At 45.9% G+C, this 288358-nt stretch overlaps 1 protein-coding gene across 1 annotated transcript; it reads left to right on the top strand.

Moving 5' to 3' along the window:
* Positions 1–156722: 156722 nt before the first annotated feature.
* On the top strand, positions 156723–280215 carry SLC35B4 (solute carrier family 35 member B4). The gene is made up of 10 exons (XM_069229318.1): positions 156723–156888; positions 196397–196510; positions 220476–220578; positions 224237–224286; positions 231326–231407; positions 232368–232428; positions 235092–235201; positions 251898–251973; positions 252682–252757; positions 279089–280215. The coding sequence occupies exons 1-10, from the start codon at positions 156812–156814 to the stop codon at positions 279333–279335; spliced, it is 996 nt and encodes a 331-aa protein (XP_069085419.1). The 5' UTR covers positions 156723–156811; the 3' UTR covers positions 279336–280215.
* The last annotated feature ends 8143 nt before the right edge of the window (positions 280216–288358 follow it).

The following is a 288358-nucleotide window of genomic DNA, read 5'->3' as shown; positions in this document are numbered from 1 at the left end:
ATCTAACCTGTGCATGATCTTCTTATACACCCTACTGATGACATCAACCAGGTATTTTGGAGCACCCAAGTCAATTAGGACCCTCCATTGGCTCTCCATTGGAACAAAAGCCTACTGAGGGTCGACAAAGACTACACAGAAGTGACCACCTCCCAAAGCAACATGTTTCCAGTACATTAGTTATAATCCTAATACTTGGTCAGTTGTACTTGTCCCTGCCCTGAACCCTGCTTATAAAGGAGTGAACAAGCCCACAGCCTCGATCCATTCTTGCAACCTACCACACAGTATCCTGCTAAAGAGTTTCTGTGAACTATCAATGAGGCTGATTGGCCGGTAATGAGGACCTTAAGCCCATTTTGTACACTGGAACAATCTCAGCCCCTGGCCACGTAGGGGGACTTGGCAACCCTTCCAATATGCAGTTGAAATACAGGGCCAAGTAGGGACCCCCACATGTCCTTATTAGCTTTAAACAAATCACCCGGCACCTTATCCAGCCCTGGGACTTTCCCTAGGGTAATCTAGTCTACCACTTTAACAACCTCCATAAGGGTAATAAGACAAATATCACAGCCATGCTGGCTGGTCAAGACCACCCAGTGAGGGACACTCTCCTCATATCTATACCCTGCACTTAGACTATCAAGACAAGGGTCAGCCGCATCATCAGTCCTCCCATCATAAAGCTCTGAGAAGTGGTTGACCCAATTTGCTGCAATTATATTAAGGGACAATGAAGCAGCAGGTTGCATACCCCTACCAGCGAAGATTTGCAAAAATGTACAATGAACTTTCCCTTTTACTGCCGCCAGAAAACTTCCCATCTGGCCAATTCATACTCACGCTTAGTCTTTAATAGCATGGTTTTATAGGAGGGCCTGGCCTCCTTAAGTAAGGTTCTGGTTCTACTTTTGGTGGCTCCCATCAAAGGCCTCCAGGCTAGCCTACAGGTCTTAGTGCACCAAGGAGCCTCTTTGCTCCTTTTAGGAATGGACATAGACACCACCATAAAGAGTTCCCTTAAGGAGTGGAACAAAGTATTGTGGATAACACTGAGGTCCCCAAGAAGTCGGCTGCAAGATAATTTCCCCACCCAGCATTAACACTGCTTCCTCATAAATCTACTTCTGGATGGCCATATTTGAAGCAATAATACTCTGCCTCAGTCTCCAGCGATTACATGTGGGTGTAAGACTCCGATCAAATGGTTCATAAATTCAATGTGAGATCCAGGGCACTATGATCGCTATACTGCTGTGGGATCACCTCCATATCAACTACTTGGGGCCATAACCTTGTGTCCATCAGTATATAGCCAAAACGACTGCAGCTACCCTGTCAGTTAAAAGTATCCCTCCCCTGTCTGTCTGAAGGTGTTCTACCGTTACTGCTCTAGAACCATTTACTAAGGACAAAGGCCTTCCGTTGCATGGCAGCAGCAGAGCACCTGATGGGTGGAAGAGTTAGCACAGGAATTGCCAGCGCTTCATCTTCTTCTCCGCTAAGGATATCATTGGAAATTCCAAGAGGTTCAAAACAACAATTAAAATCACCTTCCACTCTTCTATGTAGGCAAGGGGAAAGAGATGACAACTGGGCATTAATTAAATCAATGGCAGTTAAACTAGCCTTATATAGTCTTCATGCCTGCAGTACACATTACATAAGCACACGGATACCCCAGAGGGAAAAAGGCCATTATCCATCTGGGGAACCAAGGTCAATCACTTTTGATGAACAAGCCAAGGTGGTTTTAACTCAGGTTGCAAGACCCTCTGATGGCAGACCTTTCCCACATGAGAGTGCTGGTTGATCAAGCTGGCAAACCCAGATCTAAATTGAGGAGTAACAGCTCAGGTCTCTTGGAGCATTCAAATGTCTAATTGATCCACAAAGTTATATTAATTGGGGCAAGCAAGTTTGTTTATAATGCCTGCGGCATCAATCATAGGACTATTACCAGCAGACATACTAGAATCAACAATGGCTGGTAATTGAGGGCCATTAACTGTCATCAATTGTGGCATATTATCAATACCAGGAGAATTATCAACATCAAGAACATCAAGGGATGAATTAGAAAGAACGCCCAGGCGATAAAGATGCCTCAGTGCATGCACCTTCTTCCACATCCCCTTCTGAGCCCACCACTTTGCCCAACATCCAATCCGAAGCCAAAGTAGGAGGAAGTCAGTCATTGGTTTCCAAAGCAAACAAAGGTAAAAATCTTTTATGAATTGGAACAGACGATCCTCCAGTAGCATCCAGCGGTGTGGTGTGATCCTAGCCCCAGGTAACTGGCCAGGGAGGTTGGGTCTATAAAAGAAGCCAAGGAACACAACGCTAGCAGCATTTTCCAAGTCACCAAGCCTGCATCTAGATTCAATCAGATGAAAACCCATGGCCAGATACCTACAATTTATAACCACACAATCTCCTTTTATGGATTTGACTGATTGTCATAACTATGCAACCCTCCTCAAAAGTAATATATCATCATATTCAGATATGGAGAAATCAGCATTCTGAGCAAGCCAATGGCAAACTTTATTCTTCAGTTCAACATGACCTTCTTCCCTACCAAGGGTCAACAATGGTAGTCCTACTAGAACAGCCACATATCAATAGCAGTCAGGTGGTAGAGACAGATGTGACTCGGAGCATCTAGGGCGAGGCTGCGACTTTCGCTCCTCTATAGGTGGTTTCCCCAGTGCCATTAGCCATTAGCCCCCTACTTGGCCCTGCCTCCCTGGGCCAACTATAACTCTATTTGCAGTGGCAAAGACCCTCTCCCCAAAACTGATGTAGATGGATTGTTGGTGAAAGCAGATGGCTCAAAGAGCAGCCAAGGTCTCTGGTGAACGTGTCTGGTTGTGTCACTATGGCTATTCCCATGACTGAGAGGCACTTGGTTATAAGAGTGGATAGGTTCTGGAGATACCAGTAAGGACTCTAACTTGGATGATAAGTCCAGAAAGACCCCTTCCAAAGCACATATCTTGTCCACTTATGGTGCAACTGTGGACTTCACAATAAATGTAACTTATTCCCAGTCCAGATTTAAATTCTCACTTTCTCCACCACTGTTGGACCTGACCCTTTTTGCAGGGTCACCCCCAAACTTTTTGTCTTCTTCCTCCTAGGTTTTCTGACCTGTTTTTGTTAGCTTTAGGACTCTGTGCATTTTATCACTGCTAACCAGTGCTAAAGTGCAAGTGTCTAAATTGTATAGGTGATTGGCTTTTCCATGACATATTTGATTTACTAGTAAGTCCCTAGTAAAGTGCACCAGAGGTGCCCAGGGCCTGTAAATCAAATGCTACTAGTGGGCCTGCAGCACTGATTGTGCCACCCACACGAGTAGCCCTGTAAACATGTCTCAGACCAACCATTGCAATGTCTGTGTGCGCAGTCTTGAACTGCCAGTTCGACATGGCAAGTGTACCCACTTGTCAGGCCCAAACCTTCCCTTTTTCTACATGTACGTCAACCCAAAGGTAGGCCCACGGCAGCGGCGTGGGCAGGGGGCAGCGTATTTAAAAGGTTGAGCATGTACTAGTGTGTTTTACATGTCCTGATGGTGAAATACTGCTAAATCGTCTTTCACTATTGCAAGGCCTATCTTTCCCATAGGATAACATGGGGATTGCCTTGAGATGTCTTTTAGGTGCAGTTACCCATTTGGAACACATGGATATGGAGTTTGAGGTCTCTGGACTCAAAATTAAAAAATACATCTTTTGGTGAAGTTGGTTTTTATATTGTAAGTTTGAAAATGCCACTTTTAGAGAGTGGGCATTTCCGTGCTAAACCATTCTGTTGAATATATGTGTGGTTCAGAGTGACAGTTGGGCTGTTTATGAATTCACTCTAGACGGTCACAGAAAGGGAGCTGAGGTGTGTTCTGCATAACCTGATGAGTCTTCCTGGGCTAGAATGGAAGGAGGAGCTGACACTTGCACCTGAATAGGGCTGTGTCTAGTCTAACACAAAGCAGTCTCCAACCCCCTAGAGTTTGTCTGCAGCCAGGACAGGGAGAGGCAGGGTCTTGGGCATTACGAAGACTTTCCTTTGAAGTTTGCCTACTTCAAAGGCAGCAATGAATACAAGTATTGGACTGCTGACCCCACAACATTAGAACACTACTAGATTGAAAACATTCTGCCAGGGAGAAGAGCTGGATACTTGAGAAGGACCTGCCACTCTGCCTGTTTCTTTGCTGTGCTGGCCTGCTGCTGCTCTTTCTGCCCTGTGAGTGAAAGGACTGGGCTTTGCTTTTCTACATTCTGCTTTCCAAGGTTCTCCAAGGGCTTGAACTTAGCTTGCTCCCTGTTGTGAAGCCTCAGGGACATCAAAGACGTCATCCACTAGTGCCTGGGTTCTTCTGCTGAGAGTCCTGACTTGGCAAGTGGTGCAAAGTTCAGTCCCTGGGCCCTTGGAAGTGGAAGTGAAAATCTAAGCACCAGAGATTTTGGAACAGAAAAATCGACACAGCGCCTGCACGGCAGCTGAAAAATTGACGCAGCACCTGTCTCACGTCTGTGAAATCGATGCATTGCCTGCTTCAGCGTGGATCCATCATTACCACATGTCTGGATTTTCCATGGACTTCAAATCTTCAACATCACTGCATGGACCTGAGGCTGTGTGCCTGGAAGTCGACGCATTATGCTCCTGCGCTGAAAGAATTGACGCATTGCCAACCTGATGGATAAAGAATCAACGCACAGCCTCACTTGTGAGCAAAGAATCAATGTATTCTGCTTTTCTGATGCATCACCTCCCTTGCTGCTTTATTTCTGACGCTTACCAGGTACTTTGGCTAAAACACTGTAACCATTGACTTTTACGTATTAAGACTCTTAAAAAGTGATATCTTTGATTGTGTATGTTGGATTGTTGTCCTTTTCATCTTCTTTGTTTTAGATAAATATTGGCTATTTTTCTAGACTTTTGTGGTGTCCTTTTGTGGTGTTTTCACTGTGTTTCTGTGGGTATATGTACAAATACTTTACACAATGCCTCTGAGATAAGCCTGACTGTTAGTGCCAACCTACCAAGAAAGTGAGCAGGGTTTATCTCAGGTGTGTGAATCCTTACCCTGACTAGAGTGAGGGTCCCTACTTGGACAGGGTGTATATTGACTACTAATTAAAGACCCCATTTCTAACAACAACTATTCGGGATTGATGACAACTCAGGCTGGGATGGGCTTGGGTCAGTTATTTTATGGGAACAAGTGCTGAAATATGAAATGGACCCCAGCGAATTTAGGGCCAGTCATGTACCGGCCCTAAATTTGTTTTCCTCTTTTTCTTTGCTCCTGAAACGGGAGGACTCATATTAACAACTTTATCCATGGGAAGTGCCCCATCTCTAAAAGCTGAAAAGCATGTCCAGTGGCCTCAGGGGTGGATGATCTACAACAGCTACCACCAGCCCCCTCAAGTGAGGCCCGGCATTAGCGGAGCCTTGCTCGACGGGAGAGTACTAAGCCCTGCTCTTATATCAAGGGACAAGCACCTCTGTGTCAAGTCAATTTCCTTGGCAACTACACCCACTGCTCTAGCCAAGAATGAATCCAGTGTAGTGCCACTTTGGGTGTTATTAGTGGTGCCGTCCTTCCCTCCATCCATTTTTTGCTGGCCCATGATAACTAGCCAGATAAAAGCAGCCCAACTTCCAATGCAATAGAGACCAAACAGACTCTCTGTTATTTCAGAAGGTGAACAATAAAAAAAGCCAATGGGTGGGGCAGCTCAGCCTCTTACAGGCGATCATGGGGGAAGACGGGCCCGGTCTTAGCACAGTCTTTGCCCAGATACACATCCAACAATGCGGGAGGCTGTTGCCGCTTTTCAGCACATTGGATTTAGCCCCATCCCTCATGGGTGTGAGGAGGCTGGGGGACAAAGTCCCACCACAGCCAGGTGAGTTGTCATCAGGATGGTAAGCGCAGGCAAGGAAAATTGCTTCTCTTGGAGGCCCATGCTGTGGGAGGCTCCTGGGCGCAAGGAGGCTGGGGGACAAAGTCCCAGCCAGGTGAGCTGTGATCAGGGAGGTAAGTGAGGGTGAGGAAAACTGCTTCTCTTCGAGGCCCGTTTAAAGGGAGTCTATTGGCGCTTTTCAGAGCATCAGATTTAGCCCCCAACTTTTACATTAATTATTCTCTTTTCCATTGCATGTAACATGTATAATATAATAACCAGTTGAAAGGATTAACCAATACAATTCAATATTCATAACTGAACTTCATGTTTGTCAGATTCCCAGGCAACTCCCATAACCACCACCGATCTACTGATTGGCCTCATACAATCAACTAGTCCAGTCCGTAAACTGGTAATCTGCATCCCACCATCCAGGATAGCCTTCAACGGGTATAGAACAGAGCTAAACCTCCCAGGGTTACCCACTATAGCAGCTACATCCAACTCCAGCAAGTGATAATTAATATCCACTCAAAACATGCATATCTAAAGAGTGCTATTCTGAACTCACCCTCACAGACAATTTTAGCCTCATGATCCAAGATGCCATTCAAGTCTACTTGTCAGATCACCTTCTTAATTCCTGCTTATTCTATTTGTGCATGCTGAAATGCTAAGGTGAACTAACATCCCAAACTCATTTTTCAGGAATGTAAAAAGTGTAGAACAAAGAAATCTCAACAGCCTTGTCTCTTCATTCTTTACCCTGGATACAGTAGGCAGACAATAAGAGCCTCCCTTATTCTTCCCATTGAAAACATTAATGATTAACTGACTCCATTAATCAAAGAAGAAGAAAGCAATGATGTCTGCTAGATCATGATTTGTACTATAGAAATAAAATGCTACAAAATCTTTAAAAAAGAGACACTTGTAAAGCAGTAAAAGACACCATATACTGAGCTAAATCCATCGCTTTCGATGCCCCTAGAAGAAAAGAACAACAAGTCTCTTGAAGCTCTGTGCATTACTAAAACACATCTCAAATCATATAACCTAAAGTCAATCCCACAATCTCAAAAAAACATTAAGCTTATGCTGAATACTTCAAGGAAGAAACATATAAATTCAAGCTAATTGTTTCTTCTGAGGGCAAATCTTTTAGCACACTAAACCGTACTAATTTTGGGGATCATTCACAAAACATACATTAACTTTATTTGCACCCTCTGGCTTCAGCCTCTACTGGCCACTTTGGTTAAATACACATTATAAAGTCTAGATACATGCTGTCTTGACCTCATCAAATTCACATTGAAACTAAGGTTAATTATCTAAGATCCACCACTAAGTCAGCGAGAACCCCTCCAAGAAAAAATGGAAGCGGACCCTTTCAGACCAGAACAACAGCTGCTCTGTGATATGCCTCTTTTTTCTGTGAAACATCCCACCTCTGAAAGCAGCTCACTGGAAGACCCTCGATCAGGCTTTACACAGGCCACATCACCAACGCAGGTATGCTACATGTTGTAAATGATGGATGACACATATTGGGCAAGATCTGAGCCTGCTTTCTTATCCTCCTTGCCCCCAAAGACAGGTCAAATACGAATGTCCATGAGCAGCTCATCCACATCTTAAACTTGTAGATGGATATAATTATTTCACAACGCAAACTATTCACCTCCTTTCTATGGAACTACACACAAGTCACTAATATAGACAATTCCAGACAACAAACAGACCACACCGTAGAGCATACCACATGCTCAATCCTCTCCAGTTTGTTCATTTACATTTACACAGAGTTCTTCAGTGACTTGTTAATAAACATGGCCAACTGACTGTACCAGTACACAGATGATGCACAAATAAGTCTAAAAGTGACAGCATTAAAAAACATTGCTTGCACTGACCGGTGCTATATTAGGACCAGATGTCACCCCATCATCTAAAGCTGAACTTAAAAATTAATTTCCACATTACACTCAACCCTATTCCAAATTCCCTGCACAAAGCTGGTTAGCCTAGATCTTTGCCTCAGGACTGCCACCCACACGAGTGCCAAATAATCCAGTCACTGGTATTAACTGAACAACAAGCTGTAGTATGACTCATTCAAAAGAATGAGAGAGTTTAATTTCAACTTCAGCCTTGAGGAGCAAAAATAGTTCAAGACAGAGCATGAGATCCACAGAGCACCCAAAGTACTGTTGGAAATTGATTACAGCAATACCCTCTTGGCAATCTGCTCAGATGGTAGTGGATTCATTTAGCTACAAACAGATTATCCAAGTCCATTCAACCTTCATTGGCTCCCATTAAAAATCCAGTACAATGTCAAAACTACTAACCTCCCCTTTGAAACCATTCTTTTTAAGAACAACTCACTTTCTCTCGAGCTTTCCGTGTTTTATATGCAAGAAAGAGCTCCTCTTAAGAGGTGTCCAACTCACAATCATCGCACAACACAGTGCCTGAGAAGATGCCACTGAAGCTGTCCAGTACAACTGGCCTTTAATCTGTCCAGAAAGATAGAAAACTCTCCTGTTCAAGAACTATCTACCACAAAATTCAACAAAGCAGCAGTGGGAATCTATAGGGTGAACTGGTAGAAGATAGAGACACAGTACAAGAGACGAGGGGAAACAATGAAAACAGGGACACAAGGAACGAAGGGGTCAAAAGGAAACAAATACAAAAGAGGCCACAAGAAAGGAAAAAGGGTCCAAAAGGTGCAAGGAGACAAAGGGGCACAGGGACAAAGGATCATTATTGTACTGGGTTCTGCCCCTGCAGTACGCCTGGATATTTTGATTTTCTGATCACCCAGTTTTTGGACTTTTCATTGTGGGTGAGTCTCACTACTGGTGTCTCACCCACAGCAATCACATGACAAACGGACTGCGCATGTTTACTGCCAGTGTCCACCTTTTAAACTAAGGCTGCTGCTATGCAGCAATGATGGGGGCACTTGGCTGGTTACATGTGAACAAAATGTGCATACATGTGTGCACACATATGTGGACTACATGCAGGAGGTTACTGTTGTGCACAGCCTGGTAACAGTGCACAGGTAGCTTGGAGCAATGGGAACTCTGCAGGGTTAGGTATTCACCTGGGATAGGCCTCATGAGGGTAGTGTACACTATTAGAGAAAGTCACTGTACTTTACTTTTTAACTATGGCACTCCACTATACACATAGGGAGGGAACTGCCTTAGAATGTAGTTTTACTTATCCTTGGCCTACTGAGATCATTGATACCTTGAATTGGAGTGTAACCTGTGCGAGAAAACCAAGTTTGCAACTTCCAAAATTATAACTGAACATCTTATGGGTTGTTCAGAGTTTCCATGTTTTCCTTGCTCAGAGTCAGATCCCAGGCATCATGTAACCCTACTGTGTCTGTTGTAACCTCCAAAATGATAACTGAACATCTTATTCAGAGTTTCCATGTTTTCCTGTCTCAGCTAGGAATCAGAACCTGGGCATGGTGTCGCCCTGCTGTGCCCAGTAATTACATTTTCTCCAGCAGCAGAAACAAAGGTTGCCCCCTCACCAAAGGAGCAACTAGCAGTACTTCTCCCAGCTACTGAAAAGAAAAGGGGTGGGGTGGGGCAGAATGATCTGTATCAATCACCCTGCTGTCACACCGCACCAGGGATGGGCCTGCACAAGCCGACTGAACAAAGGAAAGTGCCCACACAACCAGAGCTAACCCACCGGGGGGCTCCCTTTGAAATTCTAGTGTGCAATTCCCTGGCAGTGATGGAGCTGACACCCCAGGAGCTGATGTGATCAGTAGCTCCTGGATGAAGCCATTTTGAATTGTCGCAACATGTTGTTCAGGAGGGTTGGGACAGGGGTGGAGAGGTGGTGTGGCATCCCAGGTTTGGTTAGGGGTACCTGTTTTCCAGAACCTTCCTCTCCCCTTTATTATGTCTTGCACAAGGGAGAGACTTTCTCTTGTGTCTACCTACTTTGCTGCTGGATCCTGGGACTGACATGGAGAACCTGAAGAAGGAACCCTTTAACCCCCATTCAGGACTCTATCCAGCTGACCCCAGGACCAGTGGCTTTCCCCAAGGGCCAGTAGATCTCGTCCCCTTACACTGTCTGAGGACCACTTGGGTAAAGCCCTGGACTTCTCTGCACCCACCAAAAAAGCACCAAAGGAGAACTGGCATAGGGAGCCAGGAGTACCAGCTTTTTCAGGACTGCACTGCTTTGGAGATAAGGAGGGTTAGTGCCCCTGGTGGATAGAGCTCGCCACCAGGAGTACAATAAGCTGAGGATCATCCAAACTGGCCCAGCAGGGCCTGAGTTATGGCATTCCAAAGTTTGATGGCCTTTGACCTTTTTTTCCTCCCTTGGAGCACATTGGTCTCTGCTGCCATACTAATAATTTCCCCCAGGTTGGACCACGGCCTGGGGGACGGCGCCAAGAAGCTGGGGTTCATCAGGTTGGGGGAGAGGGTGTGTATGCCCCCACACCTGTTCAGCTACCTCACTCGGGGACCCCATCCCCAGGTAAATTCCGATGCGGGGCCAGGATCCCATCCCAGCACCCCAAGTGGCGCAGCGGTGAAGGGATGCACCATCGCACTTCCCCGAAGTCTCAACTATGGGGGAGGCACTGCTGCCCTCCCACGCAGGAGGTGGGAGGGGCCCAGGACCCCATCCGTGGGCCCCAGATTGTTCAGGAAGATGGGGGAAGTACTACCACACCAGCTGCATGTGGTCTGCCCCCCATGCCTGTCTGGGGGGAGCAGGAGGCAGTCATACACCAGTGCACGTCTGCCCGCTGGAGCGGGCAGATACGAGTGAAGGCTGCCGGCTCCCGTGGCAGCATGTGCCTGTGCTGCTGGCGTGGGGAGCCAGTGAGGGCAGTTGGGGGTTGGCTGCCTGAGCCACACTCCTACAGAGGCGATCCCGGGGGTGCTCGGGTGGAACTGGACACCCTGATGACTAGGAGAGAAATGCCACACAAGGGTGCGCACCCACAAAAACAAAGAGGAAAATATCAACATGGCTCTACCCAGCACAGCAGCAGAGCCACTTTTCAAGTATTCATGCTTCTCGGAGACTCACCCCATAATGCTTTGCGGGGTCTTTTATCTCAGTTATGGTTTCAACCATTTCTCTGCCTGTGGTGCTCTCAGGACGATGGGACCAGTGCCAAATTAATCAGCACAACACGGTTTCCCTTCCAATGGTACTTTCTAGGTCCTCACCCTAACCTGGAGGGGGTACCCAAATTGTGATCTTTTCTGATTTTCAATGCATTTTCAAGTTCCCCTATGACTAAAGCTTTTGCTTTACAACTGGGAGTGTTTTGCCCTCTAAAGGCTTTCTATATCACAACAGTTCAAAAGGCTTGAAAGATCTAAAAATGCATAAATGAACCGTGCATGTGTTTACACTCTCTAAGGGCTAATTGTATGGTTGCAATGCAATACGTTTTCATTGTAATGCTCTCTAGTGGCTGTTCTACCATTACAGTTTGATGCCTAATATATAAAACAAATACAAAAATACAAGGTATTTTCCTATACATGTTTTATGAGGTTATCATAATGATTGCACATGCCTTATCGCAGTAATGGCAATGACTCATGCCAAAGTACTGTGGCTATTGCAAAATGACTCTTGAAACTCACTTGACATGTTTGGGTGACCACTCTAGTGGGTCACAAGTGATTACACAATGTCATCTATGGTTTGTTCCATCTGCCACTGTATATATTTGTAAATTATTACATATTTATTAATGTGTGTGTAATAAATGTACTTCTTTTTCTAAAGAAAAAGTACTGACTGGACAATCATGTATTGAGTGTTATTGCGTGCCAGTGATTGGTGATTACTTAGACCACATCACCTCCCTTGAGTGGGCCTTGCACTGCTCTGCTTCATCACCCTGTGAGAGTCAAGCGCTATAATGGTGGGGTTTGTTCCCACTGAGGACAAGTGTGGATTTCTTAGCTGTGGTGGCTTCACAACTAACAGCCCAATTTCCATCAGTCACCAACCCTGGTTGCTATCGCAACACTTAGTTTATTCTGGTTACTCAAATGGGCGTATGTGCATAAGGTTGATGCTTCCCTTTCCTGCTCACCCCAGAATTGACTGACCTATCAGAGTTAGATTATCACAGGCATGAAACATACTAATTACGGTTCCACGCAGGAAATCTGCATGACACATCACAGAGCACAACTCAAAACACAAGACTCCTTCATCCTTTCAAAGGGAACAATGTAAAGAAAGGGGACACAAGCATTGGCAAAGCCAACAGGCCTCGCATTTTTAACCTATTGGCTTGCCAATGTTGCTTGCTAATGCTCTGCGGCATCAGCAAAAAGCGTTTTTACCAATGATGTGCAGCATTTGCCAAACGTAAAAAAAGCAGCAAAATGGCAGCCACGTCATTTCATAGACCTGTTGACATATGTTCACACAGGCATCACCACACAAACACACCCCTGTGAAATGACGCAGTATTTATTTACTGATCCAAGATGTATCTGTAAATTAAAGAAATAAATGCTAGCACAAGAGTGTTTTGTAATGTAGAGCGGATCTGCAGTAGTTTGCTTCAGTGCCCTCCAAAAAATGCAAATGAATAAATAGGATCACAGGGGAGGAGAGACAAAGCAGGAGCAGGTGGGCGAGCAGGTGGAGGGCGTACAACGGGCAGTGAGTGAGGCAAGGGAGAAACTGAGGCACTTTATACTGTGCTAGAGAAGGGCCAAAAAATGAATAAAATAGCCTGGGAGGAGTGGGGAAAGCAATTCATAAACCTGGAAGAGGGATGAGGGAGCAATGCAAGGAGGTGTTTGGGGAGGAGGGAAGCAACACATGAGGGAAAGAACAAGAAAACACATGTTTTCTCATGGATTGCTGAAATAAAGAAGCACTGGCAAACCCAATACGCCTTGCCTATGCAAGAGCTATTGTCTTTGCCAATGTGTTTAGCCACGTTGTAAACCAGCGTGGCTGCTATTCAGCATGGCTAAAAGTTAGTGGCGTAGAGGAGAGTTGAGTAGAGTGTTGTCGAGTTGAATGGCAAAGGGTGGAGTAGAGTGTTGTAGAGTGGAGCAGCAGAGTGTTGTGTATTGGAGTGGAATAGTGTGGAGTCGCGTAGGGTGACATACACTGGAGTGACACAGAGTAGAGTGGACTGTTGTAGAGTGCATTGACATAGAGTGTTGCAGGGTATAGTGGCGCAGAGTGCAGTAGCATTGAATTCTATTGAATTCAGTGGCATACAATGCATCGTTGTCGAATGTAGTGGTGTAGATTAGAGTGGTGCATAACAGAGTGCAGTGGTGCAGTGAGGAGTGGCGCAGTGAGGAGTGACACAGAGTGGAGTGGCGCAGAGTAGAGTGGCACAGAGTGAAGTGTAGCGTGCAGTTGCATAGAGTACAGTGGTATAGAGTGGTGCAGAATGGAGCAGTGTAGAGTTGGGTGATGCAGATGGCAGTGGGGCAGAGTAGAGTCAAGTGGCATAGAGTGCAGTGGCTTAGAGTGCAGAGTAGAGTCAAGTGCCATAAAGTGGAGTAGCTTGGAGTGGTGCATAGTAGAGTAGTAAAGAGTGGTGAAGAGTAGAGTAGAGTAGAGTATAGTGCCATAGAGCGCAGTGGCATGGACTGCAGTAGCGTGGAGTGGAGTATTGTAGACTGGAGTAGTGAAGAGTAGAGTAACATAGAGTTCAGTGGTGGAGAGTGCAGTGTTGCAGAGAAGAGTGTCAAAGTGCAATGGTGTAGAGTGGAGTAGAGTGGCATAGAGAGCAGTGGCATAGAGTACAGTGATGCAGAGTAGAGCGCAGTGGCATAGAGTGCAGTGACATAGAGTGCAGTTGTGTATAGTGCACTGGCATAGAGTGCTGTGGTTAAGAGTAGAGCAGCATAGAGTGCAGTGGCTCAGATTGAAATAGGCAGTGCAGTGGCATAGAGTAGATTGTTTCAGAGTAGAGTGAAGTGGCTTAGAGTGGGATAGAGCAGGGAAGACAGCAGTTGCGCAGAGTGGCTTAGAGTGTAATGGCATCGAGTAAAGTGGTGCAGGGTGCAGTTGTGCAGCGTAGATTAGAGTGGTGTACAGTGGATAAGTGTACAATACAGGGGCTTAGGGTTGAGTGTTACAGAATAAAGTGCATTGGCATAGAGTGTATTGGCTAGAAGTGCATGTTGAAGAGTGGCATAGACTACAGTGGCATTGAGAGAGCTTGTTCAGAGTAGATTGGTGTGGCCTAGACTGGAATGGTGTAGAGTGCAGTGGCGAAAAGTGCAGGGGTGTAGAATAGAGTGGCAGAGAGTGTATTGGCACAGACTAGAATGGTACAGGTTAGAGTAGAGAAGCGTAGCGTGAAGTGACAGAGTGCAGTGGCATAGAGTGGAGTGGTGCAGAGTGCAGTGGTGTGGAGTGTGGTGGTGTGTAGTGGTGCAGAGTAGAGTGGAGTGGCATAGAGCAGAGTATGCATGGTATGGTAGTGTACTACTATTAGAGACAACACATTTTCAACTGAAATGACCATTATATTTGCACATACATACCATTTTACAGATAAAACTAAGGAGTTTACAGACAAAAATGTGTGGAAATTGCATCATCTAATGTAATAATTTGTTCTGAGCATATTAAAGTATTTCAACACACTTCAGAAATAACAAAATGTGCTTCATTTGTGTTCCTAATTCTGATATATTCTGAAATACTCACACAGTTAATTTCAAAGTTGTTGTGTGCTAGAAAAAATACCTCTGCCCTACCCCCAGTATCCAGCAAGATTATCACATAAATCCTCTCACTTTGAAGTCAGAGAAAGTAAAGTTAACAAGCGCCTTCGGAAGTCAGCGCCTGACATTTGCCCTTGGTCTTTGAATCCACAGTAAATGTGAGAAGATAAGAAGAAGATTTAGAGGCCTGTTTACAGAAAGGGAGTTTGTGAAAAACACATTAAACATGGTTTAGGCAACTGGAGGGGCAAACTGAACCTGTAGAGCCTAAAGCAAATAAAGCTAGCAAACAGAAAGTCAGCAAATATGAGTTACAAACCACAAACCCAATGGTAATCAACAGGCAGAATACATTCCTAGGTCAGCTTTCTGAAAGTCCACAAGATGTCTGATTGACTGCGGCATAAAAAAAATAGTTTCCTAAAAGTGACCAGGATTGGATGATGATATGCAACATCCAATCAATCAGTAAATAAAAAACAAGGAAATAAAAGTGGGAACAAATGGTAAGAAAGGGGCTAGGCCAAAGCCTACTGTAAGTTGAAGGTACACTCCGCAGTAGGCTTTCTCTACCAGACAAATGTAGGTGAGTTTTAAAAATCAGAGTAATATATAAGAAACACAAGGCAAAAGAACACAAGATAGTACAGGGACACCGAGATGAAGGGGGTTAAAGGGATAGATGAGAACAAGAAGATCTACTGCCATGCACCTTCATCCTACTTTGAGCAGAAACAGATATCCTGAGTTCTAGGAAATGAAAAATGCATCATTTTCTGTAAGGGTTGGTGATGCCCCTGCAGAAACAACCTGCTGCCAAAGTCTCAGACATGTTGAACACCTAACAAAGGCTTCCGGTTCAGCGCAATAGCTCACAACAAAAATTCAAATACTTCTTGGATGCTGAATAACACAGAGACATATTTTGAAATATACCGCCCTTGGGACAAGAAGAGGCTTCGCAAAAGGAAGGGGTACACATTTTGTGTGCTGCACAGAAGGGTAGGATAATCTTACACCTGCCGCACAGACTCAGTGGTGTAGCTTCAGGGATGGTGTTTGAGGCTTTACACCCTCCTAATAAATTTATTTTCTGGAAAATAGAAGGGCACAGGTGCTTTTATTCGGGTATGGTGAGTGCCTCTTCGAATTCACCAGGAGTTTTTACAGACGAAAGCACACACTCTCTTCCTCTCTGCTTTAAAGTCTTCAAAATATAGGTTATTTTACGAAATGTTGTTTTCACGCTCACTTAGTACTTGTACCAATCGGCATTCCTCTCCCTTTCCACTGCCCCTTTAGCCCTCTTGAGCTCTGCATCTCCTACAATGTATTCTGAAAAAAATATATATGCCAGCGTGACTGGTGGAAAAAGTTGACAACTCCCCAAATCTTCCTGACCAAGCTACGCCGCTGCGCAGACTCCAGCTCCAGGGTGAAATGTTTGCACTGCTTTGTGAACCACCGGGCTCTTTCCAGAATTTTAGGAAGCACAACGAGAACTGGGGATTAGGGTGAATGCGTTGTGTCTCGGCGAGTGGCGAAAAACACGCTGCAGCACATCTCACCTCGAAGCAGCCAACGTTCACTCCTCTCCAGTGCTTTAAATGGAAAAACAGAAGTGCAGGTACTCTGTAATAGAGTACCTGCTTGTTTCTGAGAAGTGCCGGTACTCTCCAATTAAAAGTATTACGTTTTTCCTGAGATATGCCGGTACTCTCCCTCTCAAAATAAAAAAGTGCCGGTACTCAGTACCGGAGAGTACCGGCCCATTTAAAGCACTGCTCCTCTCTGAAGTGATCGCAGTTCGATGTGCAGCAAGCTCCTGTCACAGACGGTCCCTTAGCCTGGGCTAGGAGCGTGGCGCGCGCTGCACACACGCCGCAGTACAATGCAGCGGCACCCTTCCTGCAGTCTCAGCAGAGAGGCAAAGACGGAAAGAGCACGAGCCTGACTCCGCTTAAACGTCTGGTTCAGTGGGCAGTGCTTGTGCGGACGAAGTCGAGGTCTAGTGTCCATCTTTCACCAGCTACAACATTCACACAACTTTCTAGACATGATTCATTTTGCAGCTTGCACTGTTTACACAAAAAGTCAACCTCCCTTTTTGTTGTCAGGGAAAAGGATGCGATGCACGGGAATAAGCTCGAAATCCTACCTATTGGTAGTGTGTGGTTTTTACGAAATTGCCCCGTGGGGAAGTCAGCATTCCACTGAGACCACAATACTTAAAATACCTACGTCACGGTGCACCTTCGAGTTGTATCTCCAGTCCAGATATCGCTCTCCAGAAGCATCTTAGGAGCTACACTGGATGATTGACTTAATGAGTCAGAAACAAACATATCTGTCAGTCACGTTTCAGTTGCAACCCGGACAGGGCCTAGAGGATTTATGTTGCTTGATAGTAACACCCCTGGTAAAAGGAGCTAATCAAAATTCAGTTTGCGGTGGGGGCCAAATAATATCATCGAATCGGGATCAATGCTCCCCTGTGGGCTCTGCAGCTGGCAGCTCTCACCTGTCCCGGAGGAGCGGCCGGCCTGGACAGTGTTGGTGCCAGCTGGGCGCCTCCAGGCGTCCTGGCTCCAGGGACACGCGGGGCGTCACGGACAGGCACAGCCCTGCCCGAGAGGCATTACATCAGGAGGCCGAGTGTTGTCGGGTGCCATGGTGCGGGGTGTCGGCACGACAGGTGCAAACGGAGGGCGAGGCAGGGGTGGGCGTGTAAATAGTGGAGCAGGCTTTCTCAAGCGCTGTGTCAATATGCCGGGTGTAAGAAGGCTGGTACGCGTAAAAGTGAGGGGACAGTTTTTATTGTGGAAGATAATGACCCCAGGAGTGGACAGGGAGCACAGCGTCAGTCAGCCACAGGTTCTCTGCTCTATGTCCCAACATTCTACTCCCTGCCCTTTTATCCTCGTTCTAAGATGACGTCAGTCCACACTTTCTATCCTATTACACCCCGACACATCCTCTCCTCTTACAACAATTGAGTGATAGAATCCATCAGATTAATATAACAAAAATAACTTGTAAATACATTTCAAATTAAATTATTACAAAGGTTAACATGAGCACGAGTTTTCTCCATATAGAATGATCTTATATATTTCTAACTGAGGAAACAGAATAAGGCAAAGCTTAATAAATACAATCCAAATCTTTGAATTTGGTAGGTTTGGCAATTCTCCTACTCAACGTTTGACTTCACTTTTATTGTTTAGTTCTTGAACATTTCTTTCTATTCCACCTGATCTATCTCCATCTTGTTCATGGGTGGACTCTTGAGACAAACCTTGCTTATGCATGTTACATTCACTTTCTTCCATATTCCCAGGGGCGCCACCTTCGTAATGGCAAAGTAGAGTCACCTCGCTGGCTAAGAGCCATCAGCTGGAAAATAAAACAATATTATAATATTATTTATTGTTCAGCTGCTGGCTCAGCAGGTGCAGGGAGGTGCAGGGAGAGGCGGGGCTGGTCCATGGGAGCAGAAAGGGGGAGTGGAGTCAGAGCACTAAGTGCCCATGTCAGTTTTGCCAGCCATCTCTCCTACGACTCTGTCGTTCTGTCTCTAGAGAGGGTGCTGTAAATGGACTATCTGCAGCTTGGGAATCACCATTAACACTCACCCAGCGTCCCTTTCTGACTCCTGTTTGCTTCCCTTTTCGATATGGTATGCTATTGAAAACCGACATTTGCTTCCATGGACTTCAGATCGCATAATGCACAGCCTGGTAGTCGGTAAGACCTGTAATCTGCTGTCCATTGTTTCCTATGGGAATAGTTCTGTTGTTCCTTTGTAATGGATTCTCTTCTCCAGGACTTGTGAAAGACTGAAGCTGCACACACCTGTGAGCTCGCTCGTGCAGCCCAGCCATGTGACTCCTCCCTGGGCTTGCGGCTGCCTGGAACTGCTTATAAGCTGCCATTTCCTGAAACTCCTCATCATGCATTGGAGTTTGTTTTCCTTTGTGTACCAGACCTCTTGTTAGCTTGTGTTCCAGTCCTGTTCCTGCTTTGCTCAGGCTGAACCTGCTCTCTGTTTCCCAGTTATGTTCCTGCTTGTTCCAGCTCCCTGTGTTCCAGTCATGTTCCTGCTTTGCTGCAGCATGAACATGCTCTCTAGTTCCAGGCCTACTCATTAACAAAAATAATTTATGTATTTAAAAATCAGCCATCCATGTTGATTCTGAAGAATCTATCATGGTATTGGCGGACAGGTGGTCTTTTCCAATTCCAACATAACTTTCACCATTCATGCCCTGATGTAGTGTAGCGGTCTAGACATTCTCATTGTCATGAAAAAGGACATAGTGGCATCCAGGAAACCACAGTGTCCATCTTTTACCCCTCAGGGTGCCCAGGGACAGTAATCAGATGCACTCCTGTGATCTAGTCCATCAACCTCCCCAAGTGGCCATGTATGCATAGGGAACTGCACACTTGGTCCATGGATGAGAGCCATGCATTCATCTATAGAGCTCCCAGTAACACGGTCAGCCCCTCAGCAACCCACAAAACACAATCACACATAGTTGAGCATCGCAGAGGCCTCTCATGAGTGTGGCTAGCCAACCCCTGGAGCCATGGCTGCAGTTGTCAGACACCTCCAAACCAGTGGATCGGGATCAAAGTAGGACAACCACAGGGGAACTATCAAAGGGACCCACTGTGGGCTCAGCCTGCATTCAGGAAGGTTCCCGGGTCTCTTGATATTAGCCATGTTCAGGTGTTTCACAAGTCACTGTCAGCACTGAGGGACTCTGGCCGCACTATGGCGCCCTTAAACTATTTTGTGTTCAATTAATAGTAGTGCATTATACATAAATAAAGTTACATTAAGCACTATGGCCTCTGAGCTGTTGGTCACACTTAGGGACGACTTATCTATTGTATAGAAAGTTGTTTATATATTTCAAGACAATTTTCTCTGTCATTTGTCACTCAAGATATAATGCTGAAGAAAGCCAAGCAACAATTGTTGACCTAGAGCCATGATTTTTGAGTCAAACATGTGAGTGCTCTACATGTACAATGCAACCCATTTGTGATGTTTGATTCTCATTCGTTGTGCATTTCTGCCAACATATTATGATCTTACTGGAATGATAAATAAGCCAATTGAGTGCAGCCAGTTGTATCTCATGTCAAATGGGTACAGCACATGCATTGTAAGACTGAATGGTAGTGCCTCAGTGCACAGAGTCAAAATGCCAGCAGAACAGCCCAAAAAGGCTACAAACCTGGTGGGACTACACACAAAAGGCAACCTTGCTACTCTTGGCCTTTCTTGGTTTCTTGCTTTGTTACCTGGTTCAGTGCATTGTCAGTAAAGAAGACAACAGAAGGCATAGCAGGTTCTGGGATGTATTTGAGGAACATCTTTGGCGGCCCCTTCCTGTACCCATCGTCCTAAAATTCAAGCACTGACTAAGAAATAACTGACATCAACACTTTTCTATATCCATCCAAGCCTCTATATGCCCCCTCCCAGGTGATAAAGATTTCCCACTTGATGCTCCCACAATACTGACTGAATCTAGCTGTGGTGAGGTATTGGTGGAAGCATCCAAGTTTATCAAGGTTTTGTCATGGAATGTAGCCGGTTTAAAGGGAAACTAGAAAACACTGACTGGGATGCTTTTGCAACCCAGTATGACATTTTTATCTTTCAAGAGACGTGGTTGACAACTGAAATAGAGTTTCAAGGGTATGCCACCTATTCCAAAGTTGCTAAGAGCAGTGATGGGGGAAGGGAGGACCCTCTGGGGGCATTTAATCTTGGGTGGCTTCACATTTGGGCTGTTTAGTTAGGCAACTGGAGACAACTAGTGATGGCGTTCTATGCCGTTCTCTCCTATTTCCTGATGCTAGTGGACTGTATTTGGTCAATGTGTACTCTAGACCTGTTAGTACAACTCATGAGTCTTTGGTGATAAGTTATCTTGCTGCCTTCCTCTCTACCCTGCAGGGAGGAGCCTACAAAGTACTTGGTGGGGATTTTAATTGCTTCTTTGAACCCTTAAGCGCTTTCACCAATGGTTTTGTCTATGAGGAATATAGGTTATGGGAAATCCTAGAATTGACGATTGATCCGATCAAGAAATGGACATCACTGGTGCTCCAAATTAATGCCCTTGTATTGAACCATTCTATTTGAGCTTGCAATAGGCGATCTAACCCAGATAAGTGTGGGTCTCATATATTCAATCGTCTGGGTGCGGTGTTCTACTAAAGATTATTTCTGTGTGGATGTCAGGTTATGGACTGACATCATTGACATGGAAGTCATAGTTAGGCACTATAGTCACCATAATGCTTTGTCCCTTGAATTGGAGACTTCGTGTATAGGGGCTAATGATGGTGGCCCCTCTGGATCGGATCTGAGGATAGTCCTGGAGCTTAATAGGTGCAGAGTCAAATGGGAGGAGCTCACTGTAGGAGGCTGGACTGGCTTGTAGTGAGTACCAAGGGGTACTTGCACCTTGCACCAGGCCCAGTTATCCCTTATTAGTGTATAGGGTGTCTAGCAGCTTAGGCTGATAGATAATGGTAGCTTAGCAGAGCAGCTTAGGCTGAACTAGGAGACGTGTGAAGCTACTACAGTACCACTTAGTGTCATATGCACAATATCATAAGAAAACACAATACACAGTTATACTAAAAATAAAGGTACTTTATTTTTATGACAATATGCCAAAGTATCTTAGAGTGTACCCTCAGTGAGAGGATAGGAAATATACACAAGATATATATACACAATAGCAAAAATATGCAGTATAGTCTTAGAAAACAGTGCAAACAATGTATAGTTACAATAGGATGCAATGGGGAAACATAGGGATAGGGGCAACACAAACCATATACTCCAAATGTGGAATGCGAACCACGAATGGACCCCAAACCTATGTGACCTTGTAGAGGGTCGCTGGGACTATTAGAAAATAGTGAGAGTTAGAAAAATAACCCTCCCCAAGAACCTGAAAAGTGAGTGCAAAGTGCACTAAAGTTCCCCTAAGGACAAAGAAGTCGTGTTAGAGGAATAATGCAGGAAAGACACAAACCAACAATGCAACAACTGTGGATTTCCAATCTAGGGTACCTGTGGAACAAGGGGACCAAGTCCAAAAGTGACAAGCAAGTCGGAGATGGGCAGATGCCCAGGAAATGCCAGCTGCGGGTGCAAAGAAGCTTCTACTGGACAGAAGAAGCTGAGGTTTCTGCAGGAACGAAAAGGGCTAGAGACTTCCCCTTTGGTGGACGGATCCCTCTCGCCGTGGTGAGTCGTGCAGAAGTGTTTTCCCGCTGAAAGAACGTCAACAAGCCTTGCTAGCTGCAAATCATGCGGTAAGCGTTTTTGGACGCTGCTGTGGCCCTGGAGGGACCAGGAGGTCGCAAATTGGACCAGGAGAGAGAAGGGACGTCGAGCAAGACAAGGAGCCCTCTCAGCAGCAGGTAGCACCCAGAGAAGTGCCAGAAACAGGCACTACGAGGATGCGTGAAACGGTGCTCCCCCAAAGTCGCACAAAGAAGTCCCACATCGCCGGAGAACAACTTAGGAGGTCGTGCAATGCAGGTTAGAGTGCCGTGGACCCAGGCTGGACTGTGCACAAAGGATTTCCGCCGGAAGTGCACGGAGGACGGAGTAGCTGCAAAAGTCGCGGTTCCCAGCAATGCAGTCTAGCGAGGTGAGGCAAGGACTTACCTCCACCAAACTTGGACTGAAGAGTCACTGGACTGTGGGGGCCACTTGGACAGAGTTGCTGGATTCGAGGGACGTCGCTCGTCATGCTGAGAGGAGACACAAGGGACCGGTAATGCAGCTTTTTGGTGCCTGCGGTTGCAGGGGGAAGATTCCGTCGACCCACGGGAGATTTCTTCGGAGCTTCTGGTGCAGAGAGGAGGCAGACTACCCCCACAGCATGCACAAGCAGGAAAACAGTCGAGAAGGCGGCAGGATCAGCGTTACAGAGTTGCAGTAGTCGTCTTAGCTACTTTGTTGCAGTTTTGCAGGCTTCCAGCGCGGTCAGCAGTCGATTCCTTATCAGAAGGTGAAGAGAGAGATGCAGAGGAACTCGGCTGAGCTCTTGCATTCGTTATCTAAAGTTTCCCCAGAGACAGAGACCCTAAATAGCCAGAAAAGAGGGTTTGGCTACCTAGGAGAGAGGATAGGCTAGCAACACCTGAAGGAGCCTATCACAAGGAGTCTCTGACGTCACCTGGTGGCACTGGCCACTCAGAGCAGTCCAGTGTGCCAGCAGCACCTCTGTTTCCAAGATGGCAGAGGTCTGGAGCACACTGGAGGAGCTCTGGACACCTCCCAGGGGAGGTGCAGGTCAGGGGAGTGGTCACTCCCCTTTCCTTTGTCCAGTTTCGCGCCAGAGCAGGGCTAAGGGGTCCCCTGAACCGGTGTAGACTGGCTTATGCAGAATTGGGCACCTCTGTGCCCAACAAAGCATTTCCAGAGGCTGGGGGAGGCTACTCCTCCCCTGCCTTCACACCATTTTCCAAAGGGAGAGGGTGTCACACCCTCTCTCAGAGGAAGTTCTTTGTTCTGCCATCCTGGGCCAGGCCTGGCTGGACCCCAGGAGGGCAGATGCCTGTCTGAGGGGTTGGCAGCAGCAGCAGCTGCAGTGTAACCCCAGGAAGGGCAGTTTGGCAGTACCAGGGTCTGTGCTACAGACCACTGGGATCATGGGATTGTGCCAACTATGCCAGGATGGCATAGAGGGGGCAATTCCATGATCATAGACATGTTACATGGCCATATTCGGAGTTACCATTGTGAAGCTACATATAGGTAGTGACCTATATGTAGTGCACGCGTGTAATGGTGTCCCCGCACTCACAAAGTTCAGGGAATTGGCTCTGAACAATGTGGGGGCACCTTGGCTAGTGCCAGGGTGCCCTCACACTAAGTAACTTTGCACCTAACCTTTACAGGTAAAGGTTAGACATATAGGTGACTTATAAGTTACTTAAGTGCAGTGTAAAATGGCTGTGAAATAACGTGGACGTTATTTCACTCAGGCTGCAGTGGCAGGCCTGTGTAAGAATTGTCAGAGCTCCCTATGGGTGGCAAAAGAAATGCTGCAGCCCATAGGGATCTCCTGGAACCCCAATACCCTGGGTACCTCAGTACCATATACTAGGGAATTATAAGGGTGTTCCAGTAAGCCAATGTAAATTGGTAAAAATGGTCACTAGCCTGTTAGTGACAATTTGGAAAGAAATGAGAGAGCATAACCACTGAGGTTCTGATTAGCAGAGCCTCAGTGAGACAGTTAGTCACTACACAGGTAACACATTCAGGCACACTTATGAGCACTGGGGCCCTGGGTTACCAAGGTCCCAGTGACACATACAACTAAAACAACATATATATACAGTGAAAGATGGGGGTAACATGCCAGGCAAGATGGTACTTTCCTACACTCACTCCATCCCCTGAATCTGTCCAGCAGTTGTACAGAGTTATAGGCCTGGCTGTAGAAAAAATGGAGAAGTGGTTAGATTTGGCAGAGAAATCAAAACGCTAGTGCAGGATTTTGGCCATGCTCAAAGAACTAACAGAGGATTTCAAAAAAACAATTCCAAAAGGAGGTTTTTCGGGGGAGCCCATGGAAAATCTCCACTGGGTGGTACACCAAATAGTGTCACGTGGCAAAAACTGGACTGTTAAGGGCCATTAAATCCATTAATGCAGTGTGGGTTCAATCCACCAGGAGTAATTGCAAACAGTGCCTAGCTTCCGCCAAGAAAGAGTGGGAAACCTATTACTGGGTAGGCCTAGCACCCACGAAAGGAAAGGGCCCAAAACACAACGTGGACACATCACAATATTTCACAGAAAACAGAGGTGTTTTTTTGCAAAGTGCCTACCTGTAGATTTTGGCCTCTAGCTCAGCCGGCCCCAGGGGGGGCAGAAATGGCCTAAAATAAATATGCCCCCCTATCCCCCCCGGGAGCGACCCTTGCCTACGGGGTGGCTCCCCCTGTGTGACATTGGCGCAAAAAAAAAGATCCCCGGTGCCTAGTTGTTTCTGCCCCCCTTGGGGGCAGATTGACCTAAAATCGGCCGATGGGGCAGAAATGGTCTAAATACAATTTGCCCCCCAGGGGAGCGACCCTTGCCTAATGGGTCGCTCCCCATCTCTAAAAAAATAAACAAACAAAAAAAAACACAACAAAAAAATTAGCCCTGGCACCTAGAGGTTTCTGCCCCCCTGGGGGCAGAAATGGTCTAAAAATAATTTGCCCCCCAGGGGAGCGACCCTTGCCTAATGGGTCGCTCCCCATCTCTAAAAAAAACAAACAAAAAAAAGAAAACTTGCCCTGGCGCCTAGAGGTTTCTGCCCCCACTGGGGGCAGATCGGCCTAAGAACAATAAGCCGATCTGCCCCCAGGGGGGGCAGAAATGGCCTAAAATAAATTTGATCCCCCACCTCCCCCCAAGCCCCCCCCCAGGAGCGACCCTTGCCTACGGGGTCGCTCCCCTTGCGTGACATTGGCCTAAAATCGGCCGATCTGCCCCCAAAGGCGGCAGAAATGGCCTAAATACGATTTGCCCCTCCATGGGAGCGACCCTTGCCTAAGAGGTCGCTCACCATCTGTAAAACAACAACAACAAAAAAATCCCTGGTGCCTAGTGGCCTAATTAAAATAGGCTGATCTGCCCCACAGGGGGGCAGAAATGGCCTAAAATAAATTTGCCCCCCAGGGGAACGACCCTTGCCTAAGAGGTCGCTCCCCACCTCTAAAAAAAAATTAAAAAAACAAAATTATCCCTGGTGCCTAGAGGATTCATCCCTCCCTGGGGGCAGAAAAGGCATTAAAAAAAAATGCCCCCCCCTGGGAGCGACCCTTGCCCAATTTCCCCCCCCAAAAAAAACTCCCTGGTGTCTAGTGGTTTCTGTCCCCCTTGGGGGCAGATAGGGGAGCGACCCTTGCCTAAGGGGTCGCTCCCCACCTCAATTTTTTTTTTTTTATCCCTGGTGCCTAGAGGATTCTGCCCCAACCTGGGGGTAGAAAAGGCCTTAAAAAAAAATGCCCCCCCCTGGGAGCGACCCTTGCCCAAGGGGTCGCTCCCTTATGCCAATTTCCGTTTTCTAAATAAATCCCTGGTGTCTAGTGGGCGTTTCAAAAGCCGGATTGCTTTGCAATCCGGCTTTTGAAACACTGAGAGAGACTTCAAAGGGAAGGAAATATATTTCCTTCCCTTTGAAGCCTCTCTCGGCCTCCTCCACGTGATCGGAAGAGAAATGCTTTGCATTTCTCTTCCGAGCACGCTGGAAGCTGAGCTTCCATCGAGAAGGAGTAGGCCTCTGTGACAATCAACGCGCTATGCGTGCTGACATCACGGGGGCGGTCGGGTGGAAGGGGAAGGGATTCCCCTTCCATCCACGACCGGGGGTGTGGGTGGGGGTCACATGGGGGGCGCTCCCCCCGGTTCCCGGGTGCAGGACGAGGTGATCTCGTCCAAGGCACCCGGGAACCGGTGCCTTGGACGAGATCACCCCGTCCAAGGCACCGTAGGGGTTAACAATCTTATAGATTCACTCCACAATGTTATCAATGATTCAGTGAGACTAGCTTCAGATAAGATTCCCGCATTAGTGTTTGTGGACGGCACTTTCCTTTTGTCCAGGAGAGTGATTAGCCTTCAAAGGACTCTTGACTGCTTTAATGATTTTTGCAGACGTAGGGGACTGGAAATCAGTGTGAGCAAAACCAAGTACATGGTCTTCAATCCTACTCCAACCACTCGCCCAGACCCGAAGCTGAATGGGGTTTCTTTGGTGATGGCTTTTAAATGCTTAGGGGTATTACTTGGGGAGTGCATGGAGTGGTCCCTACACATTGATAGGCAAAAGTTTAGACTGGCAAAGTTCACGGGCTGCTTGGCAATGGCCTTTGAAGACTCCTTTTTCAAACCTGTTAGCCCTGTGGTGGAAATATACAGAATGCAAGTGTTGGGGTGTTCCTGTATGGGGCTGAACTTTGGAGACACAAAGCAGGGAGTGGGGTACAAAAGCTTGAGAATGGCTTTCTGAGGCAGCTATTAAGCCTTCCGCCAAGCACACCCCTAATTCCGTTGAGGTTTGATTTGGGAATAAGATCAATTACTGAAGATCTGGGGCTCAGACCTCTTCTTTTTTGGAGGTAACTTTGGGCCACCCCGAAATTAGAATCTTATAAGAGAGAATTAGAAAAAATCATGGGCCTCTCAGGGCCTACGAACTTGCCCTAGTTGTGTTACATTAGGGATACCCTGGCTAAGTTGGGCAAGTCCAGGTTGTGGGAGCATCCCACAGTGGGTTGCCAGTCACTGTCTAAGAGTGAACTTGCAGTTTCATACAAGCGTCTTAGATTGTCTATGATCTTAAAGAATTTTTCCCTGGGCCCATTGATCCAAAGATTCTTAGAGTTCAAGGACCACTATGGTCATGATTCTTTTTTAGATGAGATTTACCCACCTTTGGTGGGCAAACTGTTTGTACAGTTTGGGCATAGTTCTTTGCCCTTACGTGAGATTACAAGTAAGTGAAGGAGGGGCAATACTTTTGAGGATTCAACCTGCTATGCTTGTGGGACAGGTGAGGAGTCTGAGGCCCATGTCTTTTTCTTTTGCAAAACGTATGTCCACTCGAGAAGAAGTGGTTGCTCCCAGTTTGTAGGCTTATGGGTATTAGGCAACATGTAGAGGTACTCAGAACTGTAAAAAACAGGGCCTGGCAACCAATTGTTTTCTCAATTGCGAGATTCCTGTTTACTTCATGGTGTATCCGTAAAAAGCTTTTGCAATCAACCAACTCTGACTAATGCCCTGAATCTTGAACAGTGTTGCACTTCTTACCCAAAGGAGCATTTTGTCGATCAATTTCATCTTAATCATGTTTTACATGTATGCAGGGCCGGCTTTAGCGCTGGTGGCGCCCTGTGCAACAGTATTTTTTGGCACCCCATGACCACCTCCTAGGATTCACTCACTACCACTCGGCAAATGTGCCTCTCATTTCTCCATAGCCCCCCTTTCACATACATTCGTTTTAAAGCGCGTGTTAAAGTTGGCTTTACTAATCCACTCAGCCACAAAAAATATAGGGCAAGATTTAATAGGAAAATGACAGTGCGCGGCACTGCCCCAAATTTGGCAGCGTCACGCACCATCATTTTCAAAACACAGGGATGCACTGTATTTACTAATACAGCGCACCCCTGTATTCCCCCCCCCTGTGCCAGCACTAAATTTGCTGCTCTGTGCAACGCAGCACACATACAAAGAGCAAAAAACAAGGAGAAATGACAGCATTTCACCCTTTGCACTATGCTAACGCCACCCCTGGGGTGGCATTAGATTTTGGCGCTGCCTTAGGTTTATGAAAACTCGTAAATCTGAGGCAGCGTCAAAATGCAATGGGTGTTGCTGTGGCACACCCACAGCAAAACACCCACTGCACGCCCCTTCCACGCAAAGTACTGTGTGTGAAGGGGCCGTATTTACAAGGCGACGTTAAGCCACAAAAAGTGGCTTAATGCCACCTTGTAAATACGGCACAGGGCATAGCGCCACCGGAGCGTCACAAAAAGTGACGCTCCGGTGGCGCTAGGGGCTCTTAAATATGCCCCATAGTTCTGTTCTTTGCAGAAGGCATATTAACCCTCCATGCTACTTTATGGCGAGTCAAAGCTGCCACTAGACAAAACTTCCATCTCTCTCCCTAGCAGGAATATTAATCACAAAAGGTATCTTGACATTTTAATTCTTTCCTGAAGGCTGGACGCACAAGGAACTTTTCAGCATGTGCTTTTAAATTGCAAGTTTCGAGAGTCATTGCTAAACACAGCGCCTCCCTGAGGTCAGCACCCAGTGCGACCGCACCGCTCGCACCACCCTAAAGCCAACCCTGCATGTATGCGTACCGTAATGCACTTTTTATTAAGTAGAGATGTATTGCCGTACATTTCTAATCCAATCATGTTTCATATGTATATTTTAAGTATATTTATTGATTTTATAATGTGCTTTTATGGCTTCCAGCCGCAATAAAGTATTTTTTGAATGACTGACTGATAAAGATTTTTTATTTTATCTCCACCTCACTCCTGTCCTCTCTGCACATGATTACCAATACAGACTGTGACCTATCCAGGTAATTGTCCTGAGAAATTTATCTCATAGGGCTTTATTTTGCATATTGCTCCAGACCTTCTTTGCACCTGCTGATCATGGCGCTTTCTGTTCACTCATGCATACGCTTTGCTGTACACACTGCATTACAAGTAAAGAATGTTTCAACCATTGCATAACCCAAAGACCTACCAATATGCAATTCCCATCATGTTCTTCTAAAAATAGGCTTCTTCACCTCCTCTCTAACCACTTATTTATTTAACCTCTACTCGTGTTTTCACAGTTTTTACTATCAAATCTGTCACAGACGTCTGTCTGTGCATGAGCAGCTCATCCGGTCCAGTCTTTTTCAATGTATTCTCTTTTTACCAGGAGTTGTGTTTTGCTCAATTGGGTTGAATATTCAGAACTACAGGTACCAGAATGCAAAGTCAAAACCTGGACTGTATGAATTACAGTCACATTAAATCAGGAAAGTTGAAGAGCTCTGCGTGGTGCCCCCTAGAAGAACCATGCCTCCTTCCTATTCTCTCTTCAATCTCTCTAGTAAAGGCATTAGAAAGGATGTTTCTTGGAGTGATCTCTCCCACTCCAGAGTGAACCCAGTTTACACGCTGATTGTGTCTGTAGTCACTTAACTAGTTCATAATCAAACTATTTATCTGAAACCAACACTTCTGTGAGGATCCTTGTCAAAATCTTACTGAAATTCAAGAACACCATCTCCTTCCTTGATCTGCGTTTCAAGTCATTTAAATAAACAAAATCAATAAATTGGATGCCTCATGTGTCCTTCACCAGTTGAGCTCATGCTGTTATTGATGCTGTAATCCACTGGATTGAAGAAATTCTAATTCTTCCTTCATAGGTTCTCTATTTATCCACCCCAAAGGTCAGCTTCAGAGAACTGTCACAGTCTACCTCCTTTCTGGTTCCGGTTTTGTGAAAAGGGAAAATATATTTTCTGAAGGTACCCAGCACCACGCTCATATGCAACGAGGATTCACCAAAAAATGTGTTAGTGCTACTGCCAGGCCCTCGCTCTTCTTACTCGGTACCAGTAGCCCCAGTCACTAAATACATGTGGTTGTGAGTTTGAGTAACTTATGCAGAAATATCGTCTGGCACAAATATTGTGTTCTAAATATTGCGTGCGAAAATATTGTTCCTTTGGGTATAGATTGTCTACAATAGAGTTATATTTTTGAAAACAATAGAGCACACAATATTATTGCTACAATGTTCTGGCACCACACTAATCGATCAATGATTTTGCCAGTAGCAGGCATTCTATTACCCATTAACATGCTGTATCTCCCCTTCATTTGTGCTTCTGCCATTAAACTCTGAACCCAAAGTTTTATTGCATTTACTTAAAAAAAACACTTTTTGTGTAATTCACCTTTTCCCCTACAGCTGCGCAGCACAACTATGCCTTCTCTCATCAGACTTAGGCCCTCATTACAACATTGGCGGTAAAAGCCGTTTACCGCCGTGCAGAAGACCGCCAACACACCGCCGCTGCAGCTGAAAGTCGCCACGGTCATTATGACCCACAGCTCGGAATCCGCCAACATTGAGACACCCACACAAGTCCGCCACACCAAAGGTCAGTGAGAAACTGGCAAAAACAAAACCTCCACCGTCACGCCAACAGAAATACGCCCACACTATCACGACCCACGAATCCATGTGGCGGTCTTTCAACAGCGGTATTCCATTTGCGGTACACACTGCAGCGCTCAAAATACACACACATTTACAAAACACAACCACATTGGACAATTACAAATACACACACCTGATACACATACACACACCACTCCCATACACCCAATACAATATAAAACACACACCCACATTACCCACAAACCCCTATGAAAAAAATCCCGAAAGAAGGCCAGAGAGAGAAACTACAAACTACAACCAAGCATCCACAGGCACACAATACCATCACCCACATAACGTCCACGCACCTCACACAACACACCACTAAATATCACTTCACACATCACAACACACACCACCCCACACATCACCCACCCCATGGCACGGCAAAGACACCCCAAGTTCTCTGAGGAGGAGCTCAGGGTCATGGTGGAGGAAATCGTCCGGGTAGAGCCACAGCTATTCGGATCACAGGTGCAGCACACCTCCATTGCTAGGAAGATGGAGCTATGGCGGAGAATAGTGGACAGGGTCAACGCAGTGGGACAGCACCCAAGAAATAGGGATGACATCAGGAAGAGGTGGAACGACCTACGGTGGAAGGTGCGTCCCGTGGTCTCAAGACACCACCTTGCGGTTCAGAGGACTGGCGGCTGACCCCCATCTCCTCCCCCACAACTAACAACATGGGAGGAGCAAGTCTTGGCTATTCTGCATCCTGAGGGCCTTGCAGGAGTAGATGGAGGAATGGACTCTGATAAGGAAATTCTTTACTACTATATGCCCCACCCTACCTGCATGCCATCACATACCCCCACCTTTGCCCTCACCCCCATCACTCCAACTCCTCACAAATGTCCCAATATCACAAACCACACATCCCAACACCAAGCCCTGCATGCAACAACAAAGCATGGACACCCATCACCAAAGCATGGCCACATACCCATACACCCCCCTAAACCATCATCACACAAGGTCCCACACAGGAATGCAAGCACTGCGGTACAAGGTCACCCACCCATTGCACACCATGGCACACACAGATGCAATAATCATGCATCTATACCCCTGCAGGACCCCTGCCCAACGTCACCGCACAGGAGGGTCCAGACATGTCCACACCACCAACAGAGGAGGCCCACAGTGATGACAGCAGCTCTGTCCAACTGGATCTAGATGACCAGCCCGGCCCATCTGGGACCTCGGGACAGTTGGTTCCCCTGATACAGTCACAGGCCACCACAGAGCTTCCCCCTCTGGAAACACCAGCACAGCACCCACCCAGCGGGCCCATACCTCTGTCCCCAGGACACGTCAATCAGCAGTGTGTCCACCACTACAGGGAACCCAGGCTAACCCACCACCCCAACAACAACAGGAACCTGGGGGCAGCAGCAGTGGGCACACAGTCCAGGGGACAGAGGCCCAGGGAAACAGGGGAACTGGGAGGGCCGCTGTGCGACAGGGGGAGGACAGGCCCAAGGAACCCACTCTCCACAAGGCCCTCTCCAACATCATGGGAGCCTACCATCATTCCCAGGAGACGATGGCAACGGTACTGGCCAAGTTTCAGAAGACCCAGCGGCTGCAGGAGGAACAGTATTTGGGCTTCAGGGAGGAACTCAGATCCATCATTTCCACCCTGGGCACCATTGTAGGGGTGCTGAAGGAAGTCCTCAACACCAGGAGGGACACTGTGGCACAACAAGGGGCCTCTGACACTAGCATGGACGATGAACTGCCCACCACCTCCGCCGGCGCTAGTGGACAGGAGGCACCGCCATAGGACCACCACACCAGCACCCTACCCCCTGCAGAGGGAGAACCACCCCGCAAACGGTCCCTGAGATCCAGGACAAAGACAGAGAACAATGCCAAGACCCCCGCCAAGAAATGAGACCACCCTGAATGTCATCCTTTTGTCCCACCTTGTCACCCTGTCCATCCTCAAACTGCCCCAGCTCCACTTCCTATGCCCCTTTGGACAATGCACCTGTGAGACTAATAGTCTGGACTCTGCCATGGACATTCCTCCACCATCACCCCTCACCATTTTACAACCCCCTCCACTATTTAGCACTTAAATAAACACCCTTAAAGCACAAAACAATCTGGAGTCTGTCTGTGATTTCGAAATGTTGTATTAGCAATTACAGTGACAAAATGCTCTTTCAATCGTAATGTCAACATACCTATGTCAGACAGCTCTAGTCCATGAGGAAACAAAGCAGATGTCACACAGTGGGACCCACATCTGTGAAATTGTAAGGGAAAGTGACAACTCAGTGACCATACGCTGGGTGAAAAGGACAGACAGTAGAGAGGTAGTAGTGTTAAAGTACATGTAGTAGGCAGGTTTGTATTCTTACCTGTGTCTCACTGGAAGTATTGCAGGATCACAGAGTCCCTGTTGTCGACATTCTCTTCTGCTTCCTCGTCTTCGCTGTCCACAGGCTCCACAGCTGCCACAACACCGCCATCTGGACCATCCTCCTGCAGAAAAGGCACCTGTCATCAGTTGTGAAGCATACAGCAGGCCACGATGATCTGGCACACCTTCTTTGGTGAGTAGAATAGGGAACCACCTGTCATATGGAGGCACCTGAACCTGGCCTTCAGGAGGCCGAAGGTCCGCTCTATAATCCTCCTAGTTCGCCAATGGGCCTCATTGTAGCATTCCTCTGCCCTTGTCCTGGGATTCCTCACTGGGGTCAGTAGCCATGACAGGTTGGGGTAACCAGAGTCACCTGCAAATGTTGAGGGACAACTGTTAGACACACACTAACCCTTAGGGACAACCCCAGACCCAGAACCAGACAACTATTCACACTGTTTAGGGTCTATGTCCTCACCTAATAGCCACACACGGTGCTTCTGGAGTTGCCCCATCACATAAGGGATAATGCTATTCCGCAGGATGTAAGCGTCATGCACTGAGCCAGGGATTTTGGCATTAACATGGGAGATGTACTGGTCGGCCAAACACACCATCTGCACATTCATTGAATGGTAACTCTTCTGGTTTCTGTACACCTGTTCACTCCTGCGGGGGGGGACCAAGGCCACATGTGTCCAATCAATGGCACCTATGATGTTGGGGATATGTCCAAGGGCATAGAAGTCACCTTTCACTGTTGGCATATCCTCCACCTGAGGGAACACGATGTAGCTCCGCATGTGTTTCAGCAGGGCAGACAACACTCTGGACAACACGTTGGAAAACATAGGCTGGGACATCCCTGATGCTATGGCCACTGTTGTTTGAAATTACCCACTTGCAAAGAAATGGAGTACTGACAGCACCTGCACTTGACGGGGGATTCCTGTGGGATAGCTGACATCAGGTCTGGCTCCAACTGGGCACACAGTTCCAGGATTGTGGCACGATCAAGCCTGTAGGTGATGATTACATGTCTTTCCTCCATTGACGACAGGTCCACCAGCGCTCTGAACACCGGAGGATGCCGCCATCTCCTCACATGTCCCAGCGGACGGTGCCTATGAAGGACAACAGCGAGCACAGAGTCAACCAACTCAGAGGTACGTAAACACAGCTTACTCAGAAAACCATTCAGAACCCGAATTTTGCCTGTATGAGTGTTGAGCCAAGGCCTAGGTATGTGTGACGCAGTTATAAATCAATCCATGTGGGCCCCTGAAATGGCAGCTGCCTGACCTGTAAAGTGGGACAATGGGATGTGAGGTAACTGCGCTGGCGTTGTACACAGTCGCAGTAGGCGGTCGAAGACCGCGGCGCAATTCTGCATTGGTTAACATTGGACCCTGTGGGTCCCAGGAGCCAATGACGATGTACGCCGGCGGTGACGGTACGCACCGCCGCGGACGTGACGGCCATTTTCTATCTGTTCAATCACTCGATACCTGGTCTTCGACAGGAGAGGACCTACACTGCAAGTGCTGCTGTGACCTCAGTCTGGAAGAGATAATGGCTCGTGCGTCTGGGGAAAGGGCCCCTGCCTTCACCACGGAGGAGTTGGAGAAACTCGTGGATGGGGTCCTCCCCCAGTACAAGCTACTCTACGGTCCTCCAGACAAACAGGTAAGTACACTGGGAGCATGCTGTATGGGCAATGCCTGTGTGGATTGTGGTGGATGAAAGAGGGGGGGGGGATGAGGCGTGCATGAAACAACGGTGAGTGCATGTGCCACATGTCAAGGGTAAGGATGCAGGCCAATGACTGTGACGGTGCAGTTGGTAATAACTTCTCTTTTTTCCCAAAGAAGGATATTTGGCGTGCCATCGCCAAGGACGTCCGGACCTTGGGGGTCTATCACAGACGGAGCACCCACTGCCGTAAAAGATGGGAGGACATTCGCCGCTGGAGCAAGAAGACGGCAGAAGCCCAGCTGGGGATGGCCTCCCAACGTGGGAGGGGTGCCCGTCTCACCATGACCCCCCTGATGTTCAGGATCCTGGCGGTGGCGTACCTGGAGTGGCGCCCTGGAAGGCGACACTACGGACTCTGATTTCACCAGTGGGGCGGAGGGCGAGGGGAGCTCCACGGCGGGGACAGGAGCTGACACCAGCGATACGGACTCGTCCTCTGATGGGAGCTCCCTTGTGGTGGTGGCCCCATCTGTGCCCCACACATCTACAAGTACAGCCGCCACCCCCCCTCCAGCACCGCCCTCCCAGCAGCCCCTCAGCCTTTGCCCCGTGCCCGCTCACCCGAGAGGGTGGGCATCTCCTTCGCCCCAGGCACCTCAGGCCCTGCCCCAGTCGCCCCTGCTGCCCTCAGTGAGGAGGCCATTGACCTCCTCAGGTCCCTCATTGTTGGACAGTCTACCATTTTGAATGCCTTCCAGGGTGTAGAGAGACAGTTGCAACAAACCAATGCATTCCTGGAGGGCATTCATTCTGGTCAGACAGCCCTTCAGCGAGCTTTTCAGACTCTGGCCTCAGCACTGATGGCAGCCAGTGTCCCTGTCTCTAGCCTCCCCCCTCCAACTTCCTCCACCCAGACCCAATACCCTGTACCTCAGCCTACCCCAAGCACACCATCAGGCCAGCATGCACACACCTCAACACACAAGGGAAGCTCTGGCAAACATAAGCACCACACATCCCACAGGCACTCACACAAGCATCACACACATGCAGACATACCAACATCCACTGCCTCCACTGTGTCCCCCTCCTCCTCGTCTCCCTCCTCCCTCCCAGTCTCGTCTCCACTCACACCTGCATGCACTATATCTACAGCCACTACGTCCATCACCAGCACACCCACCACCAAACCCCGCTCACGTGCAGTCACCACCCCCACTACCATTCACACATCCCCTGTGTCCTCTCCCAGTGTGTCTGTGACGCCACCTCCCAGGGTACACAAACGCAGCCACACACCCACCCAACAGCCATCCACCTCACGACAGCCTCCAGTGCATGCACCTTCACCCAAAGTCACCAAACGTACACCTCCTACAACCACAACCTCTTCCTCCACTCCCAAACCCCCTCCAGCTACCCGTCCCAGTGTTCCTAAGAAACTTTTCCTGGCCACCCTTGACCTCTTTCCCTCACCTCCCCCACCCCGTCAGTCTCCTAGGGCCCGACTCTCCAGGTCCCAAACTAGCACCTCAGCCACAACATCTCCGGGACCAGTGGTGCCAGTAGTCACCGGATTCTGGAGTGCACCAGGCAGCAGGGCAGCCAGTGTGGCAAGGAGCCACAGCACGGACAGTCCCCCACCTGTCAAGCATCAAAAGTTGGCCAGTGCCCGGCGGGAGAGGGGGAAGACAACAGCCAGCAAAGCCACTCCCAGGGGCACAGGTAGGAGTGTGGAGTCAGCAGCGACACCTTCCAAGGTGGGGAAGGGGCACAAGATACCCGGCAAGTCTGAGAAGATCACCACGGCGGAGAAGACCGCCAGCAGCCCCGCTGGTCCAGAGAGGACCGCCAGCAGCAGCCCCGCTGGTCCAGACAGAACCGCCAGCAGCCCCGCTGGCCCAGAGAGGACCGCCAGCAGCAGCCCCGTTGGTCCAGACAACCGCCAGCAGCCCCGCTGGCCCAGAGAGGACCGCCAGCAGCAGCAGCCCGCTGGTCCAGACAGAACCGCCAGCAGCCCCGCTGGTCCAGAGAGGACCCCCAGCAGAAGCCCCGCTGGTCCAGACAGAACCGCCAGCAGTCCCGCTGGTCCAGAGAGGACCGCCAGCAGCAGCCCTGCTGGCCCAGACAGAACCGTCAGCATCCCCGCTGGCCCAGAGAGGACCACCAGCAGCAGCCCCGCTGGCCCAGAGAGGACCGCCAGCAGCAGCACCGCTAGTCCAGACAGAACCGCCAGCAGCCCCGCTGGACCAGAGAGGACCGCCAGCAGCTGAACCGCTGGTCCAGACAGAACCGCCACAAGCACCGCTGCCCAAGACAGGACCGCCACAAGCACCGCTGCCCAAGACAGGGCCGCCACAAGCACCGCTGCCCAAGACAGGACCGCCACAAGCTTGCTGCCAAAGACAGGACCACCACAAGCACCGCAGGCCCATGAGCGCCAAATGCACTGATGCTACTGAGGCCACCACGAGCAGGATGAAGCACTCTGGGCACCAAGCCCCCTCCAGAACCAGTGGAGAGTCACCTCCACTACCTCAGTCCTTGGCAGGATGAAGCACTCTGGGTACCAAGCCCCCTCCAGAACCAGTGGAGACTGTTATCCACTTGAGAGACTGTGGCTTTGCACTCCCCAGGATTGAACAGTGGCCAAACCACCCACTGTAGAGACTTGAGAGACTGTGGCTTTGCACTCTCCAGGATATAGCAGCGGGCAGTCCACCCACTGTAGAGACTTGAGAGACTGTGGCTTTGCACTCCCCAGGATTGAACAGTGGGAAAACCACCCACTGTAGAGACTCGAGAGACTGTGGCTTTGCACTCCCCAGGATTGAACAGTGGGCAAACCACCCACTGCAGAGACTTGAGAGACTGTGGCTTTGCACTCCCCAGGATTGAACAGTGGGCATGGGGCCCCCTCGTGGATTTGGCGTCGTGCACTCAACCGGCTGAGGTGCCCCCCCTTTCCCTTCACCCTGAGGTGCCTGTTTTATTTCTATCTGATGCCCCTGCAGTGTTCTCTCCGTCACGTTCGGATATCTTGTGTGGGCCTCTCCCATGCAGTGTGGGCCCAGTGGTCCACGGACTTTAAGGGTGGAATACCCTGGACTAATATTCTTGGTGTATATATTTGTAAATAGTGTATGTATATTATTTGACTACTGAATTTTAATATATTGCAATCGTTCAGCTCATTTCCTTTTGTCTTTGCATTCTTCCAGGGGGTTTGGGGGTGTAACTGTAATGTATCATGCTGTATTGGTGTGTGTGTTGTCGTGGGTGAGGGTGGGAGTGTTGCGTGTTGCGTGTGTGTGTCACTGTTTTTTCCCTCCCCTGTGTCGTAGGTGCAGTACTCACCGTGGTCTTCGCCGCCGGCGTTCGTGCTCCTGGTAGAGGAGCAAGAAGATGAAGGCTGGTAAAATGTGGAGCTCTGGTTCCATGGCATCCTGGTTCCTCGCGGGGTGTGTAGAGGTGAGCGTTTTCCCTTCGGATTCCTGTTTCTGCCATGTTTGTGTTCGCGGTTAATCCGCCCCAGAAAAGGTGGCGGAATGGTAGGTTGTGATACTGTGGGCGGTACATTGTCTCCTGCCTGTCTGTTGGCAGTGACCGCCGTGCTGTTTGTTTGTTCCGCCGTGGCGGTCGGAGTGTTAAAGTGGCTGTCTTTGTTGGCGGTTTCCGCCATGGTCGTAATTCCATTTTTTTTCCCACCGGCCTGTTGGCAGTCTTACCGCCGCTTTAACACTGACCGCCAGGGTTGTAATGACCACCTTAGTGTTTTTCAGTCTGCTGTCCTAATCTTTAATACATCAAACACATGGTATGTCTCCTTGTTTGACTATCTGCCATCTTTTCTTTTTGTTTGGTGTCTCATTTCCTAACCGCTTTCCGCTCATCTGTTTGTTCTTGTAAATAGTATTCGGTCATTAGAGTTTTTGTGCTCAAAACTGTTTCAGTCTTATTAAGTCTGCCATATACTTAGAGTAACACAATGAATTTCTGTGCTTTGGTTTTTGCTTATCACAGAGATCGGACGTGCTTACTTTGTCATTGTTTATCTTACTCAAGACTTATTCTAATACAGTTAATCACCCCTAGCTAATGCCTCTTTAATGCGTTCCACCATGTTTGCTACATTGACCTTCCTTAAGTGCAGGGAGTGTCCTTCAACAGTACACCTTTTATTTATTTATTTATTTATTTATTTAATGCTTTTTATATAGCGCGGACTTTACCCGAAGGTGTCAGAGCGCTTCACAATAGGCAAAGTAAAGATACAAGAGGAGAAGAATTACAAGTGAGCCTGTTACAAAAACAAACGTTACATAACATGAGGCAATAGTGATAATTGTGCAAGTATCAAGTTTTCTTTGGCTGAAACAAATCACCTGGTGATAATTCTGTCCCAGGGAAGCTCCCACCCTGCATCACAGTATCAAGATTATTTCTACAAGGAAGATTGACTATTTTCTGTTCTCACTGTATTGCTCAGAATGTTTGGAGGCAAGTGAAAAAGAATAACTAAATTCTCTCACTCTCCTGTTGCAACGTGGCTACCACAGAACTATACAACAAGGCTATCTATACTAAAAGTGTCTCCCAAAATTCTATGAATTATAAATTATATGTGGCAGAAGTGGAGTCCATCACATATCAGGTGAGCCTCTTTAACTGTTTTAATGTGGTGACCTGCTTAATTCCACCGCATAACCTGTGTAGTGCAGTGAACTTTAACTGTTTGTCCACCACACTGAGACAGATAAGCCTGGGTGTAGAAAATTTGTGAATTTCAGCAAATTCTGGAAGTATGAGGAAAATGTGTAATTTTAGCCTAACTTTTAAATTTGAAGGGAGTTCTGCGTGAGAAAACATAGTGGGATCCATGCAAATCACACCACCGGGGTGGTCTTGGATGTCTAGTTTCCAGAAATGTCTGGGTTTGTATGTTCCCCTTGGTGGTGACCGAGCCAGGGTGCAAATTCAGCAGCTACCCACATCCCAAACATGGATAATACCACATTCAGCTTGGGGGCCTTCCCTGTTTTGAAAGATAGGCCCAGGCACACAGGTGAGGTATCGATTTAATCAGTAGACGTGTGGGAACATAGACTATTAGAACATATGTTATCATCAATTGAATGTCTCTCCATTTTTGGCTTCAGAATGTAAGCAAGTGTACAAGCAAGAGCTCGTTTTGCAAAACGCCCTATGAGTCACATGAAAATATCGGTGACTCCAAATTCAAAGTCCTACAAATAACCACTATTCCTTAATTAAATACTTACATTAAAATTAAACTGCATGGGCTTCCTTTATACCCTTTTATCATTCATTAGTTTAACATTTGCTGCATGGTCAGTAAACAATTAAATATTTTTATAATTTGCAGCTCTGCTTTTGACTATGATTATCACATGTTTTTTGACAACTAATAAACAGATTATATTTTTGCGACCAGGAGGGTCTGATGAATCTAACAATATCTTACTTTGTAAATTGACCATAGAGGCAAAATGTCGCCTTTAGTTTACATTATTTTTTATTTCAACGCTTAGATTTTAGGAACTAAACTTTGGGAAAAAAAGAATCCACATTAAATCACCCCTTGCTGAGTTTTAATTTTGTCTACTTTTCAGAAACGTTTAGATCTCCAGGTTCGTTTTTGGGTTTTACATATGTTTCCACCACGGACTACAAGAAGGTAGGAACCAAAAAAAGGAAAAATCGACACCCACTTTGAAAAATGCAGAACTGTAATAAAAGCATAGATTTTTTGCATCTCTGCAACTCTTGAAAGCTAGAAACATAGGGAACTTAGCATGGAAAACCTTCTGTTGGTAATTTTAGAAAAAAACCAAATGTTTTATTGTACAACACTCTATTCCCTGTATACAATATGTTACTATATTTTGGCTATTTTCTCTGTTCCCTCCTGGGGAATCAATTACCACAGGTACCTTTAAAATCTCCAGCATGTGGAGGAAAAAAAGGATGAAAATTTGGTCGGATACCTATCGTGATGGAAAGTTAAGTAGATTTAAGTGCAAACTTTAACAAACATCAAACAAGCATGTGCAATGCAATGGCTTTCTCGTTTACTCGAGTTAGAGCTATTAACGCTATAAATTTCTAACTGGACTTTTCTTGGCACATAAATTAAAAATGAAAAGTAAAACAGTTGACATAATTGAGCCAATTCAAAGTGCCACGGCCGCCATGAGCGTGAGCACAAAAGAGACACACAAAAGGAAAAAGAAGTTCGATCGCGGTCAAACGTATCGGCAAACGTGCAATTATCCATGTAACAAGGTAGATGGCCGAGGCGGTAACAAAACCGCTCCAAGGAGGGACAAATGTAAGGCATTTACCAATGATAACAAAGGATTTTTGAAAGGCAAGCCCATGAACGAGTAATAGTGATGGGCGTGCAGTGGGGGTCCTTAGAAGCCCACAGATAGTTTACAACATACGAGAGCTCTTGCGCGCTCTACCTAAAAAGGCTTAACTTAGGAAAGGAGGGAGCTTTAGCACCTGAGGAGTTAAAAGCCACTTCTTTAGCACTCAGTAAACATTTTTTAATGTAATTCCTGCAGGGTGGTTTATTAAATATTTGGTAAAGAGCACCATTATGAATTGTTAAGACAGTCGACAATCACCAATGCTTTAACCGCTGCCTCCATTATCACAAGTCTTTTTTCACAGCTTTGTGCTGCGCGACCCACACTCCAGAAACTGTGCAGTCACAGTGCATCACCACAGTGATGCTGGCTTAGCCTCCAAGGCATAAGGCAGAGATACCTTGTCGTCATTAGGGGCCATATGTACTAACGCATTTTCCCATAGACACAGAATGGGTAAAACCCTTTGATACATCTGGCCCTAGGTGATTAACGAAAATATTTAGACGAAGCATGCGCGCCATTCTGCTGGTCATGCTCTCTGATACAGCAGATTGCCACTGCAGAAGATGCTTTCCCTGGCCTGCTCCAATCGCAGTCCATCAGGTTGAGTTGGGGAACGGACGGCCCCTCAAGTAGTCTGCAGCTGAACATTTACCAAATGCTCGGAAGCTATATTTTTTCCCAGGCGACTAACTTTCACCAGGCACATGGGCTTTGTAATGTTTGATTTTATTCTCCCTCTTGTTATAACAAATGTTTATGATTTCTCTTGACATCCACCACCTGTGAGCAGCACTCTGTCATCTCTCAAGTGAAGACAATATAAACTTCCCTTCAGCTTCTCTTTTGATTTTTCCCTGCTGGTCCCCTCAGAAATGGGCTGCAGACTTCACAGTCTTCTGGTGTGATAAATGTCCATCTGGACAACCGTGGGCTGGCTCTGAGCCCTCTTACACTGCGTCAGCTGAGGCCCAGATGTGGTTCTAGGCCATAATTCCAGCATCAGGTAAAACAAAAGCAGCTGTCTCAAAAAATGCTTCAATAAACCATGATGCAAGAAGAAAACAACCATTATTATTAGCGTGCGGAATGGTATGTCCAGATTGGCTCAACTAATTAGAATGCTGCACCTACTACCCTTGTTTGCAGGTGTTTTAAGGTCTTCAAAAGGGTGGAGCATAGAAATAGAACAAATAATGACATCTGGCCTCTTTGTCTCCGAGTTGGGTTAGATTGGGGGTGAGTGCTTATAGACTAAGTGGCAACAGAGCACATTTTCTGTCAAACTGAAAGCCCACTCACCTCATTTAGAGTTGAGCGGGCCTCCAGTATGTTGACAGCGAAGCCTGCTCTGTACCCATTGCCGACATACACCTCTGACAGCTTGATAGAGACAGTTACACCATCGCCCAGACAGAGTAAATACCCGTCCGCCAAACTCTAAATCAGGCCCTTAGTGTCCAGTTACTATCAGGTGTTTCAGCTCTTAATTGCATGTATTCTCATTAAACACCCTTCACCTGAGCCTTGCCCCAGAAATGCGTTGAATAACTGACAGTAGTTAATGACTTGTGCAGAGGGTGTTACCAACTGTTAATCCTCTAGGAAGGGGCAATAAGACATAATTATGTCGAAAATTTGGGAAATGTTTACCTTTGTAACTCGGAAACCTGCATTTTAATCTAATCTATCCCAATTGATTACAATTCTGTATCTCCCTCTGCAAAGCTTTATTTCTGTATGTGCGTCAGTTTCCTTATCAGTGAAACCAAGGAGCACTGTGAATAGGTCTAACAACCACTATGCAAGAAGAAACCTGAACCGATCTGCTTAGCCTGGTTGCACCCAAAGGTCATTCTTTTCCTGTATTATGTGATACCGTTTTTCTCTCACACTAAAGACGGAAGGAATTACCACACAGCTATATTTTCAAAGTGAGTAAAAACAAGCAATGTTATTTCATTTTTTTATACTCCACAATCAAGGAAGAATGGGGTGCCTGATGTACAGGGGTGGGGCCACAAATCAGTTGATGTTTTTTGAGCTTTGAACATTCACCGACTCCCATGTTCATTTTGCGATACGACTCGTTCTAATCAACTTTATTCCCAAAAGCCCAGTTCTAAGGATTAATGAGACACATGCCTTTTGGATCACCTGTGAATGACTGTCAGTATAGGAAGGCAGGCCTGAGAAGGGCAGTAGACCTCCGTCCTTGCATTTGCATTCACTGAACACAGTTTTTTAAAGCAAAGCCTATTTGACAGCCTTTTTGGAAAATCATAAGAAGGGTCTACAGCCATCACAGTCAGGATTTAGGGTGGGACACAGTACAGAATCCACTCTCTTGGGGGTCACTGAACATCTTAGATGGATCCTTGATGAGGGTGGTACGGCAGCACTGATTTTACTAGATCTTAGTACTACTCTTGATACGAAGACCCATCCTGTCCTTCGAGAAAGACTTGAGATGATGGGACTGCAAGGTAAAGCGCTAGCATGGCGCTCCTCTTTCTTGGAGAACCGATCCTTCCAAGTTTCCTCCGGTAGCATGAGATCCAAGGTGCATGCACTGAAACAAGGTGTTTCCCAAGGTTCAGTGTTGAGTCCCCTACATTTTAATATCCATGCCCTTCCCGGCAGAGCTGGTGGAGAGCTGTGGCTTGACCCTGTTCTCATATAAGAACGACACAAATTATTTTTTCTCTGTCAGCTGTGTAGGGTAACAATGCGCAGAAAACCACTGTGAGCACCCTTACGTTAGGTTTGAGTAAGATTTCTGCATGGATAGATCAGAACTCCCTTAAGTGGAATGGAGAGAAGACGGAGGCTATGGTTTGGGGGAGAAATACCCAGCTTTGGGGCTCAAAGCACTGGCCTGATGTGTTAGGCCATCTTCCAGACCTTTCTGGGCAAGTGGAGAACCTTGGATTCTGGTTGGATGCTCAGCTCGCAAAGAGGACCCAGGCAAAGAAGGTGGCTTCCACCTGTTTTACTGCCTTGGGATGGGTCAAAAAGATTTCGGGCATGTTACCATTATCTGCTCAGAAAACTGTGATACAAACTCTGATACTATCTAGAGTTGATTATGGAAACATTCTATATTTGGAGGCTGAGCAGGCTGTAATTCGGGGCCTGCAAGAAATACAGAATGTGGCAGCCAGGCTACTTCTTCAGCTACCAAAGCATGCTTCAGTATCTCATCTGCTAGGGAAATTCACTGGCTGACCATAGAAAAGCGTATAAAGTGCAAAGCTCCGTGTTATATTTACAGGGCTAGATCAGGTTCCGCACTGCAATATCTACAGGACCTGGTGACTCTGTTCCAGCCCACTTGTTTGCTTCAATCTGCTTTGCAGTCCTTGTGTAAAGTGCCAAGAACTTACAGAGCATGGATGGGTGGCCCTTCATTTGCCTATCTAGACCCTAAGTTGTGGAATGATTTGTAGACACCTTGCGGAAGAGGCCTTTCGCAAGGACCTAAAGACCTGGCTTTTCTAAGGGATTTAGGGCCAGATGTACCAAGCTCCCGGTTTCCATTTCTTAAATAGTGAATAAAAAAAAATCGCTATTTAAGAAATGCAAAATGAGATGTATGAAAATTGCGAGTCGGTAATAGCGATTTCTTAAAATTCGCAATTGCAATTTGCGAGTTGCAAATACTGAATCTCAAAAAATAGCGAATCAGTATTTGCAAATCGCAAATTGCGAAAACAGCAACCTGGAACAGCCTGATGACATCACAACCAGGAAGTGAGTCAGTCCATGGTGTTTCCAGAAGCCCCACCCATAGGAGCAGGCACCAGGGAGGCAGTCTTGAGAGCCAGCCAGGACCAAACAGGATTATGGCTACTGATGGGAATGTGAAGGAGAAAGGAGACAGGAAGCGTAAATTCAAATTCAGTGTGCAGGAATTGGAGGTGCTCACGAGGAGGTGGTCAGGAACCACGACAAACTTTTTGGAAAACACTCACTACAAGTACCTGAAAGTGAGAAGAGGGAACTGTGGTCACACATCCAGACCAAAATTTGCGCAGTGGGTGTTGCGCAGCACTCCGTCAAGGAGCTACGCAAGCGCTGGTACGACTTGCGTTCACGTGCCAAAGGGTAGCAAGCAGGCTAAAGGAGGCAAGGAGCACCAGAGGAGGACCACCCACCCAGACACCCTCTACACCAATGGAAGACATGGTGGAGTCGACACTGCTTCCTGAAGCTGTCAGTGGTGTCACTGACATTGACACCTCGGGCACACCCAGCACCAGCAAAGGTAAGGGCAGTAATGATGTGTTTCCCCATATGTGCATGTACAAATGCCCCTTAGAAAACGCCAATGGTACTATGCAGTGTGATAAGTAGTCCATGCCACATCTTACATACAACACAACAATGCCTTATGGGAGTAGTAGTCCACATCCCTAAAGTGCAACTACCAAATAAATAGCAAGATACTGTAAAATCAAACAGAGAAACAACACAAAAGACTCTCAGTGATACTATGCCAGTGTACATTTAATACTATTACGCAACTATTTGAGTACTAATCCAAGAATGACATGCTGCATATTGTTGTTGCAGATGTTACTGGCCCTGACACAGCAGAAGGTGGAAATGTGGGAGATAGGGAAACTAAGCCACAGTCCGACTCAAACACCAGTGAGTCCTTCATACAAGCAAAAACTAGATGCAGGGCAAGAGTGCTACCTCTCCCTTAGTATAACCTGGACACTGATGAAATGCCAGATGAAGTACCCACACCACCCCAGAGGCTAGAAGCACTGACAGGGCCATTTAGATGGGTTCTGCAGATCTGCTAATCGGCTCTCGACCACAACTGCTTTGGTATCCCGACATGCTGTGGGCATACAAGTGGAGATGGCACATTGCAGTCGGGATGTTGCACAAGGACTGGTGCATATCACCAATGTTTTGGAGACAATGCAGACAGCACGGAGTGCTACAAACAGCGAACTGGGTGGTGGGGATAGTAAGCAGCTCTCTAGCCTCAGCAGTCTCACAGTTCGAGTACCAGACACAGTACTGTCTTGGAGCCCGCAACAAGAGGTGCCACGAGACCACTGAGCACTCAAGTGGAGTGCATGGACGTAGAAAGTAATGTTGAGAGGTATAGGGGACTTGCCTATCATGTAGCAAAACAGTGATACTATGATGCTAATAGTGTGACACTGTAACTAGCACCTGTTTGTGTATAGTGCATACCTATGTCCTAATCACATATATTACCTGAAGTTAAGGCAATAAAGATGCTACCTACAGCAGTACATAAAATTAGATGTGGTGTTGTCATTACTTACGTCAGAAATAGATGCGCGCAATCTCAGCACGTCTTTGCCTGCCCTCTACTGCACTGCTTCTGTCTGCTGGCTGAAGGGGTGGCAAGGGAACGTCATCCTCATCTGAGTCAGGCTCGGTGGGTTCCACTGGTATGCCCCTCGTTGTTGAAATGTTGTGCAACATGGCACAAGTAGCCATGATTTTGCAAGTGGTTTCGGGGCTGTACTGTAGTGCACCACCACTCTTGTGGAGGCATCTGAAATGGCTCTTCAGCAGGCCGAAGGTCCTCTTTACAATGCTGCATGCCGTCCTGTGAGCAGCATTATACCTCCTTTCGGCTGGTGTGGCAGGATTCAGATGGGGCGTCAGTATGGACGACCGGACTGCATAGGCACTGTCCCCTAGAATGATGGGAGAGTAAAATGATTAATTGTTATCAGTGACATCACATATACATCAAGGCAACATTGTCAGCTATAACATTACCAAGTAGGGATCCTTTGCCAAACTCCCCAGAAGTATTCTTGTGTATATTCCACCGTGCCTGAAAATGCAGGAGTCATGTGTGCTAACTAGGTATCGCGCCATATAATTTTGGAGGCATTGCTTATTACTTGTATGTTCATAGAATGTGTACTCTTTTGGTTCCGATAAACATACTCTGTGGCTAACGGTGGACAGATAGCTACATGTGTCCCATCAGTGGAGCCTATTACATGTGGGAATTGGGCAATCTGGTAGAATTTGGTTTGCAGTAATTCCTGTGAGGAGTTGGGTAATCTTGTGTGCTGTTGAATTTTGCTAAGCATGGCATAGAGAAATGCATTGAAGAAGCGTGAAAGAGCACTCTGTGAGACACCTCCAGCTGCTATGACCCCTTGACATATTTCTGAGGCTAATTAGTGCAGGGAGCATAGTACCTGCACATGGGTGGGTATGCTATTGGTCATGTGTGTGTTGCACTGCAGTGGGGGTTGTAGATCAGCTATCAGGTCGACCATCATGGCTGAGTTTAACCTATACTTATCATATATCTCCTCCTCTGTCTAGTCAAAAAGGGTAATGCACATTCTGAAAATGCGCTCCGGTCTCCTCCTCCCTCTCCTCAAACCATCACGTAGAGTGCAGCCATTGTGGAAAAGAAGCTGAGTCATTCTGGCCTCTTTATATAGGTTGCACCTGTTTACCACCTGATTTCACTTTGTGGTAATTTGCACGTGCAAAAACCCATTCTGCAAATAATTGCAAATTGTGACTTTTTGATGCCTTGCATGGCGGTACGGAATTTGCGATTCGCAGAATGCGATTCGCAATTTCAGGGCAAGATTTGTGAATCACAGTATGCGAATCATAAATTCACGTCGCTATTTGCGATTCGCATTCTGAGATTTGCAAATTCACATCTGCATTTGCAAATCGCAGTTTGCAATTCGCATTTACTCGTCGCAGTTGCAAGGAATCACTATTTTAGCGATTCCTTATATTTGCACAACAAATGCCTCTCTTACATCATGAGAGGAGATTTTGCATATGCAAACGGTGGAATTTACCGATTCGCACCGTTTGCAAGAGCAAAATCCTTTGATACATCTGGCCCTTAGTGCAAGGGTGCTTCACTTTATATGATTCAGTACCAGGAAACCCATTTGGGTTTCTGCGTGCTTTAGAAGACTCAGATAATAATAATAATAATATTAAAGGGATGGGCACCAGTTTTTCAAATAAAAGTCACATGCTTGTGGTTGTTCTCTATATCTCAAATTTGTTCATCTGTCAAAAGAAATTTGTAGACGTCGCTTGAGCTTATATTCAAACAAAAGTTAATTTTATTCATAACATAATTGACTTTAATTATGGTCATTTTTTCTTTCATTCTTTTTCCCAAATTCTTCGCTCATACAGATTTATACACAAATTGGAAGTTGTTGATTTTGGAAATTCCCCTGATGAACCACTATGAGTGCGAAATACACTGTGAGAGACAACTATGTAATACATAACATGGAGGTAGTAGCGAGATAATCCCTAGTGTTTATTTCTCACTCCTACTGCTTAAATCCTTTAATCTTTGAGAGAAGCTGCAAGTCCCAGGCAAAACTGTGTTTAAATCCTATTGTGTTGGAACCAACATTATTGACCCTGTGTTCATGAAAACTCACTACTTTTCCCCAAAATTCCTTGGGGGCGAGAAAGTTTTCTAATAATTAAAATTCATATTTTGTTTTGATCAATGCTACTTGTCTATACCGTTTTTGGAAAAAACATCTTCATTTGTTGTACATGTTCCAAATATCTCCCAAAGGCACTTCCAAACTGAAGTCTTTAAATACTCTCAGCTTTTGAGCAGTGATAGTTTCAATATGCTTTAAAATGAAACATTTGCAACGGACGCTCAACAACATTTTGGAATAGAGAACGCAGGTACTCGCTATTAGAGTATGTTCGTTCCTGAGAAGTGTTGGTACTCTCCCATTAGGTGTATTGTATCAGTGCTGAGAAGTGCATGTACTTCCTATTTCAAATCGAAGTGTGGGTACTCAGTACCAGAGAGTATCTGCCCATATAAAGCACTGGACTAATCCCCCTACTTGATGCAATAGTGAAAATATATGCCACTATACCTTCAAAGAGACTTCAGCACTGCATGGTTGAGAATCGATTTTTAACATTTAAAGAGTGGGGAGGAATTGCTGAAATCACCCACTTTAGATAATTGCTTTGCTCAGTGGGCCACTGCCAATCGGGCAGCAGAGGTGCATGGATTTTTAGGTTTCTGATTTGTGTATTTTAAATCTGTGCCTGACATGTTTGAACGTGGAATTTCATGGGGGAAATTAAAAATTTCGGGAATTCCGAACAGCTCACCTTTGGTTATCCACGTTTCACATGAATAATTGGGTCCAGTCCAGGAACGATGAAACCAAAGGGCCAGATTGACTCATCACATTCACATGACCAAAGAGTGAAACAAGACTGTGGTTTGCACCTGTGCTTCTAAAATAGTGACTAGAGACTTGTCTTTTAAATGAGGACAACTTATTTGTCATGGAATATTGTGCTGTAGGATTAAAGAGTCTTGGGGCCAGATGTAGGAACCAGTTTGCGACTCGCAAACGGCAAAAATTGCCGTTTCCGAGTCGCAAACCGGAGTTTCCTATGCAGAAATGCATTTTGCGAGTCGGGACCGACTCGCAAAATGCATTTCCGACTCGCAAATAGGAAGGGGTGTTCCCTTCCTATTTGCGACTCGCAGTGGTATGCAATTCCATTTGTGACCGCGTATGCGGTCGCAAATGGAGTCGCAGTTACCATCCACTTGAAGTGGATGGTAACCCACTCGCAAATTGGAAGGGGTCCCCATGGGACCCCTTCCCCTTTGTGAATGGACCCCAAAATATTTTTTCAGGGCAGGTAGTGGTCCAAAGGACCACTACCTGCCCTGAAAAAATACCGAAACAAAAGGTTTTAAGGAAAACGGGCTACACTTGAAAAAAAAAAACTGCTTTATTAGCAAGCAGTCACGGACATGGAGGTCTGCTGACTACAGCAGGCCTCCATGTCAGTGAGTGCCCATAGTCGCTATGGGGCCGCAATTTGCGACCCACCTCATTAATATTAATGAGGTGGGTCTTTGCGACCCCATAGCGACTCGCAGACGGTGTCTGAGACACCGTTCTGCATAGCAAATTGCGAGTTGCAATTTGCGAGTCGCTCGGACTCGCAAATTGCAAGTCGCAATTTGCTTTGTACCTACATCTGGCCCTTGATCTCTTCTCTCTCTCTCTCTCTCTCTGTGTCCCTGTCTCTCTGACTCTCTCTCTCGCTCCCCACCACACCCCACCACCACCTCTCTCCCTTTCTTTCTCTAGAAAACTCGTATTCTGAATGCTGCGTTCAATATGGCATATTATTTTCAAACTAAATGAAAACTTTACCCGGCAAGCTAGAGGGCCACATGCAGCGATTGGAGCTAAAAACTACCCAGCCTCTTACAAATCAGACCCGAAAAAACACAGAAAGTTTCAGTAACAGAGACATTGCTAGTGTTCCCGAGACATGATGTGAAAACTGGGCAGAAGTTCTCACTCCGCTCTCAATAGAGTATAGAGGATAAAGTAAAGCAGGGATGTGAGCGTGTGGGAAAGGCAGACAAGGTGACTGATTGCCAAGTGGACATGGAGAAACCCTGCTGCATACGACTAAAAATCTGATGGCTTTCTAAGGTACACATATAACCTGGCATACAAATAATTAGGGAGTTCCAATAGTCATTCAGCCGATATAACCATCATGAGGTATTATCTAGGGATTAGGTTAGGGAATGTAGGAGCATGTGATGAAATATGCATGGGTTTTCTTACTATTCATTATATTTTATATTATAGCTGCTGATATTACCATAAAAATCACCATCGTTCTGATACACAATATTTATGGTACAATAAATATCATAATGCTGTAAAATAACAGCAACTCTGTTTCTACTGTTTCTAGGGGCCAGGTGGGGATCCCTATCTACAAAGGCCACTCTGCCTGTCTATACATTCTACTCTGACAGGGTTGTCTGACTGCTAACACTAATTATTTCAATGAGCAGAACTTGTTGTAGTGAGCAGTCAGACACCTGCCCATTCTCCTTTACTCAGAGACTACATATTATTCCTCTTGAGTTTACGAGATCTACCTTGATATGTCCCCAAAGATGTAGGTTTCACAACAGTAAAAAGGCAAATGAAAGGAATTTGTTGGTTGGAACATATTAAATTAGAGAATTTTATCTTATAAATATTTGGGACTACTGTTTTCATTTAGGGGGTCATTACGACCTCAGAGGTGTTTTCGCAAGACCGCCGAGGTACCGCCGTGCTGAAGACCGCCAGTGGTGGCGGTCTTCTGCGCTGCATATTATGACCGCTGGCAGCCCACCGTCCTTTTTCGTACGGAAAGCCGCCAGCAGCCATACTGGCGGACGGTGGGAAAGTGGAGGTTGCTCAACCTCCACCGCCACATCAACAGAACACCACCCACTGAATCACGTCCCATGATTCGGTGTGGCGGTGTTCTGGTGACGGTGTTCTGGTGGCGGAGCTGCCCCCATGGAACCCGTCCCCTCCTGGAGGATCAACGGACAAGGTAAGTTGATCGTCCGTTAGGGAAGGGAGTGGGGGGTGTTGTGTGCGTGCATGGGGGTGTGCGTGTGGGAGTGTAGAGGGGGTGAGTGAGTGTATGCGTGCGGGGGGGGGGGTTTGTGTATAGGAAATGTGTGCGGGTCGGATGGTGTGCATGTCTGTGTGTATGTGTGCGGATATGTGTTGTCGGGGTGTATATGTGCAAGTTCGGGTGTGTGCATGTAGGGGTGTGTATATGTGCATGTTCGGGGTGTGTGGGTGTAGGGGTGTGTATATGTGCATGTTCGGGGTGGGGAGGGGGGTTGTGCCACCTTTGGGGGGTGGCAGGGGGTGGTGGGTGTGGGGGGTGTGGGGGGGAGGATTTGTGGGGTGTAGCAGGGGAGGGGGAGACCCCTATCAGTGCCAGGGAAGGAATTCCCTGGCACTGATAGTGCCTACCGCCATGGATCTCATGGCGGTTCCCAACCACCCGAGATCCATGGCGGTATGCAGGGTCCTGATACCATTGGCGGTCTAGTGACGACCGCCGGGCTGGAGACCGCAATCTCCAGCCCAGCGGTCTTCACCGCCATGGCGGTCAGAATGGTGAAGTGGCGGATGACCGCGGCGGTTACCCATTTTTTTTTCCGCTGGCCTGTTTGCGGTCTTACCGCCGCTTTACCACCGACCACTAGGGTCGTAATGAGGGCCTTAGTCTTTTGTAGTATGTTTGTTTTTTGAGAGGTTACGGCCAAATTGGAAAATTAAATCCTAGTCCTCAGAAGGTTTCTGAATAGCGCACAAGGGGGGCGTGCCATTCCACAGTCCTTAATTGCAGACGTTTTAACCCTCAATGACAAAAGTAAATGGAGAAATCTAGAGAAAGCATTAGTTCAACTTACATCAACTTCTATTATCCATGCATTAAATACTTTGCCTGGTTTGAAACATCTGGCCAAAGCACACAGTTTGAGATACTTTCACTTACTGAGTATGTCGCAAGTGGGAGTAAACTATCCTACACTGGTTGGTATAAACCCATTTGGGGCAGCCCTCCTTCAGCAATGGGTTTCCGGAAGTTTTGGATTAGTGGAAAACCTTGCAATGAGTTTCACTCTTTCCACCCTTAAATTGAAGCAGATGGTCAAGTGAGGGCTTCAGTAAGCTTTAAAAGTACCCATAATCACAGGCTATATTTACAATCAAAACACTGGAGCTCAATTTTTGTCTTTGCTGGGGGCTGGGCAAACCTTTCCTTACATAAGTTTACTGTTGAATCAAAATATGTGACAAGAGATTCTAAGAATAAAAATGGATGTAAATCCTGCATTAAAAGTACAGGGTTTTATGAATTGGAGTGTCATGGAAAATGGGGTTCTCACGTGCAGGTGACAAGTAAAATTTGATGTTGTACATTTGTTGTTAGATTATTGTTTTTTTAAAAGATCCACAAAAATTTATTTTATGTCTAATTTGTTAAAAATAGGGCTGTACTTTCACATATATAACATTGTTTCTATTAACACAAATTACACACAGAGGTTTAAATATAGGAATGATGAGATTTGTATTGTTGATTTTACAACAGAATGTCTGTACTTGTATGCTCTATATGAACATATCCTGATAAGCAATGAAATTAAAATAAATAAAATACATTTTGAAAAAGAAAAGGAATAGGGCCCTTGTTATATCTGATTGTAGTAATCAAACGGAATCTTCACTGTGTGAGATTCCAAGGGGAATATTGAGGGAGAATGTTGAGGAAAGGAGGAGAGACGTTGAAGGAGGTGCGGAGGAGGGGATGTTTTTCCCTTGTTCCTTTCTTAAATTATTCCTGAATAAACAACGAAGATCCATCTTCCTTTTTGTAAGCGGCATTCTTACCCTGGCAGCGAGGGGAAAGAACCTATGCGACGTGTGGAAAGAACTTATACATCATCCCAACTCCGACACCGTATTTGAAATTCAAGCCTGTATGAGTGTAGCAATTTTCTTGGAGACTTTTCTTCGTCTCAACAACTGACTGTGTCTGCTCTCACATCGTGTTGTGGCTGCTGTGAAACTCTGTGTCATTTTTTTTTCTTTTCTTTTCGTGTTAGTTAAACGCGCTTTTTAAAAAAAAAATTATGCTCGCACGTTGATATTTCTGGCTGCCTGGCAATGCGTCCAATTCTATAGACCTTTCGGCTGTTGGAATTTTCAGTCTCCTGGCAACACAGCTATTTAGGAAGACGCCAACAAGAACAACAATGGTGCGAGTCAACTTCTCCTGTATTCTAACGATGTGTCATTAATTGAAGATGCGAACACGGCTATTCAGGAAGAAGCAAACAAGCTTTGTGTGTTTCCTCTACGAGAAACACATACTGCTCGGTTCCTGGCAAAACCTTTGTTTTCTGTGGACCACACACTTAATTGCTTTAACTTATCACGCTGTATCGCGAAGCTGGATACTTGCCTATTGCGCTGTTAAATACTGCAATAGGAACGCACATTCAACCTTTCATTTCTAATAGAGACTTTGGCCCACAGCGATAGGCACGCTTTAGACTTTGTTAACTGACTTTTCGCTTATATAGTACATATATTTATAGATATGTAGTTAATATATATATATATATTTTTTTTATTTGTGTTTCGTTTTGGTGCTTTGAATAAGTTAAGGTACATATTTATAATGCAGAACGTTACAGCTCCACCCTTCTTTCTTTCCACTCCTGGAGAACCACCTATTAAGTTAGAAAAATGGAAGAAGGTTTTTGAAAGGTACTCCAGAGTTTGTGGTACCTCATTGAGTATGGAAACAAGAACTGCATTATTACTGCACTGTCTTGGAATGGAGGGTCATGAGGTATTTGATCATCTTCCTGATGTTCCTGACAGTAAAGCAATCAATCTAAATGAATATGAAATATGCATTAGGAAGTAGATTTACATTACTTACTGAAAGTTAGCACTATTTTGGAAAGATATTATTTTGGTAAAAGAGTTTAGTGTGAGGGTGAAACTATTGAGAATTCCATCACTGATCTAAGACATTTGTGCTTCTCCACAATATTGATAAGGTACGTGATGAATTGTGGTTACTGGATGACCCTCATGTTGATGAAGTAATATCGCTTGCTAAGAAGACTGAACACTCCATGAAGTGTGTTGAAGTGATGAAAAGAAATGTTAGCAAGGATGTTAGTGTAGTAAGAGAGGATAAATCTAAATATATTAAGTTCGCAAACAAAGAGACAACACAACGTACAGTTAAAATGAAATGTTACAGGTGCGGAAAAGAAGGTCATTTTGATGACAAGTCTTGTCCAGCAATTAACAGTTCTTGTTTATTTTGTAAAAAGAAAGGGCATTTTTCGCCTGTATGTAATTTGAGAAAATCTAAACAAACTGTGAATGTAGTTGGTAATCAGTCGGGTGAAAATGAAGATGTTTCTGACTATGTCTGTGGTCAAATAGTCTTACAAGTGACTGATAATAATTTTAGTGGTCCATTAGACTACATATACGTTGAAGGAAAAAAAATGAAAGTACTAAAATCAGGTGCTAAAATCACTGTAATTTCCAATACATTTTATGAGGAAGAACTCAAAGGGAAGATCAATTTGTTGAAACCTGATATTAGACTGTGTGCTTATGGTGTAGAACTTATTGATCTACATGGTTATTTTATAGGTTCGATTGAATACGACCAACATTATACTTCAGGGAAAATGTATGTTTCAAAAGAAGGTGACAGTATTATAAGTTTGTGGCATCAGAAGGATCTGGGTGTAATGCTTGATCCTAACAGTTCTCCACAAATAATAATAAAAGAACGACAAAGTATAAGTAAGGTAGAAAATGTAGGGTCATCCTCTGATCTTCCGGCTGACTTACGTAAAGAGTTCTTTAATATTTTCAGTGACAAGATTGGGTGTATGAAGGGATATTCTCACAAAATTAGATTAGTCCCTGGTGCTGTACCTTTCTGCAGCAAAGTCTGCTGTGTTCCCTTTGCAGTGGGGAGTGAATTAAAGTCTGAATTGGAAAAATTGAAGGAACAAGGTGTGATTTGAAAGGTGGAAGGTACAGAATGGTTGGCTCCTATTGTGATTGCGAAGAAATCTAATAGCAGTATAAGATTATGTGTGGACCTCCGCAGGCTTAACAAGAGTGTGTTAGTTGACAAATATCCTCTTCCTAATATTTCTGAATTGTTATCTATGGTGTCTGGGGCCAAAGTATTTTCTACTATTGATCTGACTTCGGCCTATCACTAGATAGAATTAGATGAGTCTTGCAAAGTCTTATGGCATTCATAATGCCTTTTGATAGTTAAAGGTTCGTACAACTACCTTTTGGGTTGATTTCGGCTGCTTCTGTCCTCCAGCAGGTAATGGAACGCATTTCTAGGGGTATTTGTGGGGTGTGTATTTATCAAGATGATATTTTAGTTTATGGTAAGGACACCGTTGAACACAATGGGAGACTCAGGAAAGTTTTGGAGAAAATTTCAGAACACAACTTAACCATCAAATCAGAGAAGTGCAAATTTGCTGTTCACACTATTGACTATTTAGGTCACACTATTACTGGTGATGGCTTAATGCCCAAAAAGGACCCAGTTAATACTCTTCAAAGAATGATTTCTCCTACATGAAAAGAGGAACTGATGTGATTCATGGGAATGGCTGAGTATTATAATACATTCATAAAAGATTTTGCCAGTTCCTGTTTTAACATGAGACAATTATTGAAGAGAGGAGTAGAATTTGCATGGAATGAAGAATGTGAAAAAGGATCTATAGAATTGAAGACAAGTCTATCTGAAGCTCCTAAGTTAAAAGTTTTTTTGACCCTAACTTCCAATCCACGTTGACTACTGATGTTAGTGGTAGAGGTGGGGTGCAGTGTTGCAACAAGGTGGGTTTGGTCCTGAAAACACCATTGTTTTTATTTCCAGGAGCTTGAAAGGGGCTGAAACTAAATATTCAGTTATAGAAAGGGTGGCACTTGCAGTACATTGGGCTATGAAGAAGTTGAATACATTTTTGTGGGGAGGATCGTTTGTGGTAAGGACAGATCATAAACCATTGTGTGAAGTTTTCAGTTCAAAGGCTATAGAGACAGTGTCAGGGAGGATTGTAAGCTTACAAGAGTATGATTTTGTTGTAAGATATATTCCAGGATCTGACAACATCTCAGCTGATGTTTTATTGAGACTGGTGCCACCGGATCTGAACAATCAGTGCGATGATTATTCAAGTGATGATTTGGAACATTATGAGAGTGTGTGTGAAGTGGATTATGAAATCATATCCAAAGAGAAGTGGCGTGATGAAATTAAATCTGCCAGTGTTCTAGTGGAGGTCATGAAGTTGATACAGGTAGGTTGGAAGTATAAGGATCAAGGTAGTGTAGAGCAGTGGTTCCCAACCTGTGGGCCGGGGACCCCTGGGGGTCCGCAAAGCCTCCTCAGGGGGTCCGCGACTGCTTAGAAAATGTAATAATATTAGGTTCCAACTATCAGTAATGACTCAGTGGGGGTCCCCGGATTCCAATAATGATTCCGTGGGGGTCCCCGGGCTCCAGTATTGATGAAATGGGGGTCCACAGAAGTCAAAAGGTTGGGAACCACTGGTGTAGAGTGTTGGGATTTTTGGGGAGTAAAAGATCAACTAGCGGTAGATCGAGACTTGCTAGTGAGTGGGACGAGATTAACTCCCCCTAATAATGTGAGAAGACTTTTGATAGATCAGGCACATAATAGTCATGTGGGCATTTCCAAAACTAAGGAAAGATTGTGGTCCTCTTACTGGTGGCCAGGTATGGATACTGAAATTGAGAGGGTGGCGCGAGATTGTGTACAGTGTGCTATCAGTGAGAAAGCCATGAAACCCAGAGTACAACCCATGGTAACTAGGAATAGACCAGGGGGGTCATTGGAGGATATTGCATTAGATATTTTGGGGCCCATTCATGGTGAGAATTCAGCAGAGTACATCATTGTTGTTGTAGACATGTTTTATAGATGGCCTGAAGTGTGTTTTACCAAGAGCATTGAAACCGAGAAGGTGATTATGTTCCTGAAAGATTTGATTGCTAGGGAAGGAATTATTTTAACACTTCTCACTGATAATGGTGTTCAACTTGTTTCCAAAGAAATGGAAAATTTCTTGAGAGGGTGTGATATAAAACATAACATGGGTGTTTTATATTATCCTGAATGCAATGGAATGGTTGAGAGATGTACCCGTGTTATTAAGGAGACCATCACCATGGCAAAAGAGCAGTCAACTAGACTGGAAACAAGAAGTGGTAAAAAAAAGTAGGCGTGTACAGGCACACTCCGCATTCTACTAAAGGGCAAACACCATTTGTTCTATTTCGAGATAGACGTTGCAGTACGATTCTTGAGCCAAACTGGGTGAATAAACTTTTGAGTGGTAAGGAAAAAGATGTTATTGACGAAAATTGGAAACATAAAGAACACGAAAAAATATTAACAAGTAAACTGAGTTTTGACAGAAAGAACTCTGTGAAAAAGACTGTGGTTGGTGTTGATGATTGGGTTATGATGAAAAGACCCTTTGTAAAAAATGGTGGGAGAAAATTATCATTTCCTATGAGAGTGTTGAAACATTTCACCAATTCTGTTAAAACTGATGATAACCGAATATGGAACTTAAATAGAGTGGTTAAATATTGTGGTAACACAATAGATTTGGAAAAAGCTAGTGCTCACTCTGAAGGAACATTTGAAACTACAAAGGATGCAGCTTTGAGAAGGTCGAACAGAAACATCAAGTTTCCTTTCGCATCTAAAGGACTACAAAATAAAGTGATAGTTTTTGTAAAGTTTTCTTTGAGTTTTGTAGTGCACAAAGTTGCTTTTTGTAAATCTTCTGTTAATTATTTCTTTGTGTGTTATGGGAGGGAGATGTAGTATATCTGATTGTAGTAATCAAACGGAATCTGTACTTCGTTCCTTTCGTAACTTATGCCTGAATAAACAACGAAGATCCATCTTCCTTTTTTAAGCGTCAGTCTTACGGCCCTCAACTAGATTTTCACCAGGGCCCCACAAAACCTTCTGACAAGCATGTTGTTTAGGTAGTGAGTTCGGTAAGGATGGAAGCTGATAATATCACATTCATCCTCTGATACTCCCACTACAACAAAAGTCAGAGAAAAGAAAACACCCATTGGAAGAGGCTAAGAGTCAAAGACTGTAAAATGGACAATAGGCAAGGGCAAAGGTTTTGGCTCTTTAAAGTAACATTACTAAAGATATGTATGTTTTGTTTCTAGGACATGTCCATATTGGAAAGATTATGTTGGTGTTCAAACAGCAGATCTCTTAAAAGCCTTTGTTGACTTTTGCCTTCTTTCACTATTCATCTTCATGGTCCTTCCAAGCTCCTTCATAGCCCGCCTAATCCAGAATCCTGAAGCAGGGCCTGACCGCTAGTGAATGACCAGCACCCATCATAAAATTAATTTGTGAAAAACTGAAGTCTTACTGACAGAAAGCCCTCATACATTCTGGAATTCCAATCTACTGCCTCAACCCAGGAGCATCTGCCCCAATCCAGGGAATGTAGTTATAAATCTGAGAGCCCAGGTGGATGCTGAACTATCTTTCACAAATAACTTTCCAACAGTCATAAAGTAATGTTTGTATTATCTGCTTATCCTCTGCCACATTCTGCTTTCTCTCGATTTCCCATTGAAAATACTGGTTGTGAGCCATTTTAACCATTCACATTTCGCCTTTGATATTTCTATTCCATTGGTTACCCCAGCTAAGTCAATACAGAAATGTCAACATATCCAAAACATATGCCTAGCCCACATTCTCTACAGACTGAAAAATATGAGCAAATCTTGGGTAATGTCAAAAAGTTGCATTAGCTAGCACTAAACTAGATTTGATAAAGCCAGTATGCCTTGCCATTAAAAGGTATTAGTTGATCTGTTATACTCTGTCAATGCCTTTTTGAAATGCTAAGCAACTGCAACATAAAGAAAAACAAATGTTTGATGCCGATGCTGACAGCAAAAATGACATCAAGGGTGATAATGTACACACATCTGTGCTTCATGACGCTGCAGTGGCTTTTTCTTTTAGTTTTGTTTTACCTTGTCCAGATGACTGACACCCATCTTGGAGCGGTAAATAAAAAATAGTAAAACGTGTGAGAAAGTGCATTGGAGAAAGAAGGTCTGCTGCAGTAAATTGCAGCTGCCAGGCCTAAGCAAAAAAAAAAAAAACTGGGGCACAGAAAAGTGCATCAGAGGAATGGGGGGAGCAACCCAAAGCTGCCAATGGTCTGCATTGACGGGGAGGAAAGCAAAACAGGAATTGGGCAAGGGAAGTAGAACAAGCATTGGCAAAGACAATAGGTCTCGGCAATCCGAGAGCTATAGGCGTTGGCATTCTTAATGCATTTGTGTATATCAGTATAAACGGCCACACAGCGGTACACAAATAGATTTACATTAAGAATGCCTGTACCTCTCAGATTTCCAAAACCTATTGGCTTTGCCAATGTTTGTTAAAATCACCCTCCGGGCACCATAGAGTGGGACAGGGACATGGGTCACAGAATTAGTTTTTTCGTGCAGGGGTTTGTACTAGCTTTTTTAGCTTTTCCTTGGCAGTGTAAGTGCTACACACTTTTTCCCAGTGCGGCTCTTGATTCATTGCTGCAGGAAACATTGAGGAAACTGCCTGTACCCAGCACTCTGCCGTCAGCATCTGCGCTTTCGTGAAGGGAGGGAAATCGATAGCTGCAGGCAGTTTGCCCACCCTTTACCGGCAGCGGTCAGAACGTCCAGAACCTGTTTTTCTTTTGTGAATTTAAGACTGGAAAGGCAAACTCCTGGGGCCTCTGTTTTGCAGAGCCTCCTGGTAGCGACTGAAAAAAAAGATAGCTATCTACAAGCTAAACCTATTTCTCTACAGGCAGTATATAAAAAGCCCAAAGTATACAAAGTTACAAGCTAGTGGTTACAAGCCACTGTCATCTGCACTAGATCTGTTCTTGCCACCCGTTTCATTTCTATATTGAGCTGTGCATCCAGCGCTTGTGCATAGTTTTGCAAATTCACCTATGAAAAACAACCTGTTTGTAAATCTGTGAATAAAAGGGGCAGCAGGACGTAACACGGGCACCTAATCTGTGGCAGGACCATCACACATTTGCAACCAAAAAAACGTAGTCCCATACAAGAAAATGTCCATTGCATCTGTATAGCAGTAATTGGGCGGTGCGCTCGGGGAGGCCTAGATCCCAAAGAAGCATGACGAATGCATGTCCTTGACAAATGGGGAGAACGCTAAAATGGATTGACCATGGTGCCAGCAAATGGCAAGCATATGGGTGGGCTGAAGCCCACGATGTAGATACAGCAATACTCAGTTCAAGACAGCGCATGCACACCACCTAGAGCTGAGACCTGAAAAAAAAGGGAAATATCAATTGGAGGGGGGAGAAGGACGCAGCAGAGAGATGTGGAAAAATACGTAGAATACAGTGACAGGGATGTGACAGTAAAAGCAGTGCATCGGAATGAGAGAGCAAGAAAAAATGTGCACTCCCATGGAGCTACAAAATAAGAACAGAAGATCTATAATGTCAACAGATGAAGGGTACAAATCATCCAATCAAAAGAATGGTAAAGAAGTCATGCTTCAAGGCTAGGCCATGCACAACAATAGGAAGGAAAGACAGTGAATAAGAAGCAAGCAAATGTGGCTGACAAAAAAAACAACAACAAATGAAAAGCAACAGGTTGATCCAATGCCCATTTTAAGTATTAATATTGTATGCAGTAGGTGTTTAAAGCGTGTTTGTAGATGAGACCCAAAAATGTATGTCTTTTAAATCTGTCTGTCTAATGAATAAGGTTTAGCCCTGCACTTACCCTGCTGATCTATCACTTTCAGAAAATATCTGTCCTTGTGCAATTAACTTATTCATATAAATGTCTCCTGATGGTTCCTGAATTGAGGAGCTCCAAGTGCAGTTGTTTGGTTCCTTGGTGGCGTGGGTCCTTGATGCACAAGGAATCAAGCTGTAGAACTCTCTCCCATCCAACTCGCTCTACGTCGGAAAGAATCAGAAAGAAGACTAAAACTCTGCTGTTTGAATCAAACTACAATGCATTCTGTTTGCAGAAAGATTTGTTGGAGTATGAGCGGACGTGAAAAGCGAGGTGGGGTGAAGGAGTAAGGCGAGTAGCAGGGAGGAAGGAACAAGGCAAGCACAGGTCTGGTGTGGCGTGAGAGGATTCCCATACTCCCCACTCCTGGAATCAGGAGCAGAGAATGAAGCCGAGGTGAGTGCCAGCTAGGCACAGGCACGATAGGGTGGCACCTCGTGCCCGAACTGCCAAATCGCTGGCTAAGAGTGCATGGCAGCCCTCATTCTCCCTGCTTACCCCGCCACCCTGACTTGCCATCAATTCACCATCGTCACCGCCCTCAACCACCCTTTCTCCCATGCTTGCCTGCTTGCTACTGCTCCTGCCCTTGCTCTCTAGCTTTAGACTGCCTGGGCTCATTCCCAAAGAGTGAGGGAGCATCGTTAAGGGAAGCGGATTGCTCTAGACAGCAGCTACCTGGCAGAGTGCAGAGACGCCCGGCATTAGGCTGGTGCAGCATGTGCCTGCAGCGGTACCTGCCCTTGGCTCAGATGCCTCAACAATCAACAACAAAAATAATATCAGGCAAGAACAGAAGGAAGTAAAAAAAAGGAGAGCATACTCTTAAACAATTTTTAAGTCACCAAGGAAAACTCTGAAACTATTTTCAATTCATCTAGGCATCCAAGCCATTATAGTTAACTGATAGTCACTGGTGCAAAAGAGTGGCCCACTGTGGGTGCTTAAGTGCCCCCGCAGAGTTAACGGCAAGTAGGGGGTGGAGGCAGCAGGAGCAGCAGTGCCTGGATACCACCCAGGCATGTGCAGGCATTACAGCAATCAACAGCCATCTACACTCATCTATTGATCATTTACCTACCCACCAGCGCCAATCCAGCCCTACTCCAGTAAAGCCATTCAACTAGCATGTTCATGCTGCTCCTTTAGCCTCTTCTTAAACCCCCATGTTGGTTCCAGTATGTGGGCTTTAAGTAGCGGGTCAAGGGGCCCACGGAGGTAAGGCGACGCTTCAGTCCAGCCAGCACTAGTAAACTACTGTGCCACCTTCAGGACCCGAGGAATCCAGAACAATGCCAAAAAGAAAGGCATGCTCTTGGAACAAAGCCAGCATCACTGCAGTGAACCTACCTGCCTTGACACTGGCCCCAGACTTGGAGTCCGAGTATGAGCACAAGTCAGAGCTGAGTAACTACATTGCGTAAGGTGTCCCCTGTGAGGTTGTCCCCCTCCTTAATAGCAGCCCCCTAACCAAGTCAAGAAGGCACGCGCCAGAGGACTCTGACACAGAAGGCTCCCAAGGAAAACCTGACTTACCTTTGACATCCATAAAGCCACCCATGAAATCATCAAGCACCAAACCTAAGGAGAGTAAGGCCCTAGGCCAGACACAATGCCTGATTCCTGAATACTTCTCAAAACTCCCAAAAAGGGGGCTCACTTGACTAATTTAAGGGGCGTCTGACAGGTCACGTCACAATCAGTGGACATTGTGACATCAACCAGTGAGCACCTGTATGGATCACCAGAGCCTCACAGTCTAAACTCTCCCCTAATGCTGGGCGGGGGCTGGGGGGGAGGTTCTAGTCGGATTCCTATATGGCTCACAGGAATCAATCCAGGTAAAGGAAGCATCTAAGGTAGAACCCCCTACAGAGCAAAAGGTGTCTGACTCTCAGAGACCAGAAAGAGAAATGCTATCAAGTGACCTGCAAGCACGCACATTGGTGGTGACAGCACAAGTTCATGATACCTTGTCAGCTCCAGGCTTCCCACAGTTGGCATCAGAAGCTGAGCACGCAAATGACGAGGTTGGGGCTGTCTTGTCCAAGGTTGCATGCACTAACTAATGATGAAAACAAAGCCAAGAAGGGAATGCATATTAGATCAAGAACTAGGAAACCTCTCGAACCACTTCCTCACATCACTGGAAGCTGAGATTGAAGCCCAGCTTGAGGCATCCATAGTACATACCCATGCCCTCCAATCTGACCGAAATTGCAGAAATACCAGTCCGATACATGTAGGTGAACATGCATCTTCTCAAACCAGGCCCTCGAGTCCCCTGCAGGCCTCACTGGCTTTCATCAGTATTAAGCAAGACATAACAGCAAGTGCACTTTCATGGCAAGCACAAAGGATGGAGCTTCGGTTCAATCTAGTCCATTCCATCACTTCAACTTTGGTTGATCCGGGCGACAGACTAAGTCATCTAGAAAAGTTACTCCCTCACATAAAATCAAGGTCATCAAGTTCATGTTTAAAAAGGGTACAGGGTGCTATTCATGACTGCCTGCCTAGTGCTTCAAAAGCCTCAAATTTCCTGGAAGTAATAGTTGCTCATAATCAAAGAATGGTAACCTGCTGAACGAGCAGCAGTGAAACTGATACTCCGAACCAGCAGATTCCACCCCAAAGCTGGACTTGTGAGTCATATTCCTAGACATCACAATGCAGCACAAAAACAAACCCGGAGAACCCTGGAAGAGTCTATGTTCATTCATAACAACCTTATGGAATGTGGCGGTTCTGAAGACTGTGCTGAATAGTAAATCGGCAGTGGCATTCCTGCTTGGAAGCGACATTATCTGTTTTCAGGAAACATGGGCATCTACCCCAACAGTTTTACATGGCTTCTACAAGCTTTTCAAACCAGCAATAAAATCCAGCCTATTTGGCAGACCCTCGGGAGGCCTCTCAATTTTCATCAAACAGAACGGCAGGATCAACGCTGTACCTCTTGCACAAAGCTTTATGGCCCTGCAAACACCAACAGTCACAGAACTGACCATTGGCCAGAGGAAGACTCCTTTGCTCCTGATTAACTGTTATCACAACATACCAAAAACATTAAAATGACATGCAACTGAGGTGCTCTGTAACTGCTTGGAATCACCTTTTTTGGAATACACCTCACATGAGATCCTCTTAACAGGTGACTTTAATTAGAAGGGTCTGGGATCCGCCAAAGCCGCTGTCAGAAATTCCAACGTACAGGATGAAATTAACTCTCTCCTGAGCAACTACAAACTAGTCTCAGCAGAACAAGCATTAAAGACTACTGCAGCCGAATTACTATTTATTAGGACATTTAGAGGTATCTCGACAATCGACTATATGTTCCTGTTGGAAAACCTGGCCAGCAATCTTGCGAACTTTGAGACAGTCAATAGGATTGAAAACAATGACAATCCGTAGATGCTGACAATAGACATGGGAGTACTCGCAGCCGAGACATGCCAAATAGTGGGATCTTCCAAGCGCATCGAAGAATCTAAGATAATCAGAAGGTTAAAATGGAGGATGGCAGTTACCACACCTGTGAGTTAATGACTCCTCAAGGTAACAACGGTCCCGAGAAGAGCATCATACCAACCACACACCGGGTGTGGCACCCTTCTATCAGAGCTCATGGATACCCTCCAAGCATCTGGGGCCAGCATACTCTGCTCAAAGAGAGCGGGGAAGCCACTGGACACAAGGCCGCAAAAATCTATTGTGATAAGCTCACAAAGCATGCTACAGAGGGCTTGGTGCGTATATAAATCCCATGGTACAATTACATCAGCAATGCATCTTAGCGAAGCACGCGAAGCGCACAAAAAGGCAGTATGGGTATTAAAGAAATCAAAGGTGGAGAAGGAATGGCTAAAAGTCAAAGGAATGGTGCAAGAAAGAGGTCTAACCCACTTCTGGAACTACGTTAGTAATCTAAAATCCTCATACCATACCAGAGAACATGGAATGCCAGTAGGAGACTGGGTGACACATGTAGCAGCACTTCATACAATCCATTGGACGGCCCCAGCAGACCTGGAAATCATGGAAAGGGACACCCTGTCGACCAAGAAGCAGTCCGTTCATACAAACCCGACCCAGGTCTGCAGTCTCATCAAAGAAATGAAAAACGACAGTGCGCCTGGGCCCAAGTGGCAACCTGCTGGAATATTTAAATATTCTGTGGAGGACTGGGCAAGCTGCTAACGTCTCTATATAACCAAGCCTTTCTTACCTTCCATATCGCAGAGGCCTGGAGGGGCTTGATTCTGTGCACAGTCTATAAAAAGGGAGACCCAATAGAGACAAGTAACTATCGACTTATAGCTCTGTTAAGACTAGAGGCAAAGGCCTACGCATGCCTACTGTTTAAGGAGTTAGACCCCTGGTACAGAACAACAGTGTACTTCAATTTTTTTTTTCAAACAGGCTTTAACCACAGATAACATCATAGATCTTGCCGTTCTGACTCAGCTAGCAGCCCAAAAGTGACAGCTACGCCTTTTATGCTGTTTCATTGACTACAATGCAGCTTTTGATAAAAGTGGGCAACCAACGTAATGGAGAAAACTAAGCAGATGGAGCATCCCCCATATCCTCCCTCTATTCTCAGACTTGGGTTTGCGTCAAAACTGGGCTTCACTCCATCACCCCAGAAATCCAAACCAGGGCTGCTTGAAACAGGGCTGCGTTGTTACCCAACTGCTCATCAATTTATATGGTCGACATGGGGAGAGCCTTAGCAAATAGCAGTCTGGTGCCCCCCAAACCTGGCCATATGACCCTGTAAATATTACAATATGCCGAGGACACCGTTATAATGGACTACACGAAAATGGGTCTGCAGCGTGCATTAAATAGTCTGTACACTTACAATGAAGTGAACTTTCCTAAGATTAATCAAGGCAATACCAAGGTCATAAAATCTGTGCGTGGTAAGAAAAAGAAAGCACTAACACGGAGAATAGAGGCAAATATAATTAAAACAACAAAGAAGTATAACTATTTGGGGGTCTGGTTCTCTGAAACATAGAAAACCACAGCACACAAAGCTTCATTAAAAAGGAAGGCAGCAGCAATTACGTACAGGCTTGTAAATCTGAATAAGAATTTCAAAAGCACCTCTGCGGCTCCTTACCTGAAAGTTAGGAAGGCCTGTCTTTTACCGGTGTTCCATTATGGGCACCAGGCATTCCCGGAGGACTGCGCTACCACGTTGGACCATCTGCAGACTCTAGGGTACAAAAAGGTGTTCCAACTTCCCAGACATCAGAGAAGGTCCAGAGTCCACATGGAATTTGGATTGATAAATCAACAACTGGCCTGTGTGTCCCACATTCTGAAATATCATATTCGTATATTAAGAGCTCCAGCAAACTCTCTGAAAGCTAGTCTGAAAGACACATTTGAGAGATCAGGGTCCCCACGGCAGCGTCAAGTGCAGAAGGCAATCCAATCCCTTCAAATAGAAACAGCAGCATTGGCACTTGACTCTGTGGATCTGGCATCATGGTACAGGGTAATTAACAAACAACAAGACATTGCATCATTGCGGGCAACGGATATCCTATGCCCTGTGAATTTGTCATACTTGATCGGAAGGCCTCAGCCCTATCTCCTTGAGACCATTAAACCTTGCACCTATGAAAACATTATGGCCCTCTTTATGACTTCAGCGGTCTTTCCTTAAGACCGTCAAAGCCACAGGCGCCAGGAGACCACCAGTGCTGGCGGTCTCCTGCCCGCCATATTATGGATACTGCAGGATTTCCACTACAGTTTAGGTGGAAATTCAGCAGTATCCATGCTGGAGGACAGCGGCGCATGGCAGTGCTACCACCTGTACCGCCCCCCCAGAAGAACGCCGCCAGCAGTATTATGACCATTATTATGGTGGGGCGCTGCCAGCGGTAGCAGTGCCCCTTCCTGTATCCTGCCTGATGATCTTCTACTCTGAACAGGTAAGGTGATCGTCCAACAGGGGAGGGGAGTGGGGGATGTGGTGCGTGAGTGTGTGGTGTCTGCGTGTGTGTATAAATGTGTGTGTGTTGTGTGAATGCGTCTGTGAGTGTTGTGGTGTATGTGTGGTGGTAGGCGTGTGAGTGAATGCATGTATGAATGTTGCAGTGAGTGCGTGTCTGTATGTCAGTGTGTATGCGTCTGAGTGTGTGAGTTTGGATGTTTGTGTGTATGCGCACCTGAATGCGTGTGAGTATGTGTGAGTGAATGCGTGTATGGATGAGTGTGAATGGATGCGTGTGTGTAAGTGAATGGGTGTATGCATGGTGCGTGTGGCTGTATGTGTGCATGTATGCGAGGATGGGGGTGGCGGAATCATGTAAGTGGGGGGGTTCTGTGAGTGTAGTGGGTGGAGAGGCGATATGTGTGTAGGCAGGGTGGGGGCGCTATGTGTGTAGGAGTGGTGGGGGGTCAGGTGCTTGCTTGGGGGTGGTGAGGGAGCCGTATACCGGTGACATGGAAGGAATTCCCTGTTACCGGTAGCCTTACCGCCATGGTTTTTGGAAACCATGGTGGTAGGCAGGCTCATAATGCCACTAGCGCTCTGCTGTGGACTGCCGGGCCAGAGATGTACATCTCCGGCCCAGCGGTTCATACTGCCATGGCGGTACAAGTGGATATGTGATGCCACACTCATAATGTGGCGGTATAAACCGCCAGCCTGTTGGCGGTGATACCGCTACATTAACCCTGGCGGTCAAAAGACCGCAAGGGTCATAATGAGGGCCTATGTGTCTTCGCTTGTAGCTTTACCCGTGGTAGACTTTACTCCGGCCTGGTCTCAGATGGGAAAGAGAGGGCTTTGCGGGCTCTGTGAATTCAGCAAAGAATCCTAGCTCTACCTTCTGTGTTGCTGCCCCGCCCTATAGGCCACTAGGCGGTCACTACTGAAGCTGGTATTTTTACTGAAGAGGGTCAGCACTTGCAAGGAGGCTTCTGTGATATGTTTAAATAGGTGTAAGATCCCTGGCAAGATGTACCAAATATGTCAGCGAACTCATTGCTCTCCTCTGCCCACAACCCACAGGATCTAAGGCTCTTAATTTCATCCAAAAGCTTATAACAGCTTGGCTGGCGGCACAATAGCGTAAGGTCTCCCAAAGATAATGGGTGACATACGCCCTTTTAAACCATTCTGTATGTACCTATGGCACTTTTTGCGGTAGCAGCTGGTTAAGCAGTGAAGATAACTCTTGCATGCACTTTAAAGTCCATGACGTACTTTTCTATTTTACTGCTCGCTGTGATCAACATCTAACCGGTGCCTGCAGCATTTTATCTTAATACTCCTTTTCTTTTATTGTTTATTTTTACCTTCTGCAATGGTTTTAAGTAATCATGCATCACCAATTAAAAATTGAAACTGTTTGCAGATAACATCAAGAGACCTTTTGCGGGGGGGAAGGCGTGGCCTGATGCCAATGGGGTAGGACAGGTATTTTGTCGCTCCTGGCCAAACTCCACCAGCTTGGGCTATCTGTTACTTAAATCACCTAATCCCTGCCCCAAAACTCTGCCATATGAGGGGGACATAACTGCACACTGTACACCGGGACCCAAATTGCTACACTGCCGACGGAGCCGGGCAGAGTGTCCCAGAGTGCAGAAACTACTGCACGCTCTGTCGCAAAATGACGGGGTGCCCTGCGGGCACTGACGGGCCTAGCATGCCCTCGGTGTGGAGCTGACCTGGTTACCCATCAGCCACGGGCTGCTGACTGCGATGAGAGCCCGAGGGGATACACAGATCAGAACCAGGGCCGAGGAGAGCACAGCGCCCTTGATGATCCCTGGCGAGAGGCGTGGAGGAGCGGAGAGCTGGCGTCGTGGCCCGGGAGGCAATGCTCCTCAGCTCGGAGATGATTGGGCTGGATGCAGAGGCGCACCAGAAGTGAGGCAGGTGGATGCGGCCCCTGCCCTGCTCTGACTGCTACAGCAGTGGCTCCCGGGGCTTTGCTGGCCAACGCAAATGTATTGTGGCAGGGGGAGGGGAAGCAACGGGCCCGAGGCTTGTCAGTGCTGACCCCCCTCCCTTGCAGTGATTGCCTCGACAATGGCCTGGGGGGCTCACTGGTCAATTAGGGAGAGCTCCAAAACCGTGGCCTGAGAGTTGGGCCTCCCCCCGCTCCCTGGTGTTGCCTACTGCTCCATCGATGCAGGGCTCAGAGGAAACACGGTGGGGCTAACAAGGAGGCCTGGTGAGAGAGGACACAGCCGGGCCTGCCCGATCTGAGTGACGGGACTAAGAACTGCAGAAGGCGACTTCAAGGGGAGTACTGGAGGCCCTGTCATGGTCACTAGATTGTGTAGGGGAATACTTACATGGTCGGTTGCAGGTGAGGGCGCTTGCAGAATCCAATGTGGCACTGAACCCCTCTTGTTTGCTCTCCCACCCTTATATTGCTGGTGTCCCTGGGTACATATTGACCGGTGCGGGACCAGGGGGCCAGACTGCCTCCCACATAGGACTCTTCTGCAGTTATTCTATGTATACTTCCAGGCCCTGCCGCCAACCTCTGGACCGAGAAGAGCGGAAGAGGACTACCGCTGACTGGTGCGGTCCGTAGCCTACAACCCAGAGAGGGGCCTGGGATTTGTGAAGGAGCGGTTGGCTGTTGGATGGCCTTGGCCATCACCATTTAGCTTGCTGACCTCCGAGGTCCTTGGGGACCTGCGACCTGTGGTCTCACTGGCCCCTGCCCATCTGTCATTCGCTAGCTGCAAGAGGCCTGTCTGGGGATGGGCCGAGGGGGGCACCACACTACGCAGACCCAAATAGGGCGACAATCTGAAGTGCTTACATAGCAGCTAACAGGGAAGAAAGTGGACGCTACAGAGTGCCTACAGAACCTGGCTTGTAGGACCCCTGTCTGGACCCTGGAGCATGACGTGGGCCACATACTGGATTAAATACCTGTGCTTTGGAACCATCAGGTGTGGCACCCCATAGTCGAGATAGAAATGGCTAGGGTCATGTAATACTTACATGACACTGCCACTACACAGAGTGCTCACGGAAGGCCGTTTCTTGAATCTTTGCTGCCAGAAGGGCCCATCCAGGTGGGATTGAGTAACTAGATCAGTGACTCAGAGCATCTAACAAACTCATAACCGGAGAGTTTTCTGTGACATAGATGCCCACATACATCAGTTTGACTAACACTGTAATATCTGGACCTCCACAAGTGGAAACAGCCACATCCATGCATTGAGCCAACCCAGCTACCCCATCTCTGCCGCTGGAGAGTCTGACTGTACTCACTGCCACTTATTACCCCTGGCACTCAGTTGAAATTATATGATGGGTCCACAAAGTTTGAATACTTGACATAAATCACCTGTTGTGTGACTACTGCCCTACCAACCTACTCTATAATTGAGTGCTTGCTGGGCAGATAATAGCTGTAATTACTTTGTCTACTAATCCGGGTGGTGTGATGTGTGACTGGGAGGCGACGCAGCTGGCGCACTAGCCCCACTTTTTGCAGTATGCAGGCGATGTTTGCATGCATGTTGAATGCTTGCATTGCTGTTTGAATGAGGAGGTGTTTTCTTCTGCTCCTAGGGATGGGGAGTTGGGTTTGTTTGCTGGTAATGTTGTAGTTTTTTGATTGGTATGCCTTTGTCCTGCCACTTTGTGGCTCCCCGGCCAGGCCTGGCACCCTGGTCACCTATAGTCCGCCCGACCTCGCCCAGCTAGAGCAGGGTACAGAAAGCAAGTATCCCTGTGGCAACTGCCCTGAAGTACAAATTCATCAGCTGGAATGCAAGGGGACTTAATAGTATGACTAAGAGGCATAAGGTACTTTTATACCTAAAAAGAAGAGGGGTACACATCCCTCTCCTGCAAGAGACTCCCCTCACTGCCACCGAAAGTGTTGCAATGAGTAGGAGGTGGCAGGGACAGTTGTATGCTGCTTCCTATTCGGTGTTTGCCCGGGGGTGTTGATTTGGGTTAGGCCTAGGGTCCTGTTCCAGTCCACCAATGAATTAATTTGACCTCGAAGGGAGATATGTGATACTAACTGGCCGGTTGGCTGGTCGCAACCTAACAATTGTGGGACTCTACACACCCAACACTGAACAGGGGGGTTTCCTAGCTATTCTCTCAGGTGTACTGTCCCCATATGCTACCCATCACACAATAGTGGGGGGTGGACCTCAATTACATAGCAAACCCAGCATTGGACAGATCTCATCCACCACTGCAGGACTCCCCAGTCTACCGGTTGGCCTGGACATTCTCCATATGGCAGCAGAGTTGGGGACTGATCGACTCCTGGATGTGCCTTAATCCGAACACCAGGAATTATTTGTACTACTTGGGTTTAGATGACCTACATGTCTGTCTAGATACCTTTTTGTGTTCACCAGGAGAGCGTAGGGCGGTAGGAACGTGGGATACTTGTGTTACACGATCTCAGATCACAACCCAATACTGTTAGCCCTTAATTGGCATATGGAGCAACCCCAAATACCGGATTGGCAGATGAGGGTGGAGGCACTGGAGGACTCGGTATTTTGCCACACCATAGGGGAGGCAGTACACTCTTACTTTGCTATTAATGAGGCCACAGCCACAACCCAAAGTGAAATTGGAGGCCTTCGAGGTAGTCATTAGGGTTAGTAGCATAGACAAGATTGTAGGAGTTTGGCGTTCAATCGTTGCCGAATTAGAAGAACAAAAAAGACACTGAGGGACTTAGAATTAGCACGCCCAGGGCATCCAGACTTAAACCACCAACTATTTGATGTTCAAGAACAACTAGCTGCCCTCATGGAAAAGCTCAGATGCTTCGACCACTGGCAGTACATGGCCTGGGACCATGCTGAGTGGGACAAGGCAGGTGCCCTGCTGGCATGGCTAGCAAATCCTGAAACTAACAGCTCCCTTATCCTTGAAAATGAATTAGAATCTGGTAGCCAAGTTTATACTCAGGAAGAGATCAATAATAGGTTTGCTGAGTATTATACCACACTTTACGCTCACCACTTGAACTATGCCCTTCACATGGACATGACTTTTTAGGTTCCACGGTGCTCCTGAGGCTAACACGGGAAGAGGCGGGAGTACTAGGGGGACAGATTACTGTGTAGGAGGTATGTGGAGCCATTAAGGCCATGGTACGCAGAAAAGTCCCTAGTAGCAATGACCTTCTGGTTGAATTCTATGCCGCAAACGCTGAGGAACTGGCGCCTTGATCTGTTACCCTCTTTGCCACTGCATTGAAACTGGACCATCTCCCTCCCACCACTTGAGAGGCACTGTTTACACCATTATTAAAACCCAGGCGATCCCCCTTCGAGGTGTGGGTGTACCACTATCTTCCCATGTTAAACATGGATCATAAAATACTCAGTCGCACATTAGCGACACCCCTGCTGCCCCATATGAGAAAACTAATACATGAATACCAGGCAGGATTTATCCCAGGATGTAATACTGCCATGAACATCCGCTGATATCAGTGCTGGAGGTGGAATTCCCTGAAAAGCACAGGGCTATGACTGTAGGAATTGACCTTGAAAAGGCCTTTGACAGCCTCCAGTGGGAATTTCTCTATCAGATGAGGATTCAAATGGGCATTGGGCAGGACTTTGTACAGTGGACTAGATTGCTCTACTCTGCATCCACAGCTTAAGTCCGGAGCATCACTTGATTTCAGACTCATATGTGGTGGGGAGGGGCACCAGGCAAGGGTGCCCATTCTCCCCATTGTTATTTGCCATTACGGTAGAACCCCTGGGAAGTCGGACACGCTCTGGCCTCGTATATCTGGGGCTGGATTTTAGAGGAAAGTTGAACTACTGAGCCTTATACACTAATGACATGTTGTTGTTCCTGTGACGGGTCAATATGGACCTACCAAAAGCAGTGCACCTTATAGACCACTTTGGTGGGCCCTCTGGACTCAGCATAAACTAGCAAAAATCCCACCTCTTCCCTCTCTGCCGTGGCGGGCTTGAACCCCACAACCTCCCCAGTCTCCATTGGGAGGACTTCTGTTTAAAATACCTGGGAGTTAAAATATACCATGACCCCCAGAGATCCTGGAAGACAATATTAAGGCGGCTGTGAGAGACTTTCGTGCCTCAGTGGAATTCTGGAAATCCCTACCACTATCTGTTGCTGGAAAAATAGCCATGATGAAGATGGAGGCACTCCCCAGGTTGCTGTATTTTTTGTTCCCCTGCCCCTCATTGTACCCCACTGGATCTTTAGAGAACTAAACTCCCTACTGATCAAACTCATATGGGGCACTGGAAGGTGCAAGGTGGCGTTGACTAAACTGCAATGCCCAACATCGATGGGGTCTTGGCAGCTTCGGATTTCGAGGCCTATTACTTGGCAGCACAACTCTTGTGGTATAACCAGTGGCTTGCCACCAGGCTCCGGTTAGAAGGTCAAGTTGAGGAGACCATCTCTGGATTGACCACATTATTACAAATCCTGACATCACCAGGCAGCACATTACGCACCAGCGATAGGTCCCTACGGGTTGTACAACAGTGTCAGAAACAAGCACTTCAAAACACTAGGACTAAGACGCCTTACTCTCCAGATATTCCTTTAACGGGACGGGCACAGGTGGCTCCGGGCATAGACCTATGCTGCCTGACAAAATGGTCTCAATATGGGGTCACATTGGTGGGTGAGCTCATGACATTTGCTGATTTCTTCTCGATGTTTGGGATACCAAGGGAACACTTCTTCCTGTGACTTAGACCTTACGTGCCCACTGGCGCACTGGTATGGCAGAGCCCCCACCCCACCAATGATGCAGAATCCTATGTACTATTCAGAGCCAGCTTAAGGCAGTGACCAATCTCTATCAAGCGTTGAGGACCGATATTGTACTCCCATTGACTGACCTCAGGACCCTATGGGAAGGGGACCTGAGCCTCTTGATCTCAGAATAGGACTGGTCCACAATACTCTCTCATAGCGTACAATTTTGAGAAATGTTTGTTTCAAGCTGATCATTTTTTACTCCTTACATAAGGCGAACTTCACTTCTGGCAAGATTGCTCACCTTTTTCAAGCTGCCTCTGCCGCCTGCCCCAGATGTGGAACACGAAATGCTGAAATGTTCCATATGGTGTGGACTTGTCCTGAACTAACAGACTATTGGGAGGAGGTGGTCCATTGCATAAATGACTTTACGCAGAGATCCATACCTTTCATCCTGTTGGCGTGCTTACTAGGAGGGTTCCCTCATCCACATAACCGCAAAATGACCACCAGATTCATGGATCTAGCATTGGTATTGGGGAAACGCAAGATCGCTATGCATTGGAAGGACCTGGGGGTCCCAAAGGGAGATAGGTGGAGAGAGGCCCTGCTTAAATGGGCTGGATACGAAAGTATGGTACTCTTTAGGGAAGCAAAAAAAGGACTGGGGACGTTAGACGGGGCCAAGGTGTGGGGCCACCTAGTGGATTGTCTCAAAAATCCAGTTCTTGACACACCTGCACATTCCCCAGATCAATAATTGTACATTACAACATTGCCAGTAAAAGCCGCATACCGCCGTGCAGAAGACCGGCAACACACCGCCGTGGAATTCCGCCACGGTCATTATGACCCAAAGGCCGGAATCCGCCAAAATCTAGACACCCACACAAGTCCGCCACACCAAAGGTCAGTGATAAACTGGCAATAACAAATCCTCCACCGTCACGCCAACAGGAATACGCCCACACTATCACGACCCACGAATCCACGCGGCGGTCTTTCAACCGCGGTATTCCATTGGCAGTACACACCGCCGCACTCAAAATACACACACATTTACAAAACACAGCCACATTGGACAATTCCAAATAAACACACCTGATGCACATACACACACCACTCCCACACACCCAATACAATATAAAACACACACCCACATCACCCACAAACCCTTATGACCACAATTGCGACTGAAGGCCACAGAGAGACACCACCATCTACAAACGAGCATCCACAGGCACTCAACACCATCACCCACATAGCATCCACGCACCTCACACAACACACCTCTAAAATCACCCCACACATCACAACACACACCACCCCACACATTACTCACACCACCCCATGGCACGGCAAAGACACCTCTGAGGAGGAGCTCAGAGTCATGGTGGAGGTAATCATCCGGGTAGAGCCACAGCTATTCGGATCACAGGTGCAGCACACCTCCATAGCTAGGAAGATGGAGCTATGGCGAAGAATAGTGGACAGGGTCAACGCAGTGGGACAGCACCCAAGAAATAGGGATGACATCAGGAAGAGGTGGAACGACCTACAGGGGAAGGTTGCGTTCCGTGGTCTCAAGACACCACATCGCGGTACAGAGGACTGGCGGCAGACCCCCACCTCCTCCCCCACAACTAACAACATGGGAGGAGCAGGTCTTGGCTATTCTGCATCCTGAGGGCCTCGCAGGAGTAGCTGGAGGAATGGACTCTGGTAAGTCAAATCTTTACTATTACATTCCCCACCCTACCTGCATGCCATCACATACTCCTACCCTCGTCCTCACCCCCATCACTCCTACTCCTCACACATGTCCCAATATCACAAACCACCCATCCCAACACCAAGCCCTGCATGCAACACCAAAGCATGGACACCCATCACCAATGCATGGCCACTGCACATACCCATACACCCCCCTAAACCATCATCACACAAGGTCCTACCCAGGAATGCAAGCACTGGGGTACACGGTCACCCACCCATTGCACACCATGGCACATACAGATGCAATAATCATGCCTTTACACCCCTGCAGGACCCCTACCCAACGTCACCGGACAGGAGGGTCCAGATATGTCCCCTCCACCCACAGAAGAGGCCCACAGTGATGACAGCAGGATCTAGATGACCAGCCCGGCCCATCTGGGACCTCGGGACAGTCGGTTCCACTCACACTGGCACAGGTCACTACAGAGCTTGCCCCCTCTGGAAACACCAGCACAGCACCCACTTAGCGGGCCCATACCTCTGTCCCCAGGAAATGTCAGTCAGCAGTGTGTCCACCACTACAGTGAACCCAGGATAACCCACCACCCCAACAACAACAGGGACCTGGGGGCAGTGGTAGTGGGCACACGGTTCAGGGGACAGAGGCCCAGGAACACAGGGGAACAGGGAGGGCTGCTGTGCGACAGGGGGAGGACAGGCCGAGGGAACCCACTCTCCACGAGGCAGGGAGGAACTCAGATCCATCAATTCCACCCTGGGCACCATTGTAGGGGTGCTGAAGGAACTCGTCAACACCAGGAGGGACACTGTGGCACAACAAGGGGCCCCTGACACTAGCCTGGACGATGAACTGCCCACCACCTCCGCCGGCGCTAGTGGACAGGAGGCACCGCCACAGGACCACCACACCAGCACCCCACCCCCTGCAGAGGGATAACCACCCTGCAAACGGTCTCTGAGATCCAAGACAAAGACAGAGAACGATGCCAAGACCCCCTCCAAGAAATGAGACCACCCTGATTGTCATCCTTTTGTCCCACCTTGTCACCCTGTCCATCCTTAAACTGCCCCAGCTCCACTTCCTATGCCCCTTTGGACAATGCACCTGTGAGACTAATAGACTGGACTCTGCCATGGACATTCCTCCACCATCACCCCTCACCATTTTACAACCCCCTCCAATATTGAGCACTTAAATAAACACCCTTAAAGCACAAAACAACAGGAGTCTGCCTGTGATTTTGAAATAGTGTATTAGCAATTACAGTGGCAAAATGCTCTTTCAAATGTAATGTCAATATACCTATGTCACACAGCTCTAGTCCATGAGGAAACAAAGCAGATGTCACACTGTGGGACCCACATCTGTGAAAGTGTAAGGGAAAGTGACAACTCAGTGACCATACACTGGGTGAAAATGACAGACAGATGAGAGGTAGTGGATTAAATCAGATGTAGCAGGCAGTGTTGTCTTCTTACCTGTGTCTCACTGGAAGTATTGCAGGATCATCGTGTTGTCGATGTCCTCTTCTTCTGCTTCCTCGTCTTCACTGTCCACAGGGTCCACAGCTGCCACAACACCTCCATCTGGACCATCCTCCTGCAGAAAAGGTACCTGCCGTCGCAAAGCCAAGTTGTGAAGCATACAGCAGGTCACGATGATCTGGCACACCTTCTTTGGTGAGTAGAATAGGGAACCACCTGTCATATGGAGGCACCGGAACCTGGCCTTCAGGAGGCCGAAGGTCTGCTCTATAATCCTCCTAGTTCGCCCATGGGCCTCATTGTAGCGTTCCTCTGCCCTTGTCCTGGGATTCCTCACTGGGGTCAGTAGCCATGACAGGTTGAGGTAACGAGAGTCACCTGCAAATGGCGAGGGACAACTGTTAGACACACACTGACTCATAGGGACATCCACAGACCCAGACAACTGTTCCCACTGATTTGGGTCCAGGTGCTCACCTAATAGCCACACCCGGTGCCTCTGGAGTTGCCCCATCACATAAGGGATGCTGCTATTCCGCAGGATGTAAGCGTCATGCACTGAGCCAGGGAATTTGTCATTAACATGGGAGATGTACTGGTCTGCCAAACACACCATCTGCACATTCATCGAATGGTAACTCTTCCGGTTTCTGTACACCTGTTCACTCCTGCGAGGGGTACCAAGGCCACATGTGTCCCATCAATGGCACCTATGATGTTGGGTATATGTCCCAGGGCATAGAAGCCACCTTTCACAGTAGGCAGTTCCTCCACCTGAGGGAAAACGATGTAGTTCTGCATGTGTTTCAGCAGGGCAGACAACACTCTTGACAACACGTTGGAAAACCTACCCTGATGCTATGGCCACTGTTGTTTGAAATAACCCACTTGCTAGGAAATGGAGTACTGACAGCACCTGCACTTGAGGGGGGATTCCTGTGGGATGGCGGATAGCTGACATCAGGTCTGGCTTCATCTGGGCACACAGTTCCTGGATTGTGGCAGGATCAAGCCTGTAGGTGATGATCACATGTCTTTCCTCCATTGTCGATAGGTCCACCAGCGGTCTGTACACCGGAGGATGCCGCCATCTCCTCACATGCCCCAGCGGATGGTGCCTATGGAGCAGAACAGCGAGCGGAGAGTCAACCAACTCTGAGGTACATAAATACAGCTTACTCTGAAAATATTCATAAATCGAAATTTGCCTGTATGAGTGGTTAGGCAAGACCTAGGTATGTGTGACACAGTCAAAAATAATGCCATGTGGGCCCCTGAAATGGCGGCTGCCTGACCTGTAAAGTGGGACAGGGGGATATGAGGTAACTGCGCTGGTGTTCTACACCGTCGTGGTAGGCGGTCGAAGACCTGGGCACAATTCTGCATTGGTTAACATTGGGCCCTATGGGTCCCAGGAGCCAATGACGTTGTACGCCGGTGGTGATGGTACGCACCGCCGCGGACGTGACCGCCATTTTCTATCTGTTCAATCACTCGATACCTGATCTTCGACAGGAGAGGACCTACACTGCAAGTGCTGCTGTGACCTCAGTCTAGAAGAGACAATGGCTCGTGTGTCTTGGGAAAGGGCCCCTGCCTTCAGCACGGAGGAGTTGGAGAAACTCGTGGATGGGGTCCTCCCCCAGTACACGCTACTCTACGGTCCTCCAGACAAACAGGTAAGTACACTGTATGGGCAATGCCTGTGTGGAGTGGGGTGGATGAAAGATGGGGGGGGGGTGAGAATGAGGCGTGCATGAAACGACGGTGAGTGCATGTGCGTCATGGCAAGGGTAGGGATGCAGGCCAATGACTGTGACGGTGCAGTTGGTAATTACTTCTCTTTTCCCTGTAAAATTCCTGTAGGTCAGCGCCCACCAGTAGAAGGACATCTGGCGTGCCATCGCCAAGGAAGTCCGGACCCTGGGGGTCTACCACGGACGGAGCACCCACTGCCGGAAAAGATGAGAGGACATTTGCCGCTGGAGCAAGAAGACGGCGGAGGCCCAGCTGGGGATGGCCTCCCAACGTGGGAGGGGTGCCCGTCGCACCATGACCCCCCTGATGTTCAGGATCCTGGCGCTGGCGTATCCGGACTTGGATGGGCGCTTGAGGGCATCACAGCAGACACAAGGGGGTGAGTACACTCTTATTCTGCTGATTCAGCATGCATTTTAGGTGTCTGGGTGGGGGAGGTGGGCTGTGGGTTCCCCTAGGCCAGGGCGAGTTTGCTAGTTAAGTTCCCTTCTTCAGGCAGGCCCTGTGGCACCCCACCCAACTACACCTGTGACATCCATGTGTGCAGAAATCAGCCATAGCCTTGTAAGCCATGTCCCAGGGATTGAATACTGGAGCCCAAGTGCGCAGCGTAGTGCAGGGGGCTTCTGGGTCTGTCGTGTCCGCCAACGGTAGCGGTATTGCATGCACTGAACATGTTTTTCTTCTGTCTCCCCCCCCTTTTTGTGGTCTCCCCTTGTACTTGTGTGCATTAGCATCATCAGGCGGAGGAGCAGTGACACCGGAGCAGGAGGGAGCTGCATCCCACACGGCCCTGGAGGACGACACTACGATCTCCGAATTCACCAGTGGGACGGAGGACTAGGGGAGCTCCACGGCGGGGACAGGAGCTGACACCAGCGAGATGGACTCCTCCTCTGATGGGAGCTCCCTTGCGGTGGCGGCCCCATCTGTGCCCCCTGCATCTACAGGTACGGCCGCCACCCCCCCCTACCAGCACTGCCCTCCCAGCAGCCCCTCAGCTTTTGCCCTATGCCCTCTCACCCAGGAGGGTCGGCATTACCTTCGCCCCAGGCACCTCAGGCCCTGCCCCTGTCACCCCTGCTGCTCTCAGTGAGGAGGCTATTGACCTCCTCAGGTCCCTCACTGTTGGGCAGTCTACCATTTTGAATGCCATCCAGGGTGTAGAGAGGCAGTTGCAACAAATGCGTTCCTGGAGGGAATTCACTCTGGTCAGGCAGCCCTTCAACAAGCTTTTTAGACTCTGGCCTCAGCACTGATGGCAGCCATTGTTCCTGTCTCTAGCCTCCCCCCTCCAACTTCCTCCACCCAGACCCACACCCCTGTACCTCAGCTTATCCCAAGTACACCATCAGACCAGCATGCACACACCTCAACACACAAGGGAAGCTCTGGCAAACATAAGCACCACACATCCCACAAGCACTCACGCAAGCATCACACACATGCAGACACACCAACATCCACTGCCTCCACTGTGTCCCCCTCCTCCTCGTCTCCCTCCTCCCTCCCTGTCTCGTCTCCACTCACACCTGCATGCACTACATCCTCAGCCACTACGTCCATCACCAGCACACCCACCATCACACCACGCTCATGTGCACTCACCACCCCCACTACCATTCACACATCCCCTGTGTCCTCTCCTAGAGTGTCTGTGAGCCCGCCTTCCAAGGTACACAAACGCAGCCACCTACCCACCCAACAGCCATCCACCTCACGACAGCCTCCAGCCCATGCACCTTCACCCAAAGTCACCAAACGTACACCGCCTACAACCACCACCTCTTCCTCCACTCCCAAACCCCCTCCAGCTACCCGTCATAGGGTTCCTAAGAAACTTTTCCTGGCCAGCCTTGACCTCTTTCCATCACCTCCCCCACCCCGTCAGTCTCCTAGGGCCCGACTCTCCAGGTCCCAACCTAGCACCTCAGCAACAACATCGGCGGGACCAGTGGTGCCAGTAATCACCGAATTATGGAGTGCACCAGGCAGCAGGGCAGGCAGTGTGGCAAGGAGCCAGAGCACGGACAGTCCCCCACCTGTCAAGCACAAAAAGTTGGACAGTGCCCGGCGGGAGAGGGGAAAGAAACCAGCCACCAAAGCCGCTCCCAGGGGTACAGTTGGGAGTGTGGAGACAGTTGCGACACCATCCAAGGGGGGAAAGGGGCACAGTAAAACTGGCAAGTGTGGGAAGATCAGCACGGCGGACAAGACCGCCACCAGCCCCGCTGCCCAGGAAGCGACTGCCAGCAGCAGCCCCGCTGCCACAGACAGGACCGCCAGCAGCCCCGCTGCCCAGGAAGCGACCGCCAGCAGCAGCCCGCAGTCACAGACAGGACCGCCAGCAGCCACACTGCCCAGGAAGCGACCGCCAGCAGCAGCCCTGCTGCCCAGGAAGCGACCGCCAGCAGCAGCCCCGCTGCCACAGACAGGACCGCCAGCAGCCACACTGCCTAGGAAGCGACCGCCAGCAGCAGCCCCGCTGCCCAGGAAGCGACCGCCAGCAGCAGCCCCGCTGCCACAGACAGCACAGCCAGCAGCTGAACCGCTGCCCAGGACACCACCGCCACAAGCACCCCTGCCAAGGACACCGCCACAAGCACCGCTGCCCAGGACACCGCCGCCACAAGCACCGCTGCCAAGGACACAGCCACAAGCACCACTGCCCAGGACACCGCCGCCAGCAGCCCCGCAGGGCAGAACAAGACCGCCAGCAGCTGAACCGCTGCCCAGGACACCACCGCCACAAGCACCGCTGCCAAGGACACTGCCACCAGCAGCCCCGCAGGCCAGTCAGCGCAAATGATTCCAACGCTACTGAGTCCGCCATGGGAAGGATGAAGCACTCTGGGCACAAGGCCCCCTCCAGAACCAGTGGAGAGATACATCCAGTACCTCTGTCCTTGGCAGGATGAAGCACTCTGGGCACAAGGCCCCCTCCAGAACCAATGGAGAAAGGCATCCACTACCTCAGTCCTTGGCAGGATGAAGCACTCTGGGACAAGGCCCCCTCCAGAACCAGTGGAGAAAGGCATCCACTACCTGAGTCCTTGGCAGGATGAAACACTCTGGGCACAAGGCCCCCTCCAGAACCAGTGGAGAGATACATCAACTACCTCTGTCCTTGGCAGGATGAAGCACTCTGGGCACGAGGCCCCCTCCAGAACCGGTGGAGAAAGGCATCCACTACCTCAGTCCTTGGCAGGATGAAGCACTCTGGGCACAAGGCCCCCTCCAGAACCAGTGGTGACTGTTATCCACTTGAGAGACTGTGGCTTTGACCTCCCCAGGTTTGAACAGTGGGAAAATCACCCACTGTAGAAACTTGAGAGACTGAGGCTTTGCACTCCCCAGGATTGAACAGTAGGCAGACCACCCATTGTAGAGACTTGTGAGACTGTGGCATTGCACTCCCCAGGATACATCAATGGGCATGGAGCCCCCTCGTGGATCTGGCGTCGTGCACTCAACCGGCTGAAGTGCCCCCCTTCCCTTCCCGCTGAGGTGCCTGTTTTATTTCTATCTGATGCCCCTGCAGTGTTCTCTCTGTTTTGATCGGGTATTGAGTGTGGGCCTCGCCCATGCCTTTTGGGCCCAGTGATCCACGGACTATGATGGTGGAATCCCTTGGACTTGGGTTCTTGGTGTATATAATTGTATATAGTATAAATGTATATATTTGTATATATTTTTGATTCATGTCTTTGAATATATCACAATAATTTGACTAATTTCCCTTTGTCCTTGCATTCTTCCAGGGGGGTTGGGGGCGTAACTGTGATGTATCAATATGTACTTTTGTGTGTTGTAGTGGGTGAGGGTGGGGGTTTTGCATGTTGCGTGTGTGTGTCACTGTTTTTTCCCTCCCCCCTCCCCTGTGTCATAGGTGCAGTACTCACCGTTGTCTTCGCCGCTGGCATTCGTGCTCCTGGTAGAGGAGCAGGAAGATAAAGGCTGGCAGAATTTGGAGCTCCGGTTCCATGGCGTCCTGGTTCTTCGTGGGGTGTGTAGAGGTGAGAGTTTTCCCTTTGAAGTCCTGTTTCCGCAGTGAATCTGCCCAGGAAAAGGTGGCGGATTGGTGGGTTGTAATAGTGTGGGCGGTACATTGTCCTCCGCCTGTCTGTTGGCGGTTACCGCCGCGGTGTATGTTTGTACCGCCGTGGCGGTCGGAGTGTTAAAGTGGCTGGCTATGTTGGCGGTTTTCGCCACGGTCGTAATTCCATTTTTTTTACTGCCGGCCTGTTGGCGGTTTTACCGCCACTTGAACACCGACCGCCAGGGTTGTAATGACCACCAATGTATCATTCAAACTGAAACCTGATCCACAACCTCAACAGGGTTGCTGACTTTATCAGAAAAAAATACAGGCCATTTGTTTATGTTTTGCTATACCAGACACACTGGGGGTAGCAGAATTTGTGCAATGACCTTTGTATTCATTTGTAGCTCAGCAAGAATTAATTTGTTTGTTTTAATAGCCATTAAAAGAATTATTTGGATAGCTCTTAAACATAAAGTGGGGAAGAGGGTGTGGCATTATGCCACGCATTACGGCCACAGCTTCCAGCTTTGGAAATGGAAACCAGGCACGAGTCTGGGCATTGGCTCAACTTTCTTTGATTCTGAGTAAGTCACTTTATAACATAATGGGGGTTATTCTAACTTTGGAGGAGTGTTAATCCGTCCCAAAAGTGACGGTAAAGTGACGGATATACCACCAGCCGTATTACGAGTTCCATAGGATATAATGGACTCGTAATACGGCTGGTGGTAAATCCGTCACTTTTCCGTCACTTTTGGGACGGATTAACACCTCCTCCAAAGTTAGAATAACCCTCAATGTGACCTTTATGTGCTGTTTTGGGTTTATAATTGAAAAGCTAAAAAATGAAGTATCTGACTGCTTTTTTTCCAATGTTCTTATTGGCATGGACATAAAAATGCAGGCCAGACTGGCACAAAACAGCCGGGTTGCAACTTTGAGCCTCAGCCACATTTACTGTCCATTTTTACTTCACTCATACTTCACAAATTCTATGTCAGGGCCTGAGGCTTCGGAATATGCTTCTCCTTCTTTATTACTGAAAAACAATGCAGCAAATCTAATATTAAACAGAAATAAAACTACATCTCCTATGAGTCTCTGTTCAACCATACTGTCCCACCGATCATGATCCATCCAACCATATAAAACATCATAAGACCTTAGTCCTTCCTCGTTCTTTTCTGCTGCACAGCAACAAATAAGTCACATTTTTCTCTCTATTGGGTGTGTGTAGGAAAGCACCCTTTTTGATATGGTTAACCTCCACTTTTTCCTAGTTTTTGATGTGGCTTTGACTGTTGATGCACTGGCTCCTTGCTAACCAGGTCCCCAGTGCCAGTTCTCTTTCCCCAAAACTGCACAGTTGTTTTGCACAATTTGCAAACACTTTAGCTACCACTGTAAGTCCCTAGGAAAAGGTACCCCTGGTACCTAGGGCCTAGGGTACTAAGGAAGGTCCCTGAGGACTGCAGCACCAGTTGTGCCACCTACAGGGACCCCCCACCGAAGCCACACTGTGCTGTCATTGCAGACTGCGTGTGATGGTACAGGCTAAATTGAAAACACGACCTGTTACACACCCCTGTGTGCTTAGTCCTCTATCACTGCATTTGCCAGGTGTAAGTCACCCCTAATGCAGAGTGCAACAAGGGGCATGTGAAGGCATATATGCATGAGTAGATATGCCCCTGCTCTGTCTCTGTTCATTCTGAGACATAGTAAGTGAACAGGGAAGCCATTTTAAATGCATGTCCTGGACACTGGTCATTACAAGTTCCCCAGCTACATGATGGCTTCTCTGAATCCTGGCATGTTTGGTATCAAACATCTCAGGATAATAAACACTCAGTGATCCCATTGGTGGATTTATTAATAAATGCACACAGAGGGCACCTTAGAGGGTAGAGTGCAACTTAAAGGTGCCCTCTGAAAACCTACCAACTACTAGTGTGTTGACTGACTGGTCCTGACCAGTTCAGCCACCACATATGCGTTTCTGGCCACTAAGGTGAGAACCAGCACTCTTGAGGGCCTGAGACAAAAGCCTGCACAGAGAATAGGTGTTATCACCTCACCCAGGCAGGATGGACATTCCAGGATGGGAAGCTTCAAAGGCCTTGCCGCCTTTGTAATGTGACCCAGGTCTCTCCAAATGGCAGATATGACCACCCTCCTTGTCCTGACCCCACTTTTGGCTGCAGTACAGGCAGGAAAATTAGGCAGATTAGGAGGAGTGCCCACTTCTTGCCAGTCCTGCACCTCAGGCAGATGAGCTGAAGTGGACACTACTTTGTAAATTCCTCCATCTTGTTTGCAAGAAATTAGGCCACTAGGGTTAGGGTTATCCCCACTTCCCAGCGAAAGTGGTCATAAGAAAGGTGTAGTCACCCTAAAGGTGGTCAGCCCATTGGCTACCTCCTGGCACTCCCTGTAATGCCCCTAAATTGAGTGATTAGGTGGCATCCCTGAACGCTAGAACTCAGATACTGACGTCCTACGAAGACAAGGACAAAGAAGAGTTGCACCCGCAGAAGAGGAAAAGATGAAGCAGCTGACCACACTGGACTGCCTGCAGACCTCAAAGGAGTCTGCTCAAGAAGCCAACTCGTCTAGCCCTCCTTAAAGACTCAAGTCTCCAGTGAGCAGCGGACCTGCTCTGGAACAAGAAAATCCAAGGAAAATACTCTGCAGCTGCTGAAACCCCAAAGACGTGACACCAAAAGTGACCCCTTCACTTGACATCCACGACCCAAGGTGAAGCCAACCAACAGTGCCAATGCGGGTCACCGGCTGCCCAGAGACTGAGTCCAGTGCGGCCTCACTCATCTTGAACTCACTCAAGATATCTGCAGCCTCTGGACGCAGACCCCCTCTCCTGCAACCTTGTGGTGAGAGAAAACCCAACACCTTCAGCAACCAGCGCACCTGTCGCCCATGACCCCACCTGAGCTGGGTCACTGGTGTCAACAACGTCCCCTGGCTCCTAAGAGCTCAAGTCCGACCTGGGTTCACCCCTGCCAGACCCTCTGACGACGCCTGCAGCCTCAACTTGCCTGACTTCCTGACCCAGAGTGCTCCCGAATGAGAAAACCCAAAGACTAAAGACACCCCTGCATCCGTCGCCCCTAGGCACAGGAGAAGAGGACCAAAGGTGCACCTATGTCTCCGAGCACCCCAAGTCTACTACCTACCTGCTTGTTATCCCAGACTGGCTTCCTAGCCAGAGCTTGCAGCCTGTTTATATTGAGGTCTAACTCCCATAGAGAACAATTGGGCACCCAACGCTTTACTGCACCTCTGCACCCGGCTGTCCAGTGCCACCCGGTGTGACCTGTTGGTGTGGTTCTGATCAGTACTGAGTACTTATATTTGCTCCCTGACCCCGACCTCATAAGTCATTGTTAACCCTGTGTTTGCTGAACATTGTTTTTCCTCCATAGGATAACCTTAAGAGAACTCTGAAAATTACACTGTGTTGATTTCTGAAACTACAAAGTATTTATGCTTAAAAGCCTACTTACCTGATTATGAAGTTCTTGGGTCTGAAACATATATAAAAAGAATTGTTATTTTTCTAACTTGGTCATGGATTTATTCTTTGAGTGTGTATCTCATTTGTTGCCTCTGTGAGTACAACAAAGGTTTAGCACTACCCTCTGATAAGCCTAACTGCTTCCACAAACTACCACAAAATAGAGAATTAGTCCTATCCACTTTTGCTTCTGCAAAACCAATTGGGGATACACTGGACTCTCTGCACAGTGTACTTCATTTTAGAGCCCTATACAGAGTGTCCATTTTTTCTTCACTCATACTTCACAAATTCTATGTCAGGGCCTGAGGCTTCGGAATATGGTTCTCCTTCTTTATTACTGAAAAACAATGCAGCAAATCAAACATTAAACAGAAATAAAACTACATCTCCTATGAGTCTCTGTTCAACCATACTGTCCCACCGATCATGATCCATCCAGCCATATAAAACATCATAAGACCTTAGTCCTTCCTCTTTCTTTTCTGCTGCGCAGCAACAAATAAGTCAAATTTTTCTCTCTATTGGGTGTGTGTAGGAAAACACCCTTTTTGATATGGTTAACCTCCATTTTTTCCTAGTTTCTGATGTGGCTTTGACTGTTGATGCACTGGCTCCTTGCTAACCAGGTCCCCAGTGCCAGTTCTCTTTCCCCAAAACTGCACAGTTGTTTTGCACAATTTGCAAACACTTTAGCTACCACTGTAAGTCCCTAGGAAAAGGTACCCCTGGTATCTAGGGCCTAGGGTACTAAGGAAGGTCCCTGAGGACTGCAGCACCAGTTGTGCCACCTACAGGGACCCCCCACCGAACCCACACTGTGCTGTCATTGCAGACTGCGTGTGATTGTACAGGCTAAATTGAAAACACGACCTGTTACACACCCCTGTGTGCTTAGTCCCCTATCACTGCATTTGCCAGGTGTAAGTCACCGCTAACGCAGAGTGCAACAAGGGGCATGTGAGGGCATATATGCATGAGTAGATATGCCCCTGCTCTGTCTCTGTTCATTCTGAGACATAGTAAGTGAACAGGGAAGCCATTTTAAATGCATGTCCTGGACACTGGTCATTACAAGTTCCCCAGCTACATGATGGCTTCTCTGAATCCTGGCATGTTTGGTATCAAACATCTCAGGATAATAAACACTCAGTGATCCCATTGGTGGATTTATTGATAAATGCACACAGAGGGCACCTTAGAGGGTAGAGTGCACCTTAAAGGTGCCCTCTGAAAACCTACCAACCTCTAGTGTGTTGACTGACTGGTCCTGACCAGTTTAGCCACCACATATGCGTTTCTAGCCACCAAGGTGAGAACCAGCACTCTTGAGGGCCTGAGACAAAAGCCTGCACAGAGCATAGGTGTTATCACCTCACCCAGGCAGGATGGACATTCCAGGATGGGAAGCTTCAAAGGCCTTGCCGCCTTTGTAATGTGACCCAGGTCTCTCCAAATGGCAGAGATGACCACCCTCCTTGTCCTGACCCCACTTTTGGCTGCAGTACAGGCAGGAAAATAAGGCAGATTAGGAGGAGTGTCCACTTCATGCCAGTCCTACACCTCAGGCGGATGAGCTGAAGTGGACACTACTTTGTAAATTCCTCCATCTTGTTTGCAAGAAATTAGGCCACTAGGGTTAGGGTTATGCCCACTTCCCAACAAAAGTGGTCATAAGAAAGGTGTAGTCACTTTAAGGGTGGTCAGCCCATTGGCTACCTCCTGGCACTCACTGTAACGCCCCTAAATTGAGTGATTAGGTGGCATCCCTAACGCTAGAACTCAGATACTGACGTCCTACGAAGACAAGGACAAAGAAGAGTTGCACCCGCAGAAGAGGAAAAGATGAAGCAGCTGACCACACTGGACTGCCTGCTGACCTCACAGGAGTCTGCTCAAGAAGCCAACTCGTCTAGCCCTCCATAAAGACTCAAGTCTCCAGTGAGCAGCGGACCTGCTCTGGAACAAGAAAATCCAAGGAAAATACTCTGCAGCTGCTGAAACCCCAAAGACCTGACACCAAAATTTACCCCTTCACTTGACGTCCACGACCCAAGGTGAAGCCAACCAACAGTGCCAATGCGGGTCACCAGCTGCCCAGAGACTGAGTCCAGTGTGGTCTCACTCATCTTGAACTCACTCAAGATACCTGCAGCCTCTGGACGCAGACCCCCTCTCCTGCAACCTTGTGGTGAGAGAAAACCCAACACCTTCAGCAACCACTGCACCTGTCGCCCATGATCCCACCTGAGCTGGGTCACTGGTGTCAACAACGTCCCCTGGCTCCTAAGAGCTCAAGTCCGACCTGGGTTCACCCCTGCCAGACCCTCTGACGACGCCTGCAGCCTCAACTTGCCTGACTTCCTGACCCCCAGCGCTCCCGAATGAGAAAACCCAAAGACTAAAGACACCCGTGCATCCGTCGCCCCTAGGCACAGGAGAAGAGGACCAAAGGTGTACCTATGTCTCCGAGCACCCCAAGTCTACTACCTACCTGCTTGTTATCCCGGACTGGCTTCCTAGCCAGAGCTTGCAGCCTGTTTATAATGAGGTCTAACTCCCATAGAGAACAATTGGGCACCTAACGCCTTACTGCACCTCTGCACCCGGCTGTCCAGTGCCGCCCGGTGTGACCTGTTGGTGTGGTTCTGATCAGTACTGAGTACTTATATTTGCTCCCTGACCCCGACCTCATAAGTCATTGTTAACCCTGTGCTTGCTGAACATTGTTTTTCCTCCATAGGATAACCTTAAGAGAACTCTGAAAATTACACTGTGTTGATCTCTGAAACTACAAAGTATTTATGCTTAAAAGCCTACTTACCTGATTATGAAGTTCTTGGGTCTAAAACATATATAAAAAGAATTGTTATTTTTCTAACTTGGTCTTGGATTTATTCTTTGAGTGTGTATCTCATTTGTTGCCTCTGTGAGTACAATAAAGGCTTAGCACTACCCTCTGATGAGCCTAACTGCTTCCACAAACTACCACAAAATAGAGAATTAGTCCTATCCACTTTTGCCTCTGCAAAACCAATTGGGGATACACTGGACTCTCTGCACAGTGTACTTCATTTTAGAGCCCTATACAGAGTGCTAGCTTCCTACGTTGGTGGAGCAGCAGTGGGAACTGCGACTGTGCATTTGCTAATACCACTTGGTCAATAAGTGACTACAGGTGTAAATCCACACAATGTCTTTAGTTAAAATATTTTTGAATTGGGTATTTTTCCAAATTCTTAAAAGTACTGTTAGGGCCCTGGTAAGGCTTGCAGTAAAAATCTTTAAAACGTACTTTAGTTCGGACTGCAAAAACTGTGCTAGTATTTTTTTTCTCTAGCTCAGAAGTGCCTCAGAGGATAGGGGTGTGGAGCTTGGACTCACCCCTTACCTTAAGCTTCCCCAGAAGCAGTTAAGAGCCCTCTGTAAGGGGTACAAAAAAACAGGCTCAAACTGTACAAGTGTAAAGCTCCAGGAGTTACAGGCAGGTATGTGCAGGCCCATCCTACGGATGAAACTACTGACCCTGTAGATCAAGGCAGTGCAAGTGAGGAGGAACTGGATCCTCTACCACTTGAAAGAGAGGAATCAGCACCCACTAAACAAGCCAGGGTGTCTAGAGCACCTCCCTCTAGTGAGGATGGGTCAGGTTCCTCAAGGTCCAGAGAAGAACTCTCTGAAGAGGAGCTCCTCTTACAGAGATTAGCTAGAAGAATTGCCCTGGAGGACAGGATATTGGCCATAGAAAGGGAAAGAGCTGAACTGAGTTTAGCACCCATGAATTGTGGCAGCAACGTAATACTTAGGGACAGAGTAGGGCACTCAGACTCTAAAATCCTCAAAGGGATTGTGCCCAAATATGAGGATGGTAATGATATCACCAAGTGGTTTACAGCCTTTGAGAGGGCTTGTGTATCTCTAGGGGTTAACAAAAAGAACTGGGGGTCTCTTCTTTGGGAACTGTTCTTAGGAAAGTGCAGGGATAGGCTCCTGACACTGAATGAGGCAGATGCAAGGTCCTATGATCTCAAGAAAGATACCCTGATTGAGGGATTTCGGCTTACTTCTTAAGAGTACAGAATTAAATTCAGGGAGACTTAAAAAAAACAGCATCAGTCCTAGGTTGATTTTGTGGACATCTCAGTGAAGACACTAGGTAGCTGGTAAAAAAGGTAACAATGTGCATGATTTTGAAGGGCTGTACAATTTATTAATGAAAGTACATCTGTTGAGCAATTGTGTACAGGGTAAGTTACATCAGTACCTGGTAGACCCAGATCCACTTTCTCCTCAAGTACTGGGGAAGAAGGCAGATCACTGGGTCAAACCAACGGTGACCAAAACTTTCTCTGGTGGGGGAGACCACAAAAAGAAGGCCAAAATGCCCCCTCCGCAAGGAAAAGAGGGTAACCAAAACAATGATGAAAACAAGGAGTCTTCTAAAGGCTCCCAAAATCCTGCACAGGAGGGTGGGCCCAAGACTCTTCCAAACCCAAGAGTGGGTACTAGGGCAAACATTGGGATCCCAGAAAGGCTAGGTGCCATAACTGCAAAACCAATGGACACCATACTGGAGATCTTACAGGTCCCAACAAAAAGAATGCCTCAAGTGCACCTGCATTAAATGCAGTAGTAAGTCTCCAGATGGGATTCCAAGTAGGCCCTAACCATATCAGTGAGCCTACTGATGCAACTTTAGTCTCAAAGGGTAGGGCGGATGTAGCTGCCCTGGCTGTCTAGCCCATTAATCTGGATAGATACAGACAACAGCCTCATATTAATGGGATTCAAGTTGAAGCACTGAGAGACACTGGTGCCATTGTCACCATGGCGACTGAGCAACTGATGTCCTCAGAACCGTAGTATCTGACTTATGAGACATACACAGTCCTCAATGCTGATCATTAGGCTAAGGTACATCCCATGGCAATGGTATCCTTAGAATGGGTAGGGGTTACTGGCCAGAAGAAGGTGGTGAATCTCCTGCAATCCCTGTGCAATGTCTGGTCAGAAATGATCTGGAGTCCTCAACATTGGTTGAGGTTAAAAGAAAGACCCATACAGCTATCCTGGGTACCCCTGAATGGGTCTGTGTAAAATCAAGAGTACAAAGCAAGGCCCAGGGTGAAAAAGTAGAGTTGGAGTCTGGAAAAATGGCCCACCCCTACCAAGAGGAAAGGCTAAAAGTCTGGAAAGGCAGCTTTCAATCAGGCACCGGACCTTTCAGCCCCAGAGGGAACTGAGCCTCGGGAGCTTGTGCCTTACACAGCAGAGGTCCTAGGACCAGGGGGACCCTCTAGGGAGGATCTGTCCCACTCTTGAAGGCCTGAGACAGCAAGCTGCTGATCAGGAAAACAGAGAAATTAGTGGCTACCATAGGACCTATTAGGAGAAGGGACTTTACACTGAGGCCAGAGGCCCCAAATCTGGTGCCACTAGGAGAGTCATAGTGCCTCAGAGAGGTGTTGAATTTAATAAAATATCTACTTGTCCATGGGACAGTTTGCTTCTTAAATGTACTTGCTCTGTAAAAAAATCTACTTGTCCATTTGGTGCTGTGTAGTGCGGCAACAAATTATGGCAGCGATGTCATTATGCAGAGGTCTGATAATAGCCTCTCTGTTTATGCCAGGGCTACTACTACAGTAGGGCTTGAATACTTGCAATCTCAGTCCCTACTATAGCAATTTCCTTATTTTGCCACCTACTTGCATTTTTAATGAACATTTCTGAACATTTTATTTTGAAAGCAAAGAATCATCACTCTTGCTTACAAGCTTCTGCAAACATTTGCATCTAATCGGAGAGCATTCTGGGAACATTATAGTTAGCCTCATATTGTTAAACGTTTCAAACATGTGTGGACACTTTTTGTTTTAACTGCAACCATTGTCAGTAGTGCAGTGTGACATTAAAACACTTTTTACAGTGCTCACCCTAATAATGAAGGCTTTTAATTAATGAACCTTGAATATAAGTCTGAACAGCCTTAACATATGGGCACACCTTGCCTCAAATGCAGACAGTTCCCTTCTCTGTAAACTATCAGCCAAAGGATTTGTGTTACAGGGGTTTGGGCCTACTTGTCCCAGAAAAAAAAAACATGAAAACATGTTGCCCTTGACCACACACAATATGTCCCAGGTAATAGGAATTCCATATCCCTGTGCCTCAGCAGTTTAGAGAGTTTCTCCTCACTTTGACTCATGATATTCCCTAGCTGGGTATAATGGCCAGGCAAAAACATACTGGCCAGCCAGGAATGTCCCAGAAGATGAAGGAGTTTTGTAATTCCTGTGCCACCTATCAAGTTAGTGGCAAGACAGGTGACCACCCAAAGGCCCCCTTAATTCACTTCCAGTTGTTAGGGTTCCCTTAGAAAGGGTAGGGATTGAGACTGTTCGTCCCATCGGCCCTCCAACAGCATCAGGGAACAGATTTATACTGGTTGTAGTGGATCATGCAACTAGGTACTCTTAAGCAATTCCTCTGAGAACTACCACAGCCACCGCAGTAGCTAGGGCCCTCACTGGTGTATTCACCAGAGTAGGCTTTCCAATAGAGTTGGTGTTAGACAGAGGTACCAACTTCATGTCTGGCTACCTAAAACACGCGTGAGCTGAATGTGGTGTGACCTATAAGTTCATTACCCCATATCACCCATAAACCAATGGCCTTGTTGAAAGATTCAACATGACATTGAAAGGTATGAATGCTGGGCTCCCAGAAAATCTCAGGAGATGGGATGCCTTACTTACATGTCTGCTTTTTGCTTACAGAGACATGCAGCAGAAGGGAGTAGGTTTTCCCCCTTTGAGCTTCTGGTTGGACATCCTGTAAAGTAACCATTTTGTCTTGTGAAGGAGGAATGGGAGAGACCTCTCAGAGAGTAAGACATTGTAGATTATGTGCTTGTCCTTTGTTCCAGTTTGGCTCAGTACATGGAAAAAGCTTCCAAAAATTTGAGGCCATCCAAGAGTTCCAGAAGCTCTGGTCTGACCAGAAGGCTGCACTGGTGGAGATCCAACCAGGGCAGAAGCTGTGGGTGTCGGAGCCAGTGGCTCCTAGGGCCCTGTAATTGACTAGCCCATCAGGTGGTTAATGAGGGTTTATGCTTCCTCTTTGTTATTTCGATAGAGTGGAGAGGGTACGGGAGTACATGAGGTACTTGGAAAACATTTTCCCCTTTCTCTGCTTAACGCAATGCATGTGTGCTGACACTCGCCTTCATTTAATATGCAGTCAGCCTTGGAGAGCGCACTCGCAGCCCAACTGCATATTAAATAAAGGATACTCCAGCCCCAATAAGGCCCAATGGGGCTGAATAAATGTCAAAGGGCCCTGCGCTAGGAGAATACAGGTGGATCCCTCCACTTTCGAATTGCTGGCTAGGCAACTTTTTGTTCCCAGATATCTCATCTGGCTGGGGTTTTCCCACTCCACCGCCCGAACCCCTCCCCTTTAACTTCCTCCAAAATGTTCTCCCCTCAACATATTTGGTTTCCTCTGGTGAATTATACTAGTGCTTTACACAATTATGGCCAAATTTCTCAATGAGGAGGATTCTTTTGGGGAGTACTCCGAAGTCCCTTATGGGCATCAAGTGAAGGAGAGGTGGGTGGAGGCACTGGACAACCACGTACAAGAATATGCGAACAGGGCCTTGGTTAAAGCGCTCCAGCCTTTCACAGCTTGTTATAGGCTATGGCAGGAGAGAACTTGGCACAGGCTCTGTGTGAACGCCCCACACCCCCAACTAGAGGTTAAGTCCACAGACCCCGTTCCTCCTCGAAAAGGGGTAGCTGAATGGCCTCATGCTGAGGCTTTACATAAGATGGTCAAATTGGTTCTTTTGGATCATGAATATGGCTTTACAGTAAGGTCAGGCCTTTCAGGTAGAAAGAGGAGGATTCGGAGGACTCTTCTTTTCACTCTTCCGCTTCAGAACTATCCCAACTGGATTCCAAGCAGAAACGAAAGACCCATCATTCCACTGAAAGCTCAGCTGGGCTATGCAGCAAAAATCTGCTATTTATCTGCGATGACATCATTCATCCTCGTTCGACAGATTGGGTTCCCTGTCTAAGGGTAGCTGATTATTTCCAGACGTTCTTATACAAAGGTTTGAAAGGGAAGTTCTTAACACTTTGCGCTTTGAATGCCCTCGCCCTTTACTCCCAGGCAAGATCGCTGACTACTCGATCTCAACCTGAACATGGAAACATTCTTTTTAAAAATTGCCAAAGACCCCTAGAAAAGGATTGACTGCAACTGCTGTGGTTGCCAGGACAAAACTTCTGGATCTCTCTGGTCTACTCACAAAGATCTTGGAACTCACAGTTCAGGTTAAGGGCTGTATTTATAGGCCCCTAGCACCACAGGAGCGTCACTTTAAGTGATGCTCCTGTGGCGCTAAGCACAGCACTGTATTTACAAGGTGGCGTTAAGCCACTTTTTGTAGCTTAAAGCAGCAATGTGCGTGGAAGGGGCTTGCAGTGGGTGTTGCTGTGGGCAAAGTCTAATTCACTTTGTGTAAGCTATCCAGCATTTCCTGACCATCAGAATTTGTGTGTGGTGAAATGTCTTAAAGAATATGAAGACTGTGGGGGGCATGGCTAGCCTGCTGGCAAGATGGCTCCCCTGGCTGGAAGGGTTGTTGCGGGTGATGGTGCATCCGCCCGTCCTAGATTTCGGGCTGGCTGGGGCCCTGCGGCGGCCGGTGGCGGACAGGCGGGCTTGGCCTGCGCCTGGCCCGTGGCGCTGGAGGCGCGCCAAAATTTTGGGGCTGGCTGCGCACCGACCGGGATACGGCGAGGGAGCGGCTGCTGCACACCGGCTGGAGTGGGCTGGAGGAGAGGTGACGCTCGGGGGCCGGCTCTGCGGTTACAACGAGCCGGGGCCCACGCCTCTGCGGCCCCGTGGCCTTGTGACATACGGCCGCTGTGGCCTTGCGGCCTAGCACAGTACGGCGCTCCTCCGCTTTTGGCGCCAGCGGGCTCGGCCTGCAGGGGCCTGTCCGGTTGTGGAGACTTCGGCTGGGGGGGTTCCCCTAGAGCTGATGATCGAGTGGAGCCCTCTTGCTGTGGGGGGATCTGGGCGCGGCCCAATGGTCAGGCTGGGCGCACTTTGGACTCCCTGATGGGGGTGTCTAAAGGGGGGCCATCTGGGCAGCCCCATCGCCGGCCGGGTCGGGCCGAGGGGCCTTTTTTGAATTTTGCACTGTGCATTTTGCATTTTGGAACTTTTTTGGAGCTGGTGGCGACGTTTTTGCGATTGAGGAGGCCTGCTTTGGTATTCACATTGTGCCTGCTGTTAGTCAGGAGGTGGGCTGCCAACATTGAAGGTGCACGGAGACTTTAACTGTGGATGAGAGGCCCGCTGCTGGAGGGTACTTCACTGCCGTTGGAGTTTTTACATGGGACACTGTTTCAGGGGCAGACTTTTTGTGCTGATTTCCCTTTTTTCGGGCATCTGCGGTGAGTTACCCTGTATGGGTTTTTGGAGGCAGATATTATGAGAAAGGCGGAGCAGAGGCAAGCAAAGATTTCTTTTGACCGAGGCAGGAGGAAAGGTGGTACGTCCGCCTCACAGCCTGGGGAGACGCCGATGGAGGAAGGACCCTCGGACACATCAGTTAAGGCCATGTTTTTAGATCTTAAGAGCAGTTTGGCTGGCATAGATGCTAAACTGAACCACTTGACTGATGTATGCCGACGATATTGCGTTGTATGTTCGCGAGCCGAGCAAGAACCTTGATGTCCTGCCCCTCACTGCTGGAACCGCAAGTTTTTTGTCACGATATCCCATTGAGTGGGCGAGCGGTCCGGTCAGATATTTGGGAATTTGGCTGAGTTGTGATGTAGATTGGCTAGAGGATAGGATTGAGGTGTGGCGCTCGCTGCCGCTGTCGCTTATAGGGCGCATTGGCATTGCCAAGATGGTCGTGCTGCCAAAATGTCTGTATTTATCTGTAAACCTTCCGCTGGCACTTACTGCTGGTCTTTTTCAGCTGCTCCGTTCAGCTCTTGTGCGGTTGGTCTGGGCGGGCGAGCAGCCCAGGATTGCCTGGGAGAAGCTAACGCTGCCGTTCGAGTTAGGTGGTCTTGCTGCCCAAGATCTGGAGCTTTATTACTATTGTGCGCAGGCCCAGTTTGCGTACTATTGGATCCGCCCTGTGCATTATTTGCCTCATCGTGCACCTGAGAGTGACGCAGTGTGGCCGGATATGCTGCCGAGGGTACTTGGGTGCTTGTCTCTGCCCCGGTCTCAGGGGGTGGACACAGTTGCGCGCACCTCCGGAGCTTGGGCGGTTTTACTTCGCCGGTCAGGGACGTGTGAGCCCTTTGCTCCTGCGATGCCGGTGCTGGATCTCACGATGAGAGGATGTCCCAGGATGTGCAGTTGCAAGACTTCCTTAATGGCTCGGCGCTGTCCTCGTTGGGAGATTGGTTTGAGGGGGGGTGATTGATCTCTCCGGAGGCGGCACTTAGCGCTGGAGCAGACAATGCTTTGCATCGGTTATATGTTTTGCGTGTTTATGCGATGCTCCGTGTGCGATTTGCCGGACTTCCGGTGATGCCGAAGACATGCCAGGCGCTGGAGAAGTTATGGTGCGCGCAGTCGGGGCGTAGACTCATTCCCAAGCTGTATGGGTGTTTGCAGGAACAGCAGAGCGATATAGCTGTGGCTGCCAAGGCAAGGTGGGAACTGGATGTTGGGGAAGATATTTCTGAGGGAATGTGGAAGAGCTGCTGCGCACACATGAGAGAGCTGTCGGCGAACTATCGAATGCGGCTGATTCATTTTAAATTTCTACATCGCTTATATTACACCCCTCAAAGTCTTTATGCTATGGGGCTGCGCACAGATGCCCATTGTGAAAGGTGCCTTGCGCCGGATGCTGATTTCATGCATTGTGGGGAAGTGCGTGCCTTTTGGCTGGAGGTGATGCAGGCGATTGCGGAAATGACTGGCGTGGATCTACCCCTTTCCCCTGTGTTGGCACTGCTTGGATTGGTGGATGGGGTGCCGCCCACACGGCGAAGACTGGTGGGAATGCTGCTATTGTTGGCTAAACGTCGAGTGGCTATGTGCTGGGGGAGGGACAGGGCCCCGCGCTGGGCTGATTGGATGCGTGATGCGCTGTTCTGTCAAGAGCAATTAATGACTTTTTGGGAACTGGGCCCTGAATGCTCTCGCCCGAGGGATATTTGGGCTCCGCTACGCTCCTTCTTGGAGTCTCATAAATGAAAAGTGATGTGCTTTTTTCCTTCTGAGTGGTCATGCACATGGAAGATTGGCTTGGGTCGTTGCTCGTCAGCGCCATGTTTGTTGTCAGGTTGGATGACTCTGTTGCCTGTGTCCGCTCTGCCGCCCCTCATCTCTCTTTTGTTGGTTGTTTTGTTCTTTTCCGCCCTGGGAGTGTGGCAGCATTTAGCTTCTATCCTTGCGATGTGCTTTAATGCTATTTCTTATGCTTAGTGAATAAGGTCTTGACTGGAATTTGATGCTTTGAGCACGCTGGGAATATTTTTCTTGCTGCATCTTATCATTGGCTGACTCAAACAGCTGGCGTTTGGACACAGCCAGGTTATCTGTGTCTGTATTTTCTCCGCTCCTGGGATTGTCGTTGTATGTTTATAAAATTGAATAAACAAATTAAAAAAAAAAAAATTTTTTAAAAAAGAATATGAAGGCTGTGCCTGCAAACTTCGCAGGGACCTCTCAAGTCACTTGCTTATTTCGCACCAAAATCCTTTTCATCCAGTTTCTTCGGCAATGTAGGTCCAATGGGTCAAATAGTTTCTAGCTGAAACAGGAATTGGAGCACATTCAGCTTGAGGTGCCAGGGCTTCGAAGGCTTTTTCTTAGGGGCCTAGCCTGGAAGACATTATGGTGGCTGCTGACTGGTCATCTGATACCACTTGTAGGAAAGTACCCTCTTTTTGGCATGGTTGCCCCCACTTTTTGCCTGCTGTCAGTGTGTTTAACTGTTTTCACTGGGATCCTGCTAACCAGGACCCAGTGATTGTGCTCTCCTCCTCCAAATTTGGTTGCTTAGGACATTGCACACCTCACAATTGACATACCGGTGTCCCTTTACAAGTCCCTAGTATATGGTATCTAAGTACCCAGGGCATTGGGGCATCATGGTTTCCCCATGGTCTGCAGCATGTGTTGTGCCACCCATGGGAGCCCATGTAAAATGTGTATGCAGGTCTGCCATTGCAGCCTGCGTGCAAAGGTGCGTGCCCGCTTTCACTACAGGTCACTGTATCAGGTCACTGTAAGTTACCCCTTTGGTATGCCCTCCTAGTACAGAGGGCAGGGTGCAGATACCTGTGTGTGAGGGCACTCCTGCATAAGCAGAGGTGCCCCTAGAAACTCTAGCCCCATTGCACTGGACTTCATAAGTGGAGGGAAGCCATTTTATCCATGTACTGGACCCAGGTCACTGCCTGTGTCGAGCTACATAATGGTAACTCCGAACCTGGGCATGTTTGGTATCAAACATGTCAGAATCATGCCCCAATACTGTTGCCAGTATTGGTTGTATGATTCCATGTACTCTGGGGGCTCCTTAGAGGACCCCCAGCATTGCTCCTACCAGTCTTCTGGGGTTTTCCGGGCAGCCCACACTGCTGCCACCTCTCAGAAAGGTTTCTGCCTTCCTGCTGCTTTACCAGCTCAGGCAGAGGAAGGCAGAGCAAACTATTTCCTGTTGGAGAGGGAGGTAACACCCTCTACCTTTGAAATATGTGTTACATGGCTTGGGAGCGGTAGCCTCCCCAGGCCACTGGTATGCTTTGAACGGCACATTTGGTGCCCTCCCTGCATAAACTGGTTTGCCCCAGTCCAGGGACCCCAGGTCCCTCGTCTGGCATGAAACTGGACAAAGGAAAGGGGAGTGACCACTCCCCTGTCCATCACCACCCTAGGGGTGGTGCCCATAACTCCGCCAGATGGCCATCTTATTCTACCATTTTGAATCAAAGGTGGGCAAAGGCCCTTGGGAGCATCTGAGTGGACAGGTCAAGTAGGTGACCTCACAGCCCCCTCTTGGTAGGTGGTCACCCTGCTAGGTGACCAATCCCCTTTCCTGGGCTATTTAGGGTCTCCCTCTTGTGTGGTTCCTCAGACTTGACGTGCAAGATTCCAGCAGGACTCCTCTGCATTGTTTACCTCCTTTTGGTGCCTGGGACTGCAACTGGACCCTCCAGGAACCGACAATCTGAAACTACATCGACAACTCTGATCTGCAACATTGTTTCTCCAGCTCCTTCCAGCTACTGTAACATTTCCCTGGCTGTGCATCCTCCGAGGATGACGAGTCTTCAGCCTGCACAAGAAGTAAGAAGGAATCTCCCTTGGAGTGAAGGAGTCGCTCCCCTGCATCCGCAGGAGCCAACTGCAACAATGACTGGCTGCGTGGATCTTTTCTCCCCTGGAGCTGCGTGGATCCTACATCACAAGAGGTGGTCTGGAGTAGTCCCTGTGGTCCTCTCTACCAGCTGTCCAACTTGGGAGACAGTAAGCCCTTGCGTCTCCTTGCAGGACAGTAACCCTGTGCACCGTGACTCTTGCAGCTACCAAAGCTTGTTTGTTCCTCCTCCAAGGGATCTTCAGGATTCATGTAGCCCTGGCCTCCAGCACTCCTTACTGTGAAGCACAGTCTCCTGCTGGCTGCTCCAGCAACGTGGGACTCCTCTGCAGGTGTGCTGAGTGGACCTCACTTTGACTCCTGGGCCTGCTGCAAGTGGGTTGCCTGTGGAGGCTGTCTCCTCTTCTTGTGACTCTCCCAGCTGCTGAGGGTTACCTCAGGCTCCCCTCCTTGGGTCGAGTCCCCTGGACCTTGCTGGTCCTCTTCAGCCTTACAAAACTTCTTCTCTGTATCTTGGAATTGCCAAGGCTAGCTGGTATTTTTCCAGCACCACTGATCAACTGCATCTCGACCACCAACGTGGGACATCACTTGCATCACTTCCGGGACTCCTCTTCACCTCCTGTGCTGCACTGCTGATCATCTTCGTCCACCGTCGAGCTGGTCCTGCAGCCAAAGAATGGTGGGTAGTGGCTCCTGCCACAACCGGACACTCCATCTCAAACTGGACTTGGTTCCCTTCCTTTGCAGGTCCTTTTCTGTCAGGATCCACCTTTGGGTCCTTCCAGACTTGGGTGGGTCTTGCATAATCCATTTCCAAAGTTCTCCTATTGGTTTTGGTGAAAACCAGGTACTTACATCTGGTCTCCTGCTCGCTGAAGGTCACTCTGCTACTCACCTCTTGGGGTTCCTACTTCCTCCAGCTCCCTTCTACTGATTGCACTTCCTTTGGTGGGGGACTGCCCTTCATATTCCACTTTTTAGTATATGGTTTGGTCCCACTCTAGGGCCCTCACTATTTGCTATTGCTTTTACCAATGGCTATTGCTTTCTATGCTATTTACTGATTGCTAATGTGTATATAATAGTGTGTTTACCTACCTCCAGTTGGGGTATTGCCTATTCAGTGTTCTAGTGTTTGTGTTACTATAATAAAGTACCTTTATTTGTGTAACACTGTGTGGTTCTTTCATGTGTGCAATATCTGTGTGGCTATAGTGGTATTACATAAGCTTTGCATGTCTCCTAGATAAGTCTTGGCTGCTCATCCACAGCTACCTCTAGAGAGCCCTGGCTTCCTAGACACTGCCTACACTTCACTAATAGAGGATACCTGGACCTGGTATAAGGTGATTACACCATAGGTGCTCACCACACACCAGGCCAGCCTCCTACACCACTTTTAAAATGTTTTATCACAAACCAATTGTGGATGTGGCTGCAACAGTGGAACTCACATAATCCGAAGCCTCCGCTCCTGACATAGAATAAAAATAATTCTAGATAACAAGTCGAGAATTTCAATACTATTAAGGACACGAAGGAAAGGTTTATCCCACCTTCAAGAGTCTTGATCATGTTTGTCATAATGTTTATTGTTGGAACATTATACCATGTTTGCTATCAGTTTGATATTGTTCTAATTTCTTAACCCACCCAATGTTTATTATTATCTCTGAAGGAGATGAGACATTACAACTATGTTTTCTTGTTTATAGGCACAGATAACAAACCAGGGTCAGCCATGTAGGAGCACAGACCATTAAGGGTTCCGGAGTAAAGAACGGGAGGTGAAGGATCAGGTTTTTTCATAGATACCACATTCAAACTCTTCAGATGATCGATGGTTGTATTAGGTTCCTGATTTCCACATTGGGGACAGGTTGTTCATGCATGGTTTGAAGCTGTTATGACTTTGCAAGGAAAGAGGAAGGACTGACTCCACGTGATGTCTTATATGGTCTGATGGATCATGATTGGTGGAACAGTATGGTCGAACAGAGACTGTTGGGAAATGTATTTTTATTTCTGTTGAATGTTTGATTGGCAGCAGTGTTTTTTAGTAGTAAAGAAAGAGAAGTATAATCCTCGCCTCCGAGTCCTTAATAGAATTGAAAATTCTTGTTCCGCTAGCTAGAATATTTTTTTATCCTCAGCTATACTCGCAACATCCCTTGTCGATCTGCTCCCACTTACCTGTGCACAAGGCACGCAATGATCATTGGGCTGACTGGGCTTCAACCCTCACCGTCAGGTGCCATGGACTGGGCTGGGGCTGCTAGCTGGTAACTTGAGTTGTGCACTGGCCATCCTAAAGGCCCTGCATTTACAGCACACAAAACAAGCCCCTGTGTGTATTGTTATTTAATGCTTTCTTTTAGTAGCTTCCCCAGCCAGGCCCTTTCATAGCTTAATCGCTGCATCTGCAAGACAACAGTGACAACATGTACTCGAAATTAGGCAGTGGGTGTGACTATGAAGCTAACACATGCCTACTCGTCAGGATACAGTCCATCCACAATGGGCACTGCTTCCTTTGCACAGAGTGAAGGATTGGGTGGGGGAGTTAGGGTGTGGTGTTGAATTTAAAGTGAGGAAAAAAATATAGGATGGCAGATTTTTGAACATCAGTTTATGGAAACATCTGTGTGACTTTTATTTACCAGTTACCCATTTGCTTTAGTAATCAATTATTAAGTATGTGCATTGTTTGGAATTTTATTTTGACATGTGTTAGAAATGGGGTTTCTGGTTGGCTATGGTATGAACCTCAGTCAGGCAGAAACCACCACTCTAGTCAGGGCGAGTAAGTTACACACCGAAGATAACTTGTGCTCACCCCTGGTAGCTTGGCAGAGAGCAGTCAGTCTTACCCCCAGAGATCATGTGTAAAGCATTTGCGCAACACACTCACACCAGTGACACAATAAAGACACCACAAAAAGAGACTCTACACAACATTATATAAAATATAAAGTGCATCACACCCAAATCATAGATCCATATGACATTACTTCTAATTATTGTGCACGCTATGCAAATCCTGAGGCATTACTCATTATCTTGGTTAGGCAAGAACAAAACTGTTGATTATCACAACAACAGGACATGAAGTGTAGCAGCTAGACTATAGCAGAAAACACATGCATCATCAGGCCAAAGCTGCATAAATCAGGAATACTGTGCAAGTAAAATATTTATTCCTGGAGTGTACTTAGAATCTTGCATCTCTGCCTAAGGCACCAGTGACCCAGAACACCTTATCTGGATAGTGAGAGCATAAAGATGTGATTGACTAGAGATTATATTGGCAAGTCTTTGTTTCCTGAGAAGTGGCAGGCAGAAAGCCGATCTACCATAATATGTGGTGCAGTAGGTAGAGGTTAAAACACAAATATCCCCAAAGGTTAGCATTAGTAATGTAATAAGCACTGCAGGGCAGGTTACCAAAGAAAAACCCCTGAGTCATCACATACACGCACTGTCAAAAGCAATTCACAAGAAATCCATAGGGCACGGCGCACCTGTGCTCCTATTAAGCTTTATATGGTAATAATACCACTTGGGGCACAGGATCACTGCGCACCTTCCAGGGGCATTACGGTAATCTACGCAGAGTTGTCAGACTATGTATATTTCAAATTACCCGTTATCTCCTCCAATCATGTAGTTGTCCCAACATCAGCTTTATCACCAGTCCCACAATGCAAATGGCAAGCCCACAAGTGTGTAGGGAGCCTTGTGCTCCTATTAGTGAGATTCTGTAATTTCCCGGAGAACACGGTCTCTGATATTACAGCCCACTGCACAGTATGAGGAGACAGAAACAGGGCAAGATGTCAGCATCTGCAGCCTCCGTTGGTCTCTCATGCTGCCCTGCAGTGCTAGAGGGACCCTTTTAATAGCGGGGGAGATGAGGGCACATGCAGGAATTTCAACAGGGCCCACTCCTCTGGTTCCAGCCATGCCGGGTTGGGCACACGCTCCTTCCTCCAGGCGGAGCCGGGCGGTGAGCTTCACACTCCCAGCCCACCCTGGTTACCAGGTGACACAGTGCAGAGCCGTGCTGAGAAGCGCTCCTGCAGTTTCCACTCCTGGTGGGGTGTCTGGAGGCACAATGAGTGATCTCCCTCCACTGCAGAGAAAGTGAAGGACGCTTTCCATGGATGGTCATCAAGTACAGACACAAACATTTAGTGCTCTCCAGACGCTATGTTTGCAGGGCCAGGGGCACAAAAAGGCACAACAGTAATCTCAAAGCTGACCCCTGAGAGAACACAGGGGGCGGAGGGCACAAAGCAAAAAGGCAGACCAGCACAACACAATGTTCAATTGGCAGTTCCTCCTGTTAGGGGCAAAGTCACTCTATAGGATGCAACTCAGGAAGCAGCTAGCAGCAGGGTCACAAGCAGAAAAACTCACCAGTGACTCCTTTATGCCAGCAAGCAGACGGCAGGCTAATAACAGAAGACCATTCCAGATGAGTCCTTTGTGCATTCCAGCAGTCCTTCTGACAGAAGTTAAGTCCAAATCCAAAAGTGCTCTAAAAATCATGGGGCCAGAGCCCCGTACTTATACTCCAGGTACCCAGCTTCTAGAAGGTGAGAGAAGTTTCCAGCCAGATCTGACCAGTTCCAAGATTTTCCCATCTCTCCTACCCTGGCTCCAGAAATCAGTATGGGGTAAATGATCCCTTTGTGTGAGGGCAGGACACATCCTGTTCAAGTGCAAAGTGTGAACAACCCTCCCTCTCTCCCAGTCCAGGAAGACCATCAGTATATAGATGAATGCAGATGTAACCCTGTCACACCTAACCCTACCTGATGGATGGATGGATGGATGTCTTGACAGTATGCACAAAGTGGAGCTGTCACTCTGCCCTAGATGTGGATTGAAGTTAGGCTGCAAAGCTCCAAAGTTCTAAGCACAGAGAAATGCACACCTTCTAAAACTGACATTTCTAAAATAGTAATGTAAAATCCACTCACACCAGAAAGCAGGATTTCTCACTACCAGTCCAAACATACCAAACATGCACAAACTACTCCTTACAGATCAGAAATCACCACTTAGATATATATAAGGAAATTTCCAATGCAAACCTATGAGAGAAGCAGCACTCGCAGCAGTGAAAAACGAAATAGGCTGTTTGTCACTATCAATATATATGTAGCACATAAAAGTATATGTCCTACCTTTTACATACACAGCACTCTGCCCACAGGGCTACCTAGGGCCCACCTTAGGGATGAGTTAGGTGTAATAAAAAGGGAGTTTAGTCCTTGACAAGTGGTTTGACTTTGGAGTCAATAATTATCCCGCACCATGACCTTTCAGTCATGAATAACCACACCTTTAGTAAAAGTTTAGAATGTTTATTTCCCTATATTAGCAATGCTAAGGTTACATAGATTATCTCAAAATCAAATGAAACACATACAAAAACAATACTGGTTGTCCAAAGCGGCAGAAGAAACGCAATCTAATCAAAGCTTGTACTACCACACATTCTAAGGTTACGGTGCAAATTAATAACAAGAACAATTGCGCAAACGAGATCACATACATTTATTCAGCAGAAAAATTCATCAGGCATTATTCCCTATTAGCAGAGTAAGGAAACCTTAACTAACACCAGATTAGCATCGGCATGTTGGGCTTCATGCAAAATAATTTAGCAAAAACAAATTTGGAAAACATCTAACTATGGCTCTATCAAACAGTGTGGCTGGTACCTAGAAAGAAAAAGCAAATAGGCATAATAGACACATGGGTACAATAATACCTCTCCTCAATTGAATCGATAAGTTAAGATAGTCTTCATCATCAGGAAATCAGTTCAGTCAGCAAGGCATCAGGATTCAGCATCACAGTTCAGAAAATAAAGGGGGTCATTACAACTCTGGCGGACGGTGTTAAAGTGGCGGTAAGACCGCCAACAGGCTGGCGGTCTTTTTTTTAGTATTATGACCATGGCGGTTACCGCCATGGTCATCCGCCGCTTCCCCGTTCCGCCCGCCAGGGCGGAGACGACCGCTGGGCTGGAGACCTGGGTCTCCAGGCCGGCGGCCGTGACAATACCGCTGCCGGTATTGTGACCCAGCTTGCCGCTGTGGATTTCCAGCGGTAGGAACCGCCATGAAATCCATGGCGGTAAGCACTATCAGTGCCAGGGAATTCGTTCCCTGGCACTGATAGGAGTCTCCCCCACCCCCCACCCCCACCCCGACTCCCTCCCCTACATCCCCCACAACCCCTGCCACCCCACCAAAGGTGGCAGGGCCCCACTCCCCACCCCGACCCCCGACATTACCTGACACATACACACCCGACACACATGCAGGCACCACCAACACACATACACGCACACACACCAACATACATGCCTACATCCACACACACACTCAGACACGTACACCCACATTCACACATTCACGCACACATCCATACAGACATACATACAGACAGACACGCACACATTTCCGAAACACGCAACACCCCTGCAAGCATACACGCACTCACATACTCCCCCTACATACACAGACGCACACCCCCATGCACCCACACACCACACAACACCCCCCCACCCCCCTCCCCTAACAGACGATCGACTTACCTGTTCCGTCGATCCGCCGGGAGGGGACGGGAGCCATGGGGGCAGCTCCGCCAACACCACACCGCCAACAGAACACCGCCGCGCAGAATCACAGGACGTGATTAGCTCGGCGGTGTTCTGTTGGCGTGGCGTTGGAGGTGGAGCAACCTCCACATCCCCGCCACCCGCAAGTATGGCTGTTGGCAGCTCTCAGTCGGAAAAACGACAGAGGGCTGCCAACGGTCATAATACGCCGAGCGGCAACCCGCCACTACTGGCGGTCTTCCGCACGGCGGTCCCTCAGCGGTCTTCTTAAAAGACCGCCGAGGTTGTAATGACCACCAAAGTCTTTAAGCAATAAAGTTAAGCACATCTTTTGACAAGATGCACAGGAAATTATTGACCTTTCGGCCAGCAAGAAAATGGGCAATGGCTGTCTTCTCTCGGTGCAGTCTTGTTAAGTTAAATTCCCTAAACTACTTCCCAAATCCCTATTGGTCAAGGGATCTCATATTTTGTCCAATAAAACTAAGACTTCAAATCTATGAATTCTACCACTACTCCATTCACATGTCGCTGATTGGTTTCTCCTGCAATGTTCTCATCATCCGGCTTGTCAGGTAACAATATTGTTGCAGCTTCTACTCCAGTCAGTGTCTCCATTATTCTCCTCCTGAGAAATTCAGACTTACACACATTACACACATAATGTTACATTTAGCAAAAACAGCATCTTCGAGCAGTCGGTTCTCATGACAAAAGATTCTCAGCTACGAACACATTTACACAATACATTGGAAAATCACAATTTAACTCTTTAGCACAGCCATTTATTAAATGTTAAGAAATACAGCTTGACATGAGGCCGGGTAACTAGGCCAAGACCCTCGCTAAGTTAAGGCCTGCAATTAATAAAGCTAATACATAATGCATAACCCTTAATATGACATATTACTACATTTATCAAACATATGCTCAACATTTCATATTATTACCATTAATAAGTACACTTCGTGAACATTGGCGGGCACTCATCGTGATCACATTTTCAAATCGTGCATTACTTTTATACGTCATTATATTTTCTACACAAATCCATTACTCAGAATACATGAACACCTATTAATGATTTTTATTAAAACACCTGCACTAGTAAAGGAATCTGGCTTTGTACAAACAGCATGGTATTGTCCGGGTATACACCATTTTTAGCAGGCAGTATTTCAAGTTTTAGAAGACGTCACAGGGGAAGCACTGCCCTATATACCGCTATTGGTCCTGATGGGATATGATTGAGGCGTTCCTCATGGATGCCAGCGATGGGTGGCGCTGGGTCTTTTACTGGTTAATCACAGGATTGCAATGCATTGGATGAAGGGGCTCCTACCCACAATAACAGAATGGCACGCTGACATGGCATATTGCAACACACATTCAGACGCATATCATGACCTTATGCTGCCCCACGGTTGCCCCAGGGATATATGGGGCCCGTATAGGGAGTAGTTGCTCAGCAGATCTCTTGCTGCTGAGGATAAAGAGGGCTCAGTGGATACGATATAAATGCTGTTGTTTGTAGAGGATTGGTTGTGATCTCCAGTGGTTCATTGGGATGCTGGTATTGTGTCGTACTCTGACGTAAACATGATAGGGGTTCATGGGAGTGCTTTAACCCCATTTTTTACCTCGCCTTTATATTGTCATTGGGCCTCTACTGGAATCCCAATCTGTGATATCTCCATTTTGCCATGGGGTTTACCCTTTACCAGATTTGCTGTTTTAATTTATTAACGGCTTTATATGCTGATCCAATTTGTCACTTTCTTTGTGCCATAAACATATTGTAGTAATTATTCATTCTGTGATGTCTATATGTGGCTAGCCTACTGTAAAAGCAACCTTCCAAGTTGTGGTCAGATGCTGCAATGTTTATGTTTATAAAATGAAAATAAAGTTTTAAAAAAATGGGAGTTCCCTGTCTTTATCTGGTCTATTGAAATGTATGCAAATAACCACTGGTATATTTATGAAGGAATATAGAAAGCGGGGCAGGATGCCCATTTTTGTATGGCAACCCTACCAGCTGTTGGCATTTGCATCGTACCCCAAAATTCCACTGAATCTCTTGACAGGTTCAGTGCTTTTCCTAATTTCCCACTCAATGAGTCATCCATGGTGTGGGAAAATCACACCTCAGTTACTTAATCATAGAGATGCCCCCACAACAGTGGGTCTCAACCTTACTTGCCATCGCCAAAGAGACCTTTTATTTTAGAGGGAAAACGCAAGATTTTCCCAAATTGGCTTTCAACCTAAAGGAGGTGCCAAAATGATTCACCATCACTATTATTGGGGCAAGATGTGTACTTATATTTCTAATATATTGTAGTACATCATTTGCATATAGTGAAAAGTTATGACACCCCTTCAGCCTTGATATCTCTTTTATTTGCTTTTTGGTGTAACTGACATGCCAGGGGTTTCGTGGCCAATGCAATGAGATATTGTGACAGAGGGCACCCTGGTTTCCACTACGCACCTACCACTGGTATTAGATGACCTCCTCATTCTGAATATCCTGGTGGGTTCCATCAATAGCTTCTGGTCACATTCCACTTATTCCCGACCAGAATTAATAGATTATAGGACCTGATGTAAATAGTCTGATCTCAAAGAGTGGAATTATTTTTCTGTGTCTGAAGATGCTACCGCTAAAATGTAATGAATAAGGTCTGTAGAGCAATGCCGAAATCTATTTGCTAGCACCTTCTCTGGGATTTTATTGTCTAGGTTGAGCATAGAGAGTGCTCTGTACGAAGCCCTATCTAAACTATCCCGGTCATATTTTAGATTCACTATTAGAATTGCTCCCTGTGTCATTTGTAGACGTATGCAAAAGAATCAAACCCAGTTATAGACCTCCTAGCGTTGAGGAACCAGCAGTCTTTCGTACATCAAGTAAACTTCATTTAACAGGCTACCCGACCCTGGGTTCGTGCCCCTAGTCTTCACTTCTATTGCTTGCCTAATTTCAGTTGGAACTGGTGGCTCTTCAAGAGCAACTCTGTGATCTTCTGATAACATGGGAAGAGCCTGATGCCCTAAGACGGTCAGTAAGTGTGCACCAATATCTACTAGTGGTGGAACATACAAAGTGGTGTAGTGATTAACAGAAATATTATTGGCCTCAGTCTGTGTATATTACACACGTTCGGTACCTCCATTTGCATTCAGGCACTTCGGAGGTCCCGAGGCACACTAACAACCTGTTCTGTGTATTACTTGGCTATGAATTCCTTTAAATCTAAGCAGTCTAGTCTGTGTACGATCTTGTTGTACTTTTCCCTACCAGCTACTCTTGGTCTAGATGTTAACCACACAATTCCTTTGAAGGATATAAATGGCTGCATCTCTCTCACCTACTTCTCTCTATCACATCATTGTAACCCCGGTTGATGTCCTGATACACACTACCCAGATTATTAGCTTCAACACCTCCTAGTCTGTCAGGATGCTCCTTGATTTCTCTTCATTTCCCCTAAAATAGTTCACATTGTTATCCTTTGCAGTCCCCTGAAAATCTGCATCTGGCAGTGGTGCCGCCTTCAATTTACATGTGGGACTGCTGATGGGCATAGCTAGGGTAACTAAGAGCAGGCAATGGTCCAATATTGTTTTGCGAAAGTACTCAGCTGTGGCCACTATTTTCATCTGCAGGGAAGTTTCTGTGATGTCTGTATCACCATCAGTTGCCAATGCGCTTTCTCCTGAATCCCTCGTGCCAGTTAAGGCTCTTGTGCTGCTAAATTTGCTCTTTCTGGAGGAATTTTTCCCAAGAATTACTTTTAATTACACGAGCTGGAGTAATTGGGTAATTATCAGTAATTCTGCATCAAAGAGTAACAATGAATTATTGCACTTACTACCTCTACCCCATTTAAATCTGCTTTTTTTCCTTGCCATACTCTTCCCACTGGGGTGCCACTGCACCAATCTGGTGGCAAAACAGATGGTATTTTTAGAGAAAGGCTTACAAAAGCAAACTTGGAAACTTAGCAAAAGTTGGTATTTATTCCTAATTTAAATTAAAGATTTAACTGTTAATACATGTGTAAACCATGTTTTGAAATGGCCCTTTCTGCAGGGTTTTATTGATTTCTAATGATTATTGGTTATTGTGTATTGATTATGTACTGGAGCTATGGTAAGAACTTCTTAATTGCGAGTCAAAAGGTTCATTGACCTATTCGCATCCCCTGGTAAGTTTACTTATTAAGGTCTGACGCGCTAACATACGCATATTCTTCCAGTAAAAGTTGTTTGAGGCCCAATGGGTTTTAAAATGTGCTATCTGACATATATTAGTAAAAACTGTTATGGTAGCAGACTGATGACTAGTCTCCTTAATAGCTTGCCATAAACGTTTGGTACAGAGTGACGTGTTCCCAGAGATGGTAGCAGTTTGATGAGTTGGTCCTTTTTTGAGAATTCATTATTATTGAGATTTGGATTTTGTTTTTCAATGATGATAATTGGAGAGAAGATGATGTTCCCTTAAGCCCAGAAATGACTTTCCCAGATCCTGGATCCTGCTAATGGTTGTCTGAGGATGCTCCCAGCGTTCTAGTGATAGTATGAGTGAAGTAGGTTGCGCTTGCACAGCTTTTGCAAATCGCAGGTGAATTATGAGGTTTGTGAGGGTTTTAGGGAGTTTGTGTACTCCAAATGAAGTTGTAGTAGGAGTGTGCGTACTCCGCAGTGTGAGAGTAGGGAAGCCGTTGAACTTCATATAGGTGTGTTGTGATTTGTGCTAAAAAATTGTCCATGTGGTTGTTGATGTACGGACCCTGCGTGGTCTAAGACTCCGGAGTATATTGAAAAGTGTATGAGACACTTGGTTATATGTTGTAATTTGTCTGGTTTAGTACATTGATCGGGCGTGGTCAACAAGTCAGTGTAGGCGAGTGTAGGCGAGGCTACATCGCCAGAGAATACACCAGCTTACATTGTAATGGAAGAGAGAGGTGTTGCGACATGTCTTTGGTTAAAGCAATGGTGGAACCTGACAGGGAAAGATGGGAGCTTAGCGTGTCCTACAAATGGGATGTTCAATTTGAGAGTTTTAGAGCATTTACGGATGGTGCTATATGAAGCAAAGCCCCTACCGAGACCAGCACAGTTTGAGGCATTAGCGATTTGGGAGCTAGTAGCCAGACAGCAACAGCAATTTAAATTTGAGAGGAGGATGAGAAGGGCAGAAAAGACTCTAGTGGAGGCAAGATGGGACTGTGTTCAGAAGGTATGGAGAACAAAGACTTTGCAAGGGATTAAGTTGTTTCCAGCAATGACGCAGGAGGATGAGAAGGAAGGAAAGAAAGCTACTAGAAAAACTAGTAAAAGTCCGTCCGAGAGTAAGGAGGCTAGAAAGCCTTCCACAGTGGAGGACTGTTAGAAATGGGGTCTTTGGTTGACAGTCAGGTTACCCCCTGTTCAAGCAAGGACCATCACTCTAGTCAGGGTAAAAGAGAATCACCCTCAGCTAACTCCTGCTTACCCCCTTGGTAGCTTGGCAGAGCAGTAGGCTTAACTTCAGAGCGCTAGGTGTAAAGTATTTGTACCAACACACACAGTAACTTAATGAAAACACTACAGAATGACACAACACCGGTTTAGAAAAATAGGAAATATTTATCTAAACAAAACAAGACCAAAACAACAAAAATCCGACATACACAAGTCAAGTTATGAATTTTTAGAGATTAAACTAAAAAAAATAGCGCTTAGAAACAAAAATGCTTCGATGAGATGTTAACACGGCGTCGTGACGGAGTTGTTCCCAACAAGCCGACACCAGCGGCGCCGGACACGGAGTCGTGTAGACCCCCAAGTACAGTATCTTTGGTGAAGAGTGAAAACAAGCCGATGCGCGAAGTCGGGGATCGCGGCGTCTGTGCGAAACGTTGAATCCGTGCACTTTGAGCGGCGTCGGTCACGACGTGGTGCGGCGACTTCCACGGAATCGCAGACTTCAGCGGGGCTGCAGCGGCGTCGGGCCTGCGAAGAACGTCGCGTTCCAGCGAGGGTCACGCCGTCGGGTGCAGGCGGCGTTACCGGATTCAGCAGCGGCGTCGGTCCGGAGTCGTCCGAAGTCGATTTCCTTGGATTTACACCAGCTTTCCTTTCAAGGGCCCGGGACTGGATAGGGCACCACTTGTCAGAGCAGGAGTCTCTCCAGAGACTCCAGGTGCTGGCAGAGAGAAGTCTTTGCTGTCCCTGAGACTTCAAACAACAGGAGGCAAGCTCTAACTCAAGCCCTTGGAGATTTCTTCAAAAGATGGAAGGCACACAAAGTCCAGTCTTTGCCCTCTTACTCTGGCAGAAGCAGCACTGCAGGAAAGCTCCACAAAGCACAGTCACAGGCAGGGCAGCACTTCTTCCTCAGCTATCAGCTCTTCTCCAGGCAGAGGTTCCTCTTGGTTCCAGAAGTGTTTCTAAAGTCTGTAGATTTGGGTGCCCTTCTTATACCCATTTTAGTCTTTGAAGTCACCTTTCTTCAAAGGGGACTCACACCTACTTGTGAAATCCTGCCTTGCCCAGGCAAGGCCTCAGACACACACCAGGGGGTTGGAGTCTGCATTGTCAGAGGCAACAGTCCTTTCAGATGAGAGTGACCACTCCACCCCTCCCTCCTAGCAGAGATGGCTAATCAGGAAATGCAGGTTACACCCCAGCTCCCTTTGTGTCACTGTCTGGTGTGAGGTGAAAAACAACCCAACTGTCAAACTGACCCAGACAGGGAATCCACAAACACGGCAGAGTCACAGAATGGTTTAAGCAAGAAAATGCTCACTTTCTAAAAGTGGCATTTTCAAACATACAGGGGGTCATTCCAACTTTGGCGGGCGGCGGAGGCCGCCCGCCAAAGTTCCGCCGCCAGAAGACCGCACCGCGGTCAAAAGACTGCGGCGGTCATTCTGGCTTTCCCGCTGGGCTGGCGGGCGACCGCCAAAAGGCTGCCCGCCCGCCCAGCGGGAAAGCACCAGCAACGAGGATGCCGGCTCCGAATGGAGCCGGCGGAGTTGCAGGTGTGCGACGGGTGCGGTTGCACCCGTCGGGATTTTCAGTGTCTGCCAAGCAGACACTGAAAATCATTGTGGGGCCCTGTTAGGGGGCCCCTGCAGTGCCCATGCCAATGGCATGGGCACTGCAGGGGCCCCTAGGGGCCCCACGACACCCGTTCCCGCGAGCCAGGTTCTGGCAGTGAAAACCGCCAGAACCAGGCTGGCGGGAAGGGGGTCGGAATCCCCATGGCGGCGCTGCTTGCAGCGCCGCCGTGGAGGATTCCCTGGGGCAGAGGGAAACCGGCGGGACACCGCCGGTTTCCCGTTTCTGACCGCGGCTGTACCGCCGCGGTCAGAATGCCCATGGAAGCACCGCCAGCCTGTTGCCGGTGCTTCCCGCGGTCGTTGGCCCTGGCGGTCCATGACCGCCAGGGTCAGAATGACCCCCACAATCTTAAAATCAACTTTACTAAAAGATGTATTTTTAAATTGTGAGTTCAGGGACCCCAAACTCCACATGTCCATCTACTCTCTAGGGGAATCTACCCTTTAATCATATTTAAAGGTAGCCCCCATATTATCCTATGAGAGAGACAGGCCTTGCAACAGTGAAAAACGAAGTTGGCAGTATTTCACTGTCAGGACATATAAACCACATTATGTTATGTCCAATCTTATCCATACACTGCACCCTGCCCTTGGGGCTACCTAGGGCCTACCTTAGGGGTGCCTTACATGTAAGAAAAGGGAAGGGTTAGGCCTGGCAAGTGGGTACACTTGCCAAGTCGAATTTATAGTGTAAAAGTACACACACAGACACTGCAGTGGCAGGTCTGAGACATGATTACAGGGTTACTTATGTGGGTGGCACAACCAGTGCTGCAGGCCCACTAGTAACATTTGATTTACAGGCCCTGGGCACCTCTAGTGCACTTTACTAGGGGCTTAACAGTAAAACAAATATGCCAATCATGGAGAACCAATTACATACACATTTTAAACAGGAGCACTTGCACTTTAGCACTGGTTAGCAGTGGTGAAGTGCCCAGAGTAACAAAACAATAAAATCAGAGTCCAGCACACATCAACAACCTGGGGAACAGAGGCAAAAAGTTAAGGGAGACCACGCCAAGGATGAAAAGTCTAACACGTGTCCCCCCCAGCTAAAAGTGGGGAGCAACTACCCAACCTCATGGGAGTTCTCATCACTAAGGCGGAAGAACCTGGACAGACCATCAGCATTGGCGTGCTCTTTACCAGGACGATGTTCCACCGTAAAGTCCATCCTCTGTAGGGAAATGGACCACCTCAACAGTTTTGGATTCTCACCCCTCATCTGCATTAACCATCTGAGGGGCCTGTGGTCGGTCTGAACTCGGAAGTGAGACCCAAACAAGTAGGGTCTTAGCTTTTTCAGTGCCCAGACCACAGCAAACGCTTCACGTTCTATGGCACTCCACCCACGTTCCCTGGGTAGTAACCTCCTGCTAATGAAGGCTATGGGTTGATCTAGGCCCTCTTCATTAAGCTGTGAGAGTACTGCTCCAATACCATGCTCTGAGGCGTCTGTTTGCACAACAAACTCCTTGGAGTAGTCAGGTGCCTGCAGCACAGGTGCTGTGCACATGGCAGCCTTCAGTGCATCAAAAGCGTTCTGGCAAGCCTCTGTCCAGATCACTGTCTTGGATTGCTTCTTAGAAGTCAACTCAGTTAAGGGGGTAACAATGGTACCATATCCCTTAACAAACCTCCAGTAATATCCTGTGAGACCTAAAAAGGCTCTCACTTCAGTCTGGGTCTTGGGAGGCTCCCAAACCAGAATCGTGTCAATCTTAGGCTGTAGGGGTGCCACCTGGCCACTCCCCACCTGGTGTCCTAAGTACACCACCAACCCCTGCCCTATTTGGCACTTGCTTGCCTTAATAGTGAGGCCTGCCTTCTGCAGGGCCTCTAACACTCTCCAGAGGTGTTGCAGGTGTTGCTCCCATGTGGAACTAAACACAGCAATGTCATCCAGGTAGGCGGCACTGAACTCATCCAGTCCTGCCAACACCTGGTTGACCAACCGCTGAAAGGTGGCAGGGGCATTCTTCATCCCAAAGGGCATCACGTTGAAGTGGAAGTGCCCATCTGGGGTAGAGAATGCTGACCTCTCCTTGGCCCCCTCAGTTAAGGCAATCTGCCAGTACCCAGATGTTAAATCAAACGTACTGATGTACTTGGCAGCTCCTAACCAATCAATGAGCTCATCAGCTCGGGGGATGAGGTGTGCGTCAGTCTTGCTGACCGCATTGAGACCCCGGTAGTCCACACAGAACCTAAGTTCCGGAGTGGCACCAGGAGCAGCAGCCTTTGGGACCAATACCACTGGGCTGGCCCAAGGACTGCTGGAGTGCTCAATAACCCCTAGGGTTAACATTTTGGAGACTTCCTCCTTAATGCAAGCACTGACCCTGTCAGTCACCCTGTAAACCTTATGTTTAACAGGTGTACTGTCCCCAGTGTCCATGTCATTTGTGCACAGGTGTGTGACTCCTGGGATCAGGGAAAACAGCGAGGCGAACTGTCCCAACACATGGCGACAGTCCCTCTGCTGTTCCTCAGTCAGGGAGGGGGAGAGGATCACTCCCTCCACAGACCCATCTTTCTCTCCTGCAGACAGGAGGTCAGGAAGAGGCTCACTCTCTTCCTCCACCCCGTCATCTGTTGCTAGGAGCATGGATAGCTCAGTTCGCTCAAAGTGTGGTTTGAGGCGGTTCACATGTAGGACCCTCAAAGGGTTCCTGGGGGATTGCAAGTCTACCAGATAGGTGACCTCGCTCTTTCTTTCCACCACCTCAAAAGGCCCAGTCCACTTATCTTGGAGAGCCCTAGGCTCCACTGGTGCCATGACCCACACTTTTTGTCCAGGCTGAAACTCAACCAGAGTGGCATTCTGGTCGTACCACCGTTTCATATCCTCCTTGCTTGCTTCCAGGTTCTCCTGAGCGAGGCTCCTGAAGCGGGCAGTCTGGTTTCTTAGTGCCAGCATGTATTTAAATACATCCTGGGGTGGTTTACTAGGAGCTTTCTCCAAAGCCTCCTTCACCAGACTGAGTGGTCCCCTCACAGGGTGGCCATAGATGAGCTCAAAGGGGCTAAAACCAAGTCCCTTTTGAGGCACCTCCCTGTAAGCGAACAGAAGGCATGGCAAGAGGATGTCCCACTTACGCCTCAAGGGCTCTGACAGGCCCTGAATCATGCCTTTCAAGGTGCGGTTGAATCTCTCAACCAGACCATTACTTTGGGGGTGGTAAGGTGTGGTGAACTTGTACGTTACCCAACACACCTTCCACAGAGACTTCATATAAGTGGCTATGAAGTTTGTACCTCTATCAGATACCACTTCCCTGGGGAACCCCATGCGGGTAAACACTCCCATCAAGGCACGTCCCACCACGGGGGCAGTGACTGTCCTTAGAGGAATGGCTTCTGGGTACTGAGTGGCATGGTCCACCAAGACCAGGATGAACCTGTTGCCCATGGCTGTCTTGGGATCCAGAGGCCCCACAATGTCAATTCCTACCCTTTCAAAGGGAGTACTGACTACAGGTAAAGGTTGGAGGGGAGCTTTGCATTTCCCCCCACTCTTCCCACTTGCCTGACAAGTCTGACAAAACCTACAATAAGCAGCTGACTGCTTATGCATCAAGGGCCAGTAAAAGTGGGAGACAAGCCTCTTATAGGTCTTGGCCTGCCCTAGATGTCCTGCCAAAGGCACACCATGAGCCAAACCCAGTAGGAAGGCCCTGAAGCACTGGGGTACCACCAGCATACGAGCTGACCCAGGCTCAGGAACCTTAGGCTCACTATATAGGAGGCCATCGTCCCAATATATCAGGTGAGTACCTTGCGCCTCGCCAGCTGCCTGGGCTGCAGCCTGCTGCCGCAGCCCCTCAAGAGTAGGGTACTCCTTCTGCGCTGCGCAGAATGCTTCCCTGGTGGGTCCCCCTTCCTGCTGCCACTGTGACAGCTCAGGGACCTCCCCCATTTCAGCCACCTGCTCCCCTGTAGGTTCCGGGGCGTCACCCTCAGGCTCCGCCTCCTCCCGGACCGTGGGAACCTCGGGGGCCGGTTTCCCGCGCCCCCTGCCCTTCCTCTTCTTGGCGGTCCCCTGGGCCACTGTTTCAGGCTCCAGGGGCTCTTGACTACCCTGATGGGTTGCCATAGACCGGGTGGATACGCATACCCACCCAGGAAGACCCAACATCTCCAAGTGAGACCTTGTGAGAAAGTAGCCTCTTTCTAGCCTTGTTACCCCCACTTTGGGCCTGATTGTGAGTGTATGTCAGGATGTTTTCACTGTCTCACTGGGATCCTGCTAGCCAGGGCCCAGTGCTCATAGTGAAAACCCTATGTTTTCAGTATGTTTGTTATGTGTCACTGGGACCCTGCTAGTCAGGACCCCAGTGCTCATAAGTTTGTGACCTATAGGTATGTGTTCCCTGTGTGATGCCTAACTGTCTCACTGAGGCTCTGCTAACCAGAACCTCAGTGGTTATGCTCTCTCTTTACAAATTGTCACTAACAGGCTAGTGACCAATTTCACCAATTTACATTGGCATACTGGAACACCCTTATAATTCCCTAGTATATGGTACTGAGGTACCCAGGGTATTGGGGTTCCAGGAGATCCCTATGGGCTGCAGCATTTCTTTTGCCACCCATAGGGAGCTCTGACAATTCTTACACAGGCCTGCCACTGCAGCATGAGTGAAATAACGTCCACGTTATTTCACAGCCATTTACCACTGCACTTAAGTAACTTATAAGTCACTTATATGTCTAACCTTTAACTGGTAAAGGTTGGGTGCTAAGTTACTTAGTGTGTGGGCACCCTGGCACTAGCCAAGGTGCCCCACATTGTTCAGGGCCAATTCCCCGGACTTTGTGAGTGCGGGGACACCATTACACGCGTGCACTACATATAGGTCACTACCTATGTGTAGCTTCACAATGGTAACTCCGAATATGGCCATGTAACATGTCTAAGATCATGGAATTGCCCCCTCTATGCCATCCTGGCATTGTTGGCACAATCCCATGATCCCACGGGTCTCTAGCACAGACCCGGGTACTGCCAAACTGCCTTTTCAGGGGTTTCACTGCAGCTGCTGCTGCTGCCAACCCCTCAGACAGGTTTCTGCCCTCCTGGGGTCCAGCCAGGCTTGGCCCAGGAAGGCAGAACAAAGGACTTCCTCAGAGAGAGGGTGTTGCACCCTCTCCCTTTGGAAAATGGTGTTAAGGCAGGGAAGGAGTAGCCTCCCCCAGCCTCTGGAAATGCTTTCATGGGCACACATGGTGCCCATTTCTGCATAAGCCAGTCTACACCGGTTCAGGGACCCCTCAGCCCTGCTCTGGCGCAAAACTGGACAAAGGAAAGGGGAGTGACCATTCCCCTGACCTGCACCTCCCCTGGGAGGTGCCCAGAGCTCCTCCAGTGTGCTCCAGACCTCTGCCATCTTGGAAACAGAGGTGCTGCTGGCACACTGGACTGCTCTGAGTGGCCAGTGTCAGCAGGTTACGTCAGAGACTACTTCTGATAGGCTCCTTCAGGTGTTGCTAGCCTATCCTCTCTCCTAAGTAGCCAAACCCTCTTTTCTGGCTATTTAGGGTCTCTGTCTTTGGGAATTCCTTAGATAACGAATGCAAGAGCTCATCCGAGTTCCTCTGCATCTCTCTCTTCACCTTCTGCCAAGGAATCGACTGCTGACCGCGCTGGAAGGCTGCAAAACTGCAACAAAGTAGCGAAGACGACTACTGCAACTCTGTAACGCTGATCCTGCCGCCTTCTCGACTGCTTTCCTGGTGGTGCATGCTGTGGGGGTAGTCTGCCTCCTCTCTGCACTAGAAGCTCCGAAGAAATCTCCCGTGGGTCGACGGAATCGTCCCCCTGCAACCGCAGGCACCAAAGAACTGCATCACTGGTCCCCTGGGTCTCCTCTCAGCACGACGAGCGAGGTCCCTTGAATCCAGCAACTCTGTCCAAGTGACTCCCACAGTCCAGTGACTCTTCAGTCCAAGTTTGGTGGAGGTAAGTCCTTGCCGCCTCACGCCAGACTGCATTGCCGGGAACCGCGACTTTTGCAGCTACTCCGGCCTCTGTGCACTTCCGGCGGAAATCCTTTGTGCACAGCCAAGCCTGGGTCCACGGCACTCTAACCTGCATTGCACGACCTCCTAAGTTGTCCTCCGGCAGCGTGGGACTCCTTTGTGCAACTTCAGGTGAGCACCATTTCACTCCTCTTTGTAGTGCCTGTTCTGGCACTTCTGCGGGTGCTGCCTGCTTCTGAGAGGGCTCCTTGTCTTGCTGGGCGCCCCCTCTGTCCCCTGACGCAATTGGCGATATCCTGGTTCCTCCTGGGCCACAGCAGCATCCAAAAACCCTAACCGCACGACTTGCAGCTAGCAAGGCTTGTTTGTGGTCTTTCTTCAGGAAAACACTTCTGCACGACTCTCCACGGCGTGGGGGATCCATCCTCCAAAGGGGAAGTTTCTAGCCCTTGTCGTTCCTGCAGAATCCTCAACTTCTACTGTCCAGTAGCAGCTTCTTTGCATCCACAGCTGGCATTTCCTGGACATCTGCCCACTCTCGACTTGATCGTGACTTTTGGACTTGGTCCCCTTGTTCCACAGGTACTCTCGTCTGGAAATCCATCATTGTTGCATTGCTGGTGTTGGTCTTTCCTGCAGAATTCCCCTATCACGACTTCTGTGCTCTTTGGGGAACTTTAGTGCACTTTACACTCACTTTTCAGGGTCTTGGGGTGGGCTATTTTTCTAACCCTCACTGTTTTCTTACAGTCCCAGCGACCCTCTACAAGGTCACATAGGTTTGGGGTCCATTCGTGGTTCGCCTTCCACTTTTGGAGTATATGGTTTGTGTTGCCCCTATCCCTATGTGTCCCCATTGCATCCTATTGTAACTATACATTGTTTGCACTGTTTTCTAATACTATACTGCATATTTTTGGTATTGTGTACATATATCTTGTGTATATTTGCTATCCTCATACTGAGGGTACTCACTGAGATACTTTTGGCATATTGTCATAAAAATAAAGTACCTTTATTTTTAGTATATCTGTGTATTGTGTTTTCTTATGATATTGTGCATATGACACTAGTGGTACTGTAGGAGCTTCACTCGTCTCCTAGTTCAGCCTAAGCTGCTCTGCTAAGCTACCATTATCTATCAGCCTAAGCTGCTAGATACCCTATACACTAATAAGGGATACCTGGGCCTGGTGCAAGGTGTAAGTACCCCTTGGTACTCACTACAAGCCAGTCCAGCCTCCTACATTGGTTGTGCAGTGGTGGGATAAGTATTTGTAACTACTTACCACTTTTGTCATTGTACTTTTCATAAGAGAAAAATATACAAAACAAGTTCAGTGTATGTACACCTAACCAAAAAGTTTTGCATTTCTTTTTTCACTTCTTTTCTAAAGTGCTGAAAAGTACCTCTATACTTTCTAAAAAGTTCTTAAAAAGTTTTAAAAGTTTTTTTTCTGTCTTTCCAAAAGTTCTGAAAAACTTTTTTCTCACTTTTTCTATCCCTTAAACACTTTCTAAAATGTCTGGCACAGGCCAAACTGTTGATCTGTCCAAACTTGCTTATGATCACCTTAGCTGGAAAGGAGCAAGGAGTCTCTGCATAGAAAGAGGTTTAAGTGTAGGGAAGAATCCCCCTAGAGAACTGTTGGTGAATATGCTTGTTAACCAGGATAAGGCCAGAGGTGGCACTTCTGTTGAAAAGTTAGCTGATGGTTCCCAATCTGATCCTGGGGCACTCCTAGCAAAAGATTTAGAAGGGAAACTTCCTAGCCTGCCCATTAGCAGACAACCTAGCATAGTTGGTACTGATGTAGAGTCACATCATACAGATAGTGTGGTCTCTCATCACAGTAAGAGTATTCCTTCTCATCATAGTAGAAGTGCTGTTTCTGTTAGCCAAGCTGTTAGGGTGCCATCTGTTAGGGACAGGTCTCCTTCTGTTCATTCTCACCATACTTCTGTTTCAAGGAATGTCCCACCCACTCACCCTGATGACAGAGTGTTAGAAAGGGAGCTCAATAGATTGAGAGTGGAACAAACCAGACTGAAGCTCAAGAAGCAACAGCTGGATTTGGATAGACAGTCCTTAGAAGTGGAAAGAGAAAGACAGAAATTGGGTTTAGAAACCCATGGTGGCAGCAGCAGTATTCCCCATAGTCATCCTGCAGAAGAGCATGATTCCAGGAATCTGCACAAGATAGTTCCCCCTTATAAGGAGGGGGATGACATTAACAAGTGGTTTGCTGCACTTGAGAGGGCCTGTGTTGTACAGGATGTCCCTCAAAGGCAGTGGGCTGCTATCCTATGGCTATCATTTAGTGGAAAGGGTAGGGATAGGCTCCTTACTGTGAAAGAAAGTGATGCCAATAATTTTGCAGTTCTTAAGAATGCACTCCTAGATGGTTATGGCGTAACCACTGAACAGTACAGGATGAAGTTCAGAGAAACCAAAAAGGAGTCTTCACAAGACTGGGTAGACTTTGTTGACCATTCAGTGAAGGCCTTGGAGGGGTGGTTACATGGCAGTAAAGTGACTGACTATGAAAGCCTACATAACATAATCCTGAGAGAGCATATACTTAATAATTGTGTGTCTGATTTGTTGCACCAGTATCTAGTGGACTCAGATCTGACCTCTCCCCAAGAATTGGGAAAGAAGGCAGACAAATGGGTCAGAACAAGAGTGAACAGAAAAGTTCATACAGGTGGTGACAAGAATGGCAAGAAGAAAGATGGTGAAAAATCTCAAGATAAGCATGGGGATAAGGGTAAAACCAAAGATCCCACTTCAAATCTTAAACACTCTTCAGAGGGTGGGGATAAAACAAATTCTTCCTCTTCTTCTCAACCCACACACATTAAAAAGCCTTGGTGCTTTGTGTGTAAAAACAGAGGCCATAGGCCAGGGGATAAGTCCTGTCCAGGTAAACCCCCTGAGCCTACCACCACTAATACATCAAGCTCTAGTGCCCCTAGCAGTATTGGTACTAGTGGTGGGACTGCTGGCAACAGTCAAGTTAAGGGTGTAGTTGGGTTCACTTATGGGTCCATAATAGAAACTGGGGTAGTCAGTCCCAAGACAGTTTCTGTCACACCTAGTGGCATTGGCCTTGCCACACTGGCTGCTTGTCCCCTTACAATGGATAAGTACAGGCAGACAGTTTCAATAAATGGTGTTGAGGCCTTGGCCTACAGGGACACAGGTGCCAGTATCACTTTGGTGACTGAAAACCTAGTGGCTCCTGAACAACACATCATTGGACAACAGTATAAAATTATTGATGTCCATAACTCCACTAAGTTTCTTCCCTTAGCTATAATTCAGTTTAGTTGGGGTGGAGTTACTGGCCCTAAGCAGGTGGTGGTATCACCTAGCTTACCTGTAGACTGTCTCTTAGGTAATGACCTAGAGGCCTCAGGTTGGGCTGGTGTAGAGTTTTATGCCCATGCAGCCATGCTGGGCATCCCAGAGGAATTGTTCCCTCTCATTTCTACTGAAATGTAAAATCAAAGGAGAGAAGGCCTGAAAACTCAGGATCCCTCTCCAACAACAGGTAAAAAGGGTATCACAGTATCCCCTAACCACCCTACCAATCAGGATATAATTCCTGTGGTAGGAGAAACCTCTCCTGGGGTGGCACCTGTTCCAAGGGAATCATCAGCTGGCAAAGCTGTACTCCCTGAGGTAGAAGTACCTCTCTGTGGGATAACTAACATTGGTGACAAAAAGAGCACCATTTTGGTTAACATGGAGCACCCCTCCAACCCTCCCAGAGAAACTTTCGTGCAGAAACCCTGCACTGCCTCACAAAACTTAGGACAGCATCCCTGCCCTAGTGTGGAGCTCATAGGACAGCATCCCTGCCCTGCTCCAACTCAAGAGAAACAGCATCCCTGTTCTTTCTTCCAGCCATATGGACAAAGTTTTTGCCCAGCTGTGGCTTTTCTGAGACAGCATCCCTGTCTGGCATTTCCATCACTACAAATAGGTTCAGTGGACAATTCCCACTGCTCTAAACTAAAACTTACTGATAGAAACTCTAAAAATACATCTTCACATTGTTGCTTAGCTAAACAACTTCAAACAGGGTGGTTTGCATCCCACAGGGAAGTAACCATATAGTGGATGATAAAGGGAGTAACCAGTCTATTGCAGAGCTACTCTCTACTTATCACCACTTAGACAATAAAGTCTCAACTGGCCAAGGTTAGCCTTATTGTCCTTCGTTTGGGGGGGGGTTGTGTGAGAAAGTAGCCTCTTTCTAGCCTTGTTACCCCCACTTTTGGCCTGTTTGTGAGTGTATGTCAGGGTGTTTTCACTGTCTCACTGGGATCCTGCTAGCCAGGGCCCAGTGCTCATAGTGAAAACCCTATGTTTTCAGTATGTTTGTTATGTGTCACTGGGACCCTGCTAGTCAGGACCCCAGTGCTCATAAGTTTGTGACCTATAGGTATGTGTTCCCTGTGTGATGCCTAACTGTCTCACTGAGGCTCTGCTAACCAGAACCTCAGTGGTTATGCTCTCTCTTTACAAATTGTCACTAACAGGCTAGTGACCAATTTCACCAATTTACATTGGCATACTGGAACACCCTTATAATTCCCTAGTATATGGTACTGAGGTACCCAGGGTATTGGGGTTCCAGGAGATCCCTATGGGCTGCAGCATTTCTTTTGCCACCCATAGGGAGCTCTGACAATTCTTACACAGGCCTGCCACTGCAGCCTGAGTGAAATAACGTCCACGTTATTTCACAGCCATTTACCACTGCACTTAAGTAACTTATAAGTCACCTATATGTCTAACCTTTACCTGGTAAAAGTTGGGTGCTAAGTTACTTAGTGTGTGGGCACCCTGGCACTAGCCAAGGTGCCCCCACATTGTTCAGGGCCAATTCCCCGGACTTTGTGAGTGCGGGGACACCATTACACGCGTGCACTACATATAGGTCACTACCTATGTGTAGCTTCACAATGGTAACTCCGAATATGGCCATGTAACATGTCTAAGATCATGGAATTGCCCCCTCTATGCCATCCTGGCATTGTTGGCACAATCCCATGATCCCACGGGTCTCTAGCACAGACCCGGGTACTGCCAAACTGCCTTTTCAGGGGTTTCACTGCAGCTGCTGCTGCTGCCAACCCCTCAGAGAGGTTTCTGCCCTCCTGGGGTCCAGCCAGGCTTGGCCCAGGAAGGCAGAACAAAGGACTTCCTCAGAGAGAGGGTGTTGCACCCTCTCCCTTTGGAAAATGGTGTTAAGGCAGGGGAGGAGTAGCCTCCCCCAGCCTCTGGAAATGCTTTCATGGGCACACATGGTGCCCATTTCTGCATAAGCCAGTCTACACCGGTTCAGGGACCCCTCAGCCCTGCTCTGGTGCGAAACTGGACAAAGGAAAGGGGAGTGACCACTCCCCTGACCTGCACCTCCCCTGGGAGGTGCCCAGAGCTCCTCCAGTGTGCTCCAGACCTCTTCCATCTTGGAAACAGAGATGCTGCTGGCACACTGGACTGCTCTGAGTGGCCAGTGCCAGCAGGTGACGTCAGAGACTCCTTCTGATAGGCTCCTTCAGGTGTTGCTAGCCTATCCTCTCTCCTAAGTAGCCAAACCCTCTTTTCTGGCTATTTAGGGTCTCTGTCTTTGGGAATTCCTTAGATAACGAATGCAAGAGCTCATCCGAGTTCCTCTGCATCTCTCTCTTCACCTTCTGCCAAGGAATCGACTGCTGACCGTGCTGGAAGCCTGCAAAACTGCAACAAAGTAGCGAAGACGACTACTGCAACTCTGTAATGCTGATCCTGCCGCCTTCTCGACTGCTTTCCTGGTGGTGCATGCTGTGGGGGTAGTCTGCCTCCTCTCTGCAATAGAAGCTCCGAAGAAATCTCCCGTGGGTCGACGGAATCGTCCCCCTGCAACCGCAGGCACCAAAGAACTGCATCACCGGTCCCCTGGGTCTCCTCTCAGCACGATGAGCGAGGTCCCTTGAATCCAGCAACTCTTTCCAAGTGACTCCCATAGTCCAGTGACTCTTCAGTCCAAGTTTGGTGGAGGTAAGTCCTTGCCTTCCCACGCCAGACTGCATTGCTGGGAACCGCGACTTTTGCAGCTACTCCGGCCTCTGTGCACTTCTGGCGGAAATCCTTTGTGCACAGCCAAGCCTGGGTCCACGGCACTCTAACCTGCATTGCACCACCTCCTAAGTTGACCCCGGCGGCGTGGGACTCCTTTGTGCAACTTCGGGTGAGCACCGTTTCACTCCTCTTTGTAGTACCTGTTCCGGCATTTCTGCGGGTGCTGCCTGCTTCTTTGTCTTGCTGGGCGCCCCCTCTGTCCCCTGATGCAATTGGCGACATCCTGGTCCCTCCTGGGCCACAGCAGCATCCAAAAACCCTAACCGCACGACTTGCAGCTAGCAAGGCTTGTTTGCGGTCTTTCTTCAGGAAAACACTTCTGCACGACTCTCCACGGCGTGGGAGATCCATCCTCCAAAGGGGAAGTTTCTAGCCCTTGTCGTTCCTGCAGAATCCTCAGCTTCTACTGTCCAGTAGCAGCTTCTTTGCATCCACAGCTGGCATTTCCTGGGCATCTGCCCACTCTCGACTTGATCGTGACTTTTGGACTTGGTCCCCTTGTTCCACAGGTACTGTCGTCTGGAAATCCATCGTTGTTGCATTGCTGGTGTTGGTCTTTCCTGCAGAATTCCCCTATCACGACTTCTGTGCTCTTTGGGGAACTTTAGTGCACTTTGCACTCACTTTTCAGGGTCCTGGGGTGGGCTATTTTTCTAACCCTCACTGTTTTCTTACAGTCCCAGCGACCCTCTACAAGGTCACATAGGTTTGGGGTCCATTCGTGGTTCGCATTCCACTTTTGGAGTATATGGTTTGTGTTGCCCCTATCCCTATGTGTCCCCATTGCATCCTATTGTAACTATACATTGTTTGCACTGTTTTCTAATACTATACTGCATATTTTTGGTATTGTGTACATATATCTTGTGTATATTTGCTATCCTCATACTGAGGGTACTCACTGAGATACTTTTGGCATATTGTCATAAAAATAAAGTACCTTTATTTTTAGTATATCTGTGTATTGTGTTTTCTTATGATATTGTGCATATGACACTAGTGGTACTGTAGGAGCTTCACTCGTCTCCTAGTTCAGCCTAAGCTGCTCTGCTAAGCTACCATTATCTATCAGCCTAAGCTGCTAGACACCCTATACACTAATAAGGGATACCTGGGCCTGGTGCAAGGTGTAAGTACCCCTTGGTACTCACTACAAGCCAGTCCAGCCTCCTACAGACCTGTGTTCCACCTCCTTCCAAGGGGAATCCTCCAGGTCGTTACCTAGCAAACAATCAACAGGCATGGTTGGACTCACAGCTACTTTCCAGAAACCTGAGACCCCCCCCCATTCAAAGGGAACCTGCGCCACTCTGCAGAGGCGCTCAGAGTTGTCTACCGCAACTACTTGGTGAAGTACCCGGGGATCAATCTTCTCTTCAGACACCAGGTGACTCCTCACTGTAGTCACACTGGCTCCTGTGTCTCTCAGAGCCTCCACCCTCTGTCCATTGATGGTCAACCATTGACTGTACTTCTTAGTGTTATCAGGCACTAGGGGGGTCATTCTGACCTCGGCGGTAAAAGGCCTATACCGCCGGTCAGAACTCTGCCATTCTACCACCGCGGCCGCGGTAAACCGCCACGGTCATTCTGACCACCAACTGTGAAACCGCCAAAAACCCGACATCCAGGGAAGGCCGCCTCATCAGCGGGCCGCGGAAAACTGGAGATGACCAAACCTCCACCGCCACGCCAACACAAACACGCCCATGCCATTCTGACCCACCAATCCACGCGGCGGTCTTTCAACCGTGGTATTCCATTGGCGGTACACACCGCCGCGGTCAAAATACACACACATATACAAAACACTGCCACATTCGACAATTTGAAATACACACACCTGACACACATACAAACAACACTCCCACACATCCAATCAACTATAAAACACACACCCACATCACCCACAAACCCCTACGACCGAAGATCAGAGACGAAGGAGAGAGAGACACATCACAGAATAGAGAGCTACATCACACAGAGGCACACTACACCATCACACACACCACATAGAAGCACAAAGCACCACACACCAACACACTCATCACCATATACACCACCCCACACCTCATCCACACCACCCCATGGCACCCCAAAGGCACCCACGGTTTTCGGACCAAGAACTCCGGGTCATGGTGGAGGAAATTATAAGAGTTGAACCCCAGCTCTTCGGCTCACAGGTGCAGCACACCACTATAGCCAGGAAGGCGGAGCTATGGCAGCGGATCGTGGACAGGGTCAACGCGGTGGGACAGCATCCCAGAAATCGAGACGACATCCGCAAACGCTGGAACAACTTACGGGGAAAGGTGCGCTCGATGGTCTCGCGACACAACATCGCAGTGCAGAAGACTGGCGGGGGACCCCCACCCACTCCACCCGAATTCACAGCATGGGAGCAAGAGGTACTAAACATCCTGCATCCTGATGGCCTCGCTGGAGTACACGGAGGAATGGACTCTGGTAAGTACAATCTCAACTACTTCACCCCCCCCAGCATGCTAACCCCCACCCCCACCCTCACCCCCAACCCCCCATCACACATCCTCCCTGAGAATGTCTCTCCAGCACAACCCACCCAACACCAACCCCTGCATGCCACCACAAACTATGGACACCCATCACCTAAGCATGACCACTGCACATACCCCCCCCCCAAACACCACCACAACACCTCCCCCAAGGGAATGACAGCACTGGGGGACAAGGGCACCCATAGATCGCACGCAATAGCACACACAGAAACAATAACCATACTCTCTTACCCCATGCAGGACCCGAACGCCAACACACCGGCCAGGAGGGTCCAGAAATGTCCATCCCCCCCCCCGGAAGAGGCCCCCAGTGATGACAGCAGCTCTGTCGACCTGGAACCTGATGACCAGCCCGGACCATCGGGGACCTCTGGACAGTCGGTTCCCCACACACAGACACAGGCCACAGCAGACCCAACCCCCTCTGGGAACAACAGCACAGCTCCCACCCAGCGGGCCCATGCCTCTGTCTCTAGGACAGGTCAATCAGCGGTGTGTCTGCCACTACAGGGCACCCAGGCTAACCCACCACCCCAACAACAACAGGGACCTGGGGGCAGTGGTAGTGGGCACACCGTCCAGGGGACAGAGGCCGGGGGAAACCGGGCAACTCGGAGGGCTGCTGTGCGACAGGGGGGGGAGGAGAGGCCCAGGGAACCCACTCTCCAAGAGGCCCTCACCACCATCATGGCAGCCTACCACCACTCCCAAGAGACGATGGCGACGGTACTGGCCAGGTTCCAGGAGATCCAGGCACAGCAGGAGGAACGCTACATGGGGTTCACCAATCAACTCACCAACATCTCTACCGCTATGGGGAGCATAGTTCAGGCCCTCAACCAGATAGAAGACACGTTGCGGGACCATGTGGCACCACACAGGGCCCCTGTCACTAGCCCGGACCAGGAACAGCCTACCACCTCCGCCGGCGCTAGTGGACAGGAGGCCCCACCACAACGACAGGCCACCAGAACCCCACCTCCTGCTGAAGAACAACCACCCCGCAAGAGGAGCCTGAGATAAAAAAAATAGACAGAGTAGGATGTCAAGACCCCCGCCAGCATGAGATACCCCCTGAAGTCATCCCACTGTCCCACATTGCCACCCTGTCCAACCTTGAACTGCCCCTGCTCCATCCTTCCACAGGCATATGGACAATGCACCTGTGAGACTGAGAACTGGACTCTGCCATGGACATTACTCCACCCCCACCCATCACCGTGTTAATATCATGTACCATTATCTAGCACAATAAATAAATCACTCAATGCACTGAAATCAATCAGGAGTCAGGCTGTATTATTTACAAATGTATAACACATTACAGATCAATTATGTTCTGTTAACTTTGTGCTGAACACATACCGAGATCAATAAGCATTAGTCCATGGGCTAACCAAGCAGAAGTCACGCAGTGGGTCATACAGCACTGAAAAGGGAAGGGAAAATCAAACATCAGTTTAAAAGAACTGGGGGGTCATAGACAAAGTTGAGATGCAGGAGGCTTTCAGGAAAAGTAAAATGGCGTGGGTGATTCTTACCTGTGTGCTACTGAAAATACTGTTGGATAACTCTGTCCCTGTTGTCTGTGTCGTCCTCTGAGTCTTCCTCCTCTTCACTCTCCGCAGGCTCCACAGCTGCTTCAACACCACCATTTGGACCATCCTCCTGCAGGAAAGGCACCTGACGTCGCAATGCCAGATTGTGAAGCATACAGCAGGCCACGATGATCTGGCACACCTTCTTTGGTGAGTACATCAGGGATCCCCCTGTCATATGCAGGCACCTAAACCTGGCCTTCAGGAGGCCAAAGGTCCTTTCTATGATCCTCTTAGTTCGCCCATGGGCCTCATTGTACCGTTCCTCTGCCCTGGTCCGGGGATTCCTCACTGGGGTCAATAGCCAAGGCAGGTTGGGGTAACCAGAGTCACCTATTAGCCACACACGTTGTCCCTGTAGCTGTTCCATCATATGAGGGATGCTGCTATTACGCATCACATACGCGTCATGCACTGAACCAGGGAACTTGGCATTCACATGGGAGATGTACTGGTCAGCCAAACAGACCACCTGGACGTTCATAGAATGGTAACTTTTCCTGTTTCTGTACACCTGCTCATCGTCTTTTGGGGGGACTAAGGCCACATGGGTCCCATCAATGGCACCAATTATGTTGGGAATATGTCCAAGGGCATAAAAATCACCCTTCACAGTGGCCAAATCAACCTCCTCAGGGAATATAATGTAACTCCGCATGTGTTTTGTCAGGGCAGACAACACTCTAGACAAAACTTTTGAAAACATAGGCTGAGACATTCTAGATGCCATGGCCACTGTTGTCTGGAATGAGCCACTTGCAAGAAAATGGAGGACTGACAGCACCTGCACCAGAGGGGGAATTCCTGTGGGTTGGCGGATGGGGGACATCAGGGCTGGCTCCAGCTGGGCACACAGTTCATGGATAGTGGCACGGTCAAGTCGGTATCGTAGTATGATGTGGCGTTCTTCCATTGTCGACAGGTCCACCAGCGGTCGGTACACGTGAGGATTCATCCTTCTCCTCGCAAGTCCCAGCGGACGGTGCCTAGGAATGACAACATGGAGCACAGAGTCAAGCTAATCACTGTTACGTTCACCACAGCTTGCATAGCACATGGTTATCTATGTATTGAAAGGCGTGTATGTGTGGCAATGCAAGGCCTAGGCCTGTGTGACGCAGTAGAAATTATGCCATGTGGGCCCTTGAAATGGCGGCTGCCTGACCTGTGAAGTGGGACAATGGGATGTGAGGTCAATGCGCTGGCGGAGCACACCGTGGCGGTAGGCGGGCGAAGACCGCTATACGAAGCCGCATTGGTTAACATTGAAGCCTATGGGTTTCAGGAGCCAATGACGATGTGCGCCGGCGGTCGCGGTACGCACCGCCGCGGGCGTGACCGCCATTTTCTATCTGCTTAATCACTCGAGACCTGATCATCCACAGGAGAGGACCTATACTGCAAGTGCTGCTGTGACCTCGGTCTGGAAGTGACAATGGCTGCTGCGACTGGGGAAAGGGCCCCTGCCTTCACGTCTGAATAGTTGGAGAAGCTCGTGGATGGGGTCCTCCCCCAGTATGCGTTACTCTACGGTCCTCCAGACCAACAGGTAAGTACACCGGGTGCACATGGAATGGGCGATGCCTGTGTGGAGTGGGGTGGATGTAAGTTGGTGGGGTGGGGGGCGAATGAGGAGTGCAACGCACGACAGATGAGAGCATGTGCCATATGGCAAGGTTGGGGAGGGGGGGCCAATCACATCTAACATGCAGTAAATTGATGAATGTTTCCTTCCCACCCTGTACATGTCACATAGGTCAGCGCCCATCAGAAAGTCGAGATTTGGCGTGCCATCGCCAAGGAAGTCCGGGCCCTGGGGGTCCACGTCAGACGGGGCACCCACTGCTGCAAGAGGTGGGAGGACATCCGCCGCGGGACCAGGAAGACCGCCGAGTCACTGCTGGGGATGGCCTCCCAACCTAGGAGGGGTGCCAGTCGTACCCTGACCCCCCTGATGTCCCGGATCCTGCCGGTGGCCTACCCTGATTTGGATGGGCGCTTGAGCGCATCACAGCAGACACAAGGGGGTGAGTATCAGCACATTCTGCTATCTTTCTGCGCAGTGGAGGCGTCTGGGTGGGGGAGGAGGGTTGTGGGTGACATTAGGCCAGGGCGCTTTCTGTAGTGTAGTCCTCTCCCTTAGGCATGGCCCTGTGCTCCCGGCCCCCACCTCTGTAGGGTGACAAGTACATCTATTGATGGTCCAGCCTCACATGTGCGCGTTTGTCGTCTCTTGACCTGTTGTCCTAGTCAGAAGTACTGAGTAGTGTACCCCGAATGCGCGGCTTAGTGCATGAGGCTCCTGTGTCTGTCCTCTCCGCCAACGGTGTTGACATTGCATGCACTCAACCTGGTCTTCTTTTTTCTCCCCCCACACTTCTTCTTCATCTTCTTGTGCATGTGTGCATTAGCATCATCAGGCGGAGGAGATTTGGCATCGGAGCACGAGGGAGCTGCAAGTCACAAGGCCCCGGTGGGCCCAGGAACAGACACCGAGGGCACCAGTGATCCAGAGGGCGAGGGGAGCACCACAACGGGGACCGGTGGTGAGACCAGCGACACAGACACGTCCTCGGATGGGTGCTCCCTAGCGGTGGCGGCAACATCCGTGCCCCCCGCCTCTACAGGTACAGCCGCCACCCAGCGCACCAGCCCCGCCCTCCCTGCAGCCCCTCAGCCTACGCTCCGTGCCCGCTCGCCCAGGAAGGCGGGCGTCTCCTTCGCCCCAGGCACCTCAGCCCCTGCCCCTGTCACCCCTGCTGCCCTCAGTGCGGAGCTCATTGACCTTGTGAGGACGCTCATTGTTGGGCAGACTACCCTTTTGAATGCCATCCAGGGGGTAGAAAGGGAGGTGCATTGGAGCAATGCCTACCTGGAGGGCATTCATTCGGGTCAGGCTGCCCATCAACGATCGTTCACTGCTCTGGCCTCAGCACTGACGGCAGCCATTGTCCCTGTTTCCAGCCTCCCTCTTCTGACTGCCTCCACCCTGTCTCTGTCTCCTGTTCCTCAGCCTATCCCATCCACACCATCTGACCAGCCTGCACACACCTCAACACCCAAGGGCAGCTCATCCAGACACAAGCACCACAGATCCCACAAACACTCACCCAAGCAACACCCAGATGCAGACATTCCAACAGTCACTACCACCCCTGTGTCCCCCTCCTCCTCGTCTCCCTCCTCCCTCCCTGTGACGTCTCCACTCACACCTGCATGCACACCAACATCAGCCAGTGCTTCCATCACCGCCACACCCTCCTGTACAGTCCGCACGCATGCAGTCACCACCCCCACTGCCATTTACACGTCCCCTGTGTCCTCTCCCACTGTGTCTGTCACCCCCTCTTCCAAGACACACAAACGCAGGCAGCCACCCACCCAACAGACATCCACCTCACGACAGCCTACAGCACAAGCACCTTCACCCAATGACAGCACACCTGACTCTCCTACAACCACATCCTCTTCCTCCACTCCCATCACCACTTCTCCTATCCTGGCTAATCTTAACCTCTTTCCCTCCGATGACCTACCCCCTCCACCTGCAAAGAGTCCCAAGAGCACCTCAGCCACCACCAGCCCAGCTTCGAGTGTCACTGTTGTGCATGGGTTCTGGAGTCCACCCTTTGCCAGCAGTGACACCTCAATCAGCAGCAAGGACACATCCAGCCCCCCCCCCCCGGCAAGAGGACCAGGAAACAAAAGGGCCGCCGTGCGAGGACTGACACGGCTGCCCCCAAGGAGCAAAGTTCGCCCACTTCACCAGCCACAACATCTAGGGGAGGCAAGGGCCCGAGAGCCCCATCTAAGGAGCGAAAGGGCAGCAGGGCGGAGAAGTCAGCCAGCAGAAGCGCGGAGCAGGTGAGCCCCACATGCCACATCCCAGCTGTAAAGGAGGACACCAAAGGGCCCAGGACTCCGTCACCGAAGGGTCCAGAAACATCACGGTCGGAGGGCGACTGAGCAGGGAGTCCAGCCCAGGTCTGGCTCCCTTGACCTACTGGATGTGCACCGCTGAAGAGGGCCCGCCGTGCAGAAGAGCACCGCTGAACAGGGCCCCGCTGTGCAGAAGAGCACCGCTGAAGAGGGCCCCGCCGTGAAGATAGGCACCGCTGAAGAGGGCCCGCCGTGCAGAAGAGCACCGCTGAACAGGGCCCCGCCGTGCAGAAGAGCACCGCTGAAGAGGGCCCCGCCGTGAAGATAGGCACCGCTGAAGAGGGCCCCGCCGTGAAGATAGGCACCGCTGAAGAGGGCCCGCCGTGCAGAAGAGCACCGCTGAAGAGGGCCCCGCCGTGCAGAAGAGCACCGCTGAACAGGGCCCCGCCGTGCAGAAGAGCACCGCGGAACAGGGCCCCGCCGTCTCAAGCACCGCTCCGCTGGGCCCTTCCTGTCAAGCACCGCTCCGCTGGGCACCGCCGTCTCAAGCACCGCTCCGCTGGGCCCTTCCTGTCAAGCACCGCTCCGCTGGGCACCGCCGTCTCAAGCACCGCTCCGCTGGGCCCTTCCTGTCAAGCACCGCTCCGCTGGGCACCGCCGTCTCAAGCACCGCTCCGCTGGGCCCCGCCGTCTCAAGCACCGCTCCGCTGGGCCCTTCCTGTCAAGCACCGCTCCGCTGGGCCCTTCCTGTCAAGCACCGCTCCGCTGGGCAACGCCGTCTCAAGCACCGCTCCGCTGGGCCCTTCCTGTCAAGCACCGCTCCGCTGGGCACCGCCGTCTCAAGCACCGCTCCGCTGGGCACCGCCGTCTCAAGCACCGCTCCGCTGGGCCCTTCCTGTCAAGCACCGCTCCGCTGGGCACCGCTCCGCTGGGCACCGCCGTCTCAAGCACCGCTCCGCTGGGCCCTTCCTGTCAAGCACCGCTCCGCTGGGCAGCGCCGTCTCAAGCACCGCTCCGCTGGGCCCTTCCTGTCAAGCACCGCTCCGCTGGACCCTTCCTGTCAAGCACCGCTCCGCTGGGCCCTTCCTGTCAAGCACCGCTCCGCTGGGCCCTTCCTGTCAAGCACCGCTCTGCTGGCCACCGCCGTCTCAAGCACCGCTCCGCTGGGCCCTTCCTGTCAAGCAGCGCTCCGCTGGGCACCGACGTCTCAAGCACCGCTCCGCTGGGCCCTTCCTGTCAAGCACCGCTCCGCTGGGCCCTTCCTGTCAAGCACCGCTCCGCTGGGCACCGACGTCTCAAGCACCGCTCCGCTGGGCCCTTCCTGTCAAGCACCGCTCCGCTGGGCCCTTCCTGTCAAGCACCGCTCCGCTGGGCCCTTCCTGTCAAGCACCGCTCCGCTGGGCACCGCCGTCTCAAGCACCGCTCCGCTGGCCACCGCCGTCTCAAGCACCGCTCCGCTGGGCCCTTCCTGTCAAGCACCGCTCCGCTGGGCACCGCCTTCTCAAGCACCGCTCCGCTGGGCACCGCCGTCTCAAGCACCGCTCCGCTGGGCCCTTCCTGTCAAGCACCGCTCCGCTGGGCACCGCCGTCTCAAGCACCGCTCCGCTGGCCACCGCAGTCTCAAGCACCGCTCCGCTGGGCCCTTCCTGTCAAGCACTGTTTATGGTTCACTGTGCCCACCATGCCTCCTCCTTGACCAGTGGAGACTGTCATCCACCTGATGGACTGTGGCTTTGCACTCCCCAGGATGGCACAGTGGGCAGCCCACCCACTGTAGAGACTTGAGAGACTGTGGGTTTGCACTCCCCAGGTTGGCACAGTGGGCAGCCCACCCACTGTAGAGACTTGAGAGACTGTGGCTTTGCACTCCCCAGGATGGCACAGTGGGCTACTCACCCACTGTAGAGACTTGAGAGACTGTGGCTTTGCACTCCCCAGGATGGCACAGTGGGCAACCCACCCACTGTAGAGACTTGAGAGACTGTGGCTTTGCACTCCCCAGGATGGCACAGTGGGCAACCCACCCACTGTAGAGACTTGAGAGACTGTGGCTTTGCACTCCCCAGGATACATCAATGGGCATGGTGGCCCCTTCGTGGATCTGGCGTCGTGGCCTCATGTGGCTGTGGTGCCCCCCCCTTCCCTTCCCCCTGAGGTGCCTGTAGTTTTTTCATCAGATGCCCCTGCAGTGTTCTCTCCAAAGGACTCAGGTCTCCTGTGTGGGCTTTGCCCTTGTGTCGCTACACTGTGGCCCACGGACTGTTCTATTTAATTTTGATGTAGAGGACTAATTGCCTCGGTTCTCCATGGCAGTGTATATAGTATTATTTTGGTATGGATATTTTGCATAGTTGACCTATATTTATCAGAGCCTATTTTTTATATAAATCTTTCTTCACAATTTAATTATGTCTTTGCATTTTTCAGGGGGGTTTGGGTGGTGTCACTGTGCATTGTTGCTCTGCATTGGTGTGTACATTGTTTGGGGGGGGTGGGGGTCGCATATGTGTGTGGCCGTAACCTTTCCTCCTCCCCCTCCCGTGTGTCGTAGGTGCAGTACTCACCGTTGTCGTCTGCGCCGGCGTTCGTACTCGTGGTAGATGAGAAGGTAGACGAGAGCAGGTAGGATGTTTAATTCGGGTTCCATGCTGTCCTCCGTACTCGTGGAGTGTGTTTTGGTGAGCGTTTTCCCGTTCGTAGTCTGTTTCCGCCGTGTTTTTATCGGCGGGGCTCCCGCCCCGGAAAAGGTGGCGGATTGGTGAGTTATGATAGTGTGGACGGTACATTGTCTGCCGCCTGCCTGTTGGCGGTGACCGCCGCGCTGTTTGTCTGTACCGCCGTGGCGGTCGGAGTGTTAATGTGGCGGGCTGTGTTGGCGGTTCCCGCCAGGGTCAGAATTCCATTTTTTCGACCGCCGGCCTGTTGGCGGGTTGGCTGCCGCTTTATCACCGACCGCCAGGGTTAGAATGACCCCCTAGAGGTTTCTCTGGACCATCTCACTGTCCCCTAGTGAGACAAGGGTAATTTCTGCTGGTTCCCACCCACCTGAAACCAACTCCTCCCCAAGCGCTACACTGGCCAAACCCTGGGACGGTGCACCAGTGGGTGCCGGTGTACTTTTGGGGCATTTGGGGTCCTCCCTCACATGACCCACCTGGTCACATGCATAACACTTACGTGGGGGACCACCTGCCACTGGCTTCCCTTTGGAAAACCATGGCTTCTTTTCACTGGGGGTTGGGAATCCTTACCCTGGGAATCAGTTTGGGGCCCTTTAGAGAACTCCCCCTGTTTGCCCTTACCCCCCCCCCCTTTCTTCTGAGAGGGACCCTGCCCACCCTTGGCGTGGTCTCCCCCACACCTCTTTTAGACCCTGGTGCTCTCCCAGCGGTCCGCTTCCTGTGCAAGCTTCCTGGGGTCAGTCAGCTTGCTGTCAATGAGGTGCTGGCGCAGCTCTGGAAAACATAAACTGTACAAGTGCTCCCAAGCAATTAAATTGTAAAGCCCCTCATACATGTTTACCTTACTGCCCTTCAGCCAACCATCCAGTGACCTGCAAAAAGAATCAACACATTCCAACCATGTTTGGGGTTCCTTTCTCTTGTAGGATCTAAACTTCTCCTTGTACTGCTCAGGGGTGAGGCCATACCTGGTGAGTAAGGCCTCCTTCATGACAGGGTAGGTGAGATCTTTGAGCATCCCCTAAGGCTGTCAGTGTGTTCCTCCCCTCTGCCTCAAAATGCTTCCACAGGGCTGCCCCCCAATGAGCTTCAGGGACCAGGTTCATGTGGAGAGCTGACTCATAACCCTTGAACCACAAGTAGATATCATCCTCCTTCTTATAATCCCTCACAAGGTCTTTTGGGATGTGTACCCTTCTCTCAGGCTGCACTGTAGGATTGCTGCCACCATCTCTACTGGACTGGCTTCTATGATCCATCTCTCTCAAGCTAAGCTCATGAGCCATCGCTAACTTCCTCTCCTCAAGGGCTAGCCTCCTCTGCTCCAATTGGTACTCCCTTTCTGCCTGTCTGTCCTGTAACTCCTCAGGTGTCAGACCCTTGGATGAGACACTGCTACCTGCCCTGGAGACCTTCTCCCTGGACATAACAGGCCCACCCACAATACCATTGTGTACTGAACACTCTTCCTCATCCTCATCTCCCTCATCCTCTGTGTGCCCTTCAGTGCTCTTGGCTGTCACCCAGGCCCTCAGCGCCTTTTGCAGCTCCTCCTTCCTGGATGAGCTCTTAATGGGACAATCAAAACTTTTACAGAACTGCTTCAACTGAGCTTTGGTATAACTCTCCAATTTCTCAAGGTCAAAGTCAGCTCCAACTGATGGATGCATCTCCAGCATGGGACATGATGAAGATTCAAAAACAAGTGTAAAGTTCCAAAGGCAGAAAAACAAGTTCCCAAATGAAGTTCCAAAGAAAGTCAATCAAGGAATCAGCGAGAAAAAAATGAATGCAGAGCAAAAACAGTCCAAATAGAAAAAAAACAAAAATCACAAGACTAGTAGTATGTGGTCACGTAGTGGTCTGAACTCAAACAGTAGTGTACACTTAATTACTGTATGTCAAGTACAAATACAAGTCCAAATCCCAACCGCTGATCACCAATGTTAGAAATGGGGTCTTTGATTGACAGTCAGGTTACCCCCTGTTCAAGCAAGGACCCTCACTCTAGTCAGGGTAAATGAGAATCACCCTCAGCTAACCCCTGCTTACCCCCTTGGTAGCTTGGTAGAGCAGTAGGCTTAACTTCAGAGCGCTAGGTGTAAAGTATTTGTACCAACACACACAGTAACTTAATGAAAACACTACAAAATGACACAACACAGGTTTAGAAAAATAGAGTATATTTATCTAAGCAAAACAATACCAAAATGACAAAAATCCGACATACACCAGTCAAGTTATGAATTTTTAGAGATTAAACTAAAAAAATAGCGCTTAGAAACAAAAGTGCTTCGATGAGATGTTAACACGGCGTCGTGACGGAGTCGTTCCCAACAAGCCGACACCAGCGGTGCCGGACACGGATTCGTGTAGACCCCCAAGTACAGTACCTTTGGTGAAGAGTGAAAACAAGCCGATGCGCAAAGTCGGGGATCGCGGTGTCTGTGTGAAATGTTGAATCTGTGCACTTCGAGCGGCGTCGGTCACGACGTGGTGCGGCGACTTCCACGGAGTCGCGGACTTCAGTGGGGCTGCAGCAGCGTCGGGCCTGCGAAGAGCGTCGTGTTCCAGCGAGGGTCACGGCGTCGGATGCAGGCGGCGTTACCGGATTCAGCAGTGGCGTCGGTCCGGAGTCGTCCGAAGTCGATTTCCTTGGATTTCCACCAGCTTTCCTTTCAAGGGCCCAGGGACTGGATAGGGCACCACTTGTCAGAGCAGGAATCTCTCCAGAGACTCCAGGTGCTGGCAGAGAGAAGTCTTTGCTGTCCCTGAGACTTCAAACAACAGGAGGCAAGCTCTAACTCAAGCCCTTGGAGATTTCTTCACAAGATGGAAGGCACACAAAGTCCAGTCTTTGCCCTCTTACTCTGGCAGAAGCAGCACTGCAGGAAAGCTCCACAAAGCACAGTCACAGGCAGGGCAGCACTTCTTCCTCAGCTATCAGCTCTTCTCCAGGCAGAAGTTCCTCTTGGTTCCAGAAGTGTTTCTAAAGTCTGTAGATTTGGGTGCCCTTCTTATACCCATTTTAGTCTTTGAAGTCACCTTTCTTCAAAGGGGACTCACACCTACTTGTGAAATCCTGCCTTGCCCAGGCAAGGCCTCAGATACACACCAGGGGGTTGGAGTCTGCATTGTCAGAGGCAGGCACAGTCCTTTCAGATGAGAGTGACCACTCCACCCCTCCCTCCTAGCAGAGATGGCTAATCAGGAAATGCAGGTTACACCGCAGCTCCCTTTGTGTCACTGTCTGGTGTGAGGTGAAAAACAACCCAACTGTCAAACTGACCCAGACGGGGAATCCACAAACACGGCAGAGTCACAGAATGGTTTAAGGAAGAAAATGCTCACTTTCTAAAAGTGGCATTTTCAAACGCACAATCTTAAAATCCACTTTACCAAAAGATATATTTTTAAATTGTGAGTTCAGGGACCCCAAACTCCACATGTCCATCTACTCTCTAGGGGAATCTACCCTTTAATCATATTTAAAGGTAGCCCCCATATTATCCTATGAGCGAGACAGGCCTTGCAACAATGAAAAACGAAGTTGGCAGTATTTCACTGTCAGGACATATAAACCACATTACTATATGTCCTACCTTATCCATACACTGCACCCTGCCCTTGGGGCTACCTAGGGCCTACCTTAGGGGTGCCTTACATGTAAGAAAAGGGAAGGTTTAGGCCTGGCAAGTGGGTACATTTGCCAAGTCGAATTTATAGTGTAAAAGTACACACACGGACACTGCAGTGGCAGGTCTGAGACATGATTACAGGGTTACTTATGTGGGTGGCACAACCAGTGCTGCAGGCCCACTAGTTACATTTGATTTACAGGCCCTGGGCACCTCTAGTGCACTTTACTAGGGACTTAACAGTAAAACAAATATGCCAATCATGGAGAACCAATTGCGTACACATTTTAAACAGGAGCACTTGCACTTTAGCACTGGTTAGCAGTGGTGAAGTGCCCAGAGTAACAAAACAATAAAATCAGAGTCCAGCACACATCAACAACCTGGGGAACAGAGGCAAAAAGTTAAGGGAGACCACGCCAAGGATGAAAAGTCTAACAAGGACGACTCGGACTATGAGGAGTTTATTATACAGTTGTTGATAGATCGACCACCACCATATACAGTACATGAGAGTGGTCCGAGTACTAGTATTGATCTGACAGCCCCGACACAGGCTAATGGGACAGCGAGTCTGGTGCAGATTAATGCTAACCTGACAAAGAATCCGTTGCAAGGTGGTCTTAATGTGCCTACTACTCCTGTAGTGCAGACACAGATGCAACCACAGGTACAGAGAATATATCCTGGTGTTCTCATTATGGAAACGACTTCGAACTTAGTGGTTCCTACGGAGCAGATATTCCCGAGACCAATACTGGTTCAGACTGAGCCAACTCCAATATTGTTGCCCCATGTACAGCCGCAGGTAATGCCAAGATTTACGACAGTTACAGGGACACAGTCAGACATGACTCCGATGATGAATTAGAGTATGGGAGTTACTCTCCCATAGAGAGTAGGTGCCAGAGCAGCCTCAGATGCTATATCACTACCTATTACTGTTGGACCAGTGGTACCATTATTTGCACAAAAGAAACCGACTGTAAATGAACAGGGATCAATGAACCAGAGCCTAAAGAGGGAAGGACATAATGAACATGTTCAGGTAGTCTCTCCTGTGGGTCAGACTTTTGGCGGATCCAGATCATTGCTAGACTTTAGTCCACTTGTAGTGCTTCCAGATGCTGTGACAGGTCCAAACATTAGTCAGAGCTTGAAATTATTGACACTGCAGACTCCAAATGGAGTTGCACAGCAGGTGCCTCCAGTTCCAAGCAAGTAACATTTCATTACAAGGATTGACAGCTCAGCAATTAACTGAATGGTTAGACAAGCTGAATACCCCACAGAGTGCCCCTAAAGGAAAGGAGTATTTGAATTGGGCTAGGCTAAGCATGGAAGCGTGTGAACTCATTGAAGGAACTATGGGGGTGAATAGGTTAGAATCCTACACAGAGATGGAACTGAGATATCTGTGCCCAAAGATTACGAAGGAAGTGAGCAAGGTGCATCAGAGATTAGCAGACTTATCAGAGAAATACGGCATAGAGATGGAGAAAACTAAGCATTTGAAGAGGAGTTATAGATTAGATTTCAAGGCAAAAGATTTTGAACACTTGAGGTCGGCCGGAATGAAGGTACACCTTAAAGAAATACTACAGAGGACTCAGACCTGGGGAGCATTAGACAAATGGGAAGGCAGATGGGTAAAGAAAAGAGACAAGAGAAAAAGGGATTCTTTGGAGCTGACTGAAAATGTGCAGCAGGATAAAGATTACCAATGAGAGAGATTCCAGGGGGAAATTTTGTTCACGTCCCTTGGAGCAGAAGTAAAATTTTGTCATTTACAAATGAGCATCCAAAATTGAGAGAAAAGCCAGTAGAGTGGTATCAGCAGACAGACAGGTTTGTGAAACTTTCGAAGTGTTTGTGGGAAGACTCAAGCACATTACTAGAGATAGTGGTTCCAGCTGACTTGTGGATCGAGTGTAAGAGGAGTGTAGACTGGCCAACAAGTGAACCTGAGAGAGACAAAAATACAAGTACACAGTCCCCTGAGGTAATGAAATATTACTGTAAGGTGATTGAGGTCCAAGAATATTGGTTGGCAGAGAATTGACAGGACAGCTCAGGAAGCAAAAGAGTCGATACATGCGTACTATGAAAGATTGTTGCAGACATTCAAACATTACAGTGGTACAGAAACAATTGAGGCAAAAGACATGTTTCATTTTGTGTTCAGATTTGTGGACCAATTGAAGTTAGCCAGATGATTAAGAGTCATGTGATTTGCTGGCAAGCAAGGCCGATTGATGAGTTACTGCAGTATGCGAAATACTGTAGTGACGAGATTGAGTTGAAACAGAAAAAGTTGAAAGAGAAAGCGATGGTGATGCAGATTAAAGCGATGGTGATGCAAGGGAATTTTCCGAAGCAGTTGCCACAACAGCAGCAGGGAAATTTGATGTTTCAGCCCCAGATAAGAGGTAGAGGTCGCGGAGGCAATATGAATCGTGGTCCGAATTTGAATACTGTAGAGGTTCAGAATGATGTGCAGGGAATGAAGAAGCTATTACCATGTCACATTTGCGGAGCCGTGGGACATTGGAAATGGGAATTTCTGATGATGGTGCAGGAAAATGTTGTTCAGCAGAGTAATGACATCAATTCATTACAGAATGTGAGAGGACCAAGAGTGAGAGGTCCTAATCCAAATTTTCTGAATAATGTGAATCAAATGCAGAATTTTCAGCCCATGCAGCAGTTGCAAATGCCCCGTGCACAAGTGTCATAGTTGCAGCCGATGCAGCAGCAGGTTCCCATGGTACCTAGACAGCAAATTCAAATACCCAAAACCCCGATGGAACAGCAACAGATGATGGTTTCTCATCAGGTCACGGGATAGAGGCAAAACACAAATAGTAACACAGTGCACCAATTCCCGTTACACAGTGAGGATGGAATAAATGGTGAATGGATGAGTGACACTTCAGATGAGGAGCCATGTGTGCTTGCAACTTCATTAGAAGTAGATCAGAGAGGACCCTATGTGAAGGGAAAAGTTATGGGTCACAGAGTTTCATTCTTGGTGGACACAGGAGCTACATGCTCTACAGTGAGAAGCACAGAGGTTCCGAATTTGCCCCTTTCAGGTAGAACAGTGCAGGTTGTGGGAGTAGCAAACCAATATTTGACAAACCCAATTACACATCCAGTTCAAGTCGAAATTGGCAATTTTCAGGGATTGCATACATTTGTAGTCTGTGATTCAAGTCTGGTATCCCTACTGGGAAGAGACTAGTTGCTGAAATGACGAAACTGAGAGTCAGACGAATAGTGATGATGAAGAAGACCTGGCCCCAGAAATAGAGTGTGAAACTACACATGTGGAATACCCTTTGATTGAGTTTTTACCGATGTTCACAGTAAAAGAGCTCCATCCCGATTTGCAGGGAACGGTAAAGGAGAAAGTGTGGGATTTGACAGGAAAAGAAGTAGGTTTGATGAAGGGAATGGAGCCAGTCAAAGTCACTATAAAACCGAATACAGTTTTCCTCCAACTTCTGCAATACCATATGCCACAAAATGTCCTGATAAAAGTGGCTCAGATAATTGCAGATTTTGTAAAGCAAAGGGTTCTGAAGGAAGTGTTGAGCAGTCCATTTAACTCACCGATAATGGGTTTGAAGAAGCCCTGTGGAAAGGTTCGGATTGTTCAGGATTTGAGAAAAATAAATGAGATTGTGGTCAAATGTTGTCCCATGGTGCCAAATCCAGCTGTGATAATGTTCCAGATGCCATGTGATGCTGAGTGGTTCACTGTTATCGATTTGTCACAAGCATTCTTTTCTGTGCCTCTTCATGAGGATAGCCAATTTCTCTTTTTCTTTCAAATTCCTGGATCGCGTCTATTGCTGGTGCAGAATTCCTCCAGGGTATTCAGAGTCACCTTGCATATTCAATCAGATCTTGAAAAAGAATTTGGAGTTGTTGGAATTGCCTTTCCAATCAACCTTGCTGCAGTACATTGATGACTTACTGATTGCGTCCAAGACTAGGGACGAGTGCAAGTATGATACAATTGCCCTATTGAACCACTTGGGAAAGAATGACCATACAGTGTCTCCACTGAAATTGAGGTATTGTCAGAAAGTAGAGAAATATTTGGGTCACCAGATTGAGAAGGGTTCAAGAAAGAGATCCTGAGAGATGATTGCAACGATATTGCAGATAAGTCCCCCGACTACACAGAGAGATGTCAGGATGTTCTTGGCAATGGTGGGATATTGTCGCCAATGGATTCCAAATTTTCAGTCATTTCAGGACCATTGAAGAAGCTGACTCATAAGGAAGTCACTGATCCCATAAGTGTTAGACCAGTGTGAAATGAAAGCGTTCACTGAGTTGAGAGAGAGTTTGTGCAGAGCTCCAGCGTTAGGTATGCCTGATTACACGAAACCTTTCACATTGTTTTGTCATGAGCGTCATTAATGTTTTTTGTCTGTCTTGACACAGGTCCATGGAGGCGTAAACCACCCAGTAGCATATTTTTCAGCTACTTTGGACCCAGTTGCAGCAGCCTTACTGGGTTGTTTGCACGCAGTTGCTGCAGTTGGTCAAAGCCTTGCACAGTGTGAAGGCGTGGTGATGGGATATCCCCTGACTGTAATGGTCCCTCACTCTATTGAGATTCTATTGGCAAGGACGAAAACCCAATACTTGATGGGTGCGAGGTTGACGAGATATGAAACGAGTATTTTGGGGTCGCCAAAGGTGACATTGAAAAGATGTACAGTGCTGAACCCCGCAACCTTACTTCTGAGTTGAAAAAGAGGAAGATGTTGAACATGACTGTCTAGAAGTAACTGATTTGTGGACAAAACTGAGACCTGACATTAGAGATACCCGATTGGAAGAAAATGGACAAATTATTTTTCTTACTGGTTCTTGTCTGAGAGACAATACAGGGACACTGAGAGCAGGATATCATGTTTGCACAATTTCAGGTACCTTGGAAGCTTCTTGGCTTCGAGGAGTGTATTCTGCCCAAGTGGCAGAACTGGTAGCCCTTATTAGAGCATGCCAAGTTTCTGCCCAGCTGAAAGTTACCATCTAAACGGATAGACAGTATGGATTTGGAATAGTTCATGTCAGTTGTGGTCACAAAGAGGTTTCCTGACCTCTTCTGGTTCACCAGTGAGAAATGGCAAGAGAGTAGAAGAATTGTTGCATGCTATTCAAATGCCTGAAAAGATTGCTGTGGTGAAATGCAGTGTACATCTGAAGACACTGGACTATGTGTCATTGGGAAATTGATATGCGGATCAAGTCGCAAGATTTTGCGCATTGAACTGTATATTGTTCAAAGACAAGTGGGAACTATTACCTGAAGAAGATGAGACTTGTACAAGCTATGCACTGAAAATAATTGATACTTTTGAAAAATTTAAAGTTTTGCAGAACAGTGTTGACAGTGAGGAAAAACGTTCATGGAGCAAAATGAAATGTGTACAAAGACAAGATGAATTGTGGGTTCCTGAGAAGGGCCATTTGGTTTTACCAAATAGCTTGTTATCTCAAATGGCAAGGTACTATCATGTTCAAGCACATATTGGGAGGGATGCCATGGTTCATCTGTTCAAACATGATTGGTTCAATCCAAAGTTTAGACAAGTTGCTGAAGCAGTTTGCCATTGTTGTGTCGTTTGCCAACAGCTAAACGCAGGGAAAGGGACAGTGGTTAATTTGAGCCACATTGGGAGATCAGGAGGTCCATTCAGCAGAATGCAAATAGATTTTTTTGAGATGCCTGTGTGAGGAGGTTTGAGATATGTGTTGGTGATTGTTTGCATCTTTAGTCACTGGATTGAAGCGTACACGAAGAAATTATAGTCTCACAGTAGCAAAACTACTGCTTGGGGAACAGATACCGCTTTTCAGGTTTCCGATCTCTTTAGAATCAGATAGGGGAAGTCACTTCAGCAATGAAGTAATTAAATTACTCTGTGCAGCATTGAACATTGAGCAGAAGTTGCATTGTAGTTACCGCCCTGAAGCATCAGGACTAGTGGAACAGATGAATGGTAGCTTGAAGTCAAGAGCTGCAAAGATGTGTGCAGCTCCAAATTTGAAATGGCCTGACGCATTGCCTTTAGTGTTGATGTCAATGAGAAACACAGGACAGGACTGTCACCCCAGGTGATCCTCATGGGCAGAGCAATGAGATTATCAGCGGTGCCAGCAAATGCACTTGTCAACATTACAGATGATATGGTGTTGGATTACTGCAAGGGTCTGGCTGATGTAGTCCGCTCTTTTTCTCAGCAGGTGGAGGCAACTACACTGCCACCGATCCATGACCCAGGGCACAACCTGAGAGGTGGGGACTGGGTTGTCATCCGAAAGCACGTGAGAAAGACGTGTTTGGAGCCTCGTTGGAAGGGACCCTGTCAAGTGGTCTTAACAACTACTACAGCTGTGAAGTATGATGGAATTCTGAACTGGATTCACGTAAGTCACACAAAGAAAGTGGCATGTCCACTGGATCAAGAAGAAGAGTTGTCGAGAGTACCAACAACAGTGAGACAAGTCTCAGGGACGGAAGGAGAACAAAGAGGAATTGAGACCGGATCTGAGCTTGTTGTGGACGGTTCATACCCTCCTGTGAGAGACGAGGGAGGAGACCTCCAGGAGGGTGACGGAGAGCCTATCTCAACTGAAGCAGCAGGAGAGCCTAGTCAGAAGAGGGCTTTCCCAGAAGCAGATGATCTTGAGAGACAAACAAAGCAATTGCCAGACCCAGAAGGGGAAGGAGTTGAAGTGGATCAAAGTCAATGCGATCTGACTCCTCCTGAACCGGTTGCAGGTCTGTCAAGAGAAAACACCACAGAAGAAGGAAAACGTTCAAGTTAAATTCTGAAGAGAATACTGACAAAGGGTCCACTGAAAGGGGATAAGTGGCCAGAATCACAAGTGGAGAAAGGGAAAGGGGTGGTTGTCAAACCAACAATCGAGGAAGAAATAGATACCACAAGGAAAGAAGACCTAAGTGAAGGAGAGCTGAATGGTGATCGAAAATTGAAGAGAAAGAGAATAGCAAGTCAAAGATACGCAGGTCCTGATTGGACGTATGCAACTACTATCAAATGGCAGCAAGAGTTTTTATCATTTTGTTTTGATCGAGAAGTTACGGGTTAGTATTTTGGCACGTGAAGGAAGCTAAAGAACTGAACTGTTGAAACAATCTGAGAGAAAATCTTTGAGAAAGAGGCTGTTGAAGTAACCGGAAAAGACATTGATAGCCTGATTTGACTTTTGAAACCTGATTTTGACAAAGCTGCTAACCGATCTTGACAAGGATTCCTGGAAGTGCAACTGAACTGCTGAAAGTTTTCTATTTTTGAGTTTTGCTGTAAGTTTTTCTAAACTTCTTCTGCTTTCTGATTCTTTACAGATCATGAGTAACATTAGTCAACAAGGTAGGGATGCTAGGCGCTGTAAATATATGAGCATTGGTTTGGCGATTATGGGGGTGATTCCGACCCTGGCGGTAAATACCGCCAGGGCCGGGGTCCGCGGGAGCACCGCCAACAGGCTGGCGGTGCTCCTTTGGGCATTCTGACCGCGGCGGTACAGCCGCGGGCAGAAACGGAAAGTCGGCGGTGTACCGCCGACTTTCCGCTGCCCAGGGGAATCCTCCATGGCGGCGCAGCTGCGCCGCCATGGGGATTCTGACCCCCTCACCGCCATCCTGTTCCTGGCGATTTCGACCGCCAGGAACAGGATGGCGGTGAGGGGTGTCGTGGGGCCCCTGGGGGCCCCACTTTGAATTTCAGTGTCTGCTTAGCAGACACTGAAATTCGCGACGGGTGCTACTGCACCTGTCGCACACCTTCCACTCCGCCAGCTCCATTCGGAGCCGGCTTCCTCGTGGAGGGGTGTTTCCCACTGGGCTGGCGGGCGGCCTTTTGGCGGTCGCCCGCCAGCCCAGTGGGAAACCCAGAATGACCGCTGCGGTCTTTTGACCGCGGTACGGTCTTCTGGCGGTTCCCGCTTGGCGGGCGGCGACCGCCGCCCGCCAAGCTTGGAATGACCCCCTATGTGTGGAATATTGTTTGCGGCATTGATTGTGGGTATGTCTGTTCTTGATAAGAGAAAAGCCAACCATACTTCTGCTTTTGAGATGACTACTGCACTAACGGCATTAGAGAAGTTTAAGTTAAATGAGAAATATTTGCATGAGGATACCAATGCACAGCGGGAAGTTTCTTCTAACGTTTTCTATCGCTTATTGAGAGAGTATGTTGAGACAATGGATGCGAAGAATTATTTTGTGTGTACGCAAATTCGTCCATCAGTCGAGGAAGGAGTCACCTATTGTAGCTTACCTTTAACCTACGGGATAAGTTGTAGTTTGTTACTAACAAGGTTTTATAACCAGGAGTACATTCAATACTTCTATTCAAATGTTGTGTTTTCTTTTGTTCCTTTAATTAGGTATTTGAGTAAAGTAGCTAAGGATAATGACATAGTGTTAGAGGTTTCTTTGAACCTACACTAACGTTTGGCACAGCTTACCCTCATAGAAATAATTTGACATGCTTGCTTACACCTTTAGAGAAGAGCTTCTTAGATCACACAGATGACAGAAGAAAGGCATTAAAAGAAAAATTAGAAAAAGGCTTAGAGAAAAGGACTTACAAGAATGATTATGTTTATAGTGCAATTAAAACGCAAGGGAAATTAGCTTTAGATGCACAACACGTAGGGAAGCTTTGTATATACAGGCATACATCGCGCACTGACACTTTATTTGTGGGAACAAGTGAATGTAGGCATGTGCTTTTGTTTCAGAGTAAATGGACATTTATGTTGAATGGGCAGGACCCTGCAATTCCAGGGATTTATTATATCTGTGGACTTAATGTGTATTACCGTCTTCCAAGAGGATGGTATGGGACATGTTATTTGGGGATAGTTTTCCAAAGATTTATCAAATGGAGGATTTTAAAAAGTTTCCGAAAGTGACTGAATTACATCATGAGAGACAGAGGAGGGAGTCCTCTTCTGCTATAGTGGGAGATATATTTGGAGCGGTGATTCCTTCAGTGGGAGTCACTCGGAATTCGATAAAGATTCGAAAGTTGTCTACTATTGTGGATAACATGCTGACAAATTTTTCAGGGGCCATACTCCTGATAGATGCTGAACTAACTGCTGATAGAGCTATGACTCTTCAAAATCGTCTTGCTTTAGACATTCTTTTAACGAAGGATGGTGCAGTCTGTAGAATGATTAATTCTAGGCATTCTTGTTCCTATATTCCAGATAATAGTAAAGAGATAAAAGACTTACTTACTAATCTGACTAATGCAAGTGCTGATTTGAAAGAATTGAAAGAACCAGGTGTTTGTAAAAAGGTTGGTAAAGGGTTTGCTTCAGGTGAAATTGGCTCAGCAACATCTGGAATAGGGTTCTATTGAAACTACTACAAGGGATATTAATTGTTGTGGTTTGTCTAATTGGGATATTGGGATTATGCAAATTATGTAAAAAGATTAAATTGAAAAGGTCAAAGAATAATCAGAGGAGAGAAGAAAACAAAAAAGGGAACATTTTACAGGGAATTTCAAGGGGAAAACGAAATTGTGAAGGGATTAAATTAAGAGAAATTTAACTGATGCAAAAACTGTGGGTAATAGTGTGATGACACATTTAGGGGGTCATTACGACCCTGGAGGCCGGCGGTATGTTGGCGGTAACACCGCCAACAGGCTGGCAGTGTTCCTCCAGCAATTATGACCGTGGCGGAATTACCACGGCCATACTGCCGGCCCCTCATTATACCGCCAGGATTCCGCCTGGCGGTCATAATCCCCAGGGCAGCGGTGCAAGCACCGCTGCCCTAGGGATTATGAGTCCCCGACCGCCGGCCTGTCCGTGGCGGTACACACCGCCATTGAAAGGCCGGCGGTAAGGGGACTTGGGGTGCCCCTGGGGGCCCCTGCACTGCCCATGCACTTGCCATGGGCAGTGCAGGGGCCCCCAGGCATAGCCCCGTCGCGCATTTCACTGCCCGAATTTCGGGCAGTGAAAAGCGCGACGGGTGCTACTGCACCCGCTGCACATCAGCATTGCCGCCGGCTCTATTACGAGCCGGCTGCAATGTTGATGTGACATTTCCGCTGGCCCAGCGGAAATGTTGTAATAGAGAGACATGAATACCGCCGGCAATGGCGGTATTCTGTCTCCCGCGGCCTCGGCGGTCTTTTGAAAAGACCTCTGAGGTCGTAATGACCCCCTTAGTCATCAGAGGAGGGATTTCTAGCGCAGGTGTTTTAATGAAAAATTATTAATGAATGTTTGTGTATGTTGAATAATGAGTTTATGTAGAAACTGAAATAACGTAGAAAAATAATGCACACATTTGAAAATGTGATCTTGAAGAATGGTCACCAATGTTAACGAAGTGAACTAATCAATGATTAATACTTATGAAATAATAAATATGTGTTAGATTAATGCAGTAATATGTCATATTAAGGGTTAAGAAGTATGCTTTTGCTTTATAAATTGTAGGTCTTAACTTAGCGAGTATCCTGGCCTATTTTGCCAGGCCTCATGTACAAGCTGTATTTCTTAGCGTTTAGTAAAAATGCTGACCAAGTGTATTAAACTGTGAAATATCTATTGTACTGTTTAAATGTACGTAACAAGCTTTTTGTGAAAACCGACTGCTAAAAGATGACGTTCTTGCTAATGCAATATTTTATGTGTACATGTGTGTGAGACTGACTTTCCCAGGACAAGAACAATGAAGATACTGACTAGAGTGGAAGCTGCAACAATATTGTTACCTGACAAGCCGGATGATGAGAACATACAATGGGAGGGTATCATATACACATTTTATGCAATAATCATTCAATACTCATACCACCCTTGCAAAAGTTTTTGTATGTAGCGGGTGGGATAATCCTCGCCTCCGTGCCCTTAATAGAATCTAAAATTCTTGACGCAATAGCTAGAATTTTTTTTATTCTATGTCAGGACCGGAGGCTTCGGATTATGCTAGTTTAAAGTCTATTTGCTACTTCTGACACTACATTGACTATGGGTTTATGATAAAAAACCTTAAAAGTGGAATCATTCGACCAATCTGCCGCAGCCATAATATCTTCTAATCTGGCTCCAGTAGCAAAGGCTTTTGAGGCCATGGCTCCTCTGACTGAATGAGCACCAAAAACACTTACATCAATACCTAATAACCCAATAGCCACTTAACCCAACGAGCCAAGGTTGCTGCAGAGACTGGACGAAAGGGCTTTTGTAATGAAACTAAAACTTGCCCAAACGCATTTTGTCTGAATTCTCTTGTGGAATCCTCGTAGACCTTTAGACATTGAATGACACACAGTTTTTTGTTATGCGGAAAAGAGGGATATGAAATACACTTTGATGAGGTTTTTGTACGTCTAGAAATGGAAAAAAATACTCCCTCCGGAGTAAATACTCTATCTGATAAATCCAGTGCTCTAACGTCTGAGACTCTTCTGCAGGAGAGCAAACATAATAACACCGTCAATTTTGCTGATAACTGCTTGCGAGACAAGCCTTCATTATCCGGCCAATTCTTGAGGAAACGTAAGACAATATTCACATCCCATAAGGAAGAATACTTCGGTTGCGGAGGTTTTACCATCCTAATACCTCTAAGTAATTTGCAGATTAAAGGGTGTTCTCCAACCGGTTCGCCTTGGATATGGGGATGACCAGCCGAAAGAGCCGAGCGACAATTGTTAATTGTCCTGTAAGCTAACCCCTGGGAAGCCAATTCCGAGAGAAAATTGGCTATGACGTGAATTTCTGACCCCAGGGGATCCAGACTCCTTGAATTGCACCAACGAACCCACTTCCTCCAGGCTTGCTCATATCTTTTCTGAGTGGAAGGGGCCCAAGATTGGGATAAGAAGAACATTGCTGACTCCGAAACTCCCGGCACCTGCCATCGTCGCCTGAAAGTCTCCAGGCCATCAGTGTTAACATTCCCTGCAGAATTAGAGGATGAGAATTGTTCAATGGATCCGTGAGAAGGTCCACTGACCATGGGATCCTGACCGGAAGGTCGCATGACAAGCTCATTGCTGTAGGGAACCAGGGCTGAGCACTCCACCAAGGAGTTATTAGGATGATTTCCGAGCGTTGCCGATGAACTTGTGCCAGGACGCGAGGAATCATCACAAAAGGTGGGAAGGCATAAAGTAGATTCTTCGGCCACAGCTGTAGGAAAGCATCCGTTCCCTTCGCTAGAGGGTCTGGCCTTCAACTGAAAAAACAAGGAACTTGACTGTTCAAACGGGAGGCAAATAAGTCTATCTGACATGTCCCCCAACAAAGTTGAAGGGCTTGAAACGTGTCTGGATTGAGTTTCCAGTCGCTGCCGTCCCTGAGAAATCGCGAGTTCCAATCCGCTGTTGTATTGACAATGCCCGGAATGTATTCTGCTACCACCGAAATCTTCTGACTGAGGCAAAAATGCCAGAATTCCTTCGCTATCTCTGCTAAGAGGCGAGATCTGGTCCCCCCCAGGCGATTGATGTATCTGACCGCAGAGACATTGTCCATCCGCAGAAGGATACAATAATGAGCCCTGCGGGAGCTAGGGACTTGATGGCAAAGGATCCTGCAAGGAGTTCCAGGCAGTTGATGTGCAAGGTCAACTCCCCCCAGACCAACGACCCCCGGTCTCCACCGGGCCGCACCGTGCACCCCAGCCCCACCGGCTGGCATCTGACTCTATCACTACGCCCGGACTGGACGGAAAAATCGCTCTGTCATTCCACTCATCCATATGGTCTAACCACCAAGACATCTCTGTTTTGGCTTCCATCGAAAGGGGAACTAATTCTGAGTATTGCAGGCCCTTCTGCAGGTGGAGAATCTTCAGCCTCTGCAGGGCTCTGTAATGTAGGGGCCCCGGAAAGATCGCTTGAATGGACGAGGCTAAGAGACCGACAAGGCGTGCCAATGTCCTCAATGATATAGTCGGAGAGGCAAGCGCTCTCCTCAACTCTTTCTTGATCAGGTTTCGTTTGCTGATCGGCAGAATTAATAGGGCTGCCAAAGAATCTATTTGGAACCCTAGGAATTCTATCTTCTGAGTTGGTATTAGACAGGACTTTTCGGAATTTATGACAAACCCGAGGTCTTGGAGTAATTGCAACGTACAAGTTAAATGGGTTAGAACGAGATCTCTGTCCTGGGCCATAATTAGAATGTCGTCCAGGTAGATAATTAGACGTACTCCTCTTTCTCTTAAGAATTGCACCACCGGGCGCAAGAGTTTGGTGAAGCACCAGGGTGCTGAAGAGAGTCCGAAGGGAAGAACCTTGAACTCGAACCAGTGGGAGTCCCATTGAAACTGGAGGAAACGCCTGTGAGGGGCAAAAATTGGAACTGAGAGGTAAGCGTCTTTGAGGTCCAGGCGCACCATCCAGTCTTTGTCTCTTAACAGATCCCTGAGAAGGTGAATGCCCTCCATCTTGAAATGGCGGTACACCATCCAGGAGTTGAAAAATTTGAGATTGAGCACCAATCTTGCTCCCCCGCCCTTCTTCTGTACCAAGAAGATAGTGCTGGCGAAGCCTCGAGGGTGTGGGGAGGACCTCACTACCGCTCCTTTTTGAAGGAGTGAGCCTATCTCTTCTTCTATAAATTTGCGATCTGCAAGGGAAAAAAGGAGAGGCATAGGAGGAGCTGATTGCTTCGGAGGGGCGTAAAATTCTAGCTGAAAACCTTGTACTGTCTGAAGAACCCACGGGTCTTGTGTAATTGTGTAACCAGGCTGGGAGAAAGTGTTGTATCCTGCCCCCAAAATGACCTCCGAAGGAGGAATAATTCTCACCTGAGTTTGAGTTGTCCTGATTGGAGCTACCTCCACGATATCCTCTGGAGGATCGACCACGACCCCTGTAGCGATTGGGGTAGAAGTTATGCTGGTCTGAGTAACCCCCGCAATTGGCTTGGGCGGCATGTCTTGGGGCCTGATATCTTCGGCCTGACGTATGGCCCCTGAAACGTCTGGCCCGGATAAAAAGAGTGTTGTTAAACACTTTTTTGATGTTGGACTGAGCCTTGTAAAGGTGGCCACATACTTGCTTAGGTTGGAAATTAATTTATCTCCGAAGAGCATACCGTTGGCTGAGGGACCTGCCTCATTAGTGGCCAAATCTGCAAGCTTTGGGTCTAAGCGAATGAGGAAGGATCGTCACCGTTCCGTTGACATGGCGCAGTTGGCATTGCCGAGAAGGCAGATTGCTCTCTGCGCCCATTGCAGGATAGCGTCCGTGTCTAACGGAGCATCTGTTTCTTTGGATTGGATGGCTAGATCCAAGATTTTTGTTAAGGGACCTGACACGTCAAATAATTTGTCCTGGCAACCTCTCCAGGCACGATCCAGACCCTTCTTTGGATCTTTAGCGAACTTTCGTAGAAAAGTCGCCATGTTTGGATCTAATTCGGGCGTTTCAGCTACTTTACCGAGAAGGGAAGGTCGAGGACATTCTGACCGCAGGGTGTTGCGTACCTCCTTCTCAAAACTTTTACGTAGCCGGTCTTGGACGTAATTGGCGACCTCATGGTTAGGAATCCATTCCGTGGAGCGGGGATGGATGATATCCTCCGGTGAGAATAACAGATTCTTGCCCTGAGGGGGGGTGCTCTCGGATATATTGTGTTGTGTCTTGCGCCGTTTTTTGCACGGTTGGGGATCAACCTGAGACTCGTCTGAGTCTGATTTTGAGGAAGAGGGGTCCTGATAGCTAGACTGCGAGGATTGCAGGAAATTAGAAGGAGGCTCTTGAGGTTGGGAAAAACCTCCATAGGCATGGTCGCGCAACACCGAGGTTGCCATCTGCGACAGGATTTCTGCAGAGGGACTGCTATTTGAGCGTTGCAGGTGCAAACCCATCGTTTCACTGGAATCTCCGGGTTGAAGGCGAGGTTGTTGGCTATTTTCGCCCAAGAATTCCCTTTTAGCGAAGTTCGCCTGGGGTTGTGTAAAGGGCTTCAGGGCTTCAGGGCTTGGATTAGGGCCCAATTCACGGAACCCTGCACGTGGTGACCAAGTGCTTCCACAAGTCTTTCCTCCAGTTGATGCTCAGCTGGCATCTCTTGCAGTTCGTCATACTGCTCATCCTCATTGGCGTAGTACGCCATGTAAAAGGCACTGATAAGGGAGGAGTTAGAAGGGGGGGACAAAAAACCCTGAGCAGGCGATTTTGTCATTTATTGTACAGATACTAGCTGTACAGCCGGCAGTTTATTGTGGAGGGAGCCACCTGCTTATGGAGTTTTCCAACTTGATGTGCCAAAAAGGTGGGCAATCAGGGAATAAAACTCTTCTGTCCCCTGAGCAGAGCTCTCAGAGTATTGTTACAGCCCCTACGGGCGCTCTTTGGCCGCTTGTATAGTTTATTCCTTTAGGGTCTGTCTCCCCGAGTCACACGTGCGCTGAGAAGCCGATCGGAGTGAAGAATGTTCCGGCTCTTCTCAACGCGCATGCGCGGAAACAGAAAGAGGACAACGTCCTCTACTCGACGAGCCTCGGCTCGTCGAGAACGGCCTGCCCCACTCCACTCCGGCGATAAAACACAGGATTTTAACTATTAAACAAAAGAGGCACAATATAAACAATAAGCGCTCGCTTACGCGCTCGCGATCGATATCGTTAAACTGACTGTAATATAGGCAAACATAAGCACACTAAGCGCGCTGCACTTAACTGGCTGCTGGAGCAGCAAAGAAAGAGGAAGGACTATAGCATTCGGGCTATTTATGGACATATGGACCCATGATTGGTGGAATGGGAGTTCATGGGATGTGTAGTTTTTGCATTTGTTACACTTTCATTGGCTGCTGTGTTTGTCAGTAAAGTGAAGAGAAGCATAATCCGAAGCCTCGGTCCTGAGACAGAATCACTGGCTATCGCTCGCGGAGAGAACGTGTGCAACGCTTAGCTTGTTGCTTCATGTTGCACCGTTGCTTAAGATCATTCCTCTAAAGGCATCAGACCACTCCCGCGAGGCATACCGTATTAGAAAGTAAAGAAGGCCTTAGTAAAACGCACATAGTTAAGGAAATGCTAGGCATAACTGCGTTTACCCATTTCAAAGTGGAATGTTTTAGATTGATTGGTGGGCCGAGGGGAGGCGGGGGAGGCTGCGACAAACAACTCTGCGCGGCAGACAAAAAGTGAAAGTTTAGGTGCATTTTCAAACAGTCTGTGACTGGAGAAGATATTTGTAAAGTACTAACAAGCTTCTTGTCTTTTACACTGTGAATGTTAAATATGCCACTGAGTCGTACTGAACAATGATTTTAGGCCGTTTTTTTACATTCTCTGTTAAAAGTGTTTTGCCTCCTGCAATTCGTTTTAAGGGATAGCTTTTTCTTTTCCTTTCAGCTGAGCGTAAACGTATCGACACTTCCCTTTTGTGGTATGTCGGAACTCGTAGTTTTCGATGTACCACAGGCTGCCGTCAGTGACTCAGTGGCAGATTGCGCGTGGACTACATTTTCCGGCATGCCGCGCGCAGACAGACGTGGCTGTCATGCAGGGATTTTTGGAACACCGGCCGGTGAGCTTGAAGTAGCGAGCTTGGTGCGCAGACATGAAGCCTGCTGTAGCGGTGATCTTGGTGTTTGCTGGGTGCTGCAGTAACGTGGTGTTTCTGGAACTGCTAGCCAGGTAACAGAAGGGAAGGCTTAGGTCTCTGCAGCCCTAGATGACCCAGAAATACTTCTAGGAGCCGGGTACACCTGAAAGACCACGGAGCACCTAGAATGGTTTATGTTTCTAAAGACCAATTTTTAAATGGCAGTTGAATGTTTTGGAAGTTTTCAAATGCAGAATGATTCTCATCTAGACCGTAGTTTACGATCGAGAATCCTCAGGCTATCCTCTAGGTCAGTGGTTCCCAACCTTTTTGACCCCTGGTGACCCCCAAGCAATTTGTACTATTTAAATTTCAAACATTAAATCAGTATTTCACAAAAATTACACAAGTACACACCCAAACAAATACTCACATTTTTATAGTATAGGTATAGTTATTTTATGTTGGAAAAAATATGCAAAAATTGAAAAATTTAAATGGGAAGTTTGGTGCTGCATCTCAACGACTAACCTTTCAATGTTTGCTTTTATTTAGGAAAGTTGAATCCACAAGTCAGATTCAACATTTCCCAAGCGATTTTCAGTTTTTATTTTTTAGGGACGTAAAATCTGAGAAAGCTTTTTCACATAAGTATGTGGTGGGGAAAGGAAGTAAAACCATAAGGGCCTCATCTTTCCGTAGCCTCTTTGTCACATGTAAATCATTTGTTTTATAGCACCCCTTGTACCAGTGTATGGTATCGGAGAGCACTTTACAGGGGATTACAAGGTGTAGGATTCACGTCACCCACACTGGTAGGCATTTTCTGAGAGTGCTTTGGAGAAGAACAAACTCAGGATTCAGAATATAATACAGTGGCCAGTGTTGACTTTAATAATAAGAATGTATTTCTACACGAGCACACCATTTTTAGCAGAATAAAGAAGATGAAAGAGTGGGGAAAAACATGCAGATTGCTTGCAGCTCTTTAATGGCAGTTCATAGTTCACTGTGCTAGATTACGATTGTAACTTATGAACTGCACAGTAACAAAATAATCTTTGTGACAAAAAGCAATAACCCCTTGTGCTATGCACTTAAAATACTGTTCTGTGCATTATACATGTTCTTTGCAGCAGGCATATTAACCATCTGCCCTACCTTTGAATCGAAACTGCCACTAGACAAAACTCTCATCTCTCTCCAGCAGGTACATTAATCACCAGAGTTATCTTGATGCTTTTATTTTTGCCCAAAAGCTGCTGGATGTACTAATAACTCTACAATGCTTTTAAAACTGCTGCACAAAGGAAGTAATACATATAAAACACACCCTTTGTCAGAGGCTCCAGATGGTGAAATGCCTTCCCCGGGCCCAGGGCTGTGTACCCCCTGGGAAAGTGTCATGGACCTCTGGAGGTCCACGGTCCACAGGTTGTGAACCACTGCTCTAGATTGTCAATGGTATCATGTAGGTCCTAGTATCCTTTTGTACAAGCTTAATAGTCTGATGTGTATTCCTACTGAGCGCATTGGCATGCCGACTGCCTCATCTTTAAAATGTATAGATGACCTTTGGTATACTAAGTGTGTGCTTCTTCTAGAAAGTAATTGTTTTAAGTGCAGAAGCATTTTTTCCAGACCTAAGAGGTTATGCAATCGGTTCAGTGCATACTTTGTGTGTTTTTATTTATTTATAAAAAGTGCCAACACTAACCACTTTAGTGCCAGCTTGACAGCATATAATTCGCTTGACTTTATGTGATCAGCTTGAAAAAAAAGCTTTCAGAATACCGACTCCCTCAACATCATGGTCAGGAGTACATGTTTTGCAGCAGAAGTTGTGTGCTTTCAGAGAAAAAGTGCTTCCCCTCCACACAGGCATGATTGTTTTGTTTGATTTGCCGGTTGCCTGAGCTAGCAGCACTTTTGCTACATCATGAAGGGCTCATGTATATGCATAAAGAATCAGGCGTTTAATGAATGGTGTTTACTCTTTCGGAGGTACATACAGCACTGTAATGCTGTGGCGGCACGGAGCGGAGGAAGGTGGTCACAAGTAATCTATTGTTTTCCAATTCCAACACACACTCTTTCTGTTTCAATCATGAATTTATAGTGCTTAAGATGTGTTATAGAGAAGTAAGGGATACCCAGGTACACAATAATGTGCATGCATTTTAGGCCTGCCTTGAAAGGGCAGCTGTTGATTTACTTTGTGTGGTCAACAGCTTTATAGAGAGAGTGGCTTCAGCTCTACCCACAAGTTGATTATTCATGTACAGTTCTTGGGATGAACTTGTTATTCTGCCTAAAACTTGCCTCTAGAACAAAAGCACTTAATGTGAAAAGCATGAAAGCGTGGTGCTGCAATGTATTCAGAGATGTCCATGTCTGTTTCCCTGCACTCCTCTCACACTCCTGGCTTTATAGACCTTGCCTCTGAGATAATCACATCAGCATCTTCCTTTTTTGAGCTCTGCTAGGCTCAGGCAGAAATCAAAGACTTGTAAAAGGAGACCCAGTCATAGGGTCTCATACACATAAAGGGGTTCAGTACTGCAATAGCAAGTTGAATTTGGGACCAAGCGTGTGACACTTGACATGGTCTTATTCAGGATTGTAAAATGTGCTTGCTCCCTCCCAGTTCAGAAGGTTTAAAAACAGCGTGTGCTTGCTTGCTTATAGAGCAAAGGCAACATTACATTATCAGAGGAAGGAAAGGAAATGGACGGAGGTGAGCATAAGGTAGTGTGCACTAAGAGGCACCAGATTTCATGACCAGCAGTGGTGAATTTCCGGAGTTCCCTGGAGTATGTGTCTCAGGGAAATCTTAACTAGCAATACTCTGGGCTCCTTGTTCATTAGCAATCATGGGGTACATCCCCCTAAGTTGCTTCTGAAAGAGTACCTTGTTTGGATTCACTAAAGCACTACACTCCGTGTGCAAGTTATTTCTTCAGTTATCCATCTCCTCAATCCTTAATGAGTTTTTCATTTACGGAAGGAGGAGAAACAGAAGGCAGCTGTCTGGTTCCACCCCAGTTTTAATATATCAGGACTAGTGTTTCTGCCCTCCCTTGGTCATTGTGAATATGGTTCCTGCAAGAGAAACATGCAGGTAGTCACATGGCGGCCGCACTGTTAACAGCCACTTGTGCTTTTGGCCTATAAGGAAGAGCTTCCATCTTTATACACCATGGAAAAAAGGTTTTCGATTAAGGACTTGCTGCCTTTGATGTCTTCTCGCCATTTATATTATAGTTAAACTGTCCTGTTTTTTTTTTTTTTTTTTTGGGGTGGGGGTGTTCAGTAGTGTTTTCCAAGCCTTTTGAATTCACTGTTTATTAATCTGCCTAACTGCCGAAAGAGACATCAACTGTCTTTCTCCAGTGTTTGTAAATATGTTGTTTTTTGCTATTATTGCTATAAAGCACTTTTTTAATTTAAAGGAGAAGTAATGCTGGCTATGTAGCGTCTTCACATTGTTACTGTGTCCAGTGGATGTATGTTAGACTGTTTTAAGCATAGAAAGTCTGTGGTGCATGCATTCCCACTCACACTTGCATCTCATTATCCCCTCTCAGATCTCATTACTTTTCACACTCACTTTGTCAGGACTCTCTGTAGTTTACAGGTCTATCAATGGGTTAAAAAAACAAGAGTGCTGTATTCAGATTCTTTAATAAACACATTCTTGGACACAGTTGGAGGTCATTCACCTATTCCTTACTGAATATCATGACATTGTAGGAGTGGCCAACAGCGTCGTATCCTGTGAAACCTTTAACATTTTGAACTCCACCAGATTCATTTGGAGCCCTAGATTCTAAGGCAACTGTAAGTTAATGCTTTAAGCATTCTTGCCTCTGCTTTTCTCCACTCTGGCTGAATTAAGTAATGCTTTAGTTGAATAGACTTTCATAGCTGCCAAGTGTCCCCATAGCAAATATATCAATTTAAGTCACTCTTGACCTTTTAGCAGACATCGCCTTGTATTCTGAGACTTTATATTTTGCTGTTAATATTGTAATTATTGGATCATAAAACCTAGCATTATAGTACACTTGGGTAAAATGGGACATTTTGAAGCTATTCATTTTGTTGTTATATGTAAAGTCTTGTTGTGTTTTCACCACTGTCCCATCTACATGGGGATGGCACTCTTTTCACAGTACCTCTGACATAACCTTGCATTAAATGCTTAAAGCTTGTTTTTTTTGGCGGGTGACATGCTATCAAAGCTAGTGTGTTAGAAAAGGGGGCTAATATATCAAAGGGTTTTGCATTTTATGTGTCTGTGGGTAAATCTAATAGCACCTATTGGCCAAGTTTTTTTATAAGACAGCAATGTCATCAGTCAGTGAAAGAATTAAACACTGCCAAAAGATCAAATATGATTTTATTTTTCCCAGATTAATCCAAGCACACAGAACTGGAGAAAATAAAAGGAAGTAGAACCAAAGCTCAAGCAGAATAATCTTGGGCCAGTTTTTCTTACTGCTACCTTGTATAACAAAGTTACATTCATGTTATCCCCTTCAGAAAACAAGAATTTGTAATGCACTAGGTCTCACATTTACTTGAGTTGGAGCTATTGGCATTGTAAATGCAAAACTGGACTTTTTTGCCACATTAATTGGTCAACCCTGCTGCATATTTTGCCCCTTTCTGCCTCATAATTCCAGTGGCCTTGCATATAACTGAAGGGATTATTTTTTTTTTTTAAACAAAGCCCTTCAAACTCAGACTACCTCCAGGTGCAAAACATATTTACTTGGCAGTTGGTACAGGTGACACTGCCAGCGGGGCAAAGAACAAATAATTACACTCCAAGAATGCCTGCTTACTGGCTCACTGTCTGTTTACTGCAGTCTGAGGAGTCGAACAAAACGCCCATAATTTTTCACACTCATGAGGAGAGCCATCTCATGATCTTAATAATCCTCAGTCTTGAACTGAAACATTTGTTATAAAATATTGACCATTGTACAGCATAATCAACTGTAAGCTCTCTTAGGTTCGTTTTATAAATACATGACACGTACTCACAGCTCATGTTTCACAGACTCAAACGTGTGTAATTCATCTACTCAGGTTTCTGCTTTGTACTTGCAGCTTGGATAAAGTTATACAAATAAAACTGCAAGTCCCAGGATGCAAAGTAGAAACATAAGCTACATGAACGAATCATGCATTAAACTAGGGAACTGGGCAACTCTACAAATCCTACTCTAAAGGGCTGGTTTCCAGCTTGTATCACGTTCTAATATTAAAACTACAAGTCCCAGAATGCAAATCAGAAACATAAAATAAAAGCAAGGTGTTGACCTTGTCCAATTTAAAAACACTGCAGATTGAAAGTGCCAGGATTGTTTCATTTAAATGGAGAGCCCCTTCCTATGCTGTTCCCATAAACTGCAACCCTGGGCTTGGCCTTTTATCTGACCGAACACCAGGATTTTAGGCTATGCTCTTTGATGAGTCATGCTTCGTGGCCCTGACTGCCCCTACCTGGCTTCCTCGTTTTTATGCCACATCTGAGCTGCAGAGAGTGGATCACTGTGATTCAGACACGTGGCTCCCGCTGTACTAATGGGGGTGTGAAATTCCCTAGCACCATGTGGTGTTCATCAGAAACCCCAAAGCACACACATGAAACAGCACAAAGGTCCATAAAGGGTGTGCTAGATATCAAATTAGACAGCGGTAATTCAGGCTCACAAGGATTCCCCAAGGATTGCAGTAGCGGAAATGACATCACCAGTCGTCTGCCTCTCCAACAATTTGAGGTGCGGAAGGGGCGTAAAAAGTTAAATACATTTTTATAGGCATTCTTTATTGAGAACAGTTTAACTGCTGCATATCAAGAAACTACTGTGATCCTGCTGAAAAGTGATAACACTGTCTCAACAAGGTCACCAGATCATTTCAGAGTCGCCATGGACATGCACAATCTGGTGTCTGACTGGCAGCTGCATCGTCGGGGCTGTGGAGCCTGGCTGCTGGATGGGGTCCATGGCGGGCCGAGTGAGGAGAGCTGTCTTTTCCCTTGTGGGGGCCTGAGGCTCACAAGACCCAAATCTCTGCATGGAGGAGTGCCTGCTCAGGCAGCGTGGCTGCAGCTCAGGTTGCACTCGACCCCTGGGCTTGACCTCCTCTTCCCCCCTGCTGACCCAAACTTTTCTTTTGCTTGTTGCTCCTGTAGTGCCCCGGGCAGTCTGGCCACTGCCTGGGTTGGGGCATAGGAACGGCGCTGTGTCTCTCCTCCCCTTAGAGGTTGAGATCTCACACACCGGACTGCCAAATCCTTTCCGCGGCCTGACCTACCTTGTACAGCAGGGTGAAAAATAAAGAATAAAACAAAAAAGGTGAATACACACGGGTGGGAGCTGGTGGTGTGGGACAGCATGGCACGGGTAGAATAAGTGAACTGCAAGGGAGAGGGTGTGGCATAATGGCCAGAGCTGCCGATGTTGGAACTGGGGAACCAGGCTCGAGTCTCGACGCTGGGTGAAGGTCCTGTGATTCTGGGCAAATCACTTAATCCCCACAGGCCGATCAAAAATGAACATTTCCTTGTGTAATGAATGAGTTGGCGATATATAAAACTGCAAAAAAAAAAAACTTTAAAAAAACAGCGACCCTTACTGAAAACAAAATGTTAAGCAGTGGGTGGTATCACAAGCAGGAAACAATTAATAATAGAAAGGAAACAAATAATAAGCAGTGACGAGGGTGCCAACATGGAAGTCACAACCAGGAAACGAATAAACAAGCAGCTGTGGGACTGAAGCTTAACACGCACCTACAGTGTAAGACGAGCAGACAAATGCTAAACACAGATAGTCTCCCAAGGAACAGATCAATATCCAAAGCGTAACAATACAGTACTTGGTCCCTGCTCCTTGGGAGGGACAAAGATAAACAAGCATTTACAATACAATAGGTCTTGCATTTACTTGAGTTGGAGCTATTGGCATTGGAAATGCATAACTGGTCTTTTTTTGCCACATTAATTGGTCAACCCTGACGCATATTTTGGTCCTTTCCTACCCAAAACGACCACCAACATGATTCCAAATACACAGAGAGTGCTGCATTAAAAGGTATTAGATCGGAGTGGTGCTTTCTGGAAAAAGACGGGGAGGTTTGGACAACTCCATTTATTGTAGCAATTACTTAATAGTAAGCGATGGAGTGACAGGATTTAGATGGGGTATTGTGAGAGGGATGTTTAGAGTGGAGTTCATGTTGGAAAACAATTATGTGGATCTGAATACTGCTATATTACGCATATTTGAGAGGTGATACTCTTAATGACTCCGTGAATATAATTTCTAAAGAAAATCTTTTTTTTTTTTTTTTTAACTTGTGCTAAACTTACTAAGCAAATCTAACTAGAAACTTGAACCCTGACATTAAGCAATATCCACCTTAGCCTTCTCGATACTTGAGGACGGAGCCAAGGAGCCTGATGTGTAAAGAGCATGGTTCTATCAAATGAACATCTGCAGATAAAGGTTCTTGAGTAACGAATTGTACTTCCCCCACCTATCCCACAGAGTGCCATACCCACAGATTAGCAGTAGCACTGATGCCAGACTGAAATACTACATCTCTAATTCTCTTAGTTTCAACAAAAATAAGATGAGCCATGAGCATTTTATGGGTGGAAAAGATGAGTGCAAGCATAAAGAGTTACACTGAAAGAGGCACAAGTGGGAAAAAATAGGTCAGGGTTTAATGTATTAACGTATACAGCAGTAGCAGATCAGAACAAGACACACTGGGCAGGGCCAGAAGTACTAGTAGGGAGAGCTATAGTTTTAAAGTAGTTGTCCATACCACTGAATGCAAGCACTTGAGTGAAGGTGAACAATACAACCAAACAGCCAACAGCACTAGGTGAGAGATAAATACACCACTGGGCTGACAAAACATGACTGACAAGTCTCAAGCCAATGGCTGAAAGGGGCTGGTCAAAATCGGCCAGTGACTGAAAGGAACGGAGCTCTCTACTGTATTCTGTTTGACAAATAAAATGTAGAATCCCTCTGGAAAAAAAGAAAATTAAATGATCTCACCTATGTACCATGAACTACCACTGTGTTGTACGATATAGGCAATGACCCATTCAATAGGTATTGGACAAGCACCCAGTATCAACCCTATTATTAATCAGCAAGGCATCAGCATGACTTGTAGCTCTTCAGTGACTGGCACAGGTAGGAAGAGCTGGTAAGGAGTACAGAAACTGAAGATACCATTCCCTTCGCAAGGATGCCTCAGATGGCCACAAGTTTCCATCACCAAGGTGGTTTCATGCACTTTCTAATTTGAGCCCCTGACAATTTCAATCAGAACACTTAAACAGGTTATCGAAAGTAGCCATTATAGCTGTGGGAACTGCCTGCACTTTGGTGGAAATATAAGAGGTGGAAGGCTATAGTCCAAAGGCAAACCCTAACAATGTGCATAGTTTCCACCTAGGCACTATATGCCAAAGGGACAATGATGTAGGGTCACAGACTGACACTAGTGGTGAACTTGGTGACTAGCAGGGAGGAAACTGAAATTCTGAAATTAATACTGGTATCGAAACCCATCCTCCAACCAAGAACTCTGTGATGTTTACCTCCTCTCCAATTCTGGCAGCAAAAATTGGCAGCAGCTGCAGTGACCCTGTTTTCACCCCAATTAATGGCAAAGAATGTTACTGCTTTCTTGCCTCATTTTTGGTTAGATTATTTTCCAATAAGAAACTGTAGTGATTTAAAGCGGTTTCCTGTTTTTAGTAGTATGTTTTGATAAGAACATCAAGAAGTGATTCGTATGAGTTAGAAACGTGCCCTACCGAGATAATGACTTAATCGCATGGCATGTCTAGTACTGCACAGCTAGGGTTCAGAAAGAACTCACAAAATACCAAAACAGGGCCAGATATCCGAAATGAATAAAACACTAGACAAGTATCCTAGGTCCAAAGATGTATAAAAACTTCGTTAAGCTATAGAAGTAAAAAAAGAAAAGAGAGAGATAGATAGAGCTATTAGCGTTCTAAATTACTAACTGGACCTTTCTTGCCACACAGACTGAAAATAGAAAGTAAAATAGTTGACGTAAGCATGCCGATTCAAAGTGCCGCCATTTTTGTGAAAAGAGAGAGACAAAATTAAAAAGAAGTTTGCTCGCAGTCAAAGTTATTGGCAAACTTGCAAACACCAATGTAAAAGGGGCGATTAGCCAAGGCAGTAACAAAACCGCCCAAGGAGGGACAAACGTAAAGAATTTACCAACGGAAACAAAGGGTTTTTGAAAGGAAGCCCACAAACGAGGGATAGTGGTGGGTGTGGTTAAAATCCCAGATACATATCAACATGTCGGAAAAGCAGAGCATGCGCGCTGCTATGCTCGACCTAAAAAGGAGGGACAAAGAGCCAGGACTGGCCACTAGCAAGCAATAATTTTTAAAGGACATTGAAACAAACAAATGATAAGCAGGGGGTTGGCTTTAAGCCCCTAAGAGAAGTGTGTATATGGAAGTAAATACTAAAGTATATACAAGTGGTCTCGGATGCTCGACCTAAAAATACAATTAACTCAGTCTCTCTCACTTCCTTTTCTTTGAATGGCATTTTAGTTTGCAATTGTGCAGGTGCTTCCCATTTATCAATGTTTTTATATGCTCACACCAATGAGGGCGCTTTCCCTTTCGCTGGGGTTTTATCAGTTATTATAGGTTGAAACCTAAAACAGGATAGCTTAATTATAGTATAATTGTATTAATCATCTCAGACCTGCAGCTGCCTGCGTTCTTTACCACAACCCACAGCTCTAAAACCGTCAGTCACACACAGCACTCCGCAACTCTCTTCTCTTTTTTTTTTTTTTTTTTTTTTTTAAAACTGCGACAAATCAAACAGGGAAAAATGCCTGGTTGGTTTAATTAAATCATACTGGCTTAGTCATGTACTGAAGCCACATGGAACAGAAGTTATAATAATGCTGTTAAACGTTCCCTCTACAATCATTAACTCTTTATACGTGTCCTTTATTACTTATTAAAAATTATAACATCTAATAATTGGCAACAGTTACCTTAAGTGGCATAAACACACACACACACATTTGAAGAAACGTGGCAAGTCTAATATATCAAATTTCCTTTACCAAATGTACATTTTAAACGTCTTGATGACAGTGTTGCTTATTACTAATACACATGCAGTTTTCCTAGCCATCAATATGAGCACAGAAGCTTGGTGACAATCTGCTCTGATGTGTAGTGAGACGATTTACCAATTGATATTTGAAAACCACATTTCTTATTGTGAAGTGACTAAAAGGCATCTTTGAAAAGATATAGAAACATTTGTTTTTGTGTGCTTTAATTAAAATAAAATAGCGAATCATTCATTGGGTGCCAGGTTACTTATTTAAAAAACTTCAGTTCATTGACAGTTAGGTATTGCTGTTGCTGAGCAAGTTCAGTTGGAAACAAACACAAATGATGGAATGCAGAACCAATCAAACATTCACCCCAGTCACAAATCTATGTTTAATCCATCAATTATTTTGCTCACCACACCACCCCAGTGTGGACTCATTTCTCTTAGTTGGACTCGGTCAGTGAGAAATGTGGGGTTCAGTATTTACTGGGATATTGCTTCCTATGTTAATCTGCCCATCACAAGTTGTGTTAGAATATGTTTGCCTCTTGTGTGTGTTCAGAGGTTACATCTCTGCCCGACAACTCTTTCCCAGGTGATCTGTCTACACTATCGTAGGACTGCCAACGTTGAAGACGTTGCATGCCCTGCAGTTGTTTGCTTTGGCACTCTCTCATACACACACACAGATGCATTCTCCTAACATCCATGTAAACTCTCCGACTCACCGAGCACCACCCGCTCTTATAATCCACACCCACAGATTAGGACCACAATTGAGCTCCACAGAAGAAGCAATGCAGAGAAGATTCTCATTCTCTGAACTGCTATGTGAAAGATGCTGGGCAGAATTTTCAGACACGCTTCGGTCACTCTGGAAGAATTTTAGTAGCTAGCACAGTGAAAACCAAAAAATGGTGGTTTAGGGAAAATAATGCACTTCCTGCACCAACTCGAACAGATGTTAACTTTTCAAATTCTATCGTTCCCTCTCCCTCTACATGGGTAGGTAAAACCCAGCAGCCAACCCCGGCGAGAACGCAGCACCCCACCGCAGATTTGTGGTGTTTAACCAAGTCAATGTGCTTGGTGTTATTTCCGGAAAATAAGCCAAACTCAGTCTTCCTTGTGTCTTCTACTTTAGACAAGGGAATGTGTTCTGTTGCTAAAGATATTTATCGTTGTCATAGGTGCCAAGCTGAGATTTGGGAAGGTTTTGATAGTAGACCACATTCTGCAGGAGTGGTTAGGTGTTTCTGTATAGTAATGATACAAGACATGAGTTTATATGTGAGGGTAAGGAAAGCGAGTGTGACTGAAAGAGACTGATATAAATTGATGTACACTGAAGAGTTTATGCTGAGAGCAAAAGACAGTGATAAAGACAGCAAGAGAAAACATGGCAGTGAATATTTCGAAGAAATTACGCAAGTTGAGGAAAGAGAACAAAACGTAGAATCAGAGAGTTTGTGTGTAAAAGCCAGGCTGTGTGTGTGAGTGGAACAGAAAGTATAAGGCGTGTGTGAGAGCCTGTATAGCAGAAGTGGTGTGTGTATGCAATACAGTGCGTGATTTCGGGTGAAATAGTGTGCATGTTTAAGGGTTTATTCTTAGCATAACTCGTGCAAGACAAGGAGCGTGTGTGATTGTTTTTTATTTTTATTTATATTTGTAATTTTGGGTTCATATTTATTGTCTTGCCCCTCATTTACATTGGTGTTCTGTGCCACTTCTGGTTTAAGAAAGCCTTTAACAGAGGACTACCATACCCATGACCTTAAATAGTGGCGGAGTTTACTCATTGCATGTAGCACATGTGCTTAAGTGAACATGTGTCTGCATGTTAGTGAATGGGGATGCGATTACTGGATATGCCACTTGTTGCAAGGCCCTAATGTCAATGTTTTTACAAAAAAAACTCAAACTCTTATGTAAACAACCCTACTCAGAGACGCTTTGGATTTTACTTGGACATCGTTCATTGTGACAGACCCTTTCAGGAGATTAGCCATGTAAGGGTGTCTTTCATCAGTGGACAGCCTGTGTCAGTGAAATGTGAGGCACATAGCGATACAGAAATTGGAGCAAGCCGCTGCCCAGGTAACCCCAGAGTCTTCGCAGCTGGGCTGATGGAGATCGTGTTGGTGTTGTCACTCTAACTGATTTCCTTCCTTGTGACATTATGATCAGCGAGGAATCCTTCTCTCCTGTGATAATCCGCTTTGTTGTTGTGTGGCCAGAATCCTCTGTCTTCATTCAGACGAATTAAAGCACTGGTTGTTGTGGTGTGATGTTCCTTCTCTGGATGCTCTTCTTCTGTCTTCTGGCCCAGTTCCCCATCCTTTCTGCTGGTCCTGCTGTGGTCCTTTTCAGGTCACAGCCTACCAGACAGTGCAGCTGTCTGGTTTGCTAAATACATCTTGGGGACTTCCAGAAAGTTGAACTAGCATTGCATTCTGCTTGTTGATTACCATTTGGCTTTGCGGTTTGTAACTCACACTTTCTGGCTTTCTATTTGTTGGCTTCATTTGCTTTGGTCTCTCCAGGTTCAGTTTGCCCCTCTCATTGCCTAACCTGTGTTTCCTGCATTCCTTCATAAACTCACTTTCTATTAACTGGCCTTTAAATCTTGTTCTTATCTCGTCACATTTGCTTTGCACTCAAAGACTGTGGTTAAATGTCAGGCTCTGTCTTCCAAAGGCGCTTGTTTACATTTTTTTTCTCTGACTTCAAAGTGAGAGGATTTATGTGACAACCTTACTGGATACTGGAGGTAGGAAAGAGTTTTTTCCAAACACATTTCAATGAACTGTGCAAGTATATCAGAATTATGAACGCACAAATGAAGCACATTTTTTGTTATTTCTGAAGTTTCTGAAGTGTGTTGGAAACAAATACTTTAGTGAACTAATTATTAAATTAGGTGATGCAATTTACATACATTTTTGTCTTTGCACTGTATAGTTTTATTAGTAAATCTATATGCCTGCGCAAATGTAATGGTCATTTCAACCATTCAAAAAATGTGTTGTCTGTAATGGCAGTTTGCTACCACACCTTGAATACTCAGCTCTATACCTCTCCACTCTACTTTTCACCACTCCACTTACACCTCTCCACGCCACTGTACTCTGCAGCACTCCACTTCACGCCACTGCACTCTACGCCTCTCTACTGTACCCAGTGCCACCTTAGTCTAGGCACTTTTCACCACTCTACTCTAGACCACTGCACTCTGTGCCACTGCACTCTACACCACTCCAGTCTAGGCCACACTAATCTACTCTGCACAAATCCACTCTGCTCTACGTCACTCTGCAACACTGCACTCTGTGACACTGCACTCTATACCAATACACTCTACTCCAATGCACTTTAATCTGTAACACTCAACTCTGTCTTCCTCCACTGTACAGCACTCTGATGTACTCTGCACCACTGCACTCTACACCACATTACTCTGTGCCATTACACTCTATGCCACTTTATGCAGCTGCGCTCTACCCTGTCCCACTCCATGGTGCACCACTTACTCCACTCTGCATCACTCCACTCTATGCCACTGCACTCTACACCAGTCTACTCTTAACTACAGCACTCTGTCAATGCACTCTACACAGTTGCACTCTGACACTGCAGTCTCCGCCATTGCACTCTACTCTGCATCACTGCACACTCCACTCCAGTCTACACCACTGCACTCTGACACTCTTCTCTGCAACACTGCACTCTCCACCATTGAACTGTCATTCTCGTCTGTACTACTCCACTCTGACAATGCACTCTTTGCCACTGCCTTCTATGGCACTATACTGTATTCTGCATCACTCTGTGCTACTCTTCTTTGCACCACTGTATACCAATGCACTCTATACCACTCAACTCTACTCTCTACGCCACTGCACTCTGCCACTCAACTCTGCTCTGTGCTATTTCACTCTACATCACTATACTCTGCTCCCACCCTGCACCCTAATCTACTGTTCACCCCGCCCCACTCTGCGCCCCACTCCAATCTACTATGCACTATTCTAATCTACACTGCATTCTACGACAGTGCATTGCATGCCGCTGAATTCAATGCCACTTCACTCACTGCCACTATACTCTACACCACTATACTCTGCAACACTCTGTGCCAGTGCACTTTACACCAGTCCTCTCTACGCGACTTCACACTATGCCACTCCAGAGTATTGTATTGTAATAGTATTTAAATGGCGCTTACTACCCCTGACGAGGCGTTGAAGCGCTTTGTGGCGAGTAGCACGCTACTCTGGAACCCAAGAGGAATTAATGGTGGATTAGTATAGGGAAATATGAGTACAGTTTTAGTGTTATTATGAGTTAATTTGAGCAGAGGATATGTGAGTTTGTTAGTTGGCTTGACTAGAGTAATGAAGGGATAGAGGAGGGAAGAATCCAAAAGTGTTAACTGTAATAGGATGAGGCTTGGGATGAGTGAAGGAGAGATGGAGGAGGGAAGAGTCTGTGGAAAGGGTTAGGGAGATCATAGTAGCAGGAGGGGTTTTGGATGAGTCAAAGGTGAGATGAACGAGGGAGAATTTAGTGGGTTGTTTGAGAAATCACGGTAGTAAACTGAGGTTTGGGTGAGCTAGATGTGGAAGAGGAGGGAATAATTTAGGTAAGGTTATTTTAGAGATGAAAGTAGTAGAATGGGTTTGGGATGAGACAGAGTGGGGTTGGAGGATAGATTGATAGAGACATGACACATGGTGATGGGTAGACAAAGTAAAGCTTACAAGAGAGTACATTTATATTATTATTTTATTTATAATTTTATATATGAGTTTTATCATTTTTTTCTTTAATTGATTTATTCATATTTTTTTACTTTAATTTACTTATTTATAATTTGAATTTTATTTATAGGTTTTATTTATTTTTATTGTTTCTCTAGTACATTAGGACTAGAGAAATAAATAGATATGTAAATGCATAGTAAGGGAATATGTGTTCAAGGAATATAATAATGGGTATAATATGAGAAGAAAAGTAGTATTGTATAAACACAGACTTTCAAGATTTGTAATATTTGAAGTTAATTAATAAGTGTACTTTTCTAACATGTATTTATCTTTCCTAAATTTTGAATAGGCAAATGCTTATGATAATAAAACATTTGATCAGTATAAAAACGAGAGCAGGGATTCACAAGTATCTAATATAACAACTTAACTAGGAGCTATGCAATCACCTATGAACATGTTAAGTTTGGAATACGATATACATATATAGGTATACACACATGCATACACACATATATACACATATATATATATATTTAACTGTGAGTAAATATACATTTGTTAAACAGGTTTAAAGACTATGTATGTAATTTATTGTTATGACGTCTTAGTGATACATATTTCCTAAAGAACATACATATCTTGACTATACACATAATCAGATTAAAATATTTATCAACACAGGCATATGCAGTCCATTGCTGTTTCAATATGGTGGCTATGAAGGAAAGAGCCAACCCTTGAGTAGTCTTCTGAAGACAAGATAGTTATCCATGGATCTTATATTTGTGGGTAATGATTTCCATAGTTTGGCTGCTTGAACGGAGAAGGATGTACCACCAATAGTCTTTTTCTTGTAGGGTGGTGATCTAGGGCAGGGTGCCAATCTTGAGAGGAGGTTTCTTTGTTGAATGTATTTGGTTATTTTGTTTCTGATAAAAACCGGTCGTGTTCCATATATAGCTTTGTGGGTAATACAAAGCAGCTTGAAGGTGAATCTTCTGGCAACGGGTAACCTGTGTAGTGCTCTCAAGGCACGGGAGATGTGGGCTTGTGGCTTTACATGTATTAGTAGCCTGGCAGCGGAGTTCTGAATACGTTGTAGTTTTTTCATAATAGATAGAGATGATCCATGGTAGAGGCCATTGGCATAATCCAGTTTGAATAGTACAAGAGAGATAGTAGCCTGCACCTTGTGTGGAAATCCGAGGTGGGGGAAGATGCGTTGCAGAGTCTTCACGGTGATGAAGCTTGTTCCTTCTAATTAGTCAACTTGGGCATTCATTGTTAACTTGGAGACCATGGTAATTCCAAGGTTTTTAACTTCCTCAGATAATTGAGGAGGTGGTCAAAGATCATCATGCCTCGCGCACAGTGGGTCGTAATTTTTCCAGTCACCACATATGAGTATTTTAGTTTTGGAGGCATTTAGTTTGAGATGGCTCCAAGTCATCCACTGATCAACGTCTCTGGGGCAACTGAAGATTTGTGAGTTTCCAATGCCTTTGGGGCATTCCAATTTAAGTAGTATTTGTGTGTCATCTGCATAGTTGTAACATGCGAGTTGAAAATCATTGATCAGTTCTGCTAATGATATCATGTAGATGTTAAAAAGCAAAGGTGAGATGATTGATCCTTGGGGGACACCCTGCTTTTGTGAGGTAGGGTTTGGACGAGAAGGGGTAGAATAGATAATGTTAGTTCTGTTTTGAGGGTAAGATGTAATCCAGTTAAGAGCCGTCCCTTCTATGCCGGCTTTGTGGAGTCTTTGAATTAGGATGTCATGATCAACCATATCAAAGGCAGCTGAGAGGTCCAAGAGAAGTAGTGCAGCAAGTCCATTGCAGTCATCTGTGTTTTTAAGATCATCCCAGATTGCTATGAGTGCCGATTCAGTGCCTGTTCCTGGGCAGAATCCAGTTTGATTAGTCTGAAAGTATGGAATTGTCTCCAATGAATTGTGATATCTGGGCGAATGCTGCTCTTTCTATCAGTTTGCCCAAGAAGTTGTGATTGGTCTGTAGTTGTTGGGGTCCTGTGGGTCTAGGTTTGTTTTCTTTAATAACAATTAAATAACAAACGTATGTATGCCTGTTGGAAATGGCCCTTTTTGCAGGGTTATCCCCAAAATATTTGCCTTCTTCCTCCTATTTTTTCAGGTCTGTTTTTGCTGGTTTATTGCCTCTGCACACCTTACCACTGCTAATCAGTGCTAAAGTGCAACTGCTCCCTATAGAAATTGTACTGTTGATTGGTTTATCCATGATTGACATATTTGATTTACTGGTAAGTCCCCAGTAAAGTGCACTAGGGGTGCCCAGAGCCTGTAAATCAAATGCTACTAGTGGGCCTGTAGCACTGGTTGTGCCACCCACATTAGTAGCCCTGTAACCATGGCTCAGACCTGCCATTGCAGTGTCTGTGTGTGCAGTTTTAAACTGCCAATTCAGCTTGGCAAGTGTACCCACTTGCCAGGCCTCAAACTTCCCTTTTACTACATGTAAGACACCCCTAAGTTAGGCCCTAGCTTGCCCGATGGGCAGGGTGTAGTGTTTGGTCAAGGTAGGACATATACTAGTGTGTTTTATATGTCCTAACAGTGAAATACTGTCAAATTCTGTTTTCACTGTGTAAGGCCTATCTCTCTCATAGTTTAATATGGGGGCTGCCTTTAAATATCCTTATAGCGTAGATTCTCTTTGAGAGCAGATAAAAATGTGGAGTTTAGGGTCTCCGAGCTCACAAATTAAAAATACATCTTTTAGTGAAGTTGGTTTTTAGATTGTTAGTTTGAAAATGCCACTTATAGAAAGTAGGCATTTTCTTGCTTAATCCACTCTGTGACTCTGCCTGTTTGTGGATTCCCCGTCTGGGTCAGTTTGACAGTTGGGCTGTTCACACCTCTCCTCTAGACACAAAGGGGGGTGGGGTGTAGCCTGCATATCTTGATTAGCCATCTGTGCTGGAGGGCAGGGGAGGAGTGGTCACTTACACCTGAAAGGACTGTGCCTGCCCTCACACATTGCTGTCTCCGACCTCCTGTTGAGTGTCTGTGTCCTGCTTGAGAAAATTCTCCTGGGGCTTGGAGTAGAGCTTGCCTCCTGTTGGAAGTCTCAGGGACAACAAAGACTTCAGTTTCCTCGACCTGCAGCACTGGGAACTGTGTGTTTTGTGCTGTTCAAGAGGAGAAACCACTGCGACGCCGCCAACGACACCGCTGGCCTGCACCATGACCTGCCAACGCCACACGGAGTCACATTGCCCCGCTTCGCACCGCGACCCTGGTCTCACCGACGCCGTCATCGAACAACATCACCGAGCCGCTGCTGGCACCGCGACCTCTGGGCCCCGCACTCCGGCATCACCTGCTCACACCGCAGCCTGGGCATCAACGAGGCTCCTGCTGACACTGGCGATGCTACCTGCACCGTGGCCTGTGGACACTGCTCGTGAGGTACACGAAGCACCGTCTCATCCCGCACTGCAGCCCTGGTCCACCGACGCGAGCACCACCGACTCCTGTGTCGTCACCAGGCATCCTGCCTGCACCGTGGCCTGTGGACACCGCTCGGGAGGGTCACGAAGCACCGTCCCGTCCCGCACAGCTGGCTTGCGCCTACCAACGACAGCGCTTCAGCAACAACACCGCTGCTGCCTGCACTGTGACCTGTGGACACCGCACCTCGCACTGACCTGCTTCACCCTGCAGCCCTGGTCTCACCGATGCCGTCACCGAGCCGCTGCCTGCACCGTGACCTGTGGGCACTGCACGTCACATCGTCCCGCTTCGCACCGCAGCCCCGACGCCATCCACGCCGGTGACCTGACTTCATCAGTCTGGAGTTCGATCTGCAACTCGTGTGACCTCAAGGGCCCGACGACTCTGGAACCGAAACCGCAACGTCAGTGAAACCGCTCTCCAGAGCTCACCGCAAGGATCACAACACCCTGCAAATCCAAGGTATTGTTTGCGGGTCTTCCTGACACCGTAGCTGGCCCGCAATGCTGCGGCCGGCCTGAACTGTTGGTTTTGTTGATCACAATGCCGTGATAGCCCCAGGTGGAGCTATCGACTTCAAGGAACTGTAGTTTTGAGTAAATGTTGCAGAATTCATATTTTGCTTACTGTATGTTGGATTTTTATCGTATTTTAGTACTGTTTTATATAGATAAATATTGGCTATTTTTTTTTAACTGGTGTGGTGTCCTTCATAGTGTTTTCACTTATTACTGTGTTATGTGCAAAGCCTTTACACATTGCTTCTGAGATAAGTCTGACTGCTCGTGCCAAGCTACCAAAGGGGTGAGCTGGGGTTATCTGAGTGGGTATCTCCCTTATCCTTACTAGAGCGAGGGTCCCTACTTGGACAGGGTACAAACCGACTGCCAACTAGAGAACCCATTTCTAACAATGCCTTTTTCAGGTCTTCAGGAAAAATTCCTGTAGTTAATGATTTGTTGATGATTCTTCTTACAGAAGTAGATAAAATAATGTTCTTGAAGATGTGTGATGGTCAAGGGTCACAAGGGCAACCGGAAGGCCTGCTTGCTTTCACCAAATCCATAAATTCCCCTTGTGATATTTGTTTGAAGGACTGTAGAGGCTGGGTTGGTTTATTCTTAGAGGGGGTTTTAGGAAAGGGGTTGGTGCTGATGGTTTTCTTATGTTTAAAATAGGAGTACAATATGTCTGCCTTGGTTGTGTAATAAGTTGCCAGTTTGTTTGTGAAATCGTGAGTAGTGGGATGACTTCTTTCTATGCAGTTAGGTTTTCGAAATTTATTGAGAATTTTATAAAATTCTTTGGTTGCAGATTTAGCATTTAGAATTCTGTCTGGGTAATATCTGTTTTTTTAGCTTTTTTGATTGCTGATTTGTATATTCAGTTAAGTTTGTGTAGCTGCAGTTTGCCTTGAATATTGTTTGTTTTGAGCCAGGCCCGCTGCATCCTTCTGATTTGTTGCTTTATCTTTTTAAGTTTGTGTTTCTCCAAGATGTTGGTTTTCTTTTGGCCTGTTTAGTTTTTTCTGAGTGGTTTTAGGATATCAAAAGCTTCCTGTAGCCACTAATAAAGTTTTGGAACAGAATTAATTGTATCTAGATTCATGTTGGCTGTTAGTTGTGTTTCTAAGTCATCAAAATTGAGTTTGCTCCATGGTCGAAATGTGCATGTATGTAAGTAGTTGTTGGGTGTGTTGATTTGTGGTGTTTTATGTCGGAAAGTTATCAAATGGTGGTCTGACCATGTGATTGGCGTGATGCTATGAATGGTAACTAGTTCTGGCTTCTCAAAAATGACATCTAGGATGTGTCCATCGATGTGTGGCATTGTGTATAATCTGATGTATGTTCAATGCAACTAGGCCATTGGTGATAGCTTTTGGATGGGGCATATTGGGTTTGTCAAACCAAATACTTAGGTCCCCAAGAATGCATAGGTTTGAATATAATGTAATATGGTTTGAGACTGCATCTAGAAAAGCGTCTGGGAATATTGAGTTGTTAGGTGGAGGTCTGTAAAGGAGGCCAAAGTTACAGGAGGAATTTGGAGTAGGGTGACATCTGGTGAAGAGGGCTTCACGACCTTGTATGGAAATGTTGTCTGTTTTACTAAGATTTATTGCTTGTTTGAATATAAAAGCTAGTCCACCTCCTCTCTTGCCTATACGGTTTTGTGGGATGGTTTGGTAGCCCGGAAGAAAAGCTTCATGCAACACTGGGGCCATGTCATCTCCCAACCATGATTATTTTATGAATAGTAAGTCAGGTTGTATGTCCTTGAGCAGGTCGTAGATGAGGTGTTGTTTTTTGTAGAGTGATAGAGCATTTATTAACAGGCAGTTTAGAAAAAGTGTGTAAGTGGCAGTGTTGCTTTGTTTAAGAGAAAGGTGAGCAGTATATTTTTGCAGCAGGTGTGTTGTTAGTTGTGATATCTGTGTGAGGGTCACAATAGTCCTGTTTTTAAATATAGTGTTCCTCTTCCAGCAGGCTTAGGACGCATTTTTTTGGGTCTGTGTGTGTCGGTGGTAGACTTGGTGGCTGAGAGAGACATGAAGAGTATACATTTTTTTGTAGGGTAGCCTTATTATGTAATAGACAAGGGGATGCAAAGTTGTTAAGAGTGACATGTTGTTTATTTTGTTTGCGTCTGTTTAGTGTGGAAGGAGTATGGGTTAGGGGTGGTGGTGGAGCATGTGGATTATGATGTAAGGCTCTAAATTGTGCAATGGATGAGAGGCGGGTGAATGAATGTTACTGTGTTGGGGTCCTTGTGGTAGATGTTTGTGAAGAGTGAGAATGTAGGGTAAAGACTGGTCAGGATTTGTATTCTTTGTGTAGTCATGAGGGTGGGAGTGGGTGTGACGGAAAGTGTATGCCACTATATGCGACTCCACACTATGCCACTCCAATACACAACACTCTCAGCCACTTCACTCCACTCCAGCCTAGGACACTCTATGCCACTAACTTTTAGCCATGCTGAACAGCAGCCACACTGGTGAACAACATGACTAAAACACATTGGCAACACCGTTAGCTCTTGAATAGGCAAGTCCTATTGGCTTTGCCAATGCTTATTTCTTCCAAGCCTCTTTCATATATAGGAAAAGGCACTTTCCAACTATTCAAGTTACTCATGCCACACACCACTGCCACCACCCCAACGTCCTTATGTTAGAAAATAGAGGTGGGACAGCAAACAAATTAACAGGGAGAACCGACCCAAGGGTCTGGCTCAGATGTATAGAACACAACACAAGCCCTGAAAACATGTGTTTTATGTAAATCATACAGCAAACCATGTAAAATATGATAAAATCTATAAAACATTCAAAAAAAGTATTTCTTTAACATGTGGAAACTTTGACATTAATAGAGCACATTGTAATACTGCACTGAGAAGTACTTATTAAAAGTCAGAGTTTTGTACAACTGATAGTCTGAACGTATATATTTGAAAGTGCTTTCAAACACGATAAGGATGAAAAAAGTTTTGGTGAAATAAAATATTTGCCTAAAATCACACAGTTTTAAGCAGGGAAGCAGTGATTTATTCAGGTTTTCTGTTTTCACTGTGTACAAATCAGTCAGTGAATAGATATATGTTTGTCTTTCCTTATGTTAAGGCTTTGTTTTAACCACTTTGTGTATTCTTCTGCAATTATAATTTATAGAGAAGTAATAGATCGCTTTACATGAGCACAGGTTGCATTACCCAAGGTCACATGAATTGTTTATAGACATGAGGAGATTAAGTGATTTGCCCAGAATCACATGATGTTGAGCCAATACCGTGACTTGAACCTGTTTTCTGAGTTCCTTTGCCGGCAGCTCTGTCTGTAACATCCCAGAGAGAGGTAGGAAGGGAGGCAGGAGCCACATCAAAGTTCAGCTCATTAAGGGCTGTAGGATCCACCAGGACCTTGAGCTGAGCCAGAGCCAGGCTTGAGTTTTCAGTGGCTTACCAACCACTATTAGAAAAGCAAACAGTATAAAGTCTCACAGCATTCTCATGCTGAGGAGAATCATACTGGATAAACTGAGAACAGGTCCTGCATACTCGCCCACTAATGTCAGCTATTCTACTGACAAACATTAAATCCAAGACGGGGGTCTTGAAGTTAATAAAATATCTACTTGCCGGTGGGACAGGTTGCTTCATAAATCTACTTGGCCTGTAAAAAAAATATGCTTGGGTCCTTGTAGTGTGGCAACAAATTATGGCAGCAATCTCGCTATACAGGAGCTCTGACAGTACCCTCTCTGATTATGCTAGGGCTAATACAGTAGTGGGGGTTGAATACTAGAAATTTCCTTATGTTGCTACCTTTCCACAGATCTACATACTGGGGCAGGAGGAAGCAGTAAGCAATAGTTCTATGGGTAGAATGCCTTTGAGTCTGTTCAAACCTATTTTTTTTGCATGTTTAAGGATTTTCACTGGCCCTTTTTTAATATTTTCCCATACTGAGAATGTTTGGAAATTTACTGCTGACAAGGGTAGAAATAGAAGTTCTTCCAGGGTTGGGGAAAAAAGTGGTTGGAGGAAGAGTCTACTTGTAAACGCTCAATAGATTTTCACACGAACAGATCTACACATGTATATTGGCTAGTGCTAAAATACAATTCACAAATATTTTCTAGGAGTACGATTTCCTGGTCTTCTTCTGTAAAGTCTTGAAAATTAACGAAAGCCATATGTAATGACATATAGCGTGTGTGCACTTTTGATACTTTATTTAAGAATTGGGACCCTAATTATGTCTGGTGTTAACAAAGACCTTTTGTTTTTATTAAAAGTTTATTTCTCTCTCTATCCAGCTGTCAGCTGGTTTTACTGAGAGCTGTGCTTCCACAAGGAGCATATTGGCCTCGCAAAGTAGTTTTGTTCAGTCTCAGAACCACAGTGGCAATGTGTGATATTTGAGACCAAAAGATTTTTTTTTGTTTTTTGCCAAAGTGTGTTATAGTGGTGAGGGCCTGGCAGCTCCCACAACAATAAAGTTTTACAAAAGATGTGTCAAACCAAGACATGCATTGACAAAACCGAAAGACTGACTACCAATGTTGGATTGGTTAGCTTTGCCAATGCTTGTTTATTTTCATGTTTTCCATAAACCTGTTCAAACTGGTTACACTGATTTTCCACTATGAATATTTGTTGCAAATACTAGCGCGCATCAACACATTTTATTAAATAAGGCTTTATAGAAATAGTACTGAAAATCTCACACTAATTTATCCAAACTTGTTTATTTGGAATGCAAAGAATCATCAATCTTGCTTACAATTTTTTGCAAATATTTGCATCTAATCAGAGAGTATTGTGGGAGCGTTATATGTAGCCTCATATTGTTGATCTTTTCAAGCGCGTGTGTGTAAACATTTTTTTTACTTGAACCACTGTCAGTAGTGCAGTGTGAGCTTACAACATTTATGTAAAGCGCTCACCCTTATAATTGGGGCTTTGCATTAATGATTCATAAATAAAAGTTCGAACAGCATTATTATATGGACACAGATATTATCTCAACTGTAGTTTCCTTCCCTGTAAACTGGCATCCATAGGGTTTGTGTTGCAGGTGCTTGGGCCTGCTTGTCTCAAGGACAAGAGGAAAACTTGTCCTTGAACCCAAACCGTATGTCCTGGGCGTGGAGCTATAAGAATTCCAAACCCCTGCCAAGAGCTAGTGAGTAGTCAAAGTTGAAATATAGACACACTGTACACCATGAATATATAGTTAATATAGTATCTTTATGTTCCAATGCAGTATTATTTTTGTATTTAATGTAGAAATACACACATTAGTGTCACTTCAGTGGGATTTCAGTCTTGGTTATCACACATATTCAGAACAAGCTCTGAAGTTGCTGGAATTCAATTTAGTTATAGTCATTGTAATTTCCCTTACAAACAAGCACTGAAGTTGCCTCGTGTTTCACAGAAAAACACTCTACTTCTTCAGGGCAAGGAAAGATGTTACAACTCATATAATCAACCAAAATCTGAGATAATTGAAATTTCTTGTGGGACATATTATCTCCCAAAAACCTACTAGTTTAACAGCTCACGTCAAGATTAATGTTACAGCTGCAATGTACTCAATATCTAAGAAGCTTCACTAGCTATAGCGAGGATGCAACCTGCAGTCTTATGCCCTTCCCAGATTAGGATTCACACTCCCAAAAGCACATTCACACACTGCTCGGAGTAAACAGTACAGGAAGCATCCCTCGCATATTAGCACTTACTCCCCTCAGAGTAGGAGTCTGATACTACTGACTGCAATCTAGTACCCCTTTCTAGGTGTTCCCCACTGCCAACAGATCTCATACATCCTTCACAGAATAATAGTCACACTCCCAGAAGCACCCCCACCCCTCAAATATTAGCCATCACTACAAGTGATTTACACACTACAGCTTTCACAACCTAGCACCAGTGCAGTAGAACTGACTGCAGTGCTTAATTTGTGCTCGTTGTTTCCGGTGCGGAGCACCGGCACTTACTTTTCTGCCTCACGCATTTACTGCGAGCAAAAGACACATATGAGAGACGGAGGAAGAGAAAAACGAAAAAGCGTCACGACGGGAGAAAGGAGAAAGCTGCAAGAGTGAGTTGAAGAGGCAGTTAGTTGTTTTAAATGGATTAAAGAGGCCCGAGATGGCTTCAGGATTACGCTGCCTCAGTATTCCGTGTTCCCACATCTAATTGCAGCTGCTGCGTTTAAGAGGAGGGCTCTGGGCACCAGCGGGTATTTATTTACAAATTAAGCACTGTCCTACTGCTAACTGAAAGTGCCTCTTCGTTGGTTGGTAGGTTTGTATGTATTATAATGGACGGGCGCGTGGTACAATGAAAGAATGAGCCCATGAATGGAAGATGCCGGAGGACAAGACTGAGTGGATGGATGGTGAGTAATTTTCATTTACAAGCCAGACTTATCTGCATTGCCAGTGCCTGTTCCTATTAGTGCGCAGTCCAGTGCAGTTTTTCTCACCACCCACTTCCACCACTAGTGGCACTATTTTTTTCTAATAACAACTGGGCATACCTCTCCAGTGGTAGTGTTTTTCTCCGTCATTGTCCAGGGATAGCCGTCATTTTGTCTAGAATGCTCAAATTAAGCTGGACACTGGGAGAGTTGTACCACTGCACTATAATTAGCCAGCTACTCACGGAAACGCGCAGCATATTAGGGATGGGCTACTGTTTATCAGAGGAAGACAGTATTTTGCCAGTCATTGTGTCATGAACGAGCTTCCAGAGTGGCCAAAGAAAGGAGGAGTATGGAGTCTGAATTCACTCTCGCAAGATGGTTTGATGTGCAAGCGTTTGGGAAGTCGACTTCGCTTGGGAGACCATCCAGTCCCTTTCTGGTGCTTCGAGTCTCATTTGACATACGTATTTGAGGTTATTTGAGGTCATGTTACTCGAGGTACCATCCAGCATTTTCTCTCAGGATCGCCACTGTCTGTAAATGCGAGTGTTTCCTCGCATTCTCTCCGTGTTTTGCATTATTACTAGAGAATAATGCCACTTTTTGTGCATGGTGTTTGCCGCTGTTTAATTGTATTGCCTTTTCTTTCATGACATGATTTCCTTTGCTCCTGGGTTATGCTTGCTTTTGTCTGCCGAGGACATCTGCTGAACAACGGAATGAAATGCGCTGCTGCACCTAGCCAGAGACCGTGACCTAGGCTGCTCTCTGACAGTTTAGCTCATAGTGCAGCATGAATAAAGAGGCAAAAAATCACACGGTTGGTTAGGTGACGTGAAAACAGGGGAAAAGGGCTGGTGTGGACTGGAGTGGCATAGAGTGGAATGGTGCAGTGTAGTGAAGTGGCATAGAATGCTGTAGAATGGTGTAATGTGGAGTGGCCTAGAGTGTCAAAAAGTGGGGTGCAGTGGCATAGTGTAGAATATAGTGGAGACACGAAGATTAGAGAGAAGTGGCATTGTATGGAATGGAGGGGTGTAGAGTGACGTGGAGTAGAGTGGAGTGGCATAGAGTAACACTGTGTGGCGTAGTGAAGTAGAACAGAGTAGATTGGCTTAGAGCAGTGGTTCCCAACCTGTGGTCCGGGGACCCCTGGGGGTCCGCAACTGCTTGGAAAATTAAATAATATAAACAGAATAGGCCCCCAGCTTTCAGTAATGACTCACTGGGGAGTCCCCAGATTCCAATAATTATTCAGTGGGGGTCCCTGGATTCCAGTAATGATAAAGTAGGGGTCCACAGAAGTCAAAAGGTTGGGACCCACTGGCTTAGAGTATAATGGTGTAGAGTGGCATAGAGTAGAGTGGGGTAGAGTAGTACAGTTATAGGTGTAACTAACTAAAGCGTCAATAGAGAAGGAGATAGGATTTCTTATTTATGTTTCTTTCACCCTATGTCCATGTTAAAAGCAGGAAAGCGCCCTGTATAGAGTAATTTTGAAATGCTTATAAAAAAAAGTGTTGCAAAAACGCAAGGAAGACTAAAGACGAAGAAGAATTAATATACTTGGTCCATGCTCCATGGAGGTGCTAACGCAAGAAAGGAAGGGAAGCCTGCCAGAGCTAAGCAATCATAAGATTGCAAATGAAATTGACAGCAAAAACAACTAAAAGTATGCTCCGGGCGGGTTGTAATCCCACAAAATTGTAAACAATACATTTCGCAGCACAGTACATCTGCTGTGTAGGCAAGACTAAAGAAAGAAGACAAGCTTCTCTGCATGAATTTGCCACCAGACTGAGACTGCCTGAGGAGTTCCGGTCTTGTAAAATAAGTGCTGTGGTGTCCACCACTAACCAACAGCACAGTTGAAGTACTGACTGGTGGTAAAACCTTAAAATTACAAGCACTATACAGTTGCCAATTTGAAACCTTTTAGGCAAGTAGGACATCTGCGGAATGTTATTGATACATATAAACACTTGCAGAATTACATTATGAGGCTGGTGTCAGTTTTTTTGTGTGGCATGAATAACAGGCCCTATATATACATATATCCAGTCTTGGGGTCTGGTTTATTTATGTGTGACACATGGATTAGATGTGTTGTAGTGGTGAAGATATGCATAACCTTTCTGTGGGATTTATGTGTTCTGGCTCCCAGGCCCTTTTCAGACACTGGCAAGCAGAAAACATTCTAACCCTTGTGTGCTAGGACAAGAACACTCTGAGGCTGGAAAAAAGGGTGGGAAAGGCATGTGACTAGCTGAGAAGGTTCACAACCCTACAGCCAGCAGATTTTCGTGGAAAAGAACACCTACATTATACCAACAGTACCCATTAGCCACAACTTTGCACCATAATACGCATAACAGGGCTCTGTGCCGCCTAGCTTTCTGGATGTTTACCACCTCATCTACACATGCAGAGAAAACTATACTCCCACCTTGGTCTACAACAACAAGAGATACTCAGTACAACTCCTGGCCCAATTTGCACACAGCATGGCTGCAGTTCATGTAGCTGGCTAACTTTTGCCACCTAAACAATACATCAATCCAAGCCATTGTGACACCCCTGTATCCCATCACTCATCTTAACACTAGTCCTCTTGTGAACTTAACCTACTACACTGATATACACATATAATGGTATCTAAGCCATCTACTGGGCAAAGATGCCTTCAAACAAAACCACCTGAAGCTGTGCAGTGAACAACCACACTTCCCTGACGAACAAAACAAAAAGTTAATATCCGTTGCCACCTGCATGCGCATAATGTTCCACATAGATTCCCATTTGGATGAGGCTGACCTCTAGCTCATATAAACATTAACCCTTCCGGTAGGTGCAGCTCAACCAATTGTTACCTGCTCATAAAAAATAATGATTCCCATGGCCCCTTGCTAATGGTCACACACCAGTACGCTAAGCATGTAAATCTGTGGAGTCACTACTATATATTCTCTGAAAAAACAAAGGTTACAGGGACGTTATAGCTAGGTTCCGAATTTACTCGTACAAAACCATAGAAATTCAGCATTTATAATTAGTTATTTCAAGTAACTATAACTTGTGCCCTAAGGTACCTATAACTCCCGTTCTTGCCATGCAGAGATTTTTTTATCAATAATTTTATTGCAAATGTTGCAATAATATCATGTAATATAATGTTGATAATATCAAAAATGCCATACAAGATGTCATCAGTGATATAATATGTGGAGTAATTAGCTGTGCATGGCGAAGGTGCGACTTATAGTCACCTTAGGGTGCAAGTTACAGTTACTTGAAAGAACTCTAACTATAACTGCTTATTTTCTATGGTTTTGTACATGTAAACTCAGAACCTAAATATAACATCCCTGTAACCTTTGTTTTTTTCAGTGAATTTCTGTGGTTTTCTAATGTAAGGTCATTTTAATTACTATACGTTATACGTATAGTTCTATATGTTATTCCAACCCCCGCCAAGCAGAGTCTTCAGCTGTGCGTGGTGGGGGTTTGTCGCAGGGGCCTGGCCTGGGGCCAGACCCTGCATCCAAGCTCTTAAAGCTACCCAACCCAGTGCCACGCACAACCTTTCGCTGTCAGTTGCTTTCTGAGTGGGTGTGTGAAAGACTGAATGGGTCTGAGAGTGGGTGTGTGAGTCTGATTGTGTCTGAGTGAGTGCATGAGTGTCTGAGTGAGTGTGAGAGTTGGCGCACGAGTCTCTGAGTGCATGTATAATCTAATGAATTAGTGTATGAATGAGTTTTTTTTTTTTTTTTATATTCAAGAATATCCTTGAATATCCTAAAATATTCGGAGATATTTGTATGGTGAAGAAAAATTATTTTAAACCCATGTTGTGACCCTAAAACACACCTATATCACACGCCTAGGGTCAGGGTACCTCCACCCTGACCTCTTATACCACTTATCATTTCTCTTTTCAGCCCCGGGACCATCTGCGATAACCTAAAATGGCGGCCACAACTTTCTAGTCAGGTTGTGGCCATCCATTTACAGCGTTTCTGTTTGCATGTGCTTTCCCAAATTTTCTCAATTTATTTGAGAAGGATCCGTGTCCCTAGATATACAAATGTATTTTCTCTTTAATATCTCAAAAAGTACTGAACGGATTTACACCAGGTAAGCGAAAGCGTAATCTGCATACCAAAAGCTAGCTTTCTGCTAAATTTCATGTCATTCCTTCCATTAGTTTGGTCTGTAGCCGTGTCTAAATGTCTTATGGAATGTAACATGGGAAATGCAATTTTTTTGACCCCACTTTTCCCTGGCCCCTGCTTGATGGATCACCCTGAAACTTTCCATGCATACCAAGAATCACCAGGGCACATTATTTTGGGAAATTTCATGAAGATTCATCAAACTGTGCCAAAGATATAGGCGAGTCAAAAATTGTTTTAATTGCTTTTTCTATGGAAACATGGCCCTAACTATAAATACCTAGTGGCGACTGCCACTGAGGGAGAGAAGGAGAGGGAGAATGAAATATATATATGAGTTTGGCTATTGACAAAGACTGTAATGGTCGAAACGCGTTGCCAGGCTTAACAAGCCGGATTGAGGAATGACTTTGAAGATTTAAATAAACTTCGTCATAATTCAGCAATTGCTGGGAGTGCCTTTTTGCTATTATTCAATTCCTGATATTTATATATGGGTCCTGCGCCCATAATGGTGCACCAGCTTCGGTAGGCCAGCGCTGGAAGAACAGCAGGAGCAGTTTGAATATATATATATATATATATATATATATATATATATATATATATTAAAAAATCTCCTTTCTGGGTCACATCTCCCATACATTGTATTAACTGTACTCGTTTCTAGCAAGAGGTCATTGTTTGTGACCAAGTGGTTCTTAAAAGAACCTCTTATCTTTGTAGCTAGCTCATAACTGTGAATAAAAAGACACTCCGAAAAGGGCGAGGCTTATACCAAGAGCTGACAAGGTAATTATCTGGAAGATGCATCGGGATAACTGTTTAGCTCTTAAGTATCTGGCTCCCAGCAGCATTGACGGTTGTGGAAAAACAAATCGCCATTAGACAGTGGCCTTCTTGTAATATCAAGACGTTCAGCACCACTGCCCTCCACCAATGGTTTGGATGTACTCTTTGAGGCTGTAAGACCCCACTGTACGCCTCACTGATAAGGAGCTGAAGAGTTTTGTTGTTGTCACAGTTGACGTGTCACACGTATTCCTTCTCGTGTTGTACGTAGTTAACTGATTCTAGCAGCTGGGAAATATGCTGCGGAGAATGAATGAATACACCGCGTAAGTGTCACATAATGATCCAGCCTGTTTCTGAAGACATGCAGACACGAATGCACCAAAACTGCCCTTTCTTCAGTAACAAATGAATGACCCCCCCCCCCCTCCTAGATTGAGAAAGTTCGAGGTTGGTTGATACTAGAAGTTAAGAGAACCTATCAGTGTGAATCTTAAAGAACTGGCAATCTTAGTTCCGAATGACTCTTGTTGGCATGACAACACTTTCAGCAAGTGTCAACATGTTGTACAATTACCTGGCCCATCGGGAGTCCAGATGGGCATCGCTTTGTGCGCCTGATTCTTCACCTAAAGGCAGCCTCACGGTGTTTTATAAAAGGCTAGATAGAGGCCTTGTTTTAGAGCATAATGGCAGACACCAGGCTCAGTTCATTCGATAGAAAACAAACAAGTTGAAAGCCTTTGCAGTGTATAAGTGACTGGTCGAAAGCAAATGGAAATAAAAGATCTGAGTGCAAGCAAGCCTTACAAGCTTTACGTGAGTGACAGGTCTATTATCCAGTAGGAACTCGGTCCCGCGCGTGAGCATTACTCGGGTACATGGCACCAGGTCAGTGCTGTCTTTGCAGCTCGGCCTTTGTGGGTCATTCATTAGGACGACGGCTTCTGCTAATTATCGTGTAACCAGCTGCAAAACTGAAGGGAGCGCAGCACAAGTAAATTCTACATCTGGATTTATGGGCACACTTATTAAACACTGCCCCACTAACGTGAGCTTGTGGTCCAATGTGTCCCATTTTAAAGCAGCTGAACTCGTTCCGAAACGTTCATTTATTAGTGAAGTTAAACATTCTGTAAGGTATTGCCTTAAGAATGATATATAACAGATAAAAATAGTGGAGGCCTCTAGAAGGGGTGTGGCCTATGTAATTAGGGTATGACTTAAACACGTAAAGTACATTTCTGCAATTCCCATACTGTGCCACCCGACTGGTATGTTTGTGCCTGTCTGAGCTTTCTGTAATTGAATACAGATATGTAACAGAACAACTGATGTACGCCAATAATCAGCCACTTTACTTTCGTTTGATTGTAGCTATATTAGATAAATGAATAACAACAATGGTTTTGTCGTAAATTATTAATATTGAAAATATTTCAGCTCTGAAATTGAGACTGAATTAAATGTGGAATGGGTAGTGGTCTTCAGTGTTTTTCAGCAAGTCTCGTTCCGTTCATTCTATGTTAAACATGTATGCTCTTTTTCAGTCTGCACCTCCATCTGCCACTTATATTTGTTTGCTGTTCACCACCCTTTTTTCACAGTCTTCTGAATATACTTTCTGGCATCTACTGCACTACACCACCCCTAAAAAAAAAAAAAAAACCTCCACACCCACTCATCTGTAAATACTGCATTTTCTTTTACTTTTTCCTTGCCTATATCTTGGCAACTGCATACATCCTTAACAAACATTTGCACAAATGCATCTGCAATAGGTGACCATTGTTCTGTGCACTCTGCAGAGAAGACAAAGATTGGATGATTAATAGAGATGGAAGAGCCACTGAAAACTCAAGGTGGGCGAGCTGCTGAAATCTCGAGTCAAGCTTGAGCTTAAAGCCCGGCTCTGGCTCAGCTCGAGGTCCATTTGGAGCCCTTAACGAGCCAAGCTTTTATGTGGCTTTTGCCTCCCTCCCTGCCTCTACCGAGGATGTGGTGCTACAGTCGGAGCTTCTGACTGTAGAACTGTGGAACCAGGTTTGAGTCTGTGTTGACTCAACATTGATTTGATTCTGGGCAAATAACTTAATTTTCACATGCCGTTAAACAATGCATGTGACCTTGTATAATGCAACTGGTGCTCGTGTAAAGCACTCCATAGCCTTCAGGTCAAGTTTGTGCAATGCTCTTAAAAATGCTCTGTTATAACCAAAGCCTTAACATAAGGAAAACAAGCATTTCAATGCAATAGGTGCAGCATTTTCTTGAGTTAGAGCTCTTGGCATTTTAAATTCAGAACTGGACATTTCTTGGTCCATAAATTGGTCAACCCTGTCTCATAATTTCGTCTTTTCATGCCATGTTTTGGTGGTCACTGGCGGTTGCTGACATCAGAAATCACAAGCCCTTGAGGAGAGACGAGAAGATGACTGCCCTAACTCACGTTGTGTAAATATCTGAACAGAAATTAGAAAACAAGGCTGGAAAAGTATTTTATTTTCAAAGAATGAAAAGTCTTGCAAGCATTCTTGTCTCACATTTCAACAAGCAGAGCAGCCTGAGAAGATTTATCGCCCCAGTAAAGGAGATATGCCGTGTGTGTGTGTGAGAGTGTGTGTGAGAGTGTGTGTGAGAGAGAGTGAGAGAGACTGAGACTGTGACTGAGACTCTCCCAAGATGCAATGTGAGGCTCAGCATTGCTTCTAGGTTTAGCTACATTTTACCAACAATCATTTGCTATGCAGTGGTCTCGCGTTAGAGCTAATAGCATTGTAAATACCTAACTGGACTTTTCTTGCCACACAAACTGAAAATGAAACAGTTGACATAAACAGGCCGATTCAAAGCGCCGCCATGAGCGCGATGGAGAGACACAAAAGTAAAAAGAAGTTTGCTCGCAGTCAAAGTTATCAGCAATAGGGCAATTATCCATGTAACAAGGTTGATGGCCAAGACGGTAAAAAAAAAAAAGCCCTATGAAAGGGCAAACATAAAGCAGTTGCCAACGAAAACAAATGAGTTTTGAAAGGCAAGCCCATGAACAAGTGATAGGCATGCAGTGGGCGTGGTTAAAAGCCCAGATATATACCAACACATCGGAAAAGCAGCACTTGTACTTTGCTATGCTCGACCTAAAAAAGGCATATTGTGGCTTTCATGAGCAGTGAGCCAAATGATAGGGTGTTTCTTTAATAAAATAAGCTTATTTTAGGAGCCAGAGGTAAACAAGGACTTCACTGGAATACAGCCAAAACAAATGTCGCTGATATGGGAGGAACGGAATGCTGCATTAAAACACAGGCAGGTACCAGCCTAAAACACCCACAGTGAAAGGGGAGCACCAAGGAAATAACAAAAATAGTCACAGCAACAAATAAAGGAACCAACATTGAATTATACAGTAATTGGTCACTAGTCTGAAACAGAAAAAGGATGGAGAAAAAGGCAGAACTGACCACTAGTGCACAACATTTTTTAAAGGACACTGCAACCAACAAATGAAATCGCTTTAAACCATAAGTATACTAAAAGTATACACAGGATGAAACGCTTATGCTCGACCTAACAAGTACTTACCCGTTTACTGGCTGTTTTTTACAAAGTTAAACTAGAAAACTTGGATAAATCACAGCTTTCCCGCCTAAATTGTGTGATGTTGGGCAAATGTTTAATTATATCAAAACTCCTTTTTTCATTGTCGCTCATGAAAGCCCTTTGAAATATGTGAGTTCAAATTACCAGGTGTACAAAACATGCCATGGTTTTCACTGTGGCACTACGCCCCTCGTAATCCTCAACTAGAGGTGAGACAACAGTGGATTCTGGTGTATGGGATGGAAGGGGAATTTCCTTTACGGACTAGGTGGTCTCACACACTCAATGGTGTCCTGCTTCATCATATGACCACCTAGCCCCACCCAGGTAGGACAATGCCACCTGGGCGGACTCAACCTCACTGTTAAAGGAACAGGAGGGAGTGCGTAAATCAATTCTGGTTCTGGAAAAGGGCATCCAGCTAGACTAGGAAATAAAAACACCTAAACAGATACCTGTGCATGTATTTTAATAGGAGGTTCTGTTTGATGTGATTAAAAAGAAGACTGGGAATACCCCTTATAGTCAGACTTGCATCAAAGGCAGGTGCTCGCTATGCGCCTAGACCGACCTCTCAACAGGACCGCTTGCATGCGGGGGACACTCCCTCTCCTGGACACCGGAGGCTAGTAGCCTCTAGTGATAGGGTCCTCCCCAGGTATTCCCCCAGCAAGGTAGGCCCCTCCGCCCATTCGGGTGACACTTATTATTTTTACTTGATTACTATTAATTATTCAACGCTCACTAAAGCATGTATAGCAGGGATCCTTCGCCCTGATGAATGCCCCGAGACCCTCCAGATCCTAGTTGTGGGCAGAAACATGTCGGCTTTTTCCATTTAGATAGGAGACCCAGTGAGTCATTGTTCTCACTTGGTGTCCCAGTCTTCTTTTTAATCACATCAAACAGAACCTCCTATTAAAATACATGCACAGGTATCTGTTTAGGTGTTTTTATTTCCTAGTCTAGCTGGATCCCCTTTTCCAGAACCAGAATTGATTTACGCACTCCCTCCTGTTCCTTTAACAGTGAGGTTGAGTCCGCCCAGGTGGCATTGTCCTACCTGGGTGGGGCTAGGTGGTCATATGATGAAGCATGACACCATTGAGTGTGTGAGACCACCTAGTCCGTAAAGGAAATTCCCCTTCCATCCCATACACCAGAATCCACTGTTGTCTCACCTCTAGTTGAGGATTACGAGGGGCATAGTGCTACAAGTGATACACTACTGACCTGCCCCCGTTACAAGAACCCCGTACTCTCAATTGTGTTTCTGTGTTGGTTTTTGGGAGTTGAGTACGGTTGTGTTCTCCATCCACCCCCCCACTCCCACTATTTCTCTCTCTGTGTGTTTTGATGGTTTTCACTGTGTCACAGTTATTTGATACTTGACCTTGTTTGTCATCTCAGATCTAAACTGGGTATGTATTTAGTTGTCTGAATGCAAATGTAAATCCATGTGGTCAATTACAGATTGTGTAGGTTAATTTTTCCCCTACTATATTTTAGGGCTCATGGCCTAGTTTCATACACCTTTTTTGGTTGATCTTAGCAGACAGCACAAATCTAGTTACAAAAGATCTATTGTGAATATAAAGTGGGCTTTTAGCTCGCACATTACTAATTATTGGTTGGCTTTTTTGGTCACTCTTGTTTGCTTGCTTCTTATTAAATGGCTTTCCTTTCACTTGTATTTATTCCTTCCCTGTAGTATAGTCTCTTCACAATCCCTTTGATTGGCTGACTTGTATCCTTCCTCTGCTCACATTTAAGGAACTACTTTTGTGTGTTTCTTTCAGCACTCCATGAGAGTGCATGGGTTCACTAGCTTCCTGTTGTGTGCTGCTTGACCTCTCAAATACTCCTCTGTTCCCCCTGCTCACCCAGCCTCCAGCTTGACTGTAAAACCAAAGCTATAATTTTGTTGGGGTATCACTGAAAACCCCACTGTATGGGTTGTTTTGTTTTAGCTCGTCTATTTCATGTATTACATAGAAACACAATCTTTGGCACACACAGGCTTTCATGGTGTTGGTGGATGGGACAGCTGCTGCACTCATGTCTCTTTGAGGCCCACAAATCTTCCTGTGCTACTTGAGAGAGTCGCACATTGAGAACGGCTTTGAGGTGCTAGATGAGATTTTTACACATTAAGAACGTCTTTGTGGTGCTACGTGAGACAGCCATACATTGAGAACAGCTTTGTGGTTCTACGTCATACAGTCGCACATTATGAATGGTTTTGAGGTTCCAGCTCAGACAGTCGCACAGTAAGAACGTCTTTCTGGTGTTACATGAGACATTTGCACTTTAAGAATGACTTTGTGGTGCCAGAAGCAACAGTCACACATTTATTACGTCTTTGTGGCGTTGTGTGAGACAGTTACACATTAAGAAGGTCTTTGTGATGCTTGCTGCGACAGTCACACATTAAGAACGCCTTTATGGTGCCAACTGAGACAGCACATATTCAGTTGACGTTGAATGTTGCTGTGGCTACAGTCCGTGAGGTTTCAGTGAAAGGTGTCCAAGGTCCACTGTTACAAGAAAGCTTTCCCCAGAGTAATATAGCGGCCAAGGAAATAATTACTTCTCAGTAGGCGTAAATGTGTCTTTGTCTCTCTGGTACTTCCTTGTCTTACTTTCTCTTGTCCACTGTAGACAAATATACCCTTCCTGTTTCCCCTGCTTCTCAGTTTTAGTAATGATTACATATAAAAACAGTGCCACCTCACTGTATAACACTTGTTGGACAGTTATGTTTGGCAAATCATCTTCACGTGCTGGCGTTAGGTGCTCAAGTGTTTTACAATTTGGAACCCTCCACATTTAGTGTTCTATAAAATTCGATGCAAAGCCATATAATTGGACTCTAAACTCAATTCCTACTTTACAACCCTGAGTTACAAGCAAGCAGCATATGGCCGGCCTCCTGAAATGGATGTTATAGCTTCCTACTCCACTTCTGAAGGGCTGCAGCATTTTAGAAGAGACTTTTATGCAGGTTAATTTTTAGACAAATGAACGTATGTTTTACTTTTCCATCTTTAGACTTGACATAGAAAGGTTAGCAAGAATAAATGTTATGATATCGACAGTGCAGAACATTAATCGGACTCCAAGTTTATTCCCATCATTGCATGAATGGCAAAACTTACCCAACTTAAAAAGTCTTGACCCAGAGAGCTTGAAGCAGGCGGCATGGGCTGTAAAAGTGAAGCTGCATCTCATAGCTCCATCCCCTCCCTCCTCTTGTTGGGCTGCATTTGGAGTTCAATGACTGCCTCAAATTTGGCTCCAAAAGTCAGTAGGGGCCAGTGTGACGATCAAAGTCATCATGTTGAACTTCTTCAGATCGGTACCACACAAATCACTGTCATTGGAAGGCCAGATGCAGACTGCCTTCGTGATGAGAGCGTGGCTGCTTTCGGTCTCTTATAGGAGCTAGCCAAAGTCCTTGTCAAGAGCCGCACTGACCAGGCTTTTGGCTAGCTCCTATAAGTGCTATCTGATTGCAAGTGCTCTACTAATAGTATGCGCACAACATGCAACTCGACCCCCACTTAACGAAAGAATCATAACAGGTTTATGTATGTGGGTCACTCACCCATAGCCCTTTTTATTCAAGTAAACACATTCAAACATCGTTTGTCATATGACACTTGCAATCCACCCAAAGGCCCCCACAAGGAACAGCAGAATACAACAGACAATTGCTTAAAATATAATGGTATGACTTCAAGCGTTTACACAGTTACAAAGACAGCAGCCAGCAGATGGTTACATCAATCGTGGTGACAAAAATTGTGAACAAACCAGATAGCTGATAGTCTCTTGCCACTCAGGCTGTAGTGCGCATTGTGCCGGCAGGCCCCAACACGCACCACCACCCGGGCATTCAACTAAAACAGCAGAAGGCATCATCAGTACACACTTCAACCTTGGACATCCCTCAGTTCCAGAAGGGTGCTCCCAATGAATCCCAGGGCACCGCATAGCGCATTGGCCGCCCCGCCAGGGTAGTTGAACACAGGCGTAGCCAACAAAGTTCCAACCAGGCATTGTGGGTATGGCAAGAGAGTCCAGGGCCACCGGCAGGTCAGCCCCCTCTCTCACCAGCCCAGTGCCTACACAATTACAGCCCGCCCAGGTGTCAGTCCAGCCAAGAGTCCATATTCGGGGTATTCCCTGCTATTTCCAGCACTGGGGGACAGGTGGGTGATGTTTGATGGGCACGAGATGACCAGATCACCTGGAAAAAAGGGGACATAGAGGACAGGGCAACGGTAGCGCTGGTTTATGTGTCCCTATGACGCTGCCCCCCGTGCCTCTTGATGACACAGTTCCGGCAAACATCCCCTCGTCGCCCCATTCGCTTCCTCCGGTCCTGTGATGGGGTGGGGAGGGCTCCTCCCCAAGGTACTGGGGGCGCCTAGGTACAAATGAGAGAGCTCGCTGTGACAGAGGTTTCCTTGCCAACAAAGCCCAGGAAAAGAAGAATGCCAGTGTAAGTTGTCAGAATTTGTAGTGCTTGCACAGCATGTATGTGATACATGAGCAAAGCTGGACAGTGCATATTCGTGTTACTGTTCCACATAAAGCCTGTCCATTTGTGCCTTCCTTGTTCTCGTAGGAGTGATGGGTGGTACACAGTGTGGCCTATCTCTGTAGAATTAGCAACTTTACATTGAAGACAGCTGGTAGCCGAGTCTCAGAGGCAGTCACATATGTTGTAATTTTGAAGTTTGCTGATCTTTAAATAAAATGGCTCCTCAGCGTGGCACTCTGCAGCAGAACTTGCCATCCCACTTTGGTAAACCTCTTGAATACGCTCGCCCTTCATCTCCAGGGAACAGTTGTTTCTTTCCATTTTTTTCTTGTTCTTGGTATTTTGTTTCGGTGGAAAACGTGTTTCCCTGAGAAAATAGTGACTTGTAGTCTGCTTTAATTTATATATTTTTTCGTTCTGAAATTGTGGTTGTTCGCACTTGGTTGTTGAGTAAGCTTGATACGGAGCCAGGCCAAATATTGTAACAATTCAGTTATCCCAATTTACCACATTAGCTAGAGTGTGCGTAGAGCACTTTAAAGCACAGTTAGCATGAGCAGTCCAAGAAATAGTTGAACAACGACTCTGATGAAAGTGGTGGTGTATTAATTTATTCGATACACATTTCATTCACTTACACGTTAATTTATTCGATACACATTTAATGCATACATTTATCCGAAAACATCAACCTAGAAATTTGTAACCATAGGAAAATATCAGTTGGCCCTTGGAAAATAAAAGTCAGTGTTGTTCTGCAATATTTTATGGTGTTGAAATTAAATTGGTGAACATTGGGATGAACAAAGATGTTTTTTTCTCCTGCAGGATAGCAAGACATTTTTATGTTAGTATGTGTAGAGTGGAGCACCCGGCCATTCTTTCTGGTCAAAATTATTATGGATATTTTATGCACACTCATCCATGCAACATTTTCAAGTAGAATACTACGCGGTTTGTCATTCATTTCATTCCATTGTCTCAGTTACAGCTCTAAGCATCAGTGCAGTCTTTAAGAACTAAGAAATTGGATGCTATAACAGTATGTTATCTGTCTCTTGTGTTGATTCTGCCTAACGTTTTATTTATTTCCTCCAAACACAGGAAGTTTCCAGGATGCGGAAATCTCGTTACATTTGCACAATTTTTGTTTATTGCAATAGAAGGTTTTATCTTCGAAGCTGATTTCGGAAGGAAGCGACCGTTCATTCCATTAAGGTATGGTTTACCTACTTCCTTTAAAAAGCTTTATCAAAGCCAATTCTTTTGCCTTTCTACAGTAAAAATATGTTAACAAGCTTTATTACTCCCCCCCCCCCGCCCTCGTTCCATTCAGTAAGTATGAAGCATTCTGCCTCCCGCAGACTCCAATGTAGCTCTTTCCTTCAGTGTGCCCAAGCTTGTTTCCAGCCCAGGGCCCTTCCATTTTGGATGACCTGTAATAAAGGAGGGCCTCGCTGTTAATTTTGCTTTTCCAGTGGTCCGCTTGTGTATCCACAAATTAACTGCCAGTCGAGAAGAGGTGTCTCCATAATGGTGAAGTAAATTGGGATTCAGAGACGAAGGACATCTTAAATACGTGTTGGCAAGGCAGTGGGTTGTGGGGATGTCATAACTCATGCCTTCAGAGATGGCTTTGGCAGTCTGGCTTCTGGTCGTCTGTGGTTTCATCATGTTATTTTCTGGGATTCTATTGTGTATATCTGTCCTGCATCAATGTGGGGGTTGACTGTCCCTTCCTGCGACCTATGGTTCTGAGAGATGCTTTGGGTTCTATGGTGGCTTGGTGGCTCTTTATTTCTCACCTTGAGTGGTATGCGTTTGATCCCACCCTATGATAGAAAACTGATCTTGCTCTGTGTGTCCACCGTCTTACTGACCCTTTGCTCTCCTGGAAGTATGTAACTTATTGTTAGCAAATGCCGTTGTACCTTGCAGGAGAAGAACCACTGAGTCTCTCATGTTTAAAAAGTCAACAGCAGACCCTGGTATTTTATCGAAATGGTGTCCTATTACTTTGTTGCCAAAACCATCAAGTTCACAGTTAATCACGAGATCTCTCACATCCTTGAAATCAAGTCATTAGTGGGTACTTTTGGGGATGAATTAGCACTATGTGTGTTCTTACTGCGGCACTGGACGGCATTGGTCTTACCTTGGACTCAGGATGACAGGCTTTCCTGATCTTCCTGGATCTGACAACATCATTTGGTATGGTAGCTCTCTCAACCTTAATTTCAGGGCACCAGCAGGTAGAGTTGCATTGCAGAGAATGGGCAGATATTCTTTATCCATATCGTTCTACTGTTTGTGCCTTCCAGTGTGGGTTTCGTTAAGGCTGTGTCATGAGTCCCACCCTCTTGAATTACTATATATCCCTGCTTACTTCTTTGATTCAGTGTTTTGGATGTTTGTTTCCACCTTATTTTGAAACTGGGGTCAGTCAATGCTCAGCAGGATTGTTTAAATAGCATGTCTGAGATCTTATGCTCTATGCATATTGACCATCAGAAATGTAATGGTGATAAGATAGAGAAGCGGTCTGTTGGTTCTTCACCTGCCGTATGGAATGACACCTATTGGCCGCCTTCTCTTGGCTTGCCCGCTTGTTCCATATACCCATTCCATGAACCTTGGAATTATATTTAATAGTGATTTGCTCTTCAAACCTTATCTTTCACTCTCTTCGAAATACATTTTCAGTCCTGTCTTTGGAGTTACAGGAGACTATTATTCAGTTATCTCTTACTGCATAGAATACAGGAGTCCAACCTATTGGGGAATCCCTAACTAGATGCTATACCACCTTTGCAGATTAAAAATCCTGCAGCGAGACTAACTATGCGTGTGTTATCCAGAGAGCAAGTCTTTGTTCGTTTTATGAATCTGTGCTGGCTTTCACTGAATAAATGGATCTTATTTTTATCCCTCTGTGTTTGTAAGAATACTGTACAGTGATTTAATCTTCTCTCTCTGAGGCACAGATTCTGTCCATATGTTCATGAGTTGACACTTCAATTGTCTTCTGCATTTTCGATGGCTCTTCCAAAAATCAGGTATTCCTGCACTGGCGGTAGGCTTTTTTTCTGACCATCAAGCTGTAGAATTCACTTCTCTGCATCCTCACTTCATTTGGCTGTACGGAAACCAGTTACAACATAACTGTTTCCCTCCGATTCTTTTCCGTCTTTTTTTACTGTGGCATAGGTTCTTGTGTCCAGTCTAGAATACGTTTCTAGTTAGTTGCTGTGATTGATAAATTATGATCACGTCATATATCTCCTCTTGCCCTCTCTGTTCTTCTAGCTCCCCATTTCTTCCTTTCTTCTCTTCTCCTGCTCTCACTGTCCCATCCACACTTCGCACCTCCTGTCTTCTCCCTCGCCTTGTTTAATCCTCCTTTCAACTCCCCCCTCCTTCTCTTACCCTTCCTACTTTCTCTCCCCTCTCTCCCTTACTGTTACCTCCCCCGCCTTCCCATGTCAACGTTCTGCTGGTTGCCCAGTGATGCATGTTCGTTCTGTAGTTTGTCCTGTTCTTCTGTTGGATTGGGCATTCTACTTGTCTCTGCTGGTTCACCCTTCCCTACCTTTTGTGGTTCCCACGCAGTTAGCTGCTGTTCGGGAAATTCGTCCTCTCCCTGGAGGTACTGGACACTTGCCTGCAGTATGAACATCACTCTGGCAGCAAAGGAGGTTCAGATTCCAGCTGCCAGGGTGGGTATAGCCTGTTGTCCTGCCAGGCTCTATGCTGCACTCCTGGCACCCTCACCCAGTTACAACTAGCTGGTCCCGTTGGTTGTGATTCTGATGGATACAACTACCTGTGGATTCCTCACCTAATGAATACTCCCATGGCGCCAGCATTCAACGGAAATCTTCTTACTAGTCTCTGCACGTCGACGAGGACGTCACTCTAGCCCACGCGACGCCGTCTGACGTCATACAGGCAATAAGAGGTCCTCGACGACGTGCCGACGTCAGTTCCCTTTTTTCCGTGCATTTGAAACGGTTATCTTCGAGGGAGCAACTGTTACTTTTGTGGTTACAGTGTATTTTTGCTGCGTAGTCTTTCTCTGGGGTAATAATGTCGCAGAGAAAGTCTGGATTCAAGCCTTGTCGTGAGTGTGGAGGCAAGATGTCAGTGACGGATCCTCATTCCGATTGCCTTTGGTGTTTGAGCTCCGACCACGACGTCTCGACTTGTGATTCATGCCAGCACATGAATCCAAAGGCCCTCAAGGAACGTGAGGCGAAGCTGTTTATGGCGAAATCGAAGGAGAAGCATCATAAGAAGTCTTCTTCACCAAGACATCGGCGTCATCGAGACTCCCGGCGCCGTAGAGAATCTCGGCGTCATTCAAAGGAGACTCGTTCCAGGTCTTCGGATCGGCGCCGAAGGACATGGGAGATCAGTCCCACGGTTACGCCGCATCCTTCGACGCCGTTGCCCTCTCCGGCGTCTCCAACTTCACCTGGACAGGCGTCGGTGATTGAGGTATTGGAGCCTCAGGTGTTTTCTCCGGCGTTGCAGACGTCGAGGCCGGCGTCGGGGTCGCCTCCGAGACAGGCACCCCAGTATCCGGCTTTTCCCACCCCTGGAGCCGATAGTTCCGCATTCTTGAATGCGATGTATGCCATCTTCCATCAGATGGCTCCAGGGGGTGCTCCGGCTGGGCCTTTGGCCTTTTCATTGGGTGATCCTGCGCCTCTTCGGCCGGCACCCTTTATGCCCTTTCTCCCTTTTGGGAACGTGGGCTCGGCGCCAGTGTCGGTGCCGGTGGCCGCTCCGGTGGCTTCAGAGGGATTGGCCCCGGGGATTTCCATCCCGTCGACGTCGGGATTTCGGCCTGTGACTCCGGTGGGTCCATCTGCTTCGACTGCTCTTTCGTCGGCGCCGAAGTTACCTGTGGCGCCGGACGCGGCGTCGGTGGCTTCTGAAGATCGGCGCCGATCTTCGACTTTGGCGGAGGCATTGTCGACTCCGCGTATTGAACAACGGCTTCATTCGAGGAGACGTGCTCTTCGTGTATTAGAGGAGCAGGAGTACCAACGAGCCCTGGAGGAAGGAGAGCTAGAGGACTCTGGTGATGGGCTGCGTGGTCTGGAGTCGGCCAGTGGGCTGGACACTTCCCCTGAGTGGGATCTTTCGTCCCCGGGAGAATATACTGAGGAGGCTGCTTCTTTTCACGCAGTGGTACGGAAGGCAGCTAGTTTTTTGGACCTGCCTTTGCCGGTGGTGGAGGCTAAACAAAACCTTCTAACAGAGGTGCTACATCCGGCCTCAGCTGCGGCGGAGCCTCTTTTGCCATTTAATGACGCTCTGCTGGATCCGGTTTTAGAGGTGTGGAAGAGGCCGGCATCTTCCCCAGCAGTTCACAGAGCCGTGGCCAGGAGGTATCGGGCGGCTCCGACTGACCCTGGTTTTCTGTCTAGGCACCCTACGCCGGAGAGCTTGGTGGTGCAGGCCTCCTGTTCATCCAAGTCAGCGCCTGGTTCTTTCCCGACGGTGCCTGGGGACAGAGATTCAAAGAAACTAGAGGCGCAGTCCAAGAAGATTTTTTCGTCCTGCAGTCTGGCGTTGAAGGCCACCAACGCAACCTGTATCCTGGGGAGGTATATTCATGCTCTGATGGATGACATTTCCTCATCATTTACAGAGCTTCCCCAGGGTCTTTTGGATGTTGTTTCAAATGCCCAGGCTGCTGCGACCCAGATTATCCAGACGGGACTGGATACGACCGACTCGGTAGCCAGAGCAATGGGCATAACTGTGGTGGCAAGGAGGCAGGCCTGGCTCCGTAACTCGGGCTTTTCTGCGGATGTACAGTCCACATTGTTGGATCTCCCGTTTGATGGGGACAAACTGTTTGGAGACAAGGCTGATTCGGCCTTGGAACATTTTAAGGGGAGCAGGGCCACGGCTAAGTCGTTAGGGCTCCAAGCTCCTTCTTCCACGGCCTCTTCCAGATTTTTCAGGAGGTTTCGTGGATTTGGGCGTGGCTCTTCCTCCTCTTCCTTTCGGGGAAGATATCAGCAACCTGCCTCTTCCCATCCCTATAGATCTTTTAGAGGGAGAGGTAGGGTCCGCACCAGAGGAGCCTCTCAGCAGCACTCTGCCTCTTCCTCATCCTCTGGCGGGGTGCAGCAGGGGAAGCAGCCTTAGGCTTCCACCATTTCCCACTCACTCCTCTCCTGTAGGGGGAAGATTACAGCATTTTCTCACCAAATGGAAGACTGTTACAACGGACACTTGGGTTCTCAGTATTGTGGGAAAAGGCTACACCCTTCCCTTTCAGGAGTTCCTGCCCCTCATCCCGCCCTGCCCTTCTTATTGTTCAGAAGAACACCTCCTGTTGCTAGAACAGGAGGTACAAGCCCTCCTTTCAAAGGGCGCGGTGGAGTTGGTCCCAGAGCAGGAAAGGGGTCGAGGATGTTACTCAAGGTATTTCCTGATTCCCAAGAAGGATGGTCGTTTGAGACCAATCCTGGACCTGAGGATCTTGAATTGGTTCCTCAAGCAGGAAAAGTTCAAGATGCTGACCCTAGCACAGGTGCTTTTGACGTTGAACAAGGAAGACTGGATGGTGTCTGTCGACTTGCAGGATGCTTACTTTCATATCCCGATACTCAAGTCACACAGGAAGTATCTCCGGTTTGTGGTGGGATCGCAGCACTATCAGTTTGCGGTCCTTCCGTTTGGTCTTACTTCAGCACCTCGAGTCTTCACGAAGGTGATGTCGGTGGTTGCGGCAGAGCTCAGAAGGAAAGGGATAGCAGTATTCCCTTACTTGGACGACTGGTTGATCAAAGCCAAGTCCCCGGAGCTTGTGTCGCATCATCTACAGTCAACAACCCAGTTGTTGTTCGACCTGGGTTTTTCGGTGAACGAGCCCAAATCTCACCTAGAGCCCTCTCAGCGCCTCCTGTTCATAGGGGCAGTACTGGATACAACATTGGGTCGGGCCTTTCCTCCGCCTCAGCGGATTCAAGATATTCAGGATTTGGTTCCAATGTTTCGAAATGGAGCGGTAGTTCCAGTCCTCAAGGTCCTTCGTCTGCTCGGTCTGTTTGCCTCCTGCATTCTGTTGGTCACGCATGCTCGCTGGCACATGAGGGCTCTTCAGTGGTGCCTCCGAAGGCAGTGGTCTCAACACAAAGGGGATCTAGAGAGTACTGTCAAGATCTCCAGAGATGCTGCTGTGGATTTGAAGTGGTGGATTGCAAGCAACAATCTTTGCTGGAACGGCTTTCCTTGTGAGTCGCTACCAGTGGCCACAGTCATAACGGATGCTTCCACTCTAGGGTGGGGAGCTCATCTGGGGGATCTGGAGATCAAAGGTCTTTGGTCTCCAGAGGAACAGATGTTTCACATCAATCTGTTAGAGTTACGGGCTGTACGTCTGGCTCTCAAGGCCTTCCTCCCTTCCCTTCGTGGTCAGTCGGTACAGGTCCTAACGGACAATACTACCACGATGTGGTACATAAACAAGCAGGGAGGAGTGGGGTCGTACCTTCTCTGCAGAGAAGCTCTTCGACTATGGTCCTGGGCAAAGGACCATCAGATTTGCTTGATAGCAAACCATCTGGCCGGAGTCTTGAACGTGCGTGCGGACAGTCTCAGTCGCCAATTCTCGGCAGACCACGAGTGGCGTCTCCATCCAGATCAAGTCCGTTTAATCTTCCAGAGGTGGGGGTTTCCTCGGGTAGATCTGTTTGCCACTCGGGAGAACGCGCATTGTCCGTTATTCTGCAGCCTCCAGTATCCGATGCAGGGAGCGTTGGGGGACGCGTTTCAAATAACCTGGTGCGGCCAGTTGCTTTACGCGTTTCCTCCCATACCCTTGATTCCTCGAGTATTGAGGAAGATTCGCCAGGACCGGGCTCTAGTCATCCTAATAGCTCCGGATTGGCCAAGGAGGGTATGGTACTCCGACCTTCTCCAACTCTCAATGTGCCCTCCGCTCCGTCTCCCTTTCAGGGCAGACCTCCTCTCGCAGTCGCAGGGGCAGGTTCTACACCCCAACCTCCAGAGTCTGCACCTACATGCCTGGAGATTGAACGGGGCAACCTGAGTTCCTTCTCTCTCCCGCCTGAGGTAGTGGATGTTATATTAGCGGCCAGGCGACACTCCACTAAATCTATCTACGCTAATAGATGGTCTAAATTTGTTGCGTAGTGTGGAGAGAGGCAGATTGATCCTTTGCATGCTCATCTATCGGACGTTTTGTCTTTTGCTCTGTCTCTAGCGCAGAAAGGTTGTGCAGTGGCTACCATTAAGGGTTATTTATCGGCCTTGTCAGCCTTCATATGTCTTCCAGACCAACCATCTTTATTTAAATCCCCTATTGTTATCAGATTCTTGAAAGGTCTTCTAAATAAATATCCTCCAAAGCCATTCGTTATGCCGCAATGGGATTTGTCCCTGGTCCTGACTTTCCTTATGGGGTCCCCTTTTGAACCTATGCATTCTTGCCCCTTAAGGTATTTGGTTTTAAAAACAGTCTTCCTGATAGCTATAACATCAGCTAGGAGAGTGAGTGAGTTGCAGGCCTTATCAGTAAAGCCCCCTTATACAACTTTTTATGGGGATAAGGTGGTGTTGAGGACCAAGGCTGCTTTCCTCCCGAAGGTTGTTTCACCTTTCCATTTGGCTCAGGCAATTACTTTGTCCACGTTCTATCCTCCGCCTCATCCTTCCAAAGAGGAAGAAAGACTGCACCGTCTGGACCCAAAGAGGGCGTTGAGCTTCTTTATTGATAGAACAAAGGATTTCAGGCTGGAGGATCAGCTGTTTATTGGATACGTGGGCAAGAGGAGAGGAAAGGCAGTCCACAAGAGAACACTATCCAGGTGGGTTGTTCTTTGCATTAAAATCTGTTACTCTTTGGCAAAGAAGGATCCTCCTGAGGGCATTAGAGCTCATTCCACCAGAGCTAAGTTGGCCACTTCGGCCTTGGCCAGAGGTGTTCCTGTGGTCGACATCTGCAAGGCCGCAACTTGGTCGTCCCTTCACACTTTTGCAAAACATTACTGTTTGGATTCTGAGGTTAGAAGGGACGGCCATTTTGCACGGTCAGTGCTGCAGGATTTCTTGGTTTGACCATTTAGGCACCCACCGCCGGGCGTGGTACTGCTTTGGGACTCTATTCATTAGGTGAGGAATCCACAGGTAGTTGTATCCATCAGAAGAACGAGTTACTTACCTTCGGTAACGACTTTTCTGGTGGATACATTAGCTAACTGTGGATTCCTCACGGTCCCACCCGCCTCCCCGTTGCCTTTCTGGTCTTACCAAGTAATCCTTGAGTACGCTCCTCTTGGTCTTTGAGGGTGCAATAGATGTTGTATATATTATATTTATATATATGTATATATCTTTGTGTATATACTTGATGTGTATATATATTTTAAAAAGAGAGAGTTATATATATATATAAAAGATTTACAGTTATTCATGCAATGTTGTGTATTTTTACAATGTAATGGGATGTTGCCTTGCTCTTTCATTGCATTGCCTGGTTGTTCTCATGCACGTAAAAAATGATTGGTACTGACGTCTGCACGTCGTCGAGGACCTCTTATTGCCTGTATGACGTCAGACGGCGTCGCGTGGGCTAGAGTGACGTCCTCGTCGACGTGCAGAGACTAGTAAGAAGATTTCCGTCGAATGCTGGCGCCATGGGAGTATTCATTAGGTGAGGAATCCACAGGTAGCTAATGTATCCACCAGAAAAGTCGTTACCGAAGGTAAGTAACTCGTTCTTCTGGCTCTATATAGTCTTCTTTGTGGGCCTTCTCTCAGGCTTTGGGTTGTCATGCCCTCTGTTTCCTGATAGAGATGACGAGACTCTTTCTGCTGGACTTGTGGCTCTGCTATTGTTTTATGCTTTGTTTCTAGGTTGCCAGTCTTGCTGTATGATCAGACTGTGCGCCTTCTTCATCCTTAGCTTTCCTAGGATTTCTTGCTTTTGCAGCTTGTGTTCTATGACTGGCCTATCCTTGTGTAATTTTGTGACCTTTGTGCAGCTACTGTATTCTTGAGAGTGCATTTGTTACTAGCACTCTCTGGGTGTCTCTCTAATCTGCGGCAAGGAGGTGGCACTTTCAATCAAAAAAATGTATAAAGCGCGCTACTCACCTGAGGGTCTAAAGGCGCTTGGCAGGGGCGGGGTGGGGGGGGGTGGAGAGTAGGAGGGTCACTGTTCGAACAACCAGGTTTTGAGGTTCTTTCTAAAGAGCAGGAGGTCTTTGGTTTTGCGGAGGTTGATGGGGAGGGAGTTCCAGGTTTTGGGGGCAAGGGAGGAGAAGGACCTGCTTCCTGTGGTGGTGCGTTGGATGCGGGGGACTGTGGCTAGGGCGAGGTTGGCTGATCGGAGGTTGCGGGTGGGAGTGTGGAAGTTCACTCTTTCGTTGAGGTATGTCGGGCCGGTGTCGTGGAGGGATTTGTGTGCGTGGATGAGGATCTTGAATGTGATTATCTTGTTTATGGGGAGCCAGTGAAGGGTTTTGAGGTGTAGTGAGATTCGTTTGTGGCGGGGGAGGCCAAGGACGAGGCGTGCGGCTGTGTTCTGGACTCTCTGGAGTTTGCATGTGAGTTTGAGTGTGGTGCCGGCATAGGGGGCGTTACCGTAGTCTAGTCTTCTGCTGATGAGTGCATGGGTGACTGTCTTCCTGGTCTCTGGGGGAATCCATTTGAAGGACTTTTTTTAGAGTGCAGAGTGTGTGGAAGCAGGAGGAGGTTAGAGCATTGATTTGCTGTGTCATGGAGAGGGAGGGGTCCAGGGTTTCATATAACCTTTATTCCCTAGTGGGTTGGGACGTTAGGTCAGGTTTATTTCTGGCTTAGGTATGTCATACTGTTTGTTGAATCTTTATCTTTTTGTGCCTTGTTGTGCTAACCCTGTTCATTTGACTCTGCTTGGATGGTCTTTGATGACATATGGGTCTTAATACCTGGTGGAGAGTTTCACTAATGGGTTGATTTTGTTTGTTTTTACCAGCATGTTGTTGCTCTCGTCATCTGGTGGTTGGTTGATGTTTGCTTTTCTGAGGGTAGGCCCGAACCAGGGGTGCTTCAGTGCCTCTTGACCAATTTCTTGTATTTTTTATACTAAGCTTTTGTGGTCCTGGTTTTTAAAATGTGATTTTTTTCATCTGGGGTGCTGTGTCCTGGCCCTGATGGATTTGCTTGGACTCTATTGTAGTCTTGCTCTCGTTGGTTGCCAGTTGCCATTCTCAGTGTTATAGTTCCTTTGATGTCCTGCTACCTGCTCCCTCTGATTTATTGCCTTGTGGATGGCTGGGGCCCAGTCTCAGATCTGTGCACCTCTTTCTCTGGGTGTCCTTTCTCATTTGCTTCTTTTCCTCTGCTGCTAGATGGTTTTTCTCCTTCCTGACGTTGCATGTGTTATTGGACTACGTTCTCCTTTGGTGTTGCCTCCTTTGCCTGTGCTGGAGCAGGTAACTCCTTTTGTCTGGCAGGGGCTCCAGTCTTATGGCATCTGGTGGGCCTTTCAGCTGCCTGGCTAGAGCTAATCATGGCTTGGCTGGGTCTGTTGGTTTCCTCATCCCCTCCTTAAATCTTGAAGTTCACATGGGCTTCTTGCTTTTTGGGTTTATTTCCCCCCCCTTTGTTTTGGGCTGGTCTTCTGTGTTAGGTGTTCCTGTTCTTGAGAGCTATTGCTTCTAGGGTTTGGTGGTCTGAGCCCTGTGTGTAAGATTACGTCGTCATGTTGGGTTTCTTTTTTACTCTGGGGCCTTATCTTCTTTCTAATTTTATTTTTCTTTTGGACTTGAAATTCTGCACATCTGGTCCCTAGAACTGTCCTTAGCTGCTGTGTTAGTCACTGAGAACTGTTATGTTAGGCTGCAGTTTTTCGTGTCTCCACTGGGCGTGCCTCCTCTTTCTAATTTATGGCTTGATGTCTTTCCACATATCTCAGTCCCTGCAGTATTCTCATCCGTAGATTGGTTGTGGCTGCCATGACCTCCACATGCTGTCAGATGGCATGGCTGCTTGTATGCTTTGCTACCAGGGTTTTTGTGAGTTGCCCAGTCCATGCCTCTGGGTTGTTTCTGATATTGTGTGTGTAGGTTTGGGATATTTGAGGCCCTGCTCCTAGGTCTTTAACCCTTATCCTCGACATCCGTTATTCAGTGTCCTGTTTATTTTTATTTTGGGACGGTGTCTCCTAGCCTGCTGTTGCTGTGTCACAATCTTTCATGTGTACGTTTTGTTTTTATTCGTTTGCAGTGTTTTGGTCTATTTTACTTTCTCTGCTTGATATCCTTCCTAATTAAGCCTCTCCCCCTCGAACTCTTTGGTTCTGGTCATGGCTTCCCTGTTGGTGAGGTGGTCTGTGTTATCTTCTGCTCTGCTTGCTGTCACTTGTGTCGTGCTGGTCTGGTTTCTTGGAAGTTGCTTTGGTCTGTATTCATTGTCCATGTCTTTCTTCAGTTGGAGGTTTAGGTAGATTATTTTACTTAATGACTGGAAGAAGGAAGAAATGAAGGAGGGATAATACCTGCATTAAGCTTGCGCTTCCTATCCTCGTTATATTTGTTAATTCCAGCCCCAAACAGGTCTAAAAGTCAAAGAGTTAAATGGAATATGTTTGTGTTTTAATGACATTTAGGAATGGGAGAGGTAACCTGGACAGGACAAAAGCTTGGACAAACTGAAGTCAGGACTTCATGGGGGTTTTCAGGAGGAAAAATAATTCCTATGTAATGAGTAAGAGAAGAGACATTGGAGATTGCCACAGGTAATGTAGGCAGTAACGCACACAGCACAGAAAAAAAGCAGAGACAGTAGCATAGCATGTTTCCTTAACACATATCCCAGATTTAGTCCAGCCTATGTTGTGTGCCTTGTTTTTGCCATGCTTTGACACCCCTTTGACACTGCAGGAAGTGGCATCACATAACTGTTGACACCAGTGATAATATAAACATCACAATATATTTGAACCTGGCAATATCACAGGATGGGGCAGGTAAAAAAATCATTAAATAAGTGTAAAAATAAAATCAAAATTTACTATCTTTTAGAAAACAGGTACAAGGTAACCCAGGAAGTAGCAATAGAAAACCTAAAGGATTTTTTTCAACCCTTGGTGACTTTGAAATGACACCTGTGTCCTACCAAATTGGGGGAGAGCGTTGCAAAAAAATGTCCAGTTACTCCTCTAGAATCTGGTTGCATAGTGATTGCAAATTCAACCACCAAATTACATTAATTTCTAGTTGGAGTTATCCTTTTTGCATGTTTATGAAAGGATGCACATAACAAATGCTGGGTGAGATTAACATTGTACTAGCAACACAAAAAGATGATGGACGGAGTGCTGAAACATTTTAAACACTCACCCCAGTATCAGATCTGGGTTAAATCCATCTTTCTTTTGCTCAGTCTTGACCCTGCTCCCCATGGAAAGAGTCCACCCCAAATTGCCAGGCCAGGTCCTCCCTGGAATGATACCGAGCATCCTGGGACCGATTTTGGGGTATCGCCCCCCTCATCAGCCAGGCTAGCACAGCAAGCAAGGGATCCACGTATGGGCATACCCTGTCCACTTAGGGTGACTATAGCAACACAAAAAGGTAATGGACGGAGTGCTGAAGCTTTTCAAAACTCGCATCAGTCACAGATCTGGGTTAAACCCATCATTCTTTTGCTCACCGTGCCACCCCAGTTTGAACCCAGCCATATGCAAATCAGACTTGACCCTGCTCCCCATAGGAACAGTCCAGCCCGGACTGCCAGGCCAAGTCCTTCCTGGACCAGAAACAAGCATTCTGGGACTGGTTTTGGGGTATCACCCCTCATCAACCAGGCTAGTTTGAATTCAGTGGCACAGTGAGGAAGGGGCCCACGTCTGGGCATACCTAGGTCACTTAGGGTGACTATAGTAACTCAGAAAGATGATTGACAGAGTGCTGAAACTTTTAAAACACCCCCTCCTCCCCCACCCCCAGTCATAGACCTGGGTTAAATTTGTCTTTTTTTTTTTTTTTTTTTTGCTCACCATGCCACCCCAGTTTGGACCCAGATATTTGCAAATCAGTCTTGACCCTGCTGCCCATGGGTGAAGTCCAGTCTGAACTGCCAGGCCTTCCCTGGACTGGAAACAAGCATCCTCGGACCAGCTTTGGGGTACCACCCCTCATCGTCCCGGGGCCTCATCAGCCAAGCTAGCTTGACGCCAGTGGCACAGCGAGCAAGGGACCTACTTCTGGGCTGGGTCCAAACTGGGATGGCATGGTGAGCAAAAGTACGATGGATTTGACCCAAATCTGTGGCTGGGAATGACTGTTTAAAAAGTTTCAGCACTCCGACACATCTTCTTTTGTTGCTATGAATATTGTAATTTCTAGTAGTTTATTAATGTCTTCTGTAATTATTCTGCTCTTGAGTTTTCTATATGTAAACATTATACACCTCTGTCAATTCATCCTGGGCAGGGAAGCGAGTGCCACACTTAAATGCAATAACATTTGTTACCCTTGAACTGTTTGAGTAAACCACGATCTACCGAAATAGTTACCTCTGATTTAAAAAAAAAAAAAAAAAAAAAAAACACCTCCCTTGTGGCCCCTGCCTCATTGACATCTGTTTTTTCACCATGTTTGTTGGAAGAACGTTATCGATTTTGAAAGTGTCCAATTTTGTAAACTACTTCCAAGTTAATACTTAAACTTTGTATTGAGAGCAGATAGAGGATTTTGCTGCTTACAACCAAACTGTGGCCCACCCCGGTCATCAATTTAGCAACTTAATTCCCCACCACCCCGTTTATTGCATTTGAGCGTTTGCAGGGATGCCTAGCAGTTTGTGAAGTTTAGGGATCACTTTTCTAGATATCCCTCACTGGTTCCCGATTATCCTGCATTAACCCGTCCAATGTAGTAGCTGCATGATTCAAAAAGTGTTCGTGGAGGTTAGGGGTAAATTAAGCTATTCACAACCATACAGTGCATGTTTGATTTGGTCACTTTTATACAACATTGTCTAATCCTCGGGGAGTGGTGGTGGGGGCGGGGGCGCTACGGCATGTGCGAGGTGGTTGTTACCCTTTCTCTATGGCTTAAATGCTGAATTTATCCAACTCAAAGGAAAATCGTGTTTACACAGCATAATGATAAAGCTGAAGGGAAGTGACCCAAGGGTCCAGTAGGAGCTGGGAAGAAGGCTGTTTAGGAGGGTTGGCCTTTCTGTCTTTGTGGATGTACCCATTATAAATATATCAGAGGGATAAATGAGTGAGCTTGTTCAACAGGCACCCTTGGCTTACTGTAGGGAACAACAGCCCTACCTTGCTCAGGACGTAATAGGAAGCCTGGATCTCTCCATAGGTTAGGAAGGCCCAATCTGCATTCGTACCATCACATTTATATTGTGTCCTTTGCTTATCGGGACTCTTATTGTTCCATAAAAAGGCTAATAGGTCCTTGTGGATGTAGACCAGTGCGCATTTCGGAAATCTGAGGCAGCGTTTGTTACATAAGACAGCTTTGACTACTAACGAAAGCTAAATCATTTCTCCCAGAAAGCAACTTCACAGCCTTCCTATACTCCTCAGTGGCCCCCTCACATAATCCTATATGCAGCAGCATATCTCATGGGCAGCCTGTAGAAATATGACGACATCACCCCCGCCCTGATGGAACTCCACTGGCTCCCCTTGCTGGCCCACACCATTTGTATCACCTATAAATCCATCAAGACCACCACACCAGCCTTTCTGACTGGCAAGCCCACCTTCCCTTAGTGGTTCTCTGCACCCATCAGCAAGATGCTATTAGACTATAGATAAAATGCAAAAAGAAAAAAAACAAGTCAAAAGGTCTTTTCTATCTATACACCTGGGTCCTGGAACAACATCCTCGTATCTATCAGGCCTTGGACCCTACACAAAGTTCTGCTGCCTTTCAGCTAATAAATAGCACATATATGTATACATACACACATCCATATAAATACATTATTTTCACAGAGGCAGTTGATAAAACAGGATATTTTCTATCTTCCCCATCTGAACAGGTCCTTGTGTAAAATCTGTAGTACAGGAGACATATAGGCAGCATAGTAATTCTTAGTTGTAGTTGGCATATTGATTCCTAAATATCTGCATGGGCCCAAAGACAACTTCACACCATGATTTATAACTTTTTTTTAGTGTCACTCAAGATGCCTGCTATCGTTACGTGCACTATTTTGTTAAGGTTGATTTTAAATCCCAATCCTATTCTTTAAATAGCAGAGTCTCCCTGGTTAGGTGTGTGAACTGGGTGAGGCTGCTGGAGCTGTAGGAAAAAGACCTATATAATATTGAAATTCACTGATATGTAATGACAGAAAAGAACTGCACAGAGGAGTCGCCAGTAGGAAGATGAAGATTCTAGTGCTCTGTTCACAAGAGAAAATATAGATTTTCAACGTAATATTGTAGTACACCATTCAAGGGATGATAGATGTGCGAGTCTAGTGTATGCTGCTGTGAAATAGATAGTTGTCCAAGCAAAAGAAGGAAAACTAAAACCCCCAAACTGCATGATTGGCACAGCCTTATAAAATCCAGAAGTATTTCATAGGCATAAACCATCTAACCTGGGGAGTAAGACGGATATACATGAAGGCAAAGGAGGCAGGTGGTTGGTCATTGAGTGGAGTAAACACAACCTTCAGGCTGAAACAGCAAATAGTGAACTAAGGAAGGAAATATAAAGGTGACAAATAAAGCAGACTGGCTACATAAAAAAGAAGAGTGGAAATACCTCTGGTGACTGAACTACCAGAGGGTAGGTAGACATCTATACACAAGGTGTATAAGTATTGCTGTTTCTCTGTGTTCTTGTTTGGCAGCCCACTGGCGGTGGGCACTTTGGATAGCAATACTGGCACCTCATACCCCAGAATTGCAGTTTGATTTTAGGTTCTGGTTTTACTGCCAGAGTTGAGATGTTTCCCAAATGTTGTGGGGTGTTGCAGCGTGGCCTGTGTAATGGTCCTATAGGTTTGCCAACTTGTCACCACTTTCTTGATGCTGGATTGTCATTGTGAAATCAGGGATATTGTGTGCAGATCCTGTCATCACACCAGAGCGCGCTCTAAGGAGATTGATAGCTTATCGATATTTATGTACTTAGGCAAGAGTTTGGATCATAGTTGTCACTAGCGGGATCTTTTGTTTAGTACTCTATATTCTGCGTTCTTGTGACATTATCTAAAAATCTGAAAAGGCACACAGCTTCTGGTTGTTTCTGATTTAAATGGCCACTTGTTTAGTCAATGGCAAACCGCTGCAAAGGTATAGTGTATAAAATGTTCACAATAGGGCATCTCAATGGACTTTAAAACAAGCTGTGTTACTCCAGGAAATTTCCCAACTTTATAAATCTACTCTTTAAAGGCAGATATTTTGCATTTCATCTATCTGATGGCTTCCTACTGTTGACAGACATGTAATCAGTTGTGCCCTTGTTTGCTCAGTACTGTTGCGCCTCTTTGTCTCAGACCTTTTACAAAATTCTTTTACATCTTTGATCTGCTCTGCTTGTTCTTGGAACTGCATAATTTATCCATGAAAATCATATTTTCATTATTAATCCTAGGCTCCCATTCCTATGTCATAATCTATTACAGAATAAGTCTTTCTTTGAAAAATGCAGCCTGATAAGAGTTTAATTATTATACCCATCCTGGCCCTTCATTCTTTTAGTATGAATATGTTGTTTTTCTTGTTTCACTTGTAATTGAACTTGGCCTTTCACTTTTTGTTTGGCAGCTTCCAACCTATGTGTCTTCATCCTAAACTACACGCAATGCTGCAGATCTGGCATTATATAAGTCAGGAGATCAGCAGTACTTTCCCAGCAGTCTCATTCTTGTGGTCTCCAATAACATGACTATGACAGTGTTGATGATAGAACCCGTGACATTGCATCCCTCAGCAATTAGAGTAATTCTTATCCCAAGATATTCTGATACAGACATAGGCGTTGCCATTGCTGGTTGTTTCAGCAGGTCGTAGCATCTCAAACAGAGAACTTGTTCTCATCAAGCACATAAGGGTGTCCTCACAATGTGCTTTGGTGTCACTGAAAAAAGTTGAGGTATATCCCTGAGAGTCCCTAAAGGATCCTTAATCCTGTCTTTGTTCCAGTATACAAGCAAATTCCCTTGCTAGTTCCAGAACATGGCTAATGTGTAGTGGGCTGCTTGTAACTGGATCTCATTTCCTGAGTCCTTCTTCGTCTCCCTCTGTCGTCAGCCAACTTGCTCAACTAGTATGGTCTGTGACTAACTTGTGGAGGTGGCCTACACTTTTAATTTCTTTTGTTCCAATTATTATGCTACGTTATACCCTTATTTGGGTATAGTTTAGTTCTAAAGAGAACAAGAATCTTTAAAAATGCTTTCTGTCACCCATCTTCAAGGGATAAGAGATACCTTCTCTGGGAATCAAACGTGCGACCAGATGGCTTGCACACAGATCTCTTCCAGAGTTGCATTAACCTGTGAGCTATTTTAACAACAAAGACTTAGTTCAAGATCAGCCACAGAAAAAAAGCCTTGCAACATTGATAAAGGTGTTAGAGAGTTGAGACACACCATAACATCTACAGGGAAATATCACAGGTTCTGGGGGACACGTTTAAAACCCTGCCACTGAGGACTAATGTTTGACACATTGTTCTGTTTTTCCCTCTCAGAAGGGCACCTGTTCCATAACATGCCCATTGGTTCTATGTTCTCTGATCACTGAGGGGAACTATGTCTTTGAGCTTGCTCATCCAGCCTTAAGTGGAAACTATCATGTTATTTTATAAATGATAACACACCAACTGAAACCATGATGGATGTTTTTTTTTAATAAGGTAAGACATACTGAGAGACCGCTTCAATGAGACCATCGAACTGAAGGTGTGATATGGAATGTAAGGTATAACCTCTAAGGTGGACCACAGCATATAGGACCAGATAACATAGGGGGAACATGAGTACATGAATGCCGGATAGCATAAATGAGAAATATGGCACACCTCCTTCTGCAGCTTCCTTTCTTCACCCATCAGAATAGGTAAAGCCCACAATGGCCAAATGCTCATAGGAGACGTTGGTATGCATACAATATTTTATAGCCCGAAGGCACCACAGCTACATGGTCAAAGACAAGCATAAAGGCAATGAGTTAGAGAAGAGGACGCTGAGTTGTGACTGATTAATGCATTTTGAAGTAGTGTACTTTAGAGAAGGGAGTCTTCAATACTTTCCTAAATTGGCACAGTGTTGGTGCGGCCCTGGTGGATACAGGGATGTTGTTCCAGATCCTGGGTGCGTAGATGGAAAATGCATGTTGCCTTGTGTTTTTTTTTTTTTCCCTCTCTTACACTTTTTAGTCTGCAACCTGATGGTGTCCTGGCTGTGTGTCTGCTAAGATAGGAGAAATTGTTTTGTCTGCAAGAATAGCCGGGGTCCTAGTCATGCTAAGTTAGTAAGTGAATCAGCTGGTTTTGAAGATGGTGCGGACTGGCCTGGGGAGCCAATGGAGTTCCACCAGGATGGGGTGATGTGATTTTAAATTTCTCCAGGCCCTGCATGAGATGTGCTGCAACATAATGAGGCCCTGAAGAAGGGCTTTACAGACATGAAAATGTGAGTATGCTAGGGCTTTAGTGATAAACTGGTAATTCTGAAGTCAGTTTCCGGAAGAAATGATTTGACTTTCTTTAGAAAAGAGTGTTGCATAAGTTCTGACTTTGGTGTAACTATACAAGGTGTGCTTTCCCACCCAGAGGTGAATTCCGGTCAGTGATCTAGAGATGAATGTGAAAGACAGATTATTGTAGCCCCGCAAAACACTATTCAGTGTGTAATTGACATACAGGTATTGCATCTGGGTTACTAACAATTCCATAAAGGGATTAGGGGCACCTTGGAAATAGCAACAAACCTTATTTTGTTATTCATCTTATCTCACACAATGTACTAAGAAGAATGCACACTTTTAAGTTAAAAATATTTATTACCACAGGAACAATCTGCTTCTCAGTATATCTAAAATAACTGCACAAAATATTTAAAAAACAGCAATGTTATGAATTCCGAAAACATTTTCAGCATTGGTAAAATGTCATTAAAATTGTCATCTAGAACATGACATCCAAATGTCTACTTATATGTGCTATGCTAGGAGAGCAAGAAAGGCAGAGCAACTTGTAGTCTCGTGCTTCTAAGGGAGAAGAGATGCACTGCATACCTCGTTGACAGCAAAGGCTGTTTTTTCAGCGGAGAGTGAAGGCAGTGTTCCCTGCAAAGAACAAACAGACACTGCAGTAGCAGCTAGTGAGTCTTCCTTCGGGACACAGCATTATCACCTTCAGGCTTCAGGTGAGATGTAGCATCTGTAAAGTGTGCTGGCAGAAGGTGAGACCATCTCTAGCAGACTCTCAGGCAATACTCTTATATCTCAGGTGATACTCTTATATATTAAATGTTATCAGAAATTGGAATTTCTGACATAATTTTATAGATTATGTGCATCAGAGAATGCGTCCTTGACGTTTAGGACCTTATTCGGACCTTAGGGACTTTGTCATGAGAGCTGGTACCAGGCTGCCTTTGTTTTCTTTTTAGCAGTGTGTTTCTTGGTAGTGAAGATGGTGTCCAAGGTGAATCCAGGTGACATGGCATTTGGTGAAAGTTGGCGTTTAAAGCTGTCATGGTCCATGTTATTGAGCCAGATTTGTACAGTGCCTTGTTTATTGTTCTTGACAAATAGGAATTCTGTCTTGAGTTGGCTTCAGGTAGACACTTAACATCGAGGCCTGGGTAATGTTCAAGCAGTGTTTGAGTCCAAACAGTAGACTTTCAAGTAGATTTGGGTATCATCAGCATGTTTGTGAATCCTGATGCTTTTATCTATGAGTAGAGCACAGTGGACTCATTGTATGTACCCAATACAGAACTATACAGACAGAACTACTTCAGTTTTGGTCTTTCTTCACTAGAGGACGTCCTTCTCCACAAAATCCCTTCTTGAGTTGTTAAAGGGAAATCTGTACAGCTATTCTGTACAAGTGAGATGGCACTAGCTTTCCCAAAACACCCTTCCAAGGACAACAAAAGGCTTAACTCTTTGTATACAATCAAAATATGTATAAATTGTTATTGCTGCACTGTGGGCAAACGCACTATAAACAATGCACAGTCTGACCATGAAAGAAGTAACCACACTCACAATGGACAAGACAATTTTTTTTTTTTTTTTTTTTTGCCTTCTGTCTGCAAGACTCCGTCTGCCTCTACTCCTGGTTACTGTACCCCACTCATCAGCTGGAGGTGAGCTGCTCTGCTGCTAACAATATCAGTTTTCTCAATTCTTTTTTTTTGTATGTTTGCAATTGTATTGGTTTTGAAGTACAGGAATACATACTGTAGAATCAAAATTAAGCTATAACTAAAACCGAAGAAAACTAGTAATTTGATTAATGGTGAAGATGTCTAGTTCTAATTATGGATTCCAGCTTTTTTTATTAGTCATGTTGAGCTTTAGGTTTTCGGTAACGATATGGAATTTCTCATTGTTTCTAGTTTGGTAAGGATTTCTTATAATCTGCAATAACCCCTTGGAATAAGCAGTGATTGTCTCCCTTTATTCAGTTTGTCTGTTATTTTCACAGGGGTGTATAACATCTGCTTCGAATGAAACTCTTGGAGGAGGTTGTAAGTTCATTTATATTGGATGATCATATTACACCAGAGTTCAGTCTAAACACCGTATCACTGACTCTGAAGGGCTAACTCTTCCTTTCGTTTTAGAATCCTGTAGTTTCTTTTTAATGGCTACCAAGACCTGCACAGGATCACCGCTCTATTTTATTTATTTATTTCGTTATTCATTTAAATCTGCCTTTGTCTTGTTTGTGGGACTCAGTTGTTGTTCACCACTGTCACGTAGGTAGTGTCGTAGAAGAGTGCGCTCCAGCACCGTACACCACACATCCATGCTTGATAGTAAGGTTGAAGTGTGGTAAGCGGAGTAGAGGAGCGGCGTTATATGAAGTCCCTTCTATCTGAGGTAAGAATTGGGCTCATTCCTCCTGGGCTCAGACTGCCTATTCAGAGTACACACTGAAAGCCTAGCAGCAGTAATGCACATCCACATGTTTATATTCCACCACTCTGCTAATGATGAAGAACTGTTGGCAAATTTTGCTCATCATTATATTAATTGTGTATTTCCCTACTGCGATTGGGAGGCCAGTTATAGCACATACCCCTTGTCCAACTCAAATTCTCAAAGCATAAGGACGCAGGCAAACTTGCTGCTCCACATATAGGGTTTCGATCGAAGGACCTAGATCCAGATTCTGCGAGGTTCGCTGCCTGACTAATCAAGGAAAGTTGATGTTCCATTCATTTGTATCAGGAATGGTGGAAGCTCCTCTGCTTCTACTCATTGAAGACGTGCAGCACGTACTCGAAGCCAGGGGGGTTAAATAAAGGTGCATTGAGCTGCTCGAGGTTAGTCCTGTGATAGTGCAATACTGAGTAGTGTTGGGACTGTTGCGCGCCCTTCCACTCCTGTTTAGGGTAACCCAAATACAAAAATTGTTTTTCGGGATGGTAGTGCCTTTCCTTGATTTGAGCTGTTTGAGTTTGTCTTTAGGCATTAAAAATTCATATTTTTTTCAGACCATTTACGGAAGTTTCTTCTATTCTGTTACTTGCTAACCCGCTTTCATCCATCACAAAAAGACAACCTTTGGAGAGCTACGCGGTTCTAGCTTCCTCCCATAACAACACAAAGTTGTATACTTCCTGTAGAAATCCGAAATGTTCCAAAATATCCCCCACAGCTGCCTCTGTTGCTGTGGATTTTTGTTAACCGGGAAGTCTCACCCTCCCAAGCTCTAACGCACACTCACTCCCCTTTGGTACCGGGTGAGGCGACATGATTGTAACTATACCATGTGGCAGGGTAGCTGAGAGGGCGGCCTTGGGAGAACATCTTAAGGGTTATTTCTCTGCGCCATAGTGAAAGCTGCCTGCAGATCGTGATGAATTGCAGAGGTGCAGGGGCAGGGTCATCTGCTGAGCAACAGGACAGCAAACTGATGGCAAAGGCTTAGCGGCGGCATCCCCCATCTGGTCGCCCTCCCTGATCCCAAACACTCAGACCACACAAACTTTGATTTAATGGAAGAATTGAGGCTGCAGTTTATTAGGCAATTTTCCAACTTACAAGCGATCCTTCTACCACCATTTCATTTCTATTCAAAGAGCTAGTGCCCTTCTTTTCATGGGCCTCCCAAGCACTGTGCCCCACATTCAGTGCCGGCCAATCTGCCCCAGGTGCCCTGTCACCTTGGGTGTAACCATTCATTTGCCTTAAGGGCAAGCATCTGCTTCCAGCCCCCACTGGTCACCTTTCACTTCCAGTACAACCTCTCAATTCCTTTCAGGTAAGCATCTGCTTCCAACCAAGGCGGGTGACCTTTCACTTCCGGCACAGCCACGTCTTCTTTCGGGCAAGGATCTGCTTCTAGCCCAATGGGTGAGCATTCACTTCCAGTATCACTATTCATTTCATTCGGGGCAAGCGTCAACTTCCAGCTCAAGAATGAATTGATATCCTGCGTGAACGTCTCCAACCTTCTTTGCCCGTTACCTCTACACCAACTTCTTCCGGGCCACAGGCTCTGCTTTTGATGTGTTTCCTTCCGGTTCAACAAACAAGGTTATTGTGGTAGCCTGCCAGTACCCCCCCCCCGGGTCCTGGCTGTCACTTGTTTGTTGCCTGTGCCCTTCCAGCAGCTTGCCATCATTCTTTAGGATCGCATTGTAAGTACCCCCATGCCTTGATGAGAGCTTTCGCTGCCAGCAAGGCACCTTCACACAATACCAACATGCGTGGCTATTGCCATGGGCATGATTTATTTTGCCTGCTTCATACACACTCACATTTTCTTGCCTGCGTTTCTTCTCAATACATCAATTTCACTTGGACACCTCACACATCACACATGTTGATTGTCACTGGTGGGAAGAGGAGGAGGCTGCACGTCATCCCTTTACGGTCGGCATCTGTCACTTTTTATGCAGTTCCACACAATCCAAACCATTCAATTTAGTGCCACACAATTGCACGCCATGCAGCATATTCACACTCTACAAAACACCACTCAAAACCACATAATTCAACTCCACATAATTACACTGTGCTCAATACCACATAAATGTACTGGACAGAATTCCACTCAATGCCACTCCACACCATGACATAAAATTACAGTCAATATAATTTCACTGAACGCCACACAGTTCCATGCCGCACAATTCAACTACACATTATTCCATTCCACACCACATAATCTGCACCAAACCACATAATTCCACTCCACAGTTCAGTTCCACTGCACACCACAAATATCCAATTCACAACACAGAATTCTACATCATGCCACTAAATTCAACATCGCACCACATAATTCAATTCCACTACATGCCACTCCACGACACACATTACCATTACACATAGTTATACTCCATGTCACACACTAACTCCACATAATTCCATTACACTCAATACCACATAATTGCTATCCCCATAATTCCATGGAACACTGTGCCACCAAGTTCCACTACACATAGCTTCCCTCAACACCACACAGTTCCACATCAGACAATTCCACAAATAACAGTTCCAGTCCAGCCCACATAATTCCACTCGACACCACATACATCCACTCCACTCCATAAGACATTGACAATGCCAGTAGCTCTCACATTGCCGCATATGCGAGACCTATTGGCTTTGCTAATGTTTGTTTGAACAGCAAGGTGCCTGGGATTATTTCAATCTCATGTGAAAGTTGTTATATGTCACAAGCAGGTGTAGACACACCAGTCTGTTTTGGCTGTTAAATTTCATAAATCTGACACGAGAATTTAATATTCATATGTGATGGACAAGAAGGTTTATTTGTTAAAGTTTTTCAGAATGTTTCATTTGTTCTCGCATAATATTTACATGCATAATTTCTAGAGCTTTCTCTCATAATTTGTAGATATTGGATGCAAAATTCCATAGGATCGCTTTTGTGTAAAAATATTTAATGCATTATTCAAAGCTCATTTCAATACAATTGCAAATTTACCATATGCTTTGCTGCAGGTACTACGTGATCATGGTCGCCATGTTTTTCGCTGTCAGCGTGGTGAATAATTATGCATTGAATCTTAACATATCCATGCCTCTTCATATGATATTTAGATCAGTAAGTACTTGTCGATTACGATTAATTGTGATTGTAAAAATGTAAATGTCCACTGTCGTACATACTGCTTAATACTATATTCAGTTTGTAAGTGGCCCTTTTAGCATTGGGCATCAGCATTAGGCTCCAGGCTACAGTTCGGTGCCAAACTTCATCTTTAGAGACTTTCGGATACACATTCAGTAAGTTAGTAAGTGCTCACAGCAGAACAGCATGACACATTTTGCCTTCCTGGCTGCACTCCCGTCCCCCCCCCCCCCCACAAGAGGGTCATGCTATAATGCTGGTATCCCTAAACCATACAGAGTCTCTGATAAGTGATCTCCTAAAGTTACTCCACCATCATAGGAAACTTACAATGGTAAAGCCTTAAATATTGCCAGGTAAAGCCTTAAATATTGCCAGATAATCCTTTTCCAAGAGCAGTAGCAACCTCATTCTTCACCTTGTGGTTATGTTGAGTTTGGTTTGGCCTGTTATCATGCCAATCCTGCTCTAAGGGCTTAACTGTGCTCAGGAAGGTTATTTCCAGATAATTAGCAACCTCATTCTTCATCTTATGCTTATGTTGAGTTTGGCTTGGCCTATTACCATGCCAGTTCTGCTCTAAGGCCTTAACTGTGCTCAGGAAGGCTATTTTCAGATAATTCTTTATGAAGAAGAACCCCGATCAGTAATGGCATCTTCATAACTTTGGAGGAGTTTTTCCAGCTACTTCTGGTCTTCCCAAAAAAAGCTGATGGACTTCTGAACACACTTGCTAAGTAAGGGTCAAGATGTTAAACCAGCAAAGGTTCACCTTCACATCTAAAGAAGAATGATTCACAGAAACTATGGCATCTAGGTCCAGCTGTGTCTGTGAAGTCCTTTTACTCCTGATGTTTCGGGGCCCTACCTACTATGGGGCCTGAACAACTAGTCCCAGTGTCCTATCAGAACTTGACTTTCAGTGGTATCTCGGGTGGAGCAGTCCACAGCTTCTTGGGATTGGGGGGTGGAGGGGAGAGGGAGGCGGAGTTCATTTGGGGGAGATATATGGGTGAACACAGGCTCACAACTTAAAGTGCATTTAATAGCAGCAATAAATGATTGTCCAGCAAATACTTTTTTTTTATGCCAAAAGTAGTATTGATTTACGAACACAAAGTGAAATACAGCATACACAAACAATGTGGTAGAGCTCTAGTACTCAACAGGCAGGTACCAGAGTCCCACTCCCCTCTCACTAGCTGTAGTGGTTATTTCCCTTTCACTGTATGCAACATTCAGGGTAGGCTTTACTAGAAGTCTGAGAGACAGGAGTCCCACTCCAACTCTAGTAAAAGTCAAAAGTGGCCCAGTGCCCAAAGCGTTGGGTAGCAGAAAAAGCTCCTCTGGGGCCTTACGGTACTGTGATCAGTCTTACCCACTCTTCAAGTATGGTGTGATCGGAGTATGCGCAGGGAGCTGCAGCAGCTGGTTTTGGAGAGTAGTATTAATAGATTAGCTAGGGCAGCGGCTGGACGCCAATGGCGCTTCCTCTGATGGGATGGTAAGTGATGGAACTGATTGATGCAGCAACTGTCTCCTCACAAGTCGCTACAGGGATCTACTCACCAGGATCCCCTACTGAACCTTGCTACCTTCCACTCTCTCCTGTTTCTCACTGGGCACACTGATCTTGGCAAACTGGCAAGTCGCCTTGGATGTCTCTCGGTGATATCCCTTCACCCAGCTGGGAGATGGGCAGACCTTTGCCTCCAGCCCTGGTCACAGGCAGAAGTCTTTCAGAGCTTCTTCTTCTCGCACAGCCCAACTAGCTGCTTGACATTTGTGGGGGGCTTGAGCTCCTCTTATTACAGTCAGTTTGCAGACACCAAATGTGATTTAGGGTATGAGTCTTTGAAGGTTGTGTTGGGGGTCTGCTTCCTTTTGAAGTACATGCTCCTCTGCTCTGCACTTCCTCCAGAAAGCCGTATGTCACAGCAGAAGCGACTCCATCTCAGTAAGCCCTACCACACAGGCAAAGGGAATGACTAGAGGTTCACGCCTAGATATCAGCTACATTGATATGTGCATCAAAAGGTTACCCCAGGGACCCAGCCTCACTACTTATGATTCTCTTATCATCCTTGTTTTCTTCCTAAGATGTGCCAAGGCCCCTTTCCAGTGGCCTGTCTGAATCAAAGAGGATCCTTTGAAGTACACAGAAGAGACTGGCTCTCCTTCTCCAGCATGTTTCCCATCCAGTTCACAGGAAAATAGCCATCCACAAATCTGTCTGGGGGACGCCTCAACTTCTGCCAGTCAGCCCTGCGTCTCCCAAAGTGGAACTCAGAATCTTCCATGTATTGTACCATTCACAAGCATACATACACCCAGCACATGTATACAACACACACAAGCTGCAGAGCGTTACACACTAACTTGATGTAGGCTACGGGTGAGTTAGGCACACAGCAAAAGAACTTTACATGAGTGAGCCTGTAGGCGGACTCCATTGATGCTGGTAAAGGCCTGTTCACTTTTACTGATTGCTGCCACCACCACACTCATTCTACTTAACTCCTGGTAAAGGCACTAGCCTTTCACCATGATCACTGTAGCGCTTTGGGCACCCTTTCCTGTCCAACAAGACGTGAGACAGGCCTATGTCACAGTGCACACATATGATCCATGTACGCTCATGGCAACAAAAATCAGCAACAGGGATCCAGAGATAGTTGCAGCTGGGGCACTCTGGGTAGGGGTATACCTCTGCCACCATGTGAGGGACTTTTCTGTCCCACCAGTTCATCAATAAGTGCTTAGCGGTCTGAGCTCTCTCTTAGATACCTCTTTATGGATTTTAATGTTAGTTTTTCACATTTTATATTGTTTTGCACTTATCAGTCTTTTTCTGTTAAAGCATGTTTGGTTTTGGTGTCTCTCCAGTCAGCAGGTGGTATGCCTTCATAAATGCTGGTATACTCTATTGCTCCTTGAAATATGCACTTCTGTGCCACACAGCTGTGGTTCAACTACTGTAAAACACTTAGGCGGTCATTCTGACCGCGGCGGTCGGCGGTCGCCGCCCGCCAAGCGGTTCCCGCCGAAAGACCGCGGCGGCCATTCCGGCTTTCCCGCTGGGCCGGCGGGCGACCGCCAGAAGACCGCCGGCCGGCCCAGCGGGACAGCCCCTTCAACAATGAAGCCGGCTCGGAATGGAGCCGGCGGAGTTGAAGGGGTGCGACGGGTGCAGTGGCACCCGTCGCGATTTTCACTGTCTGCACAGCAGACAGTCAAAATCTTTGTGGGGCCCCGTTAAGGGGTCCCTGCACTGCCCATGCCAGTGGCATGGGCAGTGCAGGGGCCCCCACGGCACCCGTTCCCGCCATCCTGGTTCTTGCGGTGGACACCGCCAGAAAGGCTGGCGGGAAGGCGCTCGGAATCCCCATGGCGGTGCTGCAAGCAGCGCCGCCATGGCGGATTCCCTGGGCCAGCGGGAAACCGGCGGGAAACCGCCGGCTCCCCTTTTCCGACCGCGGCTTTACCGCTGCGGTCAGAATCGCCCAGGAAGCACCGCCAGCCTGTTGGCGGTGCTTCCGCCGCACTCCGAAGGTCAGAATGACCCCCTTAATTTTTAAACAGTTCTGCTGTATCTAAATATAAAGCGCAGCTCTGTCTTTGTCTCTTACAGGGATCTTTGATAGCAAACATGGTTCTAGGGATCATCATTTTAAAGAAAAGGTAAGATGTTCCTTTCATTTGAGGTCAGAGTTGGACTATTTATTTCTTTTGTTGTCAAAAGACTGTAATTGATTTAACACAAGAAAAAGTTTTGGTTAAATAGAAAAGGTAGAACTTAAGCTTAGATCTTAAAGTAGTGATATTTTTGATGTGAAATGTTTAGGGTTGCCTGTTCAATACAGCTTATTGTGGCAACTCGAATAAATTAATAATATATATGTTGATTTCATACAAAATGGCTGGGTTAATTTATTATAAAATATAGTTTCTTTGCAAAATGTGACCTGTTTGTTTAGCGCAAAGTCTAGCATGTAAAGTTCACACAACATATATTGTTTACATTCATACATATACTGGCAGGTAGATCTATTGTCAGATGTGGGACGTGCGTTTAAACCTCCAGTACAAATGTAAATGTAAAACCTTTCAATAAACATTGGAGAATCTCGGTACTTAATGCCGTATCATCACAAAACTCTTTAATGCTAACTGTTGTGGGATATTCTTGAGCTAGGTTGCTCAGAAAGTTCTTAAAATGTGTTTATTGTATACGTTACTGCATACATTTTCCAGGTATTTCGCTAACTACAAACGACAAATGCATTAATGTGATGGCTAGTCAGTATTACCTGTATTCGCCGCCAGTGGTACACTATTCGTGTTAACTTGCCAGGACTTATTAGTGAATACTAATGACTAAAGGGGCGCCTCAGGTTTGGATTGGGACAGTGGTCGCCATTTTGATTTAGTCGCACTGCGTAGAAACTAGTTTGAATAGATACGGAGTGACTGTTGGAGGCAAGCTGCTGACAGACCAATGTGTGAGAGAAGCTGAACGGGTTCATTGCCTGGATCTCCCTTGGGAGACTAACACCTTTTTTCGAGCATATAGGTGATTTTCCACTCTGGCATAGATAAAACGCATTTGTAAATCTGCAGGGCTGATTTTATAAGGGGATCTTACCAGAAAGTGAAGAAGCTGCATATGGTGCATCATACATTCTGCTTCCCAATGGCTTCCCGACTGTGACAATACCCTTATGATCTTAGTATTTACTGACCCTGTTGGCATCTCAGCTCGGCCGGTGATTGGCATAGGTGACAACAAGAGTTGTCTTCAACCGCTCAACTTTTTGTTGTGCTATTTATGGCATGTCATTGAAGTAGCAGCTGCATTATCTCCTTCTCCCAACAGTGTGTGACTACAAGGGGCATCGTCCCATCCCAGACTTGAGGCCATTAGTTCATCTGAATAGGGTAAGGACCTCTTAGTGAGCTCACATTTCTTCACTGTGCCACAATGTGGCATGGCAGACGGTTTACAATATACATTGGATACTTCCAGGGAGTGTGTTTATTGGATGCAGTTGCATATTTCTACTTCAAAACTCTTTTGAAGTACTAATGTTTGCAGTGTCTTTCACACTTTGTATGTTCACTGTTTAGTTCCCTGGTAGATGATGACATAGTTTGTCTTCCTGATTTTTGACTTGTGGTCTAGCTCTAATAGGTTCTCAGAAGAACATTGCCATTCGAGTAGGTCCTGAGTGTGTTCTTTTAATTTGCTTACACTAAATAGTTAGTTAGGTGACTTTCCATGACACCATAGATAGGAATCCATAGCCCTGAGGAATGCCCCAGACCAATACAGGCTCTTCGAGTGGGCAGAAACATGTTGGTTGTTTTGAAGATGAGCTGAGTCATTACACTCATGCTTACCATTGATTCCTGTTTTTAACCATATCAGTGGACACCCCAATTAAAAGTAAGTTACTGGTAGTTCACTAGGTATTTTTAGCAGCCTGGATCCCAGTATTATCCAGTAAGCGTTAACTAAGAACTCCCTCTGGTAAGCCCGAACCAAGAGGTTGAGTCTGCCCTTGTGGCATTGTCCTACTAGGGTGGGGAGAGGTGGTCTATGATGAAGCATGACACACTATTAAGTGTGTGAAACCACCTCTTCCAAAAAGGAGGAATTCCTGCTATTCCGGTTAATTAAAGAGTGCCTGTGGAACTATTAGTATGTTTCTACCTGGGTTGAGTCTCATATGAGGACACCCACTTTAACTTAGTTCCCCCTCCACATTTTTTGAGTGTAGTACTTAACTTCTAGGAGGACGTGTGGAGGGTTGTGTTTCTCTCGCCTCTTTCTTAGTGTTTAATAGAGAGGAGCTGTTCCCCTGCAAGGACCAAGGCCAAGACTTCTCAAGTTGTCAGCTACCTTTCACACTGAGGCCTCATTACACTCTTATGCAACTAAGGGGATAGCACTCCAGTGCTTTAAGCCCTTCTTTGTGTACAGCAATTGAAATGTGCGTATCTCCTCTTGGAAACCAATGGAGTTACCTTTGAAATGGGCCAAGGATCTTCCAACATCTAGTCCTTTTAACACCAACGTGGCTGCGCTAGCAAACATCATCAGCAGCTACAGTTTAAGTTCCCACATGTATGCTGGGGATACAGAGATCCACATCAGTATTCCCAAGGATCTGAGTAATTGCAACATTGTCCAAGGTTACTCGGCTATGCCCAGCAGTGTAGGAGCCAAAACTGCTTCATAAATCTTTGCCTTAGAAAAGTAAAAATAAAAAATGGTTGTATGCTCTTAAAACTCTAGTAGTAGCTTGTCCTCCCATGTTAGCTGGTCCGCTCCAAAGAGTTATTGTAACTCCACACTGCCTTTCACTTCGGAAAGTTTCTAACTAAGAACAGGTTTTACCACATTCCGTGCGTGCAAGAAATTCTCCCTCTACAACTGATGAAGCGTTGAAATGCCTTCATTCTTACAGGTTCCATTTCTGACATTGTCTACATTGTGGGAGCAGGGGCGGTTTAATTGCTACGTCACCCAAGAACAAAAGCTCCAAACAGCGCCAGACCAAAGTATTTATGCACGGTTTGAAAACTACTGATCACAACTCACATGCTCCTATGTTGCTTCACCTGCTGCCATTCAAGTGGAGTGTCATCTTCAATTCCTCTGGTTTGTCCCGAAGGACCTGCACAGTGTCACCTCTAACCACCTATCCAAATCCTTACTTCAGACTGGAGGCCTAAAGTCCGCATTTAGTACCCAGCTGTGTCTGCTCACATCAGGATACTAACAGTTAGGAGGAAGCCTTCTAGATTCTCTCAAGACTCCATTCATTGGAACACTCTGTCCTTGCCTCATCGGAATGAGTCAGACTGCAGAAATTACCACAAAGGCATGAAGAGCATCTTTCATCTGTGGTATTGCACGTGGATGTGCGCATTAATTCACAGCCTTGTTTGCATTCCATGCCAGCATTCCAAGGTTTTTTGGGGGGCCTGCTTGGGATGCAAGGGAGGCAGTTGGAGAGGCACTGGATCAGCATCATGGTTGTGCTGTTGAGTCTGGGTTTTCTTTGGAATAAACCAAAATAATCTCTGCATGATGAATTCCGGCATTAGTGCAGCTCTACATTGTCAAACCTGTTTTCTGGGCTAAGATTAATTCTCCTGATGTTTTTTTTCTTCTACCTTTTTGTCTAGCCGTTCTCTTAAGCTGCACTCCGGTGTGTTATTAGTGTAAAGAGAAAAAATAATTTTGTTCAGAGAGTTTGTTGTGGGCTGTGTTCACTTAACGGCTAGGTTGCTATGGGTGGGATAGTTGTGTGGAGGGATTGTACCAATTACAGGGATCTGGGGTGACCACGTCCCTTAACATATTCGTAACTGTTTTTCTAACAGTTGTGTTTACACCCTAATCGAAGAATTCCAACACATTTTTCAGTTGGTAATAACCATCTTTAGCAAAGCCTATAGGTCTCAGTGTCTTTTAGCCATGTTGTACATGTTGACTGCTCAGCATGGCTAAAAGTTAGTGGCGTAGGGGAGAGTGGTGTTGAGGAGAATGTAGTAGAGTGGCATTGAGTGGAGTGATATGGAGTAGCATAGAGCGGAATGGATTGGCGTAGAGTAGAGCAGCATTCAGTGCCATGAAGCGGTATTGTGTGGTGAGATGTGGAGTGGAGTGGTGTAAAGTGAGAGTGGATTGGAGTGACATGGAGTTGGTGTATGGGGAAGCGGCGTAGCGTGGAGTGGTGTAAAGTGAGAGTGGATTGGAGTGACATGGAGTTGGTGTATGGGGAAGCGGCGTAGAGTGGAGTGGTGTAAAGTGAGAGTGGATTGGAGTGACATGGAGTTGGTGTATGGGGAAGCGGCGTAGAGTGGAGTGGTGTAAAGTGAGAGTGGATTGGAGTGACATGGAGTTGGTGTATGGGGAAGCGGCGTAGAGTGGAGTGGTGTAAAGTGAGAGTGGATTGGAGTGACATGGCGTTGGTGTATGGGGAAGCGGCGTAGAGTGGAGTGGTGTAAAGTGAGAGTGGATTGGAGTGACATGGAGTTGGTGTATGGGGAAGCGGCGTAGAGTGGAGTGGTGTAAAGTGAGAGTGGATTGGAGTGACATGGCGTTGGTGTATGGGGAAGCGGCGTAGAGTGGAGTGGTGTAAAGTGAGAGTGGATTGGAGTGACATGGAGTTGGTGTATGGGGAAGCGGCGTAGAGTGGAGTGGTGTAAAGTGAGAGTGGATTGGAGTGACATGGCGTTGGTGTATGGGGAAGCGGCGTAGAGTGGAGTGGTGTAAAGTGAGAGTGGATTGGAGTGACATGGAGTTGGTGTATGGGGAAGCGGCGTAGAGTGGAGTGGTGTAAAGTGAGAGTGGATTGGAGTGACATGGAGTTGGTGTATGGGGAAGCGGCGTAGAGTGGAGTGGTGTAAAGTGAGAGTGGATTGGAGTGACATGGAGTTGGTGTATGGGGAAGCGGCGTGGAGTGGTGTAAAGTGAGAGTGGATTGGAGTGACATGGAGTTGGTGTATGGGGAAGCGGCGTAGAGTGGAGTGGTGTAAAGTGAGAGTGGATTGGAGTGACATGGAGTTGGTGTATGGGGAAGCGGCGTAGAGTGGAGTGGTGCACTTGTGGGTGTAAGATGGCAGATATGGTGAAAGCAACATAAATAAGAAGTTGTATGCCAGTGTTAAAAGTAGGAAAGCACATTGCACATCCAGGAATGATGCCGAAATGGTTATTAAACGAAATGGGGCATTACAAAATGACAAGAACAAAGATGAGGAAGAGCACATACCTGGTCCATGCTCCAGGGAGGAGCTGACACAAAAAAGAAAGAGGAGCCTGCGAGAGCTAAACAATCAAAGATTGCAAATAAGAGTGACAACGAAAACAACTAATGGGCTTGTAAGCCCACTGAATTGTAAACAATATGTCTTGCAGCACAGCGCATGTGCTGTGTAGGCAAGACCTAAAAAAACCTTTTTTTTAAAGCAGTGTTTTACGTAATCTGTCTGTCCTCTTATGTCACAGTTACAGATAAAATGGAAGCCTATGCAGATAATGTGAAACAGTTGTGGTTGTAATTTCTAATCGCACTCCTGAGTCAAGTCAATAAAAAGAGAGCAGTTTTGGAATTGAAAACTAAAGGAGTTGGGCAAAAAGACTTGGTTGTTACATTTCCCGAGGCTCTATAATAAGTGTGTGTAAATGGAGTCATCCGCCGTTGTTGAAGACCATTATTGGAAGATGAAAGTTCCATGATATCAGAAGCGGGTAAAATTAACGCCCCAAAATAATAACATAGATGCATCAATAATGAGGCGCAATGAAGTGTGCATTTGCATTTTAACTCTATGTCCACTTTAATAGTGATGCATTTTGTGCAAATGTTTCTACAGTAAACCTTATAAAAATTACTGCTGTAAAGTGTTTTAAGGACTAATCAAATCCCCTTAGTGCGCCCATGCCTGACAGAGATGGTGTTTGTCTGGTTCCATCAGGCTTTATGATCAGGACTGGTCCAGTAGCAGTAGTGTGTGTGCTCTCCCTACACATGCTCTCTTTTATGTTTTCTTTCACGTTTCTCACCTCTCCATCACAGTAAGTTAAATCATTGGGCACAGAAGCTGGACAGACTCTGAGGACATGACACTGGTTGGCCAATCACATTATAGCTTAAGGTTTAGTTTAAATTATTTGTAATGTATACCATGGTAAGTCCTATTTAGACTACCAGGCATTTGGAAATCCATAAAACATATCGCGTATCAGAAAACAGAGGCAACGATCGAAGATGATGACTTGTTTTAGCTGTAGTTTTTTGTGTGTAGAACCTTGTTGTACACTATGTGAGAGAGGGTAATACATTGCACCATCAAGCAACACAATTCTTGCTGACCAAGGTGCAGCCTCATATGCCAGTCTACATCCAGCATATACTAGGTACAATCTCATACGCAAATAGAATCTCATGTGTCCAAGTGCAGCTCACATTGTATGCCCTCAAGTTGATTGTGCAGCCTCATAGGCCCAAGTACATTCATCATATGTTGCCAACAGTTCCACAGGCATTGGAGAAGCCAGGCTTCAGACTAAATATATAAAATAATCTCTCAAACTGATGTTATCTGAATTTGATTGCCTGAAACAATCTATGTAAAAACAGGCTTGACAATTTATGGTTGCATTGTCATTTTATTCACAATTGTAGGTTGAAATATTTCAGAAGAGGGCGGTTCTAGGAAAAAGAAACCAAATATATCAGCTAAGAAGTACATGGCGTGTACCACACATTCCCAGTTTTAGAGGATAGGTACATTACATTTGAAGTTTTCTTCGTAGAAGAACGCTCTCTGCAGAAGGGATGTACTCCATGGCGTTTCTAGAAACATAATGCCCATCACGGAGGTACTAGTGAGTTCAGCTGGGGTCGGGTGAGAGTGGCGGGGTGTGGTGGGAAGCAGTCTGTGACACGCCTATACAAATTAGTCTCGATATGTGATGCTTAGAGCCTCCCTCGGTAGTGATGTAGGCTGACACAATTACTAAATTCGGAATGTGGCACAGAGAATTTGTCAATGCCACATAGAGGGGAAACTGGAGAACAAGTAGTTTTTACTGAATTAAAAAATGGGTCGATTGGGTGACCTTGCACATCAATCTGGTCTTTCAGTTGAATGTCATGTTTCATAATTGTTTTGTCTAATACGGTTTTCTTGTTTTTCATAGATACAGCCTATCAAAATACATGTCCATAGTTCTGGTTTCCCTGGGGATTTTCATCTGTACTCTAATGTCTGCGCATCAGGTGGTAAGAAGAGCTTGACATAGCATACCGTTTGTCTCCCCCTGTATCTGCCAGTAGGATCACTAGCTGAAATCCACCCAGAACACCTCCCAATGCCCCTCCGCCACCAAACCACACCCACCTCCATTCCAAAACGAAGGCTTTGCCATAATGGACAAAGTAGACCGTTAATCCACTGTTCAAACTTTATAGAATCGAGTTTGGCTTTTAAGTTTAAAGTCCTACACCAGCAGACGTGGTCACAACCTCCTTCAACCTCATTTAGCAGCGAATCCAGATGTGTAACACAATTGTCGGCAAATGTATCACACGTTGACTCTACTGCACATCATCCCTTTACATTAAGGGTAACAAAGTGAAAAGAAATAACAAACATGTCTTGAGACTGTGTGGTATATTGATAATTTGATTCTTATTCCATGTTCAGAAATGCCTTCCAGTCTCATGCACAGGAGTTTGTGCCACTTTGCTGTGGCTTATTCCTTGTAACTCTGATGGTTCACGCATTCATTTGGGAGTCCTGTGTCCCTGAGTTGGAATGCTGGCTGTTTAACTACACAGTGCCCGAAAGCATACGAATTAGGCCAACAAATGTTTGTCTATTTCTTTAAAACAGGCAGATCCTCTAGGTGACAGATGGTTCTTTCCAGCCTTTCATCTATAAGTTATTAGTCCTGAAGATAGGACCGCGGGCATCAGTCATGTGAGACTGATTCCAATGTTTTCTTTTTAAAGAGATCGTTTCCTGCTAGCATGGTTTCTCATTGTTTATCTGCGTAAAGTCCAAAGCCCTTGTCTGTCCTCTGCTTTTATCGTTTGAGTTCAGCCATCTCAATGCAATGTCAGTCCTAATTCCTAACGTTGATGATTTATCTATACCTTCTCTTACACTGTCTCATACATATTAAATTGCTTTGAGGAAACTTTAAAACACAGCCAACTATTCTGTCTTAATTGTCCTAGGCTTCCCGATCGAGTTCCAGCGAGGTGAACGCCCCCTCGGTGTTCCTCTGGTGGCTTCTGGGTGCGTAAAAAAAGTAAAATGTGTCAACCCTCCTTTTTAATTTGTTTAGACCAACAATAATACAGCCTAGAGATGTAAGAATGTTAATTATATTGGTTTATACGTAATTAGTGTTAAGCATATAGGTTCATACGTTTAGTCATAAAGGTTTAAATGTGGGCTATATGTTTAGCTCAATAATAGCATGCTCCTGTGCCCCAAGAATGTTGGAAAGAATAAACCTGAAGAAAGCAGACCCACTTAGGAGAGTTTACCAGTTACTCCACATGTCAGATACTTGAAAGGGTTACCTTCAGATCAACATTGTGAGTTTGTTTTCTTTGAGTCCATATTGTGAGATTAGGTGCCGATCTTCTTTCTGCACCAAGTCCGTACACTGCACAATGAGCTTAGCAGTGGGAGCTCAAAGCCTGTGCTTTGGAGCTGGCAGTCCAAAAAACTGCAGTCATTCCAGAAGCGGACTTTGCAGTGGCTGAGCGCCTAATACATGCCAAAGGACGTAACACGAGTAGTGCCCAGAAGCCTACGTTTCGAATGTACCTTGGCCGGTTTGATTTTCAATAAGGACTCCGCATTTTGAAAAGTGCATAGTTCCCGTTTCGTGTACCTCAGTGATGTTTGTAAAGCAAATACGAGGACTTGGATTAGAAAGGAAATCTTCCGACCCATCAGCAGTCTAGAACGATACAAATAGGATGAATTTCCTTCAGCAATAAAGGTGGTACCCAAAAAGCACAACACCAAATGCGCAGTTTTAAGCCCTTGTTTCTTCATAGCTGTTGTAAAGTGTGTCGAATGGTACATGTATTGTAGTATAATAGATGTTGAGATCACTTAGGACTGACTGGAGAAACTGCTTTTTTGCCTTCAAAAACACAATTTTGAGTCTCCCTCCCCCCTGTATTTATTCTTATAGATTAATATGTAAACTGTACAATATGGCTCGTACAAGGCAGCAGCTTCCGATAATCACAAGTAAAGCAAAACCACCACATTTGGACTTTAACATTTTTGTCCTCATCACAGGAAGACACATCACTTGAACTCTGAATATAAAGATGTAATATGAGATCATATCATCTAAATAAATATCAATTGTTAGAGAAAAGATGGGCTCTGTTTAGCAACCATGTATTAACTACTATGCAGCCGTAAGTCGGAAGCGGTACTGTGCCTGAAAACGGCCATTGTATGTACAAGTACAGCCTCATATTCCAGGTTAGTCTTTCCGATACCAAGTGCCACCTTGCCTGCCCAGATGTCGCCATCACATACCCAGATGAAGCTTCAAATGCCAAAGTACTGCCCACCTTTGCGAAGGGCACCTTTGAGTGTCCACAAACTGCCGAATATTCTCAGGTCCTGCCTTTCTTGGATAGGTACAATCTCATGTGCTCAGGCACAGATTTTGTACATCCAAGAACAACCTCAATTTGCCAAGGTGCATACTTGTACAGCCTTTACGTTCTCAAATCCATAAACCCACCTTCCTTCCTCTTACCGTATGGGGATTGAGTAGAATTCCGGGATCCAACATACTGCATCTCCTTTTTCAGGGTGGGCAAGCATGAGTACCTCACCACACAGCGTCATCAGTCTGCTTGCCTCCCTTAGAGTATGGAATTATGGAATGACTGACAGCCATTTAATAGTAGACACAGACCTAAAACATTGTAGCTTATCTCAGATGTCCCTGCCATCTTCTCATATACATCACATTGAGGAATGATGGAAAGTTGTAGGAGAATTCTGATCATGAGTCCCTGCCCAAATAAATATGGCTCCTAATTAACCCTACTTGCTTCCTGTTATTGGTCGCAGAGATGTTTATAGAGCTGTTAAGGACAGGGGAGGGGTTATTTGATCATAACAGTTACCAGCTTGGGCACTTCCTAATTGAGGTCGATGATAAAAGAGCATCTCTCAAGAGTAAAAGACAGCTCGGCGACACTTGCACTACAATCCCATTGACCTATCAAATGTTATTATTGGTACAACTCTCTAGTATTAATGCACATTAGTGTATCGGTGGAGCAGGGTCTCTCAATTGTTTTTTATTTTTTCATAAAAAGTGGAGGCGTGGTTTGGGATTTAAAGTGCCTGCTATGAATTTTTAACTTATTATGCAGTTTGGTGGGGAAGGCGGGAACCACTTCAACTACTCATCTCATGGCCCACTAAAGGTAAAGTAGTAGTGTTCCAGGGTCAGGAAAACCTTGAAAGCAATATTTTATTAGTGCTTACTGAAAAGAATGTCCTGTCTGAATCAACAGGGAATCATTGGTTAAACCATGACTTTGAACTTTCGAGCAAATCGCAGATTTGGACTGGAAGAATATTTGTCTGGGGATTCCAATCCCCTCCTCTTCTTCTTGGTATCTTTGTAGGATAACATATGAATATGTCATTTTCACTTAGGATTACTTTCTTTGGTCTACAATGCACAGACAGGTTTATTATGAGATGTTACTAGAAACTACCCCAAGTCTGGGTGGTTTCTTTTCTAAATGTTAAAAGGAACTATCACCTCTTTAGGCTTTGACTTAGCAAGATATGAAAAGAAATTACACTGCCCAAGGATAATGTTGTAAGCTTTCTGTTAGATATTGAATTTGACTCCCATTTTGATGCATTTTTGCTTACACTATTATCTTTATTTGCAGGAATTTCCGCATTGACATTTGCGCTCTTGATGTCTGCAAGAATGGGAATCTTCCAAGAAACGCTCTATCAGCGTTTTGGAAAACACCCCAGGGAGGCCCTGTTTTATAATGTAAGGTAAACTGTGTAAGAGACCGATTAATCCAATCTAAATCCACACGCTGTGATGTTGTAAGGGGTGTAGGGTGGCTGTCCACATATTTAAATGGGTAGATGGACAGAAACTGGCAGTATAAAGGTGTTTGGACAAAATATCTGAGAAAAAATATCTTGTGGACAGAATATTGTGTCAAGAATATCAAGGACAAATATCTTGAACATAAGTTTCTATAAGAAAGTTTTACTATACTTAACTCTACATATACGTACATTGATAAGATATGTATACATATGTTCAATGGCATGTGTAGCTGCAGAGTCACATGCTGTGCATATCTCACCATCTAGTGTTGGGCTTGGAGTGTTACAAGTTGTTTTTCTTCGAAAAAGTCTTTTTTTTCAAGTCACAGGATTGAGCGACTCCTCTGTGATAGTGCGCATGGGCATCGACTCCTTTGTTAGATTGTTTTCTTTCCGCTTTCGGGTTTGGACGTGTTCCGTCTCGCTCCAAGACTTTCGATTCGGAAACTCTGTATTAGCTCTAACTTTTCTCATACCATCGGTATCGTTTAGAACGCGGTTTCTTCTGCACTCAATCCGATAGTACTGTTGGGATCAAGGAAACGCACTTTTGGGTGCTTGCGCCCTCCTTGTGCCTGTTCAGGCCTAGTGCGTCATAGCCTAGTGGATCGGACTCCATTCTGATTCTATCCTCGGTGCCACGCTAAATTTCCTTATACCGACTAGCACTTGGTATGTAATCTCTGCCTTTCTCTGGAACATCGTGAGGAAAGCTGTGAGGCGGGTGGATCTTTCCGATTGGAGGAAACATTACGCGATCAAAGGGCACGAAGACTGGAGATGGTGTCCAAGCACACAGAGTCCACCACCGACACCCTCGAAGAGGAGCAAGCACAGACAGCAGTTTCGATCCCAGATTCCGACTTCGAACAAGGTTCAGACAACGACAGCCAGCCTATAGCAGCTGCGCAGTATGTGAGTACACCTGCCCCAACACCCACTTTTAAAAAATCAGGCAAGGCCTTGGGTGCATCACTGCTGTCAAGCCATGGTTCAACCCAGAAAAAAAAAACTAATCGTCGACCGACCCCCCCATCTTCAGCTCCGAAAAAGGCCAAAACACACCATCAACAGGCCACGCCTGTTTCGGTGTCGGGAGTTGAGCCGTAAAATGCAAACCTCAACCTCCGAACCGGGCTGATGCCCACAATCTTCGCATCCGAAAATAATGCGTTCTGCTTCGGAGCCGAAACTTCAGCCAATGCCTTCGGGATGGATACACCTCATTTCCACTTCGGAGCCAAAAACATCATCCTATACAGAGGAAACGGGACTTTTGGCCCGAATGAAGCATGTGTCCAAAATATTCACTAAATATTCCTCTAAGGCAGAGGTCTTCCAACTGGGGTGGCGGGAAGCCCTAGGAGGGCCTCAAGTGATCCTGGGGGGGGGGTGCCAGTCTCTGGCCAAAATGAGCATTATGCTAATAACAGGGCTTTGTTTTACGCGTAAAAAATGATCAGCAGTAATTGGCTCTGTAAGGGGCCATCACTAACATGTTTTGTCATTTATATCCAAGCTGGAGAATGTTTCAAAAGGGAAGGGACTCCAAATACTCTTCAACCCCCCCCCCCTTCAATTCTAATAATCACACTGTCAATACTTTTACACGTTAATAAGGCCTGCTTAACCAAAATAGTTTGTTTGGCATCATGTATTTGATTGCATTTTTAAAACTGTAAAAGAACTTAACTGCAATGTTTAAATAAGTGTAGAGGTATTTAAGCATTCTCAATTTAATAGAATAATTGTGAAAAATTAGTTGGGGGCCCGATATTTTTTTTCTTTTCACTTGGGGGGGCACGGCATTAAAAAGTTTGAAGACCACTGCTCTTAGGGCACAAAACATACCTCTGACCATCATATAGAGGAATCGGACATTCAACCTATTTGAGAGGTTATGGACATCAAGCAGAGAAGAACCAGAAAGACACTGGAAAAATTATTACTTCTCTTCCTCCACAGACTAAAAGAAAGCTAGCATTTCAAGACACTCTTGATATGGCCCCACCAGTGGCAAACATTTTCAAGCAGAAGGAAAAGCCGAAACCTCTTCAGCTTTCCCCACCACATTCACCGCAGCTTTCTTTTTCACCTCAACCTATCACTCCACCATCACACTCACACTCATACTTATTCACAAGCAGACACTGTAGACCCATGGGACATGTACGATTCGGATGCTATACAGTCTAATGATCCAAATCTCTACCCTACTAAACCATCCCCACAAGAGGATAGTACGGTTTATAACCAAGTAATATCTAGGGCAGCTGCATACCATGGGGTACAAATGCATGCAGAACCTTTAGAGGAGGATTTCCTTTTTCATACACTATCCTCAACTCCTAAGCAATAGCAGTGTTTACCAGTGCTTCCTGGTATGCTTAGGCACGCAGAGGAAATATTTAAAGAACCAGTTAAAGCTAGGGTTCTGACACCAAGGATTGACAAAAAATACAAGCCTGCACCAACCGATCCAATTTATATTACACAACAATTATCACCCAATTCTATTGTGGTCAGTGCAGCCAGGAAGTGTGCCAATAGTCAGTCTTCAGGGGATACCCCACCCCTCACAAAGCAGAAAATTTGGTGCTGCGGGAAAAAGGGTGACAACACAGGCACCAGTGGTGTATTGCCAATTCCCAGGCCCTGTTGGTGAGATACGACAGGGCACATTGGAATGAGATGCTAGAATTCTTGAAATACCTACCCAAAGAGCACCAAAAGGTGGCACAGCAAATTGTAGAAGAGGGTCAGGCCGTAACAAATGATCAGATTAGATCTACTCTAGATGCAGCTGGCACTGCAGCTAGAGGACTTAATGCCAGCATCACAATCAGACGACATGCATGGTTGAGAGCCTCCCGTTTTAAACCAGAAATACAACAGGTGGTCCTTAATATGCCATTTAATAAACAGCATCTCTTCGGACCAGAGATAGACACAAACATTGAAAGACTCCGGAAGGACTCTGACACTGCAAAAGCCATGGGAGCCCTTTATACCACACCATTTTGGGTTCCTTTCGGAAACAGCAATTTAGGGGAGGTTTTAAAACCCAGACTGCAGAGGCTTCCACCTCCCATCCAAAACAAGGACAGCAGTACTACTCAACGGGGTCATTTAGAGGATCGTACAGAGAACAAAATCTCAGAGCCAGAGGAAGATTTTTTGCCTCGAAGGGTGCTTCCACACCCACTAAACAATGACTTCCCAAACATCCCAAAATCTCACACGTCTCCTCTGGGACGAAGACTGCAACAATTCCATTCTCACTGGCAAAACATTACCACAGATCAGTGGGTACTCTCAATTATCCGCATTGGTTATTGCCTAGAACTCATCTCCACTCCACCAAATATTCCCCTGCGTTCTCACAGACTCTCTCCAGAACACACTTTTCTACTACAAAAAGAGGTACAATCTCTATTACTCAAGGGGGCAATAGGAATGGTTCCCATCTCATAGCAAGGGACAGGAGTATACTCGCTATACTTCCTTAGACCAAAAAAGGATGGTACTCTCAGACCTATTCTTGATCTCAGACCTCTAAATCTATATATCCTGTCAGAAAATGTTCATATGGTCACTCTACAGGACGTCATTCCCCCTACTACAAAAACACAATTACATGACCGCGTTAGATCCAAAGGACGCTTACTTCCACATTCCCATACATCCAGCTCACCACAACTATTTAAGGTTCGGAATATCAGGCAACCAATACCAATTCAAAGTGCTACCCTTCAGAGGAACAACAGCACCAAGAGTGTTCACAAAATGTCTAGCTGTAGTAGCGGCATACCTCAGAAGACACCACATACATATCTTTCCTTATCTAGACGATTGGTTAATAAAATCCAGCACCATTCTACAGTGCCAACAACACACACAATAGATACCCTACACACATTAGGGTTCACAATCAATTACCAAAAATCTTACCTTCAACCAGCACAAATTCAACCTTATCTAGGTGCAATTCTCAATACTCAAACAGCATTAGCCTACCCAAATCCACAACGTATACAGGCTTTTCAATACCTCATATCACAAATGCAGGTCAATCAAACTTACAAAGTAAGATTTGTCATGAAACTATTGGGAACAATGGCATCATGTTTAGCAATAATACCAAATGCGAGGCTAAACATGAGACCACTGCAACAGTGTCTCTCTCAACAATGGTCTCAGGGACAGAGTCGGTTACAGGATCTAGTGTTGTGAAACCGCCAAACTTACAAATCTCCATAATGGTAGAATCACAACAACTTAACAAAGAGGTGGTCAATTCAAGACCCAGTGTCACAGACCATGATCACAACAGATGCGTCAATGACAGGTTGGGGAGCCCATCTCAACAATCTAACGATACAAGGGGATTGGGACTCAATACAAATAACTTACCACATAAACCACTTGGAATTATTAGCTGTATTCTTAGCCATCAAAGCATTTCAACCTCAGATTATACACAAAACAGTCTTAATAAGAACAGAGAACATGACAACAATGTATTATCTGAAAAAACAAGGGGGACACACACTCATCCCAATTGTCCCTTCTAGCTCAAACATTATGGAAATGGGCAGTTCACAATCACATTCACCTACTAGGGGAATATATCCCAGGAATACACAACCAGCTAGCAGACCTTCTAAGCAGGACACCGCAACAAATACAGAATGGGAGATTCACCCACAGGTAGTGCGATATTACTTACAAATGTGAGGAACACCAAACATAGACCTTTTCTCAACAAGCGAAAACGCGAAATGCCAAAACTTCGCTTCTAACAAAATGTGTCACACTTCTCTCACCATGATACTCATAGCTCCCACGTGGGCACGCCAACATTGGTACACAAAACTCCTAGATCTGTCAGTAGTACCCCATCACAAGCTTCCAAATAGACCAGACCTGTTAACTCAGAACAGGGGTTGAATCAGGCATCCCAACCCCAGTGTGCTCAACTTAGCAATTTGGCTCCTGAAGTCATAGAGTTTGGATATTTACAGCTTCCATTAGAATTTATGAACATTCTAAAACAAGCATGTAAACCAACAACCAGACAATGCTATGCAGATAAATGCAAACGGTTTGTATACTACTGTCAACCTAAAAATATAGATCCACTTAAAGCATCAGTACAAGATATTGTGTGTTAGTTGCTTTATTTACAAAAGCAAAACTTGCTTTTTCCTCTATTAAGGTTCATTTAACGGCCATATCAGCATACCTACAAAACATACAACATACCCCTGTCTTTAGAGTTCCTGTCATAAAAGCATCTATGGAAGGTCTTAAACACATTATTCCACCCAGAACTCCACCAGTTCCAGCATGGAATCTTAATACTGTACTCACAAGACTTATGGTTCCTCCATTCGAAACCCATGCACTCTTGTGCTATTCAGTTCCTAACATGGAAGATTGCTTTCTTAGTCGCAATTACTTCATTGAGAAGAGTAAGTGAAATTCAGGCATTTACTCTAGAAGAACCCTTCTTCAAAGTACACAAACACAAAGTAGAACATAGGACAAATCCAAAAACTTTGCCTAAAGTGGTTTTATCTTTTCACATTAAACAGTCAGTTGAATTGCCAGTCTTCTTTCCACAGCCAGACTCTACTGCTGAAACAGCTCTACACATTTGTGATCTTAAAAGAGCTCTAATGTATTATGTAGACAGAACAAAGGACTTTAGAAAAACTAAACAACTTTTTGTTGCTTTCCAACAACCTCATCAAGGTCATCCCATTTCAAAAAAAGGATTAGCTAGATGGATTGCAAGATGTATTCAAACATGCTACCTTAAAGCTAAAAGGGAGCTATTAATAACTCCAAAAGCACACTCCACTAGAAAAAAGGGTGCCTCCATTGCATTCTTAGGAAATATACCAATGGCAGATATATGCAAAGCTGCCACATGGGCCACACCACATACATTCACAGAGCACTACTGTGTGGATGTGTTATCTAGGCAACAAGTCAATGTTGGACATGCAGTGTTAAAAACACTATTTCAAACCACTTCAACTCCTACAGGCGAACCAGTGCTTATTTGGGAGGAGAACTGTTTTTCAGTCTATGCACAGCCTGGGTATCTGCAGCTACAAATGCCATTGACGGAAAATGTGAGTTACCTAGTGTACATCTGTTCATGGCAGGTAGTGCTGCAGATTCCAGGAGCCTGTAGTCGTTGTAGTACTTACTTGCACATATGTATATATATATTTGCATGGACATCTTACTTCATTTTTATATATCTGTAGTTGTACATACACAATCTTTCACTCCTTACTTCACCCTTCTGCGGGAAAACAATCGTCGATGCCCATGCGCACTATCACCGTGAGGAGGAGTCCCTCAATCCCGTGACTCGAAAAAAAGACTTCTTTGAAGAAAAACAACTTGTAACACTCCGAGCCCAACACAAGATGGCGAGTTATGCACAGCATGTGAATCTGCAGCACTACATGCCACGAACCGATGTAAACTAGGTAAGTGACATTTTCCATATATATCGTCAAGGCAAGGTACATAGATGTGGAATTTAAAATAGTAAATCTATACTTATTGCACTTACCTTCTTAATATTGTGGTTCTCAATATTTTTGACTCAGTATTCTATCTACACAATATTTGTTTATTCAATATTCTGTCAGACAACCCAATTTAAACATGCACCCAGTCTTCTTCTCGAATCAAATTAAAAAGATTGCGAACTAACTTTCATTTCTGAGACTGCACATGTGGTTAAACAAAAAGTAAGACAGAATATATTCTGTGACCCAATGTAACCTGTTTCATCATCTCTCACAAGATGTTCCTATCATTTCATTGTATGCTACTACCAACAAAAGCTGCTAAGTCTGGCTCATCCCTATAGTGTACATTTTTGAGTTATGAGCAGCTTTGGCATTTACCCGCCACTCCTAGAAGGCAATGACGAAAAACCATTTTGCTTGTGGGGTTTGCACTACCCAAAAAGGCGATCTAGATCAGTCTTGCCTGTGACCTGAGAGTCACAGGTAAGAATGGGAAAAGGTGTTGGTAAAAGCTAGTCATGCTGTCAGGCTTGACTAATCAAGCGTAACACTTTTTCTCTCAGAATACCTGAAGTGAAGCCCCATTTCCACCCTCCAGCACGTACAGTTAAACCAGTGTTCCTATTACATGTCAGGAGCACGGCTTCCGTGACTGCTAATTAGGTTACCTTTCTCCAGGTTCTGATCTGAACATGGGACAAGGCTGCCTTAGTTAAAAAATGGTATGATATCTTGGAAGGTAGCAGACAAGGACCATCTGCACTGTTTCCAAACAGGCATTGTTCCATAGAACATGCAAATGAGAACATGGTAAACTGGTTTAGACGATTCTTTAATAGTCTGTAAAAGTCGGTGCATATGGTAGAATATGGCTTCTCTCTTTGATGGCTCGGGGTGCACATTTGTCAGCTCCACCGAACTTGTATTTAAAAGTGTTGACCTTCCTGATTGTGAACCAAGGGGTGGACTTTCTAAATTACATTTGCATCATACAAGGATGGTAAGTGAGGCTTGGAGCAAAATTGAGGGGAAAAACGAACCGTTAACTGCCCAACAACAAATATAGGTGCCTAAATGAAAGCTCTAGTACTGGAACGTTGACAAAACAAAGTTCATCATTGAGGCTGAAAGGCTCGATGCAGAAGCAGACCACAAGCCAAATCTGTATTGAGTCTATGGTGATTTATTATGAAAATCTAACAATTATGTTACAAACAAATTGCACTTAAAGGTTTCTTATTAGGAAAATATACTAGATTTTACATAGTATCCGCCTCAGGCAATGGCCTTGATGAGTGACAACTCCAATAAGCTTTAAACTAGACTACTGTAATTCACTGTACAAAAGTCTTCAAAAGGTAAATGCTTATATGACCCAGACAGTAGAGCATGCAGCTGTGGGATTCACAAAAACCTAAGGGAACACATCTGTACGCAAGAAAATGCTGCTCTGGCTGCTGGAGACGGGCGGAATAATCTTCAAACATGTATGTGACCTTCTGATGCCTTCAGTGTAAAGCTCCTGATTAATTAAATCAGGCTCTTGAGCCTTATTTACAAGGGAAGAAGTTGGGTTTTGGACATGGAACAATGTTCCTAGTCCCCACAACTAGTTTGATTTTGGGGTGTAGGGTACAGAATATCATTCCCATCTCCTTCGTACCTCTTCTTCTATTACTGTTTTCAATACATTCCTGGAACATTACATATTTTGCAGCTGAAACCAAAGCCGGGGCATGGGAACTCTTCCTCTGAACAGCAGCTCAGTTATTTTATATTTAAATCACAAAATTACCCATCTACAATCTACCTTTGATGCAACCAGCGCAATAGTCACAAACAGTAAAACGTGTGTAATCTAGAATAAAAATGACCATGCTCACAAAAAATAGATGTAAAAAAGCAGACACTTTCCAAAATGAAAAAACAAATAGTATACATTTCAAACCTTTATACAAGGAGACCAAATAAATGATAAGAATGCTTTACCTATCCCCAGTGGCTGAGAATAATTCATTCTTTCCTTCTACTGCTTTGTTGTTAGCTTTTTAAAAACAGATATCTTAAATTGAAGCAAAATCCAGCTGCTTTTTCTCCTGCTGCAGGATAACCAAAAAAAAACAGAAGGAATGGTCGTGAAAGCAAGACCAACAATTTTAAATCAGAGCCTGGCAGCATGAAGTGTATTCTGACTACACACCTTGAAATGCTATATGTAGCACCATCTTAAGGGGAGTATAACCTGGATATAGGAAGGGTAGTTTTGTTAAACCACAGGCAAACATAGGTAGTTAGGATCATTGCATGGTAGTAAGGCCATTAGGTCAAGGCTAGGATGTAGAGTTGCCAGTGAACCCTAAGTAGGGCCTCACTGCTGATGTTGCTAGTAGATAACACTTACAGGTAAAGTTGTATGTTGCCCACATACTGATGCACTAGTGTCCCATGAGCAACAGTATTTAACGTAGTTCTTCTGATGTTACTCACTGGTCCTTCAGCAAATAAGCCTTTTGACTTCTGTACTGTAGGCCAGGAAGATTCAGAGACCATACATTGGCTGGTCAATTTGGCAGCCTACTACTGACAGATTTATTATGGAATAAAATCCAATATTGTCTCCTTTATTAACCAAAGAGTTACTTAACCAACCATTGTCTCCTTTATTAACCAAAGAGTCCGCTAGCTGATCTGATTGTTCAGCAATATTTTGTGGGAAGATGATGTTGAGAGTATTGCACCCAGGGCAGATTGGCAGCTGCATATGTTGATTGAAGAACTGTGTGACCAATCGTTCTAATGATTCTAAGACTGCTTGTATTTGGAGGGTGTTGACTGAGCCATTGGCTGTAGTTGACAACTAGTGTGATAAATATGTTTCCATCAAGACATGCCAAATTAGGTAAATTATGTGAAATTTGAGTGTTGGCAATTCTTCTGTAAATAATCAGAACTCAATAAACAATGTCTCTGTTAAACAAGAAAGTCTCGTCCGCTGCTCTAAAATATTAATAGTAAGTACGGGCTATTATTTACTTTCACTTCCCCCACCAGTGAACCTGACATTATGCATTGAGTTGTCAGACACTACTTCTCACTTGTTACAGAATAGACAGCAAACCATTCATGGTGCTGTGATCATAGTTCTGAGCAACGTTATTGTTAGGCATAGATAGCCTCCGACTAATCCCTGCTTTCTGAGTCGCTTCTGTTCAGAATAAGAATTTAGAGCACACTATCTCGGATGCTCTATCGGAGCTGTCTCCCCACACTGAAACAAGACTGGATACAAGCTTTGTCTCTTCAGGGAAAAACTGGAAGACACACCCTCAAGGAGGATGTGATTCCTTTTTAAGCCTGCAGACAACAGATGGTATAACCTTCAGTAACCACGAACAGTAAGCCTGCAAAAAGATGTTTTAACGTGAGACTTCAAAAAGGCATCTCATAGGACATGGTGTTTGTTTAACAGATTTAGAACAATTTATACTTTTAGTGGCACGTTACGTTTTTGAATGGTTAAAATAGCAAAAACTACCATCACTGTTTAGACTGGCAATAAACAGCCATTTCTCATTTTAATACCCATGAGAGTCTTTTGTTCCCAACACAGAAAAAAATGGCTGAACAGAATTACGTCACATTTATTTTGAAGGATGGACTTCACTTGAGAAGTCCCTTTGCTTGGTTTGGTAGAAATCCGTTCAGTAGTTTTGAAGAATATAGCTTTTGAGAAAGTGTTCAGGTTGTTCATAAATCAATTACATTTTAGATATCGGATTATTAATTTGCAAAGCATGCATAAAGTAAACAGGGCTCTGAGAAGACCTTTTGTTTTCATTATGTGTTTTGTGCAGACATTGACAATATGGCATTCATTCCTTCAGGTTACTTAGGAAGATCCTTTAGCCTTCTGCCATCAGATGTACTCAATTTCTTCTATAAAAAAAAACTTCAGTCATGTTATTATTGAAGGTGAATTCCAATGCCATGGTTCAGGAGATAGGCAGAAATCACTTTGATAGCATGTTTACGGGATTTGTAGACAAAACTGTTCAAACCATTTCCACTTTTGCTTTTGAAACGTTTAAATATACAAGGACTGTGTGGAGAAAAGATGTATCAACTTACCAAAGCTTACTTTCACTTAATAAATTAAAGCAACACGAGTCACTGTGACTAAATAATTCTACCCACAATACAAAATCATTACGCTTGGTTGCTCATATGGAAATGCTTGCCATTATGGGTAAAATTTGGCGCCCTTTCATTCAGTAGATGCCAGTCCATCTACTATGCCCTTGAACAAATCCCTTATTAATTACGCAAGATCTATCATACTTCAGAGTCCAATGGGCAAAGGAGTAACCAACTATCCAGACATGAACCTTGCCGGGGGATCACTTGTGATAATTTGCAGAGTGACAGGTTGCAGGGTAAGTTATTAAATGACAGGTATTCACTAAGAAGCAGTGACTTTAATAGGAAAAAGTGATTGCTTTAAGTTGATTGCATTCTGATTGCATGCGTTCTGTGAAAAAGAAAGAAATGGTAGGTTACAAATAAAGCTACAGTGAGAGGGAGTCAATAGATTGTGGCTTTTCCCTTCCTATTTGTGGAGGAAGGTATGCTCCTGCAAGCAACAGCAGCTGTGCATGTCCATAGGCTATGAAGGCCAGGCCTTGTGGCCAACCTTCCCTGTGCAGAGCCAAAAGTCCAAACCTTGATCCAACCTCAGCGGTGCCTGGGCCATAGGTGCTGTTCAGCTTATTTTGGCCACCGATTGAGGATGGTGTGCAGGGTTGAGCATGAGGCCAAGCCCTGCAGCGGACCCCTGCTGTGGATGACCACAGGCACAGACCTTACATAGTTGGGTTTGCTACACTGGGAAGCTTACCAAAGCTTTTTTATATTTAAGAAGATACGGCAATACCAATCAGTGTGGTTGAATCATTTCCCCCCTCTCAGTACACAATCATTGTGCTTGGTTGCTCACATGGAAATGCTTTCCATCATGGGTAAAAGTTGATGTCCATTCATTCTATGGGTGCTGATCCATCTACTGTCAACTTGAACCAATTCCTTGTCAACTGTGCAAGATCTAGGATACTTTTGATGCTAGTGGACAAAAGAGTGAGCCACTGTCCAGACACGAAACGTGCTTGTGGTGCACATGCGCAGGGACTGGCAGGAGGCCAGGCCTTGCAGACAGTTGCTGTTATGCACGACTGGAGGCCCTGCCGAGAGCGGTTGGCTATCTGTGTGGGTTGCTTCTGCAGCACAGCCCTGCTGTGCTAAGCTGAAGCGCATTGGAGCCTGCCTTTCTGACCTGCCCCTATCAGCATGACAACAGGCCGTACTCAGAGATTGGCCACCCATGGTAAGTGAGTCACTCCTGTAGCTGACCCAAGCTGCATTAGGCCAGGCACTGTGGAGAATGACAGAGCCAAGCCAGAGGGTAGGCCCTGCTGGCAACATCCGCTGCGCACAGCCGAAATTCCTGTGCAGCAGCGGTTAGCGACACACAAGAGGTTGAACACAGGGCCTGGCTGGACATCAGCAGCTACCATAGGCCATGCGCATCGGGGATTGTCAGCCCACAGTGAATTGGATGCAGGGCCTGGCTGGAGACCAGGCCCTGTGGGCAACCCCAACAGCACAATCCTTCCTACTCAGTTTTCTTAATTTTGCTCAGTGTGTCACGGATTCTGCAGTGCACAGTTTTACTCACCCAGCCCACCTCTCCTCATGTATGTCACCTGGACTTAACTTCTTTTGAACTGTGGTATAAAAGCGAACAACATCAAATTTTACCTTTCTTAATCCATAGAAGTTGTGGGGAAAAAAGTATTTTTAATAAAAACATTTACAGTTTTTTTATGCTATATCGTGTTTGAGAATAAAAGCAAAAATACGTCAGTGGAATAGGAACTTAAATTAAAAAAAAGTATAGCTCTTGAATGTCCGCTCGTCTAGAAGCACTTGTTTTGTATGCGCACACACAGTGGTCTGCAGTGGAAATCACTCTATAGCACACCTAACAGTGCACGGTAGTATGTGCAAAGCATGGATCACTCATTTTGCCTCTGCTGAAAGGCATCTTGTGTCAACCTCTCACTTGGAGGGATGGTGTGCTGTAATGCGGAGGCAGATGTAGACGCTTCATTCAAATCCTTTTTCCACATTAAACTGGTGCTTATGCAGGGCAGTAAGATGTTTGTAAATCAGTGAAAGCCGTTTTTTCTATTGCTTCCCCGGCTCAGTTTTTTTCTGATCCTATGTGTCATTTACTCTTTTTTCACCTGAAGGGACCTTCATATGATGGACTCTAGAGGAGACCTGGAATGCTCGGTATGGTGAGCTCCTTGATCTTCTTTGCTAAGCATGTTATTCTTGATGGCTTGCCTGTTGTTCATTCTGTCCAGATGCCATTGCTGAAATATAAAAAATAATCTCAATCCAAAAAACCGGAAAGCACAGCATAAAACCACCTAGCTATCTCCCTTTGCTACAGAGCTCTCCTGTCATTGAGTGCATTGATATGTACAAAAGTTCAGGAACTACATATAAAGGATAATTCACAGGACCAGTGGTCTCAGATTCAAAAATCGTTCACAGAATGAAGGACGTGCCTTTGAGCTGTGGTTGTGGTTTCTGGCGCCACATCAATAAAAAACCTTACAACGGGGAAGTTTGGAAATGGGCCTTTATAGAGGGGAGATTTAAGTAAGAAGCCCTTAGTTTCAAACAATACAAACTGATTTGTATTTTTTGTCAAACACAACTTTTTATTTAAAGAAAATGGGCTCTGCAGCTCAAGTTCTGGAGTTGTACCTCCCAGACAGGAAGTCCCACTTTCCTGATCTTACAAGACCATTGCATTGCTTCCACTGGTGCCACGGAGGATGCTGAAAATCTGAAAACACAAAGGAAAAAAACAGAGGCAGCTGATTGGTTAAATAGTGCACACTATCTAAAAAGCAAGCCGACAGCCACTATAGACAAGGGCCTACCTTTTGGAAGATACCATTTCCTCTTTTTCTCTTAAGTCTGAGAGAGAGAAGATTCTTGTGCTATCATTATGGCTTCCCAGTAGAGAAGACAAAGCCAGAAACCCCAAGAAGTGCAAAAGGAAAATCGTCAGTGCAGACACTCCAAGAGAGGAAATGTAAAAATCTGAAAAGTCACATGCAATTTTATGTGATCAAGTTGTGATTGATGCACTCATTTGGGACCAGTGGCATTAACTGTATGGGAGCCATGCACCCAAACGAGTACTCCCAAGTAGGGGTGCATATGCAGCAGTGGAAGGAAGGAGAATTGGAACTGTGCCACCCAAAGTTATCCTACGAGTAGAAAAGGAAGATGATTGTCCCCTGCTGTTCTTCTCTACCTATCTCAATCAGTATTAGAAGATTATTTGTTCTGGAGAGTGAAACAAAAATATAATCTCCTGAGCAGTGAATCATTCCCTGACAAAGTATCACAAGGAGGTTTTTCAAAGTTTAAAATAATGAAAAAAAACAAAAGGTTTGGGAAAATATTTGGAAAAATGTTTACAAACAAAATAGTTTAAAGAAAAGATAAAAAAACACCTTAAAACTGGTTCAGGGTAAGATAAACAAAGAAAACACACACAAACAAAAACACTGGTGGCCTGTAGTGGTAGACCAAAACAAGTTTTTTTTTTTTTTTTTTTTTTTTTTTTTTTTTTTTTTTTTTCCGAGAACCATTTTTTAAAAAAAACTTACAGACAACCTTATGTCAAATTGGCAAAGTTGAGAAAGTAAAGCGTAACGTTTTTTTTATCTGGAACACCAAGAAGAGCCCAGAATCTCATCATATAAAGTCGATAAAGTCAGTACTGGCCACAGTGTTGCCCAGCCCATCCATAGTTACAAAAAATCTATTCTAGATTTAATTTCCCCTAGCCATCGAGACCAAATCCTAGCATGATTTTTTGGGCATCCCTGTGCACCGGTCATTCCATCTGGGTGCACCAGTCCACCCCTTGCTTCCATTTCGAAAGCATGGGCAGGCGGCTCGCTGTCCACAGTGCCGCAGTGTCCCTCTTCGTCACCAGCAGAGCCGTAGCTAGCAAGGCCCGCTCTACACGTAAATTCCCCACCCCCTCCATGACCCCAAGGAGGACCAGCAAGGGAGAAGGTTCTATTGCGTGTCCCAAGACTGTGGAAAGTTCATTCAACACCTACGTCCAGTATCATGTAATGATTGTGCAGTCCCACACCACATGGAAAAAGTCGGCAGGTGAGTGAGTACAACAGTTACATTGAGGTGACAGGCGAAGTCGGGCTCGGTACAATCTTTCAGGTGTGAGGTAGGCACAATGCAGGTAATAGAGTTGCACCAGCCACAACCTGGTCGAGATAGTAATTTCAGATGGTGCCATGAGTGCATCTCTCGTAGTCCTCTTCCTCTAGTGACCCCAGCCGTGCCTCCCAGCGGGATTTAAGGAGTTGGAGGGTTCTAGCGGCGTTCAATGTCAGGGACCAATATATTTGAGAGACCCCACCCCCCACTCAATCTCCCATAACCACCTTTGCTTCCATTGTGCTAAATTCAGGTACAAGGGTATCCCTGGGTATATAAACCCCCAGTAGTCAACCATGTGCCCTGTCACAAGGGGGTATGCAGATTCATTTTCCCCACCATCCTGTGCAGTGTTGTGCTGCACGCCACCCTCCAGGTACCATCCTGGTTACCAAAATACTATTGCAGATGGGGATACCATATAGCAGGTCCATAATGCGATGGAATCCCATTATTGTTAGCTCTAAACAATAGGCTGAGTCATCTCAACCCCTCATAAGCCACTCATTGATTATCAAGACTTGGAATGATGGCTAGTACTAGTACAGATTGGACATACCCAAACCAACATCATAGGAGCGACGTTGGCAAATATCCCATTTGAGATGCTGTCTTTTGTCTTGCCATAGGAATGCACTAGCCGCTGTATCCATCTTCCTAATTCAGTGGCCAGTTGTACTAATGGGAAGATATTGAAAGAGATATAGAAATCGGGGTAGTACTAACATTGTGTACTTCACAATGCATCCCATGACATTTAAAGGCAGCAAGTTCCATTTCTTGAGATCTTCCCTAACCCTACGAGCGACTGAGGTAATGTTGGGAGCCCAAGTCATGGATGGATCAAGTGCAACCCTAATGCTAGTTAGGTGAAGCTAAGGCACCGGATGGGTATTCTCGACTGCCAGTCAATTACATCCTGAGTTCTCGACAAAAGTACCAGAAGAGACTTCCTTGAGTTTACGTGAGGCCTGAGGCCTCTGCGAAGAGGCATAGGAGGTGGAGGCAGCAGGAATTTGACATATACAATAACACATCATCCGCATGACGGCGATGCGGTCTTCATCATCTGTGGGCCATCTCCAGCCGGTGTAAAGTGTGTTGCCGCGTATCAGTCGGGCAAGGGGCTCTTTGGCCAGGGCAAAAAGAAGGGGAGACAAGGGCCAACCCTGCCTTATTCCCCTGCAGAAATTAAAAGCCTCCAACAGTGTCCCATTAACAAGGACCCCAGCTGTTGGTCACGTGTACAGCAGTTGGATCATGCGTCGGAAATTGCTGCCAGAGCCAGCTTTGCTGAGGAGCTGGCACAGACCAAAACAAGGTTTAAATGCAAAGTCCTTAAACTACTGTATGCCAGACACAATTTATGAGTACAGTTCTACCTTCATGCCAAGTTTGGTGTAATTCAGCTCAGCCATTATTCTGTATGAAAGACAAAAGACTTCTGTTGGAATTAAAATCGGAAATGTCATTTTCTTTTTTTTTTTTTCTTTTTTTACCTCACCACTCAGTGTTTTGGCCCCACCTGACAGATTTGCTTAAATCTTGCCAGGGTGAACCCAAAGAGGGTAATGTTTTAGATTGTGAAGTGTTGTGTAGCTTTGTCAAATGGCATTAAACTTACTAAGAAAACAAAAATACTCTTTCATTGTCAACTCTGACCTAACCATAAATATACATGCACTACCACCACCTGTTTGATTATATGTATTACAATATTCATATGTTCTTTTTCTCTTCTAGCATTTCCTGCCTCTACCAGGCTTTCTTCTCCTAGCTCCTAACATTTACAATCATATGCTTCTCTTCAGTCAATCAGGTGAGTTGTTTGCTCAAAGTATTTGCAAGGACCTAGTAAAATTGAAGTTTATCATTCTATAAAAGTGAAGAGAAGCGCCCTTTCCCATGTGCATCAGTAACAAGTCATAATACACGTCATCTCACTAATGTCCATTTCATGGAATGATCGAAGTTATACCAGGTTTGTTTTAAAAAATTTATTCACAGAAAAATGTGCACTGTAGTCTAGACTGGCAAAGCCTTTCATCCATGACTTTGTTGAGCTTGTTCACTTATCTCCCAAGCCTCCTTATATTAGGCCCCACAGCCCACAACATTCATTCCCCAGTCTGCTTGGGACCCTTTTAGCACTTAGTTGTGATCCACTTAATATAGCTTAGCAGTTTGAACATAAAGGTGTTCTGGGATTAGTAAGGTGTTACTGTTCGTCTTTAACATGAGTCATTTGCTGCCACATATATGTTCATGTTTATTTAATGGCTCAACCATGTGCTAGAGGCACGTTTCTGGCATTTTTTTCTGAAGTCTACCTTTTCCTTTGTTTCAGAATGCATTGTTTTTTCTGTTTTTTGTTTCTTTTCTATTTCGATCTCCTTTGTGAGCCAGTCTGCTGTTGAATTGCAACTTTGACAGTGGGGAATTGTGGGAGATCTGACTGTGACAGACTTGCTGTCAGAACGATCGGATGTTTCCAGTCTTTCTAATCTGTGCCTTTTCCTCCTTGTAGAGCCACTTCACATTCCAGTTGTGGGGTTGTCGATGCCCAGCATGTGGTTTTACCTGATAATGAATGTCATTACCCAGTATCCTTTTCACTGTATTGCGATCCTGGCTAATTTGAGGCAGCGTTGAGGGAGGAGGCTGATGAATAGGGATTGATCAAAATCAATTGTGTAACATTGTTTTTATTAAGCAGTTCAAATAGTAAATACTGTGTTCAACATTCTACTCATAGAAGGCCTAACCGTAACAACAGTATGAGTTGACATGGAAATAAGTAGACTAAATGTGCTTAGCACTAACCATCTGTTGTCAAATTCTGAATTTAATTTTTTCATTAGAATACCCCTGCTGAGAATATCCTAGTAAATAAAATGCTATCAAAATATCTTAGTAAATAAGAAGCTGACTACAGAACTGTTAAAAAGAATTGTCAAACATCTTAAATGTGGCTGTGTTTTTTGCCACTAGATTAGCAAAGTCCAACCAAAATTCAAAAGCTAGAATACAAGTTGATTTGCACCCTCTAGAAAATACACCTTTGAAGTCCTTTGCCTACTCTTTCAATACATACAAGCAGGATCTCCAATCTCTCTTTCACTGCTCGGCCATATATTCTGAAGAGTTATCCTACATTGTATCTTTCATATATTCACATGCTTGAATAAGTCCCCGTTGTGAGACTGGGAATCCCCGGTACATGTGAATAGCAGTAAGCTGTATTAAAATGGCAATAGGCATTGACAAAAATGTTTGCTTAGTAGCGCATCCACCTATTTTGAACTTCAGCCAATGAGGTGGCAGCACCAGCACTCCTACTCCCCCTAGAGGACACCGTAGCTCAGATTTCTACCACAAATTCCATTAGAGGGAGTCCCCAGGCAGAGCTGTGCTCTCACCTTCCAGTGAACTTAAAATGGGTACTTTTCTGGTGTACATTGCATTTGAACCAGCCTTATCTTCAGCTTCCACAAAACTGTGAGTTGTTTTAGGGAAATTTGCCTTTTTCTGGAATAGGAATACCCTTTTACCTATCAGTCAATTGTCACCATGGCTGACAGAGAAGAAATCTCTCTTCAAATCCTGTTCTCCTGTTAGCAGAAAAAGATTTACACTGATGACCCTTGTTCCCAGTGTATGTATAGCTTTTACCCTGTTCATTAGGCTTCTCACTGTGATATTTGTAAAACCTTTACTTCTAAGACTCTAAAGGACAGAGAGGGGATGTTGGCATTATTTCTGTTGGATAAACATAATTTCCCTCCTTCTAAGGGGGATGCTTCCTCTTCAGGGAATATTCCATAAAAAACCTACCAAGTACTTCTACGAAAGCAGTTCAGTAACCAAACGTATACAATTTCCTGAATTGGATTTATTTGGTACAGTGCCTGCAGCCACCTCTTCGCATACTAAAACTGGAACAGGAAAACTCTCCAAAAGAGAAAATTCTCTCTTCAAGCAAAAATGTTGTCCTAATGATAACAAACCATCTGCTAAGAAGATAATCCTCAGAAAGCACTCAGTCAACAATAAGTTTAAAAAAAAGACCTCATCAACATCAAGACTATCGCAGTGGAAAATAAATGGCTACAACAAAACCATGTGTGTCCCAACTGCTGCCGTCATAAGCACTAGCAGCTTCAATGACAGTTGATGACGACATCAACAGCAACACAGTCGATGACAGCATCATAGCTGATGAGGACAACGTCAAAGACAATACTGTGGACGCGAGTTCCGACAAAGACAGCCCAGTCGACAGCTGTATTTGCTGCACCTTTTTTTTTTCACCATCCCAGATCCTAGAGTCAGAACACAAGGAAAATGCCAGTGACCTCGCATCACAGACAGCATATAGTTGAACACAATTGGATGTACGCTAAGTCCCGGATTTTAGAGATGGGATTGATGAGGACGAACCCTTCCATGATTATCATTACCAGCAAGATTCAGTTTCTCATAGCTACGCACCTATGTATCTTCTAGATACAATATAGAGCCAGAAATGATGCAGGTACCTATGGTCTATTAGTCACAAAAAATGATGCGCCCTTTTGAAAGACTATTACGACAGCACCCTGTGGGGTCAGCCTTCTCAACTAGCAGTCCCTGCAATAACCATACTGCCACTTCCACCACCTGTCACCTTACCATCCACTCCTCGGTGTCAACTTTCACCAACCCTCCAACCCCCAACTGCAAGAGAACCATCTACTAGCAAGAGAACCACCTCCGAGACCAGCCTGTAAGCCCCTTGTCTTACCAACACCTGAGGACATGAATGATGAAGAAGATGCAACTAATTCTGTATATAGTGATATAGGCAAGGAGCATAGTGAAATTTCACAAAGAGAATTTGAAATGATGACGTATGTGGCTTTGCCACTCCAAAAGAAGATAGTAACCCACCCAATCCACATAATTTATCAGATGATATATCCCGGTTTCATTGCCTAATGGAAAGTGCTGCCAAGAAATTTAACTTTCTATGTCATCAGTGGAGCAACGTTTCCATTTTTAGAACAGCTACAAACGTTTATAAAATCTATAGGAATGCTCGATTTGTATGGTCAAAAGGGCTAAATTAATGAAGGCACTGGCTGCTGTGCAAGCAGTGATTCCATGCCTGGAGAAAAAATACGGACCCCTACATGCAGTCCCAGCTTGTCTCACTGGTCATCTGAAGCGGGACTCGGTAATAATTTTGGCTGCTCAGAGGAGATTTAAACACCCTATTATATCATCCATTGAGCTCCCAGATAGAGATAATAGATTTATAGACAATCTGAGTAAAATAATTAATTCAATCACAGCAACTTCAAGTGAAGCAGCAAGTGCACTGACTATTTTAGGTCGCTATGATTGACAGATGTGGTGGGGCATTTCACCTTTGCTAGAATTCATCCCACAAGCTAAATATGAAACTGCTAAAGCTATCCTCAAGGAAATAGCAGTTGCTTGCAGGAGGATCTGTTTTAAGAGGAGAAGGCGGGCTCAGATCCACAGCCTTCCATCCTGAGGTTCAATCAAACATATTGGACATGACTTTCGATGGCCTTACTTTGCTTGGGAAACAAGACTAACACAGTTTGAGTCTCAAGACTGACACTGACACAGCAAAGGCTTTAGACTTTTTACAGCACTGCAGATCTGGTATACCTAATTTTCGTGGTTCACAAAGGTCCCAAAATTACAGGGGAGGAGTCACTGCCTCAGGGTCACCAAATCTAAACATACTTGGATGACTGGGTCATCAAAACTCCCTCAAGGCAAGGACCTCTACAGCCGCCTGCATCAGTCTCTTTCAAACCTTAGGTTTCATGCTGAACAAGGGAAAAAAACATCTGTAGAACCTCAGATGTCAAGTTTCTGCAGCTCAACATGCAGTTGAGGAAAGCATTCCCATCTACAGAGAGGGTGATAAAACTGCAAGCCATGGCAAAGAGTCTGTTTGTAGAGCAAACAGTGATGGTCAGACAGTACTAGTCTCTGTTAGGCCTGTTAAGAACTGGACACGCAATGGTAGGAAATTGATGGCTCTTGGAACAACAGTCCTCATCATGGGATGACTGAAACAGGCAATTTTGTGTTGGAGAGTCCCAACAAATCTAGCAGCTGGTCTCCCTTTCGAACCTGTAACAAGTATGTTACAGACCACGGATACAGCTGGGGAGCTCACCTGCAAGAACTTTCAGCCTGAGGCCTCCAGTCAGATGCAGAAAGAATGCTTCACATCAGTGTGCTGGAACTCTGGGCCATGCACTTAGGCCTTCAAACGTTCCTTCCAAGAATAGCAAGCCAAGTAGTCCCAATCAGAATGGACAACACAACATCTGTGTTCGACATAACAAAACAAGGTGGAATGCGTCCCAGACCTCTTTCAGGAGAGGCTCAATGTTTATGGAATCGGGCCATTAGTGTTGAGATCAACATTGCTGTGTGACGCTGGTCAGGTAACCAAAACAATCAGGTGGACGCACTCAGTCGACAACTTTCAGATTGCCAGAACCAAGTGGATTTCATATTCAGATAATAGGGTCAAACTATGATCCATCTCTTTGTCACACCGCACAACAAGAAATACCAGTACTTTGGAAGCTGATTTTGACTTCTAGAGACAAAGGGCATGTGCAATGCCATGCCCTTTTGATCACTTGGTCCAAAATATTTGCTAATGCCTTCCCCCATTTCCCCTGATTCCCAAGGTGTTAATGAAGATTGATTATTTCACTATGGTTGCACCGGTGTGGACACATCAGTGGACTCCTGCTGCAGTCAGCATATCCAGCCATTCCTCTAAACCTGCACCCCAGTTTCCTTTCAAGGCATTAAGGAGAGATAGTGCATCACAATACCAAGTCACTGGACCTGACAGCATGGTACCTGATTGTAGGAAAGTACCATCTTGCCTGGCATGTTACCCCCATATTTCACTGTATATATGTTGTTTTAGTTGTATGTGTCACTGGGACCCTGCCAGCCAGGGCCCCAGTGCTCATAAGTGTGCCCTGTATGTGTTACCTGTGTTATGACTAACTGTCTCACTGAGGCTCTGCTAAACAGAACCTCAGTGGTTATGCTCTCTCATTTCTTTCAAATTGTCACTAACAGGCTAGTGACCAATTTTACCCATTTACATTGGCATACTGGAACACCCTTATAATTCCCTAGTATATGGTACTGAGGTACCCAGGGTATTGGGGTTCCAGGAGATCCCTATGGGCTGCAGCATTTCTTTTGCCACCCATAGGGAGCTCTGACAATTCTTACACAGGCCTGCCACTGCAGCCTGAGTGAAATAACGTCCACGTTATTTCACAGCCATTTTACACTGCGCTTAAGTAACTTATAAGTCACCTATGTGTCTAACCCTTACCTGGTAAAGGTTGGGTGCTAAGTTACTTAGTGTGTGGGCACCCTGGCACTAGCCAAGGTGCCCCCACATTGTTCAGGGCCAATTCCCCGGACTTTGTGAGTGCGGGGACACCATTACACGCGTGCACTACATATAGGTCACTACCTATGTGTAGCTTCACAATGGTAACTCAGAATATGGCCATGTAACATGTCTAAGATCATGGAATTGCCTCCTCTATGCCATCCTGGCATTGTTGGCACAATCCCATGATCCCACAGGTCTCTAGCACAGACCCGGGTACTGCCAAACTGCCTTTTCAGGGGTTTCACTGCAGCTGCTGCTGCTGCCAACCCCTCAGACAGGTTTCTGCCCTCCTGGGCTCCAGCCAGGCTTGGCCCAGGAAGGCAGAACAGAGGACTTCCTCAGAGAGAGGGTGTTACACCCTCTCCCTTTGCAAAATGGTGTGAAAGCAGGAGAGGAGTAGCCTCCCCCAGCCTCTGGAAATGCTTTCATGAGCACACATGGTGCCCATTTCTGCATAAGCCAGTCTACACCGGTCCAGGGACCCCTCAGCCCTGCTCTGGCGCGAAACTGGACAAAGGAAAGGGGAGTGACCACTCCCCTGACCTGCACCTCCCCTGGGAGGTGCCCAGAGCTCCTCCAGTGTGCTCCAGACCTCTGCCATCTTGGAAACAGAGGTACTGCTGGCACACTGGACTGCTCTGAGTGGCCAGGGCCAGCAGGTGACGTCAGAGACTCCTTCTGATAGGCTCCTTCAGGTGTTGCTAGCCTATCTTCTCTCCTAAGTAGCCAAACCCTCTTTTCTGGCTATTTAGGGTCTCTGCTTTGGGGAATTCCTTAGATAACGAATGCAAGAGCTCATTAGAGTTCCTCTGCATCTCTCTCTTCACCTTCTGCCAAGGAATCGACTGCTGACCGCGCTGGAAGCCTGCAAAACTGCAACAAAGTAGCGAAGACGACTACTGCAACTCTGTAACGCTGATCCTGCCGCCTTCTTGACTGCTTTCCTGGTGGTGCATGCTGTGGGGGTAGTCTGCCTCCTCTCTGCACTAGAAGCTCCGAAGAAATCTCCCGTGGGTCGACGGAATCGTCCCCCTGCAACCGCAGGCACCAAAGAACTGCATCACCGGTCCCCTGGGTCTCCTCTCAGCACGACGAGCGAGGTCCCTTGAATCCAGCAACTCTGTCCAAGTGACTCCCACAGTCCAGTGACTCTTCAGTCCAAGTTTGGTGGAGGTAAGTCCTTGCCTCCCCACGCCAGACTGCATTGCTGGGAACCGCGTCTTTTGCAGCTACTCCGGCCTCTGTGCAATTCCGGCGGAAATCCTTTGTGCACAGCCAAGCCTGGGTCCACGGCACTCTAACCTGCATTGCACGACCTCCTGAGTTGTCCTCCGGCGATGTGGGACTCCTTTGTGTAACTTTGGGTGAGCACCGTTTCACTCCTCTTCGTAGTGCCTGTTCCGGCACTTCTGCGGGTGCTGCCTGCTTCTGAGAGGGCTCCTCGTCCTGCTGGGCGCCCCCTCTGTCCCCTGACGCAATTGGCGACATCCTGGTCCCTCCTGGCCCACAGCAGCATCTAAAAACCCTAACAGCACGACTTGCAGCTAGCAAGGCTTGTTTGCGGTCTTACTTCAGGAAAACACTTCTGCACGACTCTCCACGACGTGGGACATCCATCCTAGCCCTTGTCGTTCCTGCAGAATCCTCAGCTTCTACTGTCCAGTAGCAGCTTCTTTGCACCCCCAGCTGGCATTTCCTGGGCATCTGCCCATCTCCGACTTGCTTGTGACTTTTGGACTTGGTCCCCTTGTTCCACAGGTACCCTCGTTTGGAAATCCATTGTTGTTGCATTGCTGGTTTGTGTCTTTCCTGCAGAATTCCCCTATAATGACTTCTGTGCTCTTTGGGGAACTTTAGTGCACTTTGCACTCACTTTTCAGGGTCTTGGGGTGGGCTATTTTTCTAACCCTCACTGTTTTCTTACAGTCCCAGCGACCCTCTACAAGGTCACATAGGTTTGGGGTCCATTCGTGGTTCGCATTCCACTTTTGGAGTATATGGTTTGTGTTGCCCCTATCCCTATGTGTCCCCATTGCATCCTATTGTAACTATACATTGTTTGCACTGTTTTCTAATACTATACTGCATATTTTTTGTATTGTGTTCATATATCTTGTGTATATTTGCTATCCTCATACTGAGGGTATTCACTGAGATACTTTTGGCATATTGTCATAAAAATAAAGTACCTTTATTTTTAGTATATCTGTGTATTGTGTTTTCTTATGATATTGTGCATATGACACTAGTGGTACTGTAGGAGCTTCACTCGTCTCCTAGTTCAGCCTAAGCTGGTCTGCTAAGCTACCATTATCTATCAGCCTAAGCTGCTAGACACCCTATACGCTAATAAGGGATACCTGGGCCTGGTGCAAGTACCCCTTGGTACTCACTACAAGCCAGTCCAGCCTCCTACACTGATCATTTAGAGTTTCTGTGTCTGGTGCAAGAGCAAAGACATTCATGCACTTCAATTACAACCTCAACAAATACTACTGTATTTGTTGGATCCGGCCAAGAGTGAACTCAAATATTCTTCAGTCCGAGTCCATCTGGCTGCAATATCTAGATTTAGGAGACCAAATCTATAGTCTCTACTCTCCCAATGGATCTTAAAGCAGTTTATGAAGGGACTCTGCAGGACATTTTCACCTCTAATATGCCAGAGTTCCTTGGAAGTTCAATCCTGTCCTCAGCTAGTTAATGCAACCTCCCTTTGAATAAATAATTAAAGCACATCTGAAATTCATCTTGTTGAAGACTGCAAGAAGAGTAGGGGAAATGCAAGCATTCACCATTAAGGAACCTTTCCTTCAGTTCACTAAGGACAAAGTCATCTTAAGAACCATTTTAATTTATACATTTATATCGATTTTTACCCGAGGTTCCTACTGATTTTTTTCAGTAAACCAATCATTTTGTGATCTTTCTTTTCAAACCCAGTTTCATTAGCAGAAAGATTGTTATATTCATTAGACTTACTTAGATGCCTCAGGATCTACACTGAGAAAGCAAAGAACATACGTTTGTTAGATCAGCTTTTTTGTATCTTTTGAAACACCATGAAGTGGTTGTCTCCTGTCCAAACAGGAAATGGCAGTTTGGCTCGTTGCCTTCTGCCATACTCAGGTGAAACTTCCACTTTAGTGGAGGGGGGGGGGGGGGGCACATTCCACCAGGAGCATGACATCCTCAAGTGCAGCTTTTCTTGCGGTACAACTGCTGTGCAGCCACCTGGAAGAGCAGGCACATGCTTACGAAGCACTGTTGTCTCAGCCAGGAAGCAGAAGTGACAGGCTGTCCTCTGAAACCTGTTTTGATAAAGGTGAGTCTGCTTCCTTCTTTTATGTGTTTTAATGTATACTGGTTGCTATTTTAATTCAAGCGTGAGTATATGAAAGATCCAATGCTGGAGACTAAATTAATTACTGAACTGTAACTCCAGTTCTCCAACATTTAAATCTTTTCTGTATTCACTTGGGACCCTCTCTTCTTCCCTGTCTGATGCTCATCCCTTATTTACTGTTCTCACACTGGTGCTTTGAAATCTAAGCTACAGTGGCCTCTAAGGGGGAGTAGGAAAGCTAGTGCTTCACCCTAATTGTCTGAGCTTCAGGTTGTTTTTAAATGAGGTGGATATGCTATCGAACAAAAGTTGTTCAGGCCTATGACCATTTTAACGCTGTTAACTGCTTTTTAAATGTGGTGAGGATTCCCTGCCTGACAACAGGAAATTATTGAAGCATGTGAATACATGAAAGATGTTCATGTATGTTGGAAAACTGGAGTTACAGGTAAGCAACTGTATTTTTCCCTCTCCACCGCAGGCCGCTTACCACCCATCCCAAAGTCCAAGATGTATCACCCACATGGACCAAACTAAACTCAAGTTATAGATCAGTTTTCCAATCAGAATGTGTTCCCTGCTTTCCCTAGCAATGCTTAGGAAAGTTTTAAAATAGTTCATTTTTTTACAAAATAAGTTGAGCGAGAAGTGTTGGTGTTAAAGAACTGTCTTAATTCACACAAGCTTATTTTGCTAATTATCTCAATCCTGTAGACTGGATTCATAAGAATTTCTATGGTTCCTTCCATCCTTACAAAAGCTTTTGCTTTAGGCAGTGTCTGCACTCCAACTTTCTAATTTAAGAGAGAAAGGTTTTCTTCATAATCATGACCTAACTTAATTTGCCATAGCATTCACCCCCAGCTTTTATTGAACTACTACAGTATATTAGTAAATTGCAGGTCATATTTACAATATTGTTAAATCCGCCAAATCTAAACAAATTAAACTGTGGCTTATCAGACAGAGCTGATTACTAGTAAAAGTTAATGAATCCATGGGTGAAAGGGTGCCATAATTTGACAATTCATGTTACTTGCAGTGAAGCAAATTCCGACCCATGAAAACTCAGTTTTTCTTTTGAGCCTCTGCTATGAGTAAAGCTCTGTATTAGAGTTTCACCCACAGTAGGCTTCTCCTAAAACATTGATTTGAGCTTTTTCCAAACCAAAACCGCAGATTTATTTCATGGGATGTGACCACTGCAGGTCCTTGTGTTATTTTATGTGTATAATGTGGCTTAATTGGACAATAACAAGGCCAAATAATGGTACTGTAAAGTTCAGATGTCCTGTCCTATTAATGTCCATGACCAAGATACTTATAATGATCCAGTGGTTGCAGATAACTGAGCCATCCTCTAGCTCTGGAAATGGGATTCAAAAGAATGATTGATTGCGAAAGAAAGTTACAATCTTCAATTGATTTTTTTTTTTGTTTGTTACCTTGATGGGCACAAAAGTAAGTTGTTAGATCCATGTGAATTGTTAATCATCAGGAATTTCGTATGTGACTCGATCTGATGTACTTACGAGATTACAATTATGGTGATGATACCTTTGTCTCCTTTGCTACTATGGTTACTTAAAAAAAAAGCAATTGATTATCTCAAAAAATGGAATTGAGCTCCCGCTTTGAGTGCCGAACCTTTAGAGTAAGGTGACGTGCTGATCAAAATGCTTTGAGCAGGTTGTGTGCAGAGCAAGGATCTTCAAGGATGAGACAGGCAGGAATAGGAGGATATCTTCTTCAATTACATTTTAGTGCCACATACATGGCAGTAGTCAGGGATTCCTACTCCCACCAAATGACCATCCACAAGATTCCACATTACCTACATACCGACACACACACCTTACACACTCTGTAACCTTATCATTCACTCTCAGCGTTCCAGACAACCGCTTTAAGGTACAGGGACTAGAGGACCACAGGATACTACACATCTCTTACAAACAACAAAACTCACAGTAGTCATTCCCTTACACATACACTACCGGGAAAGTCCTTTACCGCCACTAAATCTCCCACATGTCTGAGTTGCAAAGCAGCCCAACTAACACCTAGTTACACACTCCCGTACCGACAGAGAGAATAAAGCCTGTCCATAGCAGATGGAGCAGACTTTTGAAGTCCTTAAGTCACACTTTCTCTGTCTCAACATGTGCGATGGGAGATTGCTGCACTCACCTTCCCATGGTACGTGAGATCATACTTGTTTGCTGCATTTTGTACAAAATATTTGTGCAGACCAATGTCCGCTGGGACAAGGTAAATGAGGACGATGAATGACTGGATGAGGATGAGGACCAACACCAAAATGTACCTGCATTTTCTGTGACACAGCAGAGAGACCAAATAGTACAGAATGTTTTTGAAGATGCCTGAGGCACATCGTGTCACAAATATATGGACTACATGAAAAAAGTGTACTAAAATGGCAATACATTTATGAAAGCTACCATTGCGTAAGCAGTTATACCTCACAGTCACTGTAAACATCGAAACACTCACATCACCCATGCTAATAGTTGGCCTATAACAAAGATATGTAGCAATGTGTAGCAAACACCGCTGGACAACATCTTGTTAATCCAAAAGTGCGTGCATGTCAAAAACCTGTGCCAAATGCATGTCCTTTGGGAAGACGGACTACAAAAAAAGATAGCAATTTGGAACAGTTTGGAAATGTTATAATAATGTGTGCTGTTACTGTGTACTTACCGTCAAACATCTTACCACAATCCAGACGGTGCAAACGTAAATAATGTGCAATGACTGCATGTGTGTTGTACATGTAGCCATTTGTACAGCCTCATACTCATGGAGAACAATATAGTGAACTCATAGTATGATGCCCATGAATAGAGGCAGATATGAGGTGCATGGGAACACAGTTCAACCCATACAGTCTACATATGATACATCCATGTCTGCAGATACAGTTTAAATTCATTGTGACATCTCACATCACACATATAAATGAGGAATTCTCAACTGTGCCGAATTGGCTTCCTAGGATTAGTGCTTCCACACTTGCCCCAATGGCAGAGGTGCAACTAGAACAAGCGGGGATGTATGTTACTATGTTGGTGTGTTGTACTCGGATACAAAAATGGGTTCACTCTTACAGCTACATCTACGTGTGATTGTAAAAACACAAAGAGTTAGAATATAAAACATTTACTCTGAAGCAATGGCTAAATGCAAGGTAAGTCCTGCCAATGTACCATGTACTAATGCATTCGAGGTCATAGTGGCAGAATGTGCCAATAAATGCCCAGGTGACCATCTTGTGTGAATGCATACCCACATCCTAAGTTCATATTACCTCTCAATATAGCAACATAATGTGATGCATGCAATAGCAAACATATACCTCCTTTGAATAAATCAGACTTGTTTTGGCTACGCAAGCTGGCCTCGTAATCACCAAAATATAGGCAAAGAATTGAGATAAACACTAATGTGCATTAGTACTGTGCAGGTGCCACACATGTACTTCCAGACCCAGGCCCATACAGCAGATCTATGTGTACCACGACATTATATGGTGGTTGTTGGTGGTTATTACTCTGTGGTAACTGTTGGTATTCACATAACGTGTCACATATACCTAGCCAAATCCATTACACATCTAGACAGTCAGTCTGCCCCCCGAATGCCACATTCACTGTAGACTGGGTGAACCTGACAGCGAATGTCACTCCCTGAGTGGGTAATGTATCCACAACACATCCTAGGATAGCAGTCTAAACAGATATGGGCCTTTGTACCACAGAGTGGTGCCACTGGTAGCTCACTACTTTTGGATAGCAGGTGGCACAAGCCTGTCAACCATATCTATGAGGCCATGCTAAGCCACCTTGTGTGGTTCATCATGGCCTCATACCTATGGAGTTATTCAAGGCACCTCAATAGGCCGGCTTGGTTTACTCAGTGCCAGGGGGGGGTTGCAGGTGTCTTTTGGGGGGTTGCAAGGCAACACTCATGGATATTCAGAATGACTCATTTAAACTTATGGATGTAAACCTGATGCCGCAGAAAAGGCACATGCCTTTACCCAATCTGTTATCAGGTTGCATCTTAGTTCCTCCTGTACATAAACCATCCATGGAGTGTTTTACCTTGTTCTATGTGTGCTGCAGAATGCAGCATCCTTGGAAATGGAAAACCCAAAGAGAAGTTAAAACATTTCTCCTTGTTACGCCTCTTCTGAGGATGTTTAAGGTTTTTGGCCTGCATAAGGTTTGCGCGAGTATGAGGATCTGGGTCAGTGTCCAGCTCCATGGGTGTTGCATGTGAACACCCACTGCACGGCCCATGCAGAGGAATGAATTGATGCAGAGTAAAGCAACGCAGTGATTTACAGTGCCTGGTCTTACTCAATAGTTATGAGTTTATGTCAAGTCATGTGTGATGGCTTTGCATTGCACCATAAGTATGACTGAGAGTCCTGCGCCACCGTAACATCTAGAAAAGTGATTCTCTAGTGGGGCAGGACCCTTCTATATGAGCCCCTAATTAAACCACTCCAGATCATTCGGGGCAATATTTTCTACTATTTTGTGTCATGATTCAACCACTGTTATGGTGCATCTATGACACGAAATGCTAGTAGATCATTAAAAAGCTTTGGAAGTGGCAATTTGCACCGCTTTGTGTGGCCTAGAAAAAAAATGTAATGTAAGTCCGCAGCTTGTGCTGCATTGCGTTTCATTTCCTTGTGGAAGGTGTTCTATGAGTGAAACATGGGCGTTCCCCATGCATCCACCTATGGATTTCATGCAATCCCAGATTTACAAAGGTTTGTACTCCAGTGATCGCATGAATTCACCACACCTCCCGGAGGATGACATAACAAGGAGAAAAATATTTTTAGGTCCTTGTTATTTCCTCTATCTACGTGTGCTGTGTTCTGCGGCACACATAGAAAGAGGAAAATTATTTGAGAGATTGCTATTGTGCAGGAAGGCATTCCATCCTGCACAAAAACAATTCTCCTTGCAGCGCAGACACCCTGGCACCATGATGCCAGAGTGACTGTGTAGGCGGTAGACTGCCTAAAGTGCATCAGTGCAAGAAGAGAGCAGAAATGTTCAATATCTTTGTAAATATGGGGCAGTTCTGGGCTTTCCCTTTTACGCAATGGAGCGTATCAACTTGGCTTGCTGCCCTGCCTTGCGTCAAAGTTTAGTTAAAAGGTCCATTAAAATGCCAGGCAAATTGACATTGCTACTTTGTGTGCCCTAGTATTCACACCAGGGGCCGTATTATCGAAGTGCCCTGGTGGCGCAACAGGTTTTTACGCCCACTTTGCGCGTATCTGGGGCACTTTGGAATCACAGAAGAGGCTGCTCAATCTTGTGCAACCCCTTCTATAATACCGATAGAGCTAGTACAATTATAGCGCTATCCCCAGAGGTTGTTCCCTCTCTAGCAGGGGGCATGGCCATAGGTAAATGAGGGAGTCCCTTTATCTCTGAGTCTGCGCTGTATTATAGACGCAGGCGCAGAGGCGAAGAAGCTATCAGGAAGCACACAGATAGTGTGCCACCTAGAAGGTGGCTAACTGTGAGTGTGCCTCCTGATAGCCCTCTAGAGGGGAGAAAGGGGGTCCCGTAGACCCCCCTGAGACACCCCCTTGCAGGTCGGTGCAGTCACTCACTGCTCCTGCCTGCAGGGATATCTAATACCCCTTAAAAGTGCAGACGGGCTTTAAAACAGATGCTCCATTTTACACTTGAATGCGCTGGCCCCAGTGTAGCACAAATTTGCGACAGCCCTGGGCGCAGCACATTCAACATAATTGGGTGCACTTTCTCAGTTTGCTCATGGCGCAACCAGAGAGAGTGCACCCTATGCATAAAAGGGACCCTGTAATGCAATAAGTCACACATATATTCACTGTCAACAGACACATGCAACACATTCCATGACATCAAGATTGTCACCTCATATATTCACAGGGAATACACTCATCCCTGTAATTGTTTACAAGCATTGCACAATACACTACAATGTAAAACACACATTTGGCCCATTGCATCAATTTAAACAGACGCATTAGAGTAATGAGTGATGCATTGCATCCGTAAGTCACCATCTCCCCAACATGATTGCCAGTGGGGTCAGGTAATCCAAGGCTACCCAACCTAGGACTCGCAGAAGCGTTGGGAGAAGTTGCGGCAGTACATGCTCAGGATTTTTTAGGTGGACTGCACAATGCGTCCGCTCAAGCATAGCTGGGCAGATGTGGTCAAGTTGATCACCTCTGAATTGAAGTGGGTGGAGCTGTTGGTAAGTACACATATGCTGTGAGTTTATAGCTGAGTCTCCTTTGCTAATATAGCCTTAGAACCCGCCGTAGCCTTCGGCTCGGGCATTTAACGCCGGAGCGGGCCTTTAATAGCCGGTAGAGCCCGCTACTCCGGGTTCTAAGGCTATTAGAACATTCTGCCACTCAGGGCAGAATGTTCTATTAAAAAAAAAATGTTCACGGAGCCCGAGGGGATTAAAATCCCCTCGGTCTCCGTGAGGCTTTGTTCACAGCTATTGCTGTGAACAAAGCGAACATTGGAATGTTGGCGCTGCGGGCTTTTACCGGCCAGTAAAAGCCCGCAGCACTCCATTGTTTTCAATGGAGCTACCAACATTCCAATGTTCTAATATAGGATATTGTTTCAATGACTCGTAAGTGCCACATATGTTTTATGGTCAGAATGCTAGAATCCTAAATACGTTGATAAGAAGAAGCATGCCGCAGGGACATTTTACCACAGGGCGGGCATTAGCCCACACAAACCATCTTGCGCATGCCAGAGGTGTTTCTTTCCTCACCAGCACTGAGCAGGTAGTGCTGTCACCGGGCATTCCCAGTCATTACTGACTTATAAATGTGTGTGCCAAACTCTATGGGCCTCATTTACAACTCTTTGGCACATGGTAGCACCCCAAGACTGCCAGGTGTGCTGCCCTGCGTAAGAAGGAAAGGGCTGGAATGTGCTGTATTAATGACATACAGTTCATTCATGTCCTTTCTGCCTGCGCAGACTCACAAATTGGTGTCTTTTGCCATCAAATGGACCCTTGTACCATGGTATAAGGGTGTCTGCGTTGTTGGCATGATTGTTTTTGTGCAGGAAGGGGTACCGTCCTGCACTGCCATGGTTGCTTTTGTGCAGGAAGTGGTACCTTCCTGCACAAAAATAATCAATGGGGGTGTTTTCCTCTTTCTATGTGTGCTGCAGAATGTAGCACACATACAAATAGGAAAACAATTATAAGAAATAAAGTTGTTTCTCCTCATTACACCTCCCCTGGGGAGGCGCAGAGTTATGATGCCTTCCCATGTTTACAGTTTCTTGTGAATGTCAAAACACATGGGCGTTGGGTGGAAAAAAGCCACCGCAACACCAATGGAATGCCTCCTTGACGTAGAGTAAGGCAAGGCAGCACTTTGTGCTGCCTTGCCTTTCTCCATATCTATGAAGCCATGCCAAGCCATGCAGAGGGGCTTTGCATCCCCTCATAGATATAATTGAGCGGCCTGCGTCACCTGAGTGTCAGGAAAAAAAAGTGACACCCTGGTTACACAGGCCTCTTAAAAATGAGACCCAGTGTATGACTCACTCCCATGTAATTATGTCCAAATGTTTGACAAGCTGTTTAAGGGCACATCTAAAGATTTGTCATACATGTTGGTATGCAGATGTTCCCAATTCCTCAATGTGCCTGGACAGGGCACGGATATACAATGTCTATTTACTGTGCAGCATTGACATGTACTGAGCTCAGTTAAGGCAAGGAACAAGCATGGCTACTGTCTGATGTGTAGCGAATTGTCATGGACATGTATAGATATGAGAAAGGCACAGCTAATGTAATACATTGCAGAGTGGTGTATGTCAAATCATCAGGGTCACAGACCCATGAAAGGCAGACCCTCATGCACCATTTTGTAAGGAGTGATGTATTTGTAATTGGTCCGCAATCTGTACACCTGATTTACTGATTAGGCGCATCATGGCACATCATATCTGTGTACACTTCAGCGTGCCTCACCAATGTGTATCAATAAGCCATGTCATCTGTGCCATATGCTGCATGTTAAACGTGCAGACTTACATAGAGATTTGCTGATTCAATGTACTGTGCTTCTTATGTCCACAGTATACGTGTTCTACATTCACAGTCTTTCCTCTGCCCCTCGCCCCCTCGCAGTCCGCTTTTTGCCCCTTTCATGGCCACGGAAGGGGCTCCCTGTTGCGTCCTCTGCCCAGCCACTGTGCCACCTATGCTGTCCAGCCTCTGCATGGCCAGTGACACGGAATCCCACATGAGCGTGGGACAGGGAACCAGAGGTCTGCCCAGTCCACCTCTGCCCCCACTGCAGCCTCAAAACCCTCCTAGTCCGTCCCCTCACTCCCATCCAGTTGGCGGCAGGATTCGTCATCACCTGCCCCACTGTGAATCCAACTACAGACAGGTGGGTTTTGCCGATCGTTCGAAAGGGCTACTCCCTCCCTTTTAAATCTGCTTTACCAGCTATGCCTCCATCCTTTAGTCACCTTCCAGAGGGTCATTTGACACTTCTCCGCCAGGAAGTCGCAGCTCTCTTGGCCAAGGGAGCTATAGAAAATAGTCCCTGTGCCCGAAGTAGGTCATGGTTGTTATTCCCGCTACTTTCTGGTGCTTACGTCCTATTCTAGACCTTTTGGACCTAAACTACTTCCTCAAGAAGGAGAAATTCAAAATGCTCACCTTGGCTCAAGTTCTGTCTGTCTTGGACCCAGGAGATTGGATTGTAGCGTTGGACTTGCAGGATGCTTATTTCCACATCCCCATCCTGCCTGCCCACGGATGTTACCTACGATTCGTGGTAGGTCACAAGCATTTTCAGTTTACCGTGCTCCCCTTCGGTCTTACCACTGCCCCTCGGGTGTTCACAAAAGTGATGGCGGTGATTGCAGCTCATCTGCGCAGGCTAGGGGTATCAGTCTTCCCCTACCTCGAAGACTGGCTGTTGAAGGAGGACTTGCCCCAGAAAGCCGTCTCCCACCTTCAGACTACGGCGCACCTCCTACACACGGTGGGGTTCACCATAAATGTGCCGAAGTCACACCTGACTCTCTCTCAGATGCTCCTCTTCATCGGAGCTGTTCTGGACACAGTGCAATTTCGGAGTTATCCCCCCGAAAAGCAAGTCTAAGACATTCAGCCTATGATTCCGATCTTTCAGCCTCTGTCTTAGGTTTCGGTGAGACTGACTCTGAGGCTACTGGGCCTCATAGCCTCCTGCATCCTGCTGGTAACACATGCCAGATGGCATATGCGGGCTCTGCAGTGGGACTTGAAGTTCCTGTGGGCGCAGCATCAGGGGAATCTCTCTGGCATGGTCCAGATCTCGGAGGGGACTGTGAAAGACCTGCAGTGCTTTCAAATCCACATTGGGTCCACGGCAGATCCCTCTTCCTTCGTCAACCAGATCTAGCTATAGTGACAGATGCATCACTTCTGGTTTGGGACGGCCACATGGGAGAGGCGGAGATCAGAGGCCTCTGGTCTCCAGCGGAGTCTGGGCTCCATATTAATTTTCTGGAGCTCTGGCCGATCAGGCTTGTATTGAAAGCATTTCTTCCCTCTCTCAAAGGAAAAGTAGTGCAGGTGTTCACAGACAATACTACCACCATGTGGTACTGCAACAAACAGGGCGAAGTAGGGTCCTGGACCCTTTGTCACGCCTCTGGACATGGCTGGAACATCAGGGCATTACCCGGGTGGTTCAACATTTGGAAGGATCTCTCAACGTCAGATTGGACGAACTCAGCTGTCGATGCATAACTGATCACGAAGGGCGTCTCCATCCAGAAGTGGCGCAAGGTCTCTTTCAGCAGTGGGGAGAGCCTGGGTTAGATCTTTTCGCCTCCGCAGAGAATGCACAATGTCAGCTGTTTTGGGTGTTGGAGTTTCCTAGGCGGCAGTCACTCTGAGATGCTTTTCATCTCGAGTGGAACTCCAGCCTCCTTTACTCCTTTCTGCCTATACCCCTGCATACCCCTTCGGCCCAGAGTTCTCAAGAAGATCAGGAACGACCGGGCCCAATTCATCTTGGTGGCTCCGGACTGGGCACGGAGAGTCTGGTATCCAGAGCTATTGAGTATGTCCATCCTCTCTTTGGGCAAATCTTCTGTCGCAGCAACAGGGAGCGGTTCTTCAATTGAACCTGTCCAACCTCCGCCTTCAGCCTTGAGCGGCCACAGTTGACAACTTTTGATCTTCCACCCCTGTGATGTTATCTTGGCAGCCAGGCGTCCCTCCACCAAAACTGTATACGCCTGTCGTTGGAATAAGTTTGTGGCATGGTGCACCAACAAATCTGTTGATATGTTGATCCCCTCTCTATCTGAGATTCTTCTGTTCATTCTTTCTTTGGCTCAGCAGGGCTCTGCTTTGGGCACCCTTAAAGGGTATTTATCTGCCATTTCGGCCTTCCTTAGGTTACCTGATCAGCCCTCCAAGGGGCTTTATCCAAGGGGCTTTTTTCTTTTGTTATGAATTTTGTGAAATTAATATATCAAAAGCTTCAACAGGCAATCCATTGAGTTTTTATAACTCAGTTTATTCTATCCAGATATGTGTTTGGAATTAAGTTGGGTTATTAGGCCCTTGAAATTCGGCCTGTTCTAAAGTCAATTTGTAGTTGTGAGTAAAGTTTTGCTAAGGTGAGCTGTGGCATCTTGTATCATTAGGCAGCCAGATGTCTGACGCTACCCTTAGAATGCAACTAATCTGGGTCACTGAAAATTACATCTGAGATTTATCCTGCAATGTGTATACTTTTCAGAATGAACTGTTGTAGACTGTGTCTAGGATCATTCTGAAATGTGGCATATTAGTTGTCCAAACCATATTGTAAGGTGACTAAGGATACCTAGGTTTGAATATTTGGTAAGTAGGTTTGAAATTTTGTCTGGGGATGTTCCCGTGCTCGGTGGTGATCTATGATGAAGGAGAAATTGGTTTCCATTGGGTTTAATACATGTTTTACAAGTTTGGACACTTGTCTAAAAGACAGTTGTCTCTCAACTACTGCAAACTGTAACAACTTCACGTCAAGCATTTATACTCCCACCCTTTCATATAATTTATACCTAATATATTTTAACACACCTCAAACCCTTTTTTCTAAGCATATTCTTCGCCCCACTCCTAAAGAAGAAAAAACAAAATGAGAGGAACCTTGAGCTTTCCGTAGCACACCTACAACTCATCCGACAATGCTGGTCTGTTAAGCACAGTGCACAAACAGAGGCTTTTCAGGACTATATCGTCCTATAAATGAATGTTTTTACACCTGACACTTTAAAGATACTGTGAAATAAAAATGGACTCGTAAACGAAGACATCTTTAAGGAAAATGAATGGGCTATTGACACCTAAGTAATAAATAATTAAAATGTGCTTTGTGAATATATTTTTCTCCTTTGGTGTTTTATTACGTAAAATCTCACATGCCTCTTTGCCTTGGATTTGTTTCAATTTCTCAAAAGAAAAAAACAATCATAATTTTCACCCACGTTAAACACCTAATAACAGTGCTATACATTTTGGCTCCAAATACGTTTGGAGTACAATTTGAGGTTCTATATAGGCATACGCCGTGTACCTCAACTACAGAGGCTGCCTTATGTGTAACCATGTAGTATGTCCTTATCTTGCCATCTGGTGCCTTTGCTGACATAAACCTTAAGGGTGTATGGTTTTACATGGTACTTAAACCCTGAGTATTGGACCTTATTATACGTTACTCTTTATGGTTTTTTTTTATATTTGACATGTTTACTTAGAGCAGTTAGCATCAAAAAGTGTCCTCTAAGGTACTGATGGTAGTGCGACCTAATTGCAAATAACATGTTTGTTTACCATTCACGAAAAGGAAGTTCTTTAAACAAAGAACAAGGTCAAAACTCCGCCGAGTGGTTTTGTGCTGACATTATCAGAAGGCACAGCCATGCATTAAAAAAAAAAAAGTGGATGGAGGGAAGAAAATGCGGCCGTGCTGCTGAATCACTTAGAAATACGTTTGTTCGATGGCATCTGTCGCTGTAGATACACATGGTATGCATGAGCTCGCCATCTGGTGTTGGGTCGGAGTGTTACAAGTTGTTTTTCTTCGAAGAAGTGTTTTCGAGTCACGGGACCGAGTGACTCCTCCTTCTGTGCTCATTGCGCATGGGCGTCGACTCCATCTTGGATTGTTTTCTTTCCGCCATCGGGTTCGGACGTGTTCCTGTCGCTCCGGGTTTCGGAACGGAAAGATAGCTGAAAACGGAAGATTTTCGACGGTATCGTTGCGATCCGGTTCGAGATAGACACATACGACGACGCGTTGAACATCGAAGCGCTTCGGTGCCCTTCGGGGTAGATTTCGGCACCCCGTCGGGGCCTAGTCGGCCCGACCGCGTGGAGAACAACGCCGATGGAACGGACCCCGTTTCGATTCTGCCCCGAATGCCACAACAAATATCCTTATACGGCCCTACACTCGGTCTGTAACCTGTGCCTGTCACCCGAGCACAGCGAAGAATCCTGTGAGGCCTGTCGGGCGTTCCGGTCCCGAAAAACTCTGCGCGACCGTCGAGCGAGGTGACTGCAGATGGCGTCCGCGCCAAAGGAGCATCGACAGTTCGAGACAGAAGAGGAACAGGAGGAATACGTTTCCATCCAGGATTCAGACTCCGACGAGCTAGACTCTACAAAAACTGTGAGTAAGACGTCGAGATCAGAACTTAAAAAAGGAAAGAAGGCCCAGGGGACGCCACTGCCAACCGGCCATGGCTCCACCCAAATTCTCGGTGACCAAAAATCGGCACCGAAAAAGGCCCATTCAGTGTCGAGATCGTCCGACTTCGGTCGAGACACCGGCACGCAGCCTCCTCGGGACCGAGAGAGTGCTAAACAGAAGCATCGACACCGAGAGTTCGGTGTCGACACAGATCGACGCCGAGACAGTGGCGCCGAAGACCATAGAGGCCAAGAATTTTCGGCCCAGAAAAAGAGGAAGGTTACCTCGGAGCCGAAAAAACAATCAACAGGGTTTTCGGAGCCGAAAAAAGCGACATCAGACCCTGTTTCAGGCTCCTATACTGAAGAGCATTCTATGTCTTCACAAATGAAGAAACATAGATTTGAACAAGAACTGCAATCCACTGACGTGGATCACACGCAAAAGCGTATCTTTATTCAGCAGGGGACTGGGAAGATCAGTACCCTTCCACCTGTCAAACGAAAGAGAACGCTTCAGTTTACTCCTCAGCAACAAACAGCACAAAAGGTAACACCTCCTCCCTCGCCTCCACCTGTAACTCCTGCTTCGCCAACTTACACCCCGTCACATTCGCCAGCTCACACCGCCATGAGCCACGATGACCAAGATCAGGATGCGTGGGACTTGTACGACGCACCAGTGTCTGATAACAGCCCAGACACATACCCAACTAGGCCATCACCACCGGAAGACAGCACAGCCTACTCACAAGTGGTGGCTAGAGCAGCACTATTCCATAATGTAGAACTACACTCGGAACAAGTAGAGGATGATTTTTTATTTAACACCCTCTCTTCAACCCACAGCTCCTACCAAAGCCTGCCGATGCTCCCAGGCATGCTACGCCATGCAAAGGACATTTTCAAGGAGCCAGTTAAAAGTAGGGCAGTGACGCCTAGGGTGGACAAAAAGTATAAGGTGCCTCCTACGGACCCTGTATTCATCACCTCTCAGTTGCCACCAGATTCTGTGGTGGTAGGGGCTGCCAGAAAACGGGCAAATTCACACACTTCTGGGGATGCACCTCCCCCAGATAAAGAAAGCAGGAAGTTCGATGCAGCCGGGAAGAGGGTTGCTGTCCAAGCAGCAAACCAGTGGCGCATCGCAAATTCACAAGCGCTGCTAGCGCGATACGACAGAGCCCACTGGGATGAGATGCAGCATCTCATTGAACATCTCCCAAAAGATCTGCAAAAAAGAGCAAAACAGGTTGTTGAGGAGGGTCAAAACATTTCCAACAATCAAATACGCTCCTCCATGGATGCAGCAGACACGGCCGCAAGGACCATTAATACGTCGGTTACCATCCGTAGGCACGCATGGCTCAGAACGTCTGGATTCAAGCCAGAAATTCAGCAGGCAGTGCTTAACATGCCAGTAAACGAAAAACTTCTGTTCGGTCCGGAGGTCGACACAGCCATAGAAAAGCTCAAGAAGGACACTGACACTGCCAAGGCCATGGGCGCACTCTACTCCCCGCAGAGCAGAGGATCTTATAACACCTTCCGCAAAACACCTTTTAGAGGAGGGTTTCGGGGTCAGGCCACACAAGCTAGCACCTCACAGTTCGCACCGCCCACCTACCAGGGACAGTACAGGGGAGGTTTTCGGGGCCAGTATAGAGGGGGCCATTCCCTAGGAATAGAGGAAGATTTCAAAGCCCCAAAACCACTACCAACAAGCAGTGACTCACACGTCACTCACCCCTCCCACACAACACCAGTGGGGGGGAGGATACGTCAATATTACGAAGCATGGGACAAAATAACTACAGACACATGGGTCCTAGCAATTATCCAACATGGTTATTGCATAGAATTCCTGCAATTCCCTCCAGACATACCACCAAAATCACAAAATTTAACAAAATACCATTCACAGCTTCTAGAGATAGAAGTTCAAGCACTACTGCAAAAAAATGCAATAGAATTAGTACCAAGCACACAAATAAACATAGGAGTTTATTCACTGTACTTCTTGATACCAAAAAAGGACGAAACACTGAGACCAATTCTAGACCTCAGAGTAGTAAACACATTCATCAAATCAGACCACTTTCACATGGTCACACTACAAGAAGTGTTACCATTGCTCAAAAAACACAACTACATGACAACCCTAGACCTCAAGGACGCATATTTCCATATACCAATACATCAATCACACAGGAAATATCTAAGGTTTGTATTCAAAGGAATACATTACCAATTCAAAGTATTGCCTTTTGGTTTAACAACCGCTCCAAGAGTATTCACAAAATGCCTAGCAGTAGTCGCTGCACACATCAGAAGGCAGCAAATACATGTGTTCCCGTATCTAGACGACTGGCTAATCAAAACCAGTTCGCTCACACAATGCTCAAACCACACAAATCAAGTCATACAAACCCTCTACAAACTAGGCTTCACCGTCAACTTTGCAAAATCAAACATTCTGCCAAGCAAAGTACAGCAATATCTAGGAGCCATAATAGACACGACAAAAGGAGTAGCAACGCCAACTCCACAAAGGATCCACAATTTCAACAGAGTCATTCAACACATGTCTCCAAACCAAACAATACAAGCAAGAACAATACTACAGCTCCTAGGCATGATGTCCTCATGCATAGCCATTGTCCCAAACGCAAGACTGCACATGAGGCCCTTACAACAGTGCCTAGCCTCACAGTGGTCTCAAGCACAGGGTCACCTTCTAGATCTGGTGTTGCTAAACCGCCAAACTTACCTCTCGCTTCTATGGTGGAACAATATCAATTTAAACATAGGGCGGCCTTTCCAAGACCCAGTGCCACAGTACGTAATAACAACAGATGCTTCCATGACAGGGTGGGGAGCACATCTCAATCAACACAACATAAGAGGACAATGGAACATACATCAAACAAAACTGCATATAAATCATCTAGAATTATTAGCAGTTTTTCAAGCACTAAAAGCTTTCCAACCAATCATAACCCACAAATACATCCTTGTCAAAACAGACAACATGACAACGATGTATTATCTAAACAAACAAGGAGGAACACATTCAACGCAGTTAAGCTTGTTAGCTCAAAAAATATGGAAGTGGGCAATCCACCATCAAATTGGTCTAATAGCACAGTTTATTCCGGGGATCCAGAATCAGCTGGCAGACAATCTCTCTCGAGATCACCAGCAAGTCCACGAATGGGAAATCCACCCACAGATTCTGAACACCTACTTCACACTCTGGGGAACACCACAAATAGACTTATTTGCAACAAAAGAGAACGCAAAATGCCAAAACTTCGCGTCCAGATACCCACACAAGCAATCCCAAGGCAATGCCCTATGGATGAACTGGTCAGGAATATTTGCTTACGCTTTTCCTCCTCTCCCTCTCCTTCCTTACCTAGTAAACAAATTGAGTCAAAACAAACTCAAACTCATTTTAATAGCACCAACTTGGGCAAGACAACCCTGGTACACAACACTGCTAGATCTGTCTGTAGTACCACACATCAAACTGCCCAACAAACCAGATCTGTTAACGCAACACAACCAACAGATCAGACACCCGGACCCAGCATCGCTGAATCTAGCAATCTGGCTCCTGAAATCCTAGAATTCGGACACTTACAACTTAGCCAAGAGTGTATGGAAGTCATAAAGCAGGCCAGAAGGCCATCCACTAGACACTGCTACGCAAGTAAGTGGAAAAGATTTGTTTGGTACTGCCATCATAATCAGATACAACCACTAGACGCAACTCCAAAACATATAGTAAATTACTTGCTCCATTTACAAAAAGCGAAGCTAGCCTTCTCTTCTATTAAAATACACCTTGCAGCAATATCTGCATACCTGCAAACTACCTATTCAACTTCCTTGTATAAAATACCAGTTATCAAAGCATTCATAGAAGGGCTTAAAAGAATTATACCACCAAGAACACCACCTGTTCCTTCATGGAACCTAAACGTGGTTCTAACAAGACTCATGGGCCCACCTTTCGAACCCATGCACTCTTGCGGAATACAATTCCTAACCTGGAAAGTTGCCTTTCTCATCGCCATTACATCTCTAAGAAGAGTAAGTGAAATTCAAGCGTTCACAACACAAGAGCCTTTTATACAAATACATAAAAATAAGGTCGTCCTACGACCTAATCCAAAATTTTTACCAAAAGTTATTTCACCATTCCATCTAAATCAAACGGTAGAACTACCAGTTTTTTTCCCACAACCAGATTCTGTGGCTGAAAGAGCACTACATACATTAGATGTCAAAAGAGCATTAATGTACTACATTGACAGAACAAAAAACATCAGAAAAACTAAACAACTATTTATTGCATTCCAAAAACCTCATGTAGGTAACCCAATATCAAAACAAGGTATAGCCAGATGGATAGTTAAATGCATCCAAATCTGCTACCTTAAAGCAAAAAGACAACTGCCCATTACTCCCAGGGCACATTCAACAAGGAAAAAAGGTGCTTCAATGGCCTTTTTAGGAAACATCCCAATGCAGGAAATATGTAAGGCAGCCACTTGGTCTACGCCTCACACATTCACCAAACACTACTGTATAGATGTGCTATCCGCACAACAAGCTACAGTAGGTCAAGCTGTATTAAGAACTCTATTTCACACAACTTCTACTCCTACAGGCTAAACCACCGCTTATGGGGAACTAACTGCTTACTAGTCTATGCATACCATGTGTATCTACAGCGACAGATGCCATCGAACTGAAAATGTCACTTACCCAGTGTACATCTGTTCGTGGCATCAGTCGCTGAGATTCACATGGACCCACCCACCTCCCCGGAAGCCTGTAGCAGTTCAGAAGTTACCTTCAATTTTGTACATTTGTATATATATTATTTAATCCTTTAATAGGTACATACTTACATTTTTCATTGCGCGGGCACTATTACTATAGTACAACTCCTACCTCACCCTCTGCGGGGAAAACAATCCAAGATGGAGTCGACGCCCATGCGCAATGAGCACAGAAGGAGGAGTCACTCGGTCCCGTGACTCGAAAACACTTCTTCGAAGAAAAACAACTTGTAACACTCCGACCCAACACCAGATGGCGAGCTCATGCATACCATGTGAATCTCAGCGACTGATGCCACGAACAGATGTACACTGGGTAAGTGACATTTTCATTATTAAACACTGCTTTTTGTGAAATAGTAGCCACGCCTGGAAGAGAAATATGGGTGAGCATGCAGTCAGTCCCCACCATTACCACACTCCCTTTGTCAAGGTGCAATGCTAAACAATGCTGTACCAGATTCATTTGCCTTAACCAGCTTTGCAGATATGTTTGCATTCGAGGTGTATTCATCCTGACGACAGAGTGCCCCTCCCTCACAGTCACCCTGGTGGTGACGCTGCGCAAGTTTGTCAGCCTCATGTTCTCCATCGTTTACTTCCAGAACCCGTTCACGGCGTGGCATTGGATCGGTGCAATGTTTGTGTTTGTTGGGACACTCATGTACACGGAGGTGTGGAACAACTTTGGATCGACACTTGGCATAGTGAAAAAAGAATCGAAAAAGGACTAGCTCTTGATTTTAAAGAATAGTTACAAGTTCCTATTGTTGCAGTTTTATTAGCAGGACCTTCATTCATCTGGGGACTCCCGGAAGAGTTCTGGTATGACCAAGCAACTGCTAATGGCCAAGCCATTGTATTAGGAAATAGTCTCACTCCTTGATTGAAAAGGGTTTTTTTAGTCGTCACCTGTTGAACAGCTTATTTATAAAGTGTATATTTAGGGTTTTTTTACCTGTCAGATATATATTTAACGGATGTCGTTGGGTGGGGATACCAGCAACGAATGTGAAAGGGAAAACATTAGCATTGTCGTGTGCATTCAGAACATAAACCTGCTCTCACTAATTAGTTTGTCATGTCTGTAGAGATCATGTTTTTCTTGTATCAAGTTTTTGAGTGCTGTTTTGTATGTGGCCCTGGTGCTACTTGGCAGCTCTGTGTCATGTTATTTGAAATTTTCAAACCAACTGATGACGTCCTGGTCTTTGCTAATGGTCCTAAACCCGGAATTTACCAACGGCTTCTTAGGGCTGAACGTTGCAAATGTATTCAATATGTGACTTTTCTGATTGAATTGGAAGCAAATGGACATCCTAAAATAGCGCTAGAGGAAACGCAGGCCCTGGGGAGAACCAGGCACTTGAGCCAACGTTAAGCTTATGTAGATGATAGCAACAGTGTTTCCACTTTTAATGGTGACAGAAACCAATCAATTTCAGATGCTGAAAACAACAAACCATCTCCCAGTAGTTATCGTTCATGCTCCCAAGAGCATATGTCTACAGTCAAGTTTTAGAGCTTAAAATGTACCATTTTTAAAGCAAAGGTGGCAGTCACGAAGCCTCCGGTTAAGCATGCATGCTTGTTTTCAATAAACGATTAAGCTTATCAAGCTGGCGATCTGTTTGTTGAACTTCTGTAATTCGTGGTCCGGCCTCCCAATTTGAATTTAAGTAAAGTTAGAGTTTAGATTGGTTTTCAGAAGGAAAAACTGGCTGCTATATGTTGCCCTAAATGCCTAAATGACATGGAGCCATCTCTAACCTCGGCAGTGACCCTATAATAAACGTTTTCTCTGTAATCTTTACTATATAATTAATTTTCGTTTACATAAAGGTTCAAACTCCCATTCCTTGCTACTAATTTATGCCCACATTGTTTGGCTATGTAGCTGTGATAACAGCTGTTACCGACACCTTACTCAGAGTTACTCTTTGATCTAGAGTAACTATTGAGTCAGGTGTGGGAATTATGCTTCACGACAAAAAAAGGTCTTTTTAATGCAAAAATGAACACGTACTCCTTTAGTGAACATTTTACCATAACCCAAAAAGAAATGTATTCCCTTTTGCAGCTACAGATTAAAATCCAAGTAGACTTTTTTTTTTTTTTTAAAGTTTGTATTGTCAAATTCAGATGCGTGTGCACATTGTTTTAATGTTCAGATATATCCAGCACAAAGCCCAGATGTCCCCACGAACTGCTACACTGGGAGAGACAGTTTCATTTATGTTTCTTAACTCTTCCTGGGCTGTGCCGTTACTGGTGCTCGCAAGGAGTTACATTTGGAGCTTAACTGCAGAGTTATGTGAAATTAGCTTGTCTCTATCGGGGGCTCCGCTTTCTGACCTGTTTGCAAGCTTTGCAAATGCTTGCATTCTGCAGGACCAGGGATGCTGAATGCTTCGTTTGAGTTATATTTTATCATTTACTAGAGCACTGTATTTACTGTTGGTTTTTCATTCCACCCTCTGCAACTACCTCACTCCCAAAGGCAGTATTTTCAAAGTTGTGTGTAGCTGTGTTGGGCTGAACAAATAATAACTTATACTATCAATTGTAATACTGTTCGTGTACCAAAAAGGCATAACAAGACCTTGAAGCACAATGATTTTGAGGTCAAGGGCACCATCCTTAAATATAATACATCTAAACAAGGTATTTGTGTTGTCCTGAAAGCTGAAGACCTATACCATCTTTCTCTAATAGCCTAGTGTCACAATTTAGGCTTACTTAAAAACTGCATATATGTTTAGGGTAAAAAACAGCTTTTAAAGTCGGTTTGAAATGTATCACGTTGATTACTTTTTGTGCCTTTGAAAATAATCCCTTTGTAGTCACTACAATGTACACACTCCAGTCCAAATCAAGAATTATTTGGTACTGGTAGCTCTGTAGCAATCGTGGAATTAAAATTGATCTGTGCAAAATCAGATTATGATCATGTTGTAAATAATTTACTTATAAAAACTGAATTTGTGGAAGGCTGGAGGTGTCGTTTCGACTGGATCAATATTATTAGGCACAAAAATACTATTGCACAAAACAACTTTTAAGTTAGGTGTTCGCACTGTTTTTTTGTGCTGTCTATAGATCAGTGCGTAATTGGGAGGGAAGAGGGTGTGTGTGTAGCCAGGCCTTACATCATTATTGCATGTACCAGTGCCACCATTTTAATAATGTTCCCCTCACTATTCTAATCAGTGAATTGCTGGGTTTTAGAAGAAACTTGATCGGGCCTTAATTTAGCTTACAAAAAGGTATATTGTATTGTTCTTAGATTTCCAAAGAGTCCTGTTTTAAATTATTTTGGATTTCTTCGGTTGTCATTTTATTGCTTCATTTGTTATGTTGCGATGCCAGTAAGTGTCTACTGAAATTCATGCAAGGTCATTTCATTGTTCTCATTTTCAATCACAAGATCTTCCTAATATCACAGTAAAGTTACCAATAAGCCTCATTCTGTCTTTAATCGCCACTGGATCTCCAAAAAGTCTGACTGTCATCTCAGTGGATTTCCGGGGATCCAGTCCCGTGCACTGGATATTTTCAAACTAAAAATGTAAAATATTTGGGTGCTGTAGAGAAGAATATTAGCTACAGTATGCAAATAAATACACTCCCTGACAATACAGAGAATATTTTCATTGGCATAAACCAGTAAGATGATCATGAATTTGCTAAGTTCTGAACTGCTGATATACAGGTCCTGTGTATTAAGTATGCTGGGCAGTACTCCCAGTTAGGTGAAGGTGGTTCTATGTGTGAATTGTTAATTCAGAAAACAAAGAAAGATTCACACTAACCCGTAGTAGGGATGATTAATGATCTTTCATGAGTTAACTTTACCAGGGTTGGGCCGCCCATTTTATGCAGTATTTGTGTCCTGCCTCATCATGCAATTCCCAGCTAACCATGGAGTGGTGAGTCTTACGCATAGACCGCCATCCATGTTTATTTCTTGTAATGCATTTACTTATACAGTGAAGTAAACCACTCCATTCTCTTCATTAATCTACTTCTTGTAACCTGTTAGTCTTCTGTTGTAATTATTAGATTTCAGTGATGATAATTTACGTTTACTGAAGTTATTTAAACATAGCTGGTTCAGTATTTTGCATCTGTAATGTGATACAAATTGCATTTGGACTTGTTTTGTAATTTGTTTTTGGAATGAACTCGACAGTTCCTGACAGTGCATCAGTTGTCATAAAAAAATTTAAAAAAAACAATGGCTATTTTTACTTAGTGTCCATTTCATGAATACCTCGTAAGCTATGTTTTAAAAAAAAATTATTATTCAAAATGCTGTGTGAAAAATTAGGTCGCCTGCCCTTTTTCACATGCCGCCTATCCTTTGTAGGCTTACTCTATTTAGGCTGCGTCTGCTCGGTTGTGTGTGTGGAAAAGTGCCAGTTTGCTATTTGAGAGCACACTTTTCTTTGTAGGCAGCCATGATTGGTTTGATGAGCCCTTGGCCTCCAGCTTAGGAGTAGAGTGTGACTGGGCATGGAAGCTGACAGTGAGTCATCAAGTTTCCCCAGGATGTGAGCCTAGGTAAGCAAGACCACATGGGGAAGATGTGCTCTCCCATAAGATGACTGAGCTGTATTTTAATTGGTCTGTTTGCATGACCTTATGATCTCTGATTACTCAAAGAGAAACTGGTGTACTGCCTGATGTAAATGTGTTAGGCTGAATTTGTCAGTCAGGTGTACAAGAGAATACATTGATGTTCATAGCGTTTGTGTGAAGAGATGGGAGAGGAGACAGAGCAGATTTTATGCAGCGTGTAGGGAACCGCACCAGTGAGGGACAGTCTGGGCATAGCAGTGCCTAGAGTGGTGTCCTCATAGAGCTGGATACAACGGGATTTAGTCCTATAGTGGGAGTGACCCCTCTCCTAGAGGGTCAGGTAGATCAATATACTCAACTTTAGAGACTGAGTGGGGCACATTTGCTCTGGCTCCTCTAGTAATCTAGTGAATAAAGTCGGACTGTGTGCTGCATAACTGCACAATAATAGTGCCATAACCAGGTGAAGGTGCTGACTCACCCTGTCACTTAACCAGGATGGAATGAGTCTACTATCCCATGCTAATGACCAGTAAGACAAACATGGCCTGCAACATACTTACACCCATTGCAGCTTCTTTGCCAGGCCACAACAGTTGTTATATCAGCAGCTCATGGAACAAAGAGTTGAGCATATTCATGAATAATTGTTCCTTGGCATTTAACAAGTCTGTGATTTGGCATATAAATGGGCCTTGAGAGAAGCTTCTTTCAGCAGTACCTACAAGTAATAAGAATACAGTATCCCACAAAGTCAAAAGCTGCATAGCTCAGTACTCCTTCACTTCTGCAATGACCAAGCTTTCTATCAAAATACACGTGATTGAATGCCATTTGTGACACCGCCTTTATGTTGGAAGGGCCACTTCTGTGGGCTCATCCCTATCACAAGGTAGTGCTTTGAGTGCTCTGTAAGACATTCTCCAACATTCTGTACTTACCGTGAACTCCTACGACGATTACAAGTGCACAGTTGTACTAGTCCTCAGTTGCCACACAAGGCTGATGTTGAGTGCACAAATTTACTTCAGAATTCAAGGAAGATGTGGCGGTGGTGATCCATGAGCTAATGAACAACACTCACTGATGAGTGCTTTGTTTCAGCACAGGTAGGTCCCATATTTTGCAACTACTGGATGTCTTCAGGGATTCGTAGCCAGTGCGTTGCTCCGGTAGGCTGTGCACAATCCAAGACCTTCCTTTGAAAGGTCTACTGTTCGTCCTATATAAGTGATACTCCAGTGACTTTACTTAAATCTCAACAGTCTTCGGCCTGATATCGTTTTTCACTAAGCATTATCACATCTGTTGTTAAACCTGTACCTTAATCCACAGGTAGAAGTCTTTGCATTCACACGTTATGTCCATCCAGACAACCTCATAATGTGGTTGGGGCTGAGCAATATTGTGCTTCCATTATTATTGAACCTTATTGTCATGTGATTGACCAGTGGATGTGGCAGATGTAGCTGAAATTCAGTCCCACAAAAATGGATGCTCCATGGAACAAATGGAAAACTCGGGCTGGCAGCCATGTGAAATTGCCCTGTGCCAGGGCAAAATACGGGCTTCATGATGTTCCTCACCACGTGCAGTCATACACCCAAGCAAGGACTATTAAAGTTGACAGTGCTGGTGTTTCCCATTGATCATAACCCAGGGTACTCTGTCCATGAAGGAAGGATGTCGAAATCAAAACATTTCTCCTTCGTTAATATGTGTCAAGGAGGCAAAAGGTTTTGGTGCAGATCCCTATCTACAGTTGTTAGTAGAAAGGAATCTGTGTTGAAACCCATGGGTGTTTGCATGGGAACTGCCCCATTCATCCAAACCATTGCACTTTGTGTTATTTTGGACAACTTTCCAAACCAAGGTCCATATTTATCAATAAATCACACAACCCAGCAAGCCACCTTGCCACACTGCGTGAAAAGGAGAGACCAAAAATGTGCAGTATTTACCATTATACAGTGCATTCCTGTCATTTCCTAGCTGGTGTACCTTTGGTTTCCGAGCGTCAACCTAGGCACGATTGTTTTTGTGCAGGAAAGTATACCTTCCTACACATAAACAACTCTCGAGACATTTTCCGCTTTGTAAGTGTGCTGCACAATGCATCACACTTAGAAAGAGGAAATAACTAGTACAAATAAAGATATTTCCCCATGTTGCAGCTCTGGTGGGGAGACATACAATTCTGACGCATTCCCAGGTCTACTAATGTTAATAAATCTGGGAATGTGTCAGAATCCAGGAGTGGTTGCCTGGGTACACTTACCTCCACCCATGCCGTGCCTCCCTGGAGCAGAATAACGGAAGGCAGCAATTTGAGCTGCCTTGTGTTACTCTAGATTTATCAAGCCATGCAAGGCTGCCTTGTGTGGGTGATAAAACTCACTTAGGTTTTGTCACTCTTGCTTCCCCTTGTTCGACAGAAGAGTGGCGCAAACCCTGATAAATATGTTCCCAAATCTTTATTTGCACTGGAAAGAGAATAACACCACAACTCTACACTGGGTTAGGGTTAGCGCAAAGTATTAGTAAGTCTGGACTATGGCGTATAGATGTGGGGGGTACAGTACAACTGAATTATCACAATGCTACAAAGATGACCTCCAATGTTAAGGTTTCATAAATGTAGAACACTCTGATAGTATCTCACAAAGTTACAAATATATTTGCAGCAAATATAACCGTCAAATGCAGATAAGAAGTCTGGTCTTAATTTACTAAAAAAATGCAACCATGACACATCGAAGAGAACCATCAAAAGCTGACTAAGATGACTATAATTGTAAAATAGTCCCTGATACAGTTTAAAGCACACACTCAAGACGAGGCAGGTTATATCCAAACAGTCAACAGCACTAGGGGCCATATTTATACTTTTTGACGCAAAACTGCGCTAACGCAGTTTTGCGTAAAAAAAATTAGCACCGGCTAACGCCATTCTGAAGCACCATGCGGGCGCCGTATTTATTCAATTACGTTAGCCGGCGGCGCTGCCTGGTGTGCGTGAAAAAAAATGACATACACCAGGCAGCGCCGGCGTAGGGGGATATGGAGCTTGGGCGCCAAAAAATGGGGCAAGTCAGGCTGAGGCAAATTTTTCGCCTCAACCCGATTTGCGCCATTTTTTTCGACTCCCAACCCCCATTGAAATGACTCCTGTCTTAGCAAAGACAGGACTCATGCCCCCTTGCCCAATGGCCATGCCCAGGGGACTTCTGTCCCCTGGGCATGGTCATTGGGCATAGTGGCATGTAGGGGGCACAAATCAGGCCCCCCATGCCACAAAACAAATTAAAAAAAATACTTACCTGAACTTACCTTAATGTCCCTGGGATGGGTCCCTCCAGCCTTGGGTGTCCTCCTGGGGTGGGCAAGGGTGACAGGGGGGGTCCCTGGAGGCATGGGAGGGCACCTCTGGGCTCCTTCCGAGCCCACAGGTCCCTTAACGCCTGCCCTGACCAGGCGCTAAAAAACGGCGCAAAAGTGGCTGGATGTCATTTTTTTTTTACCCGCCCACTCCCGGGCGTGAATTTTGCCCGGGAGTGTAAATACGGCGCACATGCCTCGGAGTCACTTTTTTAGACAGGAACGCCTACCTTGCATCTCATTAACGCAAAGTAGGTGTCCACGCTAAAAAATGACGCAAACTCCATGGACTTTGGCGCTAGACGCGTCTAACGCCAAAGTATAAATATGGAGTTAGTTTTGCGTCGGAATAGCGTAAAAAAAAAAAACACAATTCCGGCGCAAACAGAGTATAAATATGCCCCTAGGTGAGAGATGAGTACGCCATTGGCTGAGTCTAAAGATGGGGTGGAGAGGGGGATTGAAGTTTATATCCTGGTGGTTCCTTATCCATTTCAGTTGTTTAGACTTACTATGACAAATGACAATAGCATGCTTAGATCTTGGGGTACTTGAAGGGCACGTAGCCTAGCACCAGGTTTTGTACATAAAAGGAGCCTCAGTCCCAAAAGTATTGTGCATGGTGCACGGGATTTTGACTGGGAGCCAATGGAATGATTCAAAGGTGGAAGAGGTGGTAAAGGTACGTTTGAATACTTTGCAATTTCCGGATCCTTGTCTTGGGCAGGCAAGTATAAATTATGTCACCATGATATAACCTTGAACTGGAAGCTTACCTTTAACCAGGAGGAATGTGGTTATGTCACTTTGTGGTCTTACTTTGATTTTTTTTTAAAATCACTCCGCACAGATCTGAAACTGAAGGTGTTATGAATATTTGACCCTGACAAAAGGTTGCATGAACAGGTTGAACAGAATTTTTACCAGCATGGAACCTCGAGGGAACCCCACATGGGACTGTATGTGTTAGTGTATCACTCTGCATTTGTTAACTCATCTTCAAGAGAAAGGACATGACTTACTTGTGAGCTGAGCCTGATGAACAAGTTACTTACCTTCTGTAATGCATTATCTGGTAGAGACTCTATCTAGCTGCAGATTCCTTACCTTGGTTTTTTCCCAGGTGCCAGGCTGGATTCAGAAACCTTTGCTGGGCAATACCCCTTGTGCATGCTGTCAGATGGCTCCATTCGGCTCAGTTGGCGATGGATGTGATGTCACTGGCACCTGTATACTTTTACCATACATTTCCACACCAGAAGCGCAGAGCCATGATAAGAAGTGGCTCAATGTGTGTCAAATCTAGGGCCCTGAAAAATAGATCACCCTAACCCTAGTAACAAGTCTGCAGGGTGGCTGTAAGGAATCTGCATCTAGACAGATTCTCTACCATATAATGCATTACCGAAGGTAACCTGTTCATCTGATAGAGACTTCTAGCTGCAGATTCCTTACCTTTGATTAGATACCCAAGCCATTTCCTCCTGGTGGTAGGATGCAGACAATGTTTTAGACTAAAAAGTCCTGCAGGACTGAACGGGCAAAATGCTCATCAATGCGGACCTGACTGTGAAGGCAGTTTGTTTGGCAAATGTGCAGGGATGCCCTGTTGCTGACTGGCAGATGTTCAGGACTGAGCCTCCATGTGCTAACGCTGTGGTCACAGCTTTTCCCCTGGTGGAATGGGCCTTTAAGCCCTCAGGAGGCTGCTTCTTAGCCAGGGCATAGCAGATCTTGCTAACGATCCAGCTCGAAAAGGTCCACTTCAGTATTGTCTGTTCCTTCTTTGCTCCCACAT

This window comes from Pleurodeles waltl, chromosome 4_1 (genome assembly GCF_031143425.1).
Source record: "Pleurodeles waltl isolate 20211129_DDA chromosome 4_1, aPleWal1.hap1.20221129, whole genome shotgun sequence".
Lineage (NCBI taxonomy): Eukaryota > Metazoa > Chordata > Amphibia > Caudata > Salamandridae > Pleurodeles > Pleurodeles waltl.
The sequence above is the reverse complement of the archived record's forward strand: the minus strand, read 5'-3'. Positions and strand labels throughout refer to the sequence as shown.

Excerpts from the sequence above, each read along its gene's own strand:
- SLC35B4 (XM_069229318.1), top strand. The coding sequence starts at position 156,812 with ATGAAGCCTGCTGTAGCGGTGATCTTGGTGTTTGCTGGGTGCTGCAGT. Across the intron at positions 231,408-232,367 it reads TAATGTCTGCGCATCAGGTG|GCTTCCCGATCGAGTTCCAG; the intron begins GTAAGAAGAGCT and ends TAATTGTCCTAG. Across the intron at positions 251,974-252,681 it reads GCTTCTCTTCAGTCAATCAG|AGCCACTTCACATTCCAGTT; the intron begins GTGAGTTGTTTG and ends TCCTCCTTGTAG.